The sequence below is a fragment of the Hermetia illucens genome, chromosome 3, assembly GCF_905115235.1.
Source record: "Hermetia illucens chromosome 3, iHerIll2.2.curated.20191125, whole genome shotgun sequence".
NCBI lineage: Eukaryota > Metazoa > Arthropoda > Insecta > Diptera > Stratiomyidae > Hermetia > Hermetia illucens.
The window spans coordinates 102,758,811-103,026,112 of NC_051851.1; the positions used below are offsets into that span (position 1 = coordinate 102,758,811).

The following is a 267,302-nucleotide window of genomic DNA, read 5'->3' on the forward strand; positions in this document are numbered from 1 at the left end:
CTTCCTGCAACTCCTCGACCTATCATGCTGGCTAGTGCGTGCCGCCGCATAATGGCCGAAATCGAGGCATCTGAAGCATCTCTTTAGAGATATTTGCTCGCTGAGCCTGCACACGACCCAACCTACTCTTACCTTGCCCGCGGTAATTAACTTAATAGATGATTCCGCCGGCAAACTAATAATAGCGGTCTGTGTGCCACCATATGCCTTCTTCATCCTTTTTATGGCACTCTGGTCTATATCGCCAAGGTTGAACTGCTGCTTTAGCGCAGCACAGATGTCCTCCCGTGAGGTGACTTCATCTAGGTCCTTGCATTCAACCACTATCTCCTGTTTCCGAGCTCTTACCTCAGCTTCCTCTCCAAGTACACTTTCCACCTTCCCGCCGAAGTTATCGGCCGATTTGTCGGCGGATTTACTTAACTCCAGCATCAGATTCGCCTGATACGGCTCACACTATCCCCCAAATCCTTCAATTCCGGGTCTGACTTCACCTTTCGGAGGATGTTGGCATAGGACATATTTCCCTTCTTGGAAATAATTATTATTTCCGGGCGGAGCTTCTTTTTGTCCTTTTTCCTCTTGTTGCTCACCTTAGTCCATTGTTCGGACCTCCGGGTGTTGGTTTCTTCCACTTTTGTAGGTGTTGTGGCTGCAATCGTGAGATTACCGACTTTCGCGGGTACTCTCGTCGGTTCCGCCTTCTTTGGTGAAGAGGCTTTTTTCTTCTTCGGGACTTGCTGTGGTCCAAGAGGCTCGCTGGTACCGTCTCTAGCCCGTTTTCCTGTCTTCCCGCCTGCTTTATCACGGGGAGGCGTCACCTGCGTTTCCCTTGTGACCTTGCCAACTGACGCTTGCGAATTCTTTTCTTCGAGTGCCTTGATATAAGACAATTTAATGCCTCTTATCAAGGCTCGAATATTATGGTGGATATTCCGCCTCTCCTTGATGAACTCGCATAGTTCATTTATTCGTTCCCCGGGTGTAACGAACGCCATTCCGGTATGTTCCCGTTTGCTTTCGCGCCTTACGCCACAAGGAATGATCTCGATTAAGGGACTATTCGTATTTCTTTCAGAGTCCCGCGACGAATCTCGACTACCAAAAAGAACCATTGTTCTCGGTGGTGATCTCCCAAGTTTCGAACTCCTCCTAAAAGGATCCGGTGTGGACCTAATTTCCACTCCACCATTATCTCTTGTAGCATTAGATGCCACAGTAGCCAAGTTTCCCACTACTGAGGCACTGGGGTCGTTGGATATCGACGGCCGGGAGCCCGCTTGCTCACTCCCAAAAACCGCCGGCACTGGGTTTCCGAAGCCCTGCACCGTAAAAAAACTACTTTTCTCCTCTTCCACATTTGGTTTAATTTCTGGGTGTTCTTCCCATAGCCAATTTTTATCCACGGGTGGGCGTTTACTTCCCATCTACCCGGCCTGCGCATAAGCATGCCCATACACGCACATCTCCGGATGCGTGCATGTGCATGCCCATGAAACATTCGCCGAGCATTCCCTTATCCGCACGAAGGGACGCGCCTGATGGGAGATTTAGCAACTCCGCACAGGAGTGTAATCCCCTACATCACTGTCAGCGGGCTTACCGGGCAGGACGGTCAACTGAAACTGCTTTGTATCAGCTGACAGAGATACTACGGGATGCCATTGAAACAAAAGAAATTGCACTGTGCGCGCTTTTGAATACCGAACGAGCATTCGACAACACATCGCACACAGAGATACAAGATGCCCTGAGCCGCAAAGGAGTGGGAAACATCCTGGCATTCTGGATGGGTAAAATGCTAGAAAGTAGGCAAATAGAAGTACCGACAGGTACAAATTCTGTTGTCATGAACAACACTCAAGGCTGTCCACAGGGTGGGGTACTATACACACAGTACATTGTTTTAATCTGTAGGGGCAAATATGAAGATACCCTATGTGATAGAATCCAAACTGGATTAAGGGTTACTAGTGCCTGGTGCAGGAAGGTGGGACTGCGGATCAACCCAGACAAAACCACCATAGTACCATTTACTAGGAGGCGTAAGCTTGATCACCTGAGAGCCATAACATTACATGATGTGGAGGTGAAACGAGAAACAGAGGTCAAATATTCGGAAATTAGGCTAGACCAAAAATTACTCTGGAAGGCACATGTCGGAAACACTTGTCGGAAAGCCACGAGGGCTCTGATGACTTGCAAATCCGTAGCAGGAAAAAATGGCATTGCAGCCTAAGGATACTACTTTCAATATATACTGCAATAATAAGGCCAATGATTACCTATGGAGCGGAAATGTGGGCAGAAAGAATCGAACTCAGCACACAAGCCAGGGAATTACATAAGCTCCGAAGGCAGACTTGCATGTGTATCAGTGGGGCAATGAGGATATGCCCAACGGCATCCCTGGAGATCCTTCTAGGATTGACCCCTTTCCATTTGCAGATACAGATGCAGGCGAGGAGGTCAATATTTAGGATGGCAGGTAGTATGAGTGAGGCGGGGAGCTGCCTAAATCGAAGGCAAATTGATATTCTTTCTAGGCGGTATCCCGAATTACTGATACCAAGGGATAACATGACAACGAGATTTCACTTCGATAAGAAGTTTGAAGCACGTTGGAGTTACAAGGCAAACTAGGAGAGCGTGGCTGCGACATACGGCTTAAACCAGCAACTGATTACTTGGTACACTGACGGATCCCTCACAACACAGGCAGCGGGTGCCGGTGTCATTGGTCCAAGGAAAATGTACTTTGAGTCAATGAGCAGGTACACTAGCATATTCCAGGCGGAAATATACGCACATAGACAAATGTGCCTCCTTTAATCTCCAAATGAACTATAGGGGGCAGAACATAGGTATTCTCACCGATAGCCAAGCAGCGATCAAGGCACGGGCCAGAACCCTTCTGTGGAATCGGAAACGGTTTCATGGCTATGAATCTAAGAAATGAAGAGGAACGGTTGAGGGAACTATACTGGGCGGGCCTACCAGGGATGGGGCAGTCCAGGGTGCTTATTGGGGGATACGAACCCATACCCACAAAGGATTGCTTAAACCTCACCAAAAAGAACCTCCGAATCATAGTGGGAATTCTCACTGGTCTTTGTCGGCTGAACTATCACCTAGGGAAGCTAGGGATATCTACGGACACTGCCTGCAGGTTTTGTGAGGAGTATGACGAAACCTCTATACACGTCCTGGGACAGTGTCCGGCACTTGTGCAAAGTAAGTCGAGGCATCTGGGAGAACACTTAATACCAGATGCAAAGCTGAAAGATCTGAAAGTAGGGAACATACTAAAGTTCCTAACGGTTATAGGCCTTCTTGAGATACTATGATAAATAGGTACACTATAACCAGTATAACCAGGCACAATAGTTCTTCAAGGACGCGGTGCCACTTTCCCTTAACAGAATAATAATAATAACTATTATTTTTGAAGGAATCATTACATTAGTTCGAAAAACGTATTTTTGCATGCTAGAACGTTAATGTGACAAGTAGAAAAAAAGGACATTTTTATGCGGAAACTAGTGTGGCGCAGCAGGATTCGCGGCATTTGAAATTTATTTCGAATGTCGCGAATACCAGCGGACAGATGATGTCACCGGCGCTCTACTCAGTTCAGAACTCGCTACAAGAGTGAAGAACAGAGTAGGTGACGAAAAACGTCAGATAGGAAAAATAATAATTAGAAGAAAAAAAAGAGAAAAAACAGTTGGTTGGCAGTGACGGTGAAAGAAAAGATTTTCGTGCAGAAAGAAAACAGTTACATACGGAAATCAGTATTATTTCTAATATTTCGAAGTTATAATAAGAGTAATTTCTTGAAATTGTGTATTGGACTTTGCAACATACGAAAAATATGTCAAAAACCTATTTCGAATAATAGAAGAATAAAAGGTTAAATACAAGCTCCTAAATTTGACTGAGAACTCTTATATTGGTGACCCCGGAGCGAACATCGCCGCATTAAAATACGTTCAGAACCAGACTGTCCCAGATTCCACCGAGGAACAAAGCGCAGAATAAATTCTCAAATGGAAAGTCTATCGAAGATGGAGGAAGAAGTGCAGCTTTAAGAGGAAACGGTGCCAGCAAGATCCCGTGAACATGCACCAAAGTGCGTGAGAAGCCACCGCAGCCCCGCCCTCAAGACCAGCGTCATCGCCGCAGGATTCGAAGCCGCCCCCCTCAAGACCAGCGTCATCGCCGCGGGATTCGAAGCCGCCGCCGTCAAGACCAGCGTCAACGCTGTAGCCGTCTCCACAACCATCAACAACGGCGCAAGAGACGGCGTCGAGGCGTTTGCATCGTCATCTTTTCACTGGCTCTCCGCTCTTTTCGCGAGTTTTTTTTGCCTTGGGGTACGTCGTTGGTGTCGCTTTATTTTTTTATTCGCTCGTGGGTTCGGCCTGCCGTGTCGACTAGATCAGTTTCACCGTGTCTTCGCGTCGAAAAGAAGTTTTCTTTTTATTAGGCAAGATGTCGATCGACAACAAAGAACGCGGCAGGGCCATCGGACCCGCAAGTGACCGCCCTCGCCGTACGCGTCTCTCCGTTTTGGCGGCGGAACCCCGAGCTGTGGTTCGTGCATTTGGAAGCACAGTTCCAGATGTCCGAGATCACAGCGGACGCGACCCGTTTTAATCACGCGGTGGTCGGCCTGGACGAGGAGTCCATTGTGCTGGTGTCTGACGTAGTGAAGTCGGCTTCATATTCACTGCTCAAGACCGAATTAATCAGGTGCCTGTCAGTAGGTGAGTCAGCAAAACTGGATCACTTGCTGGCAGGCCTAACGTTGGGAGATCGGACTCCCAGCCAATTGCTGCGCGAAATGAAGCAATTGGGTGGGAGTAAGATCGACGACGAGTCGATGAAGTCCCTTTGGCTGCGTCGGCTCTCGGAAGGCACCCAGGCGGTCCTCGCGTGTGTCTCAGGTTCCTTGGAGGCACTGGCAGCTGCGGCCGACAAAGTGCACGAGGTGCACGTACGCCCGACCATAGCGGCCGTTCAACAGCCATCGGACGAGGTGGGCGACTTAAGGCGCGAAATAACCGCCTTAACAGCCAGTGTGGCTGAGATGCGAGCGACGCTGGACGCTCAGCGTTCGGGCGCCAGATCACGAGCTCACTCGCGGTCTGCCACCCGAAAAGGGCGATCAGGTAGCAGGTCGTCAGGACAGTCCACGGACCGAGGGATTTGCTGGTACCACCGCAGATTCGGCGATAAAGTCACCAAGTGTACTATCCCTTGCAAATTCACGCCTGCCGCAAAAAACTAGGTTCGCGGTGGGTCCTGGCGACGGCCACCCAGAACGCAGCGCCACGTCGCCTAACAATTTACGACCCTCTCAGTAGGCGCAACTACCTCATCGATACTGGTGCGGAGGTTTCGGTTCTTCCCGTACCTCGGCAACATCAACTATTTCCACAACCGCTCAAACTGGCAGCAGCAAATTCCTCCCGCATAAACACATACGGGTATAGGCAAGTGGACATGAGGTATCTCACCCAGACAATAATCTTTCCATCCTTTTAAAGACATTACCGACTTTCGTGTTCGGGCACTTCTCCAAAAGTTCAGCCAGATTACTACCGAGTGTAGTCTCTCAAAAGCAACACAATGTGCAACACCACATTATCACTACTGGTTCCCCGATCTTCTCGAAGGTGCGTCCTCTACCATCCCAGAAACTGGCTATTGCACGGAAAGAGTTTGAACAACTCGTTCAACAGGGTATCTGTAGGCCCTCAAACAGCTGTTGGTCTTCCCCACTGCATATGGTCCCTAAGCCAAACGGCGAATGGCGCCCCTGTGGGGATTACAGAAGGTTAAATGCACAGACTGTTCCTGACCGATATCCAATTCCACTCATCCACGACTTTGCGCATCACCTTGCGAATTGCCGCAGCTTTTCGACCTTGGACTTAGCCAAGGCTTATCACCAAATCCCTGTAGCTCCTGAAGACATTCCAAAGACGGCAATATGCACACCCTTTGGACTCTTCAAGTTCACCCGGATGACTTTCGGATTGTGCAATGCGGCGCAAACCTTTCAAAGGTTCCACTCGGTCCTGCGAAACCTCGACTTCTGTTTCGTATATTTGGATGATGTTTTGGTCGCTTCTTCCACTGAGTCTGAGCACTTAGCCCATTTCGAGTGCATTTTTCAACGTCTTCTTGAGGCCGGTTTAGTCCTAAACGTTGAGAAATGCAAATTCCTCCAAAAACAGGTGAGATTTCTCGGCCACTCCATTTCCCCTGAAGGAATACAGCCCGACCCAGACAAGGTGCAAGCGATAACAAGCTTCCCGCGTCCAAAGACAGTGAAGGAGTTGAGGAGGTTCTTGAGCATGCTAAACTTCTACCGTCGTTTCCTGCCCAAGGCCGCTCATCACCAGTCCATTTTGAACGCGTACTTGTCTGGCCCTAAAACTAAGGACACACGAGAGATCGTGTGGTCTGAAGAGGCTATCCGCGCGTTTGGCAAATCTCGCCAACAACTGGCCGACGCTACACTCTTGGCATTCCCTCTGCAAGATGCACCCCTAGCCCTTTTTGTTGATGCCTCTGACATCGTAGTAGGTGCTGCCCTTCACCAAAAGGTGGATCGAGTCTGGCAGCCGTTGAGCTTCTTCTCGAAGCAGTTGAATTCCGCTCAACGGAACTACAGTACCTACGATCGCGAACTGCTCGCGCGTACTTGAGCAACAAATACTTCCGTTTCTCTCTAGAAGCCAGGCCGTTCACAGTGTTCACGGACCATAAGCCTCTCACGTATGCTTTGAAACAGAAGCCCGACAAAGCGTCCCCTCGTCAGCTTTGACACCTGAGCTTTATAAGCCAGTTTACGTCAGACATCCAGCACGTGTCCGGCAAGGACAACAACATGGACAAAACGTGTCTCCGAGGTTAACATTCTCGCCTCACTCGATTTTTCGGCTATTGCCAAGGCGCAGGAGGATGACGCAGCACTTCAAAGCCTCAAATCCAACCCCAAATACAAATTTCGGGAGTTACCCATCTTCGGCTCAAACCTCTCTCGGAAAGGACTCGGAAAAGGGACCTCGGCCATACATTCCGGCCACCTTTCGCAAGGAAGTGTTCCACGCAGTTCACGACTTAGCGCATCCAGGCACCAGGACAACAAATCGGCTAGTCACCGAGAAATACTTCTGGCCCTCTATGAATAAGGATGTCAATTCCTGGGCCAGAGAGTGCATCGCATGCCAGAAGTGTAAAGTCCCCAGGCATGTAAGGAAAGAAGTGGGCTCATTCCCCCGCACTACCAAGCGGTTCCACACAATACACCTCGACATAGTAGGGCCTTTGCGAGACTCGCACGGCTATAGGTATTGTCTCACAATCATCGACAGGTTTGCGTGGTGGCATGAGGCAATACCTCTGAAAGACATTTCGGCGCAATCGTGTGCCGAAGCCCTCTGTCGAGAGTGGATACCTCGCTTTGGCGTCCCTGCAGTGGTCATCACTGACCAGGGAATGCAATTTGAGTCCACCCTTTTCTCGGAGTTAGGCAAACTCCTAGAGTTTAAACGCCAGCGGACTACTGCATACCACCCGCAATCCAATGGGATGCTAGAACGTTGACACCGGACGATGAAAGCCACCATTATGGCACGCGACGATCCGTCCTGGACCCAAGTCTTGCCTCTCGTCCTACTCGGCCTACGTACAACCCGCCGAGAGGAATTTGCTGCCAGCCCCACGGAGCTGGTATACGGGGAGAACCCGAGACTTCCAAGTGATCCGGTCTTCGACAAGAGATCGGGTCTCACAGAATCGAGGTTGTTGCGTCTGCTGAGAGAACAATCTCCGACGCATCAAGGCCACTCCTCCCACCCCACTCGTCCGCACCTGTCTGTGTGCCCAAGGAACTGGACACGTGTACGCACGTCCTGGTCAGGACGGATGCCGTCCGGAAGCCGCTGCAGCCTCCTTACGAAGGCCCGCACCGCGTTCTCGAGCGGGGAGAACATTTCTTTCAGCTCGAGATCTGTGGACAGCCTGTCCAGGCTGAAGCCCGTGTGCAACACTAAACGCGCGTTCGCTTCAAGGACTGATGGGGAACACAGTTCCGGATTCGGTCGCTGAAACCCCTGATGTGGCGCGGCAGGATTCGCGACATTTGAAATTTATTTCGAATGTTGCGAATACCAGCGGACAGATGACGTCACCGGCGCTCTACTCAGTTCAGAACTCGCTACAAGAGTGAAAAACAGAGTAGGTGACGAAAAACGTCAGATAGGAAAAATAATAATTAGAAGAAAAAAAAGAGAAAAACAGTTGGTTGGCAGTGACGGTGAAAGAAAAGATTTTCGTGCAGAAAGAAAACAGTTACATACGGAAATCAGTATTATTTCTAATATCTCGAAGTTATAATAAGAATAATTTCTTGAAATTGTATATTGAACTTTGCAACATACGAAAAATATGTCAAAAACCTATTTCGAATAATAGAAGAATAAAAGGTTAAATACAAGCTCCTAAATTTGACTGAGAACTCTTATACTAGCACCAAGATAGCACAGGTAAACCTCCAGCGTGCAAAAGCTGCATCTGCATTAATTGCAAGGGGGCAGATTTGTGGTCTGCAAGGAGAAAACATGCAGGTAACTTGGGACTCCTCTTCCGAAAAAAACAAGAGCTTGCATCATTCTTAAACCTGTTTCAGATTTTTTGAAGGGAGACATTGTGGCTAAATCTCACTGGAACCTGGGGGGAGCACTGGAGAGACTACTTCTCAGGGGACGACATCCGGATCGCATCGGAGTTAATCGCTTGGTTGGTGAAGTATTGTGAGAGGAGGGCGCTACCACTTCCCCTCTGCCAAAGCCCATCATGAAATCTGGGGAAGCAGCGTCACCAATCGAAAAGGTACCTTCTTGAATTTATTCTCAACAGTAAGTTAGAGATATTAGAGAGAGAACATTCGTGACCAGCACTAGACATAACTCTAAGGAATACTCTGATGAATGAATTGGTCAGGAATTGGAGGGTGTCGGATGAACCCTCTATGTCGGATCATCGAATTGAGGACAATTTCGAAATAAAAAGAATAACATTGAATCCCAGGAGAACGGGTTGGGACTCCTATTCAACGCATCTGAGCAACAACGTGGCTCACCCACAAAGGGCCGGAGTAAACAAAACTTTACAAGATATCATTCCAAGGTACTTGAACTTGATACGACCTAGAAATAAATATTCTAAAAAACGCCAGTGTGAATAAATCACATGCATTGCATTTCTTGCATGCATTTCTAGCTCGAATAAAATGTGTGCATATGGATATGAGTAATGCATATGCACACGGAATGAAATGTGAGATTTGAGAGCACGCGCCTCATGAGAATTATTAGTAAGTGCAGTGTTCGAAGTAATTTGGTGTTGAATTACTTTTGAACCAATTAGGTCAATATTGTTGTTGGTAGATTTAGAGTTATTTTAGGTTTAAGAAATTGTATAAAAGAAAATGAAAAGATGCAATATACGTTCTTATTGATTCTAACTTTGGGCAGTTTACTTTCTGCATGCCGTATCCTCGCGGCAAGGTATAGATCATAAGATACCATTAGCAACCACGGCAAGTGTTCAGGGATGAACATATTGCCATTCTATCTGCGGTCTCACCGCTTTGTTAGGTAAGGAACGTTAAATTCCTTTTGTTCCCTTTTCACTGTCGAACTCTCTCGCTAGCTCCCTACCAGCATCTGAGGATAACTCAGACGGCTCCATCAACAGCTCTACTACCCTGCAAAATTCAACATTACTAGGCGATCCGACAATCCAACGTTTGTTATTACATGGCGATCCTGCCATCCAACTTTTATCATTACATGGCATTTATTATTATAATACATTAGGAACGAACTGGAACTAAAAACAGTGGTGGGAGACCTCAACAAAGTCGTCATTGAGGCGTATGATGCCAGCTGTCCGGCTAAAACAGCTAAGTCATCAAGGATGTACTCCGGTCGAACAGAAACCTAGTCAGAATGAAAACAGAGGTATCAAAATGCGCTGAATGCGTATAGCAACGCATAGAGGCATGCAAAACGGAAAAGCTTCAGGGAATTCTGTGAAGTGATCGAGCAAACCACAGAAGCATCCACAAAGCTATAGCCAAAACAGGGCAATATTTTCTGTCTGTCTAAAGAAGGAAGATGGGGCATTTACCGAAAGTAAGAAAGATAGAGTACATTTGTTTCTCAGAACTCATTACTCGGGGTCCTACCCCATGACGGAAGGCGATAATATTTTGCCTGACTTCCCAATAACGAACAAAAGGAGGGGACAAAGAAGAGATGGAAACTAACAAAAGAATTATGCTCGGAAATTAGGATAAGATGGGCAGTGAGGCACTTTCAACCACTGAAATCATCTCGAGTAGATGGTATCTGCCTAACATTACTCCAGAGAGTCTCTTCTAAGGTTAGTAAGGGGTAGATTGTTAGAGAGTAGGCAAATAGAAGTACAAATTCTATTGCCATGAATACTACTCAAGGTTGTCCACAGGACGGGGTACTACCACTGCTTATGTGAAGCATGGTGGTAGATGAATTCCTAGAGGAGCTGACAAATATTGGAATACAAGCCCAGCATTACGTTGACGACTTTGTTTTGATCTGTAGGATATATGAGCATACCCTATGTGATAGAGTTAAAACTGAACTAAGGGCTTATCAATCACCTGTGAGCCATATGGTTGCATGTAAAACGAGAAACAGAGGTTAAATATTTTGGAATTACACTAGACCAAAATTACTCTGGAAGATGCATGTCGGAAATAGTTGTTGGGAAGCTATGAGGGCTCTGATGACTTGCAAGTGCTTCGCATGAAAAAAATGAGGTTCACCTCGAATAGATACAGACTGCAGATAGACAGATTACCTATGGGACAGTAATCCGGGCAGAAAGAACTGAACTCAGCACACAAGCCAGGGAGTTACACAAACTCCAAAGGCTGGCTTGCGTTTGTATCAGTGGGATAATGAGGACATGCCCAACGGCATCGCTTGAGGTCCTTCTGGGATTTTTCCCTTTTTTAGGCTAGGTGAATGCGTTTATGCACAGAGTGTTAGATTGCCGCAACAGAACGCTGTCGGACTACCAACTAAACACTTCCCTATCATCAGAGAACTAACCTGGAACCATTTGACACATTACCCGCTCTCCGACTTAGGGAGCCTTCAAGTCACAGAATTCCTTTCACCAACGAGAGGGGAGTGGAGGAATTGAGTTGTTAGTTCAGGGAACCCCTAGCCATCCGGTCCCTCCGCTGGTCGGTAAGAAGAGCCCGAGCATTATGCTCAACACGGCTCCATCTATTAACGCTCCTCAGCAATAACATTGTTGTCTGCAGAATGCTCCCTTGTGCTTGCATAAAGCTGCTGATGAAATCCGTCCCACCTTTCTGAAGAGGAAGGTGTGTTCGGTGTCGTCCACCACTCCATTTCAGAACACACAATCATGGGATCATACCTTCGCAATATTGTGCAGGTAAAACTGAAAACCTCCATGCCTACTTAGAAGTTGAGTAAGGAAGTAATTAATCTCACCATGCGTTCGTTTCAGCCACGGATCTAAATTGTCGATGAGCCGCGCAGTTCGTCTTCCTCTTGGCCCATTTTGCCAAAAGAGTTGCCATCCGGTAAGTGTACGTTGATGTTCAACATGGGTAACCACCTCTCGCAAATCTTCGTCCTTGAGGCTGTAGATAACTTTAAGGTCCTTAGCAAAGAGGACGACGGAGATCATTCCTATCATGGCCGATTCCGAGACAGTGCAATAAGCAGACGCCACTCGCAAAGGTGCTTACGATGCGCCTCCTTATCAAAGGCGTCAGCCCATATCTCTGTGTCATTGAGCAGATCGGACTGCGTTGCTCCCATAAGAAGACGTCTCTTGGTAGATATAAGACCCTGAAAATTCGCCATTTGCCGACTCAAGACCGAGAATCCATCTGTAGCCCTGCCCATTGCTGGTTTGATTTGCTCGAAGAAGCTCATCTTCGAGTTGATTTTGGGACGCAGGATCGGGATTTTCTTTCTGGTCAAGATGACTACTTCGGTTTTTTCCAGCGCAAGGCTGAAACCGTGAGTAGTCATCCATCCGCTTACTCGTCGCATCAATATGCCAGGTCTCCTTTGCGCCTGTTCAACAGTGTGTCCGCCAACAAGTGCCGTAACATCGTCTGTATAACCGACCAGACGCGACTCTTCTGGGATGTCGAGTTTTCGCAGACTATCGTAGGAAGCATTCCAGAGGTCCGGTCCTAGGATGGATCCCTGTGCTACTCCTGACGTGTTCTCCATCTTCCTTTGACCCTCTAACGTCTCATAGAGCAGGGAGCGGTCTTTCAGATAATCCCTAAATATCCGCAAGAGACAGCTCGGTGCGTGGAATGAGTTTTCTAATGTGCCTAGCATATCTACCCATCTTACGAAATTGGAAGCATTTCTGACATCAAGCGTTATGAGGAGCAACATACGTTGAGATCGGCGGTTGTGTGCTTCGGCTCAATGAACCCCATCCACGACCTCCATAGCAGCATCCACTGTGGTTCTCCCTGCTCGGAACCCGAACTTCCCTGGGGATAAGTCCCCGGCAGCGCGGATTGCCTCAGCGAGTCTGGTCCTGATGCTCAGGGTTATCTTTTCTTTTTCTGATTAGCTTGAGTCTCGCTACCTTCCAGCGACAAGGAAAAATCTCCTCCTTCAGGCAAGCGTTGGATGCCCCAAGCAGCAAGTCTGCCGTTGGTGGAACACCACTTTGAAAACTTCCGCCGGGATACCATCAAAATCTGGCGTCTTCTGCTTTTTCATGGTGAGAATTGCTTCTTCGAGCTCTTTTACTATGAAAAGGGGGCAGTCCTCGGTGCTCCCCGCGCTGTTGATATCAACGCGTTTGGTTTGTCTGAGGAATAATGTTCGTACAATGCGGCCCATCTGTTCGGTACTTAGTATGCAGGGTTTCCGCAGATCTCCGATTTTCCGGGTGAAAAGTTCATAGCCAAGTCCCCCAGGGGTCCTTATTAACCGAGATTTTGCCAGACGCGAGCTTTGCTTTTATTTATCATACTGCGAAATCTTCCTTTTGTTAATCTCGTCACGATTCTTGCAGAGAATGCAATTTTCGCTTTCATTGCAAGTTTCCGCTTGGTCACCTACCCGATCGCATCTGTACATGCAGCCCTGCTGTTGGGTACCTCTGCAAGTTACTAACGTGTGTCCATATTCCAGACACCTGTAGCATTTGGTGGGGGTTATCCGCATTCGTACCTTGCATACCACCCATCCAATTTTGATTTTCGCGCAGCTTTGACTTCTCTTCAGTGTCGAATAAATTTTTCGTCCTTCTGGGATTAACCCCTCTCGGGCGATTAACATCCTTTCTAAGCGGTAACATGACAATACTCCGATAAGAAGTTTGAAACACTTTGGAGTAACAGGGCAAACTGGGAGAGCGTTATTGTGACATATGGGTTAAATCAGCAACTGATTATTTAGTACACTGGCGGATCCCTTACAGCAGAGCGAACGGGCGCGGGGGTTATTGGTCCAAGGAAAATGTACTTGGAACCAATTGATGAGCACACTAGCATATTTCAGGCGAAAATATATGCCATAGGCAGAAGTGTCTCCTTCAACCTTCAAATGAACTAGAGAGGCAGAACATTGCTATTCTGGCCGACAGCCAAGCGGTGAACAAGGCACTTCTGTAAAATCGGAAATGACATTAAAAAATGAAGAGGACCGGCTAGGGGAACTATACTGGCCGAACCTACCAGGAATTGAGCAGTCCAGGGTACTTATGGGGGATGTGAACCTAAGCACACAAAGAATTGTTTAAACGCCACCAAGAAGAATTTTGCGAAACGAAAACCAACCCTAACATGTTTTACAACTCACCGAAAAGTTGATGCTGCGAATTCCTTCTGGAGTAATTTACCGTCAAATGTTCACAGCAGATTTGAGAAGTAGATACATTGAACATGTCCTTTTTGCTGTATGATACCTCATATTTGTCACTAATAATACATAATTTTGGAAATTAATAAGTTTTATATTCACTTCTAATTTGCTTAGCATTGTTACCATTACACCTGTACCTTGCAAAACTTACATACTTTCTTAAATATTTTTCACGTGAATTGTTACTTCAATTTTATTGTCTATTTCCACTTCTTTGACGAGCTCTCGGGTCGGTTACAGGCGACGAAGAGTACTTAATAATGTTACATGTCCGTGTCGTAATCCCTATTCTTTGATTTGATAACAATGATTAAGGGGGTCGTGGGTTTGCAGCCAGTTAATAATAGATGGTAATAATTGGAGGAAAACAGCGGCATGACTGCTTGCGTGTGGAGTGAGAGAGCTGTCAAATGAAGTTCATTACATGGACTTGTATGAAGCAATATACAACAAGTCAGATGCGCAATGTGTTTACGTGAAATGCAAAACTTTGACCTTCTAGAACTTTGTTAATAGTAGTTGGATTTCATTCCAACTCCAGAAAGTTATGCCTTATATTATTCCTTATACCAATGCCAAATCTTGTACTTCAAGGATGAATTAAGGGGCCTTTTCGGGTAAATTTCTAAAATATAGTAATATGCTATTATTAACTTTATTTTAGCAGATATCGAAATGGAATTTAGTTTGTGGATAGGTTCTGAGAATGAGACTCGTTGACTTTTTGGGGCACACATTTTGCGCCTTCATTCTCCCATGTTTCATCGAATATCAGAAATGAGATCGGTTTTCCAGCGTTTCCAAGTAAATGTGTTGTGACAGACAGACAGACACTGAATCGATTTTAATAAGGTGCTGTTTCACACAAAATCTTAAAAAGAGCATACTTGCTGTTCCGTGTGGGAGTGGAAGGGGTTACTCATTATGTGCTGCTCATCTCTGCCCTGGGAGCAGCGTGGCTGAAAGTGACAGCAAGGTGACATTTTGTCCCTCATATATATATTCACAAACACGAAGGGAATGTGAATTATGTTCAGGTCAAAAGCCGCCTTGTCTTGGTTTGAAGTTGGGCAAAGCAATGTTTTTTTTTAAAGATTGGTGCGATTTTGGGTTAGCAGCCAATAGATGATGGATCGAAGCAATCGGACAGAAACTTCCTTCCGTCTATCGGTCTGTTACACCTTTTACCTCAGAAACGGTTACTCTTATTGATACGAAATTTGGTAGAAAGATGGGATCTTTGAATCCCACTGCCCCCTTAGCTTTATCTTAGAATCATCGTTAATTGCACTAGTATAGACTATACTATAGAGCATGATACAACCAAGTTTTGTGGAAAATGAATTATTAATAATAGAGTAATAATTGGTCAAATTTGCCGTTTTTTGTGCAAAGTTCTTGTATTTCATGACTTTGAATGCGACTATACACAGGTGGCTTTTCAGTCAGGATCGCAGTTGCGTTCTGCGCATCATAATTGACATTGTTTCCCATTTGTGTGATGGTGTTAGTGCACCTGGCCGCGTTTGATATATAAATTTTCCAGCTAGGTGCTAAAATCAATCGTAGAAGACGACGATCCTATATTGCAATGACAATTTATCAATTTAGTATTGTACTTATGTGTCCGGATAGCTGAGTCGTTAATGCACAAGGTTGTCGTACGGAAGGTCGCGGTTCAAATCTCATCGATGGCAGTGGGATTTGTATCGTGATTTGACGTCGGATACCAGTCGACTCAGCTGTGAATGAGTACCTGAGTCAAATCAGGGTAATAATCTCGGGCGAGCGCAATGCTTACCACATTGTCTCCTATAGGATACTGTAATTCTGTAGTGTACCGTTACGGTCTTGAATGAAGTGCTCTAGCACACTTCAAGGCCCTAATTCAATTGGATTGTTGCGCCAATGATTATTATTATTGTATTTATGTACGTATGTATTGGTTGTTTACAGCTGGTTACTTATGATAGTTACATGGATTCGCACTCACAGAAGTACTATAAAAACGATACGTAATACATTAACATTTGATAGTTCGCTCCGAGATATCGAAGCGGACGGACGTGTCGAAGGAATTGCAAAATTACACTGTGTGGTGATTTGTGCAAATCGGTAATTGAAAAAAGTGAAGAATAAAAACAAAAAAGTGAAAGTGAATTTTCCAGTGAGGAACAAGATATCCGAAAGGAAGTATCGTCCAGTAAATGATATACAGTGGAACTCAAATTATTGAGACACTGTATAGTGAATTGAAAAGAAAAACTATAGAAATTTTTGTCATTTCAGATCCCTTCAACTTCGTCCGGAGACGCAACAAGACGACGAAAAATAAGTGAATTGACATCAACAAAGGACGGGCTTGGGGACAGAATGTCCGCCAAGAGGACGAAGCTGATCCTGCCGGACGAAATTTCGTCCGAGGAAGAGGGAGCAACGGGCCCTACAACAAAGATGGAAGCAGATTCGAGCCTGCTCATCAGGATTGCGGAGCTCGAGCAGGAAAAGGGAGACATGGCCCAACAGTTGGAGTGCCAGTTGGCGCTCATCAAGGAGCTGCAGCAGGAGATGGCGGAAATAAAAGCAGCCAACATGGCCGGGAGGCAGCCGGTCCATCAGCAAGAACAACAACAGCAGCAGATAATTAAGCTACAAAGACAACAACAGCAGGAGCAGAGGAAGCAGCAGCGACAACAGCAGCAGCAGCAGCAACGACAGGAACAGCAAAATGAAGAAGATGACGGCATGTGCCCGGAGGTCATCATCGAGGAGGAGGAAGGAGACCCCTTCAACTTCGTAGTCAGAAAAAAGAAGTCAGCAAATAGGACTAAGGTTAGTGCCACCGTTGTTAGTGCCCCACCAACCACCCCAAAATCCTCTCTCCAAGCAGCCACCCCTAAGAAACCCAAAATTCCCCCGATAACTGGGTACAGGCTAAATGTACCGCAGTTCCTACGACTTATTAAAGAGAAAGGGTTGAAAGCAACCCTGAAGAACACGAGGGCTGACAAGACCCTCATCTTCGCCGAGACGGTAGAAGACCATGCTGCAATTTTCGCTCTCATAAGAGAGAAAGGGCTTCACGCCACCACCAGCACCCCACCGACCCTTAGAACAAAGTCGCTGGTTATTCGCGGTCTCCACAGGGAGACAGACCCAGCAGACATATTGCGGGAAATCAATGAAGATTACCCGCAATTAAAAATGAAAACTGTGGCCAATCTAATTACGCGTGCAGATAAGCTTCTGCACAGCCAGAACCCGGCACTCCCGATGAGGTCTCAATCGGGACTTTTCATAGCCACCTTCGAGCCCTCCCAAGAGCTCAGTGAAGTATTAAAAATTAAGTATATACTTCACCAGAAGATTTCGCTTGAGAAAGTCAAGCCAATTGAAGAAGTGCAGTGCTACAACTGCCAGAACTTCGGGCACATTGCCCCTAACTGCTCCATTGTGCACAGGTGCGTGAAGTGCGCAAAAAAACACGTTCGCGGGGAATGCCCCACACCATCGGCAGAGGTGCCGCATTGCTGCAATTGCGGCCAGACCGGACATCCTGCCAACTACCGCGGATGCCCGGCATACAAAGATATGGTTGCCAGAAGGGAAGCTGGCAGGGCGCGAAAAAATGCAGAAACGGCGAGGACCAAGCAGACAGTGACACAGATGTCACAAAGCTTGTCCCGGCCAGGTGTATCATACGCCCAAGCAGCTAGGAATACGCTTCCTAGAGCTGCACCTCAAGCTCCACAAGGCAACAAACTGGCCTTCAAGAACTTGGTCGAAAGCCTCGCTTCCGCCCAAACAAATGAGCAGCGGCAGATTGCCGCAATCCAACTACTCATGAGCTTATGGAGTTAAATATAGTCACATTTAACTCCGCGTCCCTGGTCTCACACGCCCAACGTGCCACTGCCCAAGCGTTGGTTGATACTCTGAAAGCAGACATATTCTGCGTTTCGGAGACCCACCTAAACCACAGACATAATGTCAATTTCACCGGATATACCACTATTCGGCATAACAGCAACACGGGCGCTGCCCTTCTAGTCAAAAAAGACTACCATTTTGAGGAAGTCGTCATCGAGGGCTTACTAGTCTGTTCCGCTGCGGCGGCAATAGTTAAAACTACCGATAATAAACGGATTTTGGTAGTTTCCGTTTATTTCAAATACAATTCCCCAAGTGAGAAACTGGGCCATGACTTAAAAGTCTTGGGCGATCTCCAGTTAAAATCCAAATATCTTATCTTCGGTGGCGACTTTAACTCACGGCACAAATCCTGGGGCGATAAGGCAGAAAATTTAAATGGGAAAACCCTGTATAACTGGATCCACGACCCTTTCACGCCAGCCAACCTTGAGGTGGTCTCGCCGGATTCGCCGACAAGACCCGCTAGTCAATCCATCATTGACTTTTTCCTGCTGTCTGATGAAACCAAGCAAAGTTTTCAGGTAACTTCCTGTAAAACCTTGCCAGGCATGTCCGACCATTTTGCAGTTGAACTCAAAATGGCCTCAACTTCACAACTGCAGAAGCGAGTTAAGATAACCATCAGGTCATTCGCCCACACTGATTGGGACAAATTCAAGTCAGATTTAGCACCAAGGCTGAACTTGAAGAAACTCGCTACAGATCGCAATCTGTCGGACAAAGAAATCGACGAAGCAATCATTTTGGCCACGGACGCCATCAATACTGCTACACGCAGAAATACCAGGCTTATCAAAGTCGATGAGTTTGTATACAACAAACTCCCGCATGATATCATGCTACATATGAAGGTCAGACAGATTTGGCGCAGGAACCTCAAGCGCAACTTTCATAAAAATGGAAATAAAGTTAATGCTGAATACAAAGCATTGCTCTCCCGGATTAATTGCCTGAGTACAATTATCCGGGAAATGGTGGCGCAATTCCGCAATAAAGAATTAACCCGTAATCTCGCAGATATTAAACCCGGGCCAGATATGTTTCAACATATAAATAGGCTAGCGGGGAAAAATAAGTCCCGTAATTTCGTTCTTACCAGGAACAAGGAACCAATCTGCGGAGACGCCAGAAAGGCGCAAGTCCTTGCGGAATCATTTGAGTCTCAGCTCAATACCCCTCCGCCTCAAAGTAACCCGGCAATAGTGTCGATGGTTGAAACAACTATCGCCGACTTTGTCTCTAGGCATTCAAATAGATTAGTTACATTCTCCCAAACGAACTCCTCGGTAAAACCAACGGATTCGCAACAATTCCTGAGTTTATCACAACTCACCGCCTTGACCTCAAACCTAAACGGTAAAAAATCAGCCGGACCTGACGAAATTCCTAATTACGTAATTAGGCAACTTCCCCGAGTCTCCATCAAATTTTTGCTGGCAGTATTTAATAACTGCATAAATAATGGCTACTTTCCCACCACCTGGAAAGTAGCTAAAATAATTGCGATCCGGAAAAAAGGCGGCTCTACTGAGCCTAAAAACTTTAGACCCGTGTCATTACTATCCAATTTAGGCAAACTTTTTGAGAGAGCATGGACCATCGGGCTAGTCCAATATTGCAATCTCAAAGAGATTATACCGAACCATCAGTTCGGGTTCCGCAGCAAGCACGGAACTCAACATGCACTTAGCTACCTTCACGACACCGTCGTAGCAAGACTTAACGTCAATAATAAACCGACCGTAGCATGTGCATTAGACCTAGAAAAGGCCTTTGACTCCGTATGGGTAAACGGACTAATATACAAACTGATTGATCTTGAGTTCCCAATTCCGATCATTAGAATTGCACTAAGCTTCTTCGAAGATAGGTATTTCTACGTCAGCGTGGGGAATGAATTCTCCGATCTCTTGTCGGTAACATCGGGAGTACCGCAAGGATCCATTTCTGGACCCACATTTTACAATATCTTCACGGCTGACGTCCCAACTCCCGAGCCCGGCACCGAACTTGTTCAATATGCCGATGATACTCTCATCTTCGCTTCAAGCCTCCACCCCAACAGGGCAGCCAAAGCGGTCGAGAGATACTTGAAAGACCTTGGCAAATATTACCTGGCATGGGGCATTAAGATTAATGAGGCCAAAACGCAATTCTGCACCTTCCGGAGGAAAGCTAGATACCTAGGTTCTAGAGGAATCCATAGAAAAGCTACACGCTTGAAAATGAAGATCGGAAACACTATAGTGAGCAATTCCCAGACCATCAAGTACTTAGGAGTTAAACTTCACGAACTCCTTAAGTTCAAGCCACATCTTGAGCTCGCGATCGGTAAGGCACGCGGTGCATTCAGTAGGATCTACTTTCTTCTTCGAAAGAAGGTAGGACTCAGCACCAAGGCCAAACTGACTCTCTACAAGACCCTGATCAGACCCATTATCTGCTATGGAGCGCCCACGTGGATCACTTGCTCCACCCGAACCATGTCCAAATGTGAGGCATTCGAACGCCGGATATTAAGATACTGCACTGGTCTTTCCTATAATTGGAAAACCAAGAAGGTTGGAAAAAACGCCGAGGTATATCGGCGCGCCAAGGTACAACCTCTTCGAGAATTCGTTCTCAACTTGGTGGAACGGTTCTTCGAAAGAACGGAGAACCATCCAAATCCACTAATCCGGCAACTCTACCAACAGGGTAGCACCTTCCCATTGGCCAACTACCTAAGGCCCTGCCAAATAGTGAGCGAAGCTCTTAAACCCGCCATCCTTTCCCTATATGATTCTCCCTGCCTGGTAGGGGTACATCGAGGCTAAGCACAAGATATGTAATGTGCTATTGTATATAGTAGGTTAAGTATTTATTGTTAGATTAAGTTAGATTAAGTTTAGACTTAGTTAGTTTTAAGTATTTAAGTAAGTAAGTAATGCCTTCTGGCGCTTTTAGTGCAAGCGCAGTCTTTAAATAGTTCAGTTTAGTACAAAAGAAATGTGAAGATTTATGTATTAAAATTAATGCAATTAAAGTAATAAATTACACAGAAGGTCGGGTAGGCCAAACAATTGTAATAGCCACCCATTGAAATAAAGCTAAGTTAGTTAAGCTTAATATTTAAGCTAGAATTAATCAATTATGTATTAGCGTAAGTCACTATCATGAATAAAAAAACTTAAAACTTAAAACATTAACATTTGCACAGAATGCACTGCGATCTCGACTCGGCCTCACTCTGCATCTGACTGCCGGGGACAGCAGATGCTTTTTTCCAGGGTAAAAGAAAGGGGACTGTCACCAACCTGCACCGGTGCTTACCCAGGGAAAATTCTCACCGCTACTGTCAACTGCCAGTTTTTAGGAGCAGAGATTTATTTGTGACTGGTCAACCAAGTTTTAGGTATCCTGTGTCGACCAATTTTCAAAATTAAGTAAACTAAGAAAACGTTTTCTTTTAAATAGATTTTAACAATTACAGATAATGAGTACATAGAAAAGCCCTAAGCGGCGCAAAACTACCAACGACGCCAACGTATTAACAACCTTTCGGAGGATGACGTGGGGCCGGAGTTGCCCATGCCATTCGATGACAATGGCTTTGAAAAATAGCAACAAATGCCAGTGTACTTGACGAAATTCGAGCTAAGTACGATGATGTGTTGCGGCAAAATGAGAATTAGCGTACTTGGATCGAGCTGCTGTTGAAAACGATCAGCGAACTTAGGGGGTTTTCCCGCTATGAACTGAGGACAGCACGCTGCTGCCCTGACCAAGCCAACGGAAGTACCAGCTGACTATCCTATAGTGCGCGAGCCACGTCAAGTAGCCACCCTCACGGGAGCGGGGGTGATAGGACCCTCATTTTTGCAGAGTCCACAGGGGACCATGCTGACAATTTTTCGTTCATTAAAAAGCAAATTGCAAATTTTGTGACTAAACAAGATGAGGCCCTTCACAGGGAGAATCACTCGCTGTCTATAAAATCTCAATCTGGTCTTTTTATAGCCAACTTTGAGCCCTCCCAAGAGCTAAGTGAAATTTTCAAGGTGAAGTACATCCTCCATCAAAAGATTACATTCTAAAAGGTTAAACCAGTGAAGGAAGTGCAGTGTTACAACTGCCAAAACTTCAGGCAGGCGATAAATGTCTAAAGAACCATCGGCGTGGGGAATTCGCAACACCCATGACGGAAGTTCCGCACTGCTGCAATTGCGGCCAAACTGGGCACCTTGTAAGCTATTGTGGCTGTCCAGCTTATAAAGAGATGGTAGCAAGACGGGAAGTTGCCAAAACCCGTAATTCAACTGAGAAATCTTCAGTTAAGCAAACAGTGACTCAACTTTCACAGGCGTGTCATACGCGCAAGCTGCTAAGAAATCTCTTCTCAAAGCAACGAATCAAGCAAACGCCAAGTAACCAACCAAAGATTTCCGAGAATTGGTTGCAGCTCCCGCTTCTGCACCCAGCAACGAGCAGCGTCAATTCGCTGCGATTATACTTATTCTTAACCGAACGTGGCACCGTCCAATCTTTAATCGATACTTTGAAGCAGACTTCTACTGCATTTCGGATACTCACCTTAAAAGCAGGTATAATGTAAACTTCACCGGATATAACATTATCCAGAACGAGAACAATTCAAGCACTGCCCTTCTAGTGCCAAAAGACTCTTCTGCTGGGGCGGCAATAGTTTAAACTAGCGATGGTAGACGGATCCTGGTAGTCTCCGTCTATATCAAATGTAATTCTAAAACTGAGCAACTGGGACATGACTTGCAAGTCAAAATACCTTTTTCTCGGGGGCGATTTCAACTCAAGGCACCCTGTTAAAATGGATCCACGACCCTTTTTCGCTCGCCAATATTGAGATGGTTTTGCCAGATACACCAACAAGACCGAGTGGTCAGTCTATTGTCGATTACTTTCTGCTGTCTGACGACACCAAACAGAGTTTTCAAGTGAAATGCTGTAAAATACCACCGGGCATGTCCGACCACTTTGCAGTTGAACTCCAACTTTCCTCGTCTTCCCAACTGGAAAAGCGAGTCCCAACGACTATCAGATCTTTCGCTCACACAGATTGGGACAAATTCAAGATAGACTTAGCACCTAATCTGAATTTGAAAAAAACTCATTATACCTCGAAATTTGTCAGATAAAGAAATCGACCAAGCAATAATTGTGCCCACCAATGCCATCAACACTGTTACACGCAAAAATACCAAGTTAAAAAAGTCCATGAGTTCGAATATAATTCTCTACCCCATGATATCATGTTAAACATGAAAGTCAGACAAATATGGTGCAGGAACCTCAAGTGGACTTTTCGCAAATAATGAAATAAAGTCAATGCAGAATACAAAGTATTGCTTTCTCGGATTAATTGCCTGAGTACAATTATTCGGCAAATTGACCCATGGTCTTCTTAAAGTTTCTTTTAGTAGTTTTTAATAACTGCATTAATCACGGCTATTTTCCATCTACTTGGAAAGTAACAAAAATCGTTACGATCGTTGCGAAGGGAATCTCCTCCGAGCCAAACAATTTCAGACCTTTTTGGGAGAGCCAGTTTGGTTTCCGTCATATTAGTAAATACGAAACGCAACATGTACTGAGCTACCTTCACGACTCTGTCATTTCTAGACTTAATGTCAACAATAAACAATGGAAAAGGCCTTTAACTCTGTATGGACTAACGGACTCATATACAAACTAATCGAAAACAACTTCCCAATTCCGATTATTAGAGTTGCCATAAGCTTTTTCGAAGATAGGCTGTTCTACGTCAATGTGGGGAACGAATTTCCCGATCTCTTGCCAGTAATATCAGGAGCGCCCCAAGGATCCATTTCAGGGCCTGCCTTATGTAACATTTCCACGACTGTCGTTGTAATTTGCGAGACCGGCACTGACACTGTCCAATATGCCAATGAAACCCTTATCTTCGGGTCAAACTTCCGCCCCAACAAGAGCGCACTGTCTTCTGATGGTTCTTCTGACTGTTGGGCTATTGCTTCACCGACAACAATTGAACTATTTCCTGGTAAAATATTTTATGCATCGAGTTTATTAATGCACTTATGGAAATAGTCTCTACCTACATATATGATGAAGTGAAGTAATATATGGCTACTGCGGAAACGCCTTTTATAACCCTAACCATAATGCTGCGAATATATGATATATGTACATTGTAAAATTATTACCAAAAAATAATTAGCGGATGGCAAAAGAAGCAATGAAAAATCAGTAAATAAGTAAAACTAGTCGGAAACTGAAAGCTCGGTACTTCAGGTGTGAAAGGTTTGGGAATTTTTCATGTAAGAGTATTTGGGTGTTTGATGCTTGCACTTGTGGTATATACCACAGTTAGATACTAGACAGCTACCTCACTTCCCCTTGCCCCTCAAGGGGGGAAATCAGTGCGAGTACATACGATTTCAAATTGTTTTGCCCTTGAGCATGAGCGAGATGTACCAAAAACCCGATCAGCTGTGTTTGACATACCGCCCGGACTAGTCAATGTATTGGTGAGATTGGCAAGTTTTTGCTTATGTATAAGTGAATACGTGAAACAACTTTTTGCTATATGGGTGACCACGCCGTAGTATCAGAATAGCAGAAGCTTACTGATCTCTCTCTTACCAATACGATTTGACGAAGATTATGCCTTTTCCTTGTTTAGCGTCTCTGATGTGTACAGATAAGCTTCTGCAAGCACATTTGCAAGTGGGGTCATTTTTGTAAGGGTACTGCCTATAGTAGATCTACTGTGGTATATACCACAGTTAGATACTAGACAGCTACCTCGCTCCCCCTTGCCCCTCAAGGGGGGAAATCAGTGCGAGTACACACGATTTCAAATTGTTTTGCCCTTGAGCATGAGCGAGATGTACCAAAAACCCGATCAGCTGTGTTTGACATACCGCCCGGACTTGTCAATGTATTGGTGAGATTGGCAAGTTTTTGCTTATGTATAAGTGAATACGTGAAACAACTTTTTGCTATATGGGTGACCACGCCGTAGTATCAGAATAGCAGAAGCTTACCAATCTCTCTCTTACCAATACGATTTGACGAAGATTATGCCTTTTCCTTGTTTAGCGTCTCTGATGTGTACAGATAAGCTTCTGCAAGCACATTTGCAAGTGGGTTCATTTTTGTAAGGGTACTGCCTATAGTAGATCTACTGTGGTATATACGTAGTAAGTCGGACTTTAATCGCTCTAATTTGATATTGACATTCTATGTAGGAGAAAGTATCAATGGTCTCAATGTTGTAGCGTCCTATATTTATTGTTCTTATTTGACCAGTGCCATTTGACGTGTCTCTTCGGTTTTTCGTGCTGATGTTGACACCACATGCATGCACATGCAAAAGGAGGGTGTAAAATTTGTCTTCACCGAATATAGTCATTTTGGGTGTCAAATCAAAGGGCTCGATTAGTACTTTCCGAAATCAGTCTCAGTTTTGATTTGTCGGAAAGACGGGGATTGCGGGGAGTCGAAATCGATGGACCCATTCTAACAAACTACCCAAACAAAAATCCCATAAAAATCATGAAGGTGGGCCTACAATGTGTTCAGGCCTTAAAATTTACTGAAATTGAGTTAATAAAAGTTAGTTAATAATAGTATATGTTTTTGGACAATTGATTAGAAACCCCTTAAGTGTATTCTACAGTTCTGAAAATGTGCAGTAATATTGACTATAGTATAAGGCATAATAACGCCAAGATTGTTCAAAATCTTCTCATTACTGATAAAATTACAGTATCGCCAAGTTGTCTTTCTCGTGGAAATTCACGGCAACCCAAAATACTAAATATAAATATCACATTAAAGTGAGTAGTTTGATATGATAAATATTCATATACATTATGGCCTACGTACAAATGGTGTAGTTCTGCACACAAATGCACTTATATAAGAAACAAACAAAACCTTTTATCCCTGAAGGGACGAACTCCTGGTTTCCGACTTGTTGTATTTTGAAATTTTAATCCCAAGCTCTCTGATCTTTTATATTGATATCTATAAACCATTTAAAAATTTTCAAAAATGAGCATTGACCCTTTCTATTTATTGGTGTCTTTCTGGAATATTGAGGAACTTATAAAGGGGCTGGAGGCATTCTAGTTTAAAATCAGTTCGGCACAGGCAAAGTCGTAGCCAGTCAGTGACAGCCAACAGAGCAAATCGATCACGCGCAACAAAACTCTATGAGTTTCGATACTATAAATGAAGGAAAAAGCTACGCGTTATAAGCTGTATTCTACCAGCTAAAATCATACTAATCAACTTTTATCCTCTGATCAAAAGCGAAGCAAAAGACGGGACGAGACGTCGCAAAATAAGCGAGAGCTCCGACGTAGGTGCCCTCCAGAAGCAAGAATGGTACAGCAATGGAATCAGTCATGCCATCCGAAGACGAGTCCAATTCAGCGAGCGACTACGATACATCGTCATCCAGTAACAGAATCACCCCTTCCGAAATTCAAGAACTCTTCCGCGTCAAGAACATGATACTTACTCTTCCAACCAAACTATGGGCGAAAGAGATGGAGGTGGAATCACTCCACGGCATTATTAAAAATCTACAGAAGTGCGCCATTGCCTTGGAAGCCAAGACGTCCTCCTCTACGGTGCAGGGGAACGCAAGCCACTAACAACCAGGCACATCCAGCAGTAAGAGAAAGTTAAAGACAGTCATGGCCATCTAATGCACAATTATACGTTTCGAATAAATTTGAAATAAGAAAATTATGCAATTCAAAAACCGCGACAGAATTGGCCATACCGCTCCAATTGTAACTTTGACTGCCGCTGCGTGAAATGTGTACATCTACCAGTAGCGTGCCCCCAAGTGGTAAGTCTAAGTGCGTCAAGTGTTGTTCTAACGAGCATCCGGAAAACTACCGGAATTGCCCGACCTTAGCAGCTACTTTACTAAATGAAACGCACAAAGGCCTTCTCTCCACAAGCGCAAATCCCATTTTGTGCTTCTTTACGAGACCAGACTTCACCACCGCTATAAGCTCTCTTTCCCTAATTTCAATCTGTTTCGAACAGACCGTTTCCAACAGCGGCAATCCGGCTCCACTATCGGAGGTTGAATCGCAGTGCTTATCTCCAATAAATTCGTCTCTATACAACATTATCCTCCCGTGAACTCCTTCAAATCCATTGAACTCACCATATCCAAAGATACTGTGTCTACCATGGTATATATTTCAGCCATCTACTGCTTCAAACTTTTGATTCCCCTGACCCCTCCAACCTCATACTATTTTGCTTTTTTAGCGTCGTGAGCTAGCCAGGCTTAGGGTTCTTGTCATTGGCGGAGATCTGACCTAGCCTAACACCCTTCAGGGATAGACCAAAACTTTAATTTCAATGGTCACTAACTCCACATCTCCTTGGTTTCGCCTCTGACTGTGGTATGTCGAACTGGAAACACATCAACTAGCACGTCACTAGACAACTAGAAAACATACATCCACTGCGTAACCCAATCGTATTCGAATCCATCCCACCCCTATCCTTCATGAAGTTCAGTATGATCAAATTATCATACTAAAGAGCTAAAAAAGATCAACGGGTTTGACGGAGTATATACTATCGTCAAAAGGTGCACAAAATGCATTAGCCCTTTCCTGTCCAACCCAATAAACCATTCTGAATCCTTCCTAACAAGCTGGAAAAGCGTACGAAGTGTCCCTATCCTCGAAAAGCTTGTAGCCCTGATGAAGGGAACAAGTGGTTCCCGAAAAATTGGTATATGTAAATAAAATAAATAAGTGGCGAAAAAGCAAAAATTGTTTAATTATTTCAAATAGCGTTCACTGGGTGTTTTATAATTCAAATTCTTCCTTAGTCAAACTCATTATCCAGTGTTATCTTTTCAACACGCTGGAGACCCAAGACTTTTTTTTTTTAGATTTCTGAGAATACGATTATTGACGAAATACCTATCGCCTCTATAAAAAAAGTTTAGATAGGAAAGTCCCCCAATAGCAAACAAGAACTTTTATATAATTTTCAAAATGCTTTATCACCTTAATATCATATAATGAACCTCAATATAGCGATTTCCTCGATGCAGCAAATTTTCCGAAATCCCCTGGATCTGCCCTTAGGAGTTAATACAAAATCTGCCTTTTTATAACGAATTTTCAATCAATTGTTGAATATAAATAGAAAGTATAACCAATTAATCACACACACAATTCCTCGACACAACAACAACAAGCAATGTATCGACAGATTCAAATACGTTACATTCTCCGTCACTCACCGTTTGTACCTTGTTAAAACGAATCGTAGACCAACCTAACCTCTACGTATGTAACAAGCCTTACTATAAAAAACCATTTCATATAACGAATATTTTCGAATGTCCTTCAGCTTTATTATATCGATTTTGCACAATATTATGTGTTGTTTTTATGTAACAATGAACATTTTCAAAATGTACGGTTTTTAGACGTAATAATGATTTCCCGTCTAATGTTTTAGTGAATTATATCGGTGCAGGAAGTGGGGGGGATATCTACTCCATTATTGGAAAGACAGAAGAATCATCACTATGCAGTGGTGACTGTAACATCGAAAATGAACGAAAAGAATCACATGTTGAAGACAAAGGAACCTCGGCAAAGACAGGAAAGCAGAAGGGTGCAGCTTCGAGGAAAGGAAATAGTGGAAGGTGATACTGGCGATTCTAGTGATTTTCGGAGTCTGTTAATCGTTAATGCGATGCTTGATGTAAAGAAACTATCAATTTTCGCGTTAAATGTATGTAAGTTGCCAATTTGCGGTGGGTGGGGATTTTCCTGTTGTAGAAACTGTTTCAACTAATAACATGCTTTAATTTCAATTCAATTAGTATCGTAACTTAACCTGACTTGTAGTGAAGAATGTACCGTTGCGATCTTGAATGAAGTGCTCTTATACGCTTCAAGGCCCAGATCCAGTTGGATGGTGCCTGCGACTCATATCGGTAAACCGGACATGTACCCTTGATTAGTCCATGCTTGTATGCAAGGTTCTGATGAATCAACTTACATACAGCATTACGCCTGTCTATGTATTGCACCGGCGCCATAACAGTGCAGCCAGAAATAAGGTGGTCCAATGTCTCTAACGCCGAACCAGACATCCTGCACTGGTCGTCCTCAACCCGCTTTTTCATCATGAGTTTTTTACTAGCTCAGGTGATGACCACACCATCCTGAATGGCACACATAAGTCCCTCCGTTTCAGCAAAGAGCTCCTCAGCACATAGCCATCTGTTTGACACATGCAGATCGACAAATGCATTACAACCAGCTGCATGTAACGGACTCGTACTTTACTGCAAAAAGAAGCGTGTAGCCAACGACTTGTCGTTGACGTTCTGCCGTAGTGTCAACCACGTCCCTACCTCCGATGTCACGAATAATGTTTATCCGCTCCACGACAGAATTTGGATGATGCATTAGGAATTTGGACAAAGTAGTCTGTATCCGTTGCTGGACTTTTTCCAGATCGGTCTTCGCCCACGGCAATACTCCGTTCCAGCTGCGAACGTTGCGGGAATTTGGACAACAGGGTATCCATCCTTCAGATCACCAACTCGAGCCTAGGTTCTTTTTATTTGACCTTAAAATAGAAGTATTGAAAACTATTCAAAACTTTTTTTCATATTTTTTTATTGCAAATTTGATATTTTAACATAATTGAGGTGTTCAGCGACCCACGATAACTTGGCTTCTTCAATTCCCGGTAAGAGAGCGTGAGGAACGCACTGGCCCTCCGTGCATTAAATGGTGGCGACTTCGTGTGGAAAGAGGAGAAACGATCTCGCTTATGCGATTGTCAACTATTACGAATGGCGAAGAATCGTGGAACTAAGTTAAAAACACGATTTACGAAACGGCCTATGTAACCCTCGGGTAAGCCTTGTAGGCGGTTTATCAACTGAAATACTCGCTTTGACGAGGTTCAAATGGAGGTCTGCAAGAAGAAACTTCGCGAGTATAAATTTCTCGTGCATAAAACACTGGCCTACTCCCAAATTTATAAGAATGCCAATCGGGAAGTAAAATCAGCGATCGCTGCTACCCGAGCAGTCCAGCACAATGATCTTTACTAGGCGCTCGGGACCACAGTACATCTAAGTAGTAGTATCCACACTTAATAGCTTGGACCTGCGAATGTATTGGGCAATCTCATCCATACACATCATAGGCACTAAATCCCATATAGATACTGCCAGATGTTCGGGGCCTATAATGTGCACGGATAAGTTTCCCCAATACATTCGTTAATCCGGTCCACTTAGTATGGGTACTGCTTATTAGATATACTCTGCTCGGGACGGCTATATCTATATCGATTTGTCAAAAGTCGACACCAACGCACATCGATATCGAACACTTCTGTTGCGTTAATGACAAGAAAAGTGCTTTCCTCAACGATCGACGAGCGACAGATAGAGTGCAAGAGTATTTCGAGCAGATTTCAACGGAAGAAATTGTTCATCCTCCATTTATAGAAGTACTGCCGATATTAAAAAAAATCCACCTGTCAGCGCGACGGGTGTTTTGAAGTAACAGCGAGGAAGACGGGGCACCATTCCTGCCGGCCAAACCAAAACAAAGTCCCCAAGGAGAACCTTCAGGTGGTGCCATCGGGGAACGTTGTACCCATTTTGGCCTGTTGGCCGTGATGCAGCAGGTGAATACTTCACGGCTTAATACTGTGGCTCAGTGAATTCTTTAATCGGGTTATTGAGGAATGTAAATCATCTATCTGACTAGCAGGAAAGCACTTCTGCTTCAATGTGGAAAAAGAAAGGCAGCCCCTTAGTACGTGTGATTTACCGAACGATCCGGTTGCTCTCACATACCGTGAAGATTTTTGAATGCATTCTTGACAACCGTATTCGCGACATCGTGCAAATAACCGTGAATGAAGCCGGATTTCTCTAGAACTGCGGAGTTACTGACACAATATACGTTGCGCGGTTATTCATGGAGAAATACTGTGAGAAGCATGCCCTCTTTACATTGCATTTCTGCATCTTGAAAAGGGTTTTGACCGTGTGTTACAAAAAAATATAATCAAAATAAGCTGGAGAGCCTCGACGATGACGAGGATCTTTCAGAAACGTATTTATAAAATATATAAAAGTTAACTTTTTAAACACATAGTTTGTTTAAAAAAATAAGTTTATTTAATGAACTCTACTTATTGACTAACTCACATAATTGACTTAATAATAAATTGCAACTATGTAATTACTCCAGCTTCCGCAATACGTTCCAGGGTATCCGGTAGAATTCTGCTAAGCAGGTAGCGAGTTTTTTTATTGCTGGCCTTTTTGTTTTTTTTTGGTTAGGTTAGGTGAATGCCTTTACGCACACAGTGTTGGACTCCCGGTTCGCTATGTCGTCGGACTACCAACTAAACACTTCCCCATCGTCAGAGAGCTAGCCTGGAACCGTTGCTGACCTATTGATAGGGTTGGTGGTGCGTATTGTTGCAATTTGCTGACATTCACTTATTGAAATGGTAACTTATATATTCGATTCCATCCGTTTATGACTTGTGGTACTTGCTTCCGGGTGCTTTCGGCGGTAATTCACTCAGCATGCTTGGCATGATCAGTGGGCAACCACCAAAGTCCACCTCAATATCACTGCGTTACACAAGAAAAGAAATTAAGCACCCACTTTGAAATATCATGTTTTTTTATTTATACCTATCGTTTCATAAAAATACAGACATATTTTCTTTCCATCATCATCCATCATTTTCCTTTCGTGAGGATGCGTCAAAGACAGAAACATAATTAAAAAAAACTAATAAAATTGACCAGATTTTTTTATATTAATCAATTTTGTTTTTATCATTTAGTTAAAAAATTACAATAACAATTCAAGAAATTTGAACCCAGAATATCTTGAAATTTTAACTTTTTCTTTTGTGCTTTCACGGACCTTCTTGTTGTTTTCGACGCCAACGGTAATTACCTAGCATAGTTATCCCCCAACGACCTTGAAATCGTCCTTCAAGCTTCTTTACATCCTTATGCAATCTCTCATCCTGTTCATCACTGGACGCACCAAAATTAGATGGAAAGAAAAACAAGTCGGGAAACCGGAAGCTGGACGCTTCAGATACAGAAGGTTTTGTGTATTTCTTAGTACGTAGCACGTAATATATGCATATATTGTGTGAGAGTATCCACTTTCGGGTGATATTGACGTTCATAGTCTTGAATTTGCAAAGAAGCAACAGTTTTGACGTATTATAACTTTGTTAGTAATAGGACAATTTGTGCCAAACTTGGTCAGATCATGCTCTAGACATAGCCTACATCACTGCAAATTTCGTGGTGCTAGGATGAACTTAAGGAGGGTTTTGCAGCCAATTACAAAAATTAGAGTAATATACTATTATTAGCTTTATTTGAACTGATATTGGTTTGAAAGGTATTTCGGAGTCCAGGCACCATATAGTGGCATCCTCCTGATTTTTTTCAGATTTTTCGGTTTGGTAGTTTCTGAGAATGGCCCTCTTAAGGAAAAGATCATTTTCAACCCTCCGCACTCTACACCTTCCCAACAAATATCAAAACTAAGCCCGGTTTCGAAAAGTACTAACCGAGACCTTTACTTTGATACCCCACACTATATTTAATGAAAAAAAATTATACTCCCTTTTTGCATGTATGGGGACCACCCCTTAGATTCGACGTAAAAGCATGTAACTGTGAGCGTTCACAGTTCCCACCTTTCTACCAAATTTGGTGTCAATCGCTATAACCGTTTCTGAGAAAAATGCGTGTGACGGACAGACAGATAGACAGTAAACCGATTTTAATAAGGTTATGTTTTACACAAAACCTTAAAAAATGAGAATGATGAAAGTGAAGCTTTAAAGACATTCTACAACCCAATTTTTCGTATGCTTTTAGCATGGTATTAACTAGCTATTTCAGCCTGTTTTCAGTGATAACCGGGGGTTCGTGACAATAAGCTTTTTATAAAAATTCGGGTCTTTCATCAATGTGCGTAAAGTTTTGTGTCACGTAACTTGGAAAATACTTTCTCTAAATATAAAAACCATCTCCCTCCTTATTCGCAGCCTTGACCAAATTTTTCATCAAGCCAAGTTTTATGTGTTGTGATGGTGAAATGACTTTTTTAGAATCTATTTACGGCGCCTGTTTCACATTAGATTTTCCGTAAACGAACTCTGAGCTTTCAGGCCATACTTTTGTAGTATAGTGCTTTTGAGTGGCTTTGTTGTCCCACATGCAAAGAAAACAACAATATTTAGCAAACCCACCCTTTAGTCCGAGTAAAATAGCTTTGACTTTGAGATCAGCGCATACTTGGCGCGTAGTTCGGCTGATGTTTATTAGAAGCGTATCGTTGGCGCGGATGTCTCCTAACATTGGATTTTCAAATGAATCTGTATAAAGAGATAAACATTATTGAATAGAAACGATCTATAAAAAAAAGAAGGTACAATACATCGGAAACGTCAACTTTTTCTTATATGCCTTAAGTGAAGGTGGTTGAACTAATAATTGAAATGCATCTCGAAAACTAGACCTGGTGGATACCACATACATACGTTTGGAAATTTTCATCTATGACTCATCAACTATTCATTCCAGCTATCAGTTAAGGGGGTATCAAAATCGTGTAACGTGAAGCTACCGCTACTGAAAACTGCACTTCCTGGACGCTCCACAGAGTGACTTCCATCATACGGTCACAATCGACTGCATACGACAGAGTGTGTTTACTTTAGTTTGTTGAGAACTTCAACTACGAATGATACTCTGGAGATGGCATGGTTCCAGTAAAACCTATGCATTTTATTCAGCCTAAAGTCACCCTACTATAGAGTGATTTTTTGAAGTTATAACCAATTTAACTTTTTATTGTTAAAACATTTTTACTATTATTTATTTTCTATCTTATTTTTTATAATTAAAAATTATCTAATCCAATTAAAGTTTAAATTGGAAAATGATAAAAGAGAAAACGAGAGACAAGCTAAAAACTTCAATTATTTCTCTATCATTCCGCCGCCTACTAATGGCATTCTTCCACCGCCTGCTCTCTACTCCTGTGGCGAGCTCTAAACTGAGTGAAGAGCGCCGGTAACGTCATCTTTCCGCTGGTATTCGCAACATTCGAAATAAATTTTGACTGCCGCGAATCCCGCCGTGCAACAGTTTCATTTATTATTTTTTGAAATGAAGAATTCATTACGACTAGAAATTTATGGCACTTACCTTTTAAAATCTATCTACTTTAAATGTTGCTTAGGACTACGCTTTAAATGGTACATCTTGATGATCCAATTTTAGACTATGCGCTTGAGTAATACTGGCTTCCAAAGCGTCAACTCAACCTAGCTTATCAGTGAAGGCCAGACGTCATAACTTCACGGTCTAGGTGACCAATTTACTGAGTCAAAACCCGGAATCCCGCATACACCAAATTGATTTCGCAACGAATACATTGTTTCTCACGTTCCATGGAAAGTAGTGCTATTTTGTTGAAACCAAATTTGTTAAGATAGAGGCTTCAATTTTAGATAGATAGATAGATGTCAGGCCTGATTTTTGAAGAAATATGGATTGATTATTCCATCGGCCCATCAACCATACCAAACCATTGTTTTCTTTGAATGTAGTGGTAGCTCTTGATACTCTTCGGGTTGTTCATCAGCCTAAAGTTACAATTTTATTTAGTAACGTATTATGTCAGGAATGCTCCCATGATGTCCACTATAAATACCTTTAAGGGGCTATATCCGAATTTTTTTTCCTTCACTTTTTTCCATCATCAACGGCGCAACAACCGGTATCCGGTCTAGGACTGCCTTAATTAGGAACTTCAGACATCCCGGTTTTGCGCCGAGGTCCACCAATTAGGTATCCCTAAAAGCTGCCTGCCGCCCTGACTTAAGCTATCGCTCCATCTCAGGCAGGGTCTGCCTCGTGCTCGTTTCCTAGAATTGATGTTCCCCTATAGACTTTCCGGGCCGCAGCTTGTTAAGCCGGATTTTATTCACACCAAACGGTCGTGGTATAGATTTCGTCGCTTTGTAGACTAGGTTTTTTTTATTGGCTTAAAATATGCTAAAACCCTAGATTCATAATCAACAGCGATCTCGTATAAAAACAACTAAGAAATATTTTTAAAATTAGTCTCTGTGGAGTAACTTCTAGGAAAAGAACCGTATTTAAGCCACAGAACATTCACTTTTCAATATGACAAAGAGACTGGGCACAACACTACAGCATTCAGAAAGGAGCTGGAAGACCAATAGTACGATGCTGGAAAACAGTGTGAAATTGAAAAAAATGTATGAACCATGTTATTATGATTTCGAAAAGTTCCAGTATTTTTAAACTTCAAACGCGTTTTCAAAATCGGTGAGCGGTATTAAAACAAATACGGACCCGTATGTCAGCTACACCTACCAGTATCAAGGAGGGACAGTCACCGAGACGACTACGCAGCGATATCTTAGGAGGAACATTAGTGAATAAGCTTCAATCGATCTATGAGAAAGCGGGAGAATTGAATGATATAACGTATTCCGATTGAGAAACGTTAAATAGACATTTCGAGCAGACACAGTTGCAAAGGTAGCAAAAAGTGACTGAAATTAGGGACGCCACCAATTTAGAGCAGATTTATTGACATTTGAGCAATTCTCTCTCTCCCTCTCTCGAGACTAAAAATAGAGCTACAAAAGACATAAGTTTAGCTGAAAATAGTTTTAGTCGGAGTAATTATGTGGAACGTTTCAAACACATAACCATGGCTACTAGTCATGGAGTCAACAGTCTTTACAAATTTGTAGGAGGGACCATTTCGTAGAAGTGGCTAATTAGGTCAGAAAGTTAGTTACTACATTTTCCGGGGATCAATCCTCAACGTGCCATTATGAGTTAAATGCTTTTCTCGGATACTGCAAAAGTGTGTGGGCTTGTATAAGACCGAATCAACAAACTAATGGCCTATCAATTAATTGTGAACAGCCAGCCGCCGAACTTTGAAGAAGCCGAAAAGTTACTGGCTAGAAATTCTTTACCGTGCGAAACATATGAGAACCTAGTAAATAAATTGCTTACTATGAAACAGTCTCCCTTAGATCCTTTGACAACTTTTCTGTTTAGGCCACGACAACAGGAAGAAGAAATAGAAGATATAACAGAACAGAGAGAACGGAACAGGATAACCAACCCGATCCAGCAGTAACTAGACCCCCGATAGAGAAAAGGACGTTTAGGATATTTGGTGAAAGATTGCTAATTTAAAGCAAAATGGGAATTCCGACATCAGGGAAACTTCTAAAGGTTGGGTTAAAATCCTCAAATCCGACCAACAAAAGTAGCATAAAAGGGTAAACCCGAGGACGGAGAGAGTTGGAGTTGGTCGTCGATACGGGTGTAGAAGTAAGTACAATAAAAGAGGAATCGATAAAGCCAGGGACCGCAATAAATTAAACCTAAGCTTGAATTTTACAAACCCCATTTGGGAAAGAGAAAACTTTAGACAAATGCGGGGCAACATTAAAACGACACATGGGAATACCGTGTGAGTTCCAGGTAGTGAAAAAGATACCTGGTATCACAGTTGATGGTCTACTGGGGACCGACTTTCTCTCTAAACACTGTAATGTAGAGCGGCCTAGTGGCAACTAGTGTTCCCGAGGACTCAGACCATAGCTGATCCATTCTAGGTACCACTAGGGCAGGTAGAACCAGTACGTTGCACTGGGGAGACGGGATTGCAAGAATCGGAATACATCACCCAGGCATGGCACTCAAGGGAGCGCGATTGCCTGACTACAGCAAGATTGAGTACTAAAAATGGATTGAGGACAGATAGGGACACACCGGAATCTGAAGCCAAAACTTCGGAAATGACAGTAATTTATAGCAAAAGCCTAGAAGGCCACAATCGGAAGCTACGAAATTACAGACTGAGAAATGTTAATTCCTGTGCAAGGAGGTAGTGTTCCTAGGACATGTCTGCTCAGAGGAAGGAAGAGTTAAGCCCATGGTCTTTAACGTAGGTACCTGCCGTGGAGACTTAATCCTATGGTCCTCTTCAGACTGAGACAAGCAACAACGGTACCAGTCTATACCAAGTGCATGGCTTAGCATTCATACTGGTGGATGCAAGAATTACCTAAATCTCTACCGAACTAAGGAGTACGGCACCCGTGTTGAAATGCAACACCACGCCGAGGCGCGAAGGTCTCTTCTCGCTTGAGCATAACCACAACCACCATGAAACTTCCACTAGGGGGGCCAACCGCAAATAACCGAGCTGTACTCACATACAACGGGAGTTCATCCGAAGTATGAGAGTCCAGGGGCTTTCCCGGTTCCCATGGTACCAGTATACCCCTGGTAAGGTTTCGTGACCAATTTGCCACTTCAGATGAGTCCCCGTGCAGACTCGGGTCTGATCGCCCTGACTGGGCGTTCACTCCAGACTTCTAAAAAATTGTCCGACCATTTGTAAAATTGCTCCGCAAAAATGATAAGTTCACATGGACAGAGCAGTGCGAGCTGGCATTTAATATCATTAAAACAACACTAATTTCACCTTGAATATTGTGCTATCCGGGCCTCTCAACTCCGTTTAATGTGACAATGGACGCGAGTGGCGAAGCAATCGGAGCAGTGCTGCCACAAGGACCTATAGGGAAGTACCAGTGGAGAAACATGTTTAGAGATATAAGGAAGTACATTGGAAAGTACCGCAAATGTCAGGTGATGAAGGCATCCTTACCCATCAAGATGCTGATGGTAATAACGGACATCGTAGGACCTTTTGATAAAATATATATGGACATAGTAGGGACATTACATTTTGACTTTCCACGACAATCTATCAAAACTGATGAACTGCTATGCAATTCCAACGAAGAAGCGGAAACCGTTGCGCCAGTTTTCTTTGATCAAATAGTATCTCGATATGGAATACCAAAGTAGCCAGATGGGCGTGCGAGTACTCGGAGCGAAGCAGCATGACAGATTCATTCGCTCTCTATGCTGGCTCGCTACGGAATTGTACTACTGCTAAGTACCAAAAGTGTTTTAGCATGGATTTGGCAATTTGGGGATGTTGTTGCGGCATCAGCCTTCCAATGATGGTTTGCTAAACGGCATTCGCTATCTACTGTAAAAGACAGTTGTAAGTTTCTTAAGAAAAAATGACAAATGAAATCTATTCTCATAATTCTACAATCTACACTTACCTTTTTTAGGGAGGTTATTTCTTCAAGAATACGCAAAGTAATCTCATTATTCCTTTCTGAAGTCAATATGTTAAACACTAGAAATAAACTATCTAATTACCGAATAAACATCTTTTAATTGTTAACAAAACAAGTGTTTATTCTTCGTATAATTTAACATATGTAAACATACGATTTTTTTCTAAATCGGCTGCAGTTTGGAGAGAAATAATAATCTAAGTTTTTGAGAAGAAATTAAATTCTATTTTTTTCTTAATTTAAATTTACTGATTGCAGCAATATATTTATCATTTATTTTCTTAATTTTCGTTCTGGCTTTGTGAGTTTTTTTCAATTATATAAAAACATCAACCATATTGAGTATATTCCGCACGACTAAAGAGACATTTTCTGTGGTTTCTAGTAGAGAAATTTAAGATTATTATTGCTTTGATTTACAGTTTTGGTCTCGCCATTTGGTATTTTGAAATTTAGTGTTGAAATCAAGGAAGGATATTGACTGCAGGTGTAGAAAGCTTGAACGTCTTCCTAATATTTTATTAATTCTTTGTCTTTCTAAGTGTTAAATTATATGTTTGGCTTCCCGATCCAGGAACCAGGATCCTTGATTCATGACTTTTTTCGTTTTCGCTATGAAGCTGCTTTGTTCCCATGTAAAGTTTAAAGAGCATCACAAGGTATTCGAAGATTAATAATAATAATCGTTGGCGCAACAATCCATATTGGATCGGGGCCTTGAAGTGTGTTAGAGCACTTCATTCAAGGCTGTAACGGTACACTACAGGATTACAGTACCCTGTAGGAGGCAATGTGGTCAGCATTGCGCTCGCCCGAGATTATTACCCTGATTTAACTCAGGTACTCATTCACAGCTGAGTCGACTGGTATCTGACGTTAAATCACGATACAAATCCTACTGTCACCAGTGAGATTTGAACCGCGATCTTCCGTACGACAGCCTCTAACCATTCGGCTATCTGGACAAGATTGCTGAACCGAAAGTACTCATTGCGTAATTTTATTGGGTTTAGCTACTATACAAAGGTGAAAGAGGCAATGTATCAATAGATATGATTATTACAGTCTTTGCTTGAACATAATTTGTGAAATTGGGTACCGGGTTAATTATCACTTGTGTTTCAAGTGCAATTCGAATACTTTTAATTCAACCTTCCTTAACTCAGCCAAATATTGCCCAATTTATATGAAAGTTGATGATCCCGCAGCCTCTAGAGGGAAATCACTGCACTGGATCTGTCACTGCAATTCTTAATATAGAAAAGGTCAAAGGAGGTCCGCAAGGTAAGCAATACAAACTCACGTTGAAAAGGATATGATCGTGAGCGCTATTCAGATACTTCTTGGTGAGGTTAAACTGAAGGCAAGAACTAGTAATCGCACAAAGCATCCTGAGGATAGCTCAAAGCTTAATATTCTATCATCAATCATCATCTTGAGTGACACAGATATATGATAATATGAAGTCAACGTATAATAGATAAGTTCCGACATTTTGATTCTTGCGTCCCTCACGATTCTAAAAAAGGCATTATTTTTTTCGCATTCAAATCACACAAACTGTCTCATCTCAGAACCGGATGCTAGTGGAAGCAGCACTGGCAATTGTTGCTATCAAAAACTGGGGCTCATAATGGCAGGTGGAAGACACTTAATGGTTCTATACAAACCAAACTTTTCCTATGAGAGGCGGGGGACTTGCATTCTGAATGTCTACAATTCATTAGCTAGAAATGTGCTCAGAATAGGGATTCCACAAGATGGTAATGAAGAAGCAAAATCTAATCTTTTGTGTGCCCTGCCTATGGACGTATCAGACATCAGCTTTTTGGTGCTGATGTTTCCCAATTACAGCAGATAGCATCTCATCCACTAATGGAAATCCTGTAATAGATAAACGAGACCTGGGGCGGGGGAATCAAATACAATATACCACTACGGTGCGAGTGCTCAACGATTTTGTCTTCTTCCACCACAAAGGGAGAGGATTTCGAATTATTTTTTAAATGATCAAAATTTTGTTCATGGAATTCCTCATTTATTGTCTTATTGAAATCATCATCCGAAAGTCACCGAGGTGAGGGTTCATCTTCAAATTCATAAGAACAATACCTTGTGACTTTTTAAATTTCACCCTTAGGGTTTACCTATTCGAGCACACCACTCATCATAACGCTGACTAGATTCCAATGTATAATAATATTAAGTAACTACTTGTAGGTGAAAAATTGAAACCAGTTGTGGAAGTAAATGCATGCATCCATAATTGCCGAAAATATTGATATGAGGGAGGGGTGAAATTTTCCGGCCTGATTAAGAAATAAGATCTGATTTTTGACTGGTATTCTATAAGTCAATCTCTAACTAACTTACATACTAACTTGCAGGTTAATTGCTCTGTAAGTACACGTTTGAGCGCTTACTGAAGAAAACCAATCGGTTGCGTAGGTGAAAATGGAGAAAACAGGAAAACGTGCTATCATCAAATACTTCTATTCGAAAAGCCTCATACAAATTCAAATAAAAGAAGAAATGGTTTAACACTGCAAGAGTTTTCATCGTCATATTCAACAGTCAAGCAGTGGCTTTCTGAATTCAAAAACGGGCGCACGATCACTGATGTAGCATCAAGTTCTGGACGTCCCCCACAATTGTCGAAATTATTAAAAACATTCGTCAAATTATGGTAAAAGATTGAAAATAACTGAGATAGCCGAAACAATTGGGATACGAAGTGAACGCACAGGCAATGTTAGAGCGCCAAGCAAAATTCGGGTAAATTTTTGCGTAAATTTATAACTTTGGACGAATCTTACACTGTTGAAAGGTGAACCAACGCAAGCAAAGTAAAAACATTTTTTTTTTCGATAAATGTTTAATTGTTTTTTGGGACGCAAAAGGAATTATCTTTGTTGATTACTTTGAGAAGGCTAAAATCATTACTGGTAAATACTATGCAAGGTTATTGCAGCACTTGAAGGATGGAGTGCAAAAAACGACCCCATCTGGCGAAGAAAACAATCACACCCGCCCAAGTTTGAATTGTTCTCTCATCATATTCAGTAGATTTAGTATCCTCCAACTATCATTTGTCGCCTAATCTCAAAAATGGCTCGGCGGTGAATAATACTGGGAAAACCAGGAAGTTATCAATTCTGCAAATGGTTTGCAGGGTGTTGAGGAATTTGATAATTCACACTGCTTAGCATTGAAATCTCGTTAAAAAATAAAAGACATCAGGCCGCACCTTTTTCACCCCGCTCTCTTATTAATAAAAACAAAAAATGGACAAAAATTAAACATTAAGCAATCATTTACTGCTTTAAGTTATAGATATATTTTCGAAGATTGGAAAAGTTCCTCCTGCTTTTGCAAATATATCACAAAGTCAGTCTAAGCCTGTAATAAGTTCATGTAGAAGAATTCTAAATGCTATAAAAGGTAAACTTAAAGTCACTCCACATCAGCTAGTTGGCAATTATATAATGGATAATGTTAATAGTGCAAGTGAATGAATTAATAACATAGTCATTAGTGAGAAATTTGATAGATTGACAAGAATTTGTTTAGATTCATTACATTAAAATAAAAACATTACGATGGTGTGGTATCAAACATCTATTATGATGTCAAGTTAAAACTGAAAAATAAGAGAGTGTTATTGCGATTTTTTCAAAACATTTTTTTTACTTAATTTGAAAAGGAAAAATGGTTTAAAACTTGCTAATGGTGTTAGAACGAAGAACAAAATTTTAAAATTAGTTGTAAAGATATATAGAGAAGTAGTTTGAAATAACATTTACGATACCCTCTTACCGTCTTGGGCGCCTTACTTTTCTTTGTGCACCTGCTTCGATAAAATCTTTTGTGGTTCATTATTCTAAATATACATTTATGTTATTTAAATGGTGGGGAAGTAAGTAATGTAATATTTTTAAAATGAAAAAATCAATATGGATAAAAAGAGAAGTGAAGAACGTAAAACACACCGAGAGAAGTAAACTGTAACGGTAACTGCTTTACTGGGGAACGTAATACCGGGTTCATAAGTACTGTTGCGTCGAAATTGAAAAATCCGATAACTCTGGAATTTCGGTTGATCCAACTTCACAGTTCTGTATGATACAATTTGTTTTTTTACCTTTCCATAAGCAGTATTATACTTTAATATTCTCTGGGTGGTCTGTAGAAAAGTAAAAAGGCAATAAAAACGTACAATCTTCCAAATATGATGAAAAACGTTTGGATGTCAAATTTTGTGGTGCGTGTGAGAAGAAAGATTAAAGCAGCAGCATTTTCACCAGGAAAAAGAAAAAAAATTTTGCATGGTCCAGAGGGCACATATTAAGTGTAAATATTCTTTGCATCATAAAAAAATCTTTAAACGGGTTTTTCTCAAGACCATGTTTTTTTGACTGTTTGACACGATTTAGAAAAAAATACTGGATTGATCTGATATTTTAATATGTTGCTGTGTAAATATCTGGCTATGGCATAAAATAGGATCTTTCAGATTGGCTGTAAATTTCCCCATTTTCACTGGATTTTCTAACCTCAGAAAACGAATTTTTCGAAAAACGTCCACCGTTTTGTCATTTTTCAACCAAAATCAATAGAATAATAAACCACTTTATTTAATTTTTTTCGATCAAGCAGAAAAGCAAAACATGTCAACCACCACTTTCTGACATTTTCATTTTTTTTTTAATTCTGAAACCGATGCAGACAAATCCTAAATTTAGTTTTTTTTTTTTCTATATTAATTCACTTACAAAATTTCATAAAGGTATCTTGCTTTTTTTCAATATAATTTTTTTTTTATGAAAAAATCAAATTTTTAGTAGACAGACCCCTTAATTGTTTTGGGTGTGAAAGAACGATTTTATGCAATCAAATCAGAAGATTAAGGGTCAATCTTCTTTTTGAAAGGATTAATGAAAAAATAATTGAGGACAATCTAGTGAAAATGCCCAAGCCCTTTTTAGAAAAGAAAAGAGATGAATCACTGTAGTGTGAATGGCATTGTAACCCCCAAGCATGTCGGGAAGGAAGTAGGGCCTGGTTAATAGTATCTCTCTAACCGTGAATCTGGCGTGAGATGATTAATGCTTGCGGTAACCGCAAGGCGCACCATATTACCACCATATTACGTGGGAACCGGTTTCGGACAGAATACTGAATATGAAATCCCGGTCTCAAATCAAGAACTTTCCAGTAGTGCAGTCCAGTGCAGGAAGAAATTTTTCTATGAACAACGGAATGTAGTTCAGGTGAGGCGTCTTAAAGGTGATATCCCGGTCGTGGTAGCTGACCTGAATGCCAGGCTGGGTTCTAATAACATTCTGCTCGGATGTGTGATGGGGATACACGGTGTTGGTGATCGTAACGATAATGGTGAAAAGTTTGTAGATTTTTTCAGTTTACATCACCTTGTCATTGGCAGAGCATTATTCGAAAGCTTAATCGACAGAGAGCACGTTGCACGTTGATTTCCGCTCTAGACTTCCTGAACTGGGCGGGAGAAGATCGTAAAAGATCACTTTGGAAAAGTGTGCGCGTTTAAATCACCGGTCCACCTGTTCTTCAGCGATTCCCAAACAGCTTTCGATGAAAAGGAATACATGGAGTCCTCTGTCACATGCTGGATCGAGGCGAAAATTCCGAAGGATTCGAACTCCAAAACGTCAGGGCTGCATCCTGTCACCGTTATCATTTTTTCTTCTTATCGACGAGCTTCCCCACGCTGCCTTTTGTCAAAGACGTGGAGGACCTCAATGGACAATGACAACTTTCCTCAAAGGCCTTGACTACGTTGATGGTATCAACTTCCTTTCTTACAGAGTCCTGAATCATGGCCAAATAGCTCCGGATTGAGAGGAGGAGGCAAGCAGAATTATACTGAACACCAACAAAATTTGTTGTAGATGCTGGGAGTTCTGAGTCTACAACCAACAAAAAAAAATTGCTTTTAAACTACATGTTTAGATGTTTAGCCCATGTGAATTTCGACGAGTTCAGTTTGGCAATTTTTCATAACTTCCGAGTGCTCGTGGGCTTTGGGTCTAATTTTAGAGTTAATAAAATGCCAACCCCGACTAAATGTATCTAGTGGCAAAGCTGAACACTACACAGTTTGAACAGAAACAAATTAAGGAAACAATGCAGAATATTATTTTTTTTGTAAAAATTACTGATGTGAAACGCGGTCGGACGTCGGTGGATACAAGCAACGATCAAATTAATTAAACCGAAAAATCATCTAGAAAATAAACTGAACAAATTGAACATCATTGAAGTTATTTTGTAAAATTTGGGACAGGAAATAAATAAAACTGGAGATGAATAATATTGGAAGACGGGAAATTACAAATATATTAGTTTGCTGAGTGTCGTGCATAAAATATTTACAGATCCATTCATCATCATCAACAGCGCAACAACCGGTATCCGGTCTAGGCCTGCCTTAATAAGGAACTCCAGACATCCCGGTTTTGCGCTGAGGTCCACCAATTCGATATCCCTAAAAGCTGTCTGGCGTCCTGACCTACGCCATCGCTCCATCTTAGACAGGGTCTGCCTCGTCTTCTTTTTCTACCATAGATATTGCCCTTATAGACTTTCCGGGCGGGATCATCCTCATCCATACGGATTAAGTGACCATATTGAGCCTGATTTTATACCGAACCGGACGTCATGGTATCACTCATAGATTTCGTCATTGTGTAGGCTACGGAATCGTCCATCCTCATGTAGGGGCCCAAAAATTCTTCAGAGGATTCTTCTCTCGAACGCGGCCAAGAGTTCGCAATTTTTCTTGCCAAGAACCCAAGTTTCCGAGGAATACATGAGGACTGGCTTTGACCCTATGGTGAGACGTTTCGAGCGGAACAGTCTTTGTGGATTTCATCATCGTAACTGTTATCGGTTGTGATTTTCGACCCTAGATAGGAGAAATTGTCAACGGTCTCAAAGTTGTATTCTCCTATCCTTATTCTTCCCGTTTGATGTTGTTGGTTGATTCGTCTTCGGTGCGGACGTTGTAATATATACCATATATTTTGTCCATATACTTTGTCACCATATATTTTGTCTTGCCTTCATTTATGTGCAGCCCAAGATCTCGCCTCAATGGCCGCCTGCTCGATCTGGATGAAGGCAGTTTGTACGTCTCGGGTGGTTCTTCCCATGATGTCGATATCGTCAGCATAGGCCAGTAGTTGGGTGGACTTGAAGAGGATCGTACCTCTTGCATTTACCTCAGCATCACGGATCACTTTCTAGAGGGCCAGGTTAAAGAGGACGCATGATAGGGTATCCCCTTGTCGTAGACCGTTGTTGATGTTCAATGGTCTTGAGAGTGATTCTGCTGCTTTTATCTGGCCTCGCACATTGGTCAGGGTCACCCTAATCAGTCTTATTAATTTCGTCGGGATACCGAATTCTCTCATGGCCGTGTACAGTTTTACCCTGGCTATGCTATCATAGGCGGCTTTACAGTCGATGAACAGATAGTGCAACTGTTGTCCATATTCCAACAGTTTTTCCATCGCTTGCCGCAGAGAGAAAACCTGATCTGTTGCTGATTTGCCTGGAGTGAAGCCTCTTTGGTATGGGCCAATGATGTTCTAGGCGTATGGGGCTATCCGGCCTAGCAAGATAGAGGAGAATATCTTATAGATGGTACTCAGCAACCTGATACCTCTATAATTGCTGCGCTGTGTGATATCTCAGTTTTTATGTATGAGACAGATAATGCCTCTTTGCCAATCGTCAGGCATTGATTCGCTGTCCCATACTTTGAGCACAAGTTGATGAACCACTTGGTGTAACTGGTCGCTTCCATATCTAACCAATTCCGCTGTAATTCCATCGGCTCCTGGCCTTATGGATTTATGTTTTTTTAGCATTGCACGGACTGTTTCTCCTAAACTTGGTGGTGGCAGTACCTGTCCGTCGTCCCCAGTTGGCGGGATACCACCAACTCGCCGATGTTCTGGTTGTTCAGTAGCTCATCAAAGTACTCAACCCATCGCTGTAATATGCCCATTCTGTCGGAAATCAGATTTCCCTCTTTGTTTCGGCAGGATGAGTGTCCTGCTGACTTGTTGGTAAAACTTCCGTGCCTGGTGCGGTTTCTCCCTGTACTTTTCTAGTTCACAGACTTGTTGGTTCTCCCAGGCTTCCTTTTTCCGTTTGTGAAGTCGCTTCTCCGCTCGACGGAGTTCGTGATAAGTCTCTGCGCGTGCCCGCGTTCTTTGAGAATGCAACATTACTCGGTATGTGGCATTCTTCCGTTCCGTTGCTAGCTTACATTCATCGTCAAACCAGCTGTTCCGACTCCTTTTGCGGCTGGGGCCAAGTATGTTTGTGCCCGTATCCATGATAACGTTCTTTAGGTGATTGTGAAGGTAATTTGTTGAGAGATACAGATCCATTGTGTGTGCAAAATATTGGTATCTAATAACATAAGTGGAAGGAGTGAAGAGGAATAAAAAACCACCGTAAAACGAAATGATAGAATACCAAAGTGCAATAATATATATATAATAATTTGCGGAGCTGTAACAGAAATACAATAAGCGGGCAAACTTTGAAAAATGTAGAAAAATCGTGGACGAAGATATAAAAGTCATGAATACATTACAGATCTTAATGGAATACCTGTTTTAGAAGGCATTAAAGAAGTTTTATACAGTGATAGTAATTGCATAGAGTGAGTTAAAGTATTCCAAACTGAAAGCTGTTATTAGAGTAATTTATGATAACGCTAAATGTTTTTCATCACCGAATGGAGACTGCATTCGGCGAATTTCTGGTAAAACCCGAAACCGATGACAGCGTTATTAACTTATGATTTCAGAAAAGAATAATGGCACCTTCGTAAATGGCGCATTTTTAAATAGTTTTCCAAGATTAAAGATTAACCTCAGACGAAAGAAGTAGCAGTTAGTGGCTTACATATTCGCAGTTACTGGATCACATGGTTGGTGTGGATCATTTCACAAGCATACTTAAATATGATGACAGTTGGTTTACAATGGAGTAGGTTTCAATTATGTAAGTAATGTAAACGAAAGTAAAGTAAAAATGAACAGATTCATCCATGCAATTTTAATCTAGGTATAATAGTATAATACATGCATTTTCCCCGACACGGTTCTAGTGGAAGAAACGGAAACGGATTTTTAAGAGAGCGTAGCGATTCGATTTTATTTAGGCGTTTTTAAAAGCGAATTATCAAATACAAATCAAACAATATTCACTACCATTCGCGGAGTAAAGCGACTGGAAAGGCCGGTTACATCTCTAAATGTAAAGCGCGAAATTCTATTTTTAAGTTTCCTATTTTACATTCTTAATATTTAATACCACAGTCCAAGACAATTCTATTTGTTAGTGTCGTTACGGTAAGATTCTTATTCGGATTCATTTTAAGTAACTTGAAATCTAGTATATTGAACCTTCCTCTTTTCAATTGTTGCCAAATACGAATGTAATTTTCAGAGGCTAAACTTTAAGTAAGCTTAAAAGAAGTCCTAACTTCATTACACGATAATAAATAATGTTTACTTGTTGGAGAATGTAATAATGTTTCAATTGCATCTTCTGACTCTTGTATAAAAATAAGTACAACGGGTAATTTGTACTTTTGAAAGGCAAGAGAACATTTTCGTTTCTAATCCATAAACAATTGAAGGGATTCAGGTAAAATTCAGATTTCCGTTTTTACATATTTAAATTTTTTACATATCACTTTCATGAGCATTGATGTTATTCCATATAATTTTTAACTTGGTACTTATTTTGCATTTTTTGCAGATTTTTATTGGAAATATATTTTTATAATCACTAAAGGTTTCAAATATTTAACTTCGATTCTTAATATCTGTATCCTAGAGGTATGTTCTGACAAATCTAATTTCGATAATTGATCTATGTATCAGGTGTGGTCATAGTTCATTGTGAGCATCTATTGTCATATCTATTGCACTGGAAGCATTATTCAAGTTGCATTGAGCTTTCGACATCCACTCGAAGTCGCTGATCGTTGCCTGTAACAAGAAAAATAAAACGATTTGAAAGAACATATAACATATATAACATATATAAAAGCAATATTTCTTCTTTGATTGCTGACACTAGAAATGCTTGCGTTATCTTCCAAATACCTAAGTTTGGTCCCTTTAATTCCTTATGGGGGGGGGGGGGGTATTGCTTATGGTATTGTAGATATTAATTCTTTGCTGTTTATTTGTTGAATCTAGACAAATTAATAACACATTATTTACAAAATTTATTATATAAATCACATGATATCATGCCTTTTCAACCGTCGATATATCTTTTTCGTTTTAAGAGATTTTTGGCTAATATATTTGGATGAGCTCCTAACTTTATTAATTTTTTTCCCTTCAACTCCAGTATCCCGTTTTATACGTTTAAGTTTTGATAGAAATTTTTATTTTTAATATAATATAGTGCACCTGTAGAATCCTTCATTGTGCTTTGCAGAAGCTCGACATTTGATAAACGGATACGTTTTACCCCTTAATGGGTCATAGTACGTCAATCACAACATCCCTGCAGTTCTATCCAAGAGAGAAGCTGTGCTACATCATGCACTCCTGGCAGACCCACTCGTCGGCCATTTTATTGTGTCACTTTCCATGTGCTACTCCTATATAGTAACACAGAAAGAATATTAGTATAGAAAAACTTCAACTTAATCTGAGTTTTGAGATAACTGTATTTTCTCATCTTAGACGAAGCAGTGAAGACGGATCTAGTGCTGTCAATATGTTGAGCAGCATCAAGTTCGATGCCACCATCGGCAGAAACCACGCTCTCTAAATATACAAATTGATGAGTGCCTTCAATGCCCTCCTCATTAATTAAGATAAGTAGAGTGGGATGACTTGTTAGACTGACCTTTTGTTATGGCACACCCTATGTTGAATTTACCGAGATTTCGAGCGCTATGGACGATTGGGCACAATAGTGCCGTCATACCCTTACGTTCATCAAACCTCCCACTATTATCATTTCGGCTGCCAAAACCGTCTTTCCTCAACACATGTATGAGCAGGATGTTGTCTGAGCCCACCGTGGCACTCACATCACTCATCATAATCATAATGTCACCTTTAAGAAGAGTCTCCGGAACTGCTTACAATTGCTCATAGAAGGCATCTTCTTTGACTATATCGGAAATGTTCGGAACTGTTTGTAATTGCTCATAGAAAGCATCTCCACTTTATCGGAAATCTCTGCCTGTTAGATGGTGCAAACCTACCTAAACAATTGTAATTTTCCTAAACCTGGACCGGAATCTTGCAGTCAAGTTTTTGTCAGAGTTCGGCTCTCAGGTCTAGAGAGCGTTCCTTTCAAGAATATACAATAACAATCCGACACCGCGTCTGCTGCCGCTTGACTTTCTGGAGTACAAGACTCCGGTGCCGCAAGAGGGAGAGGAGTATTCCCCAGGATCCTACCATTTCATTTCGATTGGGCTTTGAACGTACCACTCATAAGGTTGAAATTTTCGTTCGCGTTGGAAAATGCCGGCGTTCGCGTGCGCATATTCCAGAAAGCAACCATTATCCGTTTCCGATAACGATAGGTAGTAACCATAACGTAACGTTTCGGTAGCAGTAAAGTTTCGAAATTTACAAATTGCCCTTCAAAAAATCTCTTTCTAGTCAACTTGGATTGGTACCCACGATAGAGCATAAAACCTGGGAAACGCCTGCTGAACCAACACCAACAGCTCTCCTACCAAACCCTATCTTCACCTCCACGTGGTGATCGCTGGGAACTCTCCCTTAACGAAAAACTGCAGACGGAGAGGGATGCAGGCGAACCTCTCGCGCGTAAAAACGGAACATATTGTGCCAACTGGTTCTTCAGATTGGGGGTTGGGTAGGGCTGACAACCCTACAAGGAAAACCAGTTGATTAGTGCATTTTCTCATGGAACGTGCGCTCCCTGTACAGAGATGGAGCTGCGAAGCAGCTAGCCGATACCCTGTCCCAATATAGGGTTGATGTAATAATGTTGGAGGAAATGCGTTGACAGGGACCGGAAAAGAGCCACTACACCATATAATATAGTAGCTATCCAGTAAATTATGTGCCTGGAGTAGGTTTCTTAGTCAGTCAAAAAATGAAACCTGCTGTTATCGGCTTTGAAAACATAGGCGAATGCGAGCCCTTGCGAGGAAAATTTAGAAACATAAGCCTCATTAACGTTCACGCCCCTACAGAGGAGACTGCAGAGTCGGAGAAGGATACCTTCTATGAGGCAGTAGAACGGACCCTCGAAACCTGTCCCAGATATGGTATATGGATTTTAACATCCAAGTAGGGACGGAGCCCGTATTCAGGCGATACGTTGGCTCCAATAGCTTACAGCAAAATGCAAATGATAACGGGCTGCGGATTATTCAGTTAGCAGTATTGCACGAAATGGTTGCTGGAAGTCCACAAACGGGTCGCTCCACATGGGACCACTTTCAACCAAATTGACGACGTGTTGACCGAACGCTGCCACTTCTCAGCCTTGAATTAATGAATGAATGAATGTAAGAACATATAGCGGGGCCATATATAATATAGACCAATATAGGCTCGGATCACTATCTTGTTGGCATAGTGTTCTGAGCTTGAAATACAACACCAAATAGCGAGTGAATACTGAATCCATTCAACAACACTTATAAGGGGAAATGAATACCGCAATAACCGTAGCTGTCTGTTAGCCAGATAGTTGAGTGGTTGAGTGATTGAATGATTAGTGTGTGGTTAGAGCACAAGGCTATCATACGGAAGACCGCGGTTTAAATCTCACTGGTGACAGTGGGATTTTTATCGTAATTTGACGTCGAATACCGTGAATGAGTACCTGAATCAAATCAGGGTAATAATCTCGGGCGAGCGCAATGCTGACCAAAGCTACCAGGAGCTGATGGCCATAAGTCGCCAGGAGCTGATGGAATTGGTTAAATATGGATGCGACCAATTACAGTAAGTGGTTTATCAACTGATGCTCAAAGTATGGGACGGCGAATCAATGCCCGACAACTAGCAACGGGCCATTATCTGTCCCATACATAAAAAGGGGAATATCACGCAGTGCAGCAATTATAGAGGTATCACGTTACTGAGTAAAATCAAAAGATATTCTCCTCTATCTTGCTAGGCCGGATAGCCCCATACGCCCAGAACATCATTGGCTCATACCAAAGGCCTTGTGGCGCGGCAGGATTCGCAGCATTCGAAATTTATTTCGAATGTTGCGAATGCGAGCAAATAGATGGCGCGCCGAACTCTCCACTTTTTAGAACTCGCCACGGGAGTGGAGGACTAGCGTTGAGAAAGTACCGCATGGAGATAAGTCGGTCTCTTCTGTCGCAACTACCAAGAGGTACACGCGGCTTCTCACGCGGCCAAGTAGAAAACCATTCACCGTTCACCGTATATTTAAACTCGCAAAAAGTAAGAGGTGGAATTCTTCGACTGAAGTTTCTAAATTTAATAATAATAATAATAATGTTATAACGTAGCGTTAATTAATATCAGGAACATGAAATGTGGAAAATGAATGTTCGGAAAATATTGAAAACCCATATATACAAAAGTGATTTCTAAGTTCTTTTTATATACAAAAATATGAAATTAATGAGTTTGATCACGAATGTGTAAAGAATCGTAATAACTGTGAATGGCCAGACGATACTGAATTTTCCTTGAAGTTTGGCGATTGAACTTATATACTAAAAGTGACAGTGAACAACATAAAGGCTTCACTCCAGGCAAATCGGCAACAGATCAGATTTCCTCTCTGCGGCAAGCGATGGAAAAACTGTTGGAATATGACCATCCGTTGCACCATCTTTTCATCGACTTTAAGGGTGTCTATGACAGCATAGCCAGGGTAAAACTGTACACAGCCATGAGAGAATTCGGTATTCCGACAAAATTGATAAGACTGACTAGGCTGACTCTGACCAATGTGCTAGGCCACATAAAAGCAGCAGGATCACTCTCGAGATCACTGAACATCAACAACGGTTTAAGACAATAAAAGGTGTCTTGCGGTAATATATATACGAAGATGTTGCGTTGGACTAGTGGTGTGGTACGTTTTAGTCACATCCGAAATGAAAATTTGCGATCGGTATGGGGTTGCCCCGATCCTGGAAAAATTGCGAGAGAAGCGTCTTTGATGGTATGGTCACGCAATTCGCCCTAACGAGAATTCATTTGCCAAGATTGGTCTGAATATTGAAGTCGATGGTAAACGACCAAAAGGCAGGCGGAAACAATGGTCGCTTAATACGCTGGATGAGGATTTAAAAGCCTCGAGGTTGCATCTAGATGAGGCATTTGATGGAGCCAAATGGCGCATCCGATTGAGACGAGCCGACCCCGCCTCTGAACGGGACAAACACTGACGAACATGAAGAAATTATGGCAAACAAGATCAAAAGAACTGCTAAGAATTGTAAGCCTTCGGTCGAACGGAGAATTTTCCCACACTAACCTAACCGCAAATCGTGGCCAGGGCGGGTATTGATACTGGGAGCTTGAAAGCGAATTGCAGAGAAAAATGGCGTTATGTGATTTTTATGTACGAAAAGAAATTCGAAGTCTTCCGATATGTAGAAATTTTTCATGAAAAGTTTAACGACAATTTGGTAAGTGAGGAAGGTTTAAAGGACAGCTGCATTGAAATATCCAGCCGTATTTAAGCTACACTGAGGACACTAGGTTCTGTTTCGACACCTCAAAAATGGGTCAGGAATGTAGAAACCGGTTGAACTCTATTTATAGATTCAATACAGCAAATACGAAAGAGGGAAATGAAATCTCAGGATGCCATAATAAGACAGGATTGCATTTGCTCCCCGCCGGATCTAGACCAGCAAATGGAGTGTCTGTAACATTCGCTAATGCTGCTATCAACACTGGGAATGGCAGACCCTGAATGTTGTTAGACACACCGAACATTTCCTGCCAAAACCAAACAAACATACTGCAAAGTTCATGCTGTCGAAAAGCAGGGAGGCTTATAGAAATATTGTTGGCATTCTGATTGGCCAGAATTCACTAGCTTCGTCCCGTTCTTCAAGATGATAAGTATTCACCCTGTAATGAGGAAGTGTAACGTTTTCTGTGTGAATGCCCCTCATATAGACACATCAGGCATCGGTTGCAGTGGATACCATCACATCCACTAATGGAACTCCTATGATATATAAACAAATCTGGAATATCCCGTTAAACGAGTGAGTCGAATACAATGGCAATACTTCTCCCCCATCGCATTAAAAGCAGATTTACCCAAAATCATAATCACGAATGCTTGATTGCAATTTTTGTTCGCAGAATTGCTACATTCTGCGGGTATCAAATGAAAGGCATCAATTAGTACTCTTCGAACCTGGTCCCATATTGATATCAAAATATCAGCACCAAAAACTGTAACAGGTCTCGTTCTCAGAACTTATCCAACCGAAGTCTAGGCCTCAAAATACATCCCCTTCCGATATCTGCACAAATAAAGTTAATAATAGTATATTATCATATTTTAGAAATTTAGCCGGAAACCCTCCTTAAGTTCATGCTAGAACCACAAAATTGCATTTGTATAAGACATACGTTGGTCAAGTTTGAAGAAAATCCAACTATTGTTAACAAAGTTATAGAAGGTGAAACTTTGTCATTTGTTGTGAATTTTGTGCATTCTAAAATGTGTATGACGTGATGTTCTTCACCTTTATACCCGAAGCGCGAGCTTCTGGTATTCCGACTTGTTTCAGTAGCGTGAAGCCAACGATATTTCTCCTAAGTCAGAAGAACTATGTATAATATATAATCAAATAAGAGCCATTTATAAACTCCTGGATAAACATTGGCCACGTTTTGACCTTTGAAGGAACCGTGATGTGCAAAATATTCTCGCAACTTACAATTATGATTGCAAGTTCATTATTCACATGTATGTAAAAAACATTTACAGCTGAAATTAAATAAAACATTTTCCATCTATGTACATCGATGACCTTTTAACATCTGTCGGGCAAAAGACGGATCCCTCCATAAAAGAATTTTATGTGATTTTTTGAAGCGATCCATAAGTCGACCTAATTTTTTGGCTTTTGCATCGATCGGAACAAATAATAGTGCGAAGGTGCAATGTCCAGAGAGTAAGGCGGGTGAGACGAAACTTCTTAGCTAAGCAACTCTAGTTTTTTAAGATTTTTTGTAGCATGAGGCCTAGTGTTGTCGTGAAGCAAAAACACGTCCGTCTGTCTTACGGCCCATTCAGGTCCTTCAAAGTGCAAAGCTCATCATTTTCCCTCGATATCATTCAGCTTTCGCAGTTTCACTCGGTTTCGTAATACAGCACACCATGCTGGTCCCACCAGATATACAACATAAGTTTTTTGGGGGAATGTCTCGTTTCGGTGTCAATGTTGACGATTCACCTAGCTTTACTCTTGCTTTTTAAGGTTTTGTGTAAAATAAACCCTTATTAAAATCGGGTTACTGTCTGTCCGTCCGTCTGTCTGTATCTCGATAACATGCACTTTTCTCGTATACGGTTATAGCGATTGATACCAAATTTTTTTGGAAAGGTGGGTGAGTATGTTACATCAATCTACGTCAAATTTAAAGGGGAGGGGGCGTACATGCAAAAGGGGGGTGTAATTTTTTTTCTTCACCAAATAAAGTCATGTGAGGTATCAAATGAAAGGTCTCGATTAGTACTCTCAGAAGTCGGTCTAAATTTTGACATTAGTTGGAAAGATGGGAAGTGAGGGGGTTGAAAGTGATATTTCTCTAACGGATCCATTCTCAGAAACTACCCAACCGAAAAATCTGAAAAAAGTCAGAAAGCTGCCACTATATGGTGCCTAGGCTACGAAATACCCTCCATACCGATATCTGTTTAAATAAAGTTAATATATATTACTCTAATTTTCATAAATTGCCTGCGGAACCCAATTAAGCTCATCCTACTACCACGGATGCAGCAATGTAGGCTATGATATAGAGTATGAGTCTACAAAGTTTGGTGGAAATCGCATTATTACTAACAAAGATATAATACGTGAAAATTTTCACTTCTTTCCAAATTCGAGACTTTGAGTGTCAATATCACTGGAAAGTGGATATTCTCACATAATATATGCATATATTACGTGCTACGTACTAATGGGACAAATGCAGACTCAAATAATAATCCGCTCCCAAGCCCGGTTGTGAAAGGAGGAGGGATGGATAGCTTCAGTTTGAATTGCGGTACGCCACCGGAGCGTCTCAGGGGGTAGGTGAGGAAAGTGCAGGAACTTTGCAGTCTTGCAGATTACTCACTGATAAAGCTATCCTCGCACCTCGCAGTTAGGCATAAAATGCAAATCCTCTTAATGAGAGGAAGGAGAAACTTGAGGTCGGGTACGGATAATCGGAGCGAGTCGTCTGGCTTGGTGACTGGGTCAGGCTCCCGTAATGGACAGCACGGCGTCGAAACGGCTAGTCGTGGGGCGGTTCGACGTCCAGGTGCCACGACAACTAGGAGCATAGCTCCGCCTGCTGCAGCTGTTTCGCCACAATCTGTGGCGACCACTTCAGCAGGTTCGCGTAGGCAGCGGATGAAGTGGACTGAAGAAATGAATCTCTTCATCATCCGCTCCTACTACGAAATAACGGCGGGCGGGTACAATATCTTACCGCCCCTTATTGCACCAGAGATTCGTCGAGCGTTTTTCGCAATTCGCGCACGTGGGTGACAGACCAGTACCGCTTTATAACTCGCAGCGACACAATCTTGGCCATCATCCGGGAGCGTGTTTGACTTGAGGTCACCGCGGAAACTGGTGACCGAGAGTTGATGAGGGCAGAGGCGGTAGCATCAACAACACCACATCTCATTGCAGGTAACAGTTTGAGTACTCGCCGAAGCACTCTTCCCCACCGTCCAGCTGAGATTTCCGCTGAAGTTTGGGACGAATTCCAAAGAGCGTGTATAGAGTTCTTGGAAATGGATCCTTTGCTGTAACTACAGTCACTTGTGTATTGTGGCGCAGTTACGGCTGCCAGATAGCACGGTCAAAAGATTCGCTTTCGTGTTTTTGAGTGACCGAAGAGATCCACTATGGAAAATTCGTCTGGAATGTCGGCGGGACTTACTACGGCAGGACATTGCCGACTGATTCAGATCTGCACTGGCAACGCCAGCAGACGGATAAGAAATAAAGCGCAGAGGCTTTACCGGAACTATGCCATACTCAGTGAGACACCCGTAGTTAAAATTCTGGACACACTAAAGCAGAAGCTTTCTTTCATATGTAGTCGGTTACGACGGTATCGCGAAAGTCACTCCAGACCTGTCCAGAATGCAACATACGCGAGGAAGCAGCGGAGCTTTTTCAGATCCCTTAACGTATCCCAACAGAGCGTCCAGACCGTGCAGTTTTTGCTAACGGATGCGAAAGAATGTTGAGGTGGACTTTGGGGGTTAACCGCTTAGCATGCTGAGTGGATCACCACCGAAGACACCCGCCATGCCAATGCGCCTGGCATGAATTTTGCGGATGTTACCGAAGAGGAAGTTCGACGAACCATAAACAGCTCGAAGAACTGGAGGGGCCCAGGTCTGGATTGGGTGCGAATTTCTGGTATAAGAAATTTACCAGCGTACACAGTCGGTTACCACAAAGCATAAACCAGGTCATAAAGTCGGCCGGGGGAATTTCCACCTATCGTCACTGCGAGGAGTACCTACCTAATCCCTAAGCAGGACCCCGCAGACACAAGACCGATTACTTGCTTACCAACTCTCTACAAATTCATAATGTCCATTATTAGTGGAAGGTTCAATGCGCACCTCGAGACTAACAACATTCTGTCTGAGGAGCAGAAGGTCTGCCGAGTTGGGTCAAGGGGTTGCAGAGAGCAACTCATTATCGACTCAGCAGTTGTAGGACAGGCAACTACTTTAGTTGCTATATCGATTATGCCAAGGCTTTCGATAGTGTCCCACATACCTGGCTATTCAATGTCCTACATCTGTATCGCATTGATCCGAAACTAATAAAGTTTTTGGCAACAGTCATGGAAGGGTGGCATACCACCTTATCAGTGCGTACATCTGAGGGTGCTAATAACTCAGAGCCCATCCCTATACGGAGGAGAATCTTCCGGAGGGATTCGTTGAGCTCCCTTTGGTTTTGTATGGCACTAAACCCTACTTCATGCCTACTGAATGATGCTTGAGGGCATGGTTTTGCAATAAAGTATGGCCTACGTGCTAAGTGCGAACTGACACACTTGATGTACATAGATGACATCGAGCTATATGCTGGTACTGACGACCATCTTAGAAGTCTGTTGCGAATAATAGACATGTTCAGTCGTGATATTCGAATAGAGTTTGGATTAGACAAGTGTCAAATCCAAGCCATCCGGAAAGGTCATCATGAGCTGCATGCCGTACAGACCATTGGCGACCTCCACATCGAAGCTATGACCGAGACAGACTTGTACAAGTACCTAGGAATTCTGCAAGGAATCCATGCTCGAGTTGGTGATTTGAAGGATGTTCTGCAGTCCGAGTTCCTCCGACATGTAAAGTTGGTGCTGAAATCGCATCTCTCGGAGAAAAATAAAATAAGCGCGTTGAATGTATTCGCTATACCTTCACTGGCTTATGCATTCGGAAGATTGCTGTGGACGAAGACCGATCTGCAAAACGTCCAGCGGCGGATACGGACAACTATGTCCAAATTCCGAATGCATCATCCAAACTCAGCATTGGAACTCGGCCTTGGAGCGAATGAACCTGCTTCATGACATCATCGCCAAGTCGACTAGCTGCGCGCTTGTTTTTACAGCAAAGAGCAGGCGAGTCCCTTGCATGCGGCTCTCTGTAAGGCAGACTGTGGACTGACTTCACTTAACTTGAAGGATCGATCTTTCAATCCTCTGAGTGGGGTGAAGTCGGATCAAGAGCGGATCGATGAATGGAAGTCGTAGGCAATGCACGGTAAACACGTGAATTGTCTTTGGCAGCCATTCGTCGATTTGCATTTGTCGAACAGATGATTGTGTGCTGGGGAGCTCTTTGCTGAGACAAAGGGGTTCATGTGTGCCATTCAAATGTTTTTTTAAAAGAAATACACAAAAAACCTTTCATACCTGAAGCGTCCAGCTTCCGGTTTCCCGACTTATTTTCGCTTAGAATTGTCATTGTGAATCCACTTTTCATCAAAGGTTATTATTCGATACAAAATTGACTTATTCTTGGGTCTTTCAAGAAGTAGTTCAAAACTAGCCTTTGTTGCTGTCTTCAGTCAGTTAGTCAGTGGTGAGGTACTCAATTTTCTTTTTTTCGAGTTTGGGTACGCTTTTTCCAATTGATGTTAAATCAGCCTTTAACGCGGTGCGGTTGGTTGCAAACGTCAAAATTACCACTTTTAAATCGACTAAACTATTCCCTCCATCTGCTTTCCGATAGTGCATAATGGCCAGAAGCTTCCTAAAACAAAACCTTATTAAAATCGGTTTACTGTCTGTCCCCCCTAGCCCGTGGAACAACCCTTTGGCAATACATCACGGGGCGGAGTTAGTTTACTTTAGCTGGGTCTCCTTGCGTCTATCCTCAGAATTGGTAACCGCGCCTTCCTCACTTCTTCTGCTTTTCGCAGTTTATCCTGGATTACTGCGATCATGGAATTGTCCACATCCCAATCTTTCTGACAAGCTACCATTCTCCGGACAACATTTTCCGGTGATAGCACTTCATCTAGAATTTCCTCTAGGTTCCTCCTTTCTTCCACGAACCTAGGGCATTGGAAGAATACGTGCGATGGGTCCTCCTCCTAGGTTCGTGGATCCCGTCGCAGTGGACAATTAGGTGAGGTGTCCAATTTAAACCTATATAGGTATTGACGGTATCCTCCATAGCCGGTGAGAAACTAAGTGAGATTATAATTTATCTCCCCATGCTTTTTCTCCAGCCACTCGCTGATGGAAGGGATCAACCTGTAAGTCCAACGACCTTTTTTGACACGTCCCATCGCTGTTGCCATCTGCTTATGGATCTCTCTCTTTCGGCTTTTTTCATATGCTATAAGGGAGAGGTGGACTTGGTGTTATAAATGTTTATCATTTCGGTTGCTACGATGTCAATCGGCATCATCCCCGAGATGACGGACGCTGCACCGGCTGAGACGGGCCTGAAGGCAGAACACACCCTTAAGGCTGTTCTTCTGTAAACGGTACCCAGTTTATGTGGATTGCCTAAAACCTGCAGCGCTTTTCCCCAAGCTGGGACTGCATACAGCATGATAGAATTGACCACCCTGGCTATGAGCAGTCTGCAAGTATGTCGCGGTTCTCCTACATTCGGCATTATCCTTACCAGAGCAATACTCGTGGTGGACGTTTTTTCACAAGTATGCTCTATGTGCTGCTTAAGATGAGTTTTCCGTCTATCATAACCCCCAAGTATTTGGCGTAATTACTTTTATGGCGCTTAGTGATGAGGACCGCTTCCGTCTTTTCCTCCGGGAGTGGCAGTCTAGCACTCTCTAACCAACCCTTAACAAAACTGATTGTTTCGCTTGAGTACAACTCAGTATCCTCGAGATGCTACATCATTGGCGTAACCCACCACCGTGGCCTCCTCCGGAACCGGAAGATTAAGTACATCATTGTACATGTTGTTCCACACTAGTGGACCCAGTACAGAGCTCTGTGGGACAGCCGCGGAGTGAGCGTACTCCTTGGGTCCATCATCGATATTATACCAGAGTGTGCGCTCTTGCAAGTGGCTATCGATAATAGCGGCGAGGAAAGTGGGAACACCAATCGTCGCCAGAGACTTTCATATAAGGTTCCAATTGGCCGAGTTGAATGCATTCCTCACATCCAGGGTCACCACCACGCAATATTCACTGGTACAACCCCTACCGTGAATTGCATTTTGGCCAAGCCAGTAACCATTTTGACTGGGAGTAATCTATTATAAATAACCCGCTCCAGCATTTTCCCCAAAGTGTCTAGAAAACATATGGGTTTATAGGAGGACGGTTCCCCTGGAGGTTTGCCAGCCTTAGGCACAGCACCAGCTTCTGCCGCTTCCATGGTGGAAAGATACCTTCTGACATGCATGTTGCGAACAGCTCCGCGAACATATCCGGTCTACATTATTCGGTATGCGCCCAGACCCGAGGTTTTGCTGTCGGCAATTGGACTGCAGATTTCCAGCAGCTGGAATCGGCGCCACATTCAGGGGACGCTGGAAGGTGTCAGTACCCCCTCTCTTGCTGGGGAAATAATCCCTGGATTAATTTCAATAAGAGAGTAGGGCACGTGATCTGCGAAGATGATCGGCCTCTGAATTATCCTGTCACGATTTTATAGGCGCTACCCCACGGATTTATGTCCGCTTCCAAACAGAACTCCTTAAAACATTCCCTCTTACTCTGGTGGATGGCGAGCTTGAGGTTCTTTTGTCCTAGATCGATCCTACCTATTGCCATCTGAGTCCTTCGTCTGGCTTTGTGGCAAATTGATCGAAGACTGGTAAGTTCACCATTCCACCAGTAATTGGGTTTAGTGGGGAATGAGCACCTCCTAGGTATCGACACGTCACATGCTTTAGAGATGCTTTGTGTAACATGGAGAGCTCTATCCGTGGAGGTGCTTGCTATGCTAGGCAGGTCTAGCCATACTTCCATGAATGTTTGCTAATCCATCGCTTTTGCAGACCATCCTGGTGTTCTTTTGGATTTCGCCAGCTGGGATGCGGGTCCCCTGCCTTGTGGCTCCGTTCTTAGTTCAAAGGTGATTGCTTGGTGGTCGCTGTACATGAAGTCCTCGCTAACTTCCTAGGACATATCACGTGCCAGCGCAGGGCTGACCAAAGTTAGATCTACAATTGAACCAGTTTCAACTTTCCGATAACTGTCTACATCGCCTAAGTTGGCCAGAACTACATCCAACTGGGTCAATGCTTCTATTAAACGTTAGTCTCTATGTCTGTCCATCAGACGCATTTTTCTCGGAGACTGTAGCAGCGGTTGACACCAAATTTGGTGGAAAGGTGGAAATTGTGAACGCTCACGCATCCGGTAAGTTACATCCTGTTACGTCGAATTTAAGGGGAGTCTCCCTACATGCAAAAGGGAGGTGTAAATTTTTTTTCACCAAATATAGTCAAGTCGGGCATCAAATGAAAGGTAGTACTTTCCGAAGCTGGTCTTAGTTTTGACGTTTGTTGGAAAGATGAGGAGTTCGAGGTGTAGAAATTGATCATTTACTTAACGAGGCCATTCTCAGAAACTACCAAACCGAAAAATCTGAAAAAAAAGAGGCTGCTACTATATGGTGGCTAGGCTCCGAAATACCTTCCATACCGATATCCCTTCAAATAAAGTTAATAATATTATATTACTGTAATTTTCAATAATTGGCTGCAGAACCCCCTTAGGTTCATCCTAGCACCACGAAATTAGCAATATAGGCTCTAATATAGAGCTTGATCCCACCGAGTTTGGTGGAAATGGCACTATTACTAACAAAGTTATAATAGGTAGGCTTAGTCAAGTCAAGTACACAAAATCTGTGTTTGTCTGAAACATAAATATTACAGAGACAAACGTTTGTCCGTTGCCTGACATTATCTAATGTTTGAGGGAGACAGATATTTATTTAGCACAAAATCCAGATTTCAGTTTGACACAAAAATTTGTCTATAACAAATATTTACCTGATGTCTGAAATGAGCATGATGTTAATTTTTAGGTCGTCAATTTGCACGAAAATATAATTTCAACTAACAACCAAACCTGCTGCTCAGCTGTTTATGTAAAAGATTAGTTTGCCTGATTCTAGAAGCACAAACGGTTACCATTGGACAATTACATGATTACATAATTACAACCGGAATCATGGCCTGTGATCATGATTACAATCGCATTATCACCTCATCGAGCCCAAATCGCCGACTATAACCGTCATCATAACTGTAATGATAATTATGATTACAATTTTGTTCAACTCTGATTAAAAGTGAACATTCGTCTTTCTCATCAACGGCGCAACAACCGGTATCCGGTCTAAGCCTGCCTAAGGAACTCCAGACATCCCGGTTTTGCGCCGAGGTCCACCATTTCGATATCCCCAAAAGCTATCTGCCGCCCTGACCTACACCATCATTCCATCTCAGCCAGAGTCTGCCTCGCATTCTTGTCCTACCATAGATAGTGCCCTTATAGACTTTCCAGGCTCGCAAAACTGATTGCTTCGCTTGAGTACAACTCAGTGTCCTCGAGATGCTACATCATTGCCGTAACCCACCACCGTGGCCTCCTCCGGAACCGGAAGATTAAGTACATCATTATACATGATGTACCACAATAGTGGGCCCAGTACAGAGCTCTGTGGGACAACCGCGGAGTGAGCGTACTCCTTCGGTCCATCATCGGTATTATACCAGAGTGTGCGCTCTTGCAAGTGGCTATCGATAATAGCGGCGAGGAAAGTGGGAACACCAATCGTCGCCAGAGACTTTCATATAAGGTTCCAATTGGCATCATCCTCATCCATACGGATTAAATGACCGGCCTACCGTAACTTATTGAGCCGGATTTTATCCACAACCTGACGTCATGGTATCGCTCATAGATTTCGTCGTTATGTAGGCTACGGAATCGCCCATCCTCATGTAGGGGGCCAAAATTCTTCGGAGGATTTTTCTCTCGAACGCGGCCAAGAGCTTGCAATTTTTTTTGCTAAGAACCCAAGTTTCCGCGGAATACATGAGGACTGGCAAGATCATTGTTCTGTACAATAAGAGCTTTGACCTTATGGTGAGATGTTTCGAGCGAAACAGTTTTTGCAAGCTGAAATAGGCTCTGTTGGCTGCCAACAATCGTGCGCGAATTTCATCATTGTAGTTGTTATCGCTTGTGATTTTCAACACTAGATAGGAGAAATCCCTAGAACCCTAGTCTCAAAGTTGTAGTGTCTTATCTTTATTCTTCCCGTTTGACCAGTGCGGTTTGATGTTGTTTGTTGGTTGGTGCTGACGTGCAGTCAGGGTCAGTCTAGTGAGTCTTATCAATTTCGTCGGAATACCGAATTCTCTGATGGCCGTGTACAGTTTTACCCTATGCTATCATAGGCGGCTTTAAAGTCGATGAAAAGATGGTGCAACTGATGTCCATATTCCAACAGTTTTTCCGTCGCTTGCCGCAGAGAGAAAATCTGACCTGGAGTGAAGCCTCTTTGGTATGGGCCAATGATGTTCTGGGCGTATGGGGCTATCCGGCCTAGGAAGATATGGGCAAATGTCATATAGATGGTACACAGCAACGTGGTACCTCTATAATTGCTGCACTGTGTGATATCTCCCGTTTTATGTATGACACAGATATCTCTTTGCCAGTCGTCAGGCATGAATTCGCTGTTTCATAACTGTTCAAGTTGATGAACCACCTGGTGTAACTGGTCGCCTTCATATTTAACCAATTCGGCTGTAATTCCATCGGCCCCTGGCGACTTATGATTTTTAAGCCAATGAATTGCACGGACTGTTTCTCCTATACTTGGTGGTGGAAGTATTTGTCCGTTGTTTTCAGTTGGCGGGACCTCCAACTCGCCGATGTTCTGGTTGTTAAGTAGCTCTTCAAAGTATTCAACGCATCGCACTAATATGCCCATTCTGTCGGAAATCAGATTTCTCTCTTTATCTCGGCAGGATGAGCATCGAAGTGTGTAAAGCTTCATCCTGCTGACTTGTTGGTAAAACATGTGCGTCTGGTACGGTTGCTCCCTGTACTTTTCGAATCACAGACCTGTTGGTTCTCCTAGGCACCCTTTCTCCGCTTCTCCGCTCGACGGAGTTCGTGATAAGTAAGTCTCTGTGCGTGCCCCAGTCCTTTGAGAATGCAACATTACTCGGTATGTAGCATTCTTCCGTTCCGTTGCTAGCTTACATTCATCGTCAAACCTCTCCTCTCCTACAACGCTGCTACGTCAGTCTTATATTGGGCCAGGGTACATATATTTAGTGGAAAACGAATATAAGGAGGATTACTACCATTGGCTTGTCCCCAATAAGATTAACTTCGGTCAAAAATAAAATGATCAACTCACTTGGTGCATTGAATAGACTGCAATAACAACAAGTATGTGCATGATGTTGTGTGAATTGAAATATAAGTCTACCCTTCCCGGAAACCATTTCTCCGGAATATGCATTGCACCGATAGCTCCTCCTGCAACTGATACAACATCCTGCAAAGAAGAAGAAAAGAAAAAAATGATTGAATTTTAAGAAAGATACATGCATGTAGCATAATGTTATGCGAACTTGCGAAATATTTATAACGGTTCCACATTTTTTTTATATTTTGTGTGTGGCTTTCGTACTTTAAAAATTTAGTATAAAAAACCTACACGTGGATGCAGGGTTCAGATACACAAGGTAAAGTTCCTGATCGCCTTTAACTCGGCAAGGGCCAGTTAGGACCCTTGTCGATTTCTGGATTAAATGCACTTCCATTTCTCAGTGGTAGTAATGGATAACCATTAGACGACCGTCGTGTGGCGAACAAATATTAGTAGCGTCCTAACGCATACTCTAATACAGAGGCCGCTGAACCTGGCAAGAGATATAAATTGCACCCCACCAAAATCCAATGGAACAAAACAATGGAATATATACCCCAGGTGGCAGACCAATTGTAGGCAGTTCGCTCCGAGCTCTCGAAGCGAACGGTCATTAAGAGCAGAGCTGAACAAGAATCCAGAAGGAAGTATACCTTCTGGACAGTGGTGTCATTCACGTCCGAAAAAGGGTAACTATTATAAGAACATTAAATTAAACAAATATTGTTACATTCCAGAGCTGCTGCGCACAACAGCAAATACGGGCTTGGGGACAGGATGTCCGCCAAGAGGTGTAAGATGATACACCCCGAGGAGATGTCATCGGAAGAAGAAGGCAGCTCCCCAGAGCTGCAAGCAATGAACGCGACCCTCCTCGAAAAAATCGAGGGGCTAAAGCAAGAAAAGGCTGCGATGGTCCAGCAACTGGACTGTCAGCTAAAAATTATAAAGCGGCTAGAGGATCGCTTGGCATCCCTCGAAGGGAGGATGCCAATCGCAACGTCGGAGCAGCAGCAACGACAACATCATCGTGAACAACGGCAACATCAACATGAACTACAACAACACGGGCAACAACTGAAGGAGCAACAACAGAAGGATCAACAACATCATCAAGATGGAGAGATGTGCGTCGTCATCCAAGAAGAGGAAGGCGACGGGTTCAACTTCGTCCAGCGGAAGAAAAAGAGAAACAAAGAAAAGGGGAGTGTAAGTAGAGTTAATGCCCCTCCGGCAAACCCTCAGGCACCCTCCCCCCAGGCTACCCGACCAAAAAAGGCAAAAATTCAGCCCATCACTGGGTATAAAATTAATGTTCCTCAATTCTTGAGGATATTAAAAGAGAAAGGGTTAAAAGCAACCCTAAAAAATACGAGGGCCGATAGGACCCTCATTTTTGCTCAAAGTCTTGAGGATCATGCAGTGATCTTCAACCTTATTAAGGAAAAGGGACTACATGCCACGACCAGTACCCCTCCGGCTTTAAGGACTCAGTCCTTGGTCATCCGTGGTCTTCATAGAGAGACTGAGCCGGCTGACATAATGCGCGAACTCAACGAAGAGTATCCGCACCTAAAGTTGAAAAGTGTTTCAAATCTAGTCACACGAGCCGACAAACTGGCCCACAGCCTGAACCCGGCACTTCCATTGAAGTCGCAATCGGGGCTGTTCATGGCTACTTTCGAGCCAGAACAAGATCTAAACGAAGCATTTAAGGTGAAATATATCCTTCACCAGAAAATGTCGCTTGAGAAAGTCAAGCCGTTTCAAGAAGTGCAGTGCTACAACTGCCAAAACTTCGAGCATATCGCCATCAATTGCTCCATCGTACACCGGTGCGTGAGATGCACGAAAACCCATGTGCGAGGGGAATGCTCAAATCCCACCGCAGACAAACCAACTTGCTGCAATTGCGGCCAGGCCGGACACCCCGCCAACTACCGCGGATGCCCGGCATACAAGGACATGGTTGCCAGAAGGGAAGCTGGCAGGGCGAAAAAAAATGCCGAGACCATGAATGCCAAACAGGCGGTGACTCAGATGTCACAAAGCTTGGCCAAACCGGGCGTTTCTTACGCTCAAGCAGCTAGGAATACTCTCCCTAGAGCTGCAGCCCCCCAAACTCCTCTTACCCAAACAACTAGGAACACTATTCCTAGAACTACAGCCCCTCAAGTCCCTCAAGGCAACAAATTGGCCTTCCAAAACAAAACAAACAAACAAATGAACAGCGACAATTAGCCGCTATCCAACTTTTATGAGTTTATGGAGTTAAAAGTCGTCACATTTAACCCCGCGTCCTTGGTCTCACACGCCCAACGTGCCACCGCACAAGAGTTGGTCGATTCCCTGAAAGCAGACTTCTTCTGTGTTTCAGAGACACATTTAAAAAGCAGGCACAACGTTAATTTTACCGGATATAACATTATCCGGGACGACACCAACAGCTGTTCCGCCCTTTTAGTCAGAAAAGACTATGCATTTGAGGAAGTCTCCATCAAAAACCTGCAGACCTGTTCCGCGACAGCGGTCTTAGTTAAAACTAACGCATCTTAATAGCTGCAGTCTACATAAAATGTAACTCTCCCTCTGAACAACTGGGCCAAGACTTACAAATCTTGAGCGATCTCCAGTCTAAATCTAAATACCTAATTTTTGGTGGGGACTTTAACTCACGGCACACTTCGTGGGGCGATTTGGCAAAAAACCGAAATGGGGTTGCCCTCGAAAAATGGATCCATAATCAAAGTCCATTAAACCAGCTTGAGATGATCTTGCCAGACACACCCACAAGGCCTGCAAGTCAGTCAATACTTGACTATTTTCTAATGTCCGCAGACGCCACTCTCACACTACAGGTGTTAACGTGCAAAACTTTACTAGGGATGTCCGATCACTTCGCAGTTGAACTTATACTTTCCCTAAACTCTCAACTGCAAAAGCGAGTACCCAGCGCAATAAGATCATTCGCCCATACTAACTGGGATAAATTCAGGGCAGAATTAGCACCACAGCTAAACCTGAAAAAGATCACTGTCTCGCAAAATCTAACGGACAAAGAAATCGATGAGGCCATCATCTTGGCTACTGATGCGATCAACTCTGCTACACGCAGAAACACAAAGCTCCTCAAAATAGATGAGATTCAGTTCAATAAACTGCCGCACGAGATAATGAAACACCTGAAAGTCAGAAAAATCTGGCGCAGAAATCTCAAGCGAAACTTCCACAAAAATGGCAACAGAACTAACACGGAATATAAAGTGTTAATTTCGCGGATTAACTGCCTTAGTACATTAATCCGTCAAATGGTGGAACAATTCCATAGCAAGAAACTCACTCGCAAGCTAGCAGATGTGAAACCCGGATCTAATATGTTTGTACATATAAATAGGCTGACAGGCCGCAACAGATCCAAAAACTTTGTTCTTATCAAGAACAATGAAAACATCGGCAGTGACGCTAGGAAAAATCAACTACTCTCGGAGTCTTTCCTAAATCAACTAAACTCTCCTTCACCTAGCAACAACCGAGCCGTCAGTTCGATTGTAGACACGACAATCAAAGACTTTCTTCATGAGCATTCACTCAAACTAACTACCTTCTCCACCTTTAACCCATCCTGCAAACCAAATGACCCAAAAACCTTTTTGAGCTTATCGCAGCTCGCAGTCATCACTAAAAGTCTTAACGGCAAAAAATCAACTGGACCAGATGACATAGCAAATATTGTCATCAAAAACCTCCCTAGGGCATCAATGAAGTTCCTTCTTGCAGTCTTCAACAACTGCATCAATAATGGTTACTTTCCCACTACTTGGAAAGTAGCAAAAATAATCGCCATTAAAAAAAAAGCGTCTCCCACGAACCACAAAACTTCAGGCCCGTCTCTCTCCTCTCCAACTTGGGCAAGCTCTTCGAAAAAGTATGGACAGTGGGATTAGTCCAACATTGCGATCGGAAAAACATTATTCCGAACCATCAATTCGGGTTCCGGACAAAGCACGGGACCCAACACGCACTAAGCTACCTTCACGATTCAGTGAGTAGCAGACTTAACGTCAATAACAAGCCCACAGTAGTGTGTGCATTAGACCTCGAAAAGGCATTTGATTCCGTGTGGGTCAACGGACTTATCTTCAAATTAATCAGCCTTGATTTCGCTATCCCGGTAATCAGACTTATAATAAGTTTCTTCGAAGATAGGCATTTTTACGTCAGCGTGAGAAATGATTATTCCGATCTCCTACCGGTCACTTCTGGAGTACCGCAGGGATCCATTTCAGGACCTACACTCTACAACATTTTCACGGCCGACGCTCCAATCCCAGAGAGCGGCACAGAACTATTACAGTTCGCTGACGACACGCTTATCTTCTCGTCGAGCCTCCGACCCGGTAAGGCAGCTAATGCTATTGAGAAATACTTAACAGATCTCTGCAAGTACTACCAGACCTGGGGGATAAAAATCAACGAGGCTAAAACACAGGTTATTACTCTTCGGAGAAAATCCAGATACTTGGGATCTAGATCTATCCACAGAAAAGCTAAGCGCTTAAAGCTACGCATCGGGAATACCGTAGTAAACAGTTCACAACAAATGAAATACCTGGGAATGCTATTTCATGAACACCTACGATTCGACCCCCACCTTAATCTTGTTCTCAGCAGAGCACGCGGTGCACTAAGTAAAATCTACTCTATTCTTCGTAAAAGAGTAGGACTTTGCACTAAATCTAAACTGACCCTATACAAAGTCCTCATAAGACCGATTCTTTGCTACGGAGCCCCTACATGGATCTCTTGCTCGACCAAAGCTATGAAGAAGTGCGAGTCCTTCGAGCGCAAAATTTTGAGACACTGCGTCGGCTTGTCGTACAATTGGAAAACCAAGAAGTGCGGCCGCAACGCCGAAGTGTACAGGCGAGCAAAAGTTAAACATCTTCGAGAGTTCGCTCTCAACCTGTTAGAAAGATTCTTCGAAAGAACGGAGAATCACCCCAATCCACTCATGAGGTAACTTTATCTGGAGGGTAACTCCACCCCATTGGCCACATTCTTAAGGCCTTGCCAAATTGTGAGCTCTGCATTAAAACCCGCCATTGTCTCTCTCTTCGACACTCCTTGCTTGGTAGGGGTGCACAGAGGTTAAGCGCGAAATTGTGAGCGCTATAATAACATTAGTTATAAGAATTAGATTTAAGTATTATTTATTAGATTAGATTAAGTTAGAATAAGTAAGTAAATAAGCTTTCTCGCGCTCTAGGTGCAGGCGCAGTTTTTTTTCAAATATATGTCCAGTTTTTTTAATCATGAATTGTCAAGATCTATGTGTAAAGTAAATACACCGTAAAAAGTAATGTCAGAGAAGGTCGGGCAGGCCAAACATTGTAATAGCCATCCGTTTTTTTTTAATATTTAATTATGACACATAAGCTACATTTAGGCTAGTAATAAGAAACAAACGCTATGTATTTAATGTAAGTCACTGGTTTTTAAATAAATGATTTTTAAAAAAAAAAAAAAAAAACCAATTGTAGGCAGTTCACTTCGAAAGCTCGTTGTGGACACATGTGCAGCGGAGCGTTGATTAGAGAATCTTAAAAATCAGAAAGTGAAGTTAAGTGCAAAAGCGATAAGCGGAGTGCTCTGTGGAGCAATTAATCAATTAACTAATTGATCTAAAGGAAGTAGAGTGCTACAGTACATCTGAAAATTATTGAGACGCTGTGTACTACAGTACAATTGCAAATAATTGCTCTATTTTTCAGTAAATTCCTGAGGATTTCGGCATCGATATAGGACGGGCTTGGGGACAGTAATGTCAGTCAAGAGATCTAAAGTAATCCTGCCAGGGGAGTTGTCTTCGGAGGAGGAGGGGATCACGGGCCCCCCAGAAATGGATTAATCATCAAGGAAGGAGCTGGAGGAGCTCCGATGTGAAAAAGCAGCGATGGCACATCAGCTGGAGTGCCAACAACAGCTGATAATTCAGCTCCAGCAGCAGCTGGCAGCACTGCAAGAGAGAGTACGAGCCGGTACATCAATGGAATCGGCAAATTGCGAATTAATAGTCATGGACAGCGTGGGAGCACCATCAATAATGGATAAACCATCAAGAACCCAGCAAAAATCATCAAGAACCCGAGAAGAAACAAACGATATGGACAGCGTGGGACCACCATTCAACTTCGTCCGGAGGAGGAAGCAGACTAAAGTTAAGGTCAGTGCAAAAACTGTAAACGCTCCTAAACAGGCTACCCCCTCCCAAGCTCCCCAACCCACTAAGTCAAAGAAAGCAAAAATCCCCGATATAACTGGGTACGGTTTGAACGTACCCTCGTTCTTGAAAATGCTAAAGAATAAGGGGCTAAAAGCGTCCCTTAAAAATACGAGGACCCTCATATTTACGGAGCCGGCGGAAGATCACGGGAAGGTCTTCGCACTCTTGAAAGAGCAAGGGCTTAACGCCACTACTCGGATGCCTCCCTCCCTACGCACCCAGTCTGTAGTTATTCGCGGACTCCACAGGGAAACGGACCCCGTGGACATCCTGGAAGAACTGAAAACCGACCATCCAGAATTCCAACTGAAGACAGTTGCGAATCTCATTACGCGCAGGGATAAGTTTCTGCACAGCGAAAATCCGGCCCTCCCGATGAAATCCCAATCGGAATTATTCATCGCGACTTTCGAGCCCTCTCAAGAGCTCAGCGAGGTGATGAAGGTAAAATATATCCTTCATCAAAAGGTAACCTTGGAGAAGGTCAAAAGCTTCGAGGAAGTGCAGTGTTTTAACTGCCAGATTTTTGGGCACATTGCCCAAAATTGTACAACTGTGCACAGGTGTGTTAGGTGCACAAAATCCCATCCTCGCGGGGAATGCGGAAGACAGGCAACCGAAGGGCCTCTCTGCTGCAACTGCGGCCAAGCCAGATTCTCCGACAAGACCCAGTAGTCAACCATCAACCATCGACTACTTCCTTTCGGAGGAAACTTCCCTGAACTTTCAAGTGATATCGTGCACTACTCTACCAGGCATGTCTGACCATTTCGCAGTACAACTTAAACTGTCCTTGTCCTCCCAACTGCGAAAGCGAGTGATGACCACCGTAAGGTCCTTCGCTCACACTGACTGGGACAAATTCAAGGCAAACCTTGCACCAAGGCTGAACTTGAAAAAACTCGCAATTGACCGCAATCTATCAAACATGGAGATCGACGAAGCCATCACCTTGGCCACAGATGCCATTAATACTGCTACACGCAGAAACACAAGGCTCATCAAAGTCGACGAGTTACAATATAACTCAGTCCCTCACGATATCATGCTCCACACAAATATGGCGCAGGAAACTCAAACGGATTTTCCACAAGCACGGAAATAAAGCTAATGCTGATTATAAAGCATTACTTTCCCGGATTAATTGTCTGAGTACAATAATTCGGCAAAGAGTGGCGAATTTCCGCAACAAAGAACTGACAAGGAAATTAGCAGATATTAAGCCCGGCCCTGATATGTTTCAGCATATCAACAGGCTAACCGGCAAACATAAGTCCCGCAATATCGCTCTCTCCAAGAATGGGGAGCACATCTGCAGTGACGCTAGGAAAGCGCAAGTTCTCGCGGAATCTTTTGAGACTCAGCTCAATTCCCCTCCGCCTCAAAACAACCCGGCTATATCGTTGATTTTTGACCCAACAATCAAGGCCTTCGTCTCTGAGAGCTCCAAGAAGCTAACTAAATTCACCACAACCAACACCTCAGTTAAGCCATCGGAATCGCAACATTTTCTGAGTTTACCTCAACTCACTGACTTAACCAGAAACCTCGACGGTAAAAGGTCAGCCGGGCCTGATGAAATCCCGAACTTTGTCATAAAGAACCTCCCCAGAGCCTCACTGAAGTATTATATTTATTAGCAGTTTTCAACAACTGCATTAATAACGGCTACTTTCCATCCACGTGGAAAGTCGCAAAAATTATTGCGATCCGGAAAAAAGGAACCTCCAACGAGCCAAGCAATTTCAGGCCCATTTCCCTGTTATCGAACCTTGGCAAACTGTTTGAGAAAGCATGGACAATTGGGCTAGTCCAGCATTGTAATCTCAACAAAGTTATCCCTGACCACCAGTTCGGATTCCGCTCCAAACACGGAACCCAGCACGCACTGAGCTACCTACACGACACTGTCGTCACAAGACTTAACGTCAACAATAAACCCACAGTAGCATGTGCGTTAGATTTGGAAAAGGCCTTCGACTCCGTGTGGGTAAACGGACTTATATATAAATTAATAGGCAATGAATTCCCTGACCCAATAATTAGACTTGCGTTAAGTTTTTTTGAAGATAGGCACTTTTATGTCAGCGTGGGGAATTAATTCTCCGATCTCTTGCCGGTAACGTCGGGTGTATCGCAAGGATCCATTTCTGGGTTAACTTTCTATAACATCTTCACGGCTGACGTTCCGATCCCCGACGACGGCGCTGAATCCAATTCGCCGATGATACGCTTCTCTTCGCTTCGAACCTCCACCCCAACAGGGCAGCCAAAGCGGTTGAGAAATACATTGTAAATCTCTGCAGGTACTACCGTAGTTGGGGAATCAAGATTAATGAGGGAAAAACGCAAATCTGCACTTTTAGGAGAAAATCTAGATACTTAGGTTCTAGAGGCATCCACAGGAAAGCTAAACGCTTGAAAATGAGAATCGGAAACACCACAGTGAGCAGATCTACTTCGATCAAATACTTGGGAGTAACTCTGCATGAACTCCTCAAGTTCAAACCCCTCTTTCAGCTCGCTATCAGCAAGGCACGCGGTGCAGTCAGTGGCATCTACTATTTTCTTCGCAAGACAGTAGGTCTCAGCACCAAAACCAAACTGACACTGTATAAGACCCTAATAAGACCTGTTATCTGTTACGGAGCACCAACTTGGATCTCATGCTCCAACAATGCCATGGCAAAATGCGAATCATTCGAACGCCGAATCCTCAGACACTGCACAGGCTTGTCATACAACTGGAAAACTAAAAAGATCGGCAAAAACGCCGAAGTGTATAGGCGAGCCAAAGTCAAACCACTTCGAGAATACGTTCTCACGCTAATGGAAAGGTTCTTCGAAAGAACGGAGCACCACCCCAATCCATTAATTCGGCATCTCTAGCAACAGGGTAAAACCTCCCCATTGGCCACATTCTTAAGGCCCTGCCAAATCGTGAGTTCATCCCACAGGCCCTAAATCCACACCCTCTTTGAAACTCCCTGCCTGGTAGGAGTGGATAGAGGCTAAGCACAGGAAATTGTAATGTGCTTATTGTAAATATTAGTTAAGGATTAATTATGTTACATTAAGCTAGGTTAAGTTAAAGTAAGTTAGGTTAAGTTATATTTAACTAGATTAAGTAAGTAAATTTCAACCTTCTCGTGCCTTTAGTGCGGGCGCTGTTTTTTGAAAAAAGCCAAGATTGTAACAAAAAAAATTGTCAAGATTCATGTATATAAAGAAAAATATACAAAGTAAAGTAAATTACAGAGAAGGTCGGGTTGACCAAACAATGTAATAGTCACCCGTTTGATAGAATTAAGATCAATTAGCTTTTATTTAGGCTAGCATTAAGTAACCATGTCTAGTTGTAAGCCACTATTTGAATAAATTGAAATTGAAAAAAAACCAATTGTGCCCATAGTGGACCGAATGCAAAATATACTATCTTGTTGAGGTTAACGAACTAATTGCAAAGAGACGTAGAGCACGTTAACTATGGCAAAAAAAGCGCACAACGAAAAGGAAAAAAATCCTAATCTTTCTGACAAACAAGCTAAACCCCTTAATTAACCAATATAACAACTCGGGATACTGGGAGCTGGGCGCTTCAGGTATAATGGTTTCGTGTTCACCTTATGTGAGGAACTCTGTACGCACGATATTGCATTCGTACATGGCTAAGAATACAAAATATACCTCCATATCCACAAGACATAAATTTTGTGCTCATTCTGAAAAACCAAATATGTGCCTATAACCGCCGGCCGATACACACATATATATGCAAGCATCTAAATTGATCTAACACATCTTCACACATTGCCACTTTACTCCGTACATAAAAGCATCCAAACATATATACAGGTTATTGTAATCCTATCGTGTGCCGTTGCGGTCTTGAGTGTGCTTTAACATATTGGGTTGGGGAAAAAGAAATGTCGTATTTGCGGTGGAAATTTGACGCTTTATTTAACATACTTAGAATTATCCGATTTAAGTCAAATATGCGCCGTTTTCGCAAATTTGTTGTCATTTAGAAAGCATTATCCTCGCCCTATCAAACCCCTCCTCCATATTTGCAAAAACTCAGACAGCCAGTTTTCACAAGCGTCTTTTTAGGCCAACTTAGTAGCACCAAGAGCCGGAAGAGAGGGTAATCACTTGGTGGCAGGTCCGGACTATACGGTGGATGCGATAGGACATCCCATCCGAGCTCCAGTAGCTTCTGGGGGGTCATCAAAGATACCTGAGGCCATGCGTTGCCCTGGTGGAACACAAGAACATTCCTATTGACCAATTCTGGCTGCTTCTGGTCAATCGCCTGCTTCAAACGGTCGAGTTGCTCACAGTAGAGGACCGAATTCAGGGGCTGGCCAGCTGAGTAACTCATAGTGGATGATTCCCTTCCAATCCCACCAAACACACAGCAAAGCCTTCCTGGCCGTCAATCCGGGCTTGGTGATGGTTTGGGTCGGCTCGCCGCGCTTCGACCACGATCTTTTTCGCTTGAGGTTTTTGTACGTGATCCATTTTTCATCACCAATCACCGTCCGCTGCAAAAATGGGTCGAATTCGTTCTGTTTCAGCAGTGCATCGCACTCGTTGATTTGGTCCGAGAGATTTTTTGCGTCAACTCGTGTGACACCCAAACATACAGCTTTTTTTGGAATCCAATCTTCTGCGAATGGTTTCAAACGGTTTTATGGTCTATACCCAGTTCCTGGGCAATCAAGCGAATGCTCACATGCCGGTCTACTTGGATGATGTCAACGATTTTATCGGATTCTATAATACAACGATTGGCCTACCAGTACGGCGTGTATCTTCGACATCCACTAAACTAGAACGAAAATGATCGAACCAATGCTGTGCTGTGCGAATCGTTACAGTATCGGGCCCACAAACTTCACAAATTTTTTTGACCGTCTTTGTTGCATTACGTCTCAGGTAGTAAAAACGTAAAATATGACGAGTTTCTTGCTTGGTAGACTCCATTTTTGACGCGCTATAACCTGAGACTAAAACGTACGATCATAACACTGTCAAAGAGGCACTTATTGCACAGATTGTCGTCTTCAAATCGCCGTATAGTATGACCGGACCCGATAAGTAGAACACAAGATATGGTTAAGTGTCGCCATCTATTGACAAAATACGGCATTTCATTTTCCCCAACCCTATATTTCAAGGCCCTAATCCAATATGGATTGTTGCGCCAACGATTATTATTATTATTAAAATCGTTTCAAACAATTGGGTTACAAGTAGAAGGACAATAATCAGCTTTTGTTATCGTAATTATTTTTTTCCTTAGATCCGCGCAGCTGTTTCTGAGAAAAGTATATCTCAAGACTCAAGAACACAACTTTCCAAGGGAGCCAATTTTCTGTAATCGATATTTTGCGTCATTGAGTAAAATTGGTTCAATATCTGTCTTTCTTTCAGGAGGTGGAAATCTTCAAAAGACCCACTAAAGCACCACCCACTACCTCCCTGCCCCGCGGAAGCACCCTAAGCTATTACATAACGGGGCGGAGTCAGCTCATTCTAGCTTAGTTACCTTTCTTCTATACGCCGCGCACGTGACCGCGTTTTTCTCCTCTCCTCTGCTTTTCGGAGTCTGGTTTGGATAGATGCGATCATGGAGTTGACAGCATCCCAATTTTCTTGATGTGATTCCATTTTCGGCACCAGATTTCTGGTACCAGCACCTCTCCTAGAGTCTCCTCTAAATTCCTCCTTTCTTCCACAAATCTCGGACAGTGGAAGAATACGTGCTCTGGGTCCTTTGGGACTCCATCGAAATTTGGACAATCGGATGAAGTCTCCAATTTAAACCTGTGCAGGTATTGGCCTGCCTCGTCAAAAACTGGGTGAGATTATAATTAATCGCACCGTGTCGTCTCTCAAACCGCTCCTTGATGGCAGGAATGATCCTGTGACTCTACCGACCCTTTCTCGAGCGCTCCGACTGCTCTTGCCATCTATTTATGGATCTCTCCTTCTCAGTCTTCTTCATCCGGGATGAGCGAGAGATTGGCTTCGCATTGTATATATTCGCCATCTCATCTGCCAAGATGTCAATCGGTATCATTTCAGAGATGACGAATTCTGCATCATCTGAGACAGTCCTGAAGGCAGAGCATACTCTCAGGGCTGTCCACCTGTAGACTACAGTCAGTTTGTTATTATAAACTGACATCCGCAACGCCTCCCTCTAAAACTGAGGTCGCATAGATCATGTTTGAGGTCACCATCCTGGCTATAAGCAATCTAGAAGTATGCACCCCCAAGTATTTGATGGTCAGCTTGGAAGTGTAGATATGATTTCCGATTCTAATACAGGCGTAACTTCTCTTCCGGCGCTTATTGATGAGGATCGCTTCTGTTTTGCCTCCGGAAGTGTCAGACCAGAGCCCTCTAACCAACATTTAACAGCACTGATTGCTTCGCTTGAGTATAACTCAGCATCTTCGAGATGCTTTGCGATAAGAACCAGCGTTATGTCGATACCGTAACCCACAACTGTGGCTTTACGTTACGTACATCGTTGTACATGATGTTCCACTGTAGTAGGTCTAATACGGAGCTCTTTGCGGGACACCCGCGGAAACAACGTACTCCTGGGGTCCGTCATCAGAGTCATACCAGAGCCTCCTTTCGGTTAAATAACTATCGACGATAGCAGCAGTCGGGAATACCGACCTTCGCTAGGGATTCGAATATTAGATTCGATCGAATTGAATGCATTTTTCACGTCCAGGGTTACTATTAGGTTGTTCCACATGAAATAGCCGATTTAGCAATCAAGTGAAATAAGTTGCGATTTTGCTGTATCAAACCACCACCAGTTGGCGCTGTTGGTGTCGGATAATGAAGTATAAATATTCCTACATTTAATCAAGGAGTCATTTCAGTTTTGACCATCGTTGTGATAACAGTGAATAAAAAGAAAACAAGTCGGAATACCGGAAGCTCGTGCTTCGGGTATAAAGGTTTTGTGTTCATCTAATGTAAGAAATTTCAACGCACATTTTTTTATCCGTATATATTATATCCTTCATATTTTTCCAAACTACGAGACATACGTACATATTACAGCCATAGATATTACGCTCACCCTAAATAAACAAACTGCCTATTTTCGAACGCTGTACACATATATGCACGTATATAAATTGATCGTACCCATATTTCCAATTTACTTCTTATATCTATCTGAATTAAGCAACACAATGAACAAATGACTAAAAGACTAAAACAAAATAATTCTTTCCGACCCCATTCATAAGAACTCATTTCGTTGTGGTATTGACGAATTGATATGTGATGATGACGTCATGCAGGTTGTAGAGTGCACAAAATTCACAAAAAAATGTGAAGTTTCACCCCCGGTAACTTTGTTAATAATAGTTGGATTTTTTTCAAACTTGACCAACTTGTGCCTTATGCTCTTCCTTATACGCATGCCAAATTTTGTAATTCTGGGATGAATATAAGGGGGGTACCGGTTGAATTTCTAAAATGTGGAAATATACTATTATTAACTTTATTTGTGCAGATATCGGGACCGGATATATTTTGAGGCCTAGATTTCGTAGAGATGCACCACTGTGATTTTTTTCAGATTTTTCGGTTGGATAGCTTCTGAGAACGAAACCTGTTACACTTTTTGGGGGTCGTATTTTGAGCCCTCACTCCCCTATGTTTCACCCAATATCAAATATTGAACCAGTTTCGGAAAGTACTAATTAAGACCTTTCATTTGATACCCCACATGGCTACATTCTGTGAAAAAAAAATTGCACAGAATAGTGACATGTGATGAAAAGTGGATATTATACGACAATCGTCGCCGATCAGCACAATGGCTACGTGCTGATGAGCCCCCGAAGCATATGCCGAAACCGTGCCTCCATCCGAAGAAGGTAGTGGTTACTGTTTGGTGGTCTACAGCTGGAGTTATCCATTATTCTTTCTTGGCACCTGGAGAAACGATAAATGCACAGAAATACTGTGCCAAACACGAGGAAATGCACCAAAAATTGAGTATTCAACGGCCGAGATTAGTCACAAAAATGCACGACTTCATGAATCCAGAACAACGGTTCAAAAGTTGAATGAATTGCAGTATGAGATTTTGCCTCATCCATCGTATTCACCGGACCTTTCACCAACCGACTATCCCTTTTTTAAGCATTTGGATCATTTTTTGGCGGAAAAACAATTTAGGAACGAAGAGGCTGTCAAAATTGCCTCCGACGAATTTATCACTCGACAGTTGGACTTATACGAAACTGCCATACATGCTTTTGAATCTCGCTGGGAGAAGTGTTTTGAATCGACTGGCACCTATTTTGATTAAATAAATAAATTTTTGTAAGCTTTACAGTCGTTTCAAATTTTAGTACTAAAATGGCCATTTCATTTGCAACAACCTAATAGCACGCAATATTTGCTGGTGCTAGCCTTTCGATTGCATCTTCGGCCAAGCCGGTAAACAATTTGATGGCATCAATGATTCATCTGGCTTTACGGAACCCGATCTGAAGGCCACGTTGGCTCTCAACAACCAGTAATCCAGGAGTAATCCATTATAGATTACCCGCTCTAACATTTTCCCCACAGTGTCCAAAAGACATATGGGTCGGTATGAGGATGTTTCAACTGGAGGTTTACCAGGCTTAGGCAGAAGTACCAACTTCTGCTGCTTCCATGCCGCTGGAAATATTCCCTCGGACTTGCGCGCTTCGAACAACTCAGTGAACATGTCCGGCCTGGATTTCACGGCAAGTTTAAGGGCCTTATTTGGTACTCCGTCTAGACCCGGCGTTTTATTGTCTCCTATTCTACCGCAGATCTCCAGCAGATCGTCTCTGGTGACTGGTGGACTTGCCGTCACATTCAGAGGTGGTTGGAATGTGTCGATGCTCTCCTCTTGCTGGGAGAATAACCCCTGGATGATTTTCAGCAAGAAGGTGGGACATGTGACCTGCGGAGATGAATGGCCTCTGATCGTCCCATCACGATTCTGTAAGCACTCCCCCACGGGTTTATTTCTGCTTCTGAGCAGAGCTCCTTAAAGCACTTCCTCTTGCTTCGCTGGATGGCAAACTTTCTGCCCCTGATGGACTCTACCTACCGCCCTCTGAGTCGCTCTTCTACCTCGGTGGCAGGCTGATCCAAGGTCGGTCAGTTCAGCATTACACCAGTAGTGTGCTCTTCTACTGGGGAATGAGCACTTCCGGGCTTTGGCGATGCATTGAGCCAGATGGACGGCCCTTTCCGTAGAGGCGCCTGCTTTGTCAGGTTCATCTAACCACACCTCTATGAAAGTCTGCTCATCCAAAGATTTTGCAGGCGAGCTTGAAATTTCCTTCGGTTTCGGGCTTGATAATTCTTTGCTCTGTGGCTCGACACATGTCTCAAAGAAGATTGCCTGGTGATCGCTGTGAGGGTAGCGTTCGCTGACGCACCAGGACATACCACGCGCCAGCGCAGGGCTGATAAAGGTCAGATCTACAACCAAGCCTGACCCCCCTTTCTGAAAAGTTTTTATAGCACCTTCGTTAGGCAAAACTATGTCCATCTGCGCAAATCTTCTAATAAACTGTGCCCCCCAAGCATTGAAATCACCTCCCCTTACGTCTAGAACAATATTGTCAAGCATTTGCTAGAATTCAGACAGTATGAAATTTGGTGGGGCGTCGCAGATTTTATACATATGCACCATTTATTTTCGCCCACACAAAGCCACTGGCCGCCTGACTTGCAGTACATTGTATGGCCTAGCGACCACAAGCCCATATCGCCTCTCCACCAGTCGAATACGTAACCCATGGGCCACCGTGACGGTTTCTATACGGTTCACTTATGATGGCAATTTCCATCTCAGATTCGAACGTGGTCTGCTCAAGTAAATGCTGAGCGACCCTGCAATGATTCAGTTTTATTTGAATAAACCACATTTTCTCATTGCAGTGAGCGCCTTCCTAAATTCCGGACATCCACCACTTCCGGCAATATGCCGGTTATCCTGTCGCTCTTTTATTTCGCAAAATAGGCATTTGGGGTCCCTATTGCACTCTCTTTCAATATGGCCTTTCTCCCCATACCTTCTGCGTCGATCGGATTGATCAATGCTGCTGATGTATGCCTTCGCGAAGTGCTCAAACATGGGGCATTTAAAGCACGTCTTTAGTGAAGTTTGTTCTCTTAAACGGCAGACAACCCATCCAATGCGAACTTTCCCGGCAGCTAATAACATCTGCGCTGCCTCCGCTGGTACTATGGTATTGTTTATTGTGGTCGTTTGAGTACCCCCATAGGCTTTTCGTAAGCCCAAAACAGACTCCTCGGTAAGTTCTTTCAAATTGAATTTCGATGTTACTTCATCGAGATCCTTACATTGTATACAGATCTCATGCTTTTGGGCTAGCACTGCAGCATTCTCCCCAAGTGTTTTTTTGACTTAAGTGCGAAAATCATCAGTTTTGCCTACGCTGGATCTTTTCAGCTGGAACATGAGATCCTCTTTCTGGGTTCTTCGGATCCTGTTCACATTTCGCTCAGAACTTTTAGGGCGGGATCAGCTTTGGCCTTTTTGAGTATCTCCGCGTAGGACAGTTTACCCTTACTGGAGATAACAATCGCATCTGGACGAGTTCGCACTTTTGCTTTTCGCTTTTTTGTTGGTAACTTTAGTCCATCCATTGTTTTCATTCGTCTTGGGCTTCATAACGCTAGTCGAGTTTCTTACATTCGCTGTATGATTTCCTCCTGTCCGCCTTTTTTCTCTTAGGCGTCTGCTGATTATTTAGAGGATCCCCCTCTTTGTCGCGTACTCGTTTGTTTCGCCGTGATTCGATGGTAGTACGGTTAGGTGTCGCTTGGGGCGCTTGTGACATTGTTGGCACAGCGGAGTTTGACGTATCCTTATTATTCTTTTCCTCCGTCTTTGATCTATTATAGAGGACTCTAATAGTCCTAACCTTCACATCTTCTTTATGGCTTGATGCACGTTATGCTTGTCCTTCATAAACTCGGGCAGCTCAACTATTTTTGCCCCAAGCTGGATGAACGGTAATTCTTCCGGATCGGGACTCTGCTCCCTATAAGCCCCGGCAGGGTTACGCCTTCTATATGCTCCTTCACTTTTGGCGTTTATTGACCTTGTCTGTACTTTATCGTTCATCGTCTGTGGCATCGGTGGAGATCTCAAAGTTGACGAGCTTCTTTTGAATGTTGTTCCTTGAGCACCTCCTGTTGTCGCGCATCTTGAATATATGCGGTGGGTATTGTCACGGTTTTTGTCGTCCATCGATCTGCCTTCATTTCATCTTGGTTTGGTCTTGTTACTTGTATTGTCGGTAAGGTCGTACTTCGCTTGAACACCTCCTTCTCCAGATCCAAATCACTTGTAACATTATATGCCACGGTGGCCAAGTTGTCCACCACCCAGGCACTGCGGTCGAGGGATGTCCGGGAGCCCGCTTGCTCACACCCAAAAGCTGCCGGTACTGGGGTTGTGAGCCCCTGCACCGTAAGTTTTCTACTCTCTCGTTTTGTATGGTGGTTTTATGTTCTGGGTATTCTTCCCATAGCCATTTTAGACCACGCACCAGAGATGAGCGAACACTAGCCCATGCACAGTCAGAAAAGAAAAGTGCATAACACATATTTACACATCAATAGGTATGTCCCAATCCGCCAGCTGGATTCGCGCCTGATGGGCCACTCCTCTTGTCTGTCTGTTTGTCTGTCTGCCACATGCACTTTTCTCAGAAACGGTTATACCGATTGACACGAAATTTGACATGCAGTAAGTGATATCCTTACACGTTAAGATTAAGGGGGTCCCCATACATGCAAAAGGGAGGTGTTTATTTTTTTTTTGTCACCGATTATAATCGTGTTGGGTATCAAATGAAAGGTCTCGATTAGTACTTTTCGAAGACGATCTTAGTTTTGACATTTGTTGGAAAGGTGGGAGTGGAAGGGGTGGAAAGTGATAATTTCTTTAGCGGACCCATTCTCAGAAACTAACCAACCAAAAAATCTGAAAAAAAATCATGAAGCTGCATCTATATGGTGTCCAGGTCTCAAAGTACTCTCCATATCCATATCTGTTCAAATTAAGTAAATAATAGTATATTACCATATTTTTGGGGAAATTTATCCCAGAACTATAAAAGTTTGTAGTAGTGTAGAATATAATAGGGAGCATGTTATCACCAAATCAAAATCATACTATTACTAACAAAGTTACGGTAGCCCAACGTTGGCTTTACCCTGTAAATTTACTGCAACTAAACATCAATATCACACTGAGGTGAGTAGTCTGACATGCTAAATGCATATACATAACGGGCTATGTAAAAAGGGGACAGTTCTGCACTCAAATATACTCACAGACGAAGCAAAAAAAATCTTTCCTACCTGAAGCGTTGAGCTTCCCGTTTCCCGACTTGTTGTTCCATTTTAGTGGAATGGGTTGGCCAAACATTTTTGAAACGGTTCCAGTTTTATGATCTTTACAATATTTATATCAAAATTTGCAGAAAAAAAAGATAGACTTTTTAATGCAATAAAAAAAAATCCAATTTTTGGGTCTCGTCTCCCTTTAAATTCAACGCAAAATAATGCGACTAATTACATGAAAAGGGCTTCTCAAACCACATATTATATCAACTTCGTGACGGTAACTTCAGCTGTTTCGGAATAAATCGTAAAAGAGAGTGGCATTGTATCGATTTTAATAAGGTTTTGCTTCACATAAACCCTTAAAAAGAGGATAACACGCAGTGCAGTTATAGTGCTATCACTTTGCTGAATATCATCTATAAGGTACTTGCTATCTTGCTAGGCTAGATAACCCCATATGCCCAGAAACTCATCCAAGCAAATTAACAACAAATCTGATTTCTTCTGTGCCAGGAGGGTTTCTCAAGACAATGATATTGTGAAGAATAAAAAAATAGATAGAATAGAAAAATAAAGGCAGAGTTTTGCAGCATGCTGCGCTATTACTCACTAAATTCGTTTTAATATATCCCGTGAACTGTAGCTATTGCTAAAAGTGGCCTGACCGGTTGCGGCTTACTACTCAATTGTTTTATAATTAACTAAAAATGCATAAATTAATCAATTAAAAATTCCCATTCCACTTTTCGTTTATGAACGACCGCCGATTTGTGAAATGGCCTTTGAAGTCGAAGGTGACTTCTATGAGGTAATGCAGACTTTACCTGCAAGGGAATTGCGAACATCAAGTTATGATCTTTTCTCGTCAGATTGATCTTATAATGGTTTTTGTGCTTGTGTTTTTACGCAAACATTTTCAGAACCCATTTAGACTACAAAAATTTGAGTATCTTCCGTTCCGATTTCATAGTCATCTTCAGGAAACCTTTCCGATTGGTGTTCAACACTGAAAATTGTAACCAGGGACCTCGTTCTTATCGGAACACACAATCCCATTTCTTTAGACTACTGAATTTTGAAATTGTTGGTTGTTAACTTTAATTATAAACATTTTTAATGAATTTTGATCTCCACCTCTTGAAAGAGTCACTATCTCGATAGGGTTTTTGATGCATGAGACTAGTACTGCAAACTGTTAGCACGACGTAAGACTCCGTAAGATATCTAAATACTTTTAGACAAGAAGACTATACACAGGAGGTGACACTGCCTAGGCAAGCCTTGAAGTTTTACGGGACAGAAAATATAGCGTCCGGTGGGCGGGGCTTTTCAGTCAGGATCGCAGTTGCGTTCTGCGCATCATCATACCAATTCAATCCCATTGGGCTGTGATGTCGACTGTGACGTTGCTTTCACTCCGCTGGCGAAAAGAGCAAGTCCGGACAACTGGATGAGGAATCCTCAAGATGAGTTCAACAGAACCATCAGAGGAAGTAAAAAATTCAGTTTTGTAGTCAAATCAAATCCACGCCTGAACCCCAGAGCACCCTTTCCCAAAACCGACTATCAAGAACTACCCATCGCACACCATCCTGTTTTCGAACACCCAACTTACACTGTTGTATCCGAATATCAAAAAGTCTTGTCGCAAATTCTCAAGCTCATGAAAAACATGTCCTCAAAGGTACAAGATCCGTCTTTGGCAGAAGACATACAAAAGACAAAAAAACAGACTGACAAACTTAACATCACGAGCAACTTCACATTCGTAGAAATTGCAAATGATCAACATCCTACAATATAATATTTAAAGTCTAACGACACAATAAGTCTGAAATAGAATACTTTGCTAATATTCACGGTTATGACATACTATGCCTACAAGAAATTTTCACTTTTAATTCGTCTCATTATTCTCGTTACCTAAAAAGTTTCAACCTTATGTACAAATTCAGAGCAGATGGCTATGGTGGAGTTACCCTTGCATTTCGCAAAGGCATTAATGCAAGGCCAATAACCTATGATACCGAGATGGACATCATTATCGCTAAGACCCTGAACCTTAATCCAAACATCACCATTGCCTCCATATATATGCCCCCACATACACTTTCAAACTAGAACTGGACAAATTATTTCAATTTCTTAGCAATACCCCAAACACAATAATAACGGGGGACTTAAATACCAGGTCCTTTACACTCGGGGACTCCATAGAGAATGGTAAAGGAAGACACCTCTCAAATATAATATGCAGATCAGACTTTACACCACTCAATAAGCGTTCACTAACCTCTCTGGACCAGTTAACAAATGGCAAAACAAGAGCATCTGCCCCAGATGTCACCCTCACTAATTTCAATACTTTATCCTGGTCGTGGACCGCACTGGCACAACTGATTTCTAAGAGCAGGAATAAACCAATTACCGTTCACAGTAACACCATTGTAATTCAACAGAAGTACAAAATAGTCCTCCTGCACCTAAAAGCTGCTTGAAGTCCATCCCTCACACTGAAAATTTGAACAGTTTGACATCGGAAATCTGAACTAAAATTAAAGAGCCGCCATTCAAAATCCGTAAGGACTCCATCAACAAACCATGGTGGAACAGTGATCTGAAAACACTCTGTGTTGAAAAAAGACAAGCTCTGAAAGCTTACCACAGTAATCCCAATCATAGCAACTTCGTGTCCTTCTCTGTTGCAAACAAGAAATGGTTACAGGTGATGAAGGCGGCTAAGAAAAAGCCTGAAGAAGTATTCAGTGTTGGAAAAGACACTAAAGCATTCTGGAAAAGCATAAAAAATTTTAAAAGTTAAAGTTAGGACTCCGAAAATGACCAGAATCACTTCAACAAAATTTTAGTCCTGAGAAATTCGCTCTGGTCCTCAACAAACGAAACAAGTCGGAATACCGGAAGCTCGCGCTTCGAGTATAAAGGTTTTGTGTTCATCTTATGTAAGAAATTTCAACGCACATTTTTCTATCCGTATATAGCTACAAACCCAACATATTGCTTCATATTTTTCCAAACTACGAGACATACGTACATATTACAGCCATAGATATTACGCTCACCCTAAACAAACAAACTGTCTATTTCCGAATACCGTACACATATATGCACGTATATAAATTGATCGTACCCATATTTCCGATTTACTTCTTATATCTATCTGAATAGGCACTACCCACAAAGTTCATTAGCACGCATATACTATATACCTACATACACAGTTGATATTCATATACAAATGACTAAAAAACTAAAACAAAATAATTCTTTGGGACCTCATTCATAAGAACTCATTTGGTTGTGGTATTGACGAATTGATATGTGATGATGACGTCATGCGGTCATGCATGAAGAGTGCCCGAAATTCACAAAAAATGGTAAAGTTTTACCCCCTATAACTTTGTCAATAATAGTTGGATTTTCTTCAAACTTGACTAGCTTGTGCACTATGTTCTTTATTATACGCACGCCAAATTTTGTACTTCTGCGATGAATATAAGGGGGGTTGCCGGGTAAATTTCTAAAATGTGGAAATATACTATTATTAACTTTATTTGTGCAGATATCGGAACCGGATATATTTTGAGGCCTAGATTTCGTAGAGATGCACTATTGAGATTTTTTTTCAGATTTTTCGGTTGGATAGGTTCTGAGAACGAGACCTGTTACACTTTTTGGGGGTCATATTTTGAGCCCTCACTCCCCTATGTTTCACCCAATATCAAATATTGAACCAGTTTCGAAAAGTACTAATTGAGACCTTTCATTTGATACCCCACATGGCCCCCCCTTAAACTTAACACAAAATGGCGTCAGTTGCTGCATGTAAAGGGAACGGCAGATTACATACTCCTACCAATTTTCGTGACAATCGGTTCAGCCGTTTCCGAATAAATCGGGTGTGACAGACAGACAGACAGACAGACAGACAGACAGACAGACAGACGGACAGACAGACATCGAATCGATTCTAATAAGGTTTTGTTTCACACAAAACCTTAAAAAGAACTGCGCACCAAATTACGTACATCTACATCCAGTGGCTAAACCCGTCTGTCAAATCTGCTCTGTCCACTTTCATTAATGAAACTTGACTAAATCTCAACCTTCCACCGGAGTGGTCTGCTATTAAGATTGTGCCCCTGCCGAAAACAAACAAAGACCTGTCGGACTTTAAAAACTTCAGACCCATATCCCTGATTAATTTTTTCGCCAAAATTCTCAACACACTTATCAAAAGTAGACTAAAACATTTCATTCAACAGCACAAAATTCTCCCTTCAAACAGCCATGCCTATCAGAGCGATTATCCACTGTGACATGTCTAAACGACATCCTTCTCTGAACCTTTATAGCCAAAGCAAACAAACTTCAGGCACAAGCGGTAGTTCTTGATGTACGAGGGTAGTTCAATAAGTCCTTAAAATGACCAACGGATGGCGCGCGAATCGCCCTAAATCATCTGTTTTTAGTCAGCGCCACTCCCGACTAGATATATAGTCCAGTCACAGTCCACATCTTCTGAGTTTATGTGTTTTTATAATCAATTGAAAAAAAAAAAAAATGTTTGTTAAATAAAAGGAAAAAAACTAGTTCAGAGCATAAAACATTTTCATTTAAAGGGCTTAACTCCATATGAGGTAAAAAATGAATTCGACTCGGTTCATGGCACATCTGCCCCCGCCTTAGCAACGGTTTATGCGGTGTTTCCAACGATTAATTATTTGAAATAATAAAAACTTGTTGTTTCTTTTTCGTTGGTGTGAATATTTATTCCTGCAAATACCAATATTTCGGGAACCACTTGTTCCCTTCATCAGTGCTAACACTAATAATAATAAATATTCACACCAACGAAAAAGAAACAAAAAGTTTTTTATTATTTCAAAACGGTTTATAATTGGGTAAATGAATTTAAGCATGGTCGTAAATCAACAAATGACGAACCACGTTCAGGAAGGCCCGTAGAAGTGACTACTCCCAAAATCATCCATAAAATCCACGATATGGAGTTGAAGGATAGAAGATTAAAAGTGCGCGAGTTGGCTGTGACCACAGGGATTTGAATAGGTACAGTTTTTTCAACTATGCATGAAAAATTAGGCATGAGAAAGCTATCAGCAAGATGGGTGCCGCGTTTGCTCTCAGCTGAGAATAAACGAAATAGACTGGTCACCCCTAAGGCTCTTTTGGCGCGCATAAGTCGGAATACTGAGGGATTTTTTCGTCGGTTTGTGATTATGGATGAAACATGGATACACCGCTACACTCCTGAGACGAAGGAACAGTCAAAACAGTAGATCGGCACGGGTGAACCAGTCCCAAAGAAGGCGAAGTCCCTAAAGTCAGCTGGTAAGGTTATGGCTACAGTTTTTTGGGATGCCCGTGGAATTATCCTTATTGACTAATTGGAAAAGGATAAAACAATTACTGGTGAGTATTATGGATTATTATTAGGGCAGCTGAAAGAAGAAATTAAAAAAAAAACGACCACATTTGGCGAAAAAAAAATTGCTTCGTTTCAATGGCTAAAATTGAAGAATTAAAATTTGAATTGGTCGAACGCCCACCGTATTCACCAGATTTAGCCCCCAGTGACTTTTTCTTATTTCCAAACTTGAAAAAATGGCTCGGTGGACAGAGATTTACGGACAACGAAGACGTCATTGCCTCTGTAAGTGCTTATTTTGAAAAACTTCCGAAAACACACTTTTCTGAAGGATTAAAAAAACTTGAAAAACGATTGACCAAGTGTATAGAGCTCCAAGGAGATTATGTTGAAAAATAAAAAAAAATTTACTAAAAAAAATTGTTTTTACATTTTATTCTAAAGACTTATTGAACTAGCCTCGTATCCAAAGCATATGAAAGTGTAGATCTAAAAACCCTTGAAACTAAAAAGATCTCACATAAAATACCAGCAGAAATCATTATCTAGATCTCAAGGTTTCTGGCTAACAGGAAATTAATCCTAGGTGATGCGAGGGTGGACATTAGCAATGTTATACCCCAAGAATGTGCCTTAAGCCCTACACTATTTAACATTTACACTGCCTTACTCCATAACCCAGTCGACCCCAACTTAGAAGTCTACCAATATGATGATGATTTTTAAGGTTTTGTGTAAACGCAAAATCGGTCTGTCTGTCTGTCTATCTGCCACACGCATTTTTCTCGGAGACGGTTATAGCAATCTGCACCAAATTTGGTAGAGAGGTGTGAACTGTGAACGCTCACGCGTATGGTGAATTACATAATTTTACGTCGAATTTAAGGGGGGTTCCCATACATGCAAAAGGGGATGTACATTTTTTTTCATCAAATTTAGTTATATGGGCTATCAAATGACAGGTCTCCGTCATTACTATCCGAAGCTGGCCTTAGTTTTGCCATTTGTTGGAAATGCGGGGAGTTCGGGCGGTCGAAAGTGATCATTTATTTAAGGGGGTTATTCTCAGAAACTGCCCAACCGAAACATCTGAATCTGAATCCATACCAAATTTCGTGAAAATCGTGCTATTACCAACAAAGTTAGAATAGGTCAAAGCTGTCGCTTCTGTGCAAATTCAAGACTCTGAATGTCAATATCACCCGAAAGTGGATAATCTCACATAATATATGCATATAATACATGCTATATTCTAATGGGACAAATGCACACTTAAATCTCTTTATAAAAGAAATACACACCAACCAACCAAACCTTTCATACCTGAAGCGTCCAGCTTCCGGTTTTCCGACTTGTTTCATATAGCCACTGGCAAAACTTTTTCGGAAACTGAAACCTCCATTAAAGCCCAAGCACTAGCCCTCATCAACGAATGTAAAAACCTAAATCTAAATATCAATCTGGACAAATCAAAATTCATTACCCTAAAAAGAAACAGCAGCACACTACACCCCTTGAACCTTGGCAATGTCAGCATACAGCAAGTCAAAAAGATAACCTTCCTAGGCAACGCAATAAACTCATCTTTAATACTAAAAGATCAAACAATTGACATCATCACTAAAGCTAAAAAAGCTGCTAGAGTCATCAATTTCTATACGGGGCATTCTTGGGGCCTTCCTCCTGAAAATAGTATCAAATTGTTTAGAGTTCTAATACGACCCAGCCTAGATTTCGCCGCCGTCACATCTGTAACAGCATCCATACCTACGGCTTGCAAAAACCGCTCCTCACTTGTCCACCTTTGTGCTTGCAAATGAATCACCGCCTCATCTCAAAATAACTATTTTAGCAACTAAGGCAGCTATTAAGGCCAAAAGGGGGCAGATGCTAAAAATGGTCTCTCTGTAAGTCACAAACGCTTCTCTCATCTAAGCTACAAATAATTATAACTCAGGTGACAGTGAAGCCCATGGTGTTTTACGTAGGCAACTGTCGTGAGACTTAATCCTACGGTCCTCTTAAGACACGGATTGATTTTGTGACCACAATCAGAGCCCCGCTGAGACAAGCAACAACGGTACCAGTCTATACCAAGTGCATGGCTTAGCATCCATACTGGTGGATGCAAGAATTACCTAAATCTCTACCGAACTATGGAGTACGGCACCCGTGTTGATACGCAACACCACGTCGAGGCCCGAAGGTCTCTTCTCGCTAGAGCATAACCACAACCACAATGAAACTCCCACTAGGGGGGCCAACCGCAAATAACCGAGCTGTCCTCACATACAACAGGAGTTCACCCGAAGTATATGAGTCCAGGGGCTTTCCCGGTTCCCATGGTACCAATATACCCCTGGTAAGGTTTCGTGACCAATTTGCCACTTCAGATGAGTCCCCGCGCAAACTCGGGTCTGATCGCCTTAATTAGGCCTTTGGAGCATTCGCCTACTGAATCACGGCCGGAAAACCAAAGTGATTACAGCGTCTCCGGGTACCACCACTATGGAGGTTCTCCTCGGCCACTTGGTTTTGGTTTGGCCGATAGGGTTGCCGCCCCATCTTCCTCGCCGCCACCTCTGAGCACCAACTCAGGTGACAGGCAGAAACACTTCAAGAACAGCGTCAGCAAACGAGATCAATGCCACCATATGCAACTACAAATCTAGAAACTTTGAAATATATGCCACAGATACCAATGGTCAATGGTCACGCTGTAACTGTGGGGCAACACAAACTAAACCAAATTACAACGTTATCAGTAGAACTCCAAGTGGTTTGGCTAGCTACTAAACATGCGTTGGAAAAAGGCCATATGAAAGTGGTCATAATTACGAACTCCTTACACGTGTGCCGGCTCCTGGACAAAGAGTCTACCTCTCACTACATGGTCAATGAAATCCACAAGATCCAATACATAAACTGAAGAAGTCGTAATTGTGTGGTGCCTTGCGAGGAGTCGCATTAAATTAAATGAAAGTGCACATCTGACAACTGCTGAAGGCCAGAACAGCGCCCCGCTGATGAACTGTCACCTAGCACTCATCAACATAAACATTTTGGTGGCCAACCAAATGGCAGAGGAGTGGAACTCAAACTATCAAAATGACATTCGCTCCAAAGGGAAATTCTTTGCAAAAATTTTCCCCCATGTGCCTATAAAACTTCCGAAAGACCTATCTACATGAAAGGTGTCACGGATAAAAACTGCCAACAGAATCATGTCAGGTCACTCCTATAATAAACCATGTCTCAAAAAAAATGAAAATCATAAGAAATGACAGTTGCAATATATGCAAAGCGCAGGAAACCTTAGATAACATTCCCTTCAAATGTACTATAATAAGTATATTCAAATTAGAAATAATTTTAACTGGGATAGATCCATCAACTCTGCAGAACACTTGCTTGCAGAGGACCTAAATAAGCACCTACTTATTTTTCTGGAACAAGCAGAAATAAAACTTTAGCACTAAAATAAAGCCTAGGTAAAGGCCTACCTCTTTATGGTTACAAGTCAGATAATATTTAACTACTTACTTCTTACTACTCAATCACTTAACATAATGAAAATCTACAAATTAATAGAAGGCCCAGTAGCCCATATTTTTCGTAGTTTGTTTTGTTGTTGAATAAAAAATCACTTGGAGGTGGTTTCATTTATAAAATGCGTACACCGCGAGCCGTTGGGAAAGCGGCGCAATAATTACAATAGCCTTGCGAAATAGAACTATATTTTGAGAAACATTATTTCGACTAGAATGCCTAAAGTAATATCGCTCGTAATTACTGACCATGATTATTGATATGAGTAGAGTAGATAAACAAGTACAGAATTGGAACTTTTCGTACTTATTTTTAAGGTTCGGTGTGAAATACAACCTTAATCAAGTCGGTTCACTGGCTGTCTAACACACTTTTCTCTAAAGCGGCTACATCGATTCAAACCAAATTTCATGGACACATGGGAACTACAAAATCCCACGTATACTGTGAATAGCATAAATTAAAGCGGTTGGACATTTTTTTCACCAAATATAGTCATTTTGGGTATCAAATGAAAGGTATCCATTAGTACTTAGTACAACAAGTAGCGCGGGACTGAAAAGTGATCATTTCTTTCACGGACCCATTCTCAGAGCCTGCCCAAACGAAAAATCTGAAAAAAATCACTTAGCTGCCCCGGTACGGTGCCTAAGCTCTAAAATACCCCCCGAAACAATATCCGTGCAAATTAATTTAATTACTAAATGAATTACTAAAAATTACAGTAATTGACTGCAAACCTCCCTTTCATTCTATAATGATGAATCTTTGCATTAGTAGAGAATGATCCTACCAGGTTTTGTGAAAATCGTTCCGTTACTAACAAAGTTATGATAGGTCAAACTTGTCACTTCCAAGACTATTGTGACATAATATATGCAATACATTATGTGCTAGGTACTAATGGGCTGTGTGTTCACGCAAATGTTTTTTGATAATACAGAAAACCTGTCATACTTGAAGCGTCCAGCTTCGAGTTTCCAGACTTGTTTTTATCTATTGTAGGTAAACTTCTTCATAACAATGTTCAACTCCTAGTGTGAAGTCTATGAGGTGACTATTATAAATCCAATGCTTTCGAAGTCAAAATATTTCGAAAATCTACACACGGAACTGACATGGACTCATCGTTCCTCACATAGGGAAACACAAAACCTTTTATGCCTAAAGTGTGTAGCTTCCGGTTTCCCGATTTGTTTCCCATTCAAAATACAAAAGTATACGTATCTGGCGGAAGCAATGGCAAATAATGTTTCATTCAATCAAATATGGCAAATATTCTTTTCATCTCTGTTACCAATAGGATTTCACGAAGACAATGTCTTGTCCTTCTTTAGAGTCTATAAGGTGCATCAACGAAACGACAGTTTCAACTTGTTATTAGTAAGTCAAATATTGAAATAGGCGAGGAAGGGTTGATTTAAAATTGTTATTAGTCCAGTCATTAAAGCTGACAATCGGGTGTGACCTGCAAATTTTTTCAGTCAAGACCGATTGACATGAAATTTCGGGAGGAGGTAGAGGGTGGTAGAAGAAACAAAAATTTTTATCATGCCGATGTGCGTCCCCCCTCTTCTTGGGGAATGCGGCACGCATCTCCGGAGTGATTTTTTTTCGAAATAACCACTGAAATCAATTAAATAGTCAATTCCAACCAAAAAATGTTTCGTACAAGTAGTAGTTTTCTAATTATTCATGTTCCAACATGTTTTCAACGGTTTTTCGCAAATAACTCGAAAACCGTGCATTTTATGTAGAAATGATATTAAGCAGAAGCAAAGCAACGACACTTTTTGTAGGCTTAATATGCCTTCATAAGACCGAGATTCACAACATAGAAAGAATTATTAAAAACACACTTTTTTTTTGGTTTTTCTCAGTACTTTCACATACCGGTTATATACTATTGTTGCAAAATCCGCGTGTTTCTCACGTTCGTGAATTCTGTGACAATAGATTATAACCGGCATGTGAAAAGTACTGAGCAAAACGCAATACTCCAGGAGAGAATAATAGTTTCGGAAATTATGCTTTGAATATGAGTGTAAGTAGTGATCGATTTTAAAAGATTACCTGCAAGTAGACGTGCGTAAGAGCTTCTGGGCTTCCGCCAAGCCTTCGAAATGTTCGTGATAATGTAAGAATGGCTCTCATCGTAAACGGCAGTAGAAAACAAAGTCGTCTTTCCCACGGTGAAACTGCAGTCATAGCCTGTACAAAAGGAAAGAGAACATTAAAGATTACTGGGAAACACACGCATCTGACAAGTACTACTGTGTCTAAAAAGTAAGATCAATTTTCAACTCAAATCAATTTTCAATTCAAGTCAAAAAAATTTTACTAAGGTTTTGAGTAAAACAAGGTTTTGTGTAAAACAAAACCTTATTAAAATTGATTCACTGTCTGTCTGTCTGTCGTCACAATCACTTTTCTCCAAAACGGCTCCACCGATTCAAACGAAATCTGATTGAAATATGGTAACTATGAAACCTCACGCATACAGTGAGTGATATTAATTTAGGTGCAGTTTAATAGGGGATTCAAAATCCCACGCATACAGTGAGTGGCATAAATTTAGGTGCAGTTTAAATGGGGATGTAAAACTTTTCTTACTCGAATATAGTCATGTTGAGACTTCAAACGAAAGGTCTCGATTAGTACTCTTCGAAATTGATGTACATAAATTGTAAAATGCGCGAGTAAGGAAAACTCATTTTCGGAAACTATACAACGTAAAAATCTGCAAAAAGATCAAAGTGATGGGCTTATGTGAAATCCAGGCCTCAAAATATATCTGATTCCAATATCTGTTCAAATAAACTTGCTAATAGTATATTACTAACTTTCCGAAATTGAAAAACCCCTTAAATTCATCCTAGGAGTACTAAATTGCAAATAAATGCAGCAGCATAGAGGACGGAATCGCGCATAATACTGTAAAGTTTCATGAGAATCCGGCTATTGGGATCAAAGTTGGAGAAGTTCAAAGGTATCAATTTTTACAGCATCTTAAGCCATAGAAATAAGATGCTGGTGTCATAATTAACAAGAATAATTGATATTAAAGTTCCTTATATGAAGAAGCTACTTCTCCCCAGTTCTTTGCCCCTTGTCGCTATTAGGTGAGCCCTTGTGTAAAACAAAACCTTACTAAAATCGGTTTGATGTCCGTCTGTCTGTCTCTTTCTCTGTCACACGCATTTTTCTCAGAAACGATTAAACCGATTGACACCAAATTTGCTGATGCATATACTAAGTTACATCACCCTACATGTTGGGGGGGGGGGAGGAGGAGGTTTCCATACATGCAAAAGGGCGCGTACTTTTTTTTCGCCGAATATAGTCATAATTATAGTAATAATCATTTCTTCCACAGACCAATTCTCTGAACTCACCCGACCGAAAAATCTGAGAAAAATCATGAAGCTTCCTCTATATGGCGCCTAAGCTCCAAAATATCCTCCATACCGATACTTGTTCAAATAAAGCTTAAAATAGGATATTACTATAAATTTTAGTAATTGATTGGATCCTGCATAAGTTCATCCTAGAATCATGGAGTTTTGCAGTAACATATAGCATCGCCATACGTTTTGTTCAGCCTTCTTTAACGTGTAGAACAAGATTTCGTGCCACCTGCTTGAACTGAATGAAGAGAATAATGCTGCTGGCGCTCACCCATTGCCAGAGAACACTTTCTCTAGGACTAGATTAGCAGTAGAATGCATGAAAGAGCATCTTCTTTACTTGGTACTATCCCGAATACCAGAATACCGGATCTTCCGGTAGTTTTACGCTACCCCTACTATTAAATCGATAAAAAGATATGCAACTCGTCGTCAGAGTCTAACAGTTTTTCCAGCATCTGCCGAAAAGAAAAAAAAAAACAAGTCGGGAAACCGGAAGCTAGACGCTTCAGGTATGAAAGGTTTTGTGTATTTCTTTTATAAAGAGATTTGCGTGTGCATGTGTCCCATTAGCATGTAGCACGTAAAATATGCATATATTATGTGAAAATAGCCACTTTCAAGTGATATTGACATTCATAGTCTTGAATTTGCAGAGGAACGACAGTTTGACCTAGTATAACTTTGTTAGTAATAGTGGCATTTTCACCAAATTTGGCAGGATCAAGCTCTATACTGTAGCCTACATTGCTGCAAAATTTTGTGATTCTAGAGTGAACTTAAGGGGGGTTTTCCTGTCAATTATTAAAAGTTTTAGTAATATACTATTATTAACTTTATTTGAACAGGTATCGATATGGAGGGTATTTCGGAGCCTAGGCACCATACAGTGGCAGCCCCCTGATTTTTTTCAAATTTTTCGGTTTACTAGTTCCTGAGAATGGGTTCGTTAAAAAAATGACCACTTTCAACCTTCCGCACTCCCCATCTTTTCACCAAAAGTCAAAACTAATACCGGCTAACTACTACTAACCGAGACCTTTAATTTGATACCCCACATGACTATATTTGATGAAAAAAAAATTTACACCCCCCTTTTGCATGTATGGGGACCCCCCCTTAAACTCATCGGAAGAGGATGTAACTCACTATATGCGTGAGCGTTCACAGTTCCCACCTTTCTACCAAATTTGGTGTCAATCGCTATAACCGTCTCCGATAAAAATGCGTGTGACGGACAGACAGACAGACAGACAGACGGACAGACAGACAGACAGTAAACCGATTTTAATAAGGTTTTGTTTTACAAACAAAACCTTAATGATCTGTAGCTGATTTTCCTGGAGTGAAATCCGTTTAAATGGAATGATTATGTCCTGGATGTGAGGGGCTACCCGGGCAACCAAAATTGCGACGAATATTTTAAAGAAGGTACTCAGCTATGCGATATTCATATCATTTATGCAATATCTCCTTTCTTCCTTTGCCTATTTTTCTTATTTCCTTTCTAATCTATGGGACAGATAACACAGGACTGATTGCAGCCAGCGTAAGTTGATAGGTAGTTTATCACGTAATTTAATGGCACGAACTGCTTCTTATATGTACTCCTCGGTCATCTTCAGTTGGGAGCAAGCCCGTCGAGAAGGGGGACAGAACGTGGGATTTCGTCCCGGGCTCAAAATTATTACAGCGCAGGAGCCAAAGCAATCGTATTTTATCACAGACGATATGAAATACCGCGGGTTTACTACAATTACATGTGCTGAATGTATGTGTCCGGATGGCTCAAGTGGTTAGAGCGCTGGGCTATCGTAGCGGAAGGTCGCGGTTCAAATCTCGCTGGGGGCAGAGGAATTTGTTATCGTGATTGGATGTCGGACACCAGTCGACTCAGCTGTGAATGAGTACCTGAGTCAAATCAGGGTAATAATCTCGGGCGAGCGCAATGCTGACCACATTGCCTCCCACAGTGTACTGTGGTGTACCGTTACGGTCTTGAATGAAGTGGTCTAACACACTTCAAGGCCTAGATCCAATATGGATTGTTGCGCCAACGATTATTATATTATTATTATTATTGACATTCATAGCCTTCAATTTTCAAAGAAGCATCAAATTTGAGGTATTATAATTTTGTTAGTAATAGTGCGATTTCCACCAAACTTGGTAAGATCATGCTCTATATTATAGCCTATATCACTGCAAAATTTCATGGTACTAGGATGAACGGCATGGAAGGTATTTCAGAGCCCAGGCACCATATAGTGGCAGCCTCCTGATTTTTTTCAGATTTTTCGGTTTGGTAGTTTCTGAGAATGGCCCCCTTAAAGAAGTGATCACTTTCAACCCCCCGCGCTCCCCACCCTTCCAACGTCAAAACTAAGATCTGCTTTGAAAAGTACTAATCGAGACCTTTAATTTGATACCCAACATGACTATATTTGATGAAAAAAATTTTACACCCCCCTTTGCATGTATGGGGACCCCCCCTTAAATTGGACGTAAAAGGAGGTAATTCACTGCATGCGTGAGCGTTCACAGTTCCCACCTTTCTACCAAATTTGGTATCAATCGCTATAACCGTCTCCGAGAAAAATGCGTGTGACGGACAGACAGACAGACAGACAGGCAGACAGACAGACGGACAGACAGACAGACAGACAGTAAACCGATTTTAATAAGGTTTTGTGTTTACACGTCCGTCTATCCATCTGTCTGACTATCATAGGCGATTTACTCGGAAACGGCCGGAGCTGTCATCACGAAATTTGATAATCTGAATCCATCCAACATGTGACATAATTTTATGTTATGTTCAGGGAAACGCTTCCCATAAATGAAAAGGGGTTTTATTTTTTTCGCAGAATATAGTCATCTGGGGTATCGAATGAAAAGGCTCGGTGAATGTTTTCCGAAACTGATATTTCCTGAAACATAGGAGAGGGACGACTCCAAATGTCATCAAAAAGTGGTACAGGCCTCATTCTCAGAACCTATCCAATCGAAAAATTTGAAAAATCCCAATGATAAATCCATACGAAATTTAGGCCTCAAAATATATTCCGTCGATATCTTCTCAAATAATAGCATATGCAAAGTGAAAAAAATTTGTTTTGCGCTTTCAGGGTATGCTTCGTAAATAAACCAAGGCGTCCTTAATTTTCATGACGTTACCAATGATTCCGTTCTAAAGTGAATTCTTAAGCCATCTATGTCCTATCAAGGTAATTATTATATATTAAATTTATTATATTATATTAAAAGAGTTACCTTATACAGCCCCCAGATTGAGAGAAGACAGTACGCTATAATAGTCATCCATTTCCATTTGCTACTTAAACAGTAGCATGTTGCGGTAATCATTGGCAAAGCTCCTGCAAAAGAAACGAAGAAATAAATGTAAACGGCGATAAACGTTAAATAAAAATACATATATTTAGACAGAAAGATTTTTCCCAAACCAATTATATGTATACCAATAAAAATCAACGATCCACAAGAGATCGTGCGACACGGATGAGCGGAGATAGCCTTTCATAAGTTTACGTACGTACGTTTTATCGGTGTTACTAACTACAAACCTGTTCCCTATTCTCTGTTACCCGTGTGGTCCATTAGAGAGCTCTTTATGATAAACTGAACACCAACGCGCACTGATCGACGAGTTGCGACAAAATATTTCGACCAGATGTCTACGGAAGAATTGGCTTATCCTTTACTTCCGCAAAACACCGCCGACAATAACATAGTATGCTGGTCCCAAGCCCAGGTAAAGGAGGAGGGTTTGAGGCAACGTACTCTGTACTATCCTCAGTAAAACAAAAATAAAATGCTGAGATCAGGGAAAGAGATAAATAGAGTATAGTTGGAGTTATTCTACTATGCTAAATCCTACCTGATCTCTCTTGGTGACAGGCCCCGCGACAGGTCGACCAAGAAAATGCATAGAATGTCGTTACAAACATGATGATCGGATTAAGTCACAGGCCTCGGAGAAATGCTAGGGCGTCCACCTCAGTCGACGCGGCAGGACGGGCCCCGGTCCTGTCGAGAAATGGGCAAGGGTTCTTGATGCATGGACGGCGTCAGGACGTAAGCAAGTTAGTCCGCACACAACGAACAAAACAAATACGTGTCTGCACGCTAAATGTTGGTACCCCTGGAAAGACGGAGGAACTCGCAAGAGCCCTTCGGAAAAGGTGCATTGACATCTGCGCTCTGCAAGAAACCCGATGGTCTGGTTCCAAAAGCTGCGACATTGAACGCGAACGCGGTAAAAATGGCTACAAACTTCTCTATTTTGGTAACCCACACACTCAATATGGTGTTGGCATTGCCATCTCAGAGGGTTTCCGTGATGCCATTAAAGAAGTCGAACGATTTGATGATCGGCTGATGAAGCTCACCATTATATCAGCTGATCGCACTATTCACTTCTTCACCGCGTATGCACCACAGACAGGCCGACCTGATGCCGAGAAAGATGCCTTCTGGCAACTTCTCGATGAAAAGACTTGTCACGTGCCTGCTGACGATTACATAATCATTGCCGGCGACCTTAATGGTCATGTGGGTGAAAAGGCAGACGGTAACAGGTGCCATGGGGGAAAGGGGTTCGGAGCGCGCATATAATCGATTTTGCGGACACCCATGACCTTGTACTTATGAATACATGGTTCATCAAACGATTGTCTCATCTTCCCACATTTTATAGTGGGAACAATAAAACGCAAATCGACTATATTCTCATAAGACGTCAACATTTTACCACTGTCACTGATTGCAAAGTCGTTCCCTATGAGACCATCGCACCTCAACATCGGCCGTTGATTGCTGTCCTGCGAATTAAGCCACCGATAAAACGGCGTGAGGAACGCACTGGCCCGCCGCGCATTAAATGGTGGCGATTTGGTGAGAAGAACGAAGAAACGGTCTCACTCATACGATTGCCAACTATTACGAATGTGGAAGAATCATGGAACCAAATGAAAGATACGATCCACAAAGCGGCCTCTGCAACCCTCGGGGTCACCAAGCCGGGTAAGCAGTACATCAACCGAGATACTTGGCTTTGGAATGATGATGTTGAAATGAAGGTCCGTGAAAAGAAACGCCTCTACCACAAATTTCTCGACGATAAAACGCCTGCTAATTGGCAAATTTATAAGAATGCCAACCGGGAAGCAAAGAAAGCGATCGCTGTCACCCGAGCGAACCATTTCAAAAATCTTTACGATAAACTGGACACTCGGGATGGCGAGAGAGATCTGTACCGACTTGCTAAAAACCGTGATGAACGCACACAGGATATCGAACATTTCTGTCGTGTTAATGACAAGAACGGTGCTTTGCTTACTGATCGTCGAGCCGCGACGGATAGATGGCGAGAATACTTCGAGCAGATTTCAACTGAAGAATTTGCTCATCCTCCACTTCCACAATCATTGCCGACATTTGGAGCAGTTCCACCAGTCAGCGCAACTGAAGCCGAGGAGGCAATAAAACAAATGAAATCGGGGAAAGCAACAGGACCTGACGACATCGCATCTGAGCTCTGGAAAGCAAAGAGCTGGGACCCAACACCGTGGCTGAGTGAATTCTTTAACCGGGTTATTCAGGAAGGAAGAACACCATCTGACTGGCAAGAAAGTACCACTGTTCCAATATGGAAAAAGAAAGGTAGTCCAGCAGAATGTTCAAATTACCGTCCGATCCGGTTACTTTCCCATACCATGAAGATTTTTGAACGCATTCTTGACAACCGTATTCGCGAAATCGTTGAAATAACCGTGAATCAAGCCGGATTTGTCAAGAACTGCGGAACTACTGACGCAATACACGCTGCGCGGTTACTCATGGAGAAACACCATGAGAAGCATCGCCCTCTTTACATTGCATTTCTGGATCTAGAGAAAGCGTTTGACCGTGTACCATACGAACTCATCTGGTATGCTTTACGACAACACTTCGTGCCAGAAGAACTCGTGCGCTGGGTTCAATTGCTCTACCACGATCCGAAAAGTAAAGTTCGAAGTATGGCGGGTGTATCAAAACCGCTTCGTGTCTCTGTTGGAGTTCATCAAGGAAGTGCCCTCTCACCACTCCTCTTTGTCCTTGTTATGGACACCGTCACACGGGATATCCAACGTCCAGCGCCCTACACACTGCTTTATGCAGATGATGTTTTCCTAGCATCTGATAGCAAAAATGATCTCGAGCAACTTGTTCAAAAATGGAATGATCGCCTCATGCAACACGGTCTCAGATTGAATTTAAACAAAACTGAATTTTTGACGACCGATCCCCATGAAACAGGCACAATCACTGTCAGCGGCAGTGATCTGCCCAGATCTGAGCGATTTAAATACCTCGGGTCAACGCTATCAGCCAATGGAGAGCTGCGTTATGAAATTGCTTTACGCATTAACGCAACCTGGATGAAGTGGCGTTCCACAACTGGTGTCCTTTGTGATCGACGTATCAACGAACATCTCAAATCTAAAATTTACCGCAATGTTGTCCGTCCAGTCGCTCTCTATGGTTCTGAGTGTTGGCCGACCATAAAAGACAATGAACGGCGTTGGACTAGTGGCGTCACACGTTTAGATCACATCCGAAATGAGGATATCCGCGATCGTTATGGGGTTGCACCGATCGTGGAAAAGTTGCGAGAGAGGCGTCTTCGATGGTATGGTCACGCAATTCGCGCAAACGAGAATTCACTTGCAAAGATTGGTTTGAACATCGAAGTCGATGGTAAACGACCAAAAGGCAGACCTAAGCAACGGTGGCTTGATACGCTGGATGGGGATTTGAAAGCCTCGAGATTGCACCCAGATCAGGCATTCGATAGAGCCAAATGGCGAAGCCGATCACGACGAGCCGACCCCGCTTGTGAACGGGACAAAGGCTGAGGAAAAAAAAAATTTGAAGAAATTCCACTGAAGTCGAGGAAGTAATTAAACGAACGAAATAGGCGAAAGCAACAGCCACAGCTGGGACTCAGTATTGTAGTTCAGAGAATTCTTCAATCCGATTATCGTGGAGGCTAGAAAACTATTTGGCTAGTAAGAACATACTACCATTCTTATATGGAAGGAGAAAAGTAGTCCAACATAATGTTAAAATTACCATCCGATACAATTGCTGTCCCATCATCATCATCATCAACGGCGCAACAACCGGTATCCAGTCTGAGCTTGCCTAAATAAGGAACTCCAGACATCCCGGGTTTGCGCCGAATTCCACCAATTCGATATCCCCAAAAGCTCTCTGGCGTCCTGACCTACGCCATCGCTCCATCTTAGGCAGGGTCTGCCTCGTCTTCTTTTTCTACCATAGATATTGCCCTTATAGACTTTCCGAGCTGGATCATCCTCATCCATACGGATTAAGTGAGCCGCGCATCGTAACCTATTGAGCCGGATTTTATCCACAATCAGACGGTTGTGGTATCGCTCATAGATTTCGTCGTTATGTAGGCTACGGAATCGTCCATCCTCATGTAGGGGCCAAAAATTCTTCGGAGGATTCTTCTCTCGAGTTCGCAATTCTTCTTGCTAAGAACCCAAGTCTCCGAGGAATACATGAGGACTGGCAAGATCATTGTCTTGTACAGTAAGAGCTTTGACCCTATGATGAGACGTTTCCAGCGGAACAGTTTTTGTAAGCTCAAATTGGCTCTGTTGGCTGACAACAACCATGCGCGGATTTCATCATCGTAACTGTTATTGATTGTGATTTTCGACCCTAGATACGAGAAATTATCAACGGTCTCAAAGTTGTATTCTCCTATCCTTATTCTTCCCGTTTGGCCAGTGCGGTTCGATTTTGTTGATTGCTGTCCCATATCGTGAAGATTTTTGCACGCATTCTTGATAACCGTATACGGGAGATAGTTCAAACAACAGTGAACCAAGCCTCGTTTCTTAAAAACTGCAGAACTACTGATTCAATAGACGCTGCGCGGGTCCTTATAAAGGTGCACCGTGAAAAGCGTCGCCCTCTTTACATTGCGTTTCTAGATCTGCGGTAACACCCAGTGTCGGCGAAACTCGTGCTTTGGGTTAAATTTCTCTGCCATGATCCGAAGTGTGGCAGGTATACTAAAACCGCTTCCTATCTATGTCAATGTTCATCCAACATCATCCCTCTCATCACTTTTCTTTGTTCTTGTTATGGACATTGTCACACGGGACATCTAGGGTTCAGCCCCAGTGCAATTGCGTTATGAAATTGCTTCACATTCCAATACAACTTAGATGAAGTAGCGATCGACACATCAACGAATATCTCAAGTGAAAATTTACCGCATTTGATCCGATATTCGAAATGAAAACATCCGCGACCGATATGGGATTGCATCGAACGTGGGGAAATTGCGAGAGAGGTGTCGTCGATGGTCGCGCTGATGAAATAACAATTAGGGAAACCGGAAGCCCGGCGCTTCAGGTATAAAAAGTTTTGTTTGCTTCTTCTGTGAGTATATTTGCGTGCAGAACTGTCCCATTTTTACGTAGCCCGTTATGTATATGCATTTAGCATGTCAGACTACTCACTTCAGTGTGATATTGTATTGAGAGGGTAAAGTCAACTTTGGGCTACCGTAACTTTGTTAATAATAGTATGATTTTGATTTGGCGATAACATGTTCCTTATTATATTCTACACTAATACAAACTTTTATAGTTCTGGGATAAACTTAAGGGAGGTTTTTACTCAATTTCCCCAAAAATACGGTAATATACTATTATTTACTTAATTTGAACAGATGTCGATATGGAGAGTATTTTGAGGCCTAGACACCAAATAGAGGCAGCTTCATGATTCTTTTAGATTTTTTGGTTGGGTAGTTTGAATGGGTCCATTAAGGAAATCATCACTTTCCACCCCTCCCACTCCCCGCTTTTCTAACAAATGTCAAATGATCGAAAAGTACTAATCAAGACCTTTCATTTGATACCCAACATGACTATATTCGGTGAAAAAACAAATTTACGGCTTGTTTTTGCATGTATGGAGACCTCCCCCCCCCTAAATCCCAACGTACAAAAATATCACTCACTGATTGTCTGGGCGTCCACAGTTCCCACTTTCCCACCAAATTTCGTGTCAATCGATACAGTCGTTTCTGAGAAAAGTGAATGTGACAGACAAACATACAGACAGACAAAAACTCACTCGCCAAGTCTGGTCTGAACATTGAAGTCATTGGGAAACGGCAAAAAGGTCAACCGAAACAACGTTGGCTGTTTATTGTAATATATGGTAGCCATTTATCCCTAACACACCTTCAGATCAAAACCAACCACCCCAGATTACTAGCTTTTTTTGCCCTCGTTTGAGTGAGTGATAGTGAACTAGTTACTATTGAGCTACAACTCACCCTCTTGCCTCTCAAAGCAGTAAAATCAAGGCGAAAACCCAAGATTTCAAAATGATCTGAACTTGAGCATGGACGGGATAAAGCAAGCAAGCAAAATGGAACTTTGATTGACTCCCACACAATGCACAATGTTGTCAATGCGTTGGTTTGATCGGCACCTTTTTCCTACGGATTAGTGAAAAAGTACATTCACTAAAAAAAGTATTGGGGCAAGTAACTTACTTTATTTTTATGTGTAAATAAAAATGCCCAAATAACGGAATAACTAAATAAACTTTTTAAGGGTTTTTGTGTCGGTCCGTCTGTCACACCCGATTTATTCGGAAATGGCGACACCGATTGTTACGCAAATTGGTAGGAGCATGCGATCTGTTGTTCCCTTTACATATAGCAAGTGGCGCCATTTTGTGTTAAGTTTTTTTCATAAAATGTGCCCATGTGGGGTATCAAACGAAAGAGCTCAATTAGTAGTTTTTGAAACTGGCTCCATATTTGATATCGGGTGAAACATAGGTGAGTGAGGGCTCAAAATATGATCATCAGAAAGTGTAACAGGTCTCGTTCTCAGAACCTAATCTGAAAAAAATCACAGTAGTGTATCTCTACGAAATCTAGGCCTCAAAATACATTCGGTTCCGATATCTGCAAAGAAAAAAATAATAATAGCGTATTTCCACATTTGAGAAATTTATCTGGCAACCCATCTTATCTCCATCCCAGTACAGGGTATAAGGGATAACACAGTGCACAATTTGGTCAAGTTTGAAGAAAATCCAACTATTATTAACAAAGTTACAGAGGGTGAAACTTTGCCATTTTTTATGAATTTCGTGCATTCTACAACGTGTATGACGTCATTAACCCATATCAATTCGTTAATACCACAAGGAAGTAAGTTCATATGAATGGAGTCGCAAAGAATTATAATATTTTGTTTTAGATTTTTAGTCATTTGTATATGAATTACTCCAAACAGACATGTGTGTATGTAGGTATATATTATAGTATATGCGTGCTAATGAAGTTTGTGGCTAGTGTCTAATTCAGAAAGATATATTTGTACATTAAACCAGCCGTATTTAATATACGTACTATATATGTACATATGTATGCTTTTGTGCACGAGGTAAATCGGAAATATGAGTACGATCAATTTATATATGTGCATATATATGTGCAGTATTCGGAAATATACAGTTTGTTTGTTTAGGGTGATCATATCTATGGTTGTAATATGTACGTATATCTCTTAGTTTTCAAAAATATGAAGGATTATGTTGGATTTGTAGCTATAGAGAGAAAAATGTACATTGAAGTTTCTTACATAAGATGGACACAAAACCTTTATACCCGAAGCGCGAGCTTCCGGTATTCCGACTTGTTTTAATTCAATAACGACAATATAAAGAACATCCTAGATTAAAATTAATTAACTTTTAACTTGAAATGGTAATATAAAAATTCATTTCATCTCTTCCTGCTTGAAATTATGGTCAGAAAAGTATTTGGGTAAAAGACTGAAATTCATTAAAAATACCTATTTAATATTTAGTGGGACCTACTTTAATTTTAATTACTACTCGCAATCTATTTGGAATATATTTTACTAATTTTACGCATAATTTTTTATCTATATTCTCCCACTTTTCTTTTAGTTTTTCCCTAACCAATGTTTTATTTGAAATACGGTGTATCGTTAGGCGTTCTTCCCATTAATGTTCAATAAGATTAAAGTTGAAGATTTAAGGGCTTTGTGGAGGTGTTTTAATAACCTCTGGAACCGTAGTAATAGGCTTGAAAAAATATTTACAAGTGCATACCTTCGAGTCTAACTGTTAACTGCATATTAAATAAATTGTGGCTAGAACTGCGTATGTATATCAAAGCAATTTAATTAATAATTTTAATTGATTTTATTGCAAATAAAAGGTTTATTTCCTTGTAACGGGGTCAGATCTTATAACTGTTTTGTAAAGAATCGAGGTTTTTCATTTGATATCCTATACGGCTATATTCGGAGAACAGAAATGTACACCCTTTGCTTGCTTTCACTCGTGCCTTTCACAGTGCGCGTGAGATTTCACAGTCTATGTTACATATATGTAGCTACCAAATTTGATTTCAATCGGTGAGCCGGTCCCGACAGAAGTGTGCGCAGGAAACACAAACGGCGGATAATAAAACGATTTTAATAAGGTTTCGGTTCTACCCGAAACTTGAAAAAACTTGACGCAATTCGGTTATTGGTCATGTTTAGGAAAAATAAGCTTTTTGGAAAGCCATGGTAAGAATTAAATGGGAAACCCAACGAATTTCAACCAAAAATAAAGCGCAAGCCAACAAATATAAAAACATATTATGCAGTGGTAACGTCAAAGCCAATCTATACTGTAGGTTATGAATGCAATTCATTGGAAATTCTTCAAAAGATTAAATTTGAACTATTGATTTGATTAATCGTTGATCTGAATTATATATATTAATGATCGACTTACGTCCTGAGCGCATCATTAATCAATTCAAATCAACACCCAAAGAATTTCTCTTTATGCGACCTTCTATTGTAAGGACATGCGCAGTTTTTCGAAATGATAGCATTTACGAAATCATTCATAACATTACTTACCGCAAACAAGTATATATTGATTTGGATTTATTTCAAGCAACCAGTACTCTGTAAAAATCTAAATATGAAGAATTTTGATTGGCTAGAAAAGTAATATCAATTTTCCACTTCACTACTTCGAAAGTGAGTTCATTCTAATTTAGTTCAACGAAACCATAGATATATGCATTGCATTGTTGTTGAAGATGATAATTGAACATGTTGTAAGGAAAAAGGTTATCTGCAATAGCTGAGAAACTAATTTGGTTTTCTCCAAATCCACATCTTTATCAAACAGTTTTAGTTTTGTTAACCATTATTAGGGGAGTCAGGGTTTAAAAGCTTAGAATGATACCGGCTTTATTCTCTCATCGAAAAATTTAAAATCAAAACACATCTTAAGCCATTGCATGCTGTAATGAGATTAAAGAAATTCCGTTATAAAAAAATAAACTATCCGATAATGCTGGAAATTTTCGTAAAAACCCCGACAACAAAGTTATAGGAAGTCAAAATTTGCGTGTTCGTGTGAATCTACTATATTCTAAAACAGGAATGCGAGACTGATATTGTGTTTAAAATGAATTATATTTCCGGACCCAATTTGGTCGGATCCAACTTGGTCGGCTCATCCCTTTCAAAGAGGGTACTCAGCCTTGAAGTATGCTCTAAAGGAGTTTCGCTTCGAACGTTTTACGAGCCTCTTTTTCATTCTTTTTGCTATTACTAGCACTGTTCACAAGTCATCTGGTTGATTTTCCGAGTCTTTGTAGGTTTCACCAGGGAGCCGTTTTACAGCTTTGGCGTAGAGTAATAGGACAAGCCTCTACAAAGTACTCTAAAAGTGTGTGACTCATAGTTCCCAATTGATCTCCTATCGCCAAAGGAGTCCCCTAGACAGCTGAACTTTGTTGCCAAGAAGTCCATTGAACTTTGTCCAGTCCGTTTTTCTTGGATTCCGTTTTTGTATTACAGCCAGGCGAACAGACTATAGTTAGACAAAATTCCAAGTAACGGCCATTTAATAGTAAGGGTTCGTCTAGCGTCAGTCTCTGATCAACTCTAACAACTTGGAAGTGTAGATTGTCAGTTCGATTATTCACTTTTTCTTGGCCCCACGAAACTAGGAGCGCACGCTACGTTCGCGGTCATCAGACCAACTGAAGCGATAAATTCAAGCAGCTTTTTTATCTAGGATTGCCTTTCTACAGAATAAAAATGTTGGTGATCCCTTCACCTGGACAGCTGGCCGCGAAGCTTTCAAATTTTTGTCCAGCGTAGCAACCCACAATTGTTTTGGTCGGCCTTTTGGTAGCCTAATATTGACTTCGACCAATCTTATCCAGTGAATTCTCGTTAGCGCGAATTACATGACAATACCATCGAAGACGCCTCTCTCTCAATTTTTCCACTCTCGGTGCAACTCCATATCAATCGCGAGTATCCTCCACAACGTAGCATCTTCATCTACCTTAACGTAAAATGGCGTTCATTTTCTTTTATATTCGACAACACTCAGAACCATATAGGTGGACAGGGCCGACGGTACGTTTTAAATTTGAGACTTTCGTTGATAGGTCCATCATAAAGAATAATAATTGTAGAACGTCACTTCATCCAGGTTGCGCTAATGCGTGAAGTTATTTCATAACGTAGTTATCAGCCATTGGCCTTGGCAGGTCACTGCCACTGACAGTGGTATTACCTGTTTCATAGGGATCGGTCGTCAAAAATTCAGTTTTATTCAGATTGAATCTGAGATCGTATTGCATGAGGCGATCATTCCAGTTTTGGACAAGTTACTCGAGATAATTTTTAAGGTTTTGTGTAAAACAAAACCTTATTAAAATCGATTCAATGTCTGTCTGTCTGTCTGTCACACGCATTTTTCTCCAAAACGGCTAAAACGATCCGAACGAAATTCGGTGGACAGATGGAAGCTATTAAATCCCGCATGCAGCGAGTGGCATAAATTTAGATGGAGTTTAAAGGGGGGCTCCCCATACATGCAAAGGGGGGATTCAAAAATTTTTTTCACCGAATATATTTGTGTAGGGTATCAACTGAAAGGTCTCGATTTGTACTTTCCGAAACTGACATTAGTTTTGGCATGAATTGCAAAGTGCGTGAGTAAGAAGACAAAATGCACGCACTTGAAGTGAGACAGGACTCATTTTCGGAAACTACCCAACCCAAAAATCCGAAAAAAATAAGTGTGGTGCATCTAGATGAAATCTAGGCCTCAAAATATGTCCCATTCCGATATCTGCTCAAATAAACTTACTAATAGAATATTACTAACTTTTGGAAATTTACTGTAATACCCCCCTTAAATTCATCGTAGGACTTCAGAATTTTCCACCAGCATAGAGAACAATATTTCGTATACACGTGCAAAATTTTATGAAAATCTGGCCCTTAACGCCAAGTTATAGCAGTTCAAACTTATCAATTTCGTGCGAATTAACAGCATCCTACGCCATACAAATAAGATGCTGACGTCATAATTAACGAGAATAATTGACATTCGAGTGAAATTTTAAAATTCCATTCAAGAAGAATCTAATTCTCCCTAGCCCCTTTTAAGGTTTTATGTGAAACAAATTGGTGGGAGTATGTAATCTGGTGTTCCCTTTACATGCAGTAAGTGGCGCCATTTTGTGTTTAGTTTAAGGGCGTGAATGGAGGGTGAACATTTTTTTTTTCACCGAATGGAGCCACGTGGGGTATCAAATGAAAGGTTTCAATTAGTACTTTTCGAAACTGTTTCAATATTTGAAATCAGGTTAAACATAGGGGAGTGAAGGCTCAAAATATGACACCCAAAAAGTGTAACAGTTCTCATTCTCAGAACCTTTCTAGCCGAAAAATCCGAAAAAAATCACAGTGATGCATCTCTATGAAATCTAGGCCTCAAAATATATCCGGTTCCGATATCTGCACAAATAAAGTTAATAATAGTATATTTCCCACATTTTAGAAATTTTCCCGGCACCCCCTTATGTTCATCCCAGAAGTACAAAATTTGGCATGCGTGTAAGGAAGAACAGAGTGCACAATTTGGTCAAGTTTGAAGAAAATCCAACTATTATTAATAAAGTTATACAGGGTGAAACTTTACCATTTTTTGTGAATTTCGTGCACTCTACAACCTGCATGACGTCATCATCAGATATAAATTCGTCAATACCACCCCGAAATGAGTTCCTAGGGATGGGGTCGAAAAGAATTATTTTGTTTTAGTTTTTTAGGTAGTGCCTAATTCAGATAGATATAATAGGGCCCATACACTATCAAACAAATTGTGCAACGCAGGCCGTTGCGCAATAATTTGCTAATGTATGGGCGCGTTTGGTGCGTTGCGCAAATGTTTGACGAGTTTCAATCATGTTTGAAATCTTTTGCTCAACGGAGACGTTTGCACAACGCGTTGTGTAGTGTGTGTGAATATTGTGCTCCGTTGCACAATATTTGTCAGGTCACGACTGAAATATAATTTTCCAGAACGCACAATTTTCAACCTCATCCCCGGAGGGGGTGGAAAGTTTACGGAGGAGGAAGGGGATGGTGCCTCCTGTTCAAACCCATTCAAAACTCAATGCACCCATCGTCCTTAAAAGGTTATGGCCATTCCAAGTGGGGTTCCTTTTACATCAGCATGGCCAACTTGAATTTTCAAACCTATCCCATGAGGAGGACAGAATGGGGAGGACAGATAGAGGAAAGGAAGGTTTCCTTCTTCTAACCCCGTTAAAGGACAGTGATGTCCTCTCCTTCAAATTCCCTCCATCTAATGGAGGGTATTTTGTTGTCATCATGGTAAGGTGAGTTTGCTAACCCGGAGAGATATATAGAAGAAAAAAATGTCCCTCCTTTCCACTTCTGTCAAAGTTATGGCACCCGAAAGGGGCTATTTTCGAATCATAAATAAGGTAGAGTAATTATCGTGCCAATGTGGAAGGGGGGCTACAGAGGGGGTCACACCCACCATTCTACCCCTCCCGATAACAATACAGAGAGACGCAATAACATTTTAATGGTATGTTACTCATTCCGTTTCCAACTTGTAACTAATGTTTGAACAAAATTTCACTAAGTGTACGGGAATTACAATTGCACAACGCAACGTTGCGCATCGCTTCGTTGCGCAATTTGTTTGACAGTGTATGGGCCCTATAAGAAGTAAATCGGAAATATGGGTACGATCAATTTATATACTTGCATATATTCAGAAATAGGCAGTTTGTTTGTTTAGAGTGAGCGTAATATCTATGGCTGTAATATGTACGTATGTCTCGTAGTTTGGGAAAATATGAAGGATTATGTTGGATTTGTAGCTATATACAGATAGAAAAATGTGCGTTGAAATTGCTTACATAAGATGAACACAAAACCTTTATACCCGGAGCGCGAGCTTCCGGAATTCCGACTTGTTTATATTTGATGTTGATTAAATTCTTGGCATTTGCTAATAATATTAAACTCAGTGTCTGAAGCGTATGGGGTTGACCATTATCGACACAGGGCTTTCCATCAGATGATTTATTTAAATCGCTTTGTAGGAAATAGAAGGCAATGGAATTTTTAGCTATATTACACGGAGCTGTCGTGCACTCGTCGCTCCTCACATCATTTTCTTTTTGTTCAGCCATCAGTTCACAAGCGGGGTTGGCCTGTGGTGATAGGTTTCGTCATTTTATTTTATCAAATGCCTGATCAGGATGTAATCTTGAGACCTTTAAATCCCCATCCAGCATATCAAGCCACCATTGTTTTGGCTGGCTTTTTGGTTGCTTACCATTGCTTTCGATGTTCTGACCAATACTGGTTGTTGAATTCTCGTTAGTGTGAATTACGTGACCACACCATCGAAAACGCCTCTCTTGCAGTTTTTCCACGATCGGTGCAAACTCGTTCGATCGCGGATATTCTCATTTCAAACATAATCAAAACGTGTCACGCCACCAGTGCAATGCAACATCTTCGTCCCCATTACCGCAAGATGCTGTTCCTTGTCCATTATAGTCGGCCAATACTCAGAAATATAGAGAAAGGCAGACGGATGACATTGCAGTAAATTTTAGATTTGGGACATGTGCTGATACGTCAATCACAAAGAACACCAGTTGGGGAAAGCCACTTCATCCAGGTTGCGTAAATGCGTGAAACAGTTTCATTACGCAGTTCTCCATTGGCTGATAGCATTGACTCGAGTTATTTAAATCGCTGAGTTCTGGCAATGGCAATACCCTTCCAGATATTTAAATCACTCAGTTTTGGCAATGGCAGTCACCTACTCAGAACAGCTATTTCAATATTTCGGGTCAATGTTATAAGCTAATGGAGAACTACGTTATGCTCCTCACATAGGGAAACACAAAACCTTTTATACCTGAAGCGTCAAGCTTCCGGTTTCTCGACTTGTTTGTTTTCATTAGTTTGTATTCGGTTGTAGTTTGCACTAGAAATTTCTTTCATTGATCTGATCTAAAAAATGCGTGTGAAGCCTTTTTTAAAAGAATGTTTGCTTAAAAAATCGTTTTGCTTCCAAATAAAGTTAATTTAATTGCCTTCCATACTTACCGAAACTTTGGCTAACCCATATTCCCAGCATATCTATCTTCAAAAGTCGGTAATATACATCCTCGCCTTTCTCCAAATTCATGAATAAATGGTAAACAAAACTACCGCACCAAGGCGCTACTGCACCGAACAAATGGCAAAGTGATAAGAAGCGAAAATCTTTTTCCCATGGTATCAATGCTGGTACGGTGTATAGAATGTATACGATGGGAATTCCTGTGTAAAAAGATAGAAAAATAAATTATCAAATTGATATCAGTGTAACAATTAATATGAAATATAATATGGGATTGCAAACTAATGCAAATATAAATATGTATTTGAGTGGAATATAAAATAATCTTATGTTTGCAATTAATTACTGAAAATTGTAGAGATTACTATTATTCACTTTATTAGAGCAGATATCTGCATGGCGAGTATTTCGTTGCACTGCGTTCTAGAACTACTGTGTCCATCTTACTGGTTATAGTATAGCTAATCACTATAATACTCGTATGTTAAACAACCAATTCAACTTAGCGCCTGGTAGTGTCCGTAGATATTCCTAGTTTCCCAAGGGGATAGTTTAGCTGGCAATGACCATGGAGTATTCCCACTAACAACCCTTCGAGCGCTTGATTTTCGTATCTTCCCATGAGCCGCCTAGATTGCTCCATTTCTGGTAGATTCGCCCAGTATAAGGCCGAGGGCCATTCCTCCCTTCCCATACCACTTTGGAGTACACCTTTAGACCTGGTTGCCTTGAGGGGCGCTTGGCTTTTGATCAGAATACCAATGTTCTACCTCCAATAGTATCTTTGAAAGTTGGGGAAGGCGCATCTGTCCATAGCGTATATTTCCACCTGGAATATACTATCCACTGATTCAAAGTACTTTGGTGTGAAGGGTATAAGCTAATAAGTTGCTTTTCCAGTTTGCTCTGTTACTCCAACGTGCTTCAAATTTCCTGTTGAAATGAAGCCTCGTGGTCATAATATCTCTTAGTAGTAGTACCAGCTTTAGGAACAAGTTCAGCAATAAATGTTAGTTTCGTCAAATAGTTTTAAGAATGCTATTGACCACATAAAGTAGAAACAAATTACTCAAAACCCATTCAAGGGAAAATTTCGATTGAAAAATCGGTTTGATATCTCCCTATGAAATTTAGGTATTAAAATCCAACATGAGGCGAAATGAAATTTATAATAGTGTATTACAATATTTTCGTAATTTACCGAAAAGTTTATCCTAGGAGCACATAATCTCACTCCCACTTGACCAAATTAAGCTACAAAACCTACTAACAATATGTTTTGGCACTAGTGTACATATATAAACCGGAAGATATTATTGATATTAAATGGAACGCTATTGTACAAGTCATCCGAGATAGTGGCCTATCCTGGTCATATCAAATCGATTCCTTCATCATCATCATCAACGGCACAACAATCGCTATCCGGTCTAGGCCTGCCTTAATAAGGAACTCCGGTTTTGCGCCGAGGTCCACCAATTCGATATCGCCGATATCGATTCCTGGCCAAAGGAGAAATTTGGCTTAAAAGTATGACCCAAACTAGAAGATACACGAGACTAAACGAATACGACAATGCATTCGAACAAATCCACAGTTTTGTGTATTATAGCAGATTTCACAAATAACGACAACAAAATAGCCGAAAATAATAGGCAAATCATGCTTGTGTATGGTGGGGGAGAAGCTACAGCTTCTGAGCACTCGGGCCGGGTTGGCCCATTGTACTCGCATCGGATCATGCTTACTAGAAACTCGGAGCATCTGTTGTGAAAGATTTTATGTTTTTCTAATAGAAGAATATTTAAGCTAATAATGTATATGCATCTTCAATTTAGTGCGATATTGATATTGATAAACTTGGGTTGAACTTTCGAAAAACAATTTTCGCTGTCAAAAATCGTTTTTCGAAGTCGTGGCCAACTCGATTTGCACTTGCGCGCGTGCGACACGCAAGTTGTTCGCTCCGCCACAACACTCCACCCCCAGCTGAAACAAAGGGGGGCTTCAGCGAGAAACTGGACCCACAGCTCCCTCGACTCGGTTGCCCCAAGCCAAAGCGGACGCGTCGCGCGCCTTTCGTCCTGGTCGCGTTTTCTTGTTCGATGAAGGGCTTTAGTCGAGCCAATGAGACCCGTCTGGTCGTGCCCCGACGTTGCGGCTATAGTAATGTCGGTCTGACCCGAAGACTTTGAAGGGGCCTTCATAAGGTGGCTGCAGTGGCTGCCAAGCAGCATCCGTCCACATTAGGACGGGCGTACAGGATTCGAGACCGCTGAGCACGTCAGTCCCGGTTTTTACGTGGTTGGCGGCTTCAGTTTTGGCATTGCGTCCTTGAGTAGATGCAACAGACTGGTAGCGTTGAGTCCCGACACATGATATCGAGAACAGGGTCGCTGTCAAGTCTCAGATTCTCCCCGTATACCAGCTCCGCACTACTTAGAGCAAACTCTCCACGATTGGCTTTTCGGAAGCCAAGCAGAACCTGCGACCAAGAAGGGTTGTCTTGGGCGATTATAGCGGCATTTAGCGTTCTGCGCCACCTTTCGAGCATTCCATTGGACTGCAGGCGGTAAGCGGTTGTCCGGTGGCGTTTAGACTCGAGGAGTTTGCACAACTCTGAGAAAAGGGAAAGAGGTCCATGATTATAATTGCCGCCACACCAAAGTATGGAATCAATTTTCGACAGAGGGCCTCTGCCCAAGATTGAGCAGTAATGTTTTTCAGAGGAATCGCATCAGGCCACCGCATGAACGTTTCGATGATTGTGAGGCAATACCTAAAACCGTGCGAGTCTCGCAAAAGGCCAATGATGTCGAGGCCGATTGTGTAGAAACGCTTGGTGGACCGAGGGAACACTCCTACCTCTTTGCTCACATGCTTTTTTATTTTCCACTTCTGGCATGCGACGCACTGTCTGGCCCAAGAATTAATGTCCTTGCTCATAGACGGCCAGAAATATTTTGCGGTGACTAACCGATTTGTTGTCCAATTACCTGGATGGGACAGTTCATGAATGGCGTGAAATACTTCTTTTCTGGAACTGGGCGGAAAATATGGCCTTGGTCCCTTGTCTGAGATCTCACAACTGGATGTAGAGCCGAAGATACGAAACTGCCTAAATCTGTATTTGGAGTTGGTCCTTAAGTTCTGAAGAACTGCGTCGTCTTTCTACGCCTCCGCGATTGCCGGAAAATCGGCAGTGGCGGGGATCTTGACCTCTGCAACATGTGACAAAACATCAGCAACTACAATATTTCTTTCCGGACTCCATCATCCCCCGTCATCCTAATGAACTCCGAAAGTCCGAAAGGTGTGCATATTGCCGTTTTCGGAATGTCTTCGGGAGCTACAAGGATTTCATTCCATGCCTTGACTAAGTCCAAGGTTAAAAAACAAAAAAAAAAACAGCAGTTCGCGAAAGAGTGCGCAAAGTAATGGATGACTGGTATGAGATAGCGGTCTGGAATGGCCAGAACGTCTGTAGTCGTCACAAGGTCTCCATTCGCCAGTGGAGTTAGGAACCATGTGAAGTGACGAAGACCAACAAATTCTTGAAGGTCTGCAAAATGCCCTGCTTAAGAAGCTCTTCGAACCCTTTCAGCGCAACTGCAAGATTCTGCGGTGGTAATGGACGGACACACCTTAGAGAAACATGGAGAACCAGTAGTGTTGATGTGATGCTGAACATCATGCTTAAGGGGCTCAGAAAGATTATGTGCGGTAGTGATGTTGCGGAATTTTTGAAGAAGTGCACGAATACGTGCGTCGGTAACGTCTTCAAAACACACGCTAGTTTATATAACCGCAACATCAAGTGGATGTGGACTTAGGATCCCTCATATCCCAAACAATAATCTAGCTTTATCCTAGCTTTGGCTCAAACTATTGGCGGTTTAAGCTTGGATATGTGCCAATTCCTTGTCGTCTTTTTGCGATTATATAAAGGATTTTTTTTCGCCCTTTCCGCTCCTTTGTCCCTTCTCGGCTTCACTCTCTAACTGACATGTCACGGGAGGAGGAAACCGCGGAATGTGCAATTCCCCCGGTGGCAGCTATCACCCTTTTGGCAGCGCAATCCTGCGGCATAGTTTCGCCAATTGGGATCACTGGATTATTCGCGGACGTATTGGAGGTCTACTCCTACGTCCGGCTGAAGGAGCAAGTCATACGCCGGCTTTTAGTGAATGAGGAAGCGAAGCTTAATCACTTACTGAATAAATGCCAGTTATTTCCAGAAAAAAAGCACCTGGGTGGGGATAAGTTCGGCTCAGAGCTGTTGAAGTCCATCTGATACCACCGAAAATTCGGACCCCAACCGACTAAATGCACCACCGGATGCACTTTTAATGTAACAAAAAACTAAACTCGCTGGGTACCCCGGTGAGCACAGTAACACGTCGCATTACAATATTCGACCCTCTGAGCAGGCGTTGCTTTCTGGTGGACAGGGGCGCAGAGGTGTTGGATCTTCCCGGAAATACCGCAACATCACTACTGAAGATAGTTTCTTTCAGCCGGTTAAGCACGATTTACAGTACCACATCAACTCTAGCGGCTCCCCGATCTTTTCAAAGATGCGTCCTCTATCGCCCCTGAAGCTAGCTGTTGCAAGGAAACAGTTTGATGATTTAATGAAACAGGATATTTGCAGGGTTGGTCACCTCCACTTCATTTGGCCCCTAAGCCAACCGGCGAATACGGGCCTTGCGGAGATTACAGGCGTCTGAATGGTCAGACAATTTCCGACCAGTATCCTATTTCGCTCATCCATAATTTCGCGCATTCACCGACAAACTAGCCAGGACGTAGCATTAAATCCCTGTTGCTCCCGAAGACATACCTAAAATGACTATGTGCACACATTTCGGACACTTCGAGTTCACCAGGATGACTTTTGCTTTGTGTTGTGCAGACAATCCCGAGATTCATCCACTCTGTCCTACGGAACTTAAATTTCTGTTTCGTATACATGAATGATGTTTTGGTCGCTTCTTCTTCCGAAGCTGAGCAGTTGGATCATCTCGAGTGCATTTTCCAATATCTCCATGAGGCAGGACTCGTTCTAAATTCAAATTCCTACAGAAGTAGGTGGAATTTATCGGCAACAGGATTACCCCTGATGGAATCCAACCTAATCCAGACAAGGTTGAAGCTATTAAGAACTTTCCCCTGCCAACCACGCTGAAGGATCGGCGAAGGTTCTTGGGAATGTTAAACTTCTATCGTCGTTTCTTGCCCAAGGTCTTGGCCCAAAACCAAAGAATCTCGCGAGGTTGCGAAGCCGTCCAGGCGTTTGAAACCGTCAAACAACAGCTTGCTGATGCTACACTGCTGGTATTTCCTCGACCGGATGCACCCCTAGTTGTGTTCGTCGTCAGACACAGTGGTAGGTGCCGCTCTTCACCAATAGGTGAATCAAACCTGGCAAACATTGAACTTCTTTTCGAAATAACTCAACCCAGTTCAACGTAACTACAGCGCCTACAAGCTACTCGCCACGTACCTTTCATTAAATACTTCCATTTCTCCCTTGAGGGCAGGCCGTTCACTATGTTCACGGACCACAAGCCCCTTACTTTCACACTTAAACAAAAACCCGACAAAGCGTCCCCTCGCCAACTTCAGCAACTGAGATTCATCTGTCAGCACACTTCTCACATCCCACATGTGTCTGGAAAAGACAACGTCGTTCCAAACGCTTTGTCTCGAATGTCGGAGGTCACAGTTTCCGCCGCGGCCGATTATATGGCAATCGCCGAGTCGCAGAAAGACGACGCACAACTTCAGAGGCTGAAGGCAAACACCAAATACAAGTTCAAGGAGTTTCCTATCTTCGGCTCAAACTTCTACTTACTCTGCGAGACCTCAGACAAGGGACCTAGGCCATTCATTCCGGCCTGTTTTTGCAGGAAAATATTTCACGCAATACACGATCTTGCTCACCCAGGTATCAGGAGGATGAACCAGTTAGACACTGGACAATATTTCTGGCCGTCCATAAACAAGAATGTAAACTCTTGGGCTAGACAGTGCATCGCGTGCCAAAAGTGCAAAATCAACAACATCACGTAAGAAAGAAAGTAGGCGTATTCCCTCGGTCGACCAAGCGCTTCCACACCATCCATCTCGATATCATTGGCCCGTTGGGAGACTCGCACGGTACAAGTATTGCCTCACAGTCATCGATAGGTTTAATCGGTGACCTGAAGCAATACTTCTGACTGACATTACTGCAAAATCACGTGCTGAGGCCCTCTCTCCATAGACTGGTGGATTTTCAGTTCCTTAAGACAGAAAGACGGACGGTTTTATATAAAACCGTAAAATTAAAATGTTCACATAAAAAACATCAAATTCAAAACCCGGCAAGGATGTGAATTATTTTCATCGGAAGCACCATGTTTGCAACCTTGACTGGTTTCAGCTTAAACACCTACAATTTTGCTTGAAGATGGCGGTTACGGTTTTGAATTTGATATAAACCAGGCAAGCAGTATTCGGAGCCGCTGTCACGGTCACGCCATTCTTCGAGGCAGAGTCATGAGGCAGCGTCTGACGAGATCCCGGCTGCCGTGCGAACTTTTCTTTAACTTTTTTAACTAAGTTTATGAATCAGGTTAAGTTAATATGAAATAGATAAAAGTGGACAAAATGAAGTAATAAATAAATACGACACTAACAAAAATACCCTCACGCGCAAGGGGCTTTAGTATATCAAAGGATTGAGCGAGCCTGACTTTTTACGATATGCACCTAAGTGAATTCAAAGGATAAATTTTTGGGCCTAGATTTTCATCCAAAAGTGGGAGCTGAACACCAACTACACCTGGAACTCCATTCAGCGGCTAAGTAAATTGTAGCGATTTATATCATAGTCCCATTGCCAGCGCATTAATTCAGCGCAACCTTCTTTTCACATAGGGACATGAAGGAGTACATGGTGTGCTGCAAGTAACCACGTAAATTTATAGCAAACGTACAGGATTGTGATGCAAAGAAAAAGGAATGGAAGGTTACGGATCAGTTCGGGAGAAGAGCCAGTCGATCGGACGCAGCCAACATGGTCGGACGCAACGTGTGCTTTAAAGCTAAAGATTTTGTATGAAAGAGAATAAGATGTTAAATGAAGAATGTGAATAACCTGTTCCCCATATAATCTCGAGTCTTTTTCTATTGAAATTGAAAATTGATTACAAATGCATGCGTGAATTTTTCCCCCATTGAAGGAATGAATTTTCCCCAAAAATTTAAATTAGAACTTGATATTTAACTGCAAAGCAGACGTTGGTTGCACTGACGCATGGACTCCCACAAAAGGGTATTCATTACTTCCCCGTTCAGCTGTCCTTCCCACTTGCAGTTATTTTCATTGATCATTTGTAATTTGTATCATCAAGTAAATTTTTCCAATCGATTTAACGCAGATTTCATTTTTCTTAATCTTTATTTAATTTTTTTCCTTCTATCAATTTCTATTAAAACAGGAAGTACAACTGAATCCTACCATGTATCTACATCGCAGAATGGATATTCATCCGTATTTTATGAAAATTTACTTCAATTTCGTTACTACAAATAATGTTATACAGTAGAATCGCGATAATTCGTATCGTCAAGGGACTGACGATTTGATACGAAATATGGGGATTACTAATTATCGGGAGTGCAAAATAAAGAAAGTTAACACTGGAGACCGGCGGATTTGTACGAATTAGCCGGAAATACGAATTATCGAGATTCCACTGCATTTGACTGCCATTATCCTTGAAGCTCGATGCCACCGTCACCAGAAACAACCCCACCAAGTTAGACAAATTGATCGATGCCTTCGATGTTCTACCCATTAATACAGATAGTGCCATGACCAGTCAGACTGAAAACCGACTAAGAGGAAGGAGATAAATAAATTCTTCCTTCCCGTACCAACGCTTCAAAGGTGGTATTTATTCCAACCGACATCACGTGAATACTAACTCTGTATAACACATTCGTAATACATGCACACATTGTCAATTTCACGAGACCTTTACGTAAACAACCAAAAAAGCGAAAAGTAGAGTGCTAGGTATTTTGAGAAATAATTTATATTCATCAAAATATCCGACGATTTGGCCACCAACTCCATTAAAACTAGCCAGAATTTAAACGCCAAATAAAACAATATCATGCTCAAAGTGTAACGGAGCGGCGACGAAAATAAAATTTAAGGTCAAGGATAAGCAATTAAGCCATATCGTGATGGCAATATAAATGGAATTTTTACTGTCATAACAATGAATATTCTGAACCTTGATGGAAATATGCGGTAAACAGGGAAGTATGACGAGTGAAAAAATATGTGTGTTAGTGTACAGAAAGGGAAAAGGGTTGCATATACAGTGGGTCAAACACATAATCGGACAAAGGCTGATTCATTTTTTGAGCATGTTTATTTTTGTTTCAAGTAACGTACACATACAACGCATAAACATTTCCATTCAACGCTCAGTCCTGTCAGCGGCGGTGACCTGCCCAGAACTGAGCGATTTAAATATCCCGGGTCAATGCTATGAGCCAATGGCGAACCGCGTTATGAGCTTGCTTCACGCATTAGCGCAATCTGGATGAAGTGGCGTTCCATAACTGATGCTCTTTGTGATCCACCTATCAACAAACATCTCAAATCGAAAATTTATCGCAATATCGTCCGTCCTGTTGCTCTCTATGGGTCTGAGTGTTGACCCACTATAAAAGTCAATGAACGGCGTCTTGCGGTAATGTAGACGAGCCGACCCCGCCCCGCGGGACAAAACTGCAGAAAAAGAGGAAGAATCTTAAAAGGGAATGCATTTAATAATATATGTTATTCACCCCTTTTCTTCCATTTGAACACTCATTTACATCAATCATTTAAAATTTAAAAAATTAATCATTTCATTTATGAAAATCCTACCATCTAGGCCTAACAGTTGTGTTGGCTGAGGCGATTGAAAATTCATTTGGCACGAAATCAGCGGAACCGATACCGGTTGATCGATTGAGAGCAGGACCGGCAATTTTCACTTTTACGCGAGTCTCGGACAACCAAAAATAAGCCAACATTTAAGTCAAGAATTGGCAGTATGACGCAGCAGAAACTGCACTTTCTTCCCAAAGCTATGTGTCGTTAATAGAAAATATTGCAAGAGTTGGCGTTTTTAATCAACATTCAAATGTTCTTTTAAAAGAGATGAATAAGCAAGCGGTGACTCCGAAATTAAAACAAACAATATTTGAATTACGCAACCTGATAATAAAGCTCCATGAAGAGTATGAAACTCTCCATGAAAGGTGAAACTGTACGAAGTATCGCAGAAGTGATTGCTCCAAGTCACTCTACTCTTCACGATATTATTAAACGGTGTCAAGGACATTATCGAATGCAAAATAAGAGTAGAATTGGTCAGGGGGAAAAAGTCAATAACGTGTTGTTAAAGAAGTCTGAATAAATCCTTTTTAAACGGCGAATGAACTAAAAAATATGATACAATTTGATTTGAAAAAAGATGTTTGTGCTGAAACAGTTAAAAATGCACTCAGAAAAGATAATTTCCTTGGCCCAATAGCTAGAAGAAAGTCTTACATCAGCAAGAGGAATAGAGTTTCGTTAATTTAGTTCTGTAAGGAATATCTGGAAAACAGTAATTAGACAAAATTTTTATAATTTGAATCATGTTTAACCTTTTCTCTTATATTGTAGGTATTAGGAGGAGACAATAAAACGACGAAGAGCTGGAACCCAACGCTGTGACTCAGTGAATTCTTTAATCGGGTTATTCAGGAAGGTAGAACATAATTTGACTGGCAAGAAAGTACCACAGTTCCAATAAGGAAAAAGAAAGGTAGTCCAGCAGAATGTTCAAGTTACCGTCCGGTTACTTTCTCACACCATAAACATGTTGGAATACATTCTTGACAACCGTGTTCGCGAAATCGTTAAAATAACCGTGAATCAAGCCGGATTTGTCAAGAAATGCGGAACTACAGACTGCAATACACGCTGGGCGGTTACTCATGAAAAAACATCGTGAGAAGCATCGCCTTTTTTACATTGCATTTCTGGATCTAGAGAAACTGTTTGACCGTGTGCCACACAACTCATCTGCTCTACAACAGTACTTAGTGCGCTGGGTTAAACTGCTCTACCATAATCCAAAAAGTAAACCTCGAAATGTGGCGGGTGTATCAAAACCGCTTCGTGTCTCTGTTGATGTTCATCAAGGAAGCGCCCTACCAACACATTCCTTTTTGTTCTTGTTATGGACACTGCCACACGGGAAATCCAACCTCCAGCGCCCTACACAATATCTAATGCAGATTATGTTTTCATAGCGTCCAATAGCAAAAATGATCTCGAGCAACTTGTCCAAAAATGTAAAAATTGCCTCATACAACACGATCTCAGATTGTATCTGAATAAAACTGGAGGATCGTTCCCAATGAAACTAGCACAATCACTGTCAATGGCAATGACCTGCACAGAATTGAGCGATTTAAATATCTCGGATCAATGCTATCAGCCAATGGAGAACTACGTTGTGAAATTCCTTCACGCATTAGGACAACCTGGGTGAAGTGGCACTCCACAATTGGTGCTTTTTGTGATCGTATCAATGAACGTCTCAAGTCTAAAATTTGCAGCAGTGTTATCTGCCGTGTCGCCTTCTATCATTCTGAGTGTTTGTACGCTCTGATCAGATCCAAAATTAGGATATTCGCGATCAATATGGGGCTGCACTGATCGTGATCGTATCACGTATTTCGCGCTAACGAGAATTCACTTGCCAAATTTGGTCTGAACCTCGAAGTCGATGATAAGCAACCAAAAGACCGGCGAAACAACGCTGGTTTGATACGCTAGATGGGGATTTGGAAGCCTCGCGATTGCATCCAGATTAGGCTTTGGATAGAACAAAATGGCGAAACCGATCACGACGAGCCAACCCCGCTTGAGGACGGGACAAAGGCTGAACAAAAAGAAGAAGAAAATAGTATTCAGCAGCAAGCGTTTTAAAAAAAATTCCGATAGCTTACACGTAGAAGAATCACGTTCCGCTGATATAGGTATAAGACCTTGGTATAGTATATGTAGTGTATTGGCTTCATTGTGGTGCTGATATTTCTTGATCTTTTAGAATGGAGTGAATTCAAATTCGGCGCTTTAACTTTGCTAAGAGTATTAGAATTCACATCAAACTTGATGCTACTGTATGTTTTCATATGAATTCAATTTACAGTTGAGTAAAAATCATAATTAAATTCTTGTATTGCTCCCATCAAAATGCCATTTGGCCCCCATCCAAATACTATAACTCGCAAAAAGCGGTTAAGCCACTTGCGAATTTATACACCAAACCAACGCACATATAAGTAAACGGTTTCAGCAGCTGGTAATGAAATAGAATGGTTTGTAGTGTACTGTGTGTGTCTCCAATAGACTCCCCACCTTATTTTCACTAATGACAAAAAAACATTACTATGATGCAATCTAACAAAACTTTCCAGGGACTTTTTGAAAAACATAACTCTATTTTTAAAATTAATTATCAGTATTTAAAATTTCAACCAAATTCAAATGCACTGAAAAGTCCACGCCATTGTATGTGACGTCATAAATCGCATCAAGAAACTTCAGTAGATGGTCAACGGATATGGTAATTGGGCAGGTGAAACTACTATTTCGGCATAAAAAACCATATAGTTAATTTCCAACGCGGGGGTCTATTATTAACGAATATACTCGTACAATAATTGGTAATTCTCTCATGAAAAGTACTAATTTGAGGTATTATAACTTTGTTGATGTCAATACGAATACCATGAAACCTACCAGTATCAAAGGTGCAAAGTGGTTTTCTAGCAAACTGTTCATATGTCGTTCTAGAATGTTCCGCGAGGTATAAAAACGTCAGAGGTCGGCCTTCGGCGTCGGTCAAGTTTCAAAAGTAGACTAAAATGCGTCGGTTATAAATACGCTTCGAGTTGAGGGAATTGCTCTATAATTTATTGGGCAGTTATAGAATGAGTTTTTATCTAGTTCTACGCAATCCAGTGATACGGATCTACTTAAAGCAAGTACGTAACAATATTTACCAAGTTACAGCAAATAGAAGAGCTCGCTCGTTTAAAGTTTTCGTTTGTAACATACAAACTGAAAATTTTAAACTCGCGTTCTGATGGGAAATACAACTAAAATCCTGTTGAACCGAGTGAACTGAAATTTTAACACGTTATTTTACAAATGAGCAGTCCTTATTTTTGTTAATGATTTCCTAACCGGATTTTCAATTTAAACTTGAAGTGATTTTTGAAGATTTTTCTTTACAACTCCACCATTTTAATATATAGTAAGGTAAAATTATAATCGTGATTCAATAGAGGCAAATATACAAAAAGGAGAGCGTTTGCATATTCGGTTCCAGATTACTACAAATGGAGAAGTGCCCAACAGCAACCCACATTTTTTGTAGAGAAGTCCAATTTCACTGTAAAGAACACATACAAACGATTATCAAATTCATTAACTGAAAATGTTGACCCTTCTATTTTGGCAGCATCCATTTTTTTTAAAAAAAGACCGCTTGCGCATTCGTCGAAACACCTAGTCCGTGAACTAAAACCCGTGGGAGAAAGTTTCTCCCCTCTTGGTCTGGTCCGTCATCACGTGAACGGTGGATTTCCTCAATCCAAAAAAAACTTTTTATTTGTAATTGATAACTGACTCGTTTTGTTCAATGCCCCACATTACCATATCCAACTAAAATAATGAGTCGGAATACTTGAAGCTGGACGCCTCGGGTATAAAGGTTTTCTGTTCATCTTGTGTGAGAAATTTCGTATGCAAATTTTTCCATTCGTAAATAGCTAAATATTCAAAATATTCCTTGATACATCCAACTCCGCCGTTTAAATGAGTTCACTTCATAAGATGATGACGCCATGCATGCCTTAGATTGGTATAAATTCCCGTGAAATACACAATTTTCACCTTCTATAACTTTGTTAATAACAGTTCTTTTCCAACTTTTCAAAATTTTGTATTAAAGTATTACTTACGGAGATGTCAAATTTCGTACTTCTAGGATGGACGTAAAAATGGTAAATGGTAAATTTCTAAAATGTGGTAAATTTCTAAAATGTGGTAATATGCTATTATTGACTTTATTTGAGAAGATATCAGAATGGGATGTATTTTGAGGCCTAGATTTTATACAGTTGCACCATCATAAATTTCTTCAGATTTTTCGGCTGGTTCTTAGAACAAGAACACATTTTTAGGCCTGCCTTCCGTATGCTTCACCAAGCATCAGAAATAAGATCAGTTTCAAAAAGCACTAATTAAACCCTTTCATTTGATACCCCATATGATCATATTCTGTGATAAAAAAGCTAGCATCCCCGTTTCATAGTTACTGGGAGGTCCCCTTAAACTAAACAAGATATGGCGCTACTTGTTGTTGGTGCCTCATAGACCTCATGACAATTGGTTCAGCCGTTTCCTAATAAATCGGGTGTGACCGAGAAACATACAGACAGATGGACAGACAGACATTGAATCGATTTTAATAATGTTTTTACCCACTAAACCTTAAAAACAAAAATTATTGGGTAAAAGTAGCTGTTTTATTAATATATCATACTAATATACTATACTATATATAGCATACTATACTATACTTTTTTTTTTGTGCGTACACGGAGGTGGAAAATCTTAGAAAGACACGTCTGCCGCAGCTCCGCCGCCCGAACGCCGGAACTACAGCGGGCGCGTGTGGGATTCACACCCACTAAAAACCACCCCCGGTCTCTCCAGCCCCAGCCCCGCGGGACCACCATTGAGGTATTACTTCGCGGGGTAGGTTTGCTCTTAGGCACTCATCCTTCTTCTATTCGCAGCTTTCCTCCTTCTTTGTTCCTTCAGCAACTCCTCCTGCATTTGGATGATTGCATCCTCCTGCATTTGGATGATTTGGATGATTGCAACCGCAAGCCACTTCTCCTCGGACTCCAGCATCTCAATAACCAAGCTCTCCGGGGTCCCGCTCCTGCCCAGCACCTGGTTTAAGCTCCTTCTCTCCATCGCAAATCGTGGGCAGTGAAACATCACATGCTCTGGATCCTCCGGTATGCCATCGCATCTGGGACAGTTCGGAAAATCATCCAACCCAAAGCGGTGCAGATACTGCCTGTAGCAACCACCGTGTCCCGTGAGGAACTGGGTAATGTGGTAGTTGGTCTCCCCATGTTTTCGCTCAAGCCACACCCTAATGTTGGGAATGAGCCTGTGCGTTCGCAGACTCATCCCATCTGCGTTGCCAGAGATCAAGCGACTCTGACCTAGCCGCATTTCTACGCCGTGCATGCCCCTCCATATGTCTTGCATTATACAGGACACTCATTTCTTTGGCCAGAATACTATACTATACTATATACTATACTATATAATATAATACTAGCAATAAAATGTTCCCCGCTCCTAACAACGCGTTACATTTGCGATGGGTCTTGAATGAATCCATATAAAGAAAGCCATATTTGATCGACTATAACTTCATTAGCAATAGAAGAATTTCTGTCAAACTTTCTTCGAACTACCAGTTTGCTAACAGAGCAGGGCATTCGGCTAAGCATGTCCTCTTCATCCTGAACACTGACTTATTTTTCGAGACTAATCGCAAGCCAGGTACAATATTTTATCTCCTTAATGTAATGGAAACTTTCTACTCAATATGGCAATACCGACTCGTTCCTATGCTAAACAAAAGCTTTCTATCTGCAACTCTGTAAGTTCATTTTCAGCTTTCTAGAAGAGCTGCAATTGGAAGTAACAATGACTTTGCATCCATAATTCAAATACGGGGCAGAACCCCAAACATTTATCATAGGTGGAGACATGCTTGTCCGGTGCTCAAAACAGACGAGAACCAACGGAAGCTACTAAAGAAGAGAAGCTAAGAGCAGGACGATAGTCCCCGGTTGTATGGTGCACGATTGCAGGTTAAATGTAACAGGAATTTATCATTATCAGTACAATTTTTATTCGACGGACTTAAAATCTTTACTGATGTTCAGAACAGCTTGCCCTTCATATTTGCCTTTATATTGCGTGGTCCAATTTTTAATGATAATTTGTCAGGGAGTTTTTGCCTTTCAACTTTTTATGCAAAAACATCCCATTTTTGCAAAAATCAATAAAGAAGGCCTATGTACTGCTGAATCTGTTATGACACCTAATAGATTCCTTTGTTTCAGTACTGTATCTTTTACATTGTTGTAGTTATGGATCCGGCCACGAAGCTGTACCAAAACAAGTCGGGGAAACCAGAAGTTAGACGCTTCATGTGTTAAAGGTTTTCTGTTTGCCTACGTGAGGCACGATGGAGTGCAGGGCAGTTACGGGGGTATATATTTAAAAATTTAATTTCGTTCTATTTTTTAAAAGAGCCATCCACACAAATAATTTGATCTGGAAAGCAATGTATTGATAATAGTCAATCATACGCTTCACACTAGGAGTTCAATATTATCAGCAAATGTGAACAACAGGGAAACTTCAGGTATAAAAGGTTTCGTGTTTTCCTATGTGAGTGAGTGCGTGACAGTTGCACTTGCATAATAATTTAAAATCCAACTGCGTCAGCAGCTATTTATACAAATAATTTGCTCTGCAAAGTACTCTATCGATTATTGCTAACTCCAAACGCTTCATACTAGGAGCTCAACATTATTAGCAAATGCCAAGAAGTTCACCGAAAGCAGAAACTGAAAACTTAAAATATTCCCATGGACACCCTTGCTCATATAAGACCAATTTATTGTTGAATTTTATTCAAACTAAGGTTATGCCTTATATTATCCTTGACACCAATTCGGTATTTGTATAATAATACGCTATTATTAACTTTATTTGAGCATTGAGATTTCGTATAGATGATGATGCCCCACATGACTACTGTCAGTGGAAAGGAATTTAACACATCCCCTTTCGTATGTACGGGGAGCCCTCCTCAAAATCAACACAAAACGGCACCCATCGCTATATAAAGGGATTTGCAGATTCTCACCAAATTTCGTGACAATTGATTCACTCGTTTTCGAGTAAATCGGATGAGGTAGACAGACATTAAATCGATTTTAGTAAGGTTTTGTTTTGAACAAAGCCTTAAGAAGGGCTGGGGGGAAGTCGGTTGCTTGTGAATAGAATTTTAATATTTTACACGAATGTTAATTATTCTCGTGAATTATGACGTCAGCATTTTGTTTGCATGACTCAGGGTGCAGTAAATTGGCATGAAATTGGTAAGTTTGAATTGCTATAACTTTGACACTAATAGCCGGATTTCCATGAAACTTTGCATACGTATGCACAATGGCGTCTATGCTGGTGCAAAATTAATAATCCTGCGGTGAATTTAACGGGGGTTTTTCAGTCAATTTCTAAAAGTTGGGAATATATTATTAGTAAGTTTATTTGAGATATCGAAATTGGACACATTGGAAGGCCTAGATTTCATACAAATGTTTTATACAAAACCTTAAAAGTGGCTGAATAAAAGTTGCATGGCTTAAGAAACGTATGGAAGGGCACACAGATGGCAAGAATGCTGCAAGGTCAGAGTCGAATAAACTCCGGCCAAGCAGCAGCAGTCGATGTTCGCACAGGCTCATTTATTAGGTTGTAGTTTAAGAGGAAACATGAAGAAATTAACTACCATATTATCCAGTTACTCACGGTAGTGTAGCAAGTTTATTTGAGCTAATATCGGAATGCGACGTATTTTGTGGCCTAGATTATATATAATCGCTTCTTCGTGATTTTTTTCGGATTTTTTGGTTGGGTAATTTCCGAAAATGAGTCCTGTCCCACTTTAAGTGTGTACATTTTGACTCTTTTCTCACGCACTTTGCAATTCACGTCAAAACTAATATCAGATTCGAAAAGTACTAATCAAGACCTTTCATTTGATACTCCACATGACTGTATTCGTTTAAATCCCCCTTTACATGTATGGCGAGCCCCCTTAAATTCCACATCAATTGATGCCACTCACTGTATGCATGGGATTTGATAGTTCCCATATGTCCACTAAATTTCGTTCAGATCGGTTAAGCTGTTTGGCAGAAGTGTGCGTGAAAGGCAGACAAACAGAGAATTGACATTAAACCTTAAAAAACCTCTGCAACAAAGCTGGCAACTCACCATTTTGTGTTGAATCGAACAGCTTTAGTAAAATTTACGAGAACCCCCCACTACTTCTCTAATATAGATATCTTGTTTAGTGGTTTACCACCTTAATCAAAAGTCAAAGCTTTTCTGCTATGCGCATTTAATCTGGCATCTTATCACTTCCGGTTCCGTCCTCTGACAACCCAACATCATCACTTGTAACACAAATGTTTATGGCATATGTTGAATCAGTTATTGAAGAAAAGGGTGTAATGCCGAGAACATGATTCAGATATGCCGATTATGCATTTGCCATAGTGGAAAAGGATAAGGTCGAGAAAACGCTGACAGGAATTAACAAGATACACCCGAATATTCAATTTTCAATTGGAAGGGAAGAACACGGATCTCGACCATTCTTGGATCTACGAATAATGGAGAACAGTGGGAGGCTGGAATTCGAGGTATATAGAAAACCAACGGCGACTCAAAGAACGATAATAGCAACCACGGCTCATACTGTAACACAATGGCTGCCTACAAATCAATGGTTCACCGTCTCTGCATAGCCAAGGCAAATTTTCATAAAGAAAGAATGTACATACTTGATACAGCAATGAAGAACGGCTACAGCACGAAACAATAGAAAAACCCAAATATGGAAGAACCAACATACAATATTCTTCAAACAAGCAACATACCATTGTCCAAACATGTTTACGGATTTGAACCTTGTCTAGGAAAATATAATACAAAAGTGGTTGAATCCAGCAGAGATGCAACATTAACAAGACGATTAGGAAGCGAAAAGTACCCATTAATAGAAGAAGAGAAAAGTGGAATATATAACATCAACTGCAAAGATTGTGAGATGTTTTACATTGGCTAAAACAAAACACATAAAGGAAATAGACAAGGTGGAAAGACGAGAATCGCACTATTACTAACAAAGTTATAATAGGTCAAAGTTGTCGCTTCTTTACAAATTCAAGACTCTGAATGTCAATATCACCCGCAAGTGGATAATCTCACATAATATATGCATATATTACGTGCTACGTACTACGTATGTACGAGTAATAAAAATTTTTTGTAGAAGGAAAAACTAAATAGTTTTATTCAGAAGGACTATAAGCATCGGAATGGGAACTATTTTTTAATGTGGCTAATACGTTTTTCCCGCCAAACAAACCACCTTCCCGTTATATCATTATTATTCATATTATTTCCACCGGTTGTTGAGAACCAAGGTCATTGAAATTGGCAGTATCAATTCAAGTATTTTTTTAGTGAAAAATATTATACAATTATGTTACAAATGACCGTAAAATAAAATGTATTTCTATTGTTACCTATTGCGGTGCCTGAAAATGTGGCAAGCTTGAACATCTGAACTAAAAAATCTCGATGGATTTAGTTGAATGGCAGTGAGAACTACTGTTCGATTCTTCTTTTTCTCTTCAGCCTTTGTCCCGTTCACAAGCGGGGTCGGCTCGTCGTGATCCGCTTCGCCATTTGGCTCTATCGAATGCCTGATCTGGGTGCAATCTCGAGGCTTTCAAATCCCCATCCAGCGTATCAAGCCACCGTTGCTTAGGTCTGCCTTTTGGTCGTTTACCATCGACTTCGATGTTCAGACCAATCTTTGCAAGTGAATTCTCGTTTGCACGAATTGCGTGACCATACCATCGAAGACGCCTCTCTCGCAACTTTTCCACGATCGGTGCAACCCCATAACGATCGCGGATATCCTCATTTCGGATGTGATCTAAACGTGTGACGCCACTAGTCAAACGTAGCATCTTCGTCTCCATTACCGCAAGACGCCGTTCATTGTCTTTTATGGTCGGCCAACACTCAGAACCATAGAGAGCGACTGGACGGACGACATTGCGGTAAATTTTAGATTTGAGACGTTCGTTGATACGTCGATCAGAAAGGACACCAGTTGTGGAACGCCACTTCATCCAGGTTGCGTTAATGCGTGAAGCAATTTCATAACGCAGCTCTACATTGGCTGATAGCGTTGACCCGAAGTATTTAAATCGCTCAGTTCTGGACAGATCACTGCCGCTGACAGTGATTGTGCCTGTTTCATGGGGATCGGTCGTCAAAAATTCAGTTTTGTTTAAATTCAATCTGAGACCGTGTTGCATGAGGCGATCATTCCATTTTTGAACAACTTGCTCGAGATAATTTTTGCTATCAGATGCTAGGAAAACATCATCTGCATAAAGCAGTGTGTAGGGCGCTGGACGTTGGATATCCCGTGTGACGGTGTCCATAACAAGGACAAAGAGAAGTGGTGAGAGGGCACTTCCTTGATGAACTCCAACAGAGACAAGCAGCGGTTTTGATACACCCGCCATACTTCGAACTTTTACTTTTCGGATCGTGGTAGAGCAATTGAACCCAGCGCACGAGTTCTTCTGGCACCAAGTGTTGTCGTAAAGCATACCAGATGAGTTCGTGTGGTACACGGTCAAATGCTTTCTCTAGATCCAGAAAGGCAATGTAAAGAGGGCGATGCTTCTCACGGTGTTTCTCCATGAGTAACCGAGCAGCGTGTATTGCGTCAGTAGTTCCGCAGTTCTTGACAAATCCGGCTTGATTCACGGTTATTTCCACGATTTCGCGAATACGGTTGTGAAGAATGCGTTCAAAAATCTTCATGGTATGGAAAAGTAACCGGATCGGACGGTAATTTGAACATTCTACTGGGCTACCTTTCTTTTTCCATATTGGAACAGTGGTACTTTCTTGCCAGTCAGATGGTGTTCTTCCTTCCTGAATAACCCGGTTAAAGAATTCACTGAGCCACAGTGTTGGGTCCCAGCTCTTCGCTTTCCAGAGCTCAGATGCGATGTCGTCAGGTCCTGTTGCTTTCCCCGATTTCATTTGTTTTATTGCCTCCTCGACTTCAGTTGCGCTGACTGGTGGAACTGCTCCAAATGTCGGCAATGATTGTGGAAGTGGAGGATGAGCAAATTCTTCAGTTGAAATCTGCTCGAAGTATTCTCGCCATCTATCCGTTGCGGCTCGACGGTTGGTAAGCAAAGTACCGTTCTTGTCATTAACACAACAGAAGTGTTCGATATCCTGTGTGCGTTCATCACGGCTTTTAGCGAGTCGATACAGATCTCTCTCGCCATCCCGAGTGTCCAGTTTATCGTAAAGATTTTTGAAATGGTTCGCTCGGGTGACAGCGACCGCTTTCTTTGCTTCCCGGTTGGCATTCTTATAAATTTGCCAATTAGCAGGCGTTTTATCGTCGAGAAATTTGTGGTAGAGGCGTTTCTTTTCACGGACCTTCATTTCAACATCATCATTCCAAAGCCAAGTATCTCGGTTGATGTACTGCTTACCCGGCTTGGTGACCCCGAGGGTTGCAGAGGCCGCTTTGTGGATCGTGTCTTTCATTTGGTTCCATGATTCTTCCACATTCGTAATGGTTGGCAATCGTATGAGTGAAACCGTTTCTTCATTCTTCTCACCAAATCGCCACCATTTAATGCGCGGCGGGCCAGTGCGTTCCTCACGCCGTTTTATCGGTGGCTTAATTCGCAGGACAGCAATCAACGGCCGATGCTGAGGTGCGATGGTCTCGTAGGGAACGACTTTGCAATCCCAAGCCCAGGTAAAGGAGGAGGGTTTGAGGCAACGTACTCTGTACTATCCTCAGTAAAACAAAAATAAAATGCTGAGATCAGGGAAAGAGATAAATAGAGTATAGTTGGAGTTATTCTACTATGCTAAATCCTACCTGATCTCTCTTGGTGACAGGCCCCGCGACAGGTCGACCAAGAAAATGCATAGAATGTCGTTACAAATATGATGATCGGATTAAGTCACAGGCCTCGGAGAAACTACTGTTCGATTGAAGAATTAAAAAATATTAATTTTTTACATCGGTCACTTTTAAGCTGTAAAACGGCTATTTATTATCGAGAGAACACTACATTTTTAAGGTTTTATGTGAAACGAAGCCTTATTAAAATCGATTCGATGTCTGTCTGTCCATCAGGCTGTCTGTCACACCCGATTTACTCCAAAACTGCTCGACCGATGGACGTGTATATATGTATGTTCGTGCACGTTTACGTCTTTAATTTGTATGTACATACGCATATTTTGTTTGGCAATATATGACGGAATATTTTGCATTCTTAGCTACATACGAATGGGAAAACCTGCATACAAGGTTGTTCACATAGATGAACATAAATCCTTTATACCTGAAGGGCCGAGCTACCGGCATTCCGACTTGTTATTTATTAAATAAGAATGCCAAGTTTCAAAAAGATCGTTTTAGTAGCTTCCGAGTAATTTTGGTTTCAATCATGTAATTTATAGAAAATCGCGTTTAAAGTTTCAACTTCAGATGGTCTACAGTATGGATTCTTCGCTTTCAACGGTCATATCTCAATTTTATTCCAATCGAATTAACATTTTTTAAGAGATATTCTCAGATAGTTATATTAAAACGCAATAAAAATCTATTTTTTCAAGGTTACAAGTGGAATTAACCCCGTAACCCCTTAAACACAACGTATAAAGTTCGTTGGAGTCATACTTGAAAGGAAAAGCCGACAGCGATCCTCATAAACAACCACCGTACGAGAAATTTCGTTCGCATTCGAATTTTAAATTATATCATCATCATCATCAACGGCGCAACAACCGGTATCCGGTCTAGGCCTGCCTGGATAAGGAATTCCAGACATCCCAGTTTTGCGCCGAGGTCCACCAATTCGATATCCCTAGAAGCTGTCTGGCGTCCTGACCTACGCCATCGCTCCATCTTAGGCAGGGTTTGCCTCGTCTTCTTTTTCTACCATAGATATTGCCCTTATAGACTTTTCGGGTGAGATCATCCTCATCCATACGGATTAAGTGACCCGCCCACCGTAACCTATTGAGCCGGATTTTATCCACAACCGGACGGTCATGGTATCGCTCATAGATCTCGTCATTGTGTAGGCTAAGGAATCGTTCATCCTCATGTAGGGGGCCAAAAATTCTTCGGAGGTTTCTTCTCTCGAACGCGCCAAGAGTTCGCAATTTTTCTTGCTAACAACCCAATTTACAATACCATGACCGTCCGGTTGTGGATAAAATCCGGCTCAATAGGTTACGGTGGGCGGGTCACTTAATCCGTATGGATGAAGATGATCCCACCCGGACAGTCTATAAGGGCAATATCTATGGTAGGAAAAGAAGACGAGGCAGACCCTGCCTAAGATGGAGCGATGGCGTGGGCCAGGACGCCAGACAGCTTTTAGGGATATCGAATTGGTGGACCTCGGCGCAAAACCGGGATGTCTGGAGTTCCTTATTAAGGCAGGCCTAGACCGGATACCGGTTGTTGCGCCGTTGATGATGATGATGAACAACCCAATTTTCCGAGGAATACATGAGGACTGGCAAGATCATAGTCTTGTACAGTAAGAGCTTTGACCCTATGGTGAGACATTTCGAGGGGAACAGTTTTTGTAAGCTGAAATAGGCTCTGTTCGCTGACAACAACCGTGCGCAGATTTCATCATTGTAGCTGTTATGGGTTGTGATTTTCGACCCTAGATAGGAGAAATTGTCAACAGTCTCAAAGTTGTATTCTCCTATCCTTATTCTTCCCGTTTGACCAGTGCGGTTTGATGTTGTTGGTTGATTCGTCTTCGATGCTGACGTTGCCACCATATATTTGGTCTTGCCTTCATTGATGTGCAGCAAGATCTCGCATCAATGGCCGCCTGCTCGATCTGCATGAAGGCAGCTTGTACGTCTCGGGTGGTTCTTCCCATGATGTCGATATCGTCAGCATAGGCCAGTAGTTGGGTGGACTTAAAGAGGATCGTACTTCTTGCATTTACCTCAGCATCACGGATCACTCTTTTGAGGGCCAGGTTAAAGAGGACGCATGATAGGGCATCCCCCTGTCGTAGACCTTTGTTGATGTCGAATGGTCTTGAAAGTGATCCTGCTGCTTTTCTCTGGCCTCGCACATTGTTCAGGGTCAGCCTAGTCAGTCTTATTAATTTCGTCGGGATACCGAATTATCTCATGGCCATGTACAGTTTTACCCTGGCTTAAATCATATCATCAGCTCTAAACCGAGCATAAAGTACATGGGTGCATACAGCTCAAGTATGGCTTTGGTAGGAAGAATGCTGAAAGTAGTCAGATCGTGGCATAGCTACAGGTTGCTTGCGAAGACCATCTTGTTTACCTTATGCAATGCACGTCAGCCGAATATATGCAATATATTTAAACTAAGTCCAATCTATACGTACTGAAAGGTGTATCTCGCCATCAGTACCATTGTGGACGGATGAAGAAATTCTCGGAGTGAAAAAATTCAATTCGCAGCGCGGTGTGGAGCAAAAAGCAGGTCTCAGCAAAGATAGCAAATATAGTACTTCCCAACGATGAGTTCCCAGGCGAATACTGCGTCCTCTAAGGAAAGATGGCAGATAATGAATTAGATAAAATATCCCTTCTTTTGTCGCGCAAATATATGTATATATAGTTGGCATTTATCGGTTACCGGGGTAGGGCGTCAACCACAACTACGCGCCATCGCTCGAGGTTACTTGACTACCACGATTTCTCACACGTCTACACTCCTTCTCTGCAGTTCTGCGCCAAGTGCTTTTGAGGTGACCCACTGATCAGCCATCTTGAGAGAGTCCACTCTCTGCATGACGTAGCCAGCCATGCAACTGTCGCCCCTCCTCAATGCCGCATTTCGATAACATCACTTACGACGGGTAATAGCCCTGTACGCCATCCAAGTTCTTCGTTTGTATTAGTATGAGGTCAGCGTACTCTAGTGATACAACTTAGACATCTTCCGCTTCTCTGACCGGGGCAATAAACTCTAGTCACGGCGCACACTACATCGAACTTCCCGGGGTATGGCCGATATCAAATTTCAAGCGCGTCAATAGCATCTTCTATCAACCGCTTCCATGATTTCGTCAGAATCTATGCTGACTCTTCGGGACGTGGTCGACAACCTGTGTAGCACCTGACAAAAGAGAGTTTTCGATGGCGACCCAAAGCTCATCAATATTCTCAGGCGGATTACTATTATCGTTATGGCCGCCAAGACCATGCTTCGCCAACAGATGTCCGAGCAAGGTGTTGTCAGATCCTACATTGACATTAAGATCACGCATAACAATTACGATGTCACCTTTCGGAAGCCTCCCCTGAACTTCTTCTGCTTCTCTAGTATATCGGAAATTTCCGTTGATGCATAGCGTTGCACATGTGTGATGCTCCTTAACCTGGACCGGAATCTCGCAATTAGAAGTCTGTCAGAAACCAGCTCCCGGATCTAGAGAGCGTGTCGAGAGCCGCCAGAAATAATCCGACATTGGATTCACACATTGCCGTAAGAGGAAGAGGAGTACTCGACAAAGTCTCACTAACTTACTTCGTTTATTTTTTAGAATTTTGGCTCGAGTTGAAGAAAGCGAGCATTCTGAGGAACGTGCGAGCATTCTGAGGAACGTGCGCACATTTTAGAAACCATTCACTACCCATTTTTAATATCCAAATGTCGTAGCGGTGTGGTCTACTCCCGCCCCAAGCGTTGTTATTGTTGCGGTAGCAGTAAAGTTTCAAAATGTGAAGGCTGCTTTTAGTCGTCTTGTACGACAAGCAGGGAAGAATCTAAGTGCATTTTTAAGCCACAAATCACGGGGTGCAGATACCTGAACAATTTTAATACGATATAGTAATGTAGATAATTAGACGATATTTTCTGTCGTTAGCATTTATATCGCATATACCGATATTGAGGAAGCAACTTGCTCCATTCTCATTTCTCCTATATCGAGAAATATAGCACTCAAAAACGAGTAAGTTCTTCCCAAAATATCGGTGTATGCGTATCAAAATAAATACTAATGGAGAAGAAAATATGGTCGAAATATTTGTATTAATTTAATCGCTAGAAGCCCCCAGTTGGAGGATATTGTATTGCAATCCTAAGAAGAAGTACTGGCCATAAAAACGGTATCAAAATATACTTAATTGTCTTCGTGAAGTTTTAGCCCGAAACCCTTACATGTGTACATATGCAATTTGAAAATAGGATAACAGAAATGATCGCCATAATTACTCCTTACTCAAAGAACTCAAATCAAAGACGTTTACTTACCGTGAGTTAATATGTTAACAGTCTCGTTATGCCAATAAAACAGACTAAACACACACCCCTTGAAGCTTTGTAATGGACGGTATCCTGTCAGCACGTACGGATTAAACTGAAGATGATTTGGCATATCCTTCCATTGCAGTAGATATTCTGATTGCACAGAGTTGCCATTCAACTTATTTGAAGTCGTTGTTCCATTTGATGTTGATAACGATGTCGTCGAGGACGTTGATGATGCGGACGAAGAAGACGATAATGACAGCGAGGGCAACGATGGTGTTTGTAACGAATTCGATAATGATATTCCCGCTAATTTTAGACCATCGGAAGTGGGTGTACTAAATACCGAGCAACTAGGTGTTGACTTTTGTGATAATTCTGTTGCCGACATATAAAATTCATTAGCGTGTCCATTGTTTTCATTATGTACATCAATAACTTTTTGAGGAAGGATATTTTCTTTAGCGCTACCACTATTGTCTCCGTTACACTCGAAATGCGGTAGCATTTTTCACAATCTACACAGTAGTTGGAGTTTGCATACACTTCGAAAGGAAGCTTAAATCCGGATGTCGATGCGAATCTGAAATCGTAATCAGAAGTAAGGTCCGTTAAAAAATATTCATTTGCTATCATTCATTTCATATGTAGGCTTAAATAACATTGAATAAGATCAAGTTTCGTAATTAGTAAAGCGCGGATCGCAGATCTGGCGAGTATAGCATCCGAATAATATTGCAAAATGTCTAGAATAGGAAGGATAATTCGAAGGAATAATTTAGAAGTCACGTTCGTATGAGAGTACCTGTTGTCTTTGGCAGTAATGGCGGCTATTATAAAAGGGGTTTTAACTAACAAAACATGAAGGAACACATGCACGTTAATCGCTATAAAAAGTCGGGCAGGAAGAACGGCTCTTTCATATCTTATGATAACAATTAGTGAGATCACAAATATTGTATAAGGGTAGGATGCCCGCCTAGACAGTATTAAAAGAAGAAAAAAAAATTCTTCACGTGTAAATTACGATTCCACGCCGGACCCAAGAAACTACTAGAACTGCCCTATCTACAGTAAGATCAGAGCCGGTCAACAACAACCAGTTCAGCCACTTATTATAACCTCAAGGAGCTACAAACCGGTTAGCACCCCAATCTGAACATCTCAAATAAGAACCTATATCTGCGCTTAAATAGTTAAAACACAAAGACCCAATATCATCATCAACCTTGGCTCAGAAGCTAGTCGTGCAAAATTATCAAAATTTATCAAACTTTAAATTCTGACAGGGACAAGAGATTAGCGCTCATCTCTCTCGCCTATCAAATGGGCCCCACAAACCGATCTTAAAATAATTCATTCAAATATAAACTCCGTAGTCAGTAAAGATCATTGTCATAAACTATTTCTATTCCTATTTTCACATAAACCAGAGATCCTTCTCCGTTACTCTACAATTCCGAAATATAAAGTTGTCAAGAGCTGATCGCCCAGACACCCGATGGGGTGGAATTGCAATCCTTTCACCCAATAAAGCTCCGTACTTCGAAACGACAACAATGGCTATTACAACCAAGGCATCATTTCTATTCCTCTGCTCCCTATTACTGTCATAATTAAACTCTATATCCACTTGATTTTTTCTGATTAATAGAGCACTTTAATAAGCATCCCATAACACTAAAGAAGCAACCACTACTAGTCATTGGTGGAGACTTCAATGGTAAGCATCAGCTCTGGCACAACACCCTTACTAATTCTTCTCTCATTTTTCTTTTTATGATAGCTGGTCCACCCAGAGCTCCCCCACCCTCCAAGTATATTACGTTACAACCTACCTACCATCGAAATAATACTATTGGTTCCTAGACCTCTTCATAGTAAGCAATAACGTGTTGCGTTTACGTCACAAGGAATAAGCGACCACGACGGTGTTGTTCGTAGCATCAAAAAATTGGAGCCCATACAACAAACTACGCAATATGTAAGCTCCTGCTAGGCTACGTGAAGAACAGAAAAGTCTATGAGCTGCTATCTTTTCCAGTTAATATTACCCTCCCGGAAACATCACACAAGGATCTGTCCTATCGGCATTCCTTTTCTCCATTGATCTCCTACAGTAAGTTCTGTCTCATTGAAGTAATTTTCCTGCCTGCTTTCGAGGTTTGGAAATTCAGATTTGAGATTTCAAATGGCAGGGGATTTTTTTTGAAGGAGGGTAGAGGAAGAGCGACGGAGACTTGGAATGGGATTGGCGGAAAGTGGACGTGTTTTACATCGAAAGAGTGAGACCTAACTTCGGTGCAGTTGTTTCGAAATCTGAAAAACGTGTCGCAAACGTGCCAAAACTCCACCCAAATTAGTGCTATAAAACGTTTGCATACAGCCACATTAACAAACAATTGGAAAAAAATCAAAAATTTAGACGTCCTTAAGGCACGTGCGGCCAGTTCAGCAGCGAATAGTTGATGCTCCTGTAGTCATCATCTATTTTGGATGGATCCTTCCGATCCAATGTTGTGTGTGCAATCATCATGTACAGGAATAGACCATATACATACATATACACTCGCTAGACTTGTTTGCACTGATGAAGGTGGTTTTATTATTATTACGAATGGTTTTTACATCATCATCAACGGGTCAACAACCGGTATCCGGTCTCGACCTTCCTTAATAAGGAACTCCAAACATCCCGGTTTTGCGCGAGGTCCACCATTTCGATATCCCCAAAAACTGTCTGGCGTCCTGGCCTACGCCATCGCTTCATCTTAGGCAGGGTTTGCCTCGTCTTCTTTTCTACCATAGATATTGCCCTTATAGACTTTCCGGGTGGGATCATCCTCATCCATACGGATTAAGTGACCCGCCCACCGTAACCTTTTGAGCCGGATTTTATCCACAACCGCACGGTCATGGTATCGCTCATAGATTTCGTCATTGTGTAGGCTACGGAATCGTAGGGGGCCAAAAATTCTTCGGAAAATTATTCTCTCGAACGTGGCCAAGAGTTTACAATTTTTCTTGCTAAGAACCCAAGTTTCCGAGGAATACATGAAGACTGGCAAGATCATAGTCTTGTACAGTAAAAGCTTTGACCCTATGGTGAGACGTTTCGAGGGGAACAGTTTTTGTAAGCTGAAATAGGCTCTGTTGGCTGACAACAACCGTGCGCGGATTTCATCATCGTAGCTGTTGTCAGTTGTGACTTTCGACCCTAGATAGGAGAAATTATCAACGGTCTCAAAGTTGTATTCTCCTATCCTTATTCTTCTTGGTGTTTGTGTTTGACCAGTGCGGTTTGATGTTGTTGGTTGATTCGTCTTCGGTGCTGACGTTGCCACCATATATTTGGTCTTGCCTTCATTGAAGTGCAGCCCAAGATCTCGCCTCAATGGCCGCCTGCTCGATCTGGATGAAGGCAGTTTGTACGTCTCGGGTGGTTCTTCCCATGATGTCGATATCGTCAGCATAGGCCAGTAGTTGGGTGGACTTGAAGAGGATCGTACCTCTTGCATTTACCTCAGCATCACGGATCACTTTCTCGAGGGCCAGATTAAAGAGGACGCATGATAGGGAATCCCCTTCACTGCTTCTTAAACCATGATTTCCATGGTGCTGGCGGCATAACTAACGAGAACAATTAACGTATGAGTGAAGTACTAAGGGCCCACATATGAATAAGTTACTATCCCGCAGTCCTTTTTAAGGTTTTGTTGAAAACAAATTAAACATATCTGTCTGTCACATGTCAATGTCATCAAACATATCTGTCTGTCACATGCACTTTCATAAGAAATGGTTACACCCATTGTCACGAAATTTGACGGAAAGGTTGGAACTGCAGTGAATTACATTGGTCCACGTTGAACTTAACGGGGGTCCCCATACAGGTAAAATAGAGCGCAAAAATCGTATGGGGTATCAAATGGAAGGTCTTAGTGCTCTTTGAAGCAAATATCAGTTTTTACATTAGTTTCAAAGAGAACGAGTGCATAGATACACTACGAGCTATGCATAAATGGAAACATTGAGTACACGATATTCTTCTTAGGAAACGACCAAAAGTTCGACCGAAACAACGATGGTTTGACACGCTAGGTCATAAATTTAGAGCTTCTTAACTCCGTTAAGGATCAATTTACCGTGGTCACCGACACTTTTCATTTGTTTCATTTTGTACGTTAATATCATTGTCGCCGAGAAGCAAGCTGAATTGTTTCTCCTATTCCAGTTTGTATTTCAGTTGCAAATACTTTCTCAAGTTCACAAACGCTCGTTTCGTCGAGTTATGAGGAACAGCTTTGCTACTAACATTGTAAATGTCAGATACACCAATCGATTTCCAGCGTAGAGGAACGCCGGTGTCTATAGCTCTAAACTATGTTTTCGGCTGATCTTGTAATAATGGCTTTGAGATGAAGCTCTTAATTATAAACATATAAGAGTCCACAGACCTCAGATTTACGTCATAGGGGGTATAGGAACGATTCGGTTTTATGGAGTTTGAGTCGTAATGATTCCGGCAGGTAACAGGTGTGGTGTATATTACGATGAAGAAGATAATAATAATCGTTGGCAACAATCCATATTGGATCAGGGCCTTGAAGTGTGTTAGAGCACTTCCTTCAAGGCCGTAACGGTACACTACAGGACACTGTAGGAGGCAATGTGGTCAGTATTGCGCTCGCCCGAGATTATTACCCTGATTTGACTCAGGTACTCATTCACAGCTGAGTCGACTGGTATCCGACGTCAAATCACGATACAAATCCCACTGCCTAATAAAGGCGAATAATAATTTATATTTTTTTCTATTTTATATTTTGTGTTACTATCTAATATGGATATTTCAAACTATACGTGATAGATTTTTCCAATATTTTTCTCGCACTCAGTGGACAAAGATCTACAAAAAATACACATTTTGGTAAATGAATATAAACCGTGTAAACTAGCGCAATGCTCCTCAGGGGTTGTCAGCGACCCTTAACGGGTCGCTTACAATACGGAGTGTGACGTCCCCGAGGTGCCCGAGTAAGTAGTTGTAACCCCCTAGCTGGCAGTATACCGTCATCTTAGGTAGTAGTCTCGAGAAAGCTTCTCGGTGAAGAGCGAACCGCGAATGACCGGTACACGTCGGGACACACTGGTAGTCTCCGGAGCTGTCGACAACTCTCCGTCGACGTCGACGGGGTGATGTGAGCGTAGCTCTCCCGCGGTGGTAGTTGTGATGTGTATCAGGAACCAGCCCCTTCGGGACCCTGGTCGGGTAGTGAACGTTGAACCGGTGTTAGTAGACCGCGTTGCCCCGAATGAGGGCTGATTCGTCCGTGAATTCCGGGATCAGCTAAGCGTAGATCAGGCCTCAGAGAACTGGGGTAAGGGCTGTATCCCCAAGGGCACACCCGCTCCCGACTATTGCGGCCCGCTCCCTTGCACACGATGCGCTGTTTTGTTTTCCATGGAGAATATTCATAAATTTATAAAAAAAAAATCGAAGGAGGAAAAGCTGAGTGCGCAGCGATCAGTGAAAGAGGCAGCAAGGGCTGACATAGCCGATGTGACACCGGGGCGCCCAAATAAAGACGTAGCCTTATTAAATCGCACGACTGACCGTGCGGAGGTGGCAACTCCAATACTTTGTAGTGCCCCTGTTTCGAAAGAAAGCTCAGTCAGAATCGCTAGTCCTGAGCAGATGGATTTGGACACAAACCGAATGCAAGTGTAGTCGACTATTCTAGCTAGAACAGGAAATGCGCAGCAGTGGTGAAACGTATGCGGCCGGTAACGTTCCTCCAGAGGAACGTCAGCAAAAGCGTCAAAAACGGGCTGATGGAACTCGAGGACCGCATCTCCTTCTATAGCCGAACGTGGAGAGCAACGGAAGACGATTGGAGAGCATAAACATCCGCACTCCCCGCTGAGAACGCTGCTTGCGTCAAACCGACCGCAGATAGCCCACTAGAAAGCGAACTGGGGAAAAAACGGAAAGAGGACGACATGCCTGAAGGAGTCTTTATCGAAGTAGTTTCCAGGGCCCAAAAAAAAAGGCGAAGAAGGAAAAAAGGAAACAGCTGACTACGCCGCCAAAGACACGTCTGCGCAAAGACAAGGAGGCTGTCAACCAAAAGCCAAGAGCATAAAAGACGAGGAAATGAAGAAGGACTAGACCGCCGGCTCTGCTTTTGTGTGCTTATCCTTTCTTATCACTCTGTACACCGTGTGCGAACACTTCTTTTCACATTAAAGTATATTTCGCCATGCCGAACCCATTAAACACAGCAATCAAAATAAATTACAACTGCCGAGCGATTTCAATTGAAAACTTTTATATTTTATTTTAATATCACACTTTAGGTTTAACTATTCAAAACGCAGACGTGTGCGCGTGCCACTGGTCGTGAACAACAAAAATTTTTTCCTCGACTCGTTGCTTCGACAAACGGATTTTTTTCCGTTGGCTTTCCCCTCTCGTGGCGAGTTCGAATATGCCACGGAGAGCGCCGGCGGTGGCATCTTTCGGTCGCATTAACAACACCCGAAGTAATGTGACAAACGGTTCCAGGCTAGCTCTCTGACGATGGGGAGGTGTTTAGTTGGTAGTCCGACGACGTACCGAATCGGGAGTCCAACACTGTGTGCGTAAATACATTCACCTACCCTACCCCAAAAAAAAAAACATTTGAAATAAATTTTGAATGTTGTTAACCCTGCTGCGCCAAATGCTCATTAAGCCGACGGAAGGCAAGACATTTGCGGAAGTCCTGAGTGAAACCCGAAAGCAATAGAGCAGAGGTGTCTTTCATATGGGAATCGAGGAGTGACTGAGTTCTCGTCGAACTGGGCCCAAAGACGTCTAACAAGAGTACGTTCTGCGAAGCGGTCAAGGGATTATTGGGGGAGAAATGCTCTCTAAAATCGGGAATCTTGACTGCCTCCCAGAAAAGGTGGAAGTGGAGGAGGCGATAAAGTGTGAATGTCCAAAGGCAACCAATGCCTGGGTACACATCACCTCTGTTAATGCTCGAGGCCAAAAACTCGCCGTGGTGGAAATCCCCGAGCAATATGTGAGGAAACTCCTTAGCAGCGTGAGAGTTAAAATTGGATGGGTAGTATGCAGGGATCTGGACTATGAACACACGTCAGCAGCTTGCAAGGGTCCAGACAGGAGGACAGCATGCTGGAGATGCGGTCAAGTGGGTCATCAAGCGAAGACCTGCAAGGAAACCGAGAGTTGCGTTCTCAGGAGGGATCGTGGCGCGTCTGGTGAGAGCGTCAAACACACTGCGGGCTCGGGATGGCGTGCGATCTTCACGGCGGAATTGGAGAAGGCTAGGGTGCGAACGGCATGATCCGCATTTTGCAAATTAACATGCTCCGGAGTGCAACTGCTCACCAGTTGCTAGCACAGGTCGCTGCGGAAGTAAATGCTGATTTAGTGCTGATCAGTGAGCAATACCGAAACAAAGACCCGTCCTCATAGCATCTCGACTTACCGGGCGCCGCTGCCATCTGGGTTCGGGACGACGTTCGACTTCGTGTTCTTGCCAAAGGCCGGGGGAACGAGTTTGTCTGGATCCGGTGTTTGGGATAACGTTTTTTAGCGTTTACCGGACGCCGAACCTGACGACGCAGGACTTTCGGTGCCGGCTTGATGCTCTGGAGGACGCCGTTTCGAAGACGTTGGGACGAATCCTTGTAGACGGTGATTTTGGAGCAAACAGGCCGTGCTGGAAGGCGTTCCGAGGGGTGGTAGTGTCGGATTTTCAGTAAATTCAGTGATGAACTTGATAACGACGGCGTGTGAGCCTTCCATGCCCCAGCGTTGCCCCAGGCGCGACAAGCTTTCTATGTACTGATGGACGGCAGAAATTGACGACCTACGGAGGGAGTGTCATAAGTTCCGCCGTTTGGTACAACGTTTACACGCCAACGAGAAGGCATGCACCGTAAAGGCACAGTATAGATCAGGGGACCCCGAGCGTTATAAATAAAAGCAAAGCTCGTGGCTGGCAGAACCTTATCAACGAGGTGAATGAGAACCCGTGGAGATTTGGCTATAAGCCTGTTACCCGGAAATTCGGGACTCTGCGGAGGCCCTGCATACTAACTACCGATCAGATGGACTGCATTGTACGGGTATTCTTTCCCAGACATTCTGTATGGGTTGATGTCAATAGCGCATAAAGCGTCGAGGATTGCCCCCTTTTCACAATGAGAAAGCTAGAAGAAGCGGTTCTCACTATGAAAACAAGAAGGCGCCAGGTCCTGATGGCATCCCGGTGGAAGTTTACAAACTGATGTTCCGCTAACGGCCAGAATTGCTGCTTGAGGCGTTCAACGCTTGCTTGAAGGAGGGCATTTTTCTTTGTCGCTGCAAAGTGGCCAGACTCGCGTTGTTCAGCAGGGGTAAAGGAGACCCGAAGCTCCCGTCTGTACACCGACCGCTGTGTATGCTTGACACGGTCGGGAAAGTGCTCGTGAAGCAGCTCCCGCTGCCGGCGACTTACCCCCAAGGCAGTTCGGGTTCGGAACTGCGAGATCCACAGTAGATGCTGTTATGGAGATCGTAGATGCGGTTCGTCAAGTCCAGGCACACAGCCGCCGATCTAGACGGATAATGCTCCTCATAACGCTTGATGTGAGGAATGCCTTCAATTCCATAAGATGGACAGATATGTGCATGCATATTAGAGAACTTATTCCATGTGCCAAGTTTTCCCTTGGAGGACCTGAGGATTATTTGAAAGACCGCTCCCTGCTCTATGAAACGCTAGAGGGCCAAAGGAGGATGGAAATCACATTGGGAGTAGCACAGGGATCCATTCTAGGGCCGAACCTCTGGAACTTCTCTTACGATAGTTTGCTGAGACTGGATATGCCCGAAGAGTCGCGCCTGGTCGGTTATGCAGACGACGTTGCGGCACTTGTTACCGGACACACTGTTGAACAGGCGCAAAGCAGACTTGGTATATTCATGCGACGGGTAAGCGGATGGATGACTGCTCACGGTTTCAACCTTGCGCTGGAAAAAACGGAAGTAGTCGTCTTGACCAGAAGGAGATTCGGTGCGTCCCATATCGATCGGCGAGTTAACTATAGAGTCAAAACCTGTGGTTAAATACCTTGGTTTAATGCTCGACTCGAATATGAGCTTCTTCGAGCAAATCAAAGCAGCAGCGGACAGAGCTGCAGCTGGAGTCGCGGCGTTGAGTCGGCTAACGACGAATGGGGCCCTATATCTGGTAGGAGACGTCTCCTTATGGGAGCAACGCAGTCGGTTCAGTTCTATGGCGCGGAGGTATGGGCTGATGCCCTTGACAAGGAGGTGCATCGTAATGCCTTGCTCAAGTGCAGAGGCGGGGAGCTTTGCGGGTGGCGTCTGCTTATCGCACCGTCTCCGACCCGGCTATGTTGGCGATCCCGGAAATAATCCCCGTTGCTCTCCTTGCCAAGGTTGCCCGTGGAGAACCTCAACGCACCCTTACCGAGTGGGAACTGTCTTGGCAAAATGAGTCAAGGGACACTGCTGCGCGTGGTTGAACCGAACGCACGGTGAGATTGATTACTTCCTTCCCAACTTTTAAGTAGGCATGAAGGTTTTCAGTCTTACCTGCACAGGATTGGGAAGGCGCGATCTCTTGATTGTGTGTTCTGCAATGGAGTGGGGAACGATGCTGAACACACCTTTTTCTCTTGCGAGAGGTGGAACGGCTTTCATCAGCAGCTTTATGCAGATTCAGGGGAGGTCTCTCCAGACAACATTGTCAGAGAGATGCTAAAGAGCACTGGCAGCTGGAATTGTATTGCGCATTATGTTCGGGCTCTTCTTATTGCGAAGAAAATTAAACTCCTGATCTTCCCCCCCCCCCCCCTCCCGTTTGTGAGAGGAATTCCCTGATTTGAAGGCTCCCAAAGCCCAATGGAGAACGGAAGGGCTAGCCCGAAGTAATGTGTCAAACGGTTCCAGGCTAGTTCTCTGACGACACGGAGGTGTTTAGTTGTTAGTCCGACAGGGTACTATTGCGGGAGTCCACCATCGGGCAAGAATACTATTCGAAACTGTAAACATGTTGGAAACTGAAAACTGTGCGCTTCAGGCACGTACCGACCCCTCTAACAAAGACAAATGTACCGGCTATCAGCTAGGGTACAAAAAGGTTTCCCCAACTTAGCGAGAATTCCAGCGTAACAGGGTGAACATTCTGGGCTTGCGCGAAGTGTGAAGACGAAATTCTATAAAGCACTCCGCCCCCTCTTGAGGCAGTGCGCTTTGTACTGCGAAAAGTCTGGTGGAAGTAGGCGTGAGTCCGGTGTCGGATTAATGCTTACGGCAACTGCAAGATGTCATCATTACTTAGAAGCCTGTATCGGATAGGATACTGACTTCGAAATTCCGGTTCAGAATTAGAAACATTACAATAATAACATACAGTGTTGCGCACGAATGCAGAGTAGGTTCTCTATGAGCGACTTTACGAATTCCGGTAGACGCTCCCTAAAGGTAACATTGCGATCGTGATGCGTGTTCTCTGACAGCAACTTACTCAGGCATATGATGGGGAAACAACTTCTTGATGATGGCAACGTTAATGGTGAGAGAATTATTAATTTCTCCAACTTCTGGCAGAACTTCCGCAGCCTCGGCATGAGTGGCACATTGGTTGAACGCTTTCATCTGACCGGCAACATAGGAGCAAATAGATTGATCACATTATAATCAAAAGTAGATTTAGGAGTTGTCATTTGCAGGTCGATCTAAAAAAGCATGTTGCTGGTTCTCACGGTTGGAGACTCTCCAAGTTCAACACCGGCCATTTTTTATGATGCAGCAGATGTCATGAATAAACCAGTTAAAAATATTGATCAGCATTTCACCGTCATTAAAAATGCTCTTCTTATGGACACTACTCATGACTTCACCGACATCCCCAATGAGCGTTATAACACTTGGCTGACCTTGGAATCATGGAAGTGAATCTATGAACATAAAGGATTGAAGGTTCTATTGATCGATGTAAGCGGTGACGAGTGTAACATTCTCAAGCTGTGGTACCGTACAAATCTCAGAAAGCATAGGTATACGCCCTTACAAAAGAAAATTAATTATTGTGCTAATCAAGAAAGTAGAAGGAAATCTATGGAATCCGAGCTCTTTCCAGGGAAGTGGAGGAAGAGGATGGTCGTTAAGATTTTGGACAAAGGCACTCGTCTCGAATGCGACAATTAAATTGGTATTTGCATGCTTTTTACCGCCTCGAAGGAGATAGTTAAAATCATTCTGGAAAGTATCAAGGAATATCTCAGAAGCTTCACTGACAAAAACACGGTGGTTTCCCCTCTGGATCCTCCTTCACTGACCACATCAACTCTCTGTCGATCATTTTGGAATATGAGTTTAGACCACCACTGCACCTGTGCTTCATCGATTTCGAAAAGGCAGGGAGTGTATCTAAAGTACTCTATTCAGATGGGCATTCCAGAGAAACTAATAGCTACGGGTTCTGCTACGAACTGGATTGTGGACTTCTGCAAGGTTGTACCATGTCGTCGATTATTTATGACGCCCCACGCTGTCTTATCCCGAGGATGTGGCAGGCCCATGATATCGTTCTTTACTTACTACCAACAGAGCCAAACTTCTCAGCTTGCACTATAAGAAAACAACGTTGATCAATATGTACATTTAGAAAGCATTGCATCTGCCGACGGTGATATCGAACTTGATGTCCCTCAGCGGACAAGAACCGCATTTGCTGTTTTGTCCGAAATATGAAAATGGTTACCTCAACCCAAAATCAAGTTGCGACTGTTCATGCTGATTTTCTTTTTATGCTACTATACTATATAGTATATACTCGAAAGTTACGAGCCTCTATTATTATTCTGTTAAGGGAAGTCGCACCGCGTCCTTGAAGAACTATTGTGCCCATTTTACTGGTTATAGTGTACCTGTTTATCATAGTATCTCAAGCAGGCCTGTAACCGTTAGGAACTTTAGTATGTTCCCCACTTCCAGAAGTTTCAGCTTTGCATCTGGTACTAAGTGTTCTCCCAGATGTATCGACCTACTTTGCACAAGTGCCGGACACTGTCCCAAGACGTGCATAGAGGTTTCGTCCTCCTCCTCACAGAACCTGCAGGCAGTGTCCGTAGATATCCCTAGCTTCCCTAGGTGGTAGTTCAGTCGACAATGACCAGTGAGAATTCCCACCATGATTCGGAGGTTCTTTTTGGTGAGGTTTAAGCAATCCTTTGTGCGCATGGGTTCGTATCCCCCAATAAGCACCCTGGACTGCCCCATCCCTGGTAGGCCCGCCCAATATAGTTCCCTCAACCGTTTCTCTTCGTTTCTTAGATTCATAGCCATGAAACCGTTTCCGATTCCACAGAAGGGTTCTGGCCCGTGTAAAGAAATCCCTGCTCCCTTCTTGGCTAGTTCATCCGCTGCCTCATTGCCTTCCAGCCCAGCATGGCCTGGAACCCAAAGTATCCAAACCTTGTTGGACGAGCCGAGTGTATTCAGTCTCTCAAGGCATTCCCATACCAGTTTAGAGTTCACCTGGTTGGACCTAAGTGCCTTGATCGCTGCTTGGCTATCGGTGAGAATAGCTATGTTCTGCCCCCTGTAGTTCCTTTGCAGATTAAAGGACGCACATTTGTCTATGGCGTAAATTTCCGCCTGGAATATGCTAGTGTACCTGCCCATTGGCTCAAAGTACATTTTCCTTGGATCAATGACACCGGCACCCGCTCCCCCTGCTGTGAGGGATCCGTCAGTGTACCAAGTAATCAGTTGCTGGTTTAAGCCGTATGTCGCAGCCACGCTCTCCCAGTTTGCCTTGTTACTCCAACGTGTTTCAAACTTCTTATCGAAGTGAAACCTCGTTGTCATGTTGTCCCCCGGTATCAGTAATTCGGAATACCGCCTTTGTCAGCACTTGCCTGCATCATGTCTCCGGGTTATTCGTCAGCATACGGGCCAGATGCCCGTAAACTTGTTGATGAGAAGGCGGAAGTGACCACACATTAAGAAAAGGTCATAACTCCATTACACGATGGAGACTATCTGAAGATGGTTGACAAGTGGGTCGCTCGGCATGCCGCAGGATGAGGAGTGCAAGCTTCTCGAGAAGTCCAGGAAGGACGTAAATCATATTTCAATGAACCGTCAACGATGGCAAAGTCTCCTCAAGAGCTACTGGATAATCGACGGAAATCTTTCAGTGGGACTCAACTCGCACCCGAATTATAACACATGGCGAAAACCTCTTTCTGAAAACACATGACATTCTAGGAGGTGTAGTTTGATTACCCCATGAACAGAGCTCGAGCCTGTGGAGATTCAGAAAGTACAGCTGTATTCAACCTGCTTTCGCTTCCGAAGTACATGGTCGCTAATATGTATACTAATCAAACGCGACCAAGTTTTTACGATTCTGACGTGAGAATGTAGCAATATCCTCTCTGCCATTGCACATACGCCCGTATAATAATATCCGGCTTCTAAAATATATTGAACCAAGAAAGCCTTCCTCTTCTTCTTTTTCTTCAACTTTTTGCCCGTTCATAAGCGGGGTCGGCTCGTCGCGATCGGTTTCGCCATTTAACTCTATCGAATGCTTGATATGAGGCTTTTAAATCCCCATCCAGCGTATCAAGCCACCGTTATTTAGGCCTGCCTTTTGGTCGTTTACCATCGACTTCGATGTTCAGACCAATCTTGGCCAGTGCCACGAATTGCGTGACCATACCATCGAAGATGCCTCTCTCGCAATTTTTCCACGATCGGTGCAACCCCATAACGATCGCGGATATCTTCATTTGTGATGAAAACGTGTCGCGCCACTAGTCCAACGTATCATCTTCGCCTCCATTATCGCAAGACGCCGTTCATTGTCGTTTATAGTTGGTAGACACTCAGAACCATAGCGAGCGACAGGACGGACGACATTGCGGTAAATTTTAGATTTGAAACGTTCGTTGATACGTCGACCACAAAGAACACCAGTTGTGGAACACCACTTCATCCAGGTTACGTTGATGCGTGAAGCAATTTCATAACGCAGTTCTCCATTGGCTGACAGCGTTGATCCGAGGTATTTAAATCGCTCAGTTCTGGGCAGATCACTGCCGCTGACTGTGATTGTGCCTGTTTCAAAAATTCAGTTTTGTTTAGATTCAACCTGAGACCGTGTTGCCTGAGGCGACCATTCCATTTTTGGACAAGTGGAATGATCGCCTCACGCAACACGGTCTCAGATTGAATCCAAACAAAACTGAATTTTTGAAGACCGATCCCCATGAAACAGGCACACTTCTCCGTGTGTTTATGATTAGTGCCTGTATAGAGTCCGCAGAAATGGTTAAAATGTCACTCATTGAGACTTAATATGCAAGGTAGGAAGAACCATTTTTATTTATTTCCCGAATGGATTTACCTCGGATATCATTTCATATGATTTATTTCTAATTCTTGCCGAACAAATAACTTACTAATTGGTTTATATGATATAGCTTGGAATGTAAACATTTGCAAAGGCAGCTTATTACACGCGCCTTTGCATATATTTATTCTTAGAACGCCAATAAAAATGTAAATTCAATATGTATGTATGCATGTGCATCTTCCACCTTGAAATGTCAATACCAACCACTTTGAGCAACAATTTCATGGCCAGAAAGTAAATACATAACATAAGCAAGTGTACAGCCGTCACTATTGTAATGACTTTGGCCGCTAACAATAAAGCTATGATTCCTTCGGAAAGTGTAATTCTCTGTACGCGTGACTTTACCAGATTGAATAATGATGGAGGAAAACCTTTTGTGTAATCGCACACAAGAAGCTTATCGAAGTTGTGCCACAAGCATTTCGCTTACTAGTTTCTAACCATCCAAAGTCAAATCAAATAATCATACTGCCAACCTTCGCGCCATTAGGGACCCCAGAAACAATGAAGGAAACGCAAATGAAACTAATATGGTGGATAAGACACTTTTCAATATGCATAGGAAAATTAGAAAACTCACAAATGTGGAGCTGGTCGCTTCAGGCGTAAATACATATATGTTAGGTCCCAGTGGCATCTATATAGGGCATAGAACGTACGCAAAAGCGAACGAGCCATCGTTATTGGACCATTGAAATATGCTTGCCTTCAGTACTTGCCGAGAAATTTGCACTCCTCCTCGGCTGCTTTGTTGTTTATAGGGTGACTCAGTCATCGCTCATCCTAACATAATGGGTTCCATTCCATAACATAACCAACAATGAGGTTGCCTCCCTTATTTAATGTGTAACAAAATCCACTAGTTTTCTACATCAACGCATCAGAGTATTTAGGAAAGACGTTATGGTTTATTGAAGTCCTCCACTATCATGAAGTAATACAGCACTGTCGGGGTTTCATTTCTGCAATTCATATGCCTCCCAGATTTTTTCTCCGTGCAGAAGGTGACATTTCGTACGGTCATATGTCGCTATCATAAAAGCTGTTGATTTCTTCCAAATGCCGCTCCAGCGTGGATCACTACCGACACATTCCGTTTTTACGTCATCGAAGGCCTTCTCAAGGTCGATGGAGAACACATAATCGGAGATTTAAACTTCACGCACTCTTCCACAATGACTGAAGCTGCAACAATTGGTGTCCGGTCTAATTCTGCCTTAACAAGTCACCCCAAACATCCCGGCTTTCGGCCGAGGTCGATCAATTCAATATCTTGTTGGGATGGACTCTGATAACTACCAACAGCTGTGCTAGAGGGAAGAAGTTTACAACGGTTTTAAATTTGTAGTCTCTTGTTTTTATTGTCTTCAGCTGACTAGTGCTATTTGATGTTTTGTCTTCATGTGGGTGCTTACGTTACTAGCATATACTCAGCCTTGCCTTCTTTACTCAATAGGCCAAGATAGATTCTTACACTAGCGTCGCGGACCACTTTTCTCGATGATAGGGCATGCTTTTGTTTTGCACTTTTTTTACACAGCCCGCTGGTACACACCATATTTGAAGTGCCAAGCTTCCGGTCATAGTGTCAAAACGTACTTTAAGTCATTGATATTTTTTCCGGAACACTTCCATCGAATTTTATGATGTTAACATTTATTATACACTTTCCGTAGGCGGAGCTTGTACCTTTGTTAATATCCATTGTTCGAAAATTATTAAAGCAACGGTAATTATATCAATTATAAGGAACCGAAATTAAAAATTTGAAAAGCAGCCAAGTTTCCTCTGCATATAATTATTTTCGAGAAAACAATATGAATATATCAACTGCAAAAACTAAAACTCTGCCTCAGTATTTGCATAGCACGCTGGTCTCAAGCCCAAGTAAAAGAGGAGGGCTTGAAGCAACGTGCTTTATACTATCTCCTACCGTCTTGTGGAGAGGGAGGGGTAGAATTCGCAAGGGTTTTTGATGCATAGTTGGCATTAGGATGTAACTTATTATCCGAACCAAGCAAATACGTACCTGCACACTATACACTGATAACTTCACTGGAAAGACGGAACTCTTAAGAGCCTTTCGGAAGGGCTGCATTTATATTTGCGCTCTACTTGATGGTGCGGTGTCAAAAGCTGTTGCAAATGCAGTAAAAATGATTATGCAGCTTCTCTATTTTGGTAGCCCACAATTATTGTGTTACCATTGCCTTTTCTGAGGCTTTCCGTGATGCCATTAAAGTTCAGTCATTTGAGACAGGCTGATTCATATCTTCACCGCATGCTCACCACAGACAGGTCCACCCAATGACGATCAAAATGCCTTCTGGCAACTACTGAGACCTTTAACGTACCTGTCGATGGCAATATCGTCATTGCAGGCGATCTTAAGGGTCATGTTGATGAAAAAGCAGGCGGCAACAGGTGCCATGATGAACAAACCATGAGGATGACATATAGTCGATTTTGCGGACACCCACAACTTTTTACTTCTTAACAAATATGTAATTCATCAAACAATTGTCTCATCTTCCACATTTCCAAAGCAACTTTACCCTCATAAGACACCGACATTTTATCACTATCACTGACTGCGAAGCTGTTCCTTACGAGACTCTCGCAGCTCAAGATCGGCCGTTGATTAACGTTTTGCATATCAAACTGCCGTTGCAACCCTGTGAGAAAAGAGAAGAAATGATCTCATTTACGCGATTGCCCAACATTACGAATGTCGAGAAACACGATCCTCCTATGCAATCCTCGAGGTCACCAAGTCTCCTGATAAGCGGTTTAATAAACGAGATACTTGGCTTTGGAGTGAAAAGGTTCAAAGGAAGGACTGTGAGAAGAAACGCCTCTACGATTGACAGATCTATTGTCGATAAAACACTTCCCAATAGACTCCCCACGTTAGAAAATGACTATATGTTTTTTAACGCGGAAATAATAGTTTCACTTGCCAAATTACCATATCCATTAAAAAAACCAATTCGCAACCCTCATTTGTTAGTTGGTTTGGTTTGGTTGGTTTAAAAATTGAATTCTCACAAAGCGGTAAAGAAAAGACTGTAACATCATCGAGGGAGCAATTTGAATCTTTTCTACGTGAAGGCATCCGGTTTGGTATTTGTTATTTGTTACTTTTCAAGTAATCAACCAGTTTTTAACAGGAAATTCGAGAATTGAAGAGTGAGTGGACAATCCTTCAAGCTATTTTACGTATCGGCAGTAATGGTAAGAAGCTTTACAGCAAATTCTGCCATTGTTACCTCATTGGAAATAAAACTTACGTTTCTAATATACCCACAGGCCGCAAAAAATGGATGGAGATTCGAAGCTTGGGCTCGTGGAATATTTTGTGGTATATCTTCTCTTGTGACTCGTTTTGAATTTGAATAATAGCGACACAAAATTATAACGCAATCGTAACATATATTGCCTGACGATTGGCAACGAGGCATTAAGTATCTCATACACAAAAAGGGAGATATTACACAGTGCAGCAATTATAGAGGTGTCACGTTGCTGAGTACCATCTATAAGATATTCTCCTCTATCTTGCTAGGCCGGATAGCCCCATACGCCCAGAACATCATTGGAGAGAAGAATACTCCGAAGACTTTTTGGCCCCCTACATGAGGATGGACGATTCCGTAGCCTACACAATGACGAAATCTATGAGCGATACCATGACCGTCTGGTTGTGGATAAAATCCGCCTCAACAGGCTGCAGTGGGCGGGTCACTTAATCCGTAGGAATGAGGGTGATCCAGCCCGGAAAGTCTATAAGGGCAATATCTATGGTAGAAAAAGAAAACGAGGCAAACCCTGCCTAAGATGGAGCGATGGCGTAGGTCAGGACGCCAGACAGTTTTTGGGGATATCGAATTGGTGGACCTCGCGCAAAACCGGGATGTCTGGAGTTCCTTATTAAGGCAGACCAAGACCGGATACGTATACGTATATTATCAATTAAGATTGAAGTTAAAGTTTAAAAAGTGTTAACTCACATTGAAATGATCCTTGCAATTTAAACCTGACTTGAAAGAAACTGGATCTGGATCTTTAAGAGTTTCGTTAGATTGCATCATAGAAGTGAAATGTTCACGAATGACAATTGGCAAGCAAAGGAAGCGCTGACCGCCCATTACAAGAACCTTTGCGGTAAACTGAACACACACAGGATGTCGAACAGTTTTGTGTCGTTAATGACAAGAACGGTCCTTTAATTACCACGGAAAGAAGATGGCAGGAATTTTTCAAACAGATTTCAACGAAAGAATTTGCTCACTTTCCGCTTTCAAAAACACTGCCGACATTTGAAGCAACTCCGCACATCACCGCCACTGAAATCAAATTACTTCGCGCATCAGTGCAACTTGGATGAAGAGCCCTCCACAACTGGCGTTCTTTGTGGAACGCCGGCAAAGGGTAAAAAACAAAGTAGAACATAGTTGAGTGGTAAGCCAAGATCGAACGTTCTATTTGTCGTAGCCAACGCTTGCTTTTCCTTCATAGACCCCAGTCACAAAAAGTCAGAATGACTGCTTCAGAAATTATTATAAGCTGGTAACGAAACGGGAGAATGTTGCATACCGGGCAAAGCAGCAACCTGAAGCAAGTCGGAATACCGGGGCGCTTCAAGTATAAAGGTTTTGTGTTTGTCTTATATGATATATCCGCAAATAGCCACAAATTCAAAATATTCCTTCATATATGTATTTCCAAACTTTCAGACATATGTACATATTGAAGACATAAATATTATGCTAATTCTAAACAGACATTGTCTATTTTTGTCTATTGTCTATTACCATATACTGGTGTGCATTTATATGTACGTATATACGCACCTATCTTGAATACTACTGCATGCACCAAAGTGTACATATATATGTACATATATAAGTACAAAAGTTGAATACCGCTGGTATTAACGTAGATGTACATCTATCTGGATGGAAAATTACCCACACAAAAATTTCCCTGGCTGGTCAGTTTCGGTCGCTGGGTGGATTTGATCTCATCAGACGCTGCCTCGCGCCACCACTCTGAGGAGCATCGTGACCGTAACTGGCTACAGATGGCATCTTGCTTTATTTTTTTAAATTCAAAACAAGGATATAAATTGATGATGTTCATGAGCCCGCCGCATACTGAAGAGCGGAGCGGAGCGAGTTGCTACTAAAATTAGTGCAGCCGCCATTCAGTAGATGGCGTGTGATGTGAGTTCAGTTTATATGATGATGATGTCATACATATCGAAGTACAATGAATTCACGTGGAATACACAACTTGGGCCGTCTATAACTTTGCTAGAGTTGCATTGCGATCAAACTGTCCAAAACTTTACACTTTATTATCACTTACACTGATGCCGTATTTCGTATTTCTAGAATGAACTTAAGGGAGGGTTCTCAGGTAAATTTCTAAAATATAGTAATGTGCTATTATTAATTTTATTTGAGCGAATATCGGAATGGCATGTCTTTTGTATAAGTGCATCACTGTGATTTTTTCAGATTATTCGGTTGGATAGATTCTGAGAACAAGACCTGATTCACCTGTTCAGCCGTTTCCGAGTAAATTGGATGTGACAGACTGGCAGATGGACAGACGGTCAACGGACAGACTAACAGACGGACAGACAGACATTAAATCGATTTTAATAAGGGCTTCTTTCACACAAATACTTAAAAACGGTAAAACACAGAAAACTACCACCAACTCCGTCGAGTGGAAATTCACAGGCAGCAGTTTGGGAAAATCAATAAGTCTGTGAACCCAACACCCAACAAATTACCACGGACGAAATGGTTCTTACTATCGACTTGAGAACGATAAGTCACCAGAAACCGATTCCATAAAATATAGAACTCATAGTCAACATTTGGGGCCACGAATCAGCCTAATGACTAAATATGCAGCATTTTCTGTTCCTCACATACTATAAGAAAAGAAATATCATTCAGTGCAACAATTATAAAGGTATCACGTTGCTGAATACCATCTATAAGATGTATTCCATTATCTTGTAGGATGGAATAACCATGTCGTCAACATTAGACGTAATTTCGAACAAAATCCTCAGTTTGGCCATCTAGGCCAAATTCGAATCATTCATAAGCTCATTTGAGTCATGCATGATGCAAGAACTGTTTACCGCCCAGTGGAAGAGGCATTCATATCGCCCTATACGTCTTCTAGACATACATATTTTTACTTAGCCAACAAAGCCTATTTCAGCTTACAAAAACTGTTTCGCTCAAAATGTCTCACCATAAGTTCAAAGCTATTACTATACAAGACTATGCTCGAATTCTTGGCCGCGTTCGAGAGAAGAAACCTCCGAAGAATTTTTGGCCCCCTACATGAGGATGAACGATTCCTTAGCCTACATAACGACGAAATCTATGAGCGATACTATGACCGTCTGGTTGTGGATAGAATCCGCCTCAACAGGTTGCGGTGGGCGGGTCACTTAATCCGTATGAATGACGGGGATCCAGCCCGGAAAGTCTATAAGGCCAATATCTATGGTAGAAAAAGAAAACGAGGCAGACCCTGCCTGAGGTGGAGCGATGGCGTAAGTCAGGACGCCAGACAGCTTTTAGGGATATCGGATTGATGGACCTCGGCGTAAAAGCGGGGTGTCAGACCTAGACCGGATACCATTTGTTGCGCCGTTGCGTCTCAAACGATCTGGGGGTGGTTACAGTTGAAAATCACCCGAGCACGTCAAACTATTTCGACAATACATATATATATAAAGGGGGGACAAACAGTACATATGTTAAACCATTGGTACAAACAGAGTGAATCGATGTTAATACGGTTTTGTTCTACAGAAAACCTTATAAGAAAACAGGCAGACAATTTTTTTGTTGTTGGATAATCTAGGCTAGTTTTGAAAAGAACTAATTAAACCGTCTCATTTGATGTCGACTTTAATCATATTTTGATAACAAATACACCCATACACATGGAAACCCACCCCACATACATGGAAACAACCTTAAAGTTTCCACAAAATCATGCCTTTTATTGTATGCAAAAAGAATCATAAACAACACGTTCTCTCCAAACTTTATGACAATTGATTCAGCCGTTTCCAAAAGAAATTGGGTATGACCAAGGAGACTATACACAAGGGGTGAAACTTGTCAAAAAAGCCAGGACAAAAATGAATCATCCGGCTTGAGGCCGAGCCAAGATCGCAGTGCGTTCTGCGCAAACGTTAATTTATTGAGTATCGTGTTTCTGTAGCGCCTCTGGGTGTATGTACGAATTCATGTAACTAAGTAATCAGCTACAAACAATTAATCCATATATAGATAAATACAATAGGAAATGTCATTGCAATATTATTAGGATCGCCACCTTCTACGATTGGTTTTAGCACCAAGCTTTAAAATTGCTATATTAAACGTGGCCAGAAGCACTAACATCATCACCCAAATGGGAGCCAATACTAATGATGATGGGCAGAACGCAACTGCGATCCTGACTGAAAAGCCCCGCCCACCGGACGTTATATTATTTGTCTCGTAAAACTTCAAGGCTTGCCTACGCAGTTTCACCTCCTGTATATAGTCTTCTTGGGTATGACAAACATACACACATACATCGGATGGATTTTAATAAGGCTTTGTTTGAGATCAATATGTTTTGAAATTCGAACTCACCATTATGTTATAATATTTCACATTGAGATTATTTTCAGTTAAATTCTGTCTTAGTAGATATTTTCAATTGAGAGGTGTAGTTATCCATCTTCGGCTAGTAAATCGGCATTGGGAACTTGTAACTTCCCAATGGTTTAACATATGTACCCGGCGTCATGTCCTCCTAAATAGAAACCTGTCTATGTACTGTAGTCATTTCAGACTTTCGCGTAGCCAAAAGAATGCGGTTTTAAAGCGTACATTCTAAAAAATACAAAAAATCGGATCAAATGCTTACAATCAATCTCCAGAATCCCCCTGTTTGCCACTTTTGAAAAATATCTGAACATGTAAAAATTGCACAATTAATTTTTATTTAGAATAATAAAATAATAAGATACAAACTAAATCGAATTCAATGTCAAAAAAACATCACATTGACATCTTGTCCTTCGAATCAAACATATTCATAATCAGCACATACGTATATACAGTGAGCAAAAGGGAAATCTCGACACCGTCGTCGTACTAAACACATAAGTGCTCAAAAAGGGGGTAAAAGGAGCTGAATGTATTTGTTTTTTTTGCAAGAACGTTACGTACAGTCTGTTGTATGCATTGCAAAAGAATAAAATATACAAGTCGGGAAACCGGAAGCTGGACGCTCCAGGTACGAAAGGTTTTGTGTATTTCGTAGTACGTAGCACGTAATATATCCATATATTATGTGTGAGTGTCCACTTTTGAGTGATTTGGACATACATAGTCTTCAATTTTCAAAGAAGCAACAACTTTGACGTATTATACCTTTGTTAGTAATAGTGTGATTTCCACCAAACTTGGAAAGATCATGCTCTACATTATAGCCTATATCACTGCAAAGTTCCGTGGTGCTAGGATGAATTTAGGGGGGGTTTCCAGCCAATTACAAAAAATTATAGTGATAATCTATTATTAACTTTATTTGAAGAGATATCGGTATGGAAGGTATTTCGGAGCCCAGGCACCATATAATGGCAGCCTCCTGATTTTTTTCAGATTTTTCGGTTTGGTAGTTTCTGAGAATGGCCCTCTTAACGAAATGATCGCTTTCAACCCCTCGCACTCCCCACCTTTCGAACAAATGTCAAAACTAAGACCGGCTTCCAAAAGTACTAACCGAAACCTTTCATTTGATACCCCACATGACTACACCCCTTAAATTCAACGTAAAACGATGTAACTCACTGTATGTGTGAGCGTTCACAGTTCCCACCTTTGTACCAAATTTGGTGTCAATTGCAATAATCGTCTCCGACAGACAGACAGCCAGGCAGACGAAGAAGACTGAGAGGAAGAGATCCATAAATAGATGGCAAGAGCGGTAGGAACGCTCGGGAAAGGGTCGGTGGACTCACAGGCTCATTCCTGTGGTTGGAGACATGGAGGATATCTCCAATACCTTCACAGGTTTAAATTGGAGACCTCACCCGACTGTTAAATGGAATCCCAAAGGACCCAGACCCCCCCCCTTCCCCCCACTATTCGAGATTTGTGGAAGAGAGGAGGAATCTATAAGAAACTCTAGGAGAGGTGCTGGTACCAGAAAATCTCGTGCCGCAAATGGCAGCACATCAAGAGAAGAAAAATAAACTGCGAAAAGTAGAGGAAATGAGAAAAACGCGGTCACGTGCGCCGCGTATAGAAGAAAGGTGACTAAGCTAGAGTGAGCGGACTCCGGCCCGTGATGTAATACCTTATGGTGGTTTCGCGGGGCAGGGAGGGAGTCAGGGGTTGGTTTTAGTGGGTAAAAATTTCACACACTACTGTGTCCAGAATAGTGTTTTTAGAAGATTTCCACAGACCGACAGGCGGTGAAAGATTTATTCGATATTGAAGAGAAGCTAGAGCAACGGTCCGGTGTATAGGAAGGCGATCGACACTATGCGCAAATGAGGTTCCTACAGCTAAACCTGAACCATTGCCAAGCGGCTCAGGACCTGCTCTCCCAGACGATATTGGAAAACAAAATCGACGTTGCTATTATCTGCGAACATTACAAAAATCTAGACAGCGGAGTTTGGGTCGCGGATAAGAGCGGTATGGACATGCGGAAATCGGGCCATAGAAGGAACCACGAACATCCTCGAGAATGGCTTCTCTAGAGCAAAAATAGGCGGAATATCTATTTACAGCTGTTATGCGGCTCCAGGCCCTACGACAGAGGGGTTCCATTCTTTGGTGGAGAGGCTAGCAACGGATGCACACAACCATATCCCTAAAATAGTGGCTGGCGATTTCAACGCATGGGCTGAAGAATGGGGCAGCCGAGAAACGAACGCAAGAGGACGTATATATTACTCGAAGCTCTTTCTCGCCTGAATCTTGTAGTTGCTAACACTGTATGCGTGAACACTTTCCGTAAGAGAGAAAAGGGGTCCGTGATAGATGTCACTTTTGCGATGTTTTCGCTAAGGAACTGCAGTGGTATGTCAGTGACGAATATACACATAACGACCACCAGGCCATCACTTTTTAAATCAGACATGGTAAACGAATGAAACGGTCTCGGACGAGAGATGAAAAGTGAGCAGCTAATAAGTTTGACGAGGAAATTTTCGAAGAAGTTCTGCAACAAAATACAGTGCTTGAAGGAAGCGCAGAAAATAAAGCTTTACAGATTGGCGAAAAGTTGCGACGAGCATGTGACGCATCCATGCCAAGGTATGTTGTATCCCAGACGCGAGTTCCGAACTTTTGGTGGAATTCAAAAATCGGAGAATGCCGCAAGGCCCGCCTCAAGGTTAGAAGGCGCAGTCAGCGAAATAGAAACCGATCTGGATATGAGTAACTACACGAAGAATATAAAAACGAAGGAAGGAAGGAAGAAATTACATGTGGCCATCATAAAAAGTAAAAGCGAACACTTTAAGCGACTGTGTAATGAAGCTGACACGAACCCCTAGGGTGGCGCCTATAAAACCATAATATCAAAAGTTAAAAGCAAACGCTGCCCACCGATTTCTTGCCCTACTCTGCTTAATGAAATAGTAACGGATGTTTTCCCACAGAATGTGAGTACCGCTAACCTTCCCACTGTTGAAATAGACACCGCCGAGGTTTCCATGGTAAGCGAAAAGGTGGTCCTCGAAACTTCGGATAAAATTGTTGGAAAGAAAGCACCTGGCTTGGAAAGCATCCCCAATAAAGCTCTCAAGACAGCAGTCAAAATAGCTCTAAATATGTTTGCCGAGGCGTTCACCACATGCCTTAAAGAAGGAGTATTTCCTACACAATGGAAGAAGCACAAATTAATTCTAGTCCCCAAGCCAGACAAACCTTTGTTTGAAGCTTCGTCCTACAGACCGATATGGCTTCTAAATAATACTGCCAAACTATTCGAACGAGTAATCTATAACAGATTAATTCGAATTGCCGGAAAGAATGGCGGTCTCTACGAAAATCAGTTCGGTTTTCGAAAGGGGAGGTCTACAACGGATGCACTTGTCCTAGTAGTTAACACAGCTAAGACCGCACTTGACGAGGGCAAATGTTGTGCAGTGATTACACTTGATGTGAAGAATGCCTGCAATTCCGCTAGATGGAGCAAGATACTTGAGTCCCTAATCAACTTAGGCGTGGCGAAGTACCTGGTGCGTATCGTTGCCGACTTCCTAATCGATAGAATTCTGTGCTTCAAATCAGATGAAGGAATGAAATCATAATAAACGACATGCGGAGTTCCACAAGGGTCTGTCCTAGGGCCACTCTTGTGGATTATTATGTATAACGGATTACTGACGTTAGACCTTCCTACTGGTGTGGCCTCCATTGGTTTCGCAGACGATATTGGTGTGACGGTTGTTGCACGCCTTCTCGAAGAAGTCGAGCTTTATGCAAATGAAGCAATCTATGAGATTAAATCCTGGTTAGAGAATGCTGGTCTACAACTCGCAGAGCATAAGACGGAAGTAGTACTTATTACCAAGCGGAGAAAGTGCACTTCCATGAAGGTCAAAGTTGGAACGCAAACAATTCATTCCAAGCCTGCACTTAAGTACTTAGGTGTAATGATTGACCAGAGGTTAAATTTCAGATTGCATGTGGAGGGTGCAGCAACCAAGGCATATAACATCGGAGCGCTGGTTGCGAGAATGCTACCAAATATAAGTGACCCAAGGCCGAGCTGGCGACTCCTTATTCGAAGGTGGTCAGTTGATCCTACTGTATGTAGCCCCAGTATGGGCGGATGCACTGAAAAATATAGCAAATAAGAGAAAGATTGGAGCCGCGTATCGCATATAAATCATATAGGATATCCGGAAATGGATCGGGCGACCACACGGCGAAGTAGGTTTCGACCTAACTCAATTCTTGAGCGGACATAAGTCTTTCGAGCATATCTGTATCGATTTGGGCGTGATGATTCGCCATATCGCCCAAGGGGCCCAAATATTCCAGAGGACCCGGAACACGTCTTTTTTCACTGCCCCAGATTCGAAGCCCAAAGAGCTACATTAGAAGCTACAACTGAGGAGCACTTTACACCCGAAAATATCATGGAACTTGTGGTGAAAGCCAAGGGGATATGGGCCGAAGTCGAAAAAGTGGTTGCAGCCATCGGAAAGAAGCTTAGGGCAGGAAGAAAGCATCCGAAAGAATGAACGCGAGAGGAACAAGAATATTAACATGAGCACAGCATAAATTTTGATCCAGCCCCGCGACGTAATACCAAATGGGAGTCCCGCGGGAAGATTGGAAGGAGAAGGAGGTGGTTTTAGTGGGTTAGAGTCCCACATAACCGTGTGGCAGGAGCCTGCGGTAGCTTTTGAGGCTTTCCACCTTCCATCGGAAAAAAAGACAGACAGAAGGACAGACAGACAGTAAACCGATTTTAATAAGGTTTTGTGTTCACACAAAACTCTATTTTCGTATGTAAAATTGAAATCCGTAACAGGGTCAAAATAATAATGACATGAAAAACTCAAGTAAGTCTGGAAACTGAAAGCTAGACGCCTTAAGTATAAAAAGTTTTGTGTTTCCCTATGTGAGGAACGATGAGTGCATCACAGTTCTTGAGTACGTAGTTAGAAATTCAATTTAAAAAGCCATTTACACAAATAATTTGATTTGCAAAAACTGTATTGATAACAAACAACCTTATATGCTTCACATTAAAAGATATTATTAGCAAATATCAAACAAGTCAGGAAATCGAAAGCTGGACGCTTCAGGTTAGAAGGGTTTGTTTGAATGGACGCTTGTCCCATTAGTACCTAGCACATAATATATGCATATATTATATTATGTGAGAATATCCACTTTCGCATGATACTGATATTCAAAGTCTTGAATTTGCGCAGAAGTGATAACTTCGAGCTATTATAACTTAGTAATAATACGATTTCCACCAAACTTGGTAGGTTCAGGCTCAATGTCATCGCCTACATTGCTGCATTTCGCGATTCCAGGATGAACTTAAGGAGGGTTTTTGAGTCCATTACTAAAAATCAAAGTAATATATCATACTATTTTTAACTTCATTTGAACAGACATTGGCATGGAGCGTATTTCGGAGCCTATGGTGGCAGTCTCTTGATTTTATTCAGATTATTGGGTCGGGTAGTTGTTGAGAATGAGTCCATGAAAAAAGTGATCACTTACGACCCCCCCCCCCCCCCCCCCCCCTCCCCCCGGCCTTTCAACAAGTGTCCAAATTAAGAGAAGCTTCGGAAAGTATTACCCGAAACTTTTAATACCAAACATAACTATATCTGGTGAAAAAAATTCAAACCCCCTTTATGCATGTATGCAGACCCCCACTAAATCCGACGTAGACAGTATCTTATTTGCATGGCTTATGATGCAATAAATTCGCAGGAAAACGATAGGTTTGAACTGCCATAACTTTGACACTACTAGCCGGATTTCCATGAAACCTGGCATACGTATGCCCGATACTGTCCTCTATGCTGGGCGGTTTTTCAGTTAATTTGATAATATACGTTTAGTAGGCTTATTTGAGGAGATAGAGAGAATAGAAGCTACCGAATTAATGCAAGTGACATTAATATTAGCATTCGCAACGAAAATAGTGCCTCCGCAGTTCTCAAAACGAACTCATTCGAATTAATTACATTCAACAATTACTGTCGCCATATTGCAAATGACGCAACTAACTGTCTGTCACGTATCGCAAAAGTTCAACTTTCCGAACTTTTTTGCGTAGTGCATTGCACATCGTACTTACTTTATATTGCCTCATACAAGTTCATGTGATAAACTCCATTTGACAGCTCTCTCAATTCGCACGGACGCAATCACTCCGCTGTTGTGTTTGGGCCTGAACCGAGCTGGCAGTCCGATTCCATAATACGAACCCCGTTTCTAGAGTTTCACTAATGAATTTCGCGTAGCGTAGGCATCTCCATGGTGTTAACTCGCGAGAGCGCGTCCGCCACGAGGTTATGTTCACCCCTGTCTCGACGGATGCAGCGACGCTTTCTTAGGACTCAGCCCGGCAGCCAAAGCCAGTCGGCGATGATCAGTGAGGACCGAAATTTGTCAAGCTTCCAAGATACGTTGGAAGTCTTCAACAGCGGTGAAGACAGCGAGAGACTCGTGATCGTATGTCCAGTACCTCCGTTTTTTCGGCGATAACTTTCTAGAAAAGAATTCCAATGAGGCCCAACTTCCATCCGGCGACGTCCGCTCGAAGGATGAGAAGGCTTGGCCGGGAGAGAAAAGCCGAAGTTGTGACATAAACGATGCTAACCTTCCAGCGTTGGAAGGCGTCGATGGCTGTTGTCGTCCATGCGAGACCCTCGCGCTTTGATGACGAGCCTTTCAGCAATTCGGTGAGCAAAGTTTGCACGTCTGCCGCGTTCTGGATGCAATCAAAGAAGTTTTATCAAGAAGTCAGCAGGGTGAAGCCTCATGCAACTCAATTCTTCTCCTACCGAGACAAAGAATTAAATTTGATTTCTGACAGAATGGGTATATTGTAGCGATGGGGTGGGTATTTTGGTGAACTTTACAACAACCAGGATATCAGCGAGTTAGACGTGCCGCCAACTGAAGACGACGGATATAATTCCCGCCACCAAGCATGGAAGGCACAGTCCGTGCAATTCATCAACTTAAAAACCATAAGTCGCCAGGAGCCGATGGAATTACAGCCGAACTCTTTAAATATGGAAACGACCAACTACACCAAGCGGCTCATCAACTGACGCTCAAGGTGTGGGACAGCGAATCAATGCTTGACGACTGGAAACGAGGCATTATCTGTCCAATACATAAGAAGGGATAAAGAAGATTACCCTGTGCAGAAATTATAGAGGTATCACGTTGTTGAATACCATCTATAAGATATTCTCCGTTATCTTGCCCAGCTATGAGAGAATTCGATATCCCGATGAAATTGATAAGACTGATTAGGCTGATCCTGACCAGTGTGCGAGGCCAGATAAAAGCAACAGGATCATTCTCGAGACCATTCAACATCTATCTCTATCATGCGTCCTCTTTAACCTAGCTCAGGAAAAAGTGATCCGTGATGCAGAAGTTAACGCAAGAGGCATCATCCTCTTCAAGTCCACCCAAATATTGGGCTGCAGTGACGATATTGACATTATGGGAAGAATAATCGGAGATGTACAGTCTACCTTTATCCAGATCGATCAGGCGGCGCGAAATCGTGGGCTATACATTAATGAAGGCAACGCAAAGTACATGGTGACAATGTCAGCGCCAAAGAACAAAAAACCAATAACATCGAATCGCACTGATCAAACAAGGACAATAAACATAGAAGACTTCAACTTTGAGACCGTTGAAAATTTCCCCTATCTAAGGTCGGAAATCACAATCGATAACAGCTGCGACGATGAAATCCGCGCACGGTTTTTGGCAGCCAACAAAGTCTACTTCAGCTTACAAAAATAATTTCGCTCGAAACGTCTCACCATAGGGTCGAATCTTTCACTGTACAAGACAATGATCTTGCCAGTCCTTATGTATTCTTCAGAGACCTGAATTCTTAACAAGAAAAATTGCGAACTCTGGTCCGCGTTCAAGAGAAGAATCCTCCGAAGAATTTTGGCCGCAGCCTCTATAACGACGAAATCTATGAGATTACCATGATCATGTGGACAAAATTCGGCTCAACCGGTTGCGGAGAGCTGGTCACCTAATCCATATCTGTGAGGATGGCTATAAGGCCAATATGTATAATAGAAAAAAGAAGAAGTGGCAGGCTTTGCCGGAGATAGAGCGATGGCATAAGCTAGGATGCCAGACAGCTTTTAGGGATATCTAATTGGTGGCAGAATCCGATGTCTGGAGGCTGGAGGGGGAACCGGTTGTTGCGCTGTTGATGATGATGATAATGCCGAGAAAATGTCGTAATTAAGAAGAATCTACTGACTTAGCGAAGTCAGCTATTGTCTGGATTTTGGGCGCTGGTTGACGCACACCATTCGTGGCAATCTGGTATCCAGAAACGGTAACTACGTTTTTCCAGAGGTGGCACTTCGCCTAGTTGATGGAGAGCTTTGAGTCTCGCAGCGTGGAAAAAAATTGTCGACAATGCTGTCAATGCTTGTCATGACTACGCGAAAACACGAGGATATCATCCTCAAGTACTGTGCAAGTTATTCATCGTGCACTGTTGTGAAAATTAAATGCCACTAAGAGTGGGCATACATACCTCGGGCTTAAATTCAATTTCAATGACTGGAAGCGACGGGACATAAATAAGTAGCCTTCTGAAAACAAATTCATTCAAATTAATCACATTCAAAAATAGCAGCCAAAAACCAAAAGCAGCGCCAAATTGCAAGTGGCGTAATCTGTTATCAGAACGAACCTTGCGACGTGGAGCGAACTTTGCCGACCTGAAATCTTCATTCTACATTGAAGCTGCGTGCGGTTCACAGCTTCGCTCGTCCGCATTCCGCACGCATGGTAATTGTGTTTGCCGGTGCAACCTTAGGTAAGCACGAAAACATAACTCTACCAGCCAGAAAAGCAAATTTTTCATAATATATTCATTACAGATTTCATTGTTTTTTACACGATCATAAAAAGTTAAATCAATGAATTGAATTGAATTCATCATGTTGCGCTGATACGTAAGCAGTACTTGATAGTTCTGCTTACAACATGTATTGCGACCGGCAAGTTCTGACTGATCGCCATACTGCACATTACAAGCCTGACGTACTGTTAGTTGACAAGCCGGGTCGCTCCGCGTATATTATTGATGTTGCTATCCCCCATAATAACAACATTGAACAAAAATGCATGGAGAAGAAAGTGCAAGACTATTTAATTTGTACATATAGGTTAAAATTTAATTGTGGCCCCTTCATTTCGAGAAGAGTTGAGGATTTTATTATTTTTTCCGAGTTGTCACAATCTCGGAAAATCCCGGATTTTACTTAATACTAGCACTACATGCCAAGCATTTAGGCTGATCCTAACTACTTAAAAAATAAAGGGCTTCATACAGGGTAAAGTGCAATATTCTTTACACCAGCATAATTTGTTTGACAAAAGACGGAAGAGACGGGTGCTCAAAGGGTAGTATAGGTCCCAGGGCGAACCACGATGGAGCATAAAAAGTGGGAAACGCTTGCTGAACCAACACCAACAGCTCTACTATCAAACCCTATCTCCACCTCCCCGTGTTGACCGCTAGGAGCTCTTTCTTAACGAAAAGCTGTACGGAGACGGATAAAGGCGAGTCTCCCACGCCTAAAAACCGGACAAATTGTATTACCTGGTCCTCCAGGTTGGCGATTCGGTAGGGCTGACAACCCTACACGGAAAACCGAAGCAGCAAAGCCACAACAGGAGCCTCGGACTAGGTGGATAACACAACGACGATCCCGGTAACGACAAAGGAATAACGATTTGCACATTTTCTCATGGAACATGCGCTCCCTGTAAGTGGAGCTGCCATGCAGCTAGCCGATACCCTGTCCTAATATAGGGCTGATGTAACAGCGTTACAGGACAGAAGATGCGTTGGACAGGGACTGGTTTCCTGGTCGCTATATCATATATTATAGCGGCCATCCAGTAAACCATGTGCCCGGAGTAGGTTTTTTAGTTAGTCAAAAAATGAAACCTGCTGTTGTCGGCTTTAAAAACATAAGCGGGCGGCTATGCACTCTGGGCTTGCGAGGCAAATTTAGAAATATAAGCCTCATTAACGTTCACGCCCCCACAGAGCAGACTGCAGAGTCAGAGAAGGATACCTTCTACGAGGCAATAGAACGAACCCTCGAAGCCTGTCCCAAATATGATATTAAAATCATGCTTGGGGACTTTAACAGCCAAGTAGGGACGGAGCCCGTATTCAGGCGATACGCTGGCTCCCATAACTTACATCAAAATACAAATGATACAGACGGGAATACTTTCAACCAAATTGACCACGTGTTGATAAAACGCCGCCACCTCTCAGACTTGATGAATGTCAGAACATATAAGGGAGCCAATATAGACTCGGATCATTATCTCGTTGGCATGGTGCTCCAAGCTCGAAAAACAACACCACCTACAATCCTCTCTGACAATCAGGTGAGAGTTAACACTGAAGCCATCCACAACACAGCTCTCCGCGGCACCTATAAAAGGGAAATGGATGCCGCAATAGCCGCAACCAACAGAGGTCATGGAGTAAAGCATCAACAAATGATCTTCACAATCACCTGAAGAGCGTTATCATAAATATGGCCACAAACATATTTGGCCCCAGCAAAAAAAGTCGGAACTACTGATTTGACGATGAATGTAAGTTAACAACGGAACAGAAGAACGCTGCATACTGAATAATGTTGCATTCTCAAAGGACTCGGGCACGCGACTTATCACGAACTCCGTCCTACGGAGAAGTGACTTCGCAGACGGAAAAAGGAAGCCTGGGAGAACCAACAGGTCTGTGAACTCGAACAGTACAGGGCACAACCGCACCAGGCGCGGAAGTTTTACCAACAAGCCAACAGGATGAAGCCTTATACACTTGATGCTCATCCTGCCGAGTCAAAAAGTTCCCTCTGATTTCCGACAGAATGGGCATATTGGATCGATAGGTTGAGTACTTTGATGAACTACTGAACAACCAGAACATCGGCGAGTTGCAGGTCCCGCCAACTGAAGACGACGGACAAATATTGCCACCACCAAGTGTAGAATTCATCGGCTTAAAAATCACAAGTCGCCAGGAGCCGATAGAATTACAGCCGAATTGGTTAAATATGGAGGCCACCAATTACACTAAATGGTTCATCAGCTTGTGCTCAAGGTGTGGGACAACGAATCAATGTCTGACGACTGGCAAAGAGGTATTATCTGTCCCATACATTAAAAGGAAATATCACGCAGTGCAGCAATTGTAGAGGTATCACGTTGCTGAGTACCATCTATAAGATATTCTCCACTATCTTGCTAGGCCGGATAGCCGCATACGCCCAGAACATCATTCGCCAATACCAAAGAGGCTTCATCCCAGGCAAATCAGTAACAGATCGGATTTTCTCTCTGCGGCAAGCGATGGAAAAACTGTTGGAATATGGACAACAGTTGCACTATCTATTCATCGACTTTAAAGCCACCTATGACAGCATAGCCATCCCGACGAAATTGATAAGACAGACTAGGCTGAACCTGGCCAATGTGCAAGACAGGTAAAAGCAGCAGGATCACTTTCAAGACCATTCGACATCAACACCAGTCTACGACAAGGGGAAGCCTTATCATGCGTCCTCTTTAACGTGACCCTGAAGAAAGTGATCCGTGATGCTGGGGTAAATGCAAAAGGTACGGCGCGAGATCTTGGGCTGCACATCAATGAAGGCAAGGAAAAATATATGGTGGCAATGTCAGCACGAAAAACCAACCAACCAGCAACACCAAACCGCGCTGGTCAAACGGGAAGAATAGAGATAGGAGAATACAATTTTAAGACCGTTGATAGTTTCTCCTATCTAGGGTCGAAAATCACAACCGATAACAGCTACGACGATGAACTCCGCGCACGGTTATTGGCAGCCGGCAGAGCCTATTTCAGCTTATAAAAATAGTTTCGCTCGAAACGTCTTACCATAGGATCAAAGCTTTTACTGTACAAGACTATGTTCTTGCCAGTCCTTATGTATTCCTCGGAGACTGGGGTTCTAAGCAAGGAAAATTCGAACCCTGGTCCGCGTTCGAGAAAAGAATCCTCCGAAGAATTTTTGGCCCCCTACATGAGGATGGACGATTCCGTAGCCTACATCACGACGAAATCTATGAAATCTATCATGACCGTCCGGTTGTGGATAAAATCCGGCTCAATAGGTTACGGTGGGCGGGTCACTTAATCCATATGGATGAGGATGATCCAGCCTGGAAAGTCTATAAAAGGAATATCTATGATAGAAAAAGAAGACGAGGCAGACCCTGCCTGAGATGGAGCGATGGCTTAGGTCAGGACGACAGAAAGCTTTTAGGGATATCAAATTGGTGGACCTCGGCGCAAAACCGGGATATCTTTAATTCCTTATTAAGGTAGGCCTAGACCAGATACCGGTTGTTGCGCCGTTGATGATGATAAATGATTTATTCTAGTGGAGTGTTATTTTAAACTCAACAGCTTTGATCCACCACAAGTTTGCGATTCCCACTAAACCTGGTGGGATTATTCTCTTCGTTATAACCTATATTACTACTAATGATGATTTTATACTATTATTAATTTCCTTTAAACATATATCTGTGGAGGGTATTTCGAAGCTTAGGCACCATATAGTGGCAGCTTCGTAATTTTCTCGAATTTTTCGGTTGGGTAGATTCTGAGAATTGGTTGGCGAAAGAAATTACCATTTTACCGTTTTTCATTAAATGTCGGAGCTGAGACCAACAGCACTGAAAAGTACTAATAGAGGCCTTTCATGTGATACCCCACATGACTATATTTGGTGAAAAACACACCCCTCTGTATTAATGTATGGAGGCCCTCCTTAAGTTCCACATAAATACGGAACTTCCTGCATTTGTGGGCGTTCACAATTACCGCCTTCGCACTGAATTTCGTGTCGATAGTTATAACCGTTCCTGAGAAAAATGGATGTGGCAACCGGCAGCAAGCCAATTGTAATAAGATGTTGTTTTACAAAAAACCTTATAAGGGATTGGGAAAAGTAGATTCTTCATAAATAGAACTTTAATATTTCACTCGAGCGTCAATTATCCTCCTTTATTATGACGTCATCATCTTATTTGCGTGGCATAAGATGCAGTAAATTCGCACGAAATTAATAAGTTTGAACTGCCATAACTTTGATACTAATAACCGGATTTTCACGTTCAGTGTTATGCGCGATATGGTCCTTAATGCCGTTGCTGGTACGATGAACTTAAGGGGGTTTTCAGTCAATTATAAAAAGTTGTTAATAAACTATAATATTAGTAATTTTATTTGAGCAGATATCGGAATGGAACATATTTGGAGGCCTAGATTTCCTATAAGCGCATCACCCCGATTTTTTCCGTTTTCGTGTCGAGTAATTTCCCAAAATGAGTCTTTTCTCACTTCAAGTGTGCATATTTTGATTCCTCACTTACGTATTTAGCAATTTACGTTGAAACTAATATCAGTTTCAGAAAGTTCTGATCGAGTGCTTAATACCCCACGTAACTATATTCAGCGGAAAAAAAATTGACACTTTCCCCCGCATGTATGGATAACCCCGCCCCCCTTTAAACTTCACCACTTACTGTACGTGTGGGATTTCATATGTCCACCAAATTTTGTTTGAATCGTTGCAGTTGTTTTGGGGAATAGTGCGTGTGACAGAGAGACGACAGACAAACAATGAATTAATTTTAATAAGATTTTGTTTTGCACAAATCGTTAAAAAGAAACCATTGAATCTTGAATCCATAAGATGAAAATTTCATGACTACAAAAAAGAAAAAAATGATAGCGCCTGCTGCATCGAGATATTGCAGCGCGAGATCACAAACATATGGAAACGCGCCGGGTAGTACCCAGGCTTTCCAAGTGATCTGTAATTAAATCAATAAAAATATTCTTCTAGTTCTGATGTAAATCCACTACACGCACCTAAATTTGGACACACCTTTTTAATTTTGACAGTCTGGCACGCTTCTGAACATAGTGTTATCAATTTTTGCGTGGTTCTCATTGAAAAAATTCTCCCAAATTTCAAAAATTTAATATATTTGTCTAATTTTAGGTGCGCGCAGTAGCAGTAGCATCATTGAACTGAATTACTGCAAAGTTAACAGTAATATTGGGGACAGTTTTGCTACTGCTATCCTCAATCACGTTATTTATTCGAGTCGAGTTTTGGCTAAATTTGCCCAAGCAACGCGTTAGTAACTCATCTTAGCTTAAGTATTTATAAATTGGTTTTACTGCTCCAGGTACTATATTTGGCATTGTTGGATTAATTTCTTCTTCGACAGCCTTCCATAATTGCCAAGTGCACCATGAATTTCCACAAGCGAGATATAAATGGTTTTGTGACTTCTCGATCTTAGAAATTTGATGATAAAAGGAACCTCAAATAGCTGCTATCTTTAATTGAGTAGTTATTTCTGTAACTGTTCTGTAACTATTCTGTTCCACTCATTTTTATAATACAGTAGCTGGACCCAGCAGACTTTGTTCTGCTTATGTATATTTGCAAAAACGTCGGGTTTTCTTTAGGTACTGGAAGAAGTGAACCAACCTGATGAAACACTCTTTAAGGTTTTATGTGAAACAAAGCCTTATTAGAATCGAGTCGATGCCTGTCTGTCCGTCCGTCTGTCTGCCTGTCTGTCTGTCACATCGAATTATTCAGAAACGGCTGAAACGATTGTCATGAAAATTGGTAAGAGTATGTGACCTGTTGTTCCCTTTACATGCAGCAAGTGACGCCATTTAGTATTAAGTTTAAGGGGGGCTCCCCGTACATGTGAATGGAGGGTGCAAATTTTTTTTTCATAAAATGTGGACATGTGGGGTATCAAACGAAACGACTCAATTAGCAGTGAAACATAGGGGAGTGAGGGCTCAAAATATGACCTTCAGAAAGTGCGACAGGTCTCGTTCTCAGAACCCATCTAACTGAAAAATCTAAAAAAAATCACAGTGATGTATCTCGACGAAATCTAGGCGTCAAAATACATCCGGCTCCGATATTTGCACAAATAAAGTTAATAAACCCTTGGCCGCGTTCGAGAGAAGTATCCCCCGAAGAATTTTTGTCCCCCTTCATGAGGATGGACGATTCCGTAGCCTACACAATGACGAAATATATAATATATATAAGCGATACCATGACCGTCCGGTTGTGGATAAAATCCGGCTCAATAGCTTACGGTGGGCGGGTCACTTAATCCGTATGAATGAGGATGATCCAACCCGGAAAGTCTATAAGGGCAATATCTATGATAGAAAAAGAAAACAAGGCAGACCCTGCCTAAGATGGAGCGATGGCGTAGGCCAGGACGCCAGACAGCTTATAGAGATATCGAATTGGTGGACCTCGGCGCAAAACCGGGATTTATGGAGTTCCTTATTAAGGCAGGCCTAGACCGGATACCGGTTGTTGCGCCGTTGATGATGATTAAAGTTAATAAAGACATATTTCCATATTTTAGAAATTTCCCCGGCAACCCCCCTTAAGTCCATCCCAGAAACACAAAATCTGGCATAGGTGTAAGGGATAATCCAGTGCACAATACCAATCCAACTATTATTAACAAAGTTATAGAGGGTGAAACTTTAACATTTGTGTGAATTTCGTGCATTCTACAACGTGTATGACGCCATCATGCCAAATCAATTCGTCAATACCACAACGAAGTAAGTTCATATGAATCGGGTGGAAAAGAATTATTTTATATTAAGTTTTTAGTCATTTGCACATGAATAGCAGTTACTCCTAACAGACATGTGTGTATATGCGTGCTAATGAAATTTACAGGTAATCTGTAATTCAGATAGATATTATTGTAGTAGCAAAATATTATATAGATGTGTATCTACTATATATGTGAACTAAAGTTGTCTATGTTCTTTACATCTTTGTCTATGAAAACAAATTCTCTTAGTCTTCACTGAGACATGTTGTTTTAATTATAGATATATATGAACATTAAACCAGCCGTATTTAATATACGTACTATATATATGTATGTATGTATGCTTTTGTGCACGAAGTAAATCGGAAAAATGGGTACGATCAATTTATATACAGTATTCGGAAATAGGCAGTTTGTTTGTTTAGGGTGAGGATAATATCTATGGCTGTAATATGTACGTATATCGTGTAGTTTGAAAAGTATAAAGGATTATGTTAGATTGGTAGCTAGATGAACACAAAAACTTTATATCCGAGGCGCGAGCTTCCGGTATTCCGACTTGTTTCACTTTGTATGTGGGTATGAAATTACCATATTCGTAGCTCCAAACGGTACCATTTGTATTTCCGAATATGTTGTAAAGAAGTGTTTGGATTCTTGAGTACTTCCAGCACTATGGGTAAGAAGTGGCTCTGGTATTAGATCAATGAGGATATTTCGATTCCTTCATTGTAATTGAATGCTGCTTTATTGAGATCGAATCTCTATCTTTATCGAGCTCGTCAGGAGCTTTCAGCTTGACGTCCTGTCTCTTGCTCTTCGGAAATCGCATCAACTTTTAAAGTAGATTTGCAGTTCGTACATCATATTGTTGCAATTTTTCGGCAGCCTTTGAGGCTTTAGCTCAAACCCGCAGGTTGTCAATTCGCTTTTCTTATGTTTCAACAGTAGTTGAAGTAGAGGCTCTGATTCGCTCTGGTTTCGTTATTCGGATATTTCAGCAGCTCTGCTGCATGTCTGGTTGGTCTTCCAATGTTAGATTTTTTATTGCTATTTTAAATAATTCTTGGAGTGTAATGTTTGTAAACATTTATATGTTTCCAATAGACAAAATTAGAACAGAACTAATATTACATTTAAAACCTTAACCAATCACGAATAAAAGTAATAACTTACTACTATCGCAATCGTCAATTTTCCTAGAGATTGGGTGAACGGTGTAGAAATTGATCCCCTGCAACGCCATGTGATGAGTTACAGAAACGTAACTAATGTAAAAACTTTCTTCATTAAAAAATAAATATGCGTGTATACTAATTTTCATGGTGAACGGTCGAACGGTTTCGGAGTATATCGATCACAGGCGGATATTTGTATATACAACAACTTCCCTTTTTAAAGTCTTGTATAAAACAAAACCTTATTAAAATCTACTTACTGTCTGTCTGTCATACGCACTTTTCTCAAAACGGCTAAGCCAATATGAACGAAATTTGGTGGGCATATGGGAACTATGAATTCCCACGCATACAGTGAGTAACATAAATTCGTGCAGTTTAAAGGGTGCTCCCTATATATGCAAAGGGGGCTGTAAAATTTCTTTTCACCAAATATACTTAAATGAAAGGTTGCGATTAGGACTTTTTGAAACTGGTATTAGTTTTGATGTAAGTTTCAAAATGCGCGAGTAAGGAGCAAAAACATGCACATTTAAAGTGAGACAGGCCTGATTTTGGTTTACCAAACCTAAAAATCTGAAAAAACAGGGTAATATGAATCTATCTTTCTATCTATCTATCTAGGTTTCAAAATATGTCCTGTTCCGATATCTGTTCAAATAAACTTACTATAATAGTATATGGCCAACTTTTAGAAATTGACTGGAAACCTTCCTTAAGTTCATCCTAGGAGCACTAAATGCACAACATAGAGGAGAGTATCGTGCGTGCCACCCCAGGTCTCATGGAAATCCGTCTATTAGTGTCGAAGTTGTAGCAGTTCAACCTTATCAATTTCGTGCGAATTTACTGCATCCGAAACCATGCAAATAACATGCCGATGGAATTTATGAAGAATCCACTCCTCCCCAGCTCTTTTAACGTTTTGTATAAAAGGGAACTTTTTTAAAACTCTATTCACTGTCTATATATCTGTCTGTCTGTCACACACACCTTTCTCAAAACGACTAAACCAATCCCAACAAAATTTGATGAACAGATGGGAACTATGAAATCGAGTGACATAAATTTAAGTGGAGATTAAAACGGGGCTCCCCATACATGCAAGGAGGCATGTTTTTCACCGGATATAGTCATATTGGATATCAAATGAAAGGCCTCGATTAGTACTTCCCGATACTGCAATTAATTTTGACGTGGGTTGTAAAATGTGTCAAAGCAAAGAGTCACAATGTGCACATTTAAAGTGAGACAGGGCTCATTTTCGGAAACTACGCTTATACGAAATCTAGGCCCCAATATACGTTCCATTGCGATATCTGCCCAAATAAACTTACTGATGGTATATTACCAACCTTTAGAAATTGACTGAAAAACCGTCCTTAATTGCATCCTAAGAGTACTACCAGGATAGGGGCAAGGTCGCGCATACGTACACCAAATTTTATGGAAAATCTGACTATCAACGTCCAAGTTATGGCAGTTGAAACTCATCAATTTCGCGCTAATTTACTGCATCTTAAGCCATACAAATAAGATACTGACGTCATAATTAACGAAAATAATTGACATTCGAGTGAAATACTAAAATTCCATTCATGAAAAATCCACTTCTCCCCAGCTCTTGTCTGTAAAACGAAACTTTATTTAAATTGGTTCAATGTTTGTCTGTCTGTCGGTCACACGCATTTTTCTCAGAAACGGATATACCTATTGACATGAAATTTGGTGGGAAGGTGGGAACTGTGAACGTCCATTCATGTAATAAGTCACATTTTTCTGCGTTGAGTTTAAAAAGGGGGGGGGGGGCTCATATGTGCGAAAGAAGGTGTACATTTGTCTTCAGATAATACAGTCATGTTGAGTAACAAATGAAACGTCTCGATTATTACTTTCTGATGCCAAGTTTTAATTTTAACATTTGTTGGAAAAGTGGGGAATGCGAGGGTTGTAAGTGATGATTTTTTAACATTCTAAGAAACTACACATCGAAAAAAATCTGAAAAAAAATCATAAAGCTGCTTCTATTCGGTGTCCAGACACAAAAATGCAATCCATATCGATATCTACTGAAATTAAGTCAATAATTGTATATTATTAACTATGTTATATGTTTTGGGGAAATTGACTGGAAACCCCCTTAAGTTTATCTGAGCTATAATCTATTATCTGAGGTATAAAGTAGCAGTGGCCGTCAAATATACTACGGTGTGAAACAGATACCCCCAAGTTTGATCAAGATCAAAAGTACGCTTTTATTATAAAGTTATAGTGGCTCAAAGTTTTCTCTTCCGTGTAAACTTACAGCAACGCAAAATACAAAATATGAATATCACACTAAAGTGAGTAGTTTGACATGCTGTATATACATATAAAATACATTGCGGGCTACGTATAAATGTATTTGTCTCACTGATGTGAGCTTATCACTTGCACATAGCTTAGTGTAATGATAGTGAATCTGAAGAACAGTGCAAAATGCACTGCAAAGTGCAAAATGGTGGTGGAAAATAGTAATAATAAAACTGTGTGAATATATTTACCCCACTAAGGAGTGAAAAATATAACAATATGATACTAAATAAAGTATAGAGTTAAATGGCGAAAGGCAGTCCAATATTACTTGCTAATCGGCTCACAAAATTGACTTTTTCAACCATTTAAAAAATTTTCCTCACTGAAAAATTTTTAGATATTATTTTTGAATAGTTAAAAAAGCATTATAGCAAATAAAAAAGTGCGTTTTCCGTTAATATGGATGAAAAAAGACTGTGCCTTCACAGTATATCATACATTGTAAATTATTTAGAGCTGGGATGGCAGCAAGGATTTACCCTGCCTCACTAAGCACTACTGGTCACTACCAGTACCTAGTACCTGGACCAACTTCCACTTTGGAGTGATGAATTTCAAAACAATAGCTCCTCTCAACAAACTATGCCATAAACAACTAAACCAAGTATTTGAGTACAATCAAAAATATATGTATGCGTTTGTACATCCCCATTCTATAGGAGTGTTCTCTGTCGAAGTGCATCTGGAGACTTTCTCGGAGTCCTTCAAAATTCGTTAGATATATCAACATTCACCCACCGTTGCCACCTTGGCGAAAACGTGTGTAGGTAAATATATACTATTTTTCCAAAGGCAATATCTTGCACGATTCTAGATTTATGTAACGAAAATCCTGACCTAGTTGCCTACACACTAAAACATCGCACGTAACTAACATGTCTTAAAGCGAATATGGCTATGGAGGGAGAATATTAAAGATCCTGAACTTTGAGAAGGTGACTAGTACCTTTTGTAGACCTGTGTAAGGTATTGAATGGAAAAATAATAATTTGAAGTGTATTTTGCAGCTCATTTTACGGATACTGATATGTAGATAAGCTGCTGCTGCCACAGTGCAGTTGTGTGATATGAACTTTGCGGGGCACGGATTTTTTTCGAGTATTATTAGGACTTGCAGCATTGGGTCTATCTTATATATTCCACTTACACCACTCAAAAAATAGACTGACTAAACAAAAGTACGGGCCAGTGAATTTATGAAGACAGAGCGAGGATATGTGAAGAAGGACTTTTTGCCACTGTTAGGGGACTGAATAAATGAAGCAGGAAATTCGTTTGCTGCAATAAGGAAGAACCGAGGAGAACAGAGCACATGTTCTTATAAAATATTCCTACTTTCGTCATCAAAACTAAACCGTTGCGAATGAAAAAAACTCCATTGAAATATAAATGTACGTTTGTATGGCTATATACATTGTTATGCATTATACATATGTAACTATATTGCAGGTGTCTATCTATGGAACAGCTATTCAATCCAACAGTCCAATAAGAAAGTTATTGCACGGCATAACCAATTTTACAGCGAATTAGAACTTTGTTTGGGTAAATTTTCTTCTTTATGAAAAGTTTCTCTGGATTTATACATACATATCTTTGTTCGAAAGTAGTGTCCAAGTGCAAAATCTTTGTTTTATATTGACAATAACGACCATTTATGGACACTTCGATAAAAAGCCGTAACCAGATTTTCTTACTCAGGAAGAACTTTGAGAGGACTAATTTGGCATATGTACAGGCATCTCCATCAATAACCCATCTCACGATCGCCTTTACCTTGTTTCCCAAATCTTCTCTGCAGCAGTAACTACCGTCCGTTTAATTAACTTCGAACGTGCCTATCAAATCCATTTAGTAGCTGATGTAATAGGTGACCATGTTTCATCTGTACACATACACACTTCCATATATACGTGAAAGTTACACATACACACATCCATACATATTTTCCTGGCACCGTTAATTGTGTCACAGCATCCAATTTTATTCATTACAGGCGAGGAAATGCATCAAATTAACTTTTAATTAATTTCCATGTGCTGGAACTGCATTTTTTCTGGAAAATCGTAACACACTCACTTTCACCAGCTGCTTTATGTGATTCTTTTTCAGATTCTGCCGTTCAGCTGTAAGGCCCAACCTAGCTACTCGCAGGCAAATTCTTCTAAAAATAGGTTCGCCGTTCTTCATACATACATACTACACAACTAGGACACTATTATTCAATTCACTTTTCAACGCGTTTATATGAGGAAGACTTGGGGATTACAACATTTATCACGAATCCACTTTGCTCCAAAGAACTCCACCGCAACAAACCATTCACACAAATCCTTTCAGAAAGGTCGCTGATCTAGGATTAAAAACGTCACTCCACCGCATTCACAAATCCGCGGTTTGCTTAAAAAAATCTAACTTCGATGGAAACGAATGCCAATCGAGCCTTATTTCAACAGAACTGAGTCCGAAAAATAGTAAAAGCGAGCCTAGTAACTGCAGACTAGTTCCCTAGTCCCCTTTCATCTTGACGACATACTGTCTAAGCAGCAACGTTGCGGTAAATAATTCGAAATTGGAGGGAGTTTTTCGAAAAACCACCCCATATCTGTGTAGTGCTACTCGTCAAGCTCACCACTAACACGCGCACGAAAACGAACCCCCATTTCATTGAATTGTCCAACTTTGTCTGAGTTTCCGAAAATTCCCCAAACATTTCCCCCCTGCATGCTGAAAGCTTCGTTATGTTCTAGCCTTTGAAAGTCATCCAACCCCAGTTTACAACTTTTCGCTTTTCCACATAGACACGAGTATGGACTTGGATTTCTTCTCAATGTTTCGAACTGAAAAGAGCTTCGAACGGCATCAATCCTTGAACTTTCACTATGAAAAATTACCGATATTTCGAAAGGGAATAATAATATGCAAGGAAATACCTGAAACTGATTTAACTTCACTGGATTTATGAAATGGGAGCAATAGAATGGAAGGATAAAAGCAGTATTCAAGCAGCACTAAATTGAAAGGACACACGCATACAACAAAAGTAGTGTTTGTTCGTTTCCACTTTACTTTTTGAAGAAAAACAATGTTTTCTGACACAGAAATGTACTTGTTCTTATGCTTGGGTTTCCGGGATATCTAGCACTTTCTTCCATAATATTAGGGTGTCTCGTCAATCCAATAGTATCTTGTCATTTCCGTTTTTCCGATAGATGCTCCCTTGTTGGGGTGATTATCCTTAAAATTTTTGATTTAAGCCAAGTTTAAAGCGATCGTCTACTTTGAGTTTTACGAAATTGTTTTTTTTTATTTTTGTATATTTCGAAATTTGATGTTATCAGAAATATGCCGTATGGAGGATTTTGGGACACCGATATATAAGACTTCACACGTAGTGGTCATGGACCATTCCGAACGCATTAGCGCCGCGTTGGTACTCCATCCTTGCAGATCGTTTTGCAGGTATAAAACCTTCTTTCCCAGAAGGATTAACTCTCCAATTGCAAACAAATCATAAAAAACTACCCAGAAAAAACACGCTTATATTACAATTGTAGTGTTCGCATCTTTTGCTACATGAATAGTACTTAATTCGCCTTTTCCAGAAACTGGTTCCATATTTGATATAAGGTGTAACATAGGGGAGTAATGGCTCAAAATATGACCACCAAAAATTCTAACAGGTCTCGTTCTCAGAATTTATCCAACTGAAAAATCTGAAAAAAATCACAGTAGCGCATCTCTACGAAATCTAGGCCTCAAAATTCATTCGGTTCCGATGTTTGCACAAATAATGATAATAATTATGTCCATCCCAGAAGTACAAAATGGAATGGGTGTAAGAGATAATATAATGGCCAAGTTTCAAGAAAATCCAACTATTATTAACAAGGTTATAGGGGGTTTGCATTTACATTCTACAACGTGTATGACGTCACCATCACATCTCAATTCGTCAATACCACAAGGAAGTGAGTCCATAAGAATGGGGTCGCAAAGAATTATTTTGTTTTAGCTTTTTTAGTCATTTATATATGATTAGCAATTACTCCAAACAGACACGTGTGTATGTAGGTGTATAGTACATGGGTGCTAATGAAGTTTGCGGGTAGTGTCTAATTCAGATAGAAATATATCTACATTACATTACATTAAACTAGTCGTATTGAATATACGTACTATATATGTACATATATACTTTTGCGCACGAAGTAAATCAGAAATATGGGTACGATCAATTTATATAAGTGCACTTTATGTGGATAACCGTCTGACTGGGGCTAACTCTATGACAACGGCTACGGAAATACAACGTCAATTATCCACAGTATTAGGATGAGCTGGGTTCAAATTACAGAAGTGATTTGCGAACCATTCCTCAATACTTAATAGTATTCCCCCCGAGGACCAATAAATTTGGACCTTGACAATAAAACATCCAAATCAGTAAGGACTGATTGACACCACAAATTTTGTGTTAAGACCAATTTGAATGCGGTTGGAACATTAATAAAAAGGACAGTTAATTCAGACTTGGCACGAATATTTGATCCTCTTGGAATACTTTCACCAATTGTTATCACAGTAAAAATATTTGTCCAGCAGTTGTGGCAACAAAAAATATCTTGGGACGAGCCACTCTCTGGTGAACTACAAACAACTTAGACAACATTTCGAAATAATCTGGACGCACTTAAGAATTTGCAGTTCCCGTAGCATATTTTCTGCAGAAAGAAGCCGAAAATGACACAAATCCATTGCTTTGCTGATGCTTCCGAGAAGGCATGATCTAACAACAACACAACACAACATTTTACATTCCTCCACAATGGCTGACGGGAATGTCATCGTTAAATTGCTTTGTGCAAAATCTCGAGTAGCTCTACTTAAAAAAACAAACAGCACCACGATTGAAATTGTGTGTTGCGCTGTTAAGTGTACAACTAAAAGCCAGAATTAAAACTGATTTACATTACAAGGATAAAACAATATTTTTTTGGACTGCTAGTGAGATATCATCTTTTCGGAACTTTGTTGTCAACAGACAACAGTTGCCAACAAAATCCAGGAATTATCACTTACGAACAATACAGGCATGTAACATCAACTGATAATCCAGCGCATATTGCGTCAAGAGGGCTAGTCCCACAGAATATAGAATCATGCAGCTTGTAATCTTCTGCGCCATTTTTCTTGCACGGGGATGAACACATATGGCCAACTTCTTTTTCTAAGGACCCTTCTGCGCTAGGCAGGGTAGACTCAAAGGAGAAAAGACAGAAGCAACAAGTCACGGTAGTGGGAACAGAAATTGAAGTAGAGGATTTTATAGATAAGGTTAATCATGGAAATTCCTTCAATTTATCAACCACAACAAACATTCTGATCGTCCACGTCCAATTCAAATATCGCAGACACCACTCGAGCTCGATAATGCTCTAATGGTAATAATGAACGAAATGCAAAAATCAAACTTAAAGAGGAGTTAAGACAACTAGGAAAACACGAAGTTGCCAAATCAAGTGTCTTGAGCTGCCTGGCTCCCTTTGTAGACGATAAGAGGAGGAAGCCGGCTGAGCGCTTCAAATTTATCTTATGATGCTAAACAACAGATGGTGGTTCCATAAATGATCCGTTGACTAAACTTCTTATCCGGAAGATTCATGATGATAACTTCCACTGTGGGCCACACACATTGCTATCAATAACCCGTCAACGATTTTGGCCAGCTAAAGGTAAAACCATGGGTAGGTCAATTGTCCAACATTATCCAAGTTCTGTAAGTTCAGTTCACATCAGAGTTCAACTAGCCCGCCCATTTATGAATTCAATGGTTGATTACTATGGTCCTTTATGATTACATTATAAAATACGTGGAAATAAATCACAAAAGGCCTATTCTATTGCCTTGCAACAAAGGCTGCTCATCGGGACATTTATTAGGGCCTTAAAACGATTTATTGGACGAACGGACCATGGCGAAAAAGTATATTGTGTCATTGCCACCAACTTTGTGCATACCATCAATTCTCCGATTTGAAATCCACAGTTTACTCTTCTTCTTGCCAAGAAGCTGTATTCAACGTTTGCAATACCAAGGGAATAAAATTCAACTTTATTCCCACTAGAACACTTCACTTTGGAGAACTCTGGGAAGCGGCAGTTAAGTCAGCGTAAATGTTCCGCTAACTATTAAAGACGGTAGCAAGTGCATCCCTCACTTGTGAAAAGCAGGAAACAAGTATGGTGGAAATTGAAATGATTTTAAATTCAAGACCAATTACGCCAATGTCTTCTGATCCGAATGACTTGATTGCCTTAACTCTGGCCATTTTTCGATTGGCGAACCATTAACAGCTCAAATCGATGCCAGAGCCACCCCTTTCAAGACAAGTTTACTAACGAGTTGGAAGTTGATAAGCCATCTGAAGCATGAATTTTGGAAGAGGTGGCGACATGAATATTTGAATGAATTTCAATATTGATACAAGCGGAAAGATCAATCGCCGAACGTTGAACCTGGCATGGTGATGGCTACCAAGGATCAAAGAGGATAACACTGGTTCGCGCGCGATGGTGGGATAGTCCGGGTTTTAGACGTTTAAACATCAACCTGGGTTGGGAAATGACCAATTCAAAAACTAACACCGTTACCTACGGAAGCAGAAACGAAACTCAACAGGCTGCCGAAACCGAAGAGGAAGTATTATCTAAGAAAAGGAAGCAGATTACATCTAGTTCAGGTATATGTGCTGTTCTGACAGCATAAATAACCTTACCTTTAGCGTTTGGAAATTTGGTTACTGTTACGAACTTTGAAAGCAATCCTGGAATACATCTTGAAGGTTTGTCACTAAACAGTCGCCTCTTATCACTAGGTCGAAGTAAGAAGGGAGCAATAGACTTAATGGGGAATATTGTCAATTCGCTATTTGGAGTATTGAATTCTAAATATGCCGACCAAATATCCAGAACAATAGATCAAGTGAAGGACAATGAAGCCAATTTATTCTCAAAAACCATCCAGATCAAGCTTACCAGTATGGCCAGAAAAAGCTACGAATTCGAACTAAATGAACCGATGCCGCTACGGAACAAAGACTAAACAAGTCGGAATACCGGAAGCTCGTGCTTCGGGTATAAGGGTTTTGTGTTCATCTTATCTAAGAAATTTCAACGCACAAACAAACTGCCTATTTCCAAATACTGTACATATATGTGCACGTATATAAATTGATCGTACCCATATTTTCGATTTAATTCGTGCACAAAAGCATAGATATGTACAAGTGTTTAATGTGCAAGTAACATATATCTATCTGAATTAGATACTACCCGCAAACTTCATTAGCACGCATATATTATATACCTACATACACACATGTCTCGTTGGAATAATTGATATTCATATCCAAATGATTAAAGAACTAAAACAAAATAATTCTTTTCCACCCAATTCATACGAACTTACTTCGTGTGGTATTGACGAATTGATATGTGATGATGACGTCATCAGGTTGTAGAGTGCACGAAATTCACAAAAAATTGTAAAGTTTTACCTCCTATAACTTTGTTAATAATAGTTGGATTTTCCTCAAACTTGGCCAAATTGTGCATTATATTCTTCATTATACCCATGCCATGTACTTCTGGGACGAACATAAGGGGGGTGCCGGGTAAATTTCTAAAATGTGGAAATATACTATTATTAACTTTATTTGTGCAGATATCGGAACCGGATATATTTTGAGGCCTAGATTTCGTAGAGATGCACTATTGAGATTTTTTTCAGATTTTTCGGTTGGGTAGGTTCTGAGAACGAGACGTGTTACACTTTTTGGGGGTCATATTTTGAGCCCTCACTCCCCTATGTTTCACCCAATATTAAATATTGAACCAGTTTCGAAAAGTACTAATTGAGACCTTTCATTTAATACCCCACATGGCCCCATTTTATGAAAAAAAAGTTTGCACCCTCCTTTCACATGTATGGGGAGCCCCCTTAAACTTAACACAAAATGGCGGCAGTTGCTGCATGTAAAGGGAACGGCAGATCACATACTCCCACCAATTTTCGTGACAATCGGTTCAGCCGTTCCCGAATAAATCGGCTGTGACAGACAGACAGACAGACAGACGGACAGACAGACATCGAATCGATTCTAATAAGGTTTTGTTTCACACAAAACCTTAAAAAGAAGAAGGCTTTCCTTATTCCAGAAGAAAGAAGAAACACTTTTACTTATTGCAACGGCAACCGTATGTACCTTTCGATTGTGCCTGAATCCAGATTAGTGAGTCGGGAAACCGGAAGCTTGACGCTTCAAGTATAAAAGGTTTTGTGTTTCCCTATCCGAGGAGCATAACGCAGTTCTCCATTGACTGACTGCATTGACTCGAGATATTTAAATCAATCAGGGCTGTCACCTTCAGTAACCTGCCCAGAACTGAGCGAATTAAATATCTCGGGTCAATGCTATCAGCCAATGGAGAACTGCGTAATGAAGTTGCTTCTCGCATTAACGCAACCTGGATGAAGTGGTGCCCTTTGTGATCGACGTATCAACGAACGTCTCAAATCTAAAATTTACCTGAATGTCGTTCGTCCTGCCGCTCCCTATAGTTCTGAGTGTTGGCCAACTATAAAAGATAATGAACGGCGTCTTGCGGTAATGGAGATGAAGATGTTGCGGTGGACTAGTGGCGTGACACGTTTTGATCACATCCGAAATGAGAATATCCGCGATCGATATTGGATTGCACCGCGCTAACGGGAATTCACTTGCCAAGATTGGTCTGAACATCGAAGTCAATGGTAAGCGACCAAAAGGCCAATGGTGGCGTGATACGCTGGATGGGGAGTGTCTATCATACACACTTTTTAGATAAGCAGACAGACAGACAAACAGTGAATCGATTTTAATAAGGTTTTGTTTGCCCGTAGACAAAAAAAGACTTTAAGGAGTTCCTCAGGAACAATAAATCAATATTAGCAAAAAGAAGAAACTCTTGAAATAGGGACTCGGAATCACAATACCGCGATTTTGGGCATCAGACTGCTATACAACAAGTCGCTTTAGCAAATAAAGGAACTAGGGGAAAGTCCTAAAACGATAATGCCACACCACGCAACACAGGCGAAAGCCAACCGCATACCTCTAAACGTGTGTACAAATAAAAAGATAACAGATTAGTTGGAGGCAAATCCAGGCACCAAAAAGCGCCCAAGAAAATGAAAAAGCAATTTTATTCACTCTGGATTCCCACTCCAGCCCAAAAGCGCCACCCAGTGAGCCAACTGTCGAACGAAAACGCCATGATGACCAGGGTTGAACCAAAAAATTAAGATCAAAAAGGAGGAAGAAATAAGTTGTCAAAAAAGTGAAGCGATGGCGGCTTTACGGTTTCTTACCAGGGCAGAGGCAAATCGTCAGACGCTGCCTCACCTCTGTCCTGGGAGCAGCGTGACCGTAGCGGCTCGCAGATGTTGAGTGCTTCTTTATATAATTCGTAGAACACGACATGACTACGAATTATATTGAGCGCAAATCCGCCTTTTTGGCCAGAGCTTGGCCAGAGCTGAAATATTCGTTTTAGGAATGATGGGGTCCTAAGTCCGCATCAACTTAATGCAGGACCGGACCAAATGGGAAGCAACTTACTCCCTCTTTCCTGGTCCACGGACCCCTCGCTTAGGGCTCGCACCCAAACTTCTCAAGAAAGTGAAGCGATGGCGGCTTTACGGTTTACTTAATGCAGGACCGGACCAAATGGGAAGCAACTTACTCCCTCTTTCCATTTGATCCGGTCCTGCATTAAGTTGATGCGGACTTAGGACCCCATCATTCCTAAAACGAAATAAGTTGTCGTTCTGAAGCAATTGTCACCTAATGCATGGTGATGTACTAAAAAGAGTAGAAGTTGATCTTGGTCTGAAAAAATCAACAGGACCCAATGGAACCATGAAGGAGATTTCATATTGGAGCTGGAGATGGGCAGGAAGCTTTTTAAGGAAAACTACCGCGATCGGGATTCAAGAATATGAAAACGCCATTCAGTTCGACGATCTGAATTAGGTCGCATCTAAAGAAAGCACCAGTTTAAAATGTAGGACAAAGACGCTACGAGATACGTCTTTCAATCTCAGGAGACGGGGCGACATACATTACATACATACATTGTATGGGGCGACGTACATTATCACAGAGTATAATTGTCCCAAATTTAAAAAGGTGTTACCTGCCGCAGGGAAAATGATTTTGATTGAAGTTAACAGTTGGACACTACAAAGCACTTCTTTTTCTTTAGAATTTGCCCCATTCACAATCGGGCCAGGCTTGTCGTGATCGGTTGCGCGATTTTTTTTTTATCAAAGGCCTGATCTGAATGCAGCAGCGAAGCTTCCAAACCCTCATCCCGTTTATCAAACCACTATTGTTTCGGCGGGCCATTTGATCGTTTACTATCGACCTCGATGTTTAGACCGATGTTGGCAAATGAATTCTCTTTAGCGCGAATTTCATGATCATGCCATCGTCACTAATCCGACGCAACATCTTCGTCTTGATTGTCTTTTATACCAATTATAGAAAGTGCCCACAGTTCGTCCAGGTGGTGGCAAGGAGGAACGCACAAAAATGTGCCCCTTCCACCCACCCTCTCCCCTCAACTACCTCCCGCTCTGCTGGTAGTCCCATCACGAACCCAGCGTTCACCCACCCGTCCGTGTCCTTCGCCGGCGCCGCACGAAGCGGAACCTCTTCCCGGACACCCAACCACGTAAACCAACCCACCACCATCTCCAATCCAGACTTCCTTGAGTTTGCCAGGAAATCGCAAGAATTCTTGCAGATGTTCAACTCAATGGTCGGTATCTTGGCATCCATTGATGGACGTTAAGATAATTGAGTTGAGCATTAACTCAATCATCAACCGAACCCGCAGACATGAGATCGAGCTTTTCCTTGGCGAGCACAAACCCGATATAGTTCTCCTATATAAAACTAGGTTGAACTATAGACACAATCCTTCCTTTTCCAACTTCAACCTCTCCCGGACTGACCGACCACAGTTCAATCCTCAAAGCCGGGATGCTTGTGGCGGAACGGCCGTCCTTATCTCCGACAAATTCCTAGTCACCCAAATTCACCCACCTCCCAGCACCTTCAAATCCATTGAAACCACACTAATCTCCTTCGAATCCCAATCAACCTCGGACTTCGTCGCCTCTGTATACTGTCCCTACCAATCCCTCCGCACCCATGACTTTCTCCGTATCAAGTCTCTCTGCGCGTCCCAATACCACTCTCCCGGTAAACAATTGTCCCTGGTTATAGGTGAAGATCTCAATGTCAGACACCCGTTCTGGTTCGATGCATGGTCGAACCAGAACGAGGATCAGCTCCACCTGTTCCTCACAACCTCAAACCCCACCATCAACCTAGCCCATTTCAGTCCGGCACTTCCGACCTACAACAGATCGCACTACCATTCCTACCTAGACCATTCCTGATTAGCCGTAACCTGACTGTTATTCCCAACCCTAATACCTTCCCCTTCCTCGAAACGGTCCCCGGCATCAGCGATCACGACGCCATAATCCTCCACATAAAACTTATGGCAATACGGACTCGCATACAAGCTTTCCGAAGTCCTCCAGTTCCATCCGCACCTCTGCAAGCTAATTCTTAGCTTTCTTGATGGGCGCAGATTCCAAGTCCAACTCCGTGAACACCTCTCTTCCCCATATTCTAGCCCGGCTGGCATCTCTCAGGGATCAGTCCTCTCCGCTACCCTCTTCTCTCTGTTCACCGCAGACCTTCCCAAACCAACTCCACACCCAAATCCAATCCGAATCTTCCAATACGCGGACGATCTCATCCTCTACACCTCCACCAGAAACATCCCTGCCGGTGAAGCCCGCCTGAATTCCTATTTAGACGAGCTCTACCGGTATTTCACCCGCTGGAAGCTGTCCCGTATTCTGCGGTACCGCTAAGATGACCCTGAAAATGAGGAGCGACATATCAACCCTATCGCTAAAGATCCACAACGACACCATCCCAACCGTTGAGGAAGTCAGCTACCTTGGGGTGACAATGAATTTCTGCCTACCCCACCTCCCACATATCACGAAGGCACTGAACCGTGCAACAGATGCCTTCAAATCCCTCTACTTAATCCTAAAATACAGTAGCCCAACACCTCAGAAAGTCAAGCTGTTTTGCTACGAACAGCTTATCCGTTCCCTCCTCATTTTTCGCTTCATCTTCTGGTCCGACAAAGAGCGCAGAATCCAACGCCACTGTCCCAATATCTACAAGAACGAAGACCGCTCCAAATACATCTCCAACCAGATCGTCTACGACTCCTGTCAAACGCTCCGCATTAACGCCATCCTAGGCCATCATGCCCTCAAATTCCTAGACAAATTCATATCCCATCCAAATCTCCTTATCTCCCAGGCTATGCAGATCGAGATCGTCGAAAAAAATCATCCACGAACTCATCTGTTCCCTCAAATCCTCCTATCTCTTCAGTCCCGTAACCTCCTCTTCGACCCCGGCGGTAGAGTAATCTTCTACAACGGCAGTTACTCCTCATCCCAGTTTTCAAAACCCAACCATTCTCAGCGCCACCCCTAGCTTCCTTTCCCAAACCCCTCCCGCATGCTCCCCATCCCAACCCACATCCTAGTGCCTTCCCCCGTCCACCCGCTTTTATAAAAAAATTAACAAGTGGAGGTTTTTTTTTGACTTTTTTGACGACTCCAGAACACAATTCCTTCTTTAGTGATAAGTTAGTTCAAGCCATAGTTTTCACTTTAGATTAAGCTAGGCTGTTAAGGTAGCGCATAAGTTTAGGGGTCGGTTGTGCAAGTAAATATTTTAGGTGCCAGTCGTTGGTCTTATCAAACTTAAAATACTTCTGATCTCGTCGTTCCTCAATGTCATGCTTTGATTTTGATAGAAGTTGCAGCACGGAATCCATGATTTCAAGATTTAGTTTTATCTTTGCAGCTCATTTCACCAGTGTCGGCACTGCTGGTAGTGCCACTTTTCTCTTGTATAGAAGCCTATATGCTCGTGGTCCAGTTGAGTAAAGAGAAATGGCGGAAGAAATTTCCTTACTACTCCAACGAATCCCCTCTCGAGTTGGAATTGTTCTCATTGATTTGCTTGTTGCTGTTTTTTAAGCCATCCGGTTCTAGTCACAGTCTAATACATTAATATTAACTTGACTAGAAGAGCATATTGCGTACAAATTCCCGCCTCTCAACTGGTAGAGCCATATTTTTCATTATGTTTTTGTGGAGAACCTTACCAAAATCAATTCGTTATCCCTTTGTCTGTCCCAAGCACTATTCTTATCTATTAGAGCGTGTATGGGAAACGCAAAAGAAACGTGTAAAACGTTTGTCTCACTAAATATAGTAGTGAGATTAGTGTTTTTAGGTAGCAAATGAAAAATCTCGATTAATACTGTCCGAACCAAGTGTCAGTTTTGACATAGATAGTAAAGGGGGTAGTATCACATCTAATTCTCAAAATACCCTTTTATATCGATATCAGCTTTAATGAAGTTGATAATGGTATAAAACCAAATTTTGTCAATTTACTGTAAACCTTTATTTTGTGAATGTAGATTGCTGGTTCCGTGAAAATCCGCCTCAATCGGTTTAAATTAACTCTAACGCATCACATTGCGGCACCATAAGAGGTCAAATGTGAGTATCTCGTTGAAGTGCATCTTATCACAAATATTCTTATACAATTCGGTAATTAGTTGAGTGATTTCCACCGTAGATCTATATTTCCTGAAAAACGGTCACAGATAAAATCATCATCAAGGGCGCAACAACCGGTATCCGGTCTAGGGCTGCCTTAGTAAGGAACGCCACACACCCGGTTTTGCGCCGAGGTCCACAAATTCGATGTCCCTAAAAGCTGTCTGTCGTCCTGACCTACGCCATCACTCCATCTCAGGCAGGTTATGCCTCGTCTACTTTTCCTACCATAGATATTGCCCTTATAGATTTTCCAGGCTGGATCATCCTCATCCATCCAGATTAGGTGACCCGCCCATCGCAACCTGTTGAGCCGGATTTTATCCACAACCAGACGGTCGTGGTATTGCTCATAGATTTCGTCGTTATATTACAGTACACAGATAAAAAACACTAATGAAAGTGAGCTACAGCCCCTGGTGTGGCCGAATTGGCAACATTTGGGACATAAACCCGGACAAAGTCGCTTTCTAGATTCTTCCACGAAGTCCTGCTGGACACAAGACAGCGTAAATTATAAATGAGATGCATACGTTGATTTGAGGTCACATACCTGTAAAAGAGGGTGTATAATTCTGAAATTTAGCGCAAAAGTGAAGTTCGAGGTCTGAAAAGTAATTGTTTTTCACAGACCCATTCTCCGAAACAATCCAACCGAAAACTCTTTAAAAAAATCCCGATGCTGCCCCTATACAGTGTCCAGTCTTCAAAATACGCTCCATATGTTTAAATAAAGTGAATAATAGCATGTTAATATATTATTTGAAATCGAAGTGCAAACTGCCTTTGTTCCATTTATGACTTTAAGAAAGTCGATTTTGCTATTGTATTTTTGAAGTATGACTATCTGAGAATATGTCCTTAAAATGTCTAGTCGATCTGAATAAATTTGACTGACATATGATGATTGAAAGAGAAGAATGCAAAACCCGTGACCAAAATTACTCGCAATCTACTAAACCGACCTTTTTCAAACTAAGCAGACTTAGTCAACACATAACAAGTTTGGAATCTGGAAGTTGGACGCTTCAGGTATAGAAGGCTCCCTATGTGAGAAGTGTGCGGCAGTTGGACTTGCATAATAATTTAAAACTCAACTGCGTCTGCAGTTATTTACACAAAAAATTTTCTCTGCAAAATACTCGAGCTAATTCGATACGCTTCACAGTAAAAATTCAACATTATTAACAAATATGAAGAAGTTCATTAAAAACAGATACAAACAAGTCGGAATCCCGGAAGCTGGACACTTCGGGTATAAAAGTTTTGGGTTCATCTTGTGTGGGAAATTTCCAATGCACGCTCTCCTATTCGTATATACCTAAAAGTTCTAAATATTGCTTGATACGTTTCCAAATTCCAACGCCCCCGTTCATATGAGGTCACTTTATGTGATGATGACGTCATAGAGTGCAATAAATTCACGTGAAATGCACAATTTTCACATTCTATAACTGTTATACTTCTTAGGGCCCACATTTTGAGTCTTCACCCCATATATTTCACCCAGTATTTAAGTACTAATCGAGCGCTTTCATTTGATACCCCACTCGACTATACTCTGTGGAAAAAAAATGTATACCCTCCTTTCACATAAATGAGGAGCCCCCCTTAAACTCAACATAAAATGGTGCCACTTACTATATGTAAAGAGATTCACAAATTACAAGACAATTGGTTCAGCTTCCGAATAAATCGGGTGTGACAGACAGACGGACAGATGGACAGACAGAGATCCAATCGTTTTGTTTCACAGAAAATCTTAACAAGGGTTCACCCAATAGCAGCAAAGAGTAAAAGCGCTGGGGATAAGTAACGTCTTCATACATGGGACTTTAATATTTCACTCGAATGTCAATTATTTTCGTTAATAATGATGTAAGAATCTTATTTGCATGGCTTCATATGAAGTTAATATGCGCATTTAGGCGTTTTGGAGAAAAGTGCGTGTAACAGAGAGACAGACAGACAGTGAATCGATTTTATGAAGGTTTTGTGAAAAACAAATGTAGTGTGTAATCGTTCGTTTTGTTTTCGATAAAGGAAATGACGATTTGATAGCCGAAAAAACGATCACCGTTTTTTAGTGAAAAATCAAACCAACAACTTTGACTTTCCGTCATTGTGAGGAAAAATTTTTTCTGTAAATCCTTCGATCAAACATTAGTTTTTACTGTTATTTAGCTAAACCCATCAATGGAACTGGTTCAGATTAGACAGCTCGCCAGAATTTTGGTCACCGCAAGATATAAAAACATAATTTTTTTTGCTGGCTATTTGTAACATATTTGTATAATATTTTTCAAGGTACTCTTACTAACCAAGTTATAATAATCCAAAGTTGTCTCTTTTGTGTGAATTTACAGCACAGACTTTAAATGTCAGCCTCAAAATAAAGTGAATAATCTCAGATATTACATGCATAAACATTACCAGCTAAGTACAAATGGGATGAATGTGCAACCGAGGGCAAAGAGATCCAGAGGCCAGCGCTCTAGCCCCCCAAGCATCGCGCCTTCCAGAAATCGTTTTTTGAAGAGATGTACCGTTTATGGATCCGCAGCTGGCACAAAAGATACAGATGATCAACCAATGGTTTACTGATTGGAGGAGCAGATAGATTCAATGTAGATCATTATACAATAATTATTCTCGTGCCGAGAAAGATGCGTATTTGGGGATTGTTGGTCTGCAGGAACCAGTGTTGAGCATATTTGTATTCATAAATACGAATAGGTTCATACAATGATTTTCTATGAATATGAATACGAATATATTCGTGTCGTACTTACGCAAATGGATACGAACACGCCTGTATTCTTACGTCCGAAAGTGAATACAAACGGATTCCTGTTTACGAGGGTGAATACGAATTCTGTTGGATTAATATGTATTTCCAAATGCGAATTCAATTTTTTTTGTATTGAAATATTAGTATTCTCCTGGATTGCGAATATTAACGAATAATTATCTAATCATGTACGTATGTATGGAGGAGTCGGACTTAATATCCAATGAGAAATTTAAAGGGCGTTGCAGGTATAGACGAAAAAGTATGTACATATAAACTCAAAAGATATTTCCAAGTCTGAAGAATTATTTTGCGAAGAGAAAGCACTGAGAGCAAAACATCTTTTTCTTCGGTGGTTGTGTCAAGTAAATTTTGTTTCTGTATCAGACATCAGGCAGACAAATCTTTGTATGACTGAAAACTGAACTAAGAAAGACAATCTCTCGAACTATTATTCTATATTTAAAGTTTCAATTCTGCTGATTATGCAGTTTTGTTTGTTATTCTGATTAATTCCGATTTGATGACTCATTTGAGATAAGGTGTGGTGAGTCATTCGATTATCTTAGCTTTTCAGTTGAAGGATGTGTGGATGTTGTAGAATGTGATTTTTTACGATTTCAATGATTAAAGTAGATTATTATGCTATTTCTTTGTTATATGCTCTTATATCGTTATCAGAAATGTTAATGGGTTTGATCTTGAGTTTGGGGTCAGTATTGATATTAGGTGTAAGTGAATTGCAAGGCGTACACATATGCGTGTCTACTGTGAGCTGTAATATTTCCAATTTAGAAACATAGATATTTATATATCTTTATTTCGTAAGTGGCAATTATTTATATCTGTTCTATGCGGTTGAACAAGTCCAATTCAGACTGAGCCGGACAGAGACATTTGATTCAGAATTTGCCTGGAACAGCCATTTATCTGACACAGCCAAATACATCTGTCGTATCTTATCTCAGTTAAGCACAGATATTTGTCTGGCTGGTGTCTGAGGCAGCAGAAGCTTATCCCAACCAATGAGCGTTAACCTTTACTCTGTTCGCAAAAGCATACTTATACATATATATATATATATGTGTACGTAAATTGAATATCGATGGTAGCAATGTACATACATACACATTTAATTATCTGAATTGGACACTATCCGCAAATTTCGTTAGCATGCATAAACTACATGTCTGTCCCAAATAGTTGGTATTGATATACACATAACTAAAAATACCAAACAAGTCGGGAAACCGGAAGCTTGACGCTTCAGGTATAAAAGGGTTTTGTGTTTCTCTATGTGAGGAGCATAACGCAACTCTCCATTGACTGATAGCATTGACTCGAGATATTTAAATCGCTCAGTTCTGCCAATGACAGTAACCTGCCAAGAACTGAGCGATTTAAATATATCGCCAATGGAGAACTGCGTAATGAAATTGCTTCATCCATTAACGCAGCCTGGATAAATTGGCATTCCACAACCGGTGTTCTTTGTGATCGGCGTATCAGCGCTCGTCTTAAATCTGCCACTCTCTATAGTTCTGAGTGTTGTCCGACTATAAAAGACAATGAACGGCGTCTTGCGGTAATGGAGAAAGATGTTGCATTGCGAAATGAGAATATCCGCGATCGATATGGGGTTGCACCGATCGTATAAAAACTGCGAGTGAGGCGTTCTCGATGGTGTGGTCACGTAATTCACTCTAACGAGTATTCACTTACCAATATTGATCTCAACATCGAAGTCAGTGGTAAGCGATCAAAAAGCCGGTCAAAACAACGGTGGCTTGAAACGGTGAATGGGGATTTAAAGGCTTCGCGATTACATCCTGAGCAAGCATTTGATGAAATAAAATAGCGAAACCGATCACGACGAGCCGGCCCCGTTTATGAACGGGACAAAGGCTGAAGAAATATAAGAAGATGTGAGGAGCGACGCTGCACGACAGCTCCGTGTCGCATAGCTAAAAATTCCATTGTCCCCTATTTTTTAATATTATTAGCAAATGCTGGCGCTTCGGGCATAAAGGTTTTGTGTTCGTCTTATGTAGGAAACCTCAACGCACATTTTTCTATCCCTATATAGCTACAAATCTAATACACATGTCTCTTTGGAGTAATTGATATTCATATACAAATGACTAAAAAACTAAAACAAAATAGTTCTTTGCGACCCCATTCATATGAACTCCCTTGGGTGTGATATTGACAAATTGATATGTGATGATGACGTCATGCATGTTTTAAAATGCACGAAATTCACCAAAAATGACAAAGTTTTACCCCCTATAACTTGGTTAATAATAATTGGATTTGCTTACTCCTATACCGAACTTCTGGGATAAACATAAGGGGAGTTGCCGGGTAAATTTCTAAAATGTGGAAATAGGCTAATATTAACTTTATTTATGCAGATATCGAAACCGGATGTATTTTGACGCCTAGATTTGGTAGAGATGCACCACTGTTATTTTATTTCGGATTTTTCGGTTGGATAGGAACGAGACCTGTTACACTTTTTGGGGGTCATGTTTTGACCCCTCACTCCCCTACGTTTCACCCGATATCAAATATGGAACCAGTTTCGTTAATTGAGCCCTTTCAATTGATACTCCACATGGCTACATTTTATCAATCGGATTCCGTTCCCTTTCCGGACAATCTCTATAACTTGCATACAGCGAAATTTAAAAGGTGTCATTTCCTGTGTGTTGTGACCACCTAAAAATATAACGGGCAATTTTTACCGACGCCACGAAGACGGGCAAAACTTTAACTTCAAATGTAACACACTTTAGAGAAATGTAACAATTCCGAAAAGATAATTAAAGTATACTTTTGGACATTATTTGTCACACGTTAATTAGCACATGCTATAAATCTGAGTCCAACCTGCACATGAGAGCATCATCTTTTTATACTAATCATTTTCAATCTGGAAATGCTTTACAAGATGCTGAAAACGTGATTCAATGCATGACCACTATAAGAAAAAGCATAAATGAAAGAAGAATATTGGGATTCATAGATTCATTCCACTGTGAGTGAAAGCTTTTCATGCTTTAGCAGCGGTTGCGCACGGGAAAGGTGTGCAGAAGTGGGGAACGTCAGTCCGCAAAAATAATGCGGTATACTAGAAACATACAGGGATGCACTTGGCAAAGGTCATTAATTCACTTAGACTATTGCGGTCAATTTTGGTTTGGCGAATGTTTATCTATCCCCAAAACGTGTCAGCTTTTTCTTATAGAATCCTTCCAAGATATTTAGGATTATCAGTTGGGTAACTTCGCATTTTTTCATTTAACCAGTCTTGACAAGAAGCTGGAAACCGCAAGTTGGACGCTTCCGGGGGCAGGCCTCAAGGTTTGCTTTTGTAGAAAGCAATTTTCATATGCCGGCATTTTGCTATACTGGTAGCCGTATTCAGAATATACTTGGGAATGAAACCATTCACTATAGCATAACAGCTTTTCATTCTCTATTTGAACGCACACGGAAAATATATTTAAGTATATATATGTATATACTATACAATCTACTGTAGATAACCTGATAGTAATGACCATGTATATTAATAAAAATCAGACACAATTTTCAGGATAATCATAATGGATAAAAGTCGGTACTGTTTCCTAGTGAATTTCCAAAATTTTGTCAAATACAATCTTTGAGCCTTTTTGAGCTTCTTTCAGCAAATATTGGAATCGTTGGTATTTTTTATTCGCACTTACATAAGCACATTAAGTTACACAATAAAATAGGAGCATAATTAACATTTTAGCAGTTTTTTTAGCGGGATTGCTTTGGAGAAGGGACTGCACGGTTTGGCCTTTGTCAGTATCAGCGTTCTTTTAAGAAAACTATTCCTAGGGACCCATCTAAGCGGAAGCGGACTACAAATACATTATATCCAATAACCAAAATGTGCTTCCAACATTCAATGGGCGACGCTAGCGACGACATACATATATGTATGAAGCACAAGGCATTCAAAACATCTGTGCTTTCTTACTGTTATCTTGTTAAGGTTTTGTGTAATCAAACCCTTTTTTAAATCAGGCGCATCCATTGAAACAAAATTTCACGTGAATACAGTGAGTGCCATGATTCTGTGAAAAGCGCTTCCCATATATTCCAAAGAGAGGTGTATTTTTTTCTCCTAAACGCGTCGGTCTGAGGTATCAAATAAAAGGTTTGGATTAGCACTTTCTTAAGTATCACTTTTGATGTTGGTTATATAACAGGACCGTAAAGAGAATAAACTTAAGGGAGTTTTACTCAATTTCCCCACAAATGTGGTAATATACTATTAATAACTTAATTTGAACGGATATCGATAAGGAGAGTATTTTGAGGCCTGGGCAACATATAGAGGCAGCTTCAGATTTTTCGGTAAGGTAGTTTCTGAGAATGGGTCCATTAAAGAAATCATCACTTTCCACCCCTCCCACTCCTCACCATTCTAATAAATCTCAAAACTAAGACCAGCATCGAAAAGCACTAATAGAGACCTTTCATTTGACACCCCACATGACTATATTCGGTGACAAAAATGTTAAGACCCTCCTTTCAAATGTATGGAGACCCCCCCCCCTAAATCTCAACGTAAAAGGATATCACTCAATGCATGTCTGGGCGTCCATAGTTCCCACCTTCTCACCAAATTTCGTGTAAATCGTTATAGCCGTTTCTGAGAAAAGTGCGTATGACAGACAGACGGGCAGATCTGTGAGGAGTTAATGCGTGGGCTATCGAGTGGGGCAGCTAGGAGACTAATGCAAGGGGGCAGTGCTTATTAGAAGCATTCGACCAGTTGGATGTGATTCTGGCCAACCAAGGCGATATAAACACTTAACGGAAAGGGGAAACAGATTCAATTCTAGATGTGACTTTTGTCCTGGCAACTTAGCGAGGACTTCACGTACAGCGACCATCAGGCAATCACCTTTGAACTAAGCAGGAGACCTGCACCCCGGAAGTCGAAATCCAGAAGAACACCAGGATGGTCTGCCGAAGCGATGAATGAGCAAACATTCATGGAAGTGTGACTAGACTTGCTTAGCAAACCAGGCACCTCCAGGGATACAGCTCTCCATGTCACACAAAGCACCTCTAAAGCATGTGACGCGTCGATATCTAGGAGATGTTCATTCCCCACTAGAAGACTCAATTATTGGTGGAATAGTGAATTTTCCAGCCTTCCAAGAACCTCAAGCTCGCCATCCAGCGGAGTAAGAGGGAATGTTTTAAGGAGCTCTGTTCTTAAGCGGACATATCCCTGGGGTAGCAACTATGAAATCGTGACAGGACGATTTAGAGGCCGATCGTCTCCCCAGATCACGTGCCCTATACTCTTATTGAAAATAATCCAGGGGTTATTTCTCCAGCAAGAGGGGGGTATTGACACCTTTCAGCGCCCCCAGTCACCAGGGACGAGCTGATGGAGATCTGCAGTCGAATAGGCGACAGTAAAGCCCCGGATCTTGATAGCATACCCGCCTGCATTAGAATCGGGAATCGTATCATCACTTCCAAGCCGACCATCGAATACTTTGGGGTGATGATAGACGGAGGGCTTAATTTTAAGCAGCACATAGAGCATACTTGTAAACGAGCATCCACCGCGAGTATTGCTCTGGGAAGGATGATACCGATCATAGGAGGCCCGCGGCATATTTTCAGGATGCTCATAGCCAGGGTGGTGAGCTCTATTATGCTGTGTGCAGTCCCAGTTTGGGAAAAAGCACTGCAGGTTTTAGGCAATACACATAAACTGAGTACCGTTTACAAAAGAACATCCCTAAGGGTGTGTTCTGCCTTCAGGAACGTCTCAGAGACTGGGAGAGATCCATAAGCAGTTGACAACAGCGATGGGACCAGTCAACAAAGGGTCATTGGACTTACAGGTTGATCACTTCCATCAGCGAGTGGTAGGAGAGAAAGCATGGTTAGATCAATTATAATCTCACCCAGTTTCTCACCGGGCACTGAGGATACCGTCAATACAGGTTTGGACACCTCACCTAATTGTCCAAAGTGCGACGGGGTCTCAGAGTACCCAGCGCACGTTTTCTTCCAGTGTCCTAGGTTCGTGGAACAAAAGGAACCTAAAGGAAACTCTAGGTGAAGTGCTATCACCAGAAAATTTTTTCCGGAGAATGTTAGCCTGTCAGGAAAACTGGGATGCGATCAATTCCATGATCGCTGTAATCCAGGAAAAACTGCGAAAAGCAGAAGAAGTGAGAAAGGCGCGGTTACGAACCCCGCGCGTAGACGGAAGGAGACCTAGCTAAAGTAAGCTAACTCCGCCCCGTGATGTAATACCTAAAGGTGGTTCCACGGGGTAGGGGGGCAGTCAGGGGTGATTTTAGTGGGTACAAATCCCACACTCTGGTGTGCCCAGGCCAGAGTCTTTTGAAGTTTTCCACCTCCTTAAAAAGAAAAGTCAGACAGACTTGTAAGGAGTGGCCAGATCTCCCATCAGGCGCGACCCCAGCTGGCGGATTGGGGCATACCTATGGATGTGTAAATATGTGTTCATGCACTTTTCTTTTCTGACTGTGCATGGGCTAGTGTTTGCTCATCTCTAGTGCGTGGACCAAAATGGCTATGGGAAGGATACCCAAAACATAAAACCACTATGGAAAACGAGAGAAGGAGTAAACTTACGGTGCAGGGGCTCGGAACTCCAGTACCGGCGGCTTTTGGGAGTGAGCAAGCGGGCTCCCGGCCTTCGATATCCCTCGACCGCAGTGCCTCGGTGATGGACAACTTGGCCACCGTTGCATCTAATACTATAAGTGGTTTAGATTTGGAGGAGGAGGTGTTCAAACGAAGCAGAACTCTGCCAAGAACACCAATTGCAAAGGCAAAGAATGAGGAGCTAAAAAGAGATATAATAATACTCGTTGGCGCAACAATCCATATTGAATCAGGGCCTTGAAGTTTCTTAGAGCACTTCCTTCAAGACCGTAACGGTACACTACAAAATTACAGTATCCTATATGAGGCAATGTGGTCAGCGGGCGAGCACAATGCCCGAGATTATTACCCTGATTTGACTCACAGCTGAGTCGACTGGTATCCGACGTAAAATCACGATACAAATCCCATTGCCACCAGTGAGATTTGAACCGCGACCTTCCGTACGACAACCTTGTGCTCTAACCACTCAGCTATCCGGACACAAAAAGAGATAACTGATTAAAAAAGGCGATTTCAACACCCATCGGATTTGATAAAGAGGTACTCCAGCAGCAGCAAATAGATCTATTCAGGAGAAGCTCATTAATTTTACGATCTCCTACAATACCAAAGCCGGCAAAAGAGAAAGCTCATGTGAGCTCAGCAACTGATAAAGGTGAAGGAGTCAGTAAATGAAGTAATCTGGCCAGCACTCACCGAGAACAGAACCCTGACCCAGAAGAACTACCTTTTATGCAGCTTGGGACTAAAATAGTTGAGCTGTCCGAATTCATCAAGGACAAGCACAACGTGCACCAAGCCCCTAAGAACATGGTGAGAGGCATCAGGGTGCTTCACAATAAGTCACAAGAAGAAATAAGAAAGCCTAAGTAAAATCCGGACATCCCAGCCTCAACAGTGTCACAGGCGACCCAAGTTACATCAAAGCACAAAGTCATCGACCTTCCCTCAAGTAAAAGCATTAGGGAATCAACAGGCCCCAAAAAGGAAATAAGTCGGAATACCGGAAGCTCGCGCTTCAGGTATAAAGGTTCTGTGTTCATCTTATGTAAGAAACTTCAACGCACATTTTTTTATCCGTATATAGCTACAAATCCAACATATTCCCTATATTTTTCTAAACTACAAGACGTACGTACATATTACAGCCATAGATACTGTGCTCACCCTAAACAAACAAACTGCCTATTTCCAAATACTGTACATATATGTGCACGTATATAAATTGATCGTACCCATATTTCCGATTTAATTCGTGCACAAAAGCATAGATATGTACAAGTGTTTAATGTGCAAGTAACATATATCTATCTGAATTAGATACTACCCGCAAACTTCATTAGCACGCATGTACTATATACCTACATACACACATGTCTGCTTGGAATAATTGATATTCATATACAAGTGACTAAAAAATTAAAACAAAATAATTCTTTGCGACCCCATCCATAAGAACTCATTCCGATGTGGTATTGATGAATTGATATGTGATGATGACGTCATACAGGTTGCAGAGTGCACGAAATTCACAAAAAATGGCGAAGTTTCACACCCTATAACTTTGTTAACAATTCTTTGATTTTCTTCAAACTTGACCAACTTGTGCATTATGTTCTTCGTTATACCCATGCCAATTTTATAATCCTGGGATGAACATAGGTGGGGTTGCCGGGTAAATTTCTAAAATGTGGAAATATACTATTATTAAGTTTATCTGTGCAGATATCTGAACCGGATGTATTTTGAGGCGTAGATTTCGTAGAGATGCACCAATGTGATTTTTTTGAGATTTTTCGGTTGGGGAGGTTCTGAGAACGAGACCTGTTACACTTTTTGGGGGCCATATTTTGAACCCTCATTCCCCTATGTTTCACCCAATATCAAATATGGAACCAGTTTCGAAAAGTACTAATTGAGCCCTTTAATTTGGTACCTCACATGGCCACATTTTATGAAATGTATGGAGAAATGCTAGGGCGTCCACCTCAGTCGACGTGGCAGGACGGGCCCCGGTCCTGTCGAGAAATGGGCAAGGGTTCTTGATGCATGGACGGCGTCAGGACGTAAGCAAGTTAGTCCGCACACAACGAAAAAACAAATACGTGTCTGCACGCTAAATGTTGGTACCCTAACTGGAAAGACCAAGGAACTCGCAAGAACCCTTTGGAAAAGGCGCATTGGTATCTGCGCTCTGCAAGAAACCCGATGGTCTGGTGCCAAAAGCTGCGACATTGAACGCGAACGCGGTAAAAATGGCTATAAACTTCTCTATTTTGGTAACCCACACACTCAATGCGGTGTTGGCATTGCCATCTCAGAGGGTTTCCGTGACGCCATTAAAGAAATCGAACGATTTGATGACTGGCTGGTGAAGCTCATCATTATATCAGCTGGTCACACTATTCACTTCTTCACCGCATACGAACCACAGACAGGTCGACCTGAAGCCGAGAAAGATGCCTTCTGGCAACTTCTCGATGAAAAGACTTGTCACGTGCCTGCTGACGATTATATAATCATTACCGGCGACCTTAGTGGTCATGTGGGTGAAAAGGCAGACGGTAACAGGTGCATGGGGGAAAGGTATTCGGAGCGCGCAATGAGGGTGGCGAGTGTATAATCAATTTTGCGGACACCCATGACTTTGTACTTATGAATACATGGTTCATCAAACGATTGTCTCATCTTCCTACATTTTTAGTGGGAACAGTAAAACGCAAATCGACTATATTCTCATAACACGCCGACATTTTACCACTGTCACTGATTGCAAAGCCGTTCCCTATGAGACTTAAGTAATTAACATTACTTATATTTTTATTAAAATATTTAAGCGAACATTTAATATTAATGGTTTTACATATTATTAGTCCTAATTCTAATCAGCGAACTCAACATCAATTCTAGTCAGCGAACTCAACTCCAATTCTATTTTTCAAATCAAAAAGACTTCAGTGTTCTTTTTTTAATTCCAAACTTAATAATCAAAAATCAGTGACAGGTCTGAAAAACATAATTACTGCGATCTTCCACTCCCTTGGCGTGCTACGCAAAGTGGATAGATCCGCGCCATCTATATTGCTCGCACTCGCAACATTCGAAATAAATTTCGAATGCTGCGAATCCTGCCGCGCCACATCACTCCGCCCCCAGATGAAACCTAGGGGTTTCAGCGACTGATCCCCGAACTTCGTTCGCCGTTAATCCGCAAAGCGGACACGACGTTGCTTCGGGGCGCACGCGGGTTTCAGCCTGGACAAAGAGACCGCCTTTTTGTGACCACCGATCTCGAGCTGGAAGAAATGTTCTCCCCGCTCGAGAACGCGGTACGGGCCCTCATATGGAGGCTGCAGCGGCTTCCGGACGGCATCCGTTCTGATCAGCACATGCGTGCATGTGTCCAGTTCCTTGGGCGAACAAGCAGGTATGGACGAGTGTCGAGTGGGTGGTGGCGCCTTGATGCGCCGGAGATTGTCCCTCAGCAGACGCACCAACCCCGACTCTGTGAGACCCAATCTCTTGTCGAAGACCGGATCGCTTGGGAGTCTTGGGTTCTCCCCGTAAACCAGCTCCGCGGGGCTGGCAGCAAATTCCTCTCGGCGGGTTGTACGAAGGCCGAGTAGGACGAGAGGCAAGACTTGCGTCCAGGACGGGTCGTCGCGTGCCATAATGGCGGCTTTCAGCGTCCGGTGCCAACGTTCCAACATCCCATTGGATTGTGGGTGGTATGCCGTAGTCCGCTGGCGTTTAAAACCAAGGAGTTTGCCTAACTCGGAGAAAAGGGTGGACTCAAATTGCATTCCCTGGTCAGTGATGACCACTGCAGGGACGCCAAAGCGAGGTATCCACTCTCGACAGAGGGCTTCAGCACATGATTGCGCCGTAATGTCTTTCAGAGGTATTGCCTCAGGCCACCGCGTGAACCTGTCGATGATTGTGAGGCAATACTTATAACCGTGCGAGTCTCGCAAAGGCCCTATTATGTCGAGGTGTATGGTGTGGAAACGCTTGGTAGTGCGGGGGAATGAGCCCACTTCTTTCCTAACATGCCTGGAGACTTTACACTTTTGGCATGCGATGCACTCTCTGGCCCAGGAATTAATATCCTTGTTCATGGAGGGCCAGAAGTATTTTCCGGTGACTAACCGGTTTGTTGTCCTGATGCCGGGGTGCGCCAAGTCGTGAACTGCGTGGAACACTTCCTTGCGAAATGTGGCCGGAATGTATGGCCGAGGTCCCTTTTCCGAGTCTTCGCAGCAGAGCGAGAGGTTTGAGCCGAAGATGGGCAACTCCCGAAATTTGTATTTGGGGTTGGACCTGAGGCTCTGAAGTGCTGCGTCATCCACTTGCGCCTTGGCAATAGCCGAGAAATCGAGTGAGGCGGGGATGTTAACTTCGGAGACACGAGACAAAGCGTCAGCAACAATGTTGTCCTTCCCGGACACGTGCTGGATGTCCGACGTAAACTGGCTTATGAAGCTCAGGTGTCGAAGCTGACGAGGGGACGCTTTGTCGGGCTTCTGTTTCAAAGCGAACGTGAGAGGCTTATGGTCCGTGAACACTGTGAACGGCCGGCCCTCTAGGGAGAAACGGAAGTATTTGATGGACAGGTATGCGGCGAGCAGTTCGCGATCGTAGGTGCTGTAGTTCCGTTGAGCGGGATTCAACTGCTTCGAGAAGAAGCTCAACGGCTGCCAAACTTGGTCCACCTTTTGGTGAAGGGCAGCACCTACTGCGATGTCAGAGGCATCAACAAAAACGGCTAGGGGTGCATCTTGCAGAGGGAATGCCAAGAGCGTAGCGTCAGCCAGTTGTTGACGAGATTTGTCAAACGCGCAGATAGCCTCTTCAGACCACACGGTCTCTCGTGTGTCCTTAGTTTTGGGGCCAGACAAGTACGCGTTCAAAATGGACTGGAGATGGGCGGCCTTGGGCAGGAAACGACGGTAGAAGTTTAGCATGCCCAAGAACCTCCTCAACTCCCTCACTGTCTTTGGACGCGGGAAGCTTGTTATCGCTTGCACCTTGTCTGGGTCGGGCTGTATTCCTTCAAGGGAAATGAAATGGCCGAGGAATCTCACCTGTTGTTGAAGGAATTTGCATTTCTCAACGTTTAGGACTAAACCGGCCTCAAGGAGACGTTGAAAAATGCACTCGAGATGGGCTAAGTGCTCAGACTCAGTGGAAGAAGCGACCAAAACATCATCCAAATATACGAAACAGAATTCGAGGTTTCGCAGGACAGAGTGAATGAACCTTTGAAAGGTTTGCGCCGCATTGCACAATCCGAAAGTCATCCGGGTGAACTCGAAGAGTCCAAAGGGTGTGCATATTGCCGTCTTTGGAATGTCTTCAGGAGCTACTGGGATTTGGTGATAAGCCTTGGTTAAGTCCAAGGTCGAAAAGATGCGGCAATTCGCGAGGTGATGCGCAAAGCCGTGGATGAGTAGAATTGGATATCGGTCAGGAACAGTCTGTGCATTTAGCCTTCTGTAATCCCCACATGGGCGCCATTCGCCGTTTGGCTTAGGGACCATATGCAGTGGGGAAGACCAACAGCTGTTTGAGGGCCTGCAGATACCCTGTTGAACGAGTTGTTCAAACTCTTTCCGTGCAATTGCCAGTTTCTGAGATGGTAGAGGACGCACCTTCGAGAAGATCGGGGAACCAGTAGTGATAATGTGGTGCTGCACATTGTGCTTCACTGGTTTGGAGAGACTACAGTTGGTAGTAATCTGGCTGAACTTTTGGAGAAGTGCCCGAACACGAGAGTCGGTAATGTCTTCTAAAAGAACAGAAAGATTATTGCCTGGGTGAGATACCATATGTCCCGACGAATTAAGTTTGGTCGTGGAATCTATAAGAGACTTGTTTTGCAAGTCCACCAGCAATCCATAGTGACACAGGAAGTCTGCGCCTAGTATGGGGAAGCTGACATCCGCCAGGATGAAACGCCACGAAAACGTCCTACGCAAGCCAAGACTCACGTCCACTTGCCTATACCCGTACGTGTTTATGCGGGAGGAATTTGCTGCCGCAAGTTTGAGCGGTTGAGGGAAAAGTTGATGATGCTGGGGTACGGGAAGGACCGAAACCTCCGCACCCGTGTCGACGAGGTAGTTGCGCCTGCTGAGAGGGTCGAAAATAGTTAGGCGACGTGGCGCTGCGTTCTGGGTGGCCGCCGCCAAGACCCCCCGCGGACCTAGTTTTTTGCGGTAGAAGAGAATCTACACGGTAGCGTACATCTTGTCGCTTTATCCCCGAATCTGCGGTGGTACCAGCAAATCCCTGGGCCCGTGGACTGTCTTGACGACCTGCTACCTGATCGCCCTTTTCGGATGGCAGACCGCGAGCGTGCTCGCGATCTGGCGCCCGAACGCTGAGCGTCCAACGTCGCCCGCATCTCGGCCATACTGGCTGTTAAAGCAGCAATCTCGTGCCTCAGTTCACCCACCTCATCCGACGGTGGTTGAACGGCCGCCAAGGTTGGGCGTACGTACACCTCCTGGACCTGGTCGGCCGTTGCTGCCAGTTCCTCCAAGGAACCGGAGACGCAAGCGAGGATCGCCCGGGTGCCCTCCGGGAGCCGACGCAGCCAGAGCGACTTGATCAGGTCGTCGCCGATCTTGCTCCCACCCAATTGTCTCATTTCACGAAGCAATTGGCTGGGAGTTCGATCACCCAACGTTAAACCTGCCAGCAAGTGGTCTAATTTTGCCGACTCGCTTGCCGACAGGCGCCTGATCAACTCGCTCTTGAGCTGCACGTACGATGTCGATTTCACCACGTCGGACACCAGAAGTATGGACTCTTCGTCCAGGCCGACCACCGCGTAGTTGAAACGGGTCGCGTCCGATGTGATGCCGGACATTTGGAACTGTGCTTCCAAATGCACGAACCACAGTTCGGGGTTCCGCCGCCAAAACGGAGGAACGCGTACGGCGAGGGCGGTCACTTGCGGGTCCGATGGGCCTGCCGCGTCTTTATTGTCAAAAGACATTTTTCTTACAGAGAAGTACGAGATTGAGATGTAAACGCGGTGAGTTTATACTGAAACGCGGTGAACTTTACACCGACACGGCAGGTCGCACCCACAAATGCACGCACGAAACGAGAAAAAACGAAGCGGACGCTATCCAGCGCAGACCAAAAACACCACCAATGAGAATGGAGGACTCGCGATGCTAAACACCTGCACGCCGTCTTTTGCAGCGATTTCAATTTTTTTATTACTATTTTTTTTAACTGAATAAATAAATAAATATTATATATAAATGAATAATAATTTCACTTAAGTATAACTCCTTGACGGCGGCGCTGGTCGAGTTTGTCGGCTGTAGCTGCGGCGTTGGCGGTGCTGGGGACGTCCGTTTGTTGCTGTTGTTGATCGTTGTGGCGATGATGACTAGTCCGGTGCGTGAAAGGTGTTGTGCAGGAGGGCGTGCGTACGGGAAGTCGCGTAAAAATCTACTTCTGGAGAGGGTCCGACGTGTGTCGCGCAGTACACTGTGTAGAGAAGGTTTTCTCGCGTTTTTTCTTGCCTCTGCTCCGACTCGGGATGTGAAGATGCGACACGTTTTCGTGATGTTTACCACATCACTCCACACTCAACTGTAGATGCGAACGCGTGAAAATCGCTTGCCGTACGGTCTACTGATGTTTTGGAAGGATTTCTCAGTCTTTGGAAGTTCTATTTCTGCCGTGTTGGTCGGACGAATTTTTGTCGTTAATAGAACTTCACCAATGTCGGCGATGGTGGACAATTATTCACTTTTAATATTGACTTAGCGTGAAATACAATTAACTTATAACAACTAAAACGGCGGCACCTGCTGAGGAGGCGGCGATGGTGGCGGAGCCTTCGGCTTCTGCTGCGATAGCGATGGTTGCAGCGGTGATATTGGTGTCGGCTGCGACGGTAGCGGCTACGGCGGTGACGGCGGCGGCTTCGACCTCTGCGGCGATGGTGGAGTTGAGTGCGGCGGCGAAAGTGGCTGCGGCAGCGATGGCGGCTGCGGCTGCGGAACTCTTACTTATCTCCAATCGGTTGTTGCGGCTGCCTGCTGAGCGATTGTGCTTGCGCAGACTGCGATTTGTTGATGGGGATGATGAAGTGCTTGAGTTTTTCAATTTTGCAGGTTCTGGGAATTCGGGATCTTAGTTGTTGATGCTGTTGGTGCGAGTTCCGGGGTCGCCAATTAAGTAATTAACATTACTTATATTTTTATTAAAATATTTAAGCGAACATTTAATATTAATGGTTTTACATATTATTAGTCCTAATTCTAATCAGCGAACTCAACATCAATTCTAGTCAGCGAACTCAACTCCAATTCTATTTTTCAAATCAAAAAGACTTCAGTGTTCTTTTTTTAATTCCAAACTTAATAATCAAAAATCAGTGACAGGTCTGAAAAACATAATTACTGCGATCTTCCACTCCCTTGGCGTGCTACGCAAAGTGGATAGATCCGCGCCATCTATATTGCTCGCACTCGCAACATTCGAAATAAATTTCGAATGCTGCGAATCCTGCCGCGCCACAAGACCATCGCACCTCAACATCGGCCGTTGATTGCCGTCCTGCAAATGAAGCCACCGATAAAGCAGCGTGAGGAACGCACTGGCCCGCGACGCATTAATGGGGGCGATTTGGTGAGAAGAAAGAAGAAACGATCTCACTCATACGATTGCCGACCATTACGAATGTGGAAGAATCATGGAACCAAATGAAAGACACGATCCACAAAGCAGCCTCTGCAACCCTCGGGGTCACCAAGCCGGGTAAACGGTACCTCAACCGAGATACTTGGCTTTGGAATGATGATGTTGAAATGAACGTCCGTGAAAAGAAACGCCTCTACCACAAATTTCTCGACGATAAAACGTCTGCTAATTGGCAAATTTATAAGAATGCCAACCGGGAAGCAAACAAAGCGGTCGCTGTCACCCAAGCGAACCATTTCAAAAATCTTTACGATAAACTGGACACTCGGGATGGTGAGAGAGATCTGTATCGACTTGCTAAAAGCCGTAATGAACGCACACAGGATATCGAACACTTCTGTTACGTTAATGACAAGAACGGTACTTTGCTTACCAACCGTCGAGCCGCAACGGATAGATGGCGAGAATACTTCGAGCAGATTTCAACTGAAGAATTTGCTCAAGTCGGGGAAAGCCACAAGACCTGACTACATCGCATCTGAGCTCTGGAAAGCGAAGAGCTGGGACCCAACACTGTGACTCAGTGAATTCTTTAACCGGGTTATTCAGGAAGGAAGAACACCATCTAACTGGGAAGAAAGTACCACTGTTCCAATATGGAAAAAGAAAGGTAGTCCAGCAGAATGTTCAAATTACCGTCCGATCCGGTTACTTTCCCATACCACGAAGATTTTTGAACGCATTCTTGACAACTGTATTCGCGAAATCGTTGAAATAACCATGTATCAAGCCGAATTTGTCAAAAACTGCGGAACTACTGGCGCAATACACGCTGCGCGGTTACACATGGAAAAACACCATGAGAAGCATCGCCCTCTTTACATTGCATTTCTGGATCTAGAGAAAGCGTTTGACCGTGTGGCACACGAACTAATCTGGTATGCTTTACGAGAACACTTAGTGACAGAAGAACTCGTGCGCTGGGTTCAATTGCTCTACCACGATCCGAAAAGTAAAGTTCGAAGTATGGCCGGTGTATCAAAACCGCTGCATGTCTCTGTAGCGATCTCTCACCACTCCTCTTTGTTCTTGTTATGGACACCGTCACACGGGACATCCGACGTCCAGCGCCCTACACACTGCTTTATGCAGATGATGTTTTCCTAGCATCTAATAGCAAAAATGATCTCGAGCAACTTGTCCAAATATGGAATGATCGCCTCATGCAACACAGTCTCAGATTGAATTTAAACAAAACTGAATTTTTGACGGCAGGCACAATCACTGTCAGCGGCAGTGATCTGCCCAGAACTGAGAGATTTAAATACCTCGGATCAACGCTATCAGCCAATGAAGAACTGCGTTATGAAATTGCTTCACGCATTAACGCAACCTGGATGGAATGGCGTTCAGCAACTTGTGTTCTTTGTGATCGACGTTTCAACGAACGTCTCAAATATAAAATTTTTGTCGTCTGCCCTGTCGCCCTCTACGGTTGTGAGTGTTGGCCGACTATAAAATACAATGAACGGCGTCTTACGGTAATGGAGACCAAGACGGTGCGTTGGACTAGTGGTCTGACACGTTTTGATCATATCCGAAATGATCGTGGAAAAATTTCGAGAGAGGCGTCTTCGATGGGTCACGCAATGAGAATTCACTTGCGAAGATTGGTCTGAGCATCGGAGTCGATGGTAAACAACTAAAAGGCCGGCCGAAACAACGGTGGCTTGACACGCTGGATGGGGATTTAACAACCTCGAAGTTGCACCCGGATCAAGCATTCGATAGATCCAAATGGCGAAACCGTTCACGACAAGCCGACAGTGCTTGTGAACAGGACAAAAGCTGAAGAAAAAGAAGAAGAAGAATTGGCATTCGGGTGAAATAATGAAGTTCCATTTATGAAGAATCTACTTCTCCCCAGCTCTTTTTAAGGATTTGTGTTATTAAAATCGATTCAACGTTAGTCTGTCCGTCTATCGCGATGACTCGCGATAAAAGTAACCGCCGGCTGTGTTTCGGGCCCCTATATTTGGAAACATCCTTTCCACTCTTGAGCTGATAGTCGCCGCTTTCTGTCCAATAAGCTTTAAGTGGGGCTTAAAGCTCAGCTTGTAGTCGAATGCTACCTACAGGTATTTCAGCGATAGCTGAGAGCTAACAACATGCGCTCCAATGCAATTTTCCACAGTTTTCTGTTTTCATCGTTCTATAAAGGGCACCAACTCCGTTTTGTGTTCAGCAAACTTCAACCCGTGGTCTTTAAGTCAAGACTTGATCATCCGCATGGTCCCGTTCGCATATATCTCTACTTCGTCGGGGTGATTGGATCTTATGACCACTCCAACGTCATCTGCGAATCCGGTGACAATGGCTTCTTTAGCTGCTGGGAGCCATAAAACGCCATTATACTTTAAGTTCCAAAGCAGAAGGCCCAGAGCAGACCTCTGCGGAATTCCGTTATTACATACATATTCGACCCTTAGTCCGAATCATAAAGTGGCTTCCACTGTCGGATGTTGTCGAAGATTGTATTTAATATATATTTTGGCGTTTGTGCCGCTATGAGCGCTTCCATGATATGATTCAATCTGGCAGAATTAAACGCGTTCTTGATGTTGAGAGTCACCAGCGCGCAGTATTTTCTTTTGTCGTAGACTTTTCTGGTACGTTCAAAAGCAAGTTTGGTAGCATCAACCGCTGACCGAGCTTTCCGGAAGCCAAACTGTCTATTTGAAAATTAACCCCCGCTTTGATAGTGAATATTGAATATAGCCGATTATAGATTACCTGCTCCAGAACCTTGTCTATTGTATTCAGAAGACAGATAGGTCTATAGGATGTTGGTTCATCTATCGGCTTACTTGTCTTCGGGATCAATACAAGCTTTTGTATTTTTCACTCTGAGGGGAAAGACGCTTCTTTTAGGCACTCTGCAAATATCTGTGCGAACGTGCTTGGTGCCATTCTGATTATTTCAGCTCCTTGTTGGGGTTTCGATCAATGCCGAGTGCTGCGGTATTCCGGACCCTTTCCACTGCGTCCAAGACTTCTTCTGTGCTTACTGGTAGGATGTGTTCCGGACTCATTGGTATCATTGGGAAGTGTTTTTGATGACCACCTTGTTTCTGGTTTCTTCAGGTGAGGATTTATTGTTCTGGATCTCTTATCAATTGTAATATATGTCAACTGGTGGTCGCTATGCGTGTATTCTTCGCTAACATGCCAGTGTATACGCTTGACCAATGAATTGCTTACAAAAGTAAGAAGCACGACGGAGCCTAGCTCCCCACACCTAAAGGTGTTTACGTTTCCGATATTGGCCAATGTGACGTTTAGGCAGGAGAAAACCTCTAGTAGGATTCTTCTCCTTTTATTTGTTTCCCGGCTTCCCCACTCCAGTGCCCAAGCGTCGAAGTCGCCAGCAATAATTTTTGGGTTCGAATCTTTGACGTCTGTCGTTAGTCTATCAAGCATGTTACAATATTCTGGGATTCTCATATTTGGAGCGGCATAACAGCTGTAAATGCAGAGGTCATCGATCGTAACCCTCAGAAAATCGCATTCGTGATGCTTCATTGCTTGCTGCAAGGCTCGATTGTCGCAAGTCAACACCACAGCCTTTCTACTTATGTCTGTTTCCCAAACGCCTTGATGGAGGCTTTTGTATTGTTCGCAGACAATAGCAACATCAATTTCTGTGCTAGTAGGTCCTAGGCGACTTGGCAGTGATTTAGATTCAGATGGATGACTCTCATTTACGTAGGGTCATAAAAGCGATCCTGTAGACTCGATACCCTCCTCCTTTTTGTGTTCGCCTAATTCACGTTACATTGTCGCCCAACTCCTTTAGCGTAGCATCTGCCTTAACCCTTCGTAAAATAACAGCATAGGACAGATGCTCTTTTACTGTTATTACCAGCGCTTCTTGGCGATTTCGTTTCGTAATCATTCTTCCTGCTTCACTCCACTCATTCATCATCAGGATCATCGTCAACGGCGCAACAACTAGTATCCGGTCTAGGCCTGCCTTAATAAGGAACCCCAGACACCCCGGTTTTGCGCCGAGGTCCACCAATTCAATATCCCTAAAAGCTATCTGGCGTCCTGACCTACGCCATCGTTCCATCTCATGGATGGTCTGCCTCGTCTTCTTTTTCTGCCATAGATATTGCGTTTATAGACTTTGCGGGCTGGATCATCCTCATCTATAAGGATTAGGTGACCCGCCCACCGCAACCTGTCGAACCGGATTTTATACACAACCAGACGGTCGTTGTATCGATCAAAGATTTCATCGTTATGTAGGCTACGAAATCGTCCATCCTCATGTAGGGGGCCAAAAATTCTTCAGAGGATTGTTCTCTCAAACGCGGCCAAGAGTTCGAAGCTTTTTTGCTAAAAACCCAGGTCTCCGAGGAATACATAAGGACTGGCAAGATCATAGTCTTGTACAGTAACAACTTTGACCCTATGACGAAACGTTTCGAACCAAACAGTACGAAGAAGAATAAGGATAGGAGAATATAACTTTGAGACCGTTGACAATTTCTCCTATCTAGGGTCAAAATCACAACCGATAACAGTTACGATGATGAAATCCGCGCACGGTTGTTGTCAGCCAACAGAGCCTATTTCAGCTTACAAAGACAGTTCCGCTCGAAACGTTTCACCATAGGGTCAAAGCTCTTACTGTACAAGACTATGATCTTGCCAGTCCTCATGTATTGCGAACTGTTGGCCGCGTTCGAGAGAAGAATTCTCCGAAGAATTTTTGGCCCCCTACATGAGGATGGACAATTCCGTAGTCTACACAATGACGAAATCTATGAGCGATACCATGACCGTCCGGTTGTGGATAAAATCCGGCTCAATAAGTTACGATGGGCGGGTCACTTAATCCGTATGGATGAGGATGATCCAACCCGGAAAGTCTATAAGGGCAATATCTATGGTAGAAAAAGAAGACGAGGCAGACCCTGCCTAAGATGAAGCAACGGCGTAGGTCAGGACGCCAGACAGCTTTTAGGAATATCGAATTGGTGGACCTCGGCGCAAAACCGGGGTGTCTGGAGTTCCTTATTAAGGCAGGCCTAGAGCGGATACCCGTTGTTGCGCCGTTGATGATGATGATGTACAAATAACTAAAAAAAAAGTTAAAACATTTAAAAATAAGATATTCACATACTTCCTGCCGTTCGGATGAACCCATTTTATATGACGTCATACACGTCTTAGAGTACAATCAATTCACATAAAATGCAAAACTTTCATACTCTATAGCGTTGTTAACAGTAGTTGAATTTCCTTCAAACTTCCCATTTTTGTCACACAATACCTCAATAAAAAATCAAATATCTCTTATCTCAGGATTCTCATCCTGTAAACGCTCAGGATTCTCATCCTGTAAACGGACATTTAACCATTGTGACCTCACGAAATCCACCCACCCACAATCCACTATCCACCAAAGTAATCACCATTGGTTTGAACATTTGATAATCGTTGCTGGTGTGTGTATGTAATAAGTAATTGTCGTTTTCTTCTCCTCCTTTAGCTGTTGTCCGGTTCACAATCTAGGTTAGCTCGTTATTTGGAATTAATATATTTAATAAACGGGTTTCAGATGAGACCGTTTTGAAGAACTTTGTTAATAGTTTACAGGCAGAGAGAATACGTTCAGCTTATATAGGTATGGCATAATGTATTCTAGACTATTAGCTTCAATCTAGTGCTGGCATTTCCAAAAGTTTTTAGAATAAATTCAACCGAAGAAGACAAATTTGCCGCTATAACTTTGCTAATAATAGCAAAATTAATATCAAACTTTATGGTACTATATGTTCTCTTATGAATTCAATTTACAATGGAATAAAAAGCAACAACAGCAAATGAAAGCCCCATATGGCTCCCTACAAAATCCCATATAGCCCCCATCAAAATACTATAAATCTCAAAAAGTGATTAAGCCAATTGCGCATCTTACACAGGTTTTGTGTGAAACAAAACATTATTAGAACCGGTTTGCTATCTGTCGGCCTGTCTGTCCGTGTCCCTGTCTGCCTGCCATACCAATTTTTCTCGGAAACGGTTATAGCGATTGACACAAAATTTGGTGGAAAGGTAGGAACTGTGAACGCTCACGAATACAGTGAGTTACATCATTCTATGCCGAATTTCAGGGGGTCCCTATATACGCCAGAGGGGTCGGCGTACATTTTTTGTTCACCGAATATGGTCATGCGGGGTGTCAAATGAAAGGTCTCGGTCAATGCTACCCAGCTGAAAAATCTGAAAAAAAACGACGTTGTAATTGCCTCATCAATAACAGACTTGGTAGCATATCTGTGCACGTGCACACGAAGGAACCAAGAAAGGATACTTCGGAAAACACATCATGTGGAAATCTTACCGAGTTCCTCAAAGGAATTGCGGAACCTATAGAGGGTGAAAGAAACGAGCAAGGAAGTGGACCTGCTGCCTACAGAAGAGGCAGCAGTAGTCCCAGTGGTAATTTCAGCGACGGGATTAGTCCCGCAGAATTTACATAAAGCGCTGAAAACGCTCGATCTTAGGGCTGGATTATACATGGAGATGCAAAAAGCGGTTATTCTTGCAAACTGTGCTATAGTCCGAAGAGTCCTGTCCGGTAACAATCTGACCTAGTGGGTTTCAGTCTTGATTCGCACTGTCTTCGATTCAAGATCCATGTCTCTGTAGTGTAGAACCACCGCGTCATTGGCTGAAGTGTTTGCGACAATCGGGATGTAGCAATGCATTTTCGCATGGTCGCACACACTTTGCGTTAAAACGCATCATCGCTGTGATGCGGGCCTTTGAATGTTGCCTTCAATCCATCCTTAGGTTGGTCACCCCTCGGTCCGGTTGGGCGGGAAGAGGGTCCGTGGGCTTTTTTTAACTATATATATATTTTTATGGATGGAGGTGGAAGTCTTACAAAGACGCTGGTGCGCCAGGTTGCAGTAGTATGTGTGGGATTCGCACCCACTAAAACCACCCCCACTTTTCTGCCCCTCCCCGCGGGACCACCATGAAATATTACTTCGCGAGGGAGGCTCTGCTTCGCAATACCAGCTCGGCCATGTCGCGTCTCCGTCGCGTCGCCTTCGAGCTCGATCCAACTCCAGGAAATTTGCCTGCAACACGGTTACTGCTTCATTTACCGCCATCCAGCTTTCCTCCGACTTCAACATTTCTTCCACCAGGTTGGGGGGCTCGATGTCCGCCCCCAAGATGCTCTTCAACCTCCTTTTCTGGTGCAGAAATCGGAGGCAATGGAACATAATGTGCTCCGGGTTGAGTTTAGCACCACATTCAGAGCAGTTGGAAGATTCGTCCAACTCGAAGCGATGCAAGTGCTTCCTATAGCCACTGTGTCCCGTAAGGAAATGTGTCAGAGAAATTCAATTCTCCGTGCATTCGGTCGACCCATTTCTCGATACGCGGGATCAATGTATGGGTCTACTGGCCCTTGTCGGAGTTATCCCACCGTTGTTGCCACTTGCCACACAATTCTCTCCTGATGGCTTTTCGGAAATCCGCATTCACCTCGGCTGGATTTGCCTTCCGTTTTTCGTAGAGCCAGTGTGCCTCGCTCGCTAGAAGATCTATAGGGATCATTCCCTTGATGATGAAACTCAGCTTGGCATCGATCATCACCCCCAGGTATTTGACAATTGATTTTGAGACGACCTCACGATTACCAACCCGCATGTTAACTGTGTTGTTTTTCCTACGGTTGGTAATGAGGACCGCCTTCGTCTTTTCGTCCGCCAAGTCTAGCTTGGCCATTCGTAACCATGACTTGATGGTATGAATGGCTTCACACATCCTTGGGATGCTTTGCAATTGCAACTACCGCCAGGTCTTCCGCAAAACCAATCAGCGTTGTCTCCTCCGGCACGCGTAAGCCAAGAACTCCGTCGTACATTATGTTCCAGTGGTCTCAATACAGAACCTTCAGGCACACCTGCTGTCACAATGTATTCTTTCGGCCCATCGTCCGCCTCGTACCAGAGAAATCTGTCCGAAAGGTAACTTTCGATTAGCCGAGCCAAGTAGCTAGAACACCCAGTTTGGCCAAAGCGCCTTTAATCCAGCCCCAATTGGCTGAGTTAAAAGTATTTTTGAAATCCAGCGTCACCAGAGCACAGCATATGCCTATGGACATTGCATTTCGACCTTTTGACCATTGCATTCCACGACCTTTGCTACTACATCGACCGTAGAACGGGCTCGCCGAAACCCATATTTTCGCTCTGAAAGACCACCCGCAAGCTCGATGAACGGGAGCAGCCTGTTGTATATCACCCTCTCCAACATCTTCCCCATGGTGTCTAAGAAACAAATAGGGCGATATGAAGAGGGCACACCATGTGGCTTTTGGGCTTCGGTAGCAACACCAGCTTCTGCCTCTTCCACTGGGCGGGAAATATCCCTTCCGCCATGTACGATTCGAATGTGCTTGCGAACCACCTTGGTCTGGCCTTGACCGCCACCTTCAGAGAGTTGTTCGGAATTCCGTCAAATCCCGGAGCCTTGCTATCCCCAGTGCGTCTGCAGATTTCCCGAAGTTCCTCTTCGGTCTCACCAGGGATCGAGAAGACATCCTGCTGAGCTGCCAGTTGGGGTTCTCTTTCATCCTGCACCTGCTGGGGGGAAAAGTTGTAATTATTTGCAACAAGAGCCGTAGGCATGTCACTCGAGGTGATTTTTGCCCGGGGATCTTGTTCATTACAACTTGGTAGGCTGTACCCCACGGAATCCCGCTTGCTTCTCCGTACGGCCTTCTTAAGGTTGCTTCGCAGGTCCCTGCATTCCTCCTCACGCTCCTGGTGCTCCGGCCTTCCCCTGTGGGAAAGTCTCCTCGCTCGGAGACAAGAGGATCTCAAGGCAGCGATCTCCGTGTTCCACCAGTAGTTTGGCCTCTTGCCGTGGTGCAAACATCGTTGTGGCATCGTAGCGTCGCATACTTCGGTTACTCGCTGAGGCAGCCGTGTGACCCTTTCCACCGCTGTTCCATCCGGATCATGGGCTCCCTCCAATGCCGCCAGGAATGTCTCCTCATCGAAAGCTCCGATAGACCAACCAACCGCTTTAGCCTTTCCATCTCCAGAGCGTCGTTGACTGCCTCCCCGGTTCCCAATGCGGAGAAAGATATCCTGGTGGTTACTGTGGGTATAGTGCTCACTCACTTGCCAAGCCATCTCGTAGATGGGACGAGTCTACGAAAGGTCGGTGGACGCATAGGCTCATTGCCAACATTAGGGTGTGGCTTGAGCGAAAACATGGGGAGACCAACTACCACATAATATATATATATACAAATGAAGCTTGCGGGCTGATTTAGATAGATATATTTGTACATTAAATCAGCGGTATTTAATATACGCGTCCGGATGGCTCAAGTGGTTAAAGCGCTGGGCTGCCGTGCCGGAGGTTGTGGTGCCAATCTCACTGGTGGCAAAGGAAATTGTTTATCATGACTGGATGTCGGATACCAGTCGACTCAGCTGTGAATGAGTACCTGAGTCAAATCAGGATAATAATCTCGGGCGAGTGCAATGCTGATCACATTGCCTTCTTCAGTGTAATGTTACACTGTATTACGTTACAGCCTTGAATTACTTCAAGGATCTGATCTAATATGGATTGTTGGGCCAGTGATTATTATTATTCAATATAGGTATTGTATATGTATGTAAATTTGCATGCTCTTTTGCTCGAAGTAAATCGGAAATATGCGTACGATCAGTTTATATACGAGCACGTATATATATAGTATTCGGCAATAGGTAATACTTGTTTGCTTATGGTGAGCATAATATCGATGTCTGTAATATGTATAATACGTATAACTTGAAGTTTGGAAAAAAATTATGAAAGAATATTTTGGGTCTTTAGCTAATTACGAATGGAAAAACGGAAAGATGAATACGCCAACTTCCGGTATTCCGACTTGTTAGAAATTACAGGATGGATTTAGGAAATCTTTTTTTATAATATTTTAGAAAATTTTAGGAAAAACTTTAATATACATTTATCCTGAATTGAAAAGACTCCAAGTATTTATCCACCCCTGAGGATGTAAACAACTAGGCTCAATTTGGTTTGAATATAAGATGGAATCTGCTTTTCCCCCACAACATTCTAAGCACCATCTGCCATTCCCTAGCTTACGCTCATATCAAAATATTTGGGTCCTGATAATATTGTCATTTATGGAAGTCAGAGGCTAAGGGGTAAACCCGTGAAATGTGCACTAATTAGATAAATGCGTTGGTGTTACTAAAACGTTAGATGATTGGAGGCTACAGGCGCTTTGATACGAGCCGCGCACAGTAAGTTTTTGGGCATGCCGTGTTAGGTTAAGGAGTTGGTGCGCAAAAACATCACTTTAAATCTCCGCCTGAGGTTCTTTTTATTTTTTTCGCATTTTTCAGTTCCACAGCTGGAGAGGCGCCGTTACAATGGTGGTTGCCACTTTGCCACGGTTAGCTACCCCGCAGCCGGTGTTTAAGCTTCTTGCGAACTATGCGCAGTGCAGACACCGGTTCCTGCTAAACATTAGCTCTAAACAGATAATGTGTCAAACGACACTGCTTTGTCACCACAAATATCCGCCGCAACGTCCTTTCGCCGACTACAAAAAGGGAAGTTTCCAAACAGTGAATCCAGTAAAAGGCCGTGAAATAATCCAGAATGTCATCGAACAGAAGCGCGATATCCTCCGGCAGAAGAAACTGCATTTGGTCAAAGACCTTCAGGAAACGAAGACCCGAGTTCAGGAGAAGGTTCGCGAAAAAGTCGGGGAGGTTATCGAGAGGGAGAACATATTTACAATCCCAAATTTCCTCACTGTCGGACGCGGCCTCCTCTCACCGTATCTGGGGTACGTGATAATTCAAAGTGATTACAAACTGGCGATGGTCCTACTGATCACGGCCGGCATAACAGATCTGGTAAGATTCCGTTCATGCGTGGAAATCTTGCTCTTATAATTTTCTTTTAAGCTTGACGGGCAGATAGCGAGACGATGGCCGCAACAGGCCAGCAAATTTGGTTCCTTCATTGACCCTATGGCGGATAAACTGCTTATTGGGTCGTTGGTTATATCAATGGGCTATTGCGATTTACTGCCAATTTGGTTGTCCGGTATGATTTTATTCAGAGATGCCTTTTTAATTGGCGCAGGATTTGTTATTCGATACATCAGTCTTCCACCACCTGTATGTACACGTAGTTAACAGCAAAAGCGGCAAACCTAAACTTCACTGAAACCACTTCTTTTCCAGAGAACGTTTACTCGGTACTTCGACGCCACTCACGTTACTGCCCAATTAGAACCTACATTTATTAGCAAAGTAAATACTGTAGTCCAACTACTAACAATCGGTATTAGTCTTGGTGCTCCCATTTGGATGTATGCAGGTAGGTGCTGATTTCACTCTGGAACAATGCAATCTATTTAACCCTTCAAACTCAGATCATCCCGTCCTGCATGGCCTTTGGTACATAACCGGTGCAACCACGGTGGCTGCAGCTCTTAGCTACATTCTCAAGAAAGATACGTACAAGATCCTAAAGAAGCCACACTAGTTACGCCAGCGATTTGTTACGTGGTGAACGATATGTTGTAGATGTACTATTTTCCGAATGTTAATCTGATTTAAAGTGAAAAAAATTGAAAATGGAAAATGCGGTTTTTTAACGAATTGTTTATAATTGAAAATAAAAATTATAAAAGAAAGCAACTGGATTGGAGGTTTTCAATGTAAGAAATTACCAATACGCAGACTCAATACTCAAATTTGTTAGGTGTACGCATAAGTTTTTTTCGGTCTCTCTAAGTCGACAAGTTCACCTCTTTCAAAGTAATTCTTTACTACATTCTAGCCTCATGGGGTCAAGAGTGGGAAAAACCCTGAGGTGACTCATTGGCTGCAACTGGCAAGTGTGTGACTGATTTTGTAATAAAAAATGCAAATTTGCTAGAGTGCGTAGGGAAAAAGAACCAGAGGAGAGGATTGTAACAGGGAATTGTAGGAACAACTGGGCGGGAGCAACATACAGCACATGTCCAGTTTAGGCTATTACCATCTGTGTGGTAGACTTGAAATAGATCGCGTTGATAAAAATAGTGGCAAATCATAGTCAAAATACAAATTGTACCTTTGATCAATTGTGTGAATTTCAAATGTGTAGTATTAGTCGAGGTTTCGGGTATATATTGCAAAGCTTCCTTCCTTTTTTGGCTCAGAACTTTCCTTGGATATTTATCACTGATTTTTGACACAGCAAGAGCTGTTTCGGTTGCTGCATTTTCATTTACGTTGAAATTGATAAATTCTGATTTTATCGCGAGGCTTAAGAAACAAGTCGGAATACCGAAAGCTGGGGCTTCGGGTGTAAACGTTTTGTGTCCATTTTGTGTGAGAAACTTTCTACGCAACATTTTCCAATCGTATAGGACCAAACGACCAAAATATTCCTTCATACTTTTTCAAACTACAAGAAGTACGTACATATTACAGACGTGAATTTTATGCTCACGCTAAACAAACATCATCATCAGCAACAACCGATATCCGGTCTAGGCCTGCCTTAATAAGAAACTCCAGGCATCCCGGTTTTGCACCGAGGTCCACCAATTCGATATCCCTAAAAGCTGTCTGGCGTCCTGACTTCCGCCATCGCTCCATCTCAGGCAGGGTCTGCCTCATCTTCTTTTTCCACCATGGATATTGCCCTTATAGACTTTCCGGGTGGGATCATCCTCATCCATACGGATTAAGTGACCCACCCACCGTAACCTATTAAACCGGATTTTATCTATAACCTGACGGTCACGGTATCGCTCATAGATTTCGTCGTTATGTAGGATACGGAATGGTCCAGCCTCATGTAGGAGGCCAAAAATTCTTCGGAGGATTCTTCTCTCGAACGCGCCAAGAGTTCACAATTTTTCTTGCTAAGAACCCAAGTCTCCGAGGAATACATAAAGACTGGCAAGATCATAGTCTTATACAGTAAGACCTTTGACCCTATGGTGAGACGTTTCGAGCGAAACAGTTTTTGTAAGCTGAAATGGGCTCTGTTGGCTGCCAACAACCATGCGCGGATTTCATCGTGGTAGCTGTAATCTGTTGTGCTTTCGAAATAGGAGAAGTTAGCAACGGAGTTAAAGTTGTAGTTACCTATCTTTATTCTTCCCGTTTGACCAGAGCGGTTTGATGTTGCTGATTGGTTGGTTTTTGGTGCTGACGTTGCCATCATATATTTTGTCTTGTCTTCATTGATGTGCAGCCCGAGATCTCGAACCGCCTGCTCAATCTGTATGAAGGCAGTTTGTACGTCTCGGATCGTTCTTCATGATGTCGATATCGTTAGCATAAGCCAGTAGTTGGGTGGACTTAAAAAGGATCGTACCCCTCGCATTTACCTCAACATCACGGATCACTTTCTCGAGGACCAGCATGATGATCCCCTTGTCGTAGACCGTTGTGGATGTCGAATAGTGCTGAAAGTGATCCTGCTGCTTTTATCTGGCCTTGCACATTGGTCAGGTTCAGCCTAGTCAACAAACAAACATTGCTTATTACCGAACTGTGTACTAATATATGTATCTAAATAAATTGATCACCTATTTTCCATTTACTTCGTGCATAAAGACATATAGATGTAGATATAGAGTACATACATTGAATACCTCTTGTTCAATGTATAAATGTATCTATCCGAATTAGGAACTACCTCAAAGGTTAATTTACATATATGTACATATAAATACATATGTATATATGTTTCTCTGGAGTAATTAATATTGATATATAAATGATTAAAAAACTAAAACGAAATGTTTCCCTGCGACCTCCATTCACGTGAGCTCACTTTGTTGTGGTATTGACAAATTGATATGGTATGATGACGTCATACACGTTTCAAAAGGCACGAAATTCACACAAAATGTAAATGTTTCATCGTCTATAACTTTGTTAATAATAGTTTGATAACTTGACTTTACAGTTCTACCATGAACTTAAGGGGAGTTAACGGCTAAATTTGTAAAATATGCTAATAAACTATTATTAACTATATTTGTGCAGATAGTGGAACGTATTTTGGGGCCTAGATTTCATTTAGATACACCACTGTTTTCAGTTGGATAGGTTCTGGGAACGACACCTGTTACACTTTTTGGAGGTCATATTTTGAATTTGAAGGGAGCAATAGACCACACGGTCTCACCAATTTTTGTGACATTCGGTAAAGCCGTTTCCGAATAAATCGGGTGTGACATCTGTCTATCTAGACAGACATCGACTCGATTCTAATAAGGTTTTATTTCACATAAAAGTGAAGGACACATTCTTCCTATTCAATTTCTATAATCAGATATATCACTTAGCACGGACAGTAAATGATTGGAATCATCATAAAAGAAGACTTGGATGCAATACCACAAGCTTGAAATGGTCCGCCACCCAAATTATCTGAAGTGACGCAGGATGAAATTGCGCGATCAATTAGGACTGGATAATATTAGTGTAGAAACAGTGCGGTTAGTTTCAGTGAAAAGCGGTTCACAAAACCCTGCAAATACAATACAAAAAGAACCATGAAAAAGGATAACATAAAACCCTTACCTTACCTATTTTCGTATACAAAACTGAAATCCGGACTGTACCACAAAATCGTAATAATAACATTAAAAACTAGAAAAATTACTAGGTAGTACTCTGTATGGGGACCTTTAGCACCATATACGTACTTCACTGGGCAGTGGCATGGATTTGACCAAAAGTTAGATATATTCGGCTTGATTTTTTTTATCCTTTTTCGTTCATTCTTTTTGCATTGTATCCAACAGAGTGTACGTAACGTTCTTGTAAAAAACAAAACACATACAACTCCTTTTACCCGCTTTATGAACCCTTATGTATTTCTGGTACAAGAAGGTATCTATTGAGTAAAAGCTTTGCAACTTTGAAGCAAGCAAAAGCGGATGCTGTTTACTATGAGGACGACTGTTGTAGGCTTTTGGGGGTTTCATGGTTGAATGACCGCTAATTGGGACAATTTCTCGGGAGTAGTTGAGCGGCTGTCAATAGAGTCTCTCGCGGGAGTACGCTGTATGCGACTGGGGCGAAATATCAGCTACCCATGGAGCCTGCATAGTGACTGTCGAGGTCCAATAATGCGAGCGGCAACATTTGTCCTTCTCCTCCCACCCCAAATGGAGCTACTACCGCGACCGACTCTATAACGCTCTTCTCCTCTCCCTATAGCGATAGCATAGTGGTACGTAGTACCACCTACGCAAAATTGACTTTGGTCTAACGCGGAAGGGCGGGATCCCCGCCAGGTCCCTGCGATTAGCTTCGGCCCATCTCCAGGTAGGACAGGAAAAAATGTGGACGGTTTCAATTGTGGGAAGTTTGAACATCGGGCATAGGAGTGAAAATTGATACAGGTGGAGTCTTTTTGCGTTCGTTGCAGCGTTGTGACTTCTGTGCTACGCGAGATCACGATCCTTGGAGCTTTTTGCGCAAATATCTGACGGAACAGAATCAACCAAAAAACGAGTAAAAGCTGTCCTTTGGTATGATGAGGTGAAGTGTGAGATGCAAGAGGGGAGATTTTCAAAAGTCGAAGTGGGAAGGAGTAACTGAAGTTCACGTTGATTGTTGAGTGTAGAAACAAATATTGTTGCTACTTAAAGGACAGAAGAAGTTATTGATGATGACGGAGGGGAAATATTTCGGTCGTTATTTGAGGAAGGAAAGGTAAGGAAAGACAAGAAGATGGTCATCCAGTGGTGAAGGGGCTGCATGTTAGGATTAAGGAAACCATAATCAGAATGTGCCAGAACAGCGAGAGTAAGGAAAAATTCCATACGAGGTGAATCGGAACAAGGAGACATTAGGTAGGGTCCTAGAGAGGAGAGGACCGTAGAACTGTCCGTATCATTTAAGCGGTCCCGGGTTTGCCTCCAACAGCAAGTGGTGCTGGGCGTATTTTTCAGTAATCCCGTTGTGTTTGGCTCATAATTGTGAATGAAGAGGAGATTAATCTTCGGGAGTTTAGGACTGAATTTGAGCATTTGTCAGACTGTAAACTTTGGCGGTCGAGGAAGAGAAAACCGACAAGTACACAGTTAAAGGAGGTACTAGAGTTATCGGACACCCTTGACCAGGAAGAGATGGATGGCATTGCTCAGCTGTGCATGAAGGATAATGATCTACTCCCTAGAGATAAGTTACCATTCACGGACGGAAAAACTTTCTTGATTCCTCTATTGTCGGGTGCAATGCGCGCGAATAAGCCACAGTACCTGGTACCGCAAGCTCATCGGGGTGAGTGCATGTAGCAAATAAAGAAACTTTTGAAGGACGATACAATTGAGGCGAGTTATAGTCCGTACAACTCCCCATCCTCCCACTGGAACCGAAGAAACAACTAAAGGGTGAAGAACAATTTTTTTCGGGTATGCATAGATTTCCGGGATCTGAATACCAAAATGGTACCTATGTAGGTCGCACCCACTACCGCGAATTGATGATATCTTCAGTCGACTTGGGAATTCCAGATATTTTTCTACACTTGACTTAGCACGAGGGTATCAGCAGATTCTTATCGATCGGGAGGATAGGGGTAGAATTGTATTAAATTTTATGTACCAGTACCGAAAGTTCGTAGCTTAAGATAGAAAAAAAATTTTTTTGATACAATTTTTATAGTACGATTTGTTTTAAGCCTGAAAACAGGCCTTAGTTTCGGCGATTACCTTTCCATCCGTGCTAAATTTCTTTCCAGCAACCATTCTCTTGAGGTCTTAGAACCAGAAAAGTCGCTGGGGGCCAGATCTCGAGAATACGATGGTTGCGGAAGCAATTCGAAACCGAATTCATGTAATTTTGCAATCGCTTTCACTGATTTGTGACACGGTGCATTGTCTTGATGAAACACCACTTTCTTTTTCTTCAAATGGGGCCGTTTTTCTGAGATTTCATCCTTCAAACGCTCCAATAAAGCTGTGTAATAGTCGCTGTTGGTGGTTGCCTTCTCAACATACTGATGCCATAGCCTTGCTAGCCGACTATTGCGTCTTTGCACGCTTTGCAGTCGGTTCACCACGTGCAGTTCACTCAGATGACGATCGTTATGATTTTGGTGTGAAATAATGGAGCCATGTTTCGTCCTTTATCACATACTGGTGCATAAATTCAGGTTTTTATGAAAGAAGCGCTTCAAAACTGCTCAGAATCGTCAACCCGTTCGTTATTGGTCGATTGTGAGCACATGCCATTAATCAAAGGAATAGAGATTGAGACACACGAAAGTGTCAAAATTTCGTGACGTCATGAAAACCCCTTCGCCACTTATAAGGGACAGATTTTTTTCGTTAAACCAGTGCGAATAAGCAGCGAGTCCCGATTTTTAATAAATTTCATGCGTTAATTATTTCGATATTTTTTTGTTGATAAACATTCAGTAGAATGCGGTCTGCACTATACGGTTTCGATAATGGTAGCGAGAAAAGGAATAAAAATGATAGAAAGGCAAAAATAAGCTTCCATTCATTTCGAAAGTGTCTTGAACTTAGTAAGAAATGGAAAGTGAAGTGGTGCCCCACGGACAAATTTAATGCGGCTACTTTTACGATCTGCAGCAAGCAGCAGACTTCTACGGCAAACAGGTGCCTACGAAAGGAACTTGCAGCATGAAGTTCTCAGTTGGTTATTAAACATTTTAGAGTCGGTTTTTGCTGCGCAAAATAAAGTTTACATTATAGAAACAAAGCAAAAATAATACAAATATTCTTTAGATAAAATATAGTGAGAAAGAACTTCAATTAGATTTATCTTATTTTCAATTATTTTCTAATTTGGATGGGAAAAGCTGGCCTCCATTCTGAGGCTGTACAGATGAATAAGAAAAAAATAAATTAAAAGGAAATGTTAAATTAGTGTTTCATGTTTTTTTTTCCCGTGCAGGATATTCTAATAAGAGGAATATGTGGTTGATGGACGATGCATCATTGCATCTCCCCAAAAGTGCAATATCAGATGCTTTTGCTAGTTGCGAATGGGAGAAACGGCTTGAGAAGAGAGGCAACCAAACGATAGTTAAAGAGATCTTTCAAAAGTATGAATAGTTTTAAAAGAGTTTAAAATAAAACACCAAGAACAGTTTATTTGATTAAGGAATAGAGAAGAAATCGCCGATGAAGCTAAACAAATAGAGGAACCTCTGCAATGTGATTTTGCCAAATGTACGCTGAAAGGAGAACTGGAAGAGGCAAGAATGATAATGTAAGTAGGAAAACTTCAAAAAGGAATGTCCCTAATTTATAATTGCTTTAATTAAAAGTTGATGAGTACCTATTTGAAACGTAGTTTGCTGCTCCTGGATAGGTAGAGGTTATTAGCACAAATTCGTTCAACATTTTTTAACTATCTACAGAAATGAACTAAAAGAGAAGCTCGGTAAAATGAAAATGGAAAATGATAGACTGCTGGGAGAAAATACAAAATTGAAAGAAGAGGTAAGAGAAGATAGAAAACATATTTACTGATAGGCAAATAAAGAAATTAAAAAATACAGAGAAAGGAGTACAATGGTGTGGGGATGACATCGCCAAGTCCATTCATTCGAATGGAGCAAGATCTTATAAGCTGCTCCTAAAAAGAAATTTTCCGTACTCATCTGTTAAGACGCTACAATGATGGGCACAAAAAAATTAACATCCAGCCTGGAATATTAAAGCCGGTTTCGAAAATTATGAAGAATGCTGATTTACCCCCTCGGGACACAATTTGTGTCATTCATTCCATGAAATAAAAGTAAGAGAGGCATATGGTTACCACCAATCAAGCAGATACAACTTTATGCCCAGCTGTCAATGTGTAAGTAGCAATGCTAAGAGGCCTTTTCGGTACCGCAGAATGTGGGTATACTATTCAGGCAATAGTCAGCGATTTTTGCGCCCTTCATAGAGAACTAGGAGTGAGATTTGAAAATGCTTCGTAAGATTATAGCTTCGCATATTCAGTTTCCCATATTATAAGATTGTGGTATCTTAGAATTATTAACCCATCGCGACCGGACAGCAAAATCTTCGTGTTCGCTGATGTTCCCCCTCTGAGAAAACTCCTGCGAAATCACTTCGTCGATAATGGCTTCTTTTTTCAATGTGTGACAATCGAGGGCGATATTATAGAAAACTTTTATCCTTTACTTCAGATGAACTGAGCATCACACATAAGGTTTCCTTGGCAAATTTAAATATGAAAGGCGCACAGCGGCAGAAAGTAAAGATCGCCATAAAGTTGTTCTCCCACACCATTGCTATGGCTCTCTATAGGGCTGGAACTCTTTGTTACCTTGATGGTCAACCGTAGTTGCAATGTTCAACATTTGTCAAATTGGTATTGCTATATTTAACTTACTTTGAAAACTTTAATCACTACAATAAATTGTAGATAAATGACTGGTTCGACGTTCTAAACGTAAGAGTTGCAAGCGCTGATTGTAGCGTTAGAGTGAAAACGTTCGGCCTAGCGAATCAAGTGCAGAGCGAAATCATAACGGACATGAACCGGACAATGCAAGACATGCGAGTAAAGGGAAAGATAATACTTCTCCCTTTCCAAAAAGGTTTTAATTTTGTAGAAAGCCTGTAAAGTAAATAAAAATAAAATAAAATGTTCACAGGTATCTTGCAAACGAACAAAACACTGGTCGAGCTGTTTAACTGTTTGGAGGAAAAATACGTCACGAAGTATATCATTACCTACCGGTTAAATCAGGATATTTTGGAAAACTTCCTTTCCATTATAAGAAGACAAGGCATCCTGATCAGTTGAAATTCAAGTACAGGCTGCCACTCTATGTTACGAGCCATAACGAAGGAGCTGTGTCCAATTCGGTTAACACCGACATAGACGATACTCCTGACTTGAATCCTGTAGTTACACTTTTTTTAGGAATTGGGGAGTCCTAAGTCCGCATCCACTTAATGCCGGACCGGACCAAATGGAGAGCAACTCGTTCCCACTCTTTATAGTCCACGGATTGCTCTTTTGAGTTTAATACCCAAGGTTCAAAAAGTTGCCTCTGCCCTGGTACGAAACCGTAGCCGTTTTCGCCCCTCTTTTACATCTGTTTATCTATCATGTTATCCTGCAATGTTCAATTGGTTAGTTTAAATACCCTCTCATCGATTATAAACTCAAAGATTTGACATTCAACAGCCGATTTGAGTTTTTTTATGACGTCATACGCAGAACGACTGCCGAATTTTGCGCGAAATTTCGCAATCTGGTTTTCTTTAATTCATGACCCAATCCAAACATTCATGCACGATATGTCAACACGTTCATTTCATAGCTATCTCGATCAACTTCACTTTACGCTTTACTTTACACTCAAAAAAAAAAAATAGTCCGACAACTGTCAAATTTGGACACGTGTCTTTTGGAGGTTAGGGTCCACTAACTGGGTGTTAGCCTACGAACCTTTCAGCCAAGCTGTTACAGTTGAAAATGTTACCTTTCGAAATTAAAACCACACCGGCCATTCTCGAGTCTGCTAAACCAGGTCTTGGCAGGATTACAACGTATAATATACTTGGTATACCTGGATGTGGTTGTATTTGCTAAAAATTTATATGGGTACAAGCGAAAATCGGAGGAGGTATTTCAGCAATTTCAAGCCAATTTGAGGTTAGAGGAATTACACCCGAGCCCAATCTTACAGAAAAAGTCCGGAACTTTCCGCGAACCTGGATTCGTGAACATCGCGACTCCTATTAATCGTTTGGTGAGACAAGATGTGAAATTTGTTTGGGATGAGGGGTGCAAGAATGCCTTTGATTAAAAAGGAAACTGGTCTCGCCTCCCGTCTTGTCGTACCCCCAATTTGATAAGGAATTTGCTTTGGTGAAAGATGCTGGTGGAGATATTCTGGGTGCAATATTGGAGCAAGAACGACGGCTAGTGGGATACGCGAGCTAAATGCTGAGCAAGGCGGAAAAGAATTACTTCACCTCAGAACGGAAAATTTTAGGATTGACTTGGGCAACTCGAAATTAGCACTATTACCTATGTGTGAAGCTATTACCGCTATTAGGGAGGCCATTTAAGATTATTACGGATCACTAGCCATTCAAGTCAATATTAAAGGATATAGACACCACTAGCGGGATACTTCGTCTTAAGCAAAAATTATCCGAGTGAGTTACTATATAGGTCTGGCGTTTGATAGGGATTGCGGATGCCTTGAGTTGTTCAATGGTAATGCTGTCAAAGGTGCGGATGGAGGTAAATGGAAAAGTCGTGGACAATAAATTGGAGGGCAATGGGGAGGAAATGAGACCGGACAATGAGGGAAATTAAGCGCTCGGGAAATAAAGATTCCAGAGGAAATACGGCTAGTGTTTAGAGACTACCATGATTCCAGGTTTGGAGGCAAAACGTTCGCTAAAGTCAGGAGGCTTTTCAGGTGGAAAGGAATGAAGAAAGACGTCCAGCGAGCCATGACCAAGAAGCCAACACAGTAGCCAAGGTGTTGTTTGCTGAAATAATTAGTAACTATTCATTGCCACGGGCCATTGTAACAGATCGGGGAGCAAACTTACCCGGTGAGGTTTTCAAATCTATTATTTACTATTAAGATATGTCGTGGATTACGGGATTACGATGAATACTTCAGGACGGCGGCTCACGCTTATAAAAACACACCTCACTCGGGAACGGGGTTATGTCCGATGGAAACTTTCTTGTGGTTTGCGTCGGATATATCTAGTACTCCTCCTCCTAGTAATCCTCCGAACAATTTTTGGCCCCCTACATGAGGATGGACGATTCCGTAGCCTACACAATGACGAAATCTATGAGCGATACCATGACCGTCCGGGTGTGGATAAAATCCGGCTCAATAGGTTACGGTGGGCGGGTCACTTAATCCGTATGGATGAGGATGATCCAACCCGGAAAGTCTATAAGGGCAATATCTATGGTAAAAAAAGAAGACGAGGCAGACCCTGCCTAAGATGGAGTGATGGCGTAGGCCAGGACGCCAGACCGCTTTTGGGGATATCGAATTGGTGGACCTCGGCGCAAAACCGGGATGTCTGGAGTTCCTTATTAAGGCAGACCTAGACCGGATACCGGTTGTTGCGCCGTTGATGATGATGATATCTAGTACTAGTAGCTCCAAGGGAACTGTTGAGCCGGTTTACAATGATCGGTTATACGAGAAGCAACTCAGTTGGAAGTTGCAAGTTGCTTACAGGCATGCGAGGGAAAATTTAGGTGTCCAAGAGGGGATACGGTAAAAAGAGGAAACCCATTCGGGGACATCGGGGATAGTATCCTGCAGAGAGATACGCGAAGATCGAGTAGGTTGGATTCTATCTTCCAAGGCGCGTATAAAGTTGTTAATGTCCATTCCCCCGAAAATACACAATTTTAGTGAGTGTGAAGTTGTGACGGGCCCACGTGAGCAGAGTGAGTAAGAATTTTTAATACATTCAAAAAGGAAAGAGTAATGTAATTTTCTTAACCAGGTGAACGGACAATTTTATTCAATAGACGAACGAGCGGACCGGCGACAGATGCTGTAATTGTCATGGCTAAGTACAATCGTTCCCCATTTATATACATGTTTCTTTTGGAAATCGTAAATACGGTTCTTGCTTTGATGTGTTCAAAGGGTTATAAAACAGCTCTTGCCTTTTCATTAACAGCAACCGCTCTCGCAGTGTCCCAATTTCCCTTGCAACGATTTCGTGTTAAAGGTATGCAGAAACTCACAGTTCTCTAGCTGTCACTGTCACCTGTAGCGCGTTGCTGAATACCATCTATAAAATATTCCCCACTATCTTGATAAGCCTCCTTGTTTCTCGATTTCACACACCTGATTCCCGCCGTTATTTTTCTGTCTGTGAACTCGCTTCTCCGCTGGACGGAGTTCATAGTAAGTCTCTGCGCATAGCCGCTTTCTTTGAGGTTGCTACATTGCCCAGAATTCACCATTCTTTTGTTCCGTTGTTATTTTAAGATCATCGACTATGACCATACCAATGATAGTGGTTGCAATTTATGTTGAGTGTGATAACTGGAATGGTATTTCCGTATTTCGTGCAGTCGCACAAATAGCTAAAATGTTTTAGGGTATCAAATGAAAGGGTTCTATCAGCACTTTTTGAAAGTGGTCTTATTTCTGATACTGGGTGAAACATAGGAGAGTGAGGGCTCAAAATGTATACCCCGGAAAGTGAAACAACTCTCGATCTCAGAACATATCCAACCGGAAAATCTGAAAAATTTCACAATGATGTACGTATAAAAAATTGGGCCTACATTTTTATAGCTGCTCAAATTTCATAATAGCATATTACCTTTATACCAACGGTATAAAATTTGGTACCATTATTGCTAATAAAATAATATATAATTTTGGAAGTTTGAAGTAAATAGCCCTATTATTAACAAAGTTATAGAAAATCAAAGGTCGACCTAAATCATGGATGACATTATACAAAGTGAACTCATATGAACGGCGGAATATTTTGAATTTTTGGCTATGTACATACGAATGGAAAAACGTGCACAAGAGATTTCTCACACAAAATCAACACAAAACCTTTATACCCGAGGTGTACAGCTTCCAGGGTTCCCACCTTTTTGAATATGTGTGTTCATATTGTGTCGGCAAAACAATGAATTCAACAATAAATTCGAGAAACTGGAATGCGCATGAGGAAAGTTGGGACGATTTTGCTTCATCGCCATCGTCGAAGCTTTGACAGTCCATTTCGTTCATTGGTTTTCAGGATCTCCTTCCTCCAACCACCTCCATCCATCGACCGCGTGCTCCAGTTTCGAAGCATAGGTACTATAATCGATTTGTATACCCGGAGCTTTGCTATCCTGTGTACAGATGGCTTTTAAAATCGGCAGCACCTTCTACTCGGTCTTGCTGTTTGCGAATTCAGCGTTTTATTGTATTTTCATGTATTACTTCGCTGATACACTTTCAACCCATCATCGAAATGTTCACACACAATTAATGTAATAGCAAGTTTCTAACACCAAAAGAAATAGTAAATAGTTGTTGCAAACGTTCGTTTTGTTTTCTATATGATCGAGGTAAATTTTCCTTTTTGATATTTTCATCATTACAGGGTAAAACAAGGGATCTCAGTATGATAGAGCATCGCATTCTTCCTATTTCTAATCTAAGTACCGTTTTTCTGTCAACAATAGCACCGGACTTGTCGCTTCACGTATTCATCATCATCATCATCAACGGCGCAACAACCGGTATCCGGTCTAGGCCTGCCTTAATAAGGAACTCCAGACATCCCGGTTTTGCGCCGAGGTCCACCAATTCGATATCCCTAAAAGCTGTCTGGCGTCCTGGCCCACGCCATCGCTCCATCTTAGGCAGGGTCTGCCTCGTCTTCTTTTCCTACCATAGATATTGCCCTTATAGACTTTCCGGGTGGGATCATCTTCATCCATACGGATTAAGTGACCCGCCCACCGTAACCTATTGAGCCGGATTTTATCCACAACCGTACGGTCATGGTATCGCTCATAGATTTCGTCATTGTGTAGGCTACGGAATCGTCCATCCTCATGTAGGGGGCCAAAAATTCTTCGGAGGATTCTTCTCTCGAACGCGGCCAAGAGTTCGCAATTTTTCTTGCTAAGAACCCAAGTTTCCGAGGAATACATGAGGACTGGCAAGATCATAGTCTTGTACAGTAAGAGCTTTGACCCTATGGTGAGACGTTTCGAGCGGAACAGTCTTTGTAAACTGAAGTAGGCTCTGTTGGCTGACAACAACCGTGCGCGGATTTCCTCATCGTAGTTGTTATCGGTTGTGATTTTCGACCCTAGATAGGAGAAATTGTCAACGGTCTCAAAGTTGTATTCCCCTATCCTTATTCTTGTTCGTGCTTGTGTTTGACCAGTGCGGTTTGATGTTGTTGGTTGATTCGTCTTCGGTGCTGACGTTGCCACCATGTATTTTGTCTTGCCTTCATTGATGTGCAGCCCAAGATCTCGCGCCGCCTGCTCGATCTGGATGAAGGCAGTTTGAACGTCTCGGGTGGTTCTTCCCATGATGTCGATATCGTCAGCATAGGCCAGTAGTTGGGTGGACTTGAAGAGGATCGTACCTCTTGCATTCACCTCAGCATCACGGATCACCTTCTCGAGCGCCAGGTTAAAGAGGACGCATGATAGCGCATCCCCTTGTCGTAGACCGTTGTTGATGTCGAATGGTCTTGAGAGTGATCCTGCTGCTTTTATCTGGCCTCGCACATTGGTCAGGGTCAGCCTAGTCAGTCTTATTAATTTCGTCGGGATACCGAATTCTCTCATGGCCGTGTACAGTTTTACCCTGGCTATGCTATCATAGGCGGCTTTAAAGTCGATGAACAGATGGTGCAACTGTTGTCCATATTCCAACAGTTTTTCCATCGCCTGCCGCAGAGAGAAAATCTGATCTGTTGCTGATTTGCCTGGAGTGAAGCCTCTTTGGTATGGGCCAATGATGTTCTGGGCGTATGGGGCTATCCGGCCTAGCAAGATAGTGGAGAATATCTTATAGATGGTACTCAGCAACGTGATACCTCTATAATTGCTGCACTGTGTGATATCTCCCTTTTTATGTATGAGACAGATTATGCCTCGCTGCCAATCGTCAGGCATTGATTCGCTGTCCCATACCTTGAGCACAAGTTGATGAACCACTTGGTGTAACTGGTCGCCTCCATATTTAACCAATTCGGCTGTAATTCCATCGGCTCCTGGCGACTTATGATTTTTTAGCCGATGAATTGCACGGACTGTTTCTCCTAAACTTGGTGGTGGCAGTATTTGTCCGTCGTCTTCAGTTGGCGGGACCTCCAACTCGCCGATGTTCTGGTTGTTCAGTAGCTCATCAAAGTACTCAACCCATCGCTCTAATATGCCCATTCTGTCGGAAATCAGATTTCCCTCTTTGTCTCGGCAGGATGAGCATCGAGGTGTATAAGGCTTCATCCTGCTGACTTGTTGGTAAAACTTCCGCGCCTGGTGCGGTTGCTCCCTGTACTTTTCTAGTTCACAGACTTGTTGGTTCTCCCAGGCTTCCTTTTTCCGTCTGTGAAGTCGCTTCTCCGCTCGACGGAGTTCGTGATAAGTCTCTGCGCGTGCCCGCGTTCTTTGAGAATGCAACATTACTCGGTATGCGGCATTCTTCCGTTCCGTTGCTAGCTTACATTCATCGTCAAACCAGCCGTTCCGACTCCTTTTGCGGCTGGGGCCAAGTATATTTGTGGCCGTATCCATGATAACGTTCTTCAGATGGTTGTGAAGATCATTAGTTGATGCTTCATCTCCAGGTCCTCTATTGACTGCGGTTATTGCGGCATCCATTTCCCTCTTATAGGTGTCGCGGAGGGTTGTGTTGTGGATGGCTTCAGTGTTCACTCTCACCTGATTGTCAGAGGGGATTCTAGGTGGTATTGTTATTCGAGCTCGGAGCACCATGCCAACGAGATAGTGATCCGAGTCTATATTGGCCCCCTATATGTTCTGACATTCATCAAGGCTGAGAGGTGGCGGCGTTCGATCAACACGTGGTCAATTTGGTTGAAAGTGGTCCCGTCTGGAGAGGCCCACGTATGTTTGTGGACCGCTTTCCGCGCAAACCAGGTACTTCCAACAACCATTTCGTGTGACCCTGCTAATTGAATAGTCCGCAGTCCGTTATCATTTGTTTTTTCGCGTAAGCTATGGGAGCCAACGTATCGCCTGAATACGGGCTCCTTCCCTACTTGGCTGTTGAAATCCCCAAGTATGATTTTGATATCATAGCTTCACGTATTAACAGTACTAAATCTGCTTTCAGTGTTTTGTTCAAAATTTTGAAAGCAACTATCTCAATAAAGACATCAAGTGTTGGTTGTTTCATACTCTATACCGCAATATGCTGACATCACATCGAAAATAAAACCGCCACTGTTATTCTTAAGCGTCAAACTCATCGGTATACTTTGACAATTTCAAATGAAGAATTTCAAATGCTGGCCCAATTGCCCATGAAAGTATTGCCCAGGTAGAAGTGGTGGCGGATAAGTCACACATTGATTTTCTCAATGGGATTTTCGCCAACAACTCCATTGCGAGCTATGTCGTGTTATGGAAATCATTATCCCATTATGATCTGCGAATAAATTCACCTGGAATTACGTGACGCAGAACAGTAGAGGAAGAGTGTAAGATTCTCGGAAAATCGTAGATATAATTAGACCACCAACAAATATCGAAAACTGAAAAAAGTTAATCGGTGAAGGTTTCTACCCAAGCAATTTCCCGAAATCCTGGCAGGTCGTTTTGGGAAAAGCTGTGGCAAACGAACAGACATACAGTAACCTGTTTTTAATAAAGATTTGTTTTAGACAAAGCCTTAGAAAGTGCAATTTACAAAGCATATACATATACCATAAAATGTCGGACAAATATACCCCATGAATTTTCAATGGGGTTAAGGTTAAGGAGCGGAATCGTCCTTTCTCCAACTTATCCACATTGGGGCGAACTGTTCCAAATTAATTACCGACAGAAGCGCGAGCCGTTTTCATGCAACCGTTCCACTTCGAATTTTACTTCTTGAAACCAGTTTTAGTCAAAGCAATCGTTCTTTTGACACTAGATGTTATCGCAGTGCTTCTCAAATAAGTTTATCTGATACAAAGTCATACATCCTTTGCAAAAAACCAATGTTTCCCCTTAAGCAACCGCGCAGTGTGTATTGTGTCAGTACTTCCGCAGTTCATGGTTAACCCGGCTTGGTTCACAGCCGTTCAACGATATTAGGGATTTTTTTTTAATAGGGTAGTTGAATACGTTTACGCACAGAGGGTTGGACTTCCGCAACAGCACGCTGTCGAAGTACCAACTAAACACCTCCCTGTCATCAGAGAACTAGCCTGGAACCGTTTTACACATTACTTCGGGCTATCCCTCCCGCTCTCCCGGCTTTAGGAGCCTTCAAGTCTGGGAATTCCTTTCATCAACGGGAGAGGAAGAGAGGAAGGGAGTTGTTAGTTCAGGGAACCCCTTACCGTCCGATCCGTCCGCCGGTCGAGTTCAATCTTCTTTTCAATAAGAAGAGCCCGAACATAATGCAAAATACGATTCCAGCTGCCAGCGCTCTGCAGCATCTCCCTGACAATGTTGTCTGGAGAGAGCACTCCTGTGTCTGCATAAAGTTGCTGGCGAAAGCCGTCCCACCTCTCGCAAGAGAAAAAAGTGTATTCAGCGTCGTCCACCACTCCACTGCAGAGTACACCATCAGGAGATCGCGCCTTCCCGATCCTGTGCAGGTAAAACTGAAAACCTCCATGTCCACTTAGAAGTTGGGTAAGGAAGTAATCAATCTCACCGTGCATTCTGTTCAACCACGAGTCTAATTTGTCAAGGAGCCGCGCAGTCTATCTGTCCCTTGGCTCATTTTGCTAAGAAAGTTGCCACTCGGTAAGGGTGCGTTGACGTTCTTCACGGGCAACCACCTCTCTTAAGTTTTCGCCCTTACGACGGTACATAGCTTTGCGCTCCTTGGTAAGGAGGGCAACAGGAATCACTACTGCGATCACCATCACAGCCAGCTCGAAGACGGTACGATAACCACACGGAGCTCGCAAAGTTCCCCGTCTCTGCACTTGAACAAGGCGCTTACATCAACCCATATCTCCGCGCCATAGAACAGAACCGACTGCGTTGCTCCCATAAGGAGACGTCTCCTAGTAGATATAGGGCCCCCAACATCCGTCATTAGCCGACTCAAGCCTGCGACTCCAGCTGCAGCTCTGTCCGCTGCTGCTTTGATTTGTTCGAAGAAGCTCATCTTCCAGTCGAGTCGACCAAGGTATTTAACCACAGGTTTTGACTATATAGTCATCTCGCTTATCGATATGGGACGCAAGTGATCCCGACGTGATTTCCATCCTCCTTTGGCCCTCTAGCGTCTCATAGAGCATGAAGCGGTCTTTCAGATAATCCCTCAATATCCACAAGAGATAACTTGGCACGTGAAATGAGTTTTCTAGTGTACCTAGCATATCTACCCATCTTATGGAATTGAAGGCACTTCTGATATCAAGCGTTATGAGGAACACTATACGTCGAGATCGGCGGCTGTGTGCCTCGGCTCGGTGGACCGCATCTACGACCTCTATAACAGCATCCACTGTAGATCTCCCTGTTCTGAACCCGAACTGCCTTGAGGATAAGTCCCCGGCAGCGCAGATCGCTTCAGCGAGTCGACTCCTGATGAGCTTCTCGAGCCCTTTTCCGGCCGGAGGGCGAGGAGCTCCGGGTCTCCTTTACCCTTACTGATCAACGCGACAATTGACAATTTCTCCTATCTAGGATCGAAAATCACAACCGATAACAGCTACGATGATGAAATCCGCGCATGGTTGTTGTCAGCCAACAGAGCCTATTTCAGCTTACAAAAACTGTTCCGCTCGAAACGTGTCACCATAGGGTCAAAGCTTTACTGTACAAGACTATGTTCTTGCCAGTCCTCATGTATTCTTCGGAAACTTGGGTTCTCACCAAGAAAAATTGCGAAGTCTTGGCCGTGTTCGAGAGAAGAATCCTCCGAAGAATTTTTGGCCCCCTACATGAGGATGGACGATTCCATAGCCTACACAATGACGGTTGTGGATAAAATCCGGCTTAATAGGTTATGGTAGGGGGTTACTTAATCCGTATCGATGAGGATGATCCCACCCGGAAAGTCTATAAGGGCAATATCTACGGTAGAAAAAGAAGACGAGGCAGACCCTGCCTTAGATGGAGCGATGGCGTGGGTCAGGACGCCAGACAGCTTTTAGAGATACCGAATTGGTGGACCTCGTGGCAAAACCGGGATGTCTGGAGTTCCTTATTAAGGCAGGCCTAGACCGGATACCGGTTGTTGCGCCGTTGATGATGATGATCAACGCGGGTCTGGCCACTTTCCAGCGACAAGGAAAAATGCCCTCCTTCAAGCAAGCGTTGAACACTTCAAGCAGCAATTCTGGCCGTTGGCGGAACACCAGTTTGTAAACTTTCGCCGGGATGCCATCAGGACTTGGCGCCTTCTTGTTTTTCATATTGAGACGAACTTCCCGATGTTCACCTTCGCGACATTCCACAGGCAGGGGGAGCGTCGCGCAGGTGCTCGCCGGCAAGTAGCGTCAACCACTCCGAACACGATGTACTGGTGATCACATGCCGAGAAGTCTTCTAAGACTTGCCACCCGTCCACCGATGCTGTCACAGATTCCGATGCAAAAGTGATATCAGGAATACTTCCTTCACAGCCTGGGCGCCGAAATGTTGGTGTGGATCCGGTGTTTAAAACTACGAGCCCGGTTCTCGCCGCCATTTCCAGAATCCGTGTCCCTCTGCAGTCCGACTGAGCCATGCCCCATTCAAGGGCCCTGGCATTAAAATCACCGCCTACCAGGATTCGTCCCCCCGTGGTCGAAACGGCGTCCTCCAGAGCATCAAACCGGCGCCGAAAGTCCGGCATTGTCTCGTTCAGCGTCAGCCCGCAGTGTGTGCGACGCGCTCACCAGACGCGCCACGATCCCTCCAGAGAACGCAACTCTCGGTTTCCTTGCAGGTCTTCACTTGATGACCCACTTGATCGCATCTCCAGCATGCTGTCCTCCTGTCCGGACCCTTGCAAGCTGCTGACGTGTGACCATAGTCCAGACACCTGTAGCACTTGGTGGGGACTATAAGCATCCGCACCCTGCATACTACTCATCCGATTTTGATTCTCCCGCTGCTAAGGAGTTTCCTCGCATATTGCTTGGGGACTTCCACCACTGCAAGCTTTTGGCCTCGAGCATTTACAGAGGTGATACCTAACCGAGCATTGATTACCTCTGGGCATTCACGCTTTGCCGCCTCCTCTACTTTGAGCTTTTTTGTGAGGTAGTCAAGATCTCGGATTTCTAGAGAGCACATGGGCTCTAGGATGGAAAGAAGGGCCTTCTCCCCCATAGCCTTCGCAGAACGTACGCTTGTTAGTCGTCTTTGGGCCCAGTTCGACGGAAATTCCACCGCTCGTTTTCCGTTGTCTTCGGGTTTCATCCTGTAGTGGATTTCATTAAGGACTTCCACAAATGTCTTGCCCTTCGTCGGCTTAATGAGCAGAGCCGACGGTCGAGCCCTTCTTCGCTTCCTCGTCTATTCTGCTGCTGGCTTTTGGTTGGCAACCTCCCAATCTTTGGACAGACGTGCCTCTGACGGCGGAATCAGTTGTTTCTATTTTTCCTTCTTCGCCTTCTTTTTTTGGGTCCTGGAAACTACTTCGATAAAGTCTCCTTCGGGCACGTTTTCTTCTTTCCGTTTTGCAGTGGGCTAACTGCGGTCCGTTTGACGCAAGCAGTGTTCTCAGCGGGGAGTGCGGCTGTTTCTGCTCTCCAATCGTCTTCCGTTGCTCTCCACGTTCACCTATAGAAGGAGACGAGGCCCTCCAGCTCCATCAGCCCGTTGTTGACGCCTTTGCTGACGTTCCTCTGGAGGAACGTTGCCGACCGCATACGCTTCACCACTGCTGCGCATTTCCTGATGAGTCTTTCCTCTTCGGCTCTAGCGAGGACGGTCGACTGCACTTCAACTCGGTTTGTGTCCGAATTCATCTGCTCAGGACTAGCGATTCCGACTGAGCTTACTTCCGGAACTGGGGCACTACAAGGTATTGGAGTTGCCATCTCCGCACGGTCAGTCGCGCCACTTGATGAGACTTCTTCTTTATTTGGGCGCCCCGGTGGCACATCGGGTATGTCAGCCCTTCCTGCCTCTTTCGCTGATCGCTGCGGTGAACGACGCATTTTTGTGCTCTGCCCAAACGCACTCAGCTCTTCCTTCTTCCGTTGTTTCGTCGATTTTTTTTATTAATGTATGTTTATTCTCCATAAAAAAGTAACCAGTGCATCGTGGGCAAGGGAGCCGGCCGCAATAGTCAGGAATGGATGTACCCTCGGGGACACAGCGTGACCTACGCTTAGCTGATCCGGAATTCACGGACAGACCAGCGCTCGCCCGGGGCAACACGGTCTACTAACACCGGTTCAATGCACACTACCCTAGTAGGGTCCCGAAGGTACTGGCTCCTGATACACGTCACAACTAACACTTTGACAGAGCTACGCTCACATCACCCCGTCAACAAAGAGTTGTCGACGGCTCCGGAGATTCCGAGTGTGTCCCGACGTGGTTCGCTCTTCACCGAGAAGCTTCCTCGAGGCTACTACCTAGGACGCAGGCACCTCGGGGACGTCACACTCCGTATCATAAATGACCCGTTAAAGGTCGCTAACAACTCCTGAGGGGTAACGATGTTAGGGATGGGGCTGTCAAAATTGCACTCCAAAAACTTCAGGCGTGCATTGTAATTTACTCATTGTACAGCTCTGCTGTCTTGTCAATCAGTTGGTATTCTACCATCTTCATTAATTCGATTGAGTCCCAGCGTTTTGCTTTCCACATTGCATTCAACTTCTCTGATCCTGATAGGTCGATTCGCTGTTGTTGTTGCTAATGTTGACATTATTTGCGCAAGTATCGAATGCGCCGTTATTGATATGTTCTCGAAGTATTCAAGGCATCTTTTGTCGCGGCTTGTACGACATACAAGCAACATACCATTAACACAAAAGAAATTTTCGAGGTCCTGGGAGCCCTGGTGCTGACTTTTGACACATGTCTCTCGGCCTACAAAATTACCTTTTTAATAAATATATCAAGTTCAAACGCTCCATATGCCAGCTAAAACAAACGCTATACATTCACATTCACTACAGTGCTTCCCATTCAAACAAAGGCACTGGCTCTTGATGAGAGTTTAAATATTTGTGCAAGAAGGATGAGCGTAATCCTATACTAGAAGAGGCGAAACTGATTGCATGATTATTAGTATATATCGATGGCAAAGAAACGAAAATTACCTCTTTGACTTTGTTGTGAAAATGAACATTGATGATCGTATCTTTATTAATAACAAAAACAATTCAACTATTTTCACATGTTTACATTATGTCGCAACCATGTATTTTGGCATTTGATACATTTCATAGGCAAACTCTTCTCGGTGCTTCGGATCAAATTCTAAGCCAATATAATCAACCTCTAAACTGAAGGGACCATCATGTCCACCCCTGGCACCAACTGAAATACCAAAATGTGTAACTCGATTTAATTTAATTGGGGTTTGGCGGTCCTGCACCCGCCCCTTCGAAGCAAAGAAGAATTTCGAAAATGGTATCTGCGAAAATCAAAGTTGATATCAAAACCGAAAATTGAAGTAAATCAATCTTACTTTCGCCACTTGCCAATGAGGGCCGCCCCTAGTATACAATACGTAATGATAAACGTCGTTCCAAAGAAGATCGAAATAACCTTCACAGTGAATATTTAGTAAATAAGATCGGCCATCGCCCCGCACTCGTAATACCAAACTATTATATGGCTCCCAGTCATATGTTGTTTCACGTTTGAATGATTTCTACAAATAAACGAAAGCTTATTCGGGAAAAAACTATTGTTTAGTATGTTTTTCACTTACCCGGACTCGTTTTGTTCGAATATTAGCATAGCCACTTTTCTTTATTTTACCATCTTTCAGCAAGCGGGAATCTACGTGACCATGAAATAGCCCATGACCCGCAGGGCTTATTTCCAGAGTTGCTTCACTAAAGCCCTCATTGTGATCTTTGTCAGTAGTTGTCGTCCATTTTTCCAAGTCTTTGTCATTTTTAAATGAAAACGCAACGTCCACCTCACCTGATAGTAATTAACAAAATAAATAATAAAGATCTCGAAACAATCGTTTGACATGTTCAAAAATTATCATCTTCAGGTGAATTCTGCATCTTCTTTCTCAAATTAGAGTAATCATGCTCATTCATCTTGAAAACGCAAGTCTGAAAACAGGTCATTTCGAGAAAAACATATTTCATTCTACATTTATGAATACGATATAGAAGCTTATTGCCAAGCTGTGTGCTTGAATAATGTTCCGTCAATCAGAAAACTGTGGAAGGAACGGATTTTGGGAAATCTACCAGCCCCTCACCATTGTATTGTCGTAAATACTCCCACCTTGCCCAATTGTACAGCTCCTCAGTCTGGACCGATTTCCATATCAGTCTTGAGAAATAAGTTCTGACCTTGGATACGACTTTGCTAACGCTACTGTGCAAAGTACAATGCCGCATGGGGAAGGAGAAAGCCTATTGTTTGCAACCAAATTAGTTCAGCCTATAGTGCTAAATATTCGTTCAATCTGAAGTTGCGAGTATCATCCCAAAAATCAGCCTGCCCACATATGACACCACAATGTATGTGCATGACGGAAAGAGATGGCAGTACGTTGCAATGCAAAAGGCTGAATTTCAGCAGAAGTCATTCCACTTTAGAATTTCAAGATGAAAAAGCATTTTGGTGCAGCCGCATCCCAATGGCTGACTACACAAGTCTTGTAGAAATCCGCATCCACGAAAGGATGGCATTCGTTTTGCCATGTGAATCTCCAAGCGCAAACGTTTCGAAGTCAAGGAAAAAATTTATACCAATTATAGAAAAGTTAACCTTTAGTTAACATAGATTCAGAAAAGCTTATTTACATTATCTTTCTCGAATCGTTTCGAGAGAGACTGAGACATACTTCCGTTTGCTGGCTACGGCTGTGGCGTTGTCTTCTCGTTACATAAGGAAATAAATTAAGTACCTTTAGAGGCCCATTACTATTTTCAAAAAATCATTATTATTTCATTATATGATTGCATTGCGCATCAACCAAATATATTGCTGCTGCTGTTCCATTGCATAACGTAACCACTTCCAACGTCCCAGCACCAGAGCCAAGGATATTTCATCAACACACCGAAAAAGTTGCTTTATTTGATGAAAATTAGAGCTTTCGCATAATGATGAGGATAACTTTCCATATACTGTTGACAAAACAAAGTTCCCTAGATATAAACGTTGAACGACACCTTGAGTGCTCTGTACACATAAGCAGACAGAAAGAGTGCGATGACCCATTAGATTGAGAACTCTTTTTCTTCAGTCCGATTCTATTTCCCTTCTTCTCCGAATCCAGAGCCATTTAGCGTAGTCGATCTGTTTAGTAGCGAGTCCAAGACTATTGTAGGGAAGAAGAAATATTATCGGCGAAAAATACAATCCTGGCCGAATCCGTTATGCACTTCAAATTCTTCCGAGATTTTTGTGTCATCATAGGTCGCTTTCATAATGACTATTAGTATTTCCAAAATGCTCTCGGCGATATAAACTCACACATGTCTCCACAATAATCCGAGGAAGGCTAGAATGGTCAGTATAGGATTCAGAGCGGAAACCAGTTTACTCCATGTTGATCAGGCTCTTTAATGCTGGGCTCCCAAAATTTTGATATAAACCAAAACAGCATCTCTGCGAAAACAGCAGGGGCTACAAGGAATAATTCCGTGGAGAGACCGACAAGCCCGAAAATTTTCCTCCAATAAAGGGCATCAATGACAAACATAATTTAGTTTCTCTTTGAATCTGAAGTCTCTGGTGGATTTCAAAATTGTTTTTTCACCCACAACAGAAATGTTTTCCACTACTGAACGACAGACAGATATAAAACAGCTCTAGTACACTGTTTATGAGAAAGAAAAGTAATTCGCAGAACTAGCAAAAAATACGACAACCTGCGGAGGTTCCACGCCAAAGAGGTCATCGAGATGTGACAAAACTTTTTTCTTTTGGTAAACGATGGAAGTTGCTGAGCTTCGGAAGGAGTGTCGCAAACTCTGCCGTTTGAACCAAGGCTTCAAAGACTGGGAGGAGGCATGTAGCACAATCACATTGTAGCGCGGTCTTCCAACATCGGCCAGATCCACTGCTCGGCGCTGGAAAAAAAAACCCAAGAAGTCATCCTGACTAAAAGAGGAACCTCAACCCATATCGATCAACGAATCGATAATCAAATCAAAATCAACGGTTAAGCAGCAGCGGACAAGGCTGCATCTGGATTTTCGGCATTAAGTAGACATATCTAACAAGCGACGGCTTCTAATGAATGCAGCGCAGTCTATTCTGCTCTACGGCGCGGAAGTATGAATTGACGCTCTTGGTAAGGAGGTATATCGTAAACATCTTGCGCAAGTAAAGATACAGAAGCTGTGCGGGTGGCGTCTGCCTATCGCACTGTCTCTGTGCTCTCTGGCTGTGATGGTGATTGCGAGAGTAATTCCCATTGTCTTTCTTGGTAAAAATATAAGGCCATGTATAAACCGAAGGGAAACACCCCAAGAGAGGACTCGTAGAAGGGCCAATGCACACTAAAGTAATGGCAACGTTCTTGGCAAAACGAGACAAGAGGCAGATATGTGCTGTGCGGGTTATTGGCAATTTAGTTGCGTGGCTGAATCGAAAGCATGCTGATACTGACTATTTCCTTATCCGGCTCCTAAGTGGGCACGAATAACGTGACAATACCATCGAAGAAGCCTCTCTTGCAATTTTTCCATGATCGGTGCAACCCTTTATCAATGGCGGAAATCCCTATTTCGGACGTGATCATGCCGTGTTACACCAATGATCAAACGTAACATCTTCGCTTCTTTGTCAGGGACGCTGTGGAAACATGCAAATTGATCGATGCCTTTAATGCACTTCATATACGTATATGAATATTTCTTAACGTAATTGCTATTCCCTTGACAAAGTCTTACCTCACTGGGGGGGAGTATTTTACACTTCGAGAACTGTACTTCTAAAGAGGAGTAATGTCTCATTCTTATTTAGAAAAAATAAAATGCCATCAGCATTTCTCAGGACACGACGATGCAGTCCTTAGAAGAACAAATATTATTTGAGGTGATCGTAGGATTTTTTGTGGAGGTCTCTCAATCTCCATGGCCATTATTAAACTTGTGTTCTCGTATAAGAACATATAGCATGGAAATAGCCAGACGAGCTAGTACCGTCCTTGTTTTAGCACATCAATGCAACCTAAAAAAGATAATGTTGGGGCATGACAGACATGCATGAGAGCTGCAGGAAACCAATAGAAAAGTAAATTATGGAAAAATACTTTATAAAAAATTTAAATTTCTTGGAGTTTACTAATTTATCATAGAAATTCACAACAATACAAGTATCACCTTCTTTTCTATCAGCACTTCCGCATCTTCGCTCATTGTACTGAACAGATCGTTCATCAATTCTGTAGATTTGTACGAACAAAGCTCTTTTAAAGTACTCGACAAGGCCTTTAAAATGAGGTCAGTGGAATAAATAATAACGGAGGCGTGATCAAAATAATGTAATTACCTGATTTTTCTATATAAAAATCAATAAAAACAGTAAGCATAAAGACACTTCAGATTTATTTGAACAACCCATGCCAAATTCAAACGTGTAGATAGTGTTTGACTTGGCTTGTGTAGTTTTGCAAGCGCTTGTCAGCATACCGATCAAGTGTCGGTTGTTGGACAAATCGAAGGCAATTTGCTTGCCTGCTCAAAAAACACAAATCTTGCAAACGTGTGGATGACTACGTTAGCTCCGCCAAACATTTCTGCAGATTTGTGGAATGCGGTAAGGGCCAACCGTGTGGAACCAGGATAACACTCATGCGAAAGTTCCTCCCTGAACAATTAAGGAAAAACACCCGTCTCCCTCCCAACTCAATTAATGCTTAGAATATTTTGCCGTTGCCAAATGTGTTTAATGTTCCTTTTGTTTTGGTCTTTACCCTCTCACAATTAGAATGGTGTTCACTGTCGATAACCAATACTTACCGGGACGGTAAAGTAAGAGTGGATCCGTTGCTAGTTTCTCTTTCATTTCTTCCCTCCACAAGGCTATTTCGCTTTTCAGTTCCTTAAAGCCATCCAAAATCAGCTGCTTTTTCGATGGAAGCGGGAGTTCAGTTTTGTAGCCACTTTTCTTATCCCGTTCCCAGAAAGTGCTCAGCGGCGGGGATGTGTGTAAAAATCTAGAGTGTGGATATGCATCGACTTTTTTTGATGTCAACCCCGCTGCCACTTCAGTAGCTAAAAGGCGACCATACCTCGCTCGACTCAAAATCAGTAGCATCTCCGAGCCAAGATATGTGCAGGAATACCAGCTCGCCGCTCCAGCTTATCATATCAGTCAAACTGTCATCTCGATCTTCTTCTTGTTTGCGCAGAAGAGGTTGTCAACCGAATATATCGCTATACAAAAAGCACTAGAAGTGATTAGCAAAACTGGGTGGTAATAGCATTTAAAGTACCCGACCCAGCTCAGTTAGAGACATCCATTCCTTAATCGGTGTGGCAACAACCCAACCATGGGTATGTTCAAGATGTTCAGTAAATGATGTTCAATAAAAAAATATTAGCTTTGATTGAAATCAACTTCGAACATCAAGGGTTGAATTATCTCCGTAAAGGCGCCATCTGTGTACTATCGTATTTTATCACATACATCATCATTTCATATCATGTCTCCACATCAATTTTATCATATACAATAACCGCCTCAATTCCAGATTATACCTCCGAAAGCGCCAGCTTTGTGTCACAATGTTTTCCTCATGCACCTATAAACACCGGCTCCTTATCCTTACACGCAACATCATCTTCGAAAAGTGGACATTTGAACCTCACTTGGAGCCACACTTGCGAATACGTTGCATTAACGCCACAGAAAAGTTGACGATATCAAACCGCGTCAATTGGTCAGTTGATGCGATCAAGCATTCGATCACCAAACTTTTCAATATGATGCTGTAAATTGAAACCTATATTCAAAGGAATATATATCTGTTAGAGAACAGTATTAATATACTGTTATTAAACAGTTAATACTTTTTTGAACAAATATCGCAACTTTGCTAGTTTTTTTTACAATTTTTCGGTTGGGAAGCAAAATTTTTATTAAAAATATTATACATATCACTAGGGCTTGCCAACATATGTATGTATGTACTGAAAGCAAAAAGTAATTTTACCGTAGCCTGGAAAAACTATATGCCTTACAGTGCTTGATTTTACGTTTACGCACTGAGGGAGGGAGCAACTTGCTCCCGAAATGTCGAAATATACTAGGATTGTCCCCAATCTAAAAAACAATCTGCTTTTTTAAGAACAAAACAGAAATAAATTATGCCAAATCGTCGAATATGCGGACTTTATAAACATCATGATGTGATCTTTTACATCAGCAAAGGAGATTTTTATAAATCTTGACAAAGCAGCAAAAGAAGTTGTTTTACGAATTAACGAAAACAATAGCAAGGCCTGTGCTATGCTACGAATGGTAAACATGGACCCTGACACCCAAAAATTTGCCAATTCCTTTGAGAAGAACGCTCTGAGAAGAATGATAGCGCATCGCTTATCGGATTTCGAAATTGCTGGACGTAATCGATGGATCAAGATTGCACTTTACAAGAAACACAGTGGTACAGTCCCAAAGGCTGTAACAAAGAACGCGAGCGCCGTAAAAATTACTAAAAACCTTTCTATTTTGTTAGTCCACGTACGATGCCGAGAAAGATGCCTCCTGGCAACTATTACACACAAACACCTGTAACCGTCATCATCATCAACGGCGCAACAACCGGTATCCGGTCTAGGCCTGCCTTAATAAGGAACTCCAGAAATCCCGGTTTTGCGCCGAGGTCCATCAATTCGATATCCCTAAAAGCTGTCTGGCGTGCTGGCCTACGTCATCGCTCCATCTTAGGCAGGGTCTGCCTCGTCTTCTTTTTCTACCATAGATATTGCCCTTATAGACTTTCCGGGCTGCATAATCCTCATCCATACGGATTAAGTGACCCGCCCACCGTAAACTATTGAGCCGGATTTTATCCACAACCGGACGGTCAAGGTATCGCTCATAGATTTCGTCGTTATGTAGGCTACAGAATCATCCATCCTCATGTACGGGCCCAAAAATTCTTCGGAGGGTTCTTCTCTCCAACGCGGCCAAGAGTGCGCAATTCTTCTTGGTAAGAGCCCAAGTCTCCGAGCAATACATGAGGACTGGTAAGGTCATTGTTTTGTACAGTAAGAGCTTTGACCCTATGGTGAGATGTTTCGAGCGGAACAGTTTTTGAAAGCTGAAATAGGCTCTGTTGGCTGACAACAACCATGCGCGGATTTCATCATCGAAGCTGTTATCGCCGCGCCGCCTGCTCGATCTGGATGAATTCAGTTTGTACGTCTCGGGTGGTTCTTCCCATGATATCGATATCGTCAGCATAGGCCAGTAGTTGGGTGGACTTAAAGAGGATTGTACCTCTTGCATTTACATCAGCATCACGGATCACTTTTTCGAGGGCCAGATTAAAGAGGATGCATGATAGGGCATCCCCTTTTCGTAGACCGTTGTTGATGTCGAATGATCTTAAGAGTGATCTTGCTGCTTTTATCTGGCCTCGCACATTGGTCAGAGTCAACCTAGTCAGTCTTATCAATTTCGTCGGAATACCGAATTCTCTCATGGCCGTGTACAGTTTTACCCTGGCTATGCTACCATAGGCGGCTTTAAAGTCGATTAATAGATGGTGCAACTGTTGCCCATATTCGCTTGCCGCAGAGAGAAAATCTGATCTGTTGCTGATTTGCCTGGAGTGAAGCCTCTTTGGTGTGGGCCAATGATGTTCTAGGCGTATGGGGCTATCCGACCTAGCAAGATAGCGGAGAATATCTTATAATCGTCGCTTACCGCAAAGTAGTTCCCTATCAGATCATCGCACCTCAACATCGGCCATTGATTGCTATCTTGTGAATCAAACTATCGATAAAAGCATGAGAAATGCACTGGCTCACCACGCATTAAATTGTGGCGATTTCGTAAGAAGAAAGAAGAAATGATTTCACTTACGAGTTGATTGGCAACATTGCGAAAGTCGAAAAATTGTGGAATCACAAAGCGGCCTATGCAACCTCCAGGTTCACCAAGCCTGGTAAGCGGTTCAAGTGGCCCAAATGAGGGCGCATGAGAGGAAACGCCTCCTTCACAATTTTCTCGGCGATAAAACACTGCCCAATGGCAAATTTACAAGAATGGTAACCGGGAAATAAAGGAAGCGATCGCTGTTACCCGCGCAGTCCATTACAAACATCTTTACAATAAACTAAATACTCGGGACGGCGAAAGAGATCTGTATCGACTTCTCAAAAGCCAGCACGAGATATTGACCATTTCAGTTGTCTTGACGACAAGAACAAGAAGGTATTTTGCTTACCAATCGACGAGCCGCGACCGATAGATAGCGGCAATATTTCGAACAAATTTCAATGGAAGAATTTATACTCCACGTCTACATCTGGGGCAGTTCCACCTGTCAGCGTTACTGATACTCTAAGGTGGACGCAAGCAGATGGAGCAGCACTCTATTAGTCGAGTCAACATCAAAGGGACAGGATGGAAGAACCTTCAGATGGTAGCATCAGAAAACGCTGTATTCACATTGACTTGGTGGTCGTGAGGCCTTGGCCGATTAGACCCGAGTCTACTCGGGACTCATCTGAAGTGGCTCCGGCCACGAAGCCTCACCGTATCTGGTACCTTGGAAACCGGGTTATCCATCCGAGTTCATATGTCTTAAAAGAATTCCTGAACATGTGTTTTCCGCCCAATTATTTGCGGTTGGCACCTATGTGGGAGTTTCATGAGGGTTGTAGTCGTGCTTATATTGTATTTCTGGATCTACTCGTAGATCTTTTCGTGCGCTGGGTTAAATTTCTCTACCACCTTATCATATCAAAACTACTTCGTATCTCCGTCGCCCTTCTATTTCTCCTCGTTGTTTTTGCTGTGGACACTGTCACACGAAACATCCAACGTGTAGCGGCCTATACACTGCTCCATGCAGATGATGTTTTCCTAACGTCGCATAGCAAAGCTGCTCTTGAACAACTTGTTCAAAAATGAAATGAATGAAATAGAATGCCCCATTCAACGTGGGCGCAGATTGAATATAAAAAACAGAATTTTTGTCGACCGATCCTAATGAAACAGCACTATCACTATCAGTAGCAGTGACCTGCCCAGAACTGAACTAATAAAATACCCCAGAACAATGCTTATCAATGAACTGCGTTCCGAAATTGCTTCACACATCAGCGCAACTTCGACGAATTGACATTAGACAACTGGTGTTCTTTATGATCCACGTATCAATAAGCATCTCAAATCCAAAAATCACCGCCGTGCTGTTTGCCTGACGCCCTCTTTGGTTCTAAGTGTTAGCCGACAATGACAATGAACGGTGTTTCGCGGTAACGGAGACGAATATGTTGCTTTAGACCAGTGGCGTAACATGCCATGATCACACCCAAAATGAGAATATTCGCAATCGATATGGGGCTACATCGATCGTGGAAAAATTGCGAGAGAGGTGGCTTCGATGGTATAGGCATGTAATTCGATGGGAAACGATTGAAAAAGCGACCGAAACAACGATAGCTTGATACAGTGGATAATGATTTGAGCCTTTTCACTCCATTCAAATCAAGCTCCTTCTTCTGTATGGGACAAAAGCTGAAGAAGAAGAAGAAAAAGAAGACTCTTTCAAGATGATATTTACCATTTGTTGAAAAGTCGCATTCTTAAGCCATTAATGTATTCTAATGTACTCATAGCTTCCATAATGTGTCACAAATGCCGCATGCCGCTTTAATGCGATATATTTCTTTCATTAGAGTTCGGTGGAATCCCTCTCCTAAATCTATAGTTTTAAAATAGTTTATTTATTAACCAAATCTTCTATGTTTGAAATTAGGTATTTATCGCCAATAGCGATGCGATAAATCGTTACTGCTTTTCATTTAGTTTGTCCGGAATTGTCTCCCTTGTTTGGTACAATCCACAATTGTGGTTAGTACTAATTTCTGCATTTCGCCGGTGTGGTGATCTTGTGGGATAGAACCCCCAGTTAGAAAAGAACTGTATGTTTTTTTGGCGAAAATAGTAGTTTTACCTGTCCAATTACCATATCCGTTGAAAAAAAAACAATTCGGAACACTCATTTATTAATTAAGGCGGGGAAGAAAACGCGGTGATTGACTGACACTTCATGTGACGCCACTGAATTTTTTTAATCTTATCTACGTGAAAGCATACAGTTTAGAGTTTGCTACTTCCGAGTTTTAAAGTTGGGACTTGCAATTGCGTAAAAGTTATGGGGACAATGTAGTGGAGAGAGTGCAGGAAGAATAATGTCTGCACGGCTTTGGTGGAAATAACGCTCGAACACAAGAAGCTTTACTCGCGTTTTTTCCTGTGTGGCAATAGAATATACGTTTCTGGAAAATTCCCCAAAATATCGGATTCGCACTGATCGTGATTTGATTCGTATTAAGCTCATTTATCTGCTGCAGAATATTTGCTGAGATAAGTTTTCTTTGCAAGTTTGCAGTTGCAGGTCGAATTTTCCTAAGTTGAGTCGTTCTGAGGCTTTGAAAGTAGGATCTAATGAGAACTGCATCTAATACTCATGATCTTTCTTCAACTGAAACATGGAAAATTAATAACAATGTCACAAAATTCAAACGCAGTCATACAGGGTGCGGCAGCATAACTTCCTTTTTTCAAAACTCAATAAAAACTATTGTATGCATCGGAAAATATTTATTTATTTTTTATAATGTAGGTACATGTCTAAAGTTTTTATTTACATTGTTTTGAAGATCAAATCTGTTAGGTGACGTCCCCCATTCTCCATACATTGCGTAAACCGATTTCTGGCGTTTGTCATGACTCTTGTTAGCATAGCAGGTGTTATGTTGGCAATTTCTTCTTGGATGTTGGTCTTCAAATCTTGTAGGCTTCTTGGACGGTTCACATAAACACGGGATTTCAAAAAACCCCATAGAAAAAAAATCACAAGGGGACAGATCGGGAGAGCGTGTCGACCATTCCAAATCGCCTCTAATTGAGATAAGGCGCTCTGGAAAGTGTTCCCTCAAAACAGCCATCGATGCTCTTGAAGTGTGTGCTGTTGCACCGTCTTGTTGGACAACAACAATAGCACCCTCGGGAACGATATCAAGAAGAAGCTCACACGCGTTCATCCGAGAATTGAAGTCACGTTCTGAAAGTTCCTGCACTATCGCCATCTTATAGGGATGAAAATGAAGATCATCACGAAGAATTCTTCTCACAGAGCGATCGGATAGTCCAAGGGCAGATGCGTGTTTGCGCGCAGAACGCCGTGGCGATCGCAACATTGACGCTCTCACTGCTTCAATGTTCTCAGGTGATCTAACGGGCCGAGGGACTCCAGTTCTTTCTTTTGTCGCACTTGCAGTTTGTCTGAATGTAGTGACCCATGTAACAATTGATTTGCGGTCTGGGACGGGAGCCAACGGGGCTAAATTAAAGCGATTCCGAAATACACGCTGTGTTGCAATAACCGAACATCCGCTTGAAAAGTAAACCTCAACGGCAAAGGCACGCTCCTCACTATTCCAACGCATGATGGCGATTGAACCGTGTCGGGACAAAACTTTACAGTATCCCCTCTTGAACGAAACCACTAGCGCTCCGCTATGACATCAACTAACTGAGTGGTGCGCATTTTAAAAAAAGGAAGTTATGCTGCCGCACCCTGTATATTATTAATTAAGATTGAAGTTCAACCTTCAAAAATGGTAACTCACATTGAAAAGACCTGATGGCGACGTATTTCTTACGAATATTCTCTTCTGGGGCAGCTAAAAAAGCTTCCAGCGTCCAGTGAAACAATATTTCACCGTCCTTCTGAAATTTCACGGCCGAAATTAATTTTGACACTTCGATATTTTGAAGAGTAACTGTTTCTTGCGTTTTACTAAAGTTTCTTGACTGGACTTGTCACTTTTCCATTCGTTTACGCTTATTAAAAAAACATTTTTTTTTTTAAAAATTGTCTTGAAGAGTTTTGTTAGATTGCACCATAGAAATGATTTCCATCATTAGCGAAAATAAAGCGGGGAGTATATATATTTAAGTGAAAACTGGTTTATATGAAGTCAACTCACTATGCCTGTAACCTTTCTTATGGTATTATTATTTTTTATTTGTGTAAACTGATCTAGGGCTATCAGATATCATTTTAGCGTCTTCAAATCCTCGGCGCTTATTTTATGGCCGCATTCCACCATATGTTTGGCCACCATAGATTTAGTAGGTTTTCGGGAGTACTTGACAGCCAACTCTGCCTACTTCATGTGCTCCCTAAATCTGGTAGTTAGGGAGCTTTCGTGATAAACTGAGAAAGTCGTGATGTGCTGAAACACTCCGACGAGCACTGCGCGACGATAATTTAAACGGCTGAGTAGCTGACAAGGAGCCTTTCATTTCAACGGCAAACACTGAAAGCTGAATCGACTTCGCCAGGAAGCACATGAATGAGGATTCCACCTTTTGGAATGTTGTAGTTTCGGCAGATGAGCCAAAGTGGCTAGTTTATATTCATCGTCAAACCAACCATTTCGACTCTTTTTGTGGCTGGGGGCAAGTATGTTTAATAAATACGGCCATTATGATAACGTTCTTCAGGTGATTGTGAAGATTATTTGTTGATGCTGCATCTCCAGGATCTCTGTTGACTGCGGTTATTATGGCATTCAATTCCCTCTTATAGGTGTTGTGGATGGCTTCAGTGTTATCCCTCACCTGATTGTCAGAGGCGATTGTGGGTGGTGTTGTTATTCGAGCCCGGAACATCATGCCAACGAGATAGTGATCCGAGTCTATATTGGCCTCCTATATGTTCTGACATTCATCAAGGCTGAGAGGTGGCGCCGTTCGATCAGCACGTGGTCAATTTGGTTGAAAGTGGTCCCGTCTGGAGAAGCTCATGTTTATTTGTAAACCGCTTTCCGCGCAAACCAGGTACTTGAAACAACCATTTCGTGTGGCACTGTTAATTGAATAATACGCAGTCCGTTATCATTTTTATTTTGATGTAAGTCATGGAAGCTAACGTATCGTCTGGATATTGGCTCCGTCCCTACTTGACTGTTAAAATCCCGAAAAGTATGATTTTGATATCGTTCTAAATTTGCCTCACAAGTGCAGAGTTCATAGCCATGCGCTTATGATTTCAAAGCCGATAACAACAGGTTTCATTTTTTGGCTACTCCTAACCTACTCCGAGCAAATGATTTACTGGATGGCCACTATAATACAATAAATGGCGTAGCGACTCTTCTCCAGCAAACCGGTCCCTGTCCAATGCATCTTCTGCAATGCTATTACATCAGCCCTATATTGGGACAAGGTATCGACTAGTTGCTTGGCAGCTCCATCTCTGTACAGGGAGCGCACGTTCCATGAGAAAATGCGCAAATCGTTATTCCCTAGTCCGAGGTTCCTGTTGGAGCTTGGTAACAAGTTTTTTCTGTAAGCGCTGTAAGCGACCAAAAAGCCCACCGAAACAACGGTGGATTGATACGCTAAATGGTGAATTGAAGGCCTCCCGACTACAGCCAGATCAGGTCATTGATGGCAATATGAAAGCTTGGAATACGATTGCATAATGAACCGTTAGCAACATAGGAAAAGTGTTTGTTAAAAAACAATATTTTGCTTACTTGCTTTAAGAATGAAATAGTTATCGTTCCGATGCTTGAAGTTCTTCTAAATAAAAATAAAACTAGATAGCTTTCTCCTACTACAATATATTTTAATAGTTAGTAAATACGTATCTCGAGAGCTACTTACTCTCTTCCTCAGTACTTAAGCTACTAAATCAGCTAAATATATTGTAGTAGGAGAAAGCTACTTAGTTATATTTTTATTAATGAAACTTGAGATTTTGAAGAATTAGTATTTTCCAGTCGCCTTAGCATAAAATATCTATCTTGAAAATTCAAGCTTTCTTCCATTTCTACAAGAATTATTTTATATTCAGGTATACAGTTTTCACGCGGTTAGAACGTTGACTTCTTGATCTCGTTGCCCTGAGTTCGAATCTCAAACGTTGTGAATGTTTCTGCTGGTTTTGTATTTATCTTACTGCTGTGAGCTTATCACTTGTACAGGCTACCCTATACTCCACAAAGGAATGAACAGGAGATGTTTTACCAGGGTAAACGAAACATTTCATTAAATTGAAGTTGGAAATATGGAACTGAACATTTTTGAGGATCTTGAAGGTATTTTCTATTTAATTTATTCAACACGTTGCTAATTCCACCATCTGCCTTTTTTATGTTAACATTACATAACTTAACATAACGTGTCATTTAATTAATTAATGCGGATAGTAACGACCCTTATTTTTTTTTCAAAACCTGTCGAAACACACTTACCAGTTGGTCTACATGGTGGCGAACTAACGTAAGCTGCGGTGACGATGACAACCCGGCATGGTTATAATTTGACAAACGGCATTCGGAATAGGTTGCGCATTGCTGACGGTTGTTGCACTCTGTTATCTTACTACACCAGAGTGACATCTCGTGGAAAAGGCTTTCAGCCTTCCAGAGAAGGATCAATCATTTGATAAAAGGAGACGAAGCGAAACAGAAAGAATTCCGCGAGATAGAAACCAAACGGACCAAGTAGCCAAATAGACGATAAATCTACCCGAAGGATCCGAAATGCCGCGCTTGGGTTGAAGGTTGCCAACAAGATTACGTTGTGCGAGACAATTTATACCATTCTAGGCACGAAAGCAACCATTTCCGCATCTGAATGGTGTTGAGTGTTGCGGTACTAGTTGCTGCACGCACGGCCGAACAAGCGCAGCGCACACTGGGAAAAGTAATGCGGCGAGCCAGCAGATAAATGATTAAGCATGGATGGATACTTCAGAGAAACCCGAATTCGTTGTTCTGACCAAGAAGAAGATTCCCACAGTTGCCCCTATTCAGGTTGGTGAAACGATGGAAGACCATCGAAAATCGAAGGCGGCACTGAAATGCCTCGCTGTCATAATAAACACGAAGATGAGCTTCTTTGCGCAGATTCGTAATATCGCAGATAAGGCTGCAAATAGAATGTTTCCAGTTTATCGGTTGATGTCCAACGTCGAATGTCCCTTTTCCAGTAGATGTCGTTTGCTGATAAGTGCAATAAACAACCAGCGTGAAAAAATGACTATATGTTTTTTTTACGCCAAATAGTAAATTGATAGACCAATTACAAATTACAATTTTATTTTATGGTGCATGTATATATTTCGGGAGCAACTTACCCCATTCATCAGTACAAAGCTACTGAAATGCTCCCGAAGTATGTACTATAAAATAAAATTGTAATTTGGAGTAAGCTACTGGTCTATCAATTTTGGCTTAACCAAAAATAGAAGACAATATCTAACCTCCCGCCGAAAAAGTAGTTTCATCTCCCAAATTACCATATCCCTTAAAAAAACCAACGCTCATTTGTTAGTTATAATAGTTTAAAAATTAAGTTCTCACAAGGCGGAGAAGAAAATGCAGTGACGTTATCAGGGGAGCAATTTGAATCTTATGTACTTGAAGGTGTCTGTTTAATGTTTGTTACTTGTTACTTTTCAAGTAGTCAATTAGTTTTTAACAGGAATGTGGGAAATTGATGCGTGACTGGAGAATCCTTCAAGTTTCTTTGCGTTTCGGCAGCAATGGTAACAAACTATACAGCAAATTCTGGCAGTCTGGCAGAAACCAGTCTTTTAGTTTGCCCTATGTACCATTTCTCACGATCTGGACATGTTACTTTATATATCCCAGCAGTCCCCCCGCTATTTTAATTTGCGGTCCTTGGGGGACCCCAGCCTGCTTTTGAGTTGCAAAATCCTACTCGATGGTACCATGTCGATATTTAACCCTTCCATCCTTTATATCAGTTTCAACAAAATGTGTGTTCCAAGTAATTAACGAGGGATGTCATTGTCCATATTTCGTGGCGTTTCGTTTGTTTCCACATGACTATTTCAATAATCGACCGTTGGAAGCCATTTTTCACTCCGGTATCGATTACTGAGGGGCACGGTGAGCAATCAGTGGACCACGGGATGGAAAAGGCCATTTTATGTGAATGAGGCGTGTGTAGACTTCTTGTAGATGTCAAAAGAGATCCCCTTCTCCTTTCTAATGAGCTCTAAATCAAGAAACGGGAGTCCTCTATTGACATCTACTTCTATTGTAAATCTAAGGTCCCGATGTACCTTATTCAGCACCTCCAGCATCTGCTTCACTTTGCCTTCGTGGACAATGGTGAAAACGTCATTTACATACGTTGACCACATCTTTGGGAGCAGCTCTTTGGAATGTAGATCATTCTCAATCTTGTCCATGAATACGTTATTCAAAAAGGGTGAAAGGGGCTTCCCCATTGCCACCCTTCTGGTTCCATGTAGAACTTCCCTCTGAATGCCAGGTAGTTCTCCGACATGCACACCTCTGCAAGTTTCATGAGCATCCCCGTTTCTCTTTTCCACGCCAAGGATGCGGGATTTCCACTCAGTAGCCACTCCTTCAGACACAAAAGCGCCTCCTCCACTGGTATGCTTGGAAACAAGGCCTCCTCTTCGAATTACACTAGTCGTTCATCCGGTGTCTTAAATTTCACATCTTTTAGTTTCCTAATGAGGTCCTCGCTATTTCTAATGGATTTTCCAGCGACTGCCCGCTACCGCCTAGTTCTTTAAACTTATTCAACAGCCACTTGGCGATATTTTGTGTGGGCGAGTCTGTGGCTGTAACAATTTCCCGGAATTCGTTGCCAGGTTTCTGGATCTTTGGTAGACCCTTTATTCTTGGCAGTACGGGTTTGGGCATTCCAAGTTTCGCAAATTTCTCAATAATGTTTCGACATTCATTTGGTACGATTTCCTCCAGTTTAATCTAATCCGGCAAAGGGTCTTTCCTCAATTCAAAGAATCCTCCCGTCCAAAGTTTTTCAGGCATAGCCGCGTCGTAGTCCGTCTCCTCCACAATTACGACCGCATTTCCTTTGTCCGCTTTTAAATAAAATACCGGTCTTTCTATCAATTTATTCATGACTTTTCTTTGCCTTTGTACTATCCGCAGTTCCTTGAGGGCACGTTTATTAAGTGAGGAAAGGATGCTAGCTACATTATTACGTGTTGCTTCTTTAATTTGTTACTTTCAAATTGAATGTCTGCCCTCAATATCAATGGCGATCTGTTTTTTCAGCAGACTTGCTTGTTGAAGTGCAAAGTTTAAGCCCATGTTTAATAGTTGCTCTTGGTCCTTGTTGAAGATTTGTTTAGATTTATTCACTACGAAGTTCAGAAGTATCGCTGTTCTATTCAGATTAACCTTTTCGCCCGACGTATGTATAAAGTGGTTTAGCTTTTTTTCTAACATTACCTTTTCCTTGCCTTTTCGCATTAGAAGGCCCTCTAGATCTTATTCATAGTATGGGTCATATCCCCTTTTCTTCCACTCGATCTCTCCCGCGAATTTTAAATGGGAATTGTACGCCCTCAAATTCACCTTAGCTAATTGCCTATGGGGATGTTTGATGGAATTTTTAATTAAAAACCTGATCAAGTCTGTATACACGGCGTTGAATAAAACATATAGGCGGCAGCAAACACCCCCCAAGTTCGCAATGCAATGAGCTTTTTTCAATACCCTGACTTTCAAGAATATTTTGTCTAAATCTGTCCTCGATTGTTCAGCTTCGTTTTCTAAGATACGCAAATCTAACAGATGAACTTGAATACCAGTTTTTGTATCACCTTGGCACCAACACGGTCACCAAGAATGTCAACCAAATGAACTCCCCTAACAGGTTTGGCAGTGATGAACACCGACTGCGCGAGGTAACATATGGACCCAAATGGGACGTGCTGAAGCTAACCTGAATGCTAGCAGTTTGGCGAAATGATAGCCGGAGTTCTTGCATCTCACATATTATCGCCCTGTCACACACAGGGATTTTACTCACGTGCCTAGATTCAATACTCAAAAAAATAAAATAAAAATAAAGCCACCCAAGGTGAACTACTCTAGTAGAGACGTCAAGTCTCGAGGCGGAATGATACCACCGAAAATTTCATTCCCAAAGGAATTAAAATGCCTAACGGCCTAATAAGGGAAGGACCAAAATCCCAAAAAAACTAACGCCCGAGCGATTGATAGGGAGGAATATCTCCGAGTCGATTCTGACACCTACGCGACGAGCGGCCCCCGACTTCCTTTCCTCTTCATGGGGGGTGGTCCACCCCACCTTAAATGGTCACCGCCTGTCGCTGGAGCGGACAATATCGCAATTTGAGTGAGAAAAAATGTATTTCTTTTCTAAACAAAAAATAGGAAAACATTTTGGTAATGTATTCACCGCAGCTAGCCAATATAGGCTGATATAACAGCGTTGCAAGAGATTCGCTGGGCGGGGACCGGTTTCTTGGAGAAGAGTCACTACACCATATATTTTAAATTCAGAAATATAAGCCCCATTAACGTTCATGCCCTTTGTGTGGGGACTGCAGAGTCGGAGAAGGGTACCTTCTACGAGGCAGTAGAATGAACCTTCGAAGCCTGTTCCATATATGATATCAGTGTCATCCTTGGGGACTTTACAGTCAAGTAGGTTCGGAGCCCGTATTCAGACGATCCGTCGGCTCCCATAGCTTACAAAGGGATACCAATGATAACGGACTGCGGATAATTCAGTTAACAGTATCGCATGAAATGGTTGTTTGAAATACCTGGTTTGCGCGGAAAGTGGTCCATAAACTTACGTGGGGCTCTCCAGACGGGACCACTTTCAACTAAATTGTCCACGTGCTGATTGAACGCCGCCATATCTCAGCCTTGATGAATGTCAGAACATATAGGGGGTCAATATAGACGCGGATCACTATTTCGTTGGCATAGTGCTCCGGGCTCAAATTACAACACCACCTACAATGTCCTCTAACAATCAGATGAGAGTGAATTCTGAAGTCATTTACAACACAGCCCTCCGTAACACCTATAACGGGGGAATTGGATGCCGCAATAACCGCAGCTAACAGATGTCCTGGAGATGAAGCATCAGCAAATGATCTTTACAACCAGCTGAAGACTGGTATCATTGATACGACCATAAACATACTTGGCCTCAGTCACAAGAAAAGTCGGAACTGCTGGTTCGACGATGAATGCATCTATGCTCTCCTGCCGATAGAATGGGCATATTAGAGCGATGGATTGAGTACTTTGATGAACTATTGAACAACCAAAACATCGGCGAGTTGGAGGTCCCGCCAACTAAAGACGACAGAAACAATCCGTGCAAGTCATCGGTTTAGAAACCATTAGTCGCCAGGAGCCGATGGAATTACAGTCGAATTGGTTAAATATGGAGGCGGCCAATTATACCAAGTGGTTCATCAAGTTGTGGGACAGCAAATCAATGCCTGACGACTGGTAAAGAGGCATTATCTGTCTCATACATAAAAAGGGAGATATCATACAGTGCAGCGATTATCAAGGTATCACGTTGTTGAGTACCACATGCCCAGAACATCATTGGTCCATACCAAAGTGGCTTCACTCCAGGCAAATCAGTAACAGATCAGGTTTTCCCTCTGCGGCAAGCGATGGAAAAACGTTTGGAATATGGATATCATTTGCACCATCTTTTCATCGACTTTAAAGCCGCCTATGACAGCATAGCCAGGGTAAAACTGTACACAGGCATGATAGAATTCGGTATCCCGACGAAATTGATAAAACTGGCAAGGCTGACCCTGGCCAACGTGCGAGTTCAGATAAAAGTAGTAAAATCACTCTCGAGACCATTCAATATCAACAATGGCCTAAAACAAGGGGATGTCCTATTATGAGACCTCTTTAATCTGGACCTGGAGAAACTGATTCGCGATGCAAATGTTAATGCGAGAGGCACTATCCTCGTCAAGTCCATCCAACTATTGACAAATGCAGACGATATTGACATCATGGGAAGAACAACCCGAGATGTACAATCTACCTTCATCCAAATCCAGGCGACAAGACGAAGTACATGGTGGCAACGTCAACACCAAAAGCCAAAGAACGAACAACATCGAATCGCACTGGTTAAACGAAAACAATAAAGATAGGAGACTACAACTTTGAGGCCGTTGAACATTTTTTCTAGTTAGGGTCGAAAATTACAACCAATATGACGATGAAATCAGCGCACAGTTGTTGGCAGCCATAGGGTCAAAGCTCTTACTGTACAAGACAATGATCTTGCAAGTCCTCATGTATTCCTCGGTGACTTGGGTTCTTAGTAAAAAAAAACTGCGAAATCTTGGCCGCGTTCGAGAGAAGAATCCTCCCTACATGAGGATGGACGATTCCGTAGCATATATAAAGTCGAAATCTACGAGCGATACCACGATCGTCAGATTGTGGATAAAATCCGGCTCAACAGATTGCGGTGGGCGGGTCACTTAATCCGCATGGATGAGGATGATCCAGCCCGAAAAGCCTATAAGGGTATCTATGGTGGAAAAAGAAGACGAGACAGACCCTGCCTGAGATGGAGCGATGGCGTAGGTCAGGATGCCAGGCAGCTTTTAGGGATACCGAATTAGGAAGCTCAGCGCAAAACCGGGATGTCTGGAGTTCCTTATTAAAGCAGGCCTAGACCTAGATGATGCACCGCTTGACGTTGAAATTCTTTTCAATGGAAAAATTATTTCAATCAATCAGTAAAGGGTAGTTCTACGATCTCTAATATTAGCAAAAATTTACAAATATCTGTCAAACAGATTAAACTAAAAAATGCTATATTTCACTTCACTTTTAATAAACGGATTCCAGTATCTATATCCCACAGATTAACAAAAAAAAATAACAAATATGAAAAATTCATTGAGAAAGACCGCATCTACTTCTTCCACAATTTCTTATCTCTCACACCCGGGTAGATACTAGACAGCTCCCACACTCCCATTTGCCCCCCAAAAAATGGAATCAGAACGAGTATGCACGATTTCAAATTGTTTTGCCCTTGAGTATGAGCAAGATGTAACGAAAATCCGATCAGCTGTGTTTGATATACCGTCCAGACTTATCAATGGAATGGTGAACTCGGCAAGTTTTTGCCTATGTGTAAGTGAATACGTGCAACTACTTTTTGCTAGATGGGTGGACATGGTAGTAGTACCAGAATAGCAAAAGCTCACGGATCTCTCTCTTACCAATCCGATTTGACAAAGATTATGCCTTGCGCTTGTTTAGCGTCTCTGATGTGTACAGATAAGCTTCTGCAATACATTCGCAAGTCGGGGCATTTTAGTGGGGTTACTGCCTATTAGATATACTGTGTCTCCACCATGGGAGTGCTGAAGCACATTACTAAGGATATAGTTAGCTCTTTATCGACCGGAAGCCTTTCAATAAGGTTTTTGTCATCGACACGTATCGACCGCTAGTCTATCAATCGGCTTCTCATCACTAACGCTTGTGTACGGTTGCCATGGTGATAAACAAACAATATATAAATGTTGGTATATTATGTAAACTAAAAACACTTGTTATAACAAAATAAATATAATTTAGCAATAACATCATAAAAATATATATTCTGTTAACTCTTATTATCATATAATAAAAAGTAGACAATTTTTTCTGATCATACAAAACAGTGTAAACCAAAAGAGCCGGCACCACGAAGAATCTGCTGCTTAGCGGTCGGTAAAGTGTCAAGATACCTTTTATTGTGATCCAGTTGTAATCCCTTTGGATTTTCCATGGAATTCGTAGTTTTTAAATTTACATGCCGGCACAGTGTTAACGGCGTCAACAATTTTGGCATATGGTTGGAGTGAACCACGGATCGATGCCACAAAATACAACCAATCTGTCGATCCCAACCCGAACTGACCCTTGACCCAACACTAGAAACGTCCAATTGGCGGGACATCCTTGAGACGTATGGTGAACGATCGGGATGGTTGCACGTTCGAGACGGCAGTCGGCAGCATCTTGACCAGAGTCTAGCCTTCCTGCTTCACAGCAGACGCGCGAACCAAAAATTAAACTTGATTCGCACAATAAAAGCCAAACGGCACTCCGTAAACACTCGCGGTCAACTCCTCCCCCTCTATCTATCACATCAGTTCTAATTCCGACAAAAGGGATATTTGTCAAAATGGTTCATTGTTGCAGTTCCAGAATCGTCGAAAACTGCAGGAATCAAACTTGTCGTGCAGTCTGCGAACCGGTAGCTGATGTATTTCACTGTGAGAAATGTCATGATACCTTCTGCTGCTGAAATTTTCAGTGCATCGTCTGTGCGCTTTTTAACTATAAAACTACGTTACACTACGGCTATTTCTGCAAACTTCACACCACGCTTCTGTACCTCCTCGTTTAACCGTGGCAAACCAGGGCAATTTTTTCGAACTGC

General features: G+C 42.4%; 4 protein-coding genes and 1 long non-coding RNA gene across 9 annotated transcripts; 3 read left to right on the plus strand and 2 right to left on the minus strand.

Annotated features, from left to right (window-relative positions):
• The first annotated feature begins 8,636 nt into the window (after nt 1-8,636).
• Nucleotides 8,637-28,645, plus strand: LOC119652082 (serum response factor homolog A-like). The gene is made up of 3 exons (XM_038056019.1): nt 8,637-8,642; nt 16,296-16,714; nt 28,420-28,645. The coding sequence occupies exons 1-3, from the start codon at nt 8,637-8,639 to the stop codon at nt 28,643-28,645; spliced, it is 651 nt and encodes a 216-aa protein (XP_037911947.1).
• A 12,290-nt stretch (nt 28,646-40,935) lies between these two features.
• Nucleotides 40,936-44,594, plus strand: LOC119652786. Its single transcript, XR_005249596.1, has 2 exons — nt 40,936-43,032; nt 43,088-44,594. It is a non-coding gene; the product is annotated as an uncharacterized LOC119652786 (long non-coding RNA).
• Nucleotides 44,595-47,296: 2,702 nt separating this feature from the next.
• Nucleotides 47,297-182,437, minus strand: LOC119652975 (progestin and adipoQ receptor family member 4). Of its 4 annotated transcripts, XM_038057383.1 has the most exons (8): nt 160,852-160,968; nt 160,575-160,737; nt 138,437-139,016; nt 113,066-113,281; nt 98,763-98,866; nt 94,156-94,293; nt 64,415-64,555; nt 48,162-48,298 (listed from the first exon to the last, which is right to left on the minus strand). In XM_038057383.1, exons 3-8 carry the CDS (start codon nt 138,939-138,941, stop codon nt 48,197-48,199), a joined length of 1,206 nt encoding a protein of 401 aa, XP_037913311.1. In that variant the 5' UTR covers nt 138,942-139,016; nt 160,575-160,737; nt 160,852-160,968; the 3' UTR covers nt 48,162-48,196. The 4 variants fall into 4 exon arrangements, with proteins under 4 accessions (XP_037913313.1, XP_037913311.1, XP_037913312.1 ...); XM_038057385.1 differs by lacking the exons at nt 160,575-160,737; nt 160,852-160,968 and adding an exon at nt 182,012-182,437 and having other exon boundaries at nt 47,297-48,298; XM_038057384.1 differs by lacking the exons at nt 160,575-160,737; nt 160,852-160,968 and adding an exon at nt 181,709-181,988.
• A 39,652-nt stretch (nt 182,438-222,089) lies between these two features.
• LOC119652843 (probable cardiolipin synthase (CMP-forming)) lies at nt 222,090-223,669 on the plus strand. Of its 2 annotated transcripts, none has more exons than XM_038057181.1 (5): nt 222,090-222,251; nt 222,325-222,872; nt 222,924-223,139; nt 223,206-223,341; nt 223,397-223,669. In XM_038057181.1, the coding sequence occupies exons 2-5, from the start codon at nt 222,381-222,383 to the stop codon at nt 223,507-223,509; spliced, it is 957 nt and encodes a 318-aa protein (XP_037913109.1). In that variant the 5' UTR covers nt 222,090-222,251; nt 222,325-222,380; the 3' UTR covers nt 223,510-223,669. The 2 variants fall into 2 exon arrangements, with proteins under 2 accessions (XP_037913109.1, XP_037913108.1); XM_038057180.1 differs by having other exon boundaries at nt 222,091-222,251; nt 222,354-222,872.
• A 21,264-nt stretch (nt 223,670-244,933) lies between these two features.
• On the minus strand, nt 244,934-250,149 carry LOC119652933 (complex I intermediate-associated protein 30, mitochondrial). Its single transcript, XM_038057323.1, has 4 exons — nt 249,773-250,149; nt 245,542-245,759; nt 245,296-245,481; nt 244,934-245,241 (listed from the first exon to the last, which is right to left on the minus strand). Exons 1-4 carry the CDS (start codon nt 250,068-250,070, stop codon nt 245,011-245,013), a joined length of 933 nt encoding a protein of 310 aa, XP_037913251.1. The 5' UTR covers nt 250,071-250,149; the 3' UTR covers nt 244,934-245,010.
• Nucleotides 250,150-267,302: the final 17,153 nt, after the last annotated feature.

What these genes read in the sequence shown, in the direction of transcription:
- LOC119652975 (XM_038057385.1), bottom strand. Translation starts at nt 138,941, where the DNA reads ATGCTACCGCATTTCGAGTGTAACGGAGACAATAGTGGTAGCGCTAAA. An exon ending in TGTTAACATATTAACTCACG is followed by an intron (nt 113,282 to 138,436) that starts GTAAGTAAACGT and finishes CTTTTTACACAG; the next exon opens with GAATTCCCATCGTATACATT. An exon ending in ATGGGTTAGCCAAAGTTTCG is followed by an intron (nt 98,867 to 113,065) that starts GTAAGTATGGAA and finishes TTTCTTTTGCAG; the next exon opens with GAGCTTTGCCAATGATTACC.
- LOC119652933 (XM_038057323.1), bottom strand. Translation starts at nt 250,070, where the DNA reads ATGCTACTGATTTTGAGTCGAGCGAGGTATGGTCGCCTTTTAGCTACT. An exon ending in ACTCTTACTTTACCGTCCCG is followed by an intron (nt 245,760 to 249,772) that starts GTAAGTATTGGT and finishes AATTACTATCAG; the next exon opens with GTGAGGTGGACGTTGCGTTT. An exon ending in CTCATTGGCAAGTGGCGAAA is followed by an intron (nt 245,242 to 245,295) that starts GTAAGATTGATT and finishes TGATTTTCGCAG; the next exon opens with ATACCATTTTCGAAATTCTT.
- LOC119652082 (XM_038056019.1), top strand. An exon ending in CGACAACAGCAGCAGCAGCA is followed by an intron (nt 16,715 to 28,419) that starts GCAACGACAGGA and finishes TACGGTTTTTAG; the next exon opens with ACGTAATAATGATTTCCCGT.
- LOC119652843 (XM_038057181.1), top strand. Translation starts at nt 222,381, where the DNA reads ATGGTGGTTGCCACTTTGCCACGGTTAGCTACCCCGCAGCCGGTGTTT. An exon ending in CGGCCGGCATAACAGATCTG is followed by an intron (nt 222,873 to 222,923) that starts GTAAGATTCCGT and finishes TTTTCTTTTAAG; the next exon opens with CTTGACGGGCAGATAGCGAG. An exon ending in TCCCATTTGGATGTATGCAG is followed by an intron (nt 223,342 to 223,396) that starts GTAGGTGCTGAT and finishes CTTCAAACTCAG; the next exon opens with ATCATCCCGTCCTGCATGGC.